The sequence below is a fragment of the Camelus bactrianus genome, chromosome 13, assembly GCF_048773025.1.
Source record: "Camelus bactrianus isolate YW-2024 breed Bactrian camel chromosome 13, ASM4877302v1, whole genome shotgun sequence".
Taxonomy (NCBI): domain Eukaryota; kingdom Metazoa; phylum Chordata; class Mammalia; order Artiodactyla; family Camelidae; genus Camelus; species Camelus bactrianus.
Window position 1 is genome coordinate 39,557,336 of NC_133551.1, and position 230,595 is coordinate 39,787,930.

The window sequence follows — 230,595 nt, forward strand, 5'->3', positions numbered from 1 at the left end:
CCAATTTGCCCTGGCCCGGGTGGTCCACCATGCAGCCCTTTCTCCAGAGCACCTGGACCCTGCCCAACCATGGCGACCCCCACCAGCAATGCTTCCTAGCCAAATTCTCACCACTTTTCAGGTGGCCATCTCTGCCTGGCCACAACACACTGCCATGTGGTTATGGTCACAGCCCAGAATGTGACCATATACTCAGCAGGGTCTCAAGTGGTAAGAGGTGCAAGAGCCCGTCTGTCCTTGGTTACACTTATTCAACGTGCCTCCCAACTTTCTCAGCCAAAGCTGGGAGAACAGCCAACTTAAACTGATCTCTTACCTCCTCATCCTCCTTTCTCTTCTATGTTTTTTCCTTATCTCACAGGGTCCTGAAAGGCTAGATAGCCCCTCTATCATCACATCATGCCCTCTGTCTTTCACTACAGCTTCTGGAGATGCCTTCATGGAGCACAGGGGTATTTTCTGTACACACTGAAGGAACTCCGTAAGCTGGGTCAATCAGAATGCACTGTTGAGAGCTAAAAGGGAGATTAAAGGAATTTAAAATAACACCTGGTTTGCAAGGTTATTTTCCTGCTGAATAAGTCTTTTTTACATGTCAGAGGAAGAATATTAACTTGCCCGTTCTTTTTGCATGCCTTCTGTTATAAATCATGATCTACCCCCAGGATGACGGATGCTTCAAGTCAGCTAGAGCAAAGGTCGATAAAGGAAGGAAGCAAAATAGAAAAGCACATTAATAGTTTTCCAAGCATGACCTTCATTAAGCCATTATGACTATTACTATAATTTTCCTTTCCTTTCTTCCTCTAGTTTGGCCTAGAGCTTCTCAACTCTATATTATGCATAAGAATTTGTGTGAACATGTGGGCCTTGTGGAAAGTCTGACTCAAACAAACCCATTGTTAAAAGACGCTTTTTAGAAAATGAAGGAAATCTGGTATCAGATGATATCAATAAATTATTGCTCATTCTGTTGGGGATGATAATGTCATTACTGTTAGTTTAAAAAAACACTTTTTAAAATGTAGCAAATGACATGATGTCTATGATTTGCTTTAAAATACTGCAGCAAAAATAAAAGGTGGGAAGGCTAGTTGGTAGATGAACCAAATATGGCAAAATGCTGAATTGAAACTGAGTGATAGCTACAGACAAATGTTTCCATACACAATTTATTTATGTGTGATAGACATTTTCAAAATAAAAAGATTTTCAAGTCAGTTAGTATGAGAAATTTTAAAACACAAATCCTGTGTACTATACGTAATGGTCAAGGGTAATATTGATTATACTTAATTTTCACTTTACAAGATCAGGTGTCACCCAACCCAATGGCGATGCCCTTCTCACCATGACATTTTCAGCCCTGAGTTTTATCAGTTTCCTAATGGTGACTAATTTCAGAAAAGAAATTATGGTCAAGTTGTTTAAATTTACCTTTGGAAGGTTTGAATGAGGTGAAATTCTTTTCATATACTCATTACCCAGTAAATGTTTAGAAGCTCTTTCAAAATGGTTCATCTTTGTCCTCTGAGAGCAGATTTGACTTTTGGAAATCACCAAAAGCCATTTTTAGCTACCTGGCAAATAAGCAAGCCATCAAAAGGGAGAGTAGTCAGACCTCATTTCTATCCCCCAAATCTTAAGAAGAACCAGGTCTCATTTTTTTCCCTGGCCCTACAAACAGCCTTGGAAAGCCCCGCTTATCCAGAAGGTGCAGGTATCTCCTGCTGACGTCAGCTCACTAAAATAAGGAAACCACCCTCAAATTTGAGGCATAACACTCCTTTGAATGACGCTAACAATGTTGATGCTGACAGCTATAATGTATTTTGCGCCAGCTATGTGCCAGGCATCATACAGACATGGTACTGCTCAAAAATTTCCAGACAAATGCCTCAATGCGCAGAATGAGTAAGAGAGCACAGCTGGTTGTAAAAATTTAGCCCAAGGCCGACTGTTGCAAGCACAAGAATTCACTGAGGTCTCCTGTTTTATCTTTTGAAAGACTGTGACTTTTACATTCTGTTCCCCAGTAATAGCACTAGCTAATGTTTACAGAGCACTTAAAAGATGCTATTTTAAGGTTTTGACATGTATATTCCACTGTCTTTTTGATGTTTCTATGAAGATGGCACTGTTATTATCCCTATTCTGCAGGTGAGAAAATTGAGGTACAGAGAGGTTAAGTAACTTATCTGTAGTTGCACAGCTAGCCAGTGTCAAAGCCAGAATTTGGACCCAGACAGTCTGGCTCCAGAGGCCATGCACTTGACCACGGTGATATAATTCTTCGGTAGTGTCTTCATGCTGTCTTTAAATTAAAACATCAACTGTATCTTCTAATTTACTGGGCATCTGTAGTTTAGAACATCATGGCCATCCTGTGCCTCCTCGAGGCCCTGATGTGTATGACTGTGTAATCAGAGTTATGATTACCCAATTGGAGAAGCACGAACATGCACTGTTGTCCCCAGTCTTCACAATTACAGAGCAAAGTAAATATCATTCTGTTTAAAATTTTGCCAAAATCAGGGTGATTCTTTTCTCTAGAATAAGACCTACTTTCATTCTTTATAAATATTAATGAAACCAAAAAGGGGTGAGGGGTTGGGCAAAAGTTTACTCCACTGTCCCCTTTGGTCTTTACCTATGGGAAACCTGCAACATCACTGCTTCTCAGATCTCTCTGAGTCAAATGTCACACATGCACACACACATACACACACACACACACACATATACACATACACATACACAAGTGCACACACACAACCTAAGCATAGATCGGTTGGCCCTAAGAGCAAGCCCCAGCCACGTTCCATGGGGACCAGCACTACTTTAAAAGGGACAGTTAATAAATGGACAATGGATACACAACCGAGCACTTGTGAATAAACTCTGCCCTAGCATAATAAACTCTAGCGTTGAGAGCCTGTTTTAGACCTTCTGAAGTCAAATTATGAAGTTCACAGAAAGTATTTTCCTGATAAGCAGTGAAGAGGCAGCATGAAACACTAGAACACACATCCCCTTTGGGTCAGTGTGACCTGACTGGCCCCCAGCCCATTCAGTCTTCAGCTCTGTGGCCTCCTTTCCCTCACCCGTAGATCGGTCAAAGTAACAATAATCTGTCTGGGTAATGACCACACAAGGTTGTCACAGGACTAAATGAGACATCTCATGAGAAGGTACTAGCATTGTGCTGGGTGAATCATAAGAACTCAATAAATATTAGCTAAATAGAATGCATTTGGAGTGCATAATAGTATATGCACCACACATACACACACACACACACACACATGGGCACTCACACTCACACCCTGTATTTTCACAACAATCTCAGGAAACCATCCTCCTGAGACAAGGCTCTGGGGTCATATGGAAATGTGGTTTGACTCTATCTTTTTACACTGTTGGAATGTTCGCATACAATAGGCATATATAGATTCTTTTCTCAGTTAGAAATATGTTTAATGTTTATTGTGGTTATTCTTTTACTAGATTTTGGAATACCAGATTTTGTTATCTGGAGCTCATTTCTGAAGCCTCTTTTGCCTCCATCTTCTCACAGGCAGATCCACTGAAGGCCCCGCTGTGGGACCAGACTATACCCACCTTGAATGGATAGTCACTAGCTCATAAGGTAATAGACGTGTGATAAAACCAACATTTCTGCTGTGCCCACTCACATGGTTCTAAGCGTCGCACCAGGCCCAACAGCCTGCCTGGGGTCACGGAGTCGGGACGTGGAAGAGCTGTGCGGAACTCTGGTGCTCAGGCCCAGGTCCTGCACTCACCCGTTAGAATCCAGTGCCTCCAGCCACGCCAGGGTGCACCTCAACAAGTATTAGTCAGCATTCCGCAGTCTGACAGGCACCTGCAACCCTGCCTAGTCTTTGCCTTTAGACCAACACCTTCCCTGAGTCCCGGCCGTAGGCAGGAGTCCAGAGTTCTCCTCAGCTTCCCAGAGGGCCTGGAGGCCATCTGCACGGTCCTGGCCCTCCTCCCCCTGCCCCAGCCTGGCCTGCGGGCAGAGTCCCTGCAGAGCCCCTCCCAGTTCAACTCACTGCAGCTGACTGGGAGGCCTCCCCCAACCCCAGTAATTTCTGGAATCAAGACTGATACTGTTACATCCCCTGGGACCCTCAGCAGGCTGTGGGGACAAAGGAGGTCACATGAACAATTCAGCTGTTACTGGCTCAGAGCCCCCACCTGCTGATGAAGGAATCTGGCCTTCCCCAGGGTCTGCCCTGGGGTCCTCTGAGACATCTACATCTCACAAACACTGGGCTCTGTGCTTCCCTCGAGGATACCCACTCAGTTTCTAGGGGTGGGCTCCTCCCTGCCGTCCTTCCTGCCAGTGAGAACGGCTCTTCCTTCCCAAGGCTCCAGAGCTGCGCCCTTCACTCTTCAAGGCAGACCTTGAATCACACACATTCCACGCATCACTCGGGAAGGAGCCTTCTCCCCAAACCTGTATCTCACTTTGCCAGCAGGGCCCCAAAGCAGCCTAGCTTAGAGCCCAAATCTCACAAAAGGCTTTGTAAAAACCATACCTTAAGCCTCTACCTTGGAGCCCTCGATTCAGAAGACTAGGACCTAAACCTTGGATTGGACTAGAAAACAGAAATAGTAGTGCAGTTCCATGACCTTCTCCCTCCCACACCCTTTCACCCTCCCTTCATCTCTGACTCCAGAGATCTGTGAGCAAAACTCCCTTCTCAGCAGCTCCAGTTCCCCACAAGCACACCCTGGGAGCTCTGCTGGCCGAGCAGGCGTGCCCCTAGGCTCCACCGGGCTCAGCTAGATCCATCTGTGACAATTGGTGTCTGATAATAGCAGTCATTGTCCACTGTTTACACTGGGCTGGATCATTTACAGATAACCTGTCATTCAACCCCTATCTGCAAAATTAGGTAATACCATCCCCAGTAACAAAGAAAGAAATGAGCACAGAGAGATTTGGTGATGACTCCAAGACTATGTGATCAGAAAGTGAAGTACTGAGATTCAAGCCCAGCTGATCCCTCACTGTGCTCTTTCCAGCCTACCTGTCCTCCCCATCCTCAAGTCTCTAACCAAGGGAGTCTCCTCGGCCCCAGTTCTGTGCCTTGGAACCAGAGTGGAGATGGCTGGAGGAGCAGGGATTAAGAAAGCTCAGGCCAGCCTGGGAGCAAGGGTTTCCTAGCTATCTGATGTTTCAGTCCTAATCGTCATAGGGAATTGTCCTGAGGCTGGGGGGAGTGTGGAGCGGAGGCGGCACACTTCTTGAATATGTATCTTAAGAAACTCAGAATAGCCCCTCTCCCTATGGACTGAGGAAGCCTTTGGATTTCAAGACTCCAGGGGGTCCCAGAGGAAGCCTGTGTCCCTTTATGGGATGCTGTGTGAATTTTGATTTGCAAGGTTTATTGCTGTCAAGGAGAGGAAAATGAAGCAAGGAGTGTGAGAGTGTCACGTGAAACCTAGTAGGGTTGGATTTCTTTGTGGGGGAAGACTATCTGGGACTCCTGCATCTCCTACAGTAGGAGGCAGGTGTCCCATACGCAGCTTTTGCCAATGTGAGAAGGTGAAAGCAGAAATTGCTGCTCTCCAACCTACCTAGAATGTTAGAGGGAGGCGCCCTACATGTCAGCAGAGCCAAGCTTGCACGAAGGCTCAGTTTGAATCCATCCATTCATCAAACATTGATCACACACATGCTGGGCATTTTGATACACAGTGAATCATATGGCCATAATTCTATAATGATACAGAGCATGGTTATCCTGATTTTTAAAATGAGAAAACCAACTTTAGAAAAATGAAGTGCCAAAGTCACATAGCTGGGAAATGTCAACACTGTGGTTCAAACCAGTTTTCTGTGGCTACAAATCCAGTGTCCCCCCACACCAAGGGTCCTGCTCAGACCCGTGCATGGACAAGTGTCATTCCATGTAATAAGGGGGCCAGGAAAACAGAGCAGTTCAGAGAATAAACAGTGATCTTGGACAAACCTAGAGGTACCACCCAGCTCTGCAGCCTACAAGCTGCGTGGTTTGTCATTTTCAACTCTTAACATCTGAGTTTTCTCATCGGTAACATGGAGATGTCAATGTCCTACTTCACAGGGCTGGTGAGGATTAGAAATGAAAATCATTTAGCCCAGTGCCTGCACATAGCAGCAGCTCACTAAGCAGGAGCTGCTGTATCACCATGGAAACAGTGCACGTGCAAAGGGAGGGTATAAGGGAGAGATGCTGGACCCAAAGCCAGACTCAGCAGAGTCATTCCTGTGCCGCTGGAGTCCCAGCGGAGTGAAGCCCCTTGTCTGGGGGTTGGCAGAAGCACATAAACACCCGAGACAAGAGATCATGATTGCTCTATCTCCCACTTTCTGATTGGGAAGGCAGGACTCCAGGAACCTAAGCCCAGCCTGGGGAGCTGAGCCGTCCAAAGAATGGAATGAGTGTTCCTGTCCAGGGGACCCGCTTGATGCAGGCACCTGGGGCTGAGTCCTCCTTCCTCCATTCCTAGCTACATGGGCTTGGGAGGGAGGCTCAGTTTCCTCATCTTTAAATTGTGCAGGGCAGTGCTATCTCATTATTAAGAGAAACAGTGCATACAAGGCACCCAGCACAGTGCCAGGCACGCAGAAGCGCTGGGGAGACGGCAGGTATAGCAGCAGCCCCCTTCATACCCTCTCGGCGAGCTCTGATCTGCACACCTCGAAGCTCTCCCAGCCCCAGGCGAGGGAGGAAGTCCTTCAGCGGCCTCCACACCTCTGAGTGCACGTGTACACACACGTACACACACTCAGAAGGAAGGATCAGGTTGGGAACAATCTCAGTGGATTCCTAAGTTCTGCAAGGCAGCAGGAAATGGTGGCTTTAGAGAGAGTGTTTGCTTAAATTCAGTCCAGCTCTACCTTCTGTCTCAGAGCCAGCACTGTGAGAAGCTTTGCTGCATAGAATCTTCACATTGTCCTCTCTTCCCTGACCCCATCCCCACCCAACCCTGTAAAAGCAAACCCTTTCTCGTGGCCCTGGGAAATGTTTCCACTTGGGCCAGTTAAAGCACTTCCTGAGCACAGTTCCTCTCTAATCTGGGTTCCACAGCAGTCGTGCACTGGTGGGAGCCAGAGGAGGGAAGGGGTCAGGAAGAGGGTGCAAGGTGTCAGATAAAAAGGGCGACAGGAGGCCACTTAATCGGCAGCCTGAGTCCAAGCCTTCCCACGCTCACCTAACATCAGCAGCCAGGGCGACTTCCTTTCCCTTCCCTGTGTTCATCGGCCGTGGAGAGAGGGCCTTGCAGGTTCATCTCTTCTCTAGCCTTGGAGGCAGGCATCACATGCAGTCATGAGCACAGCCCTAAGGGACATGCATCACCACCTTCTTCCTGGCCCCCTTCCACAGATCAGGAAGAGGAATTAACATTTATGGAGCAGCAATGACACACTCAGTGCCGCACTGAGTTGTTTATAGTTATCTCATTTTACATTTTCTCTTCACCCTAAACTGCCAAGTAGAGATTATTAAGCCCATGTTAGAGATAAAGAAACCGAGACCTAAAAAAGGGAAGTGATTTGCCCACAGTCCTGAGTCATAACTAATCCCACCTAACCCCACAGCCGGGATGAATTCCAAAGCCCATGCTCTTCATTCACCCATTTAAACTATTATGCAGAGCACAGATGCTGCTGCCCCACCCTACCCTATGGCATCCTAAACCCTGAGAGATTCAGGAGCAGAAAAGTGATGGGTGAAGGGGGTGCTGAGAGGCAGACACACCCCCTCCCTGATCCAGGTCCCTCAGGCCAAAGCCCACCTGAACCACAGAGAAAATAAATTCTAAATTGGAAATGAGATTAGTTTTAAAGGTCTAACTGGCCAGAAAAAAGCTCAGATCTGCCACAAAAGGACATTGCATTAAATGCATCTGATGGCAATGATTAGAGGGAAATAAAACTTTCATGTTTGGATCTCATTAAGATCTACCTGTTTAAGATACTGGTTATAAAAGCATGGGGCCCATTAGGACAGCAGGGGGAGAGGGTTCTAGGGAGGGACAGAGCAGAGGGTCAAAGAAAGCCCAGCCGTATGGGGTCAGAGACCTCCTGGGGAGAGCCGCAGTGACCCAATGTGGAAACAGAGAAGCATTCAACATGACTGCAGCAACGAGAGAGAAGATGTGAAGAGTCTGGAGAAGTGAGGGGAGGAAAGAACAGATCGCAAAGGCCTCCTAGGTCAAGGTGAGGATCCTGGACTTTGTTCCCAGGATAAAAAAGAGCCTCTCCTGGGTTTGATGCAGGGTATACAACCCTATTTGCATTCGTAGAGTATAGTTTAGTTGTAGTATGGAATCAAGATTGGAATAGTGAAGGTGTCAATTCAAGAAGCGTAGGATCAAATCCAAGAGATGACAGCAGTTTGGACCAGTGACAGAGATGGGAGAGGGGAGGTGTGCAAATGATTTCAAGGAGCACCTATCCATGGTGAAAGGTTCGTCATCTACAGTTTCTCCAGAGGACATTCAGGACATCAGGATGAATCTGTACCACTTTTGATTCAAAGATGTGCTTAAATAAGGGGACCCCAGGCAGGCAGCCAGACCGTGCCCCTGACCAGGGATGCTGGAGGCTTTGGAACATGGAGCTGGGAGGGAAAGGAAGGGGCCCAGTGACTGGACAAAGGAAGTCATCTGGCATAGGCAAGATCAAGTGATATGTGTATAAAAATGTAAAGATTGTGTCACTAAATCCCTCACTTTACAGCTGAGGATACTAAGACTAATGCGTAGTGGCTAAAGCAGTCTCCATCATCCAGCAGGCCTGGGTTTCATCCCGACTTTGACACAGACGAGCTAGAGAAGCCACCTGACCACTGTGAGCCTAGATTTTCCCATCTGTTAAGTGGGTATAATAATAAGATGCTTTCTTACAAGTCTTGCAGAGGCTTGTGAAAGCTAAGTAAATTGCTGGTAAATCGCCGAACACAGTCCATTTATGCAGGCGTTGGAGATGCAGCGATGTGGGCAGCCCTGGAGGATACTCAGAAGTTAGGAAGGGGAATCGGCGATTGATTGATCAGACGTGGAGGGTAAGAGAAAGGGCAGAGGCCACGATGATGAGCAGGTTGAAGATGCGGGATCCCTCGCACAGGTGGGACAGGTGGGGACCGGGCGGTCCTCACTCCTCCCTCCCTCTTCACCAAGAAACTCTCTAGAAGACTGGGCTCCATAAAAATGAAAATAAGAAAAACAAACATTCATCGAGTATCTGCTATGCGCCAGCTGAGGACCTTACACACATTTATGTCGTTCAAGTGGCACAGCAACAACCCGCGAGCTAGCCAGTAGGATCCTGCCGTCTCCTCCGCCAGGAAACTGAGGCCCCGGGAGAGCAAGCAGTTGGCCCCAAGCCCCTTGGCAGGTAAGTAGCAGATCCCAGTTTCAAACCCAGGCCTGACTCCAGCCCACCTGAGCAGCCCAGGTGGCTGGCGCTTCCGCCTCCCAGCACAGCCACACCGGGTGGTCCTCGCCAGTTCCGGCAGGTGACTGATTTAGAGGAGAGACTTGTCAGGAACAGCCAGGCGCCTGAGTGAATTTGTGACCCCGCAACCAGGTGTTCCCGCCGCCTGTTGACAGCACCTGGATTACGTGTGGCAGGAAGCGGAACAGGCTTCCTGCTTTCGAAGCTGAATCGTGGCACCGACCTACTGTGGCTCTCAGGGGCCTCCTGCTCTCAAACATCTGTGGGCCCCAAAGGCCTTGCTCCTCAAAGGGTAGTCTTAGGCCAGCAGCCTCGTACCACCTAGGAGCTCATTAGAAGTGCAGAACCTCAGACCCACTGGACCTGCTGAATCAGAATCTGCAGGTGATTGCTGTACACACTGACAGGTAGAAAGAACACTGGCCACAAGTCCAGGGACCTGGGTAAGGGTCCTGACCAGCCACCAAGAGGCTCTGTGACCTAGGGCAAGTGCCTTCTCTCTGAGCCTCAGTGTCCCCATCTGTAAAATGAGGAATACTCTCTAAGGGGCCGTCAGCTGGTGGAAGGAGCAGAGGCCTGGGAAGTCAGAGTCAAAGCTCCATGACAACTAAACAACTAAAGCTCGTATTTCACCTAAATAACGAATTAACACCATAGATCTTTACTGAGCAGCTCCTGTGTGCCAGGCATGCTAGGCCCTGGTGATAACAGTGGTGGACAAGTCCTGCCCTAATGAAACTTACATTAATTAATTCTCTAGTTGATGAAACTGGGTTAAAACCTCACCTCTGCTCCCTAAAAGCTGTGTGACTTTGGTAACATGATCTAACCTCACCAGTATCTAGTTTTCTCACCTGTAAAATTATAACGATAATAAAAAGAGCAGCTAACAGTTACTGAGCACTGATTGTCACTAATCTAAATAGTTTCAAGGGTTCCTCGGGAGGCGGTATAGCACGAGTTCCAATCCTCCTGAAAACTTTGGGGCAATTGCTTGTCCTCTCTGTGCCTGGGTTCATGTGGTGGAGGCAGTGTCCCCAGCTGCCCCTCAAGAAGTGAAGAACTTAGTGCCCCCAGTGGCTGGGAGTGCCGCCCAGGACAGCCCACAGCTGGTAGCCTCCTTTGGGGATGGTCTTGGCTGGAGAAGACTGCCCCACAAAAGTTCATGCTTACGTCTGATCAACACAGAAGTACAAAGCCCAGTCCCCTCCCCCTAGCTTGGACCAAGTGAAGGACCATCCAAGCTCAAGCATCCCGTGGGGTCAGCTGAGGTCTTGGCTGAGACCCGTCACAGTTGACCTTCTCCCTAGGGCCCTCCTGCCTCCTCCTCTCCTGCCATGGGTGCAGGTCCCAAGAGTGCTCTCTCAGAAGTGGAAGCAGCCAGCACGTCCTTCTCCACCCAGGAGCCAGCTTCCTGAGCAGCCCAGCCTGCCAGTTCCCCCCTACAACACGGACATGAGCACCACTTGCCTCGCAGGTCTTCTGTGCACGATGAGTGAGTCCACATAGGCGTAAAAAGCTTAGACCACCCAGAATGTGATAAGTGCCCCCAATGTGTTTGCAATTATTATCATCGATTATGTCAGGTAATACCACTGCAGGAGGAACTGTCACTGGCCCCAGCACATGCAAGGGCACTGAAACAGGTCAGGGTGTGGCATGGTCAAGGGAGTAAAAGCAGGGAGGCCCAGTAGCAGGGGAGAGGGTAAACGAGGACGAGGCTGCAGCGGAGGAAAACGGGGGTTGGAGGGGCAGGACACCAGACCACGCAGGTTCTCATGGGCCATAGCATGGAGTTTGGCCTTTATCCCAAAAGTCATGGGAGGCCACTGAAGGGTCTTTGGCAAGAATGACACACTCACCCCTCGAAGCCACCCAGCCCAGGGTCGGACCTCGGCAATGCCAGTGCCCGCCCTGACTCCTACCTCTTGACAACCCAGGCATCTGCCTCTCTCTCCTCTCAGGGGCAGCACAGAACCCCATAGCCCCTCTACTCAGGGAAGGCTCAGTCTGAACACAGACCTCTGGCTCCCCAAAACCCTGTTTCAAGACAATCCCTTCTACTTACCCTGATCATGCCTTTATGAGACCTGTTTCTAAGTTTCCTCCCCATTCTGGTTCCTTCCCCTGTATGTCCAGAATGTCTTTATCCTCCTGAAGCGGAAGAGACTGGACTGGCCTCCCTGCTTCTGGGGAGGACAGGCCAGTGCAAAGCAGAGCAGCCATCCAGCACACGCCCCTCCTCTGGTGGTGCACCCTGAGGTTCTATTCCCTGTGAACAATGAATGAATGAATGAATGAATGAATGAAAGAAATGAATGGTGAGTGGTTGCATGTGACAGGACTAGAGGGTGCACAAGGAGTCTGTGGAGGACACTGCTCAAGACATGAACTTCAAATATATGTATGTATATATATGGCTGAAACACTGTGCTGTATACCAGAAATTGACCCATTGTAACTGACTATACTTTAATTAAAAAAAACATTTTTTTAAGATGTGAACTTAATTATGTGGAGTCTCCCTATGGAGGTTTCCAGAATAGCACTGCAATGGAGAGAAGACTTCCACACAAAGGACAGAGTCCTGGACTGGGACTCAGGCAGCCCAAGGTCCTGGCTCCCACTGTGCTTCTCTCTGGGCTTCAAGTTCTCATCTGCTGAATCATCTCCAGGCTCTTATCCAGCTCATTCATTCAGGAAAGAGCCACTCCACAAGACTATCCATCCCACATCCACAATAACTGTTTGCAGAGCAAAGAAAAGTGGTCAGACTGGCCCAGAGTGATATTTGGAATGGGTATGGGGGTGGATAAAAGAAGGGAATTTGAAGTCTTCTTCTTTTGGACTAGATGCAGCACTTAAGATTCAAGTGAGCTACCTTTTAGAGTCCTATAAATGCATATATCCCTTGTCCCAGCAATTCTGCTCCCCTAAATATGTCTTATAGTTAAACTAGCCTTATCATGGGGTTATTCATTACAGCAGTGTTTGTAATAATACAATATTAGAAACATCCAAAGGACCATCAGTGAGGAATGGAGTAAATAGATACTTCTCCACAGTGAAATACTGTGATGCTACAAAAGAAAAAGAATAATTAAGTTTGCTATGTACTGTAAAGGAAAAAAATCTCAAGATATACTGCCAAGTGAAAAACTAAAGTGCAAACAGTGGTAAACTGTTAAAGTGAAAAAAAAAAAAGTGGGGGAACAGTACTCTATGTTTCTGTATTCTGTGCTTCTACGTACATAAAACTCCTCCAGGCAGAAAAACAAGAAGTGAGCTACAGTGGTTGGTTTGGGAAGTGCTGGTGGGCAGTGTGAATTAGCAGATGGGAGAGAGGCGGATGGGAAATTCTCACCTTCTGTCATTCTACACTTTTTTTTGATTTCTTTAAAAGTTTAATTCAGGTAAATAAAAAAAAATGTATGTGACCAAGGTAATATAGTAAAGATACTATGACATGGGGCTTAACTTTTCTGTTTGTTTCTGGATTTTGTAGTTGGGCGAGAAGGTCACTGAGTGAAACCTAGCCTCCTGCTTTGTGGAATCTCTTTCTATACTTCTTGATGTTTAAATCTATTACTTGGTCAGAAAATAATGGAGGAAGAGGAGAGGAAGAACAAGCCATCTCAGGTGCTTTTATTCCATCCAGTCCCCTAACGGAGCTAATGCCAACCCCTTCTTCCATTTGTGCAGCTCTACCCTCATTCCAAGTAAACTCGCTTGTTTTACAAGGTCCCCAATGTATGGATGTGCAGAAGGACTGGTATCTCTTTTCACAGATAAAGAAACTACAGTTGAACAAGAATAAGACTTGCCAGAGAACACACAGGCAGTAAATCAGTTATGTTTTCAGCTAAAAGTAAGAGAAGACTTGACTTGAAATAGCTTAAACAACAAGGGTTTATTAACTCATACAGCTAAAAGTCCAGACACAAGGTGAGGGGAAATTCTACATTTGGTTAATTCAGGGGCAGGAAGATGTCATCAAAGGCTCAGGTGCCAGCCAGCCTTGTGCTTTGCATCCTCAGCACTGATTTCTCGCCTCATGGTCACAAGGTGGCTGCAGCAGGGGTCATTGGAGGACACGTTATCAGAAAAAGAGGACATTCTGTCCTGTGCATTTCTCTTATCAGCATTAACATCCTCTCCCAGGAGCCCTGAAGTGAGTTTCCTCTCAGGTCCTACTGATCACATATGATTGATTCATATGTGCATATCCAAATCAATCACTGACAAAGAGTTTGAGACCACCATGGATGGCTTAAACCGATCACGATTCATCCTCCTTCTGGGCCTGAGTATAGAGCCATCTCCCCTAAGCACATGGTACCCCCAAACTGGAGTGTCACTGGCAAGGTATGTTATGTACACACCCAGTGATGTCTGTCCAGGTACTAAATGATATGTTATCTCAGTACAAAGCTGGACATGACCTGGTTAACTAAGATCGTTAACAAAACTCATTATTCAGGAAAGCTCTGCTGAGTGCCTACTATCAGCAAGGCGATATAAACAAGGTACCGGGGATTCCAAAGTGAAAGCATGGCCCTTGAAGGCCCTTCTGACTCCAGTGAGGAACACAGACAGATAAAGAAACAAGTCCAACCCAGGAGGGCCAGAACCATAAGGAAAGGAGGCCACTGGCCAGTCCAGAACATTTAGGGCAAATTTTCAAGAGAAGGGACCCTTGGACTGTGAATTAAAAAAACTGGAGGTAACAGTCAGGGAGGGTGGTCCAGGCAGAGTGAGCAGCCTGTGCAGAAGCATGAAGATGGGAAGGAGCAGAATGCTTCTGGGAGACGTTGTGGGTGGCCAGAGGTGGAGCAGAAGAAAATGCTCACGGGGATAGGGTTGAGAAGGGGCAGGGAGCAATCCTGAGGAGCCTTGTAAATCAGACCTTGATCCAAGAAGGAGGGAATGTCAGACAATCTTTAGTAGGTGACCGACATCATCAGGTTTATATCTGAGGAAGAAAAAGTGGGAAGAAAAAAAGACAAGAAGGAGGAAGAGGAAGAGAAGCAGCAACAAATGGGAAAGGATCGATTCGTCACAAATAGTGACCAAGAGCCAGACTCTGTCCCAGGCACGGGAGGCCAGCAGGAATTAAGCAGAAACAGCCCTGCCCTCCCTGTCCCTTCAGGAAAATAGACAACATGCTCCAAACCCATAACCCTGGTCACCATGGGTGTCAGCGTGAGACAGGAGGGAAGGGGGAAGGGCACGGCCATTAAAAGAATGATACAGCAATTAGCAAAAAGATGGAGGAAGAACCAACTCCTAGTCCACCTTGAGCTTCAACATACACTCATTGAAATACAACAGCATGTTAAATGGCACTCCCACAGGTGCCAGGACCATTTCAAGGCTGATCATAAAAGGTCAAAGGGTGGGTGATGGCCCAATTCCTGGGAATCCCAGCCCCTTCCCAAAGTAGTTGGAATAATCTCCCCACTTGTCAGCATATAAAGTTACCAAGCCCATAAAAAACTAGCAACATGGTGCCTCATGGCCACTCTCCCTTCCGAGTGAGACGGCCTGTCTATGGAGTGAGTATCTACTTTTACTTTAAACCCAACACCCACTCCTATGCCTCATATGGCCTTTCTCTTGCCCTCAAAAACAGCCTGAACTCTGTCTATGGAGTATGTATCTCTCTGAATAAGTCTACTTTTACTCAACTGTGGCTCACTCTTGAATTTTTTCCTGTGCGAAGCCAAGGACTCACACTTGGTGGGGCACATCCCAGGGACTCAGCCGAGACCTGGGACACAGCCATCCTCTTGCTCCACATTCTTTTTCCTGTATCAAGCAGAGGCTGAAAGAAGAAAATGAGCTTTAGGCTGAGAAGCAAAGGATGAGTAGGTGAGAGCTAACAAGAAAAGGGATGGAGAGGTGTTCCAGGCATGGGAACAGCATGTGCCAAGCCCCTGAAGTGTGAAACACTTGGCACAGTCAAGGAACTGAGTCCCCAGAGTAGCTGGAGCTCAGAGGGCAAGGGCCACAGAGGCAGCAAGAAGAGCTGAGAGGCAGTAGAACCAACGTCCATGGCCAGGCTCAGGGGCTTACACGTTATCAAGAGAAAGGAAGAGAAGAAACACAAACAGGAAGCAGGAAAAGAGAGAATTGGAAGGCAAATTTCCTGAGTTCAAGCCATATGAGATCAGACTGGCAGTTGAAAACCCCCAGGAAGGGATTTCAGAGAATTAACTGGCCTCGGGCCATCCTACCCAGCCAAGGATGGTGTAACAGCCTCCCTGGGGCCCCACACCTCCCCCAGCCAGCTCAGGGCCCTCCCCAAGGCAGGCTTCAGGCCTCACGGGGGAGAGCTTCACAAGTGAGTGATTTGCCTCAAGGACCAGAAGCAAAGGGCTGCCCCCTCCCCCTGGCAGCTTCCAGGAGATCTCCTGCAGGTGGAGGCCATCAAAAAGAGATTAGCAGAGGCCCTGAGACACCTGTGGGGAGGAGTCTTCTGGGTCCCCCTTACTGGGAACTCCTCCAGCTGATGCTAGGGGGAGAAACTTGAGCTCTCTTTGGCAAGAGCCAGAAGGGCTTTGGAAATACAGTTCCCCTTTGGGTGCCTCTGCGAAATCTGTGATGGATTTGGGACTTGCAGAATTTAGAATTTTCTAGCCAAAATATGTCTTCAAAACCTTCAAATCCTGCCTCTTAACTTTAGAGAAGGGAAAAACAAAGCCAAAGAGGAAAAGCAACTTGCCCAAGGTCACAAAGCAAGTCATAGTAGAGAGTAAGTAGTATATAAATCTGAAGACTCTCTGTTCAGTGCTCTTGCTGGTAATAACAATAATAGCAGATAACAAGGACTGAGTCCTCACTTTGTACCAGATTCTATTCTAAGTGCTTTGAATGTTTTATTTAATCTATACCACTGCCCCATCAGACTGGTAAGAGGATGATTCCCATTTTGCAGATGAAGAAACTGAGGCACAGTTTAAGTAACTCCCCCAAGCTTGCAGTTAGAATTCAAACTCAGGCAGCCTGCACATTTAAAGACCACTCAGAACTGCATAGTAATGTCCAACTTGTCAGTTCTAACCCTACTCCTGCAAAAGGCAGAATCTATTCACTAATGTGGACCCTACTCTTTAAATTTTGGTTTCTTTTGGACCTGGGTGGGTCCACCTCTCTTCTCCCATCCACAGCCTTCCTTCAGTCTTGGACAGCCAGTGATCTGTGCTGACAGTTCACCAGGACTGCAGACTAGCACTTCCCTCTATGCTAAATACATGCTCCCATCTCCAGTAACCTCGAGGCAAAAACAAGGTCACATGACAATCTGTCAGCTGAACCTGGACCCCCCTCCACCACTTACCACCTTTCTGAGCTTGGCACTTTGTCCCTGCTGGCTGACTTATATGGATGACATCACTGGATGTTCTTGCCCTTATGGGAACAATGGGAAATGTGATCTGGAGTTTAGAGGAAGAGAAAGGAGAAGCTAGGGTATTTATTCCCCTAGTGCCCTCTCTTTCTGGTCACTACAGGCTGGCTGAATCCCTCCCCTTCAGTTCCAGTCCCTCTCTTCCTTGGTCCAGTTACCACCTCAGCCCCTCACCCCTTCAGGACCAGGGATGTTATTGGCTCCAAGGTTCTAAAACATCCCGTGTGATCTTATCCCGCCATTCTGCCATGAAGAGTTCCCTTATTAACGTCTCGATGCATCCTAATTTGCACTGTCTACTTTCTGACTGATGCACGGTCTATTCCTTGACCTTCTTTCTGGATTGTGCCCTCTGCCGCAACCCAGGTGAGATGAGACAGACATGAGGAGCTGGCAGCTCACTGGTGGCGCCCCTCCACTTTCAACTCTCCCAGTCCAGGTGGTTCAAATAGGGCAGCCACTGGCTCCATCCCATCTGAGGAATGGAATTCTGCCAACGGAAGAGGATGGCATGGTCCTTTTCCTGGTGATTGGTTCAGGATGGGCACATGACTGGAGTTAGGACCAATTGGGAGTCAGTATGAGGACTTCTCTTAAAACGAGGTCAGGAACCTGCTCCTAAAACTAGGACAAGAAGCACCAGCCTGGAGCTGCGGGGGGCCATCTTCCCTCACTTGGGAAGGGCCTGCCTGAGAATGCAGAAAATACAAAGGAGCAGAGAGCAGAAAGAAAGAAGGAAAAGCCTGGTCATTAGAGCATCTCATTTCAGCTGTGCTTTAAGTCAGCCCAACCCATGGACTTTTCAGTGAAGGAAGCCAACCCAGTTCCTTTTGTGCTTAAACAAATTTGAGTTTCTGACACATGCAACTAAGAGTCCTGACTAATGTAGAAGGTTTTAGACTCACTCATCAAAGATTTGAGGTACAGATCAGGGAATCTGATGCAAAAGCCCAGACCCAACTGGGAGATGGCTACAATTCCCAGCATCCCTAATAGTTAAGTGCATGGCCTCTGAAGTCATGCTACTTGGGTTTGAATCCTGGCTCAGCTGTTTCTTGGGTGTGGGAGGTTACCTTTGTGCCTCAGTTTCCTCATCTGTACGATACAGAGATTCAAAACAACACCTCCCTACTAGGGCTGTTGGGAGGATGAACGAGGCTACCCCAAGTGACGCACTTACAACAATTCTGGGCAGGTTGTCAACTTGCAGTAAATGTTAGGTCTTGCCATCGTCCTGAGGCTCATGGGTGACCCCAGGCTCACTCCAGGGTGCAAGGCTCCTTCCACACCCACCGAGGTGAGACAGCTGAGGCCGTGCAGCTGGACCTGCAGCCAGGTCAGAACGGCTCAGGGCCTCTGGGGCTGAGCCTGTAGGAGAAACCTCAACATGGACAGCTCCCATGGGATTAGGACGACTGGGGGCTCCAGGCTGGCAAGCTCAAGCGTCCCAGGGCTGTCCAGTGCGTACCTTAGAGCTGGCTGCCCTCGCAGAGTCTGCTGGGAGGCCCCTCCCTTCCCCCACCATGACCCCCACCCCCAGGTGTTGTGAGGATCCCTTCGCCACCATCACCAGCCAGAGGCAGTTGCAGGCCAGGGCCCAGCCCCTATCTGCACCCAGGAGAGCTCATCGCCAGGCTGCCAATCACTCGTATTTGTGTTTGCAACACCCAAAGGTAGAACAGGATGTCTTTGGTCAGAAAGGAAATAGAGGATTTTGTTTTTACTGAATTAAGGGTCCCGACCAAGAAAAAGAAAAAAAATGGAGAGTGAGAAAAATGCCTGGAACGGGAGTCAGGAGGCCCAGGCTGCAGACCAGGTCTATCACTGGCTCACTGTGGGAACTCGGTGGTCCCTTCTCCTCTCTGGGCCCCACTCCTCCAACAGTAGTCTCCTGGGTGGGAAGTAGAGAGACGAGGGGAGATAATAAGGCAATGGGGTTGAGTGGTCTTGGTGGCCTCCTTCCTGCCCCATGGTTCAGAAATTCCCTTTCCCCACAGAGACCAGTAACTGCCGTTTGAGAAAATGAACTTTCCTCTATCCTGGAACTGGTTATACTGCACTGCGCTTTCTCATCGTTTGCTTTCACCTCTTTGTGTGTCTCTCATTAACCCACAGCCTGTGCCCTCTCCTCCTTTCCTCTCCTGTTCTTTGAGAGTAGGGTCCAAGAAATCACTGGTAATATTCATGAATGACCAGCATTTGCATTAACCGTTTGCAATTCAGAGCTAACTTTGCACTGATGGCTTTGTTGACAGAAGCTTAGAGTGGTGTAGTCCTAACAATCAACTCACCCCTCTCGACTGTAATTGCTTGTTTCATTGTCTTCCTTGTGAAGTGGAATCTCTCGGACTATGGGCATTGCTTCTACCTTGCTCGCCACTGGACTCCCAGTGCTAAAACGTAGTGCCTGTCATATGCTCATCTCTCAGTAAGTATGTATTGAACAAATCAGCCAGGCCGGTAGCTGGTTGAAGATGGAGCTTGAGAAAGAAGGAGGAGTCCAGGGTGGCTGGAGTATCCATCTCCTAGGGAACTCCCAGGCTCACTGCGGAAAAAGCAGACTTAGAGATAGGCAGGGAAGCACAGTGGCTAAAAGACTCAATCAAGGATCATGGTGGCTTCTGGCATGAAAAGCAATGTTCAAGTAAAGCTTTCATAGGACTGGGAGAAGTCCTTTGGGTGGTTTTTATGGAATCTAATCTGCCGCCTATAGCAGCCTATAACACTGAATCAGATAGGTCTATGGCATTTTGTTGCCAGAAAATCGTCTATGACAATTTAGGCAAGTCAGGGGAATTTTGGCTCAGATCAATCTGGGAAAAAAAGAATAAAGTTCCATGGAAGTTTCAAGAAGAAAAAAAAAATGAAACCCACTGAAAGCAAATGTTTCTGACCCAGGATGGACTCTTTAAACAAAACCACATGAATGTTCAGACATGTTGGTCAATTACCTTAAAGGAGCATTCACCACACCTTTCAAATGCTTTCTTCCTTGAGGGGGGACTTTAATTAGAAGGCCAGAGGAAGTCTAGCACAGAGGATGACAAATGGGAAGGGATCACCTTAGAGAAGCCACTGGCACAGAAACAGAGAAATCTGGGCTGGCTGGGATGCTCTGCATTTATTAAAATTCCCAAAGTGTGAACTCACGCCTGAGTCAGACTATCAGTGGGCTGCCTGGGGAGGAGAATGGGGCCCATAATAAATTCTACAGCCAGAGACCAACTCCAAGTCCAAGACTGGGGCTGAAGCAGGGGAGATAGAAAACCAAAGTTTGGATATGGAGCCTTCAGAGAGCAAAGTCCTAATGTAGAACACAACATGCCTTGATGGGGTCATCCCAGCTTAGGTGGGCTCAGAGACAGGCTGTGTTTGGGCCTCGGCCAACAGCTAGTCTGAGGAGGGTGTAGCTGAGGCTAAGAAACCATCCAGGCGCTGCATGATTGTGTCCTAAACCAGAAGGAAAGATTGTTGTTAGGAGCCAGGGGTACCCAAAATAGCTACACAGGCCCTCCTTTGTCCTTCCATCTCATAACTGCTGGTGTTCCCCAGGATGTGGTCCTGGCCTGCTCCTCCTCTCACTTACTCCTCTCCAGGTCCAACCACACTACGAGATCCAGACTCAAGTGACTATCTGCCTCCTGGACTTCTCTGACTGGCTGTCCCAGAGGCCCTTCAAACCCAGGATTCCCCAAACCAGACTCCTTTTCCAACTACCCCAAAATACTGTTCATCCCCTGAGACCCCTCTGTGAGTAAATGGAAGAACCATCTACTCAGACATCAGAACCAAAAAGTTGAATATTGGCCTCAACTCCTCTCTTCCCAGTAGACACCAAGTCCAGCTCCATCTCTTAAATGGATCTCAAACCCATCATCCCTCACCACTCCCTACCTTGAATACCTCAGATGCATGTAGGTGCTTCCCTGAAGATACTAAGGTAGGTCCAGTCAATCTGCTGTAACTCAGAAACGCTGGATGGCTCTGTTGGCTTCATCTCCTGTTGAACTGCACATGCCCTTCCCCAGCCTTGAATCCTAAAACCAAGCCAACCAAGCCAGATCTTACACAACTCAAGATCTTAAAGCTTTGCCATAGGGCTCCTTGTTTCTCCTTCAGCTGGGACTCCTGACTTGGCCTTGGCTGGGGACCCCAACTTACTTCCATTTACTCTGTCCCGGATTCCTTAGCACCTACTTACCTCTTACTCCTCATCCTCACCATCCCCCACCTCCACTGTGAGCTGCTCTGTAGAGCTCTACTGAATGAGCCTGCAAGTCTGGGCTAAGAGCCTCTTCTGAGTTCCCGGAGCCTCGGCATGTCCCTGTTACCACATTCATCTCACTGTATTGGATTTTCCGGTTGTATAATTGACTCCTTGAAAAGAGCCACTTAAAATGAGGTTACTTTCTGTAATATCTAGAAATGGAGGCAGCAAGTGACTTTAGAGAAAATCACTTGAGTGCCTAGATCATAGTTTAACATGTTAAAAGTTGATCTCTCTCTCACGCCATAGCCCAGTGCAGGTGGGTGGGGGTGGGAGGCTTTCTCTGTATGTTACTCAGGAGCCCAGATCCCTTCCATGTAGGTCCTTGGAGTTCTCTCCATTCAGCAGGTAGGTAAAAAAAGAGAGCAAGGATCCCATGTGGGCCAGTTCTAGAAGGGGTGTAATCACTTCCACCCATATTCCCTTGGCTAAAGCCAGTCACATGGCCACATGTAGCTTTAAGGGATTCTGGAAATGCCATTGATTTCCATGCCCAGGAAGAAGAAAAGAACATGAATATTGGTGAGTACCATCATTTTCTGCCACACCTGGTAATGTTTACCAGGCAAGAATGTGTCCACTTTATCAATTACCAAGTTCAACCTTGGAAAGGAGAATCATCTACCCTGAAGAAACCTGGTCAGTAGCAACAAGAGAAATAAAGAGAAAGACTACTCAGATTCCCTTCACTACAGCTGCTACACCAGCTCCCCTCTCTAAGCACCCTGCAGCCACCAGACCATCCCAAAGCAAGCATCTCCTAGGGAAGGTGGGCACCTCCTGCCTTAGACAGTAGGGTTTGGCTCTTGGTTTCTTGCGATGAGCTAGGAGACAGCAGGTCCAGGCCTCCCCACACACACATAGTTGTGAGTATCTAGGGTCTCTAACAGGGTTCCTGGAGGAGAAGGAATAGGCTTCTTTTACAAAAACAAGAAGAAGTTGGAGAGAAGATTGCACTCCAGGACACCCCTGGGGAGGACCATATCTGCAGCCCAAACTGTAAAGTCAGATCCCGTAATTCTATTAGTTCTATTAGTTGGCCTTTTCTGCTAAACTCTGAGCCACTCGGAGGCAGAATCTCTGTCTTGATTTTCCTGTAGCCTTAATCTGGCATGGTGTGGTGACAAATCCAGCTCCTCCTTGGGTCACACCACTGCAGAATCTGTTCTGGGAAAGCTGGTTCCACTTAGGTACGACAGCCAGGCCTCAAGGACAGGCCAATAGAATGTCACTCAATACCTGGCTCCATTTTCCAGATGAGTCATCAGAGGACACAACTCTAGAAGTGTCATTAAATTAAATCCCTTTGGCTACTGCCTGTGGAGGGTGTATAAAAGCCAGAGTTATTGGCCAAAATACAAGTTGGAACATGCTGGAGGCAACATATTCCTGGATGGAGGAGAGAGATATTCAGTGAGGCCTGGAATGGATGAGTTTCATTCACTAGGTCCTTTAATCTCAAAAGGATATTATAAAGTAGATATCTGGATGCCCATTTTGCAAGTAAGAAAACAAAAGATCAGCAAGCATAAGTCACTGTCCCGAGGTCACCCAGCGGGGAACAGGAGCATCAAGACTTGAACTCAAATCCTTCTGCTTCAGACCTGCCATCTTCATCTGTACTGTGGTGCTGGCCTCTTCCCACCAACAGAAGCAGCTAAGAGTAAGGCAGAGCTGAGGGGTCAGCACTATGGAGAAAATTGGGGGATGGAGAGCAGGGCATGACTTCAGGGAAAACCAGTCTGTGACAGCAGGAAGGGAAAGCAAAAGGAAAGAGCATTTGCTAAGGGCCAGGAGCCCACCAGACACAGGCTTGGCACTGACAGTCCCCGATGTGTCCTCACAACAGCCTATAAAAGAGGTAGAATTATCTCCATTTTGCAGAGGAGGAAACTGGATGCAAAGAAGTGAAGTAATTTAGCCAAAGCTGCAAACGATGATGCAGCTGAGACTGAAACTCTATCTACCTAACTCAGGAAGAGCTGAAGATTCCATGACCGAGGCCCACGGCCACTGCCACTCTCAGCCTGACTGTATAAAATCCAACACTGGCTGCCGACCCAGAAGGATCTATGAAAGCAAAATGCCGAGTGCATCTGGCTAGAGTCCAGCCCTGCTCAGTGGTTCTGGAATCCAAGATGGTGTAGCCCTGTTTACACCCCGAGCAATGGTATTTGCTGGCTGGAGGCTTTGGGGAAAAGGCAGGACAGATCCTGGCCCCTCCTCTTGCCCCAGGTTCAGCCTCTAGGGAGGCCATATGGAAGCACTCTGCCTTCCTCTTACCACCTCCCACTTGTACTGCCCCAGTGCTGATCCGCGGGTAGATTGTACTTTAAAAGGAAAAAGCTGCAAAGACAAACAAGGAATAAAATCCAACAACACATAAAACCCCAAGTGACAAGAATTGCTGTCATTAAGGAGACTGCCTGTCATCTAGATTGCTGGCTTGCTAAAATCTATTTTCTTTTGTGAGTCCTGGTTCAAATGCCACCTCTTAGAAAGGCACCCTCCTACACTGTTGGTGGGAATGTAAAGTGGTGCAGCCACAATGGAGGACGGTATGGAAGTTCATTAAAAAACTAAAAATAGACTTACCATATGATCCAGCAATCCCACTCCTGAGCATATATCTGGAGAAAACTCTAATTCAAAAAGACACATGCACCCAAATGTTCACAGCAACACTTTTACAATAGCCAAGACATGGAAACAACCTAGATGTCTGTCAACAGACGACTGGATAAAGAAGATGTAGTATATATACACAATGGAATATTACTCAGCCATAAAAAAGAATGAAATAATGCCATTTGCAGCCACATGGATGGACCTAGAGATTAGCATATTAAGTGAAATAAGTCAGACTGAGAAATACAAATATCACATGATATCATTTATATGTGGAATGTAATAAAAAAGGATACTAATTCTATTTACAAACCAAAAACAGACTCACGGACATAGAAAAACTATCGTTACCAAAAGGGAAAGGGCAGGGGAGGAATAGATTAAGAGTTTGAGATTAAGAGATATGCATTACTATATGTAAAACAGATAAATAACAAGGACCTACTATATAGCACAGGGAACCATATTCAATTTCTTATAATAACATCTAATAGAAAAGAATCTGAAAAGAATATGTATGTATGTATGTATATGTATAACTAAATTGCTTTGCTGTACACGTAAAACTAACATTGTAAATCAACTACACTTCAAAAAACCTTTTTTTAATGCCACCTCTTTTAGGAAGCCATTCCCTGGAAGGAAACTGTCTCTCCCTTGCCTGCACTCTGTAGCATGGTGAGTTTCAAATTTATCATATTCATCCCCCAAATTAACTCTGCTTCTTCACTAACCTGTAATCACACTGAAAGCAAGGATCCTGCCTTCTTCACAGGAATAAACATGGCCAACTTTGTTGGTGCTCCCTACACCCACGGGCTTTACATTCATTATCTCCTATAACACTCAGGATGCTCTCTGTGTGTTCCACCGGTGTGGAAAGTCATGTTCAGAAAGATCACCCACAGGGTCAGGATCCAAACCCAGATCCAACACTGGACTTTTTTCAATAAATCACAGGCAGAAAGTATCTATTTGTTTCAATACCTGTGAATTCATGGGTTGCAACCCCATCACCCTGTGTATCAAGTAAAACTGGACATGATGGTGTAGCTGGTTTCTGTTGCTGCGTAATAACCCATCCAAACAATAACACCACTTCTTGTTGCACCCGACAATCATTTTCTTTGCTCCCAATTCTGAGGATGGAGAATTCCAGCAGGGCTCAGCAGGAACCTCTCCTCTCTGCGCTGTGTAATGTCTGTTTTCCTCCTTGTGACCTCTCCACGTGGATACTCTGGGCTTCTTTACATGGCAAATGTTTTTCTCCGAGTGAAAGAAAAAGCCTTCTGAAATAGCTCCTTAAATCTCAGAATGTCAGTTCTGCTGCATTCTCCTCACTAAGGCAAGTCACGAGTCCAACCTAGATTCCAGAAGGTGGAGAAATGGAACCCCTACCCCTTGTTGAGAAGAGCAGGTGAGGTCACATTGCAAAGGGACATAACGTAGGAGAAATAATCCACTGGCAGCCTTTATTAGCAATCTGCCTGACACAAATGACAGATTCTGATCAGAGCATAGAGGTGCAGGGTTGACTGTCACACCTTTAAAGAAATGTAGATAATTCCAGTCCTGAGCTGGAAATCAGTGCAGACCTGCATCAGACCCAGGATTTTTCATAGGTTTTCTCCTTTCTCTGCTTGGCCAGGGTTTGCTACAATAATCATCACATCCCCTTTACAAAGGCATCCACAAACATTATCACTCATACATAATTGAACAGGCTCTAAGTTAAACCTTCTCGCCAACCGTGGGCTTTGTTGTGGCAGGAACGGTCTGATGGGGGCACAGCTCTGTACCCTGGAAACCATCACTGGCAACACTGTGGCCCTCACTGGACACAAGGCACAAAGCATGCACTGCTGGCACCAGAATAAACTCTATCTTGTCCCCGAGTCACTCTCTCCAGTCCACAGCATTTAAAGTGGATGTTTCATTATCTAGAATTTTCACTCTGTAGAATATTCCTGACTGGGCAGGATCTAGAGGAGAAAGAGGCTAATAGGGGAGATAATTCCACCAATTAGTGCCTAGACAGACACAGCCCATCCTTACCCAACCCACAGACCAGTATCAGACATTTACACTCAATACCCTCTTTAATGCATGTGACCAACAACCTTTCCAAGTTCACAACCTGTGTAGTGAGCTGTACGGGTTCTCAGGAGATGCAGGTGGTACACTAAATCTGTGATGGGGGTGGGGAGAGGATGAAGGGGCTCTTTTGTTTTTTTGGAGGGGGAGGTAATTAGGTTTATTTATTTTTTTTTTATGTTTTTAATGGAGGTAGTGGGGATTGAACCCAGGACCTCATGCATGCTAAGCACACAATCTACCACTTTAGCTATACCCTTCCTCCAAGAAGCTCTTTTTTAAGATGAGAGCCAAGTTCAAGGAAACCAACAAGGGGAGTACAGTGCCCTGGGGTTAGGGGCAGCAAGGCTGCCTAGAACTTGAGCAATTCATGGCCTCCTGGCTGGGAGAACCCCCTGCCAGTGCCAACAATTGGCTGAACCCAACCAGATGTCAAAAGGCACTGGAACCCACAGACACGATCTGTTACGGTCAACTTGCCAGGGTGCAGAGAACAGCAGAGAAGAGAATGGATCTGCAAGAACAAATGACAGCTAACCATCATACAGCCCCTCAGCTAAGCAGCACACCACGGTGTCTTCCTAAGGATTGCTCTCCATCGTGCCTGACGTGGTAGTCATTCAAATCCAGTTTCACCTGATAACACATTTGTAGGGGAAAGAAGGAGGGTAGGACATTTAGATTTGTCCAGGAGACATCCTGTAAGGCTTGATGCTCTGACCTATAAATTTCAGATAACTTGTACTTCCCAACGTGGCTGCATGAAAATTCACTGAGCTCATGTATGCAGACAACCCTTATAAAGTATAAAGCAATAGATAGATATGTCCTACTCTATCTGATGGGGGTGAAAGGGCCACAGATATGAAGCCACACCTCCCATGAAGGACACACCTGGGCACATCTTGACTGAGCCACTCCATCCCATCATAGCACATCATCTCACGTCACTGCTCACCTAAAGGTCCCGGCAAACTTCCACATCCCCTCACAGCCACCTCCGCTCTGATGTATGAGGCCAGCAAGGAGTCCCAGCCAGGCCCCTGTGGCATCAGCAATGACCGCCTGCACAGGCACTGGGGAATTCAGTCCCTCGTCAGAATGACTGATGAGCCGGAGATGTATAAGCGTCATCTGAGGTTTTGTTTCAGGAACACCCTTCTCTCCAGACAGGCCCCATGGGAGCATTTAAATCTGCAAGGTTTATTTAGGGGCACATGAAGTAAGTTGCTGATGCCAAAAGCGCACTCCCTGGGGAACAGCTATACTGAGGCCATTGGCCAGAGAGAGAGACCAGAGTCAGCCGGGCCAAGGGCTGTCTCTCTGCATCCTCGCAGGACCCTCGCCAAGCTCTCGGCAGGAATGGCTTTAGAATTTAAGAGGCTCTTAAATGATTTCTTTTTTAATTAAGGTAAAGCAGGAACCGTGGCCCCCTTTTCAGTGGGGGATGAAGCAGCATGAGAGCCCATGGAAATGGCACCATGTCTGCACCCACTTACAAAAAAAATCTCCATTTGACTCAGGAAGGGATGACAGACTGCTGCTCTCCCTTGCCATCTGGTGGCTCCTGGCTGCCCACAAAACAAGGCACAAAGCTCCTTAATCTGGCATCTCAGAGCTGCCCCAACTGGCCCCAGCCTACATTTACAAGTTTATTTCCCAATACTCCACCTGCTGGGATCACACAATTCTAGCATCATGTGTGATCAGATGCACAGGCTTCAGAGCTGATCCACCACATTTCTAACCTGGGCCTCATCCCTCCTGTGCGACTTTGGGCAAGGTGTTCGGCCTTCCCGACTCAGGCCCCACATCCTGAACATAACACTGTTTGGTATAAATTAAATGAGGTTATGCACATCAAGCCTGTACCACCATGCCTGGTCCAAAGTAAAAACTCGATAAATAGCAGCTGACAACAAACCAGTCTCCTGGTTGTGATGGGTCCTTCAGTCCCAAAATCCTGCCTGCCCAGCCCTCCACCAACACAAGCCCACCCCCAGTCCAACATGTCCAACTGCTGTAACCACACGTGCCTCTCCCCTGGCCTTGACCTCCACTCCTCCCTTGGGACTCCAGGTAACCACACGTAACATCTTCAAAGGCTGCCACCGTGAGACAGCAATACCGCTGGGCTCAGCACCCAAGGCTCCAGGTCAAGTTCCAGCCTCTCCAGTGATTCACCACCTGTCCTTCCACCTGCCACTCAGCTTCCCTGAACTTGTTTCCTCTTCTCTAAAATAGGGAGGAAACACCCCGTTCCACTTGTGGAAAATCAACAGGATGATATATGTGAAAGGACTTTATCAACTTTGAAATGCCAAGGAGTATTTTAAAAATTAGACCATTAACTTTTAGGGCAGTAGTAATACTAACCCATAAAAACTAACATTTATGATCTGGTCCTGCATTTATGGTTTATAACATTTCTGCTAGAAGACCCAGGATACAATTCAAATACCAGCTCACGGTCACTGATAAGCAGAATTTCCACAGACACCCTCTTCTTCCCCAAGGCCCCTCTCTAAATAGTGCAAATATACTTTATGTTGTTGTTCAGACCACGGGAGTGCTGCTTGTCATTTGCACAGTGCTTTACAGTTTGCAAACTGTGCATACATCCCAGGGCCCAAGGACACTACAGCTGACTGAAAGAGCCAGCCTGAGTGTGCTGTGTCAGCATGGGTCGCGGCTCCCCTTCCCAACCTGAAGGTTTGAGAGCAACCCTGCCTCACCCACAAAGGGCCCAGCGCCCCTGGGAAATGGGATTCTATCCAATGCCTGGTCACATGTGAAAAATCAAGCCAGAGTTCTGTAACCTGAGAGGTAAAAGGATTGCTTCCCTTGGTTTACTTCTTGCAAAGTGCAAATCTAGCCATTCTTCTTTCCTCTCCAGCTAACAGCCTTGAAACACACTGTGAGCTTGAGTTTACCAACTCAAGCCGCCTGTCAAGGTCCCTGCATAGTCTATGCCATAGTGTTTCTTTCATTTTAACCTTCTTGGCTGACATTTCCTCAGCAACATCAAGTTCACAACGCTTAAACCGTCCAGTTTCTTTGAGATACGGGAGATATCGAGGGGAAGCTGATGTATCCGTAAACACAAGATTAGCCAATGTGTTTAATGCTACACAGCATCATAGCTGAGATTAAAACCTATGGTCTTCAGTGTTCTAGGATGCCTCAATGATTTCCACTTAAACAATGGAAATCCTGCCGAAGTAAGAAAAAGGATTTTTTAAATTGAGATATAGCTGATGCACAATACTATGTATATGTTTCAAGTGTACAAAATGGTGGTTCACAATTTTTAAAGGTTATACTCCATTTATAGTTATTATAAAATATTGGCTATATTCCTTGCATTATACAATATATCTCTGTCGCTTATGTATTTTATACTTAGTAGTTTGTACCTCTTAATCCCCCCACCCCTACCTTGCCCCTCCTTGCTTCCCTCTCCCCATTGGTAACCACCAGTTTATTCTCTATATCTGTGACTATGTTTCTTTTTTGTTGTATTCACTAATTTATTTTTCAGATTCTACATTTAAGTGATATCCTACAGTATTTCTCTTTCTCTGACTTATTTCACTAAGCATAATATCCTCCAAGTCCATCCATGTTGTTGCAAATGGCAAAATTTCATTCTTTTTATGGCTAAGTAGTATTCCATTGTTTATATACCACATCATCTTTACCCAGTCAGCTGTTGATGGACACTTAGGCTCCTTCCATATCTTGGCTATGTAAATAAGGCAGCTATACACATTGAGGTGCATGTATCTTTTCAAATTAGTATTTTTGTTTTCTTCAGATATATACCCAGGTGTGGAATTGCTGGGTCATATGGTAATTCTATCTTTATATTTTTAAGGACCCTCCATACAGTTCTCCACAGTGGCTGCACCAAATTACATTCCCATCAACAGTATTTGAGGGTTCCTTAGAAAAAGGATATTTAAATAGTTAAGTCTGATTGGTGGTCGTGGGAGCTGGACTGAAGTGAGAAAAATCATTAGTCCCAGCTCTGCCCTTAGTTCATTGTTAACCCTGAGTAATTCATTTCCCTTCCTTGAAGTTCGTTTTTTTGTTGTTGATTAAATGAGAGAGTTGGACTAGATGAGGTAGAGTGAGTACCACCCTCATTCACCCACCCAAAGCCCATGCAGACATTACTAATCAATCACAGCACCCTTTCCCCATAAGCAGGACACAACATATTGCTTTAGGCAATTGGTACAAGTAGACCAGAGCTGGTACATGAAGTTAAAAAAAAAAAAAAAATCTGTTTGCCATCCCTGAGCTAGATGATTTCTAAGGATTTTTACTAGTTTTGATATTGTAAGATCCATGAGGGAAAAAAGCACCAAAGCAAAAATCAAGAAACCCGGGACATAGTCAGCAGCTAGCCATGGGCTTTCAGTGGCACTGAGAAAGTATTACAAAATCTGAGTCTCTGTTTCCTCATCCATAAATGGAGAGTAACAGTTTTATTCTCCTTATTTTTCAAAGTTACATCTATAACCAGATAATATCTAATTAGTACATGGTGAACTCCTACAGAACAGGACTGCTTAATCCATATCTTTGTCCCAGTGCTCAGCCTGGAGCCTGGGCAGCCCATAAACATTTATTGATTTTACATGATTTTCTGAAGGAGACTGTGTGGCTCCTGAAAGAGCAATTAAGGATATGTTTTAGAAGGTGAAATATATCTCGTAGGATGCATTGGGCTGATCTAACAATCTTAAAGATGGTTGAGGGTTGGTGTATGGGTTTTTACCTCACAGTCCTAAGATGGCTGCTGCAGCTCTAGACATCACATTCTCACTGTATGTTTCCAAAGTAAGAAATCAAAGGGGTGGCTGAGACAGTGAGAGAGAGCTCTCATTGAATACCTATCTTCTTTTACCAGGAAAGGAGACTCTTTCCCCTGATGACCTTTCCTTATGATTCACTGGGTCACAGGGTCACTCCTTAATACAAGATAGGCTGGAAATATGAGTACCTGGGAAGAAGGTGGGGGGCAGGGAGGTTAGGAATAGCCAGTAGATAGCTGAGCAGTAATGCTACCATAGGGACTATTTCAGGTGTTCTTCATGTATTAGTTTCATATTGCTGCTATTACAAATTACCATAAATATACTAGTTAAAATAACACAATGTTATTATCTTACAGACTGGGTGGTCAGAAATTCAAAATGGATTTTTCTAGGCTAAAATCAAAGTGTCAGGCAGGACTGTGGTCTTTTTGGAAGCTCTAGGGGACAACCCATTTCCAGCTTCTGTAGGCTGCCTTCATCCCATGACTTGTGGCCACTTCCTCTGTCTTCGGTGCCAGCAACAAACATCTTCAGATCCCTCTCTGACTCTGCAATCTGCTTCCATCCTCACAGCTCCTTCTCTGATCTAACCTTCTGCATCCTCTTCCAGTCTTCAAGGACCCGTGTGAGTACCTTGGGTCCACCAGGATAATCTCCCTATTGCAAGATCATTAACTTAATTACACCTACAAAGTTTCCTTTGCCATGTAAAGCTACATAGTCACAGGTTCCGGGGATGAGGACATGAACATCTTTGGGGGCCTGTTTATTCAGACCACCAATTCCTTGCAAACCTCTTTCTGAACACAGACTCTTGCACCTGGAGAAAAGCTGAAAGCCAAACACAACTGCAGACTCACCCACCTGCTTGCTTAAATACCAATAGTTAACATTCAAAAGAGCCACAGAAAAGCTAGTTTAGTCCATCTTGCCAGTTCTTGAGAGGATACACAAAACAAAGTTGAAAACAAAAAGAAATGCCTTTCCTGGGTTGCGGGAAATATTATTTCTTGAACTATCCAACAGCACCCCCCAGTGCCAAGACGCAGGAAGAGGGAAGGAGCGCTAGCTCATCAGAATATGAGCCCACAGTTCTCATGGTCGCGGTGCCTCACAAGCACGAGGCCCAGGCGCCCAGGCCCCAGCCTCAGAGGGTCAGAGCAGGTGATCTGAGGCCGGGCCCAGGTGTGAGAAGTTCATTAGAGGCCCCAGTCGATTGTATGTTCATCTACAACCACTGAGTTCAGCACAGCAGTAAATACAGTCTGAAAGCCTACTAGGCCCTAGGGTTTCAAAAATAAGTATGATAAAGCGTCTCTTCTCAAAGACTTTCAGTCTTGATAGACTGACTACAAGGGCTGGAAGAAACACTGGTCACAACTACCAACTGTGTGACTTTGGGCAAATTACTTAACCTCTCTGAGCCAGGTTGCTCAACTGTAAAATAAGGCTAACAATAGTCCCTGCCTTACAGAGTTGTTAGGAGAGTTAAATGATATAATTCATATGAAGCATTTAGTATGGTGCCTCCTATAAAATAAGCACATGAGTGTCTGGGGTTCCTAGCAAGCTCCAGGCATGGAAAGTCCACGGCCCACATGCTGCGACTCCTCTCACTCAGAGCTGATAACACTGATTGATCTGAATGCTTTTTCCTACTGAATCTGGACAAAGCTTCTGAATTCTTTTCAATCTAGTTCTCCACTGCTGGTGGGGAGGATCAAATTTGCCATATAAATTACCCCAGTATTTTTCATTTAAGGAAATTGAGGCCCAGGAGGGCCAAGCTCAGCGGACGAGACTGTGCAGGGCTGGGAGGGTTTAAATCTTCCAGCCGATGCTCTGTGCATGCGGCCTTCAGCACGCACCGGCTTGCAGGGCTCTGCCTGGGCCACAGCACGCCGGGCTTGCAGGCTCCTTACCTCAAGGCTCCCAGCTGTTCTTGTCCTCTCCACCTGCTGCCTCCTGGGTGTCCTGGGGCGGCAGCATGACCTCAGAGTTCTTTTGTGGGCCAGACGCCCAGTGTGACATTATAAGAACTCACACCCAGAGATTAAAACCATTCCCACTAGCAGAGCTCCAACACCTGCCTTTTGTTCATTGCTGGATTGTATCTCAGGTACCTTCACCTCGATCCTGCCAGGCAGGGATTTATATCCCCATTGTAAGAATGAGAAAACTAGGACTGAAAGAAGTTTAGTATCAAACTCAAGGGAAAATTAAGAGGCAAAAGAGTACTCAAACCCAGGTCTGATAGGAACGAGCTTAACCATCGCAGCGCACCTTCTAGCTTTGCGTATTCATCACTCATGAAGCAGAGCTGGTACACTTTGCCATGCTCCTAACGTTACAGCCTCTCCTCCATCATAACTTTTACTAAATTACATTGGAACCTGTCCTGTCCACTGATGGGTCTCCTCTCTAAGACTGAGGTCCTTTAGCCACTACTCCCTGGCACATACACACACGAAAACATATGCACTTTCTCTACCAGCTGTATCTCACTCATCTTTCAGTGTTATGCTCATAACTCACTCCTCCTCTAGGCAGTCTGCCTAGACTGTCAGGTGGCCCCGCTACATGTATCAGTATCAACCTTGTCACAGCACTTGTCAAACAAATGGTATATGTTTTCTAATTACAGTGCAATTAATCAGTAAGTCCCCATTATATGTGAAAATTAAGAAGCACTAACAAACACTGCATAATGTCACTTATACGTGTTATCTAAAATAGGCAAATTTACAGTAAAAGAGTAGGATGGTGATTACCAGGGGCTGGGGGTGGGGGAAATTGGGAGATGCTGGTCAAAGGGTACAAGCTTTCAATCATACGATGAATAACTTCTGGAGACCTGATGTGCATCGTGACTATAGGATAGAGCTGGCAGAGAAGGCTAATAATTTTGTATTGTATGTTTGAAATTTTCCTAGAGAGTAGATCTCAACAGACACACACACACACACACACACACACACACACACACACACACACACACACACACACACACACACACACGGCAACTGTGTGAGGGGATGGATATGTTAATCAACTTGATTGTAGTAATCATTTCACAATGCATACATATACCAAAACATTATGCTGTACACCTTAAACATATACAACTTTTATTTGTCAATCATACCTCAATAAAGCTGGTAGGAGGAAAGTAACAGCAAATTACACTTAGTAATAACAGCTACCATTTATTGAGCCTTAGGCCAGGCATTCACTATACCAAGCACTATATATACACACATACACACATAAAATCTCATTTAATGATTCCTCCCAGCCTCTTAAGTGATTATTAATACTTTCCTCGTTCTACAGGAGGTAGGGGTGGGAGCTGGCAGAGAATGAGCTTCAGATAGGTTAAGTTATCTGCTCAAAGCCATGTAGATATATATGTGGCAAAACCAGAATTTGACCCAGGTCTGTGAGGCTGTGGACCACCGTGTTAAACTGCCCCAGTGCAGTGTGACTTGTACTAGCACTGGTGGTTCTGTGGGAACTAGTGCAGTCCAGGAAGGCAGCATCCTTTCCTCTTCATCTTACTGTGTCATCAGCTACTAGAAAAGTGACCAGGTTGTGAATGATTAATTAAACTCAGTCATCAGAAGTTGTCAATAAATAGCAGTTTTCCCAAAAATTGATCCAAAAGAGATCACATGTTGGAGATGGTGAAAGAAAAGGAGCTTGGGGGCATCTTCCCAGTTACAAAACTCAAGAAAGACAGTATCAAAGCAAATGAAATAAGATCCAGCCCATCAGACTATATAACATTCACCTCCCATCAGAATCTGAGCTTTACGAGAGAAGAGATGGTTTTATTCCTTGCTGTCTCCCTAGAGCCTAGAACTGTGCCTGGCATGGAGTAGGTGCTCAAGAAAGACCGCTATTGAATGAGTGAGTGGATGGATTCATAGTCACCCAGATAATGGCAGTGCAGGAATGGTGGTCGGGATCATGGGCAACCCAAAATCATTATTAAAAGTTGTCCAAATATAGCACAAAAATATATTTAATGTAAATTTAAGTAGTCAAAATTGCATCTACTTTTTAGGAAATACACATTTAGCCTCTGTTTTTTATGTCTTCCCTAACGAAACAATAAAAATTGTTTAATATAAAATACACTGATGATGGAGGAGGGGCAAATTACGGGTATGGGATTAAGAGATCCAAACTACCATGTATAAAATAGATAAGCAACAAGGATATATTGTATAGCACAGGGAATTATAGCCATTATCTTGAAATAACTATTAATGGAGTATAATCTGTAAAAATACAGAATCCCTATGCTGTACACCTGAAATTAATATAATATTATAACTCAACTATACATCAATTTTTAAAATAGAGAAATGAAACAAAATACACTGATGATTAACGCACAATACTCTTCATCTTATATCATCCCTAAAAATAATATTATATAAAATACACTAATAATGAATGCACAAGATATCACATAAATTGATTAAAAACAGCTATCAGATTTCTACCATCTTTTCTGTGAAAGGGCCATTGAAAGAACATTGAACGGAAGGGGACAAAGGAGCAGGTGGAAATCAGAGGCAGGAGGGCGCTCAGAGGAGGGACTCAGAGAAGGCGCTGAGAGAAGGCTCAGGAGATGGGGGCAAGAGGAGGCTGAAGCCAGAGGAGGGGATCTCCGTGAGGGGGCAAGTTAGGAGAGGTCTTGGGGGGAGGTGGATGGAGCATTCTGAGCAGCTCAGTTGGGCACAGAAATTATGCTCCCTCCTCCCAAGGACTTGGCCATTCTGCTCTGCTGGCTCTGCCTCTGAGGGGGTAATTTGTGATCTTTGGGGGGTTTTTCCTATATGCTTGGCCTTATTTTTAATCATAGTCATTCTGCAAAGCAATTCATTCACCCCATCCCCTCCCTGATACTAGAGAGCTAATTCTAAACAAATTAACGAACTCTTAAAATAATGCACAGTAACTAGGAGAAGGTCCTCACCGAAGGTGGTTAGATAAAAAGAGATGGCTATCTTCTGAAAGTGGTTAAGTGCAGCCTTTCCTAGTCTTGATTAAACTGCCCCTTGAAGCCCCATTCAGTCCTGACAGGAGGTGACAGGGGCCTTGAAGTGACACTTCAGCCACCGGCACAGCTGTGCCACTGTCCACAAGAGGGCAGTGGTGCATGCAGTCAGAAACAAAGTTCTCACGCTGAGATCAGCATTAGAGACTAACAGAAGATGCAGAGAGCTGAGGATCAACACGCAAGGAAGCCACTGACAGAGTTCCTGGAGGTCACTTTCGGGGGATGAGGGACAGGGTGGCAGAGGATGACAGGATCCAGAGTTAAAAGCAGTCACACACCACTCAAGCACGTGTCCCTTCAACAGAAGCTCAATGCACAGTACTGTATTTTCAGACGCTGTTGGAAGTAAAACCACTTTAACCCTCTGTGGATGAGGAACAGACATTCTTTGCTAGTTGGAATACAATCTAAGCAAAGTCACTTCTGGGAAGATAATTACAGAGTTTTAGTGGGACAAAAGAGGAATTCCTGAATGTTCATACTTTTTTTCATACAGCAATGAGTGACTTTTCCTAGGGTTAGACAATGGGGAAAAGTTTTCATTAAGTTGCAGTATGATATGGCTGGTAACTTCCTGATTGGAACTATAGACTCTCCCTTATGAGGCTTAGAAAAAAGAAATAAGTTCCTTATATTTACTATACAATATCTCCCTTTTCAAAGAAGGGTCTGATGCCCTACCCCAGACCCCCTGGACCCCTGCACCAGGGTGTCTATCTGCGCCTGGAGGTGGAGTCAGGGGTTATGGTTAAGAACTCAGCAAAACTGAGTCCCAACCCTAGCATGACTTCACTGGGTGACCTTGGGCCAGTCACTTCCCTTTTTTTGGACTTCAGTTTCCCCAAACAAAACATGAGAGAGTTGGACTAGACTTACAGTTTTCAAGCATCTTTAGCATGAGGAAATTTGCAGACACAATCCTCAAGGCAACCAACAATGTAACAGATCCTGTCGCTGTGTTCTTGTTGAAGCCGCCTCCCCTTACCCTGCAGCTGAAATCACTGAGGAAATTCAAGGGACCACACACTTGATTAGCAAAGTTCAACAGATGTCTTTACTGCAGGAATTTTCAGGGCCTTTAATATGTACACGTTTGTCGCTCTCCAAGCTGACGATATAACATATAGTTGGGGAAACAGTGATCTGGGAAGAATTTCTTGATCTTTTTTTCTTTTTTTACCACAATCCACAGTCAGAAATAGAATTTATATCATGACCCAATACACACACACCCAATATGTTGAAATGAATACACCTTTCATTTCAATGACACAGAAAAGGTTTCACCAAACAATCTTTATCTTCACTGCACTCTGATACTGTCTAGTCTATTTTATTTCCTTTTTTAAATGTTTAAATTATGCATGAGAGTGTACATGAATGTCTGTGTGTGTGTGACTGAGTCATGATGCAAAATTTATTTCTCACTAGAGGCTACAGTCAAAAATGTTTGAAAACTGCTGTCTTGGCAACTCTCAGCTCTAGGACCCCAGACGTGCAGGCTGCAGGCTGCTTGTGGGTCTCCAAGACACAAATTAACTGATTCTTTTTAGGGTTTAAACCATGGGAGCCTCTGTGCCTCTCTGCACAGCTGAGTTGGGCCAGAGAATGTGGACAGGATGGAGGGAAGAGAGCTGGCACTGCCCTTGTCTGGGAGGTACAGCTCAGGAACAAAGAGGGAGTTTGTCTCAAGGGCTGCCAATCCCGCCTCATTCACAGGCTCTAAATTCATGCAGCCTCCGCCAGCCCGCAGGCGTCCCCTCACCCCGGGGGCCTGCCAGCCGCTTCCACAAGGGGTTAGTGTCAGATCTGGGCAGCTCTCCCTGCCCGATGTGATGGGCATTCAGGTCGCCTGTGAGAATCGGAAACGGAGTCACTCTTGTCAATTGAAAAACAACATCCTTCCTCGTCACCCCGTGTGCTCCCTGCTCCCATCCCCACCTCAAGGGGACCCAGGAAACAAACATATCTTGAGATGTGCGTCCATTGTCTGTCGTGGGAAAGGGCGCCGGTTGGCCTGGCCGCTGAGTGCAAGCCCCAGGGTCGTTACTCTCCACTCTCTTCCCCTCCTCCCCACCGCACACCCACCCTCCCACACCCCCACACCTCCCGTCCTACCCCACCCCACCCTGTCTCCTTATTTCTTACTCTGAAAGGGCTGCCTTTCCAGAGTTGGCCACCCTCAGCCATGCCATCAGCAGGGGAGGAAGGAAGTGGAAGAAGTTACACCTGGTGCCAAGCAGCGCTGTGGGTACTGGCGTCATGAGCTTGTGGTACCCCTTTTACCCAGATGAGAAGGAGGCTTAGACAGGCTGCCACTCCAGTCTGTCTGGGTCTGAGGATCCAGACCTACTAAGCCACAGGAAAGAGGGATGTAGCAGGATAGCAGATCAAACGGAGTGAGTCCAGGGGGGCTCAGGCTTAGGCACAGGGTCGGGAGCTCACAGAATGAAGGCCCAGAGGTGTCTACATGTGGGCAGCCCAGCAGAGGCACAATGTGAGTCAGGAGCTGAACACTAGTGATGGGGACAATGGTATAAGGGCACCCATTTTACAACAAGAGACTCAGGGGAGTTTTTTGTTTGTTTGTTTGTTTTTAATTAATAGATTATTTTCTAGAGCAATTTTTTTTTCCTTCCTGTTTTATCAAGATATAATTGACATATAGCACTATATATTTTGAGGGGAGGAGGTACTTCGGTTTTATTTATTTATTTATTATTTATTTATTTATTTTAATACAAGTACTGGGGATTGAACCCAGGACCTATGCATGCTGGGCACACACTCTACCACTGAGCTATACCCCTCCCCAGAGCAGTTTAAAGTCCACAGCAAAACTGAGCAGAAAGTAGAGTTCTCATATGCCCCTGCCTCACACACACCCATAGTCAACCACAGCCCAAGCCCCTGGGTCAACACCCCCCACCTGTGTGGTACATTTGTTACAGATGATGAACGTGCACTGACACATCATCATCACCCAAGTTCCATAGTTCACATCAGAGTTTACTTTTTGTGTTGCACATTCTATGAATTTTGACAACTGAATAATGACATGTATCCACCAATATAGTATCTTACAGAATAGTTTCACTTCCCTAAAACTCCTGTGTGCCACCTATTCATCCCTCTCTTCCTCCTCCAAACTCCTGGCAATCACCGATCTTTTTACTGTCTCCATAATTTTGTCTGTTAATGACATTGAATTCATTTAAACTCTTCAAAAGCAAATATCCAGTCCCATATGTTTTCACTGGATAATTCTACCAAATGTTTAAGGAAAAATTAGCACTAGTTCTACAAAATCTCTTCCAGAAAATAGAAGAGAATATCTCTCAGTACATTTTATAAAGCTAACATCACCCTGATACCAAAACCTGATAAAGACAATACAAAAAAAAAAAAAAAACACAGACCAATATTCCTCATGAATACAGATGCAAAAATCCTTAACAAAATATTAGCAAATAGACTTTAGTAACATATAAAAAGAATTATATACCATGACCAAGTAAGATTTATTCCAGGGATGCATGGTTGGTTCAATATTCAAAAATCTACTGTTTTAACAGGCTAAAGAAGAAGGATTGCATGATCAGATCAAGTGATGAAAAAATCTTTTGGCAAACTTCAATACTCATTTATGAATAAAAACTCTCAGAAAGCTAGGAGCAGAGGGAAATTTCTCAACTTGATAAAGAGCATCTACAAAAAACCTACAGCTAACATTATATTTAATGGCAAAAGAGTGAATGCTTTCTCCCTAAGATCAGAATGAAGGCAAGGACACTCATTCAGTGTCATGCTGTTAGTCTTAGCCAGGGCAACAAGGCAAGAAAAAGAAATAAAATGCAATAGATAGAAATGGAAAAAAGTAAAACTGTTCCTATTCATATATGACATAATTGTCTATGTAGAAAAGGGCAAGGAATCTACAAAACATTTTTAAACTCCTAGAACTGATAAGTGAGTTCAGAAAGGTCATAATATATAAGACAAACCTACAAAAATCAATTTTATTTCTATAACTAACAAATTAAAAATAAAATACACTTACAACCACTAAAAAAAATGAAATGATGGGTCTAAATCTAACAAAACATGCATAAGACTTGTATGCTGAAAATTATAAAGTGATGATGAAAGAAATCAAAGAAAATAAAGAGGGACATACAGCACTCATGGACTGAAAGACTCAGCATAGTAAAGATGTCCGTTATTCAGCTTGAACTGTAGGTTTAATGTGATTCGTATCTAAATTCCAACAAGACTCTTTATGGATAAAGAAAAGTTTATTCTAACATCTATATGAAAAGGCAAAGGAACTAGAATAGCTAAGATAATTTTTGAAAAAGAAGAAGAATATGGGAGGAGTCAGACTACCTGCTTTAGAGCCTTTTTCTATCACTACGATCAAGTCTACGTGGTATTGGCAGAGAGACAGACACATGGATCAAAGGAACAGAATAAAGAACCCAGACTAGACCCACACAAGTACACCCAAATGCAAAAGTCATCCAATGGAGGGAAAAAAGCCTTTTCAAAAATGGTGCTGGAGTAATTGAACATCCAAAGAAGGGAAGAAAAATGAACCTCAATCCAAATCTCACACCTATACAAAAAATTAACTCAAAATGGATTATAGACATTAATGTAATATGTAAAGCTACAAAACTTGGCAGGTGGGGGTGGGGGGTACAGAGGAGAAAATCTTCAAGATCCATAAAAGGAAAAATGTATAAAATGTTCTTTATCAATATTAAAAACTTTTGCTCTGGGAAAGACTCTAAGAAGAGAATGAAAAGACGAACTACAGACTAGGAGAAAATGTTTGCAAACCACTTATCTGACAAAGGGTAGACTCTATAAACATTGTTTAAAATTCAGCAGTTAAAAAACAAGCAATCCAACTAGAAAGTGACAAAGAGATATGTAGAGCCACTTCACTGAAGAGGATATACATATGGTGAAGAAGCCTCTGAAAAGATGTTTAACACTGTTAACCATTTAAGGAGATGCAAATTAAAACCACAGTGAGGTATGGCTACAAATCTATCCGAATAGCTAAAATAAAAGGGTGACAACACCAAATGCTGATAAGGATTCAGAGAAACTGGATCACTCACACTCTGTTGATCAGATGTAAAATCGTACACAACTCCAGCCATTTCTTACAAAATTAAATAGGCAACTACCATGCAGATCAGCAACAGCATTCCTGGGCATTTATTCCAGAAAAAGATAAAAACTTATGTGTATGTAGAAACCTGCACATAAATGTTTACAGCAGTTTTATTTGAAATAGTCAAAAGCTAGAAACAACCCAGATGTCCTTCCAAATTTTTTTACAAATACCAGCAGTGCCACTGCGGAGACCATTGTTGTGACATGTCTTCTTGTACGTACATGAGAGCTTGGCAGACGCTGCTGGATGCCTGCCGACAATTCATTCTCACCTTCTAAAAGTATTTCAGTGGAAGAGACGAACATGATCCCTGTTATTACAGAGCTCACAGTTTTAGAGGGCAGATAGGCAAGTAAACAAGTTTAGACAATTGATTCTTCAGTAACCAGTTGCTGTAAAGCCATCAGCTCACTGCTATCCCAACCCCAAAAGGTGCCAAACTCAGTAGCTGACTTCACCATTTTGCACAGAGGAGCCTAGGACTGCTTCATATGCTTATGTAAAACTCATCACAAAACTTTCCAAGGGACTAGGTGATAGCCCCAGGAACCCTAATTAAATCTGCATGACTTAATTAGAAATCCAAATGCTGCTGAGGCTCTCTGATCCATGAGCAAGAACACTGTGCCCCTGCCAACTTTAACAATATGATAGCCAGTTATATTACTAGCAAAAGTGAAGTTACTTGGGAAGAGCCAGAGGAATTGCAGTTCCCGATACGAAAGCTATGAGGGACCATAGGCAAATCCAGAGAACAAAGACAGGGAACTTACTTTTGTAGGGAAAGGCTGGGGAGCTGGGGGGTTGGATGGGCTGTAATAAAGAATCCATTGGAACCTGGGAGGCCAAAGTATGGAGGCTTCTCATTGGTTGAGCTGCTACGGTCTCTGAGTGGCTGGGCTGTCCTCAGGCAGAGTTTTCTTCTTCCTGCTGGATAGTAAAGTAGGCAACACCTTCCTGTGAGAGATGCAGGCTTAAGTGTCTTCCTGTTAGAGTAACTGACATGCATGGCAGGGGCATGAGAGCATGCCCTACAGGCCTGTCCTGACTCCAATTTTAGCTGAGGTTTCTTTAATTAATTCCAGGCCTGATTTAATCATTTTGCTGAAAGCCTAGCTCTTCACCCACTTCTTGGACCCATCTATTTAGTGAGTCCTTAGAGTAAGTAAAGTTATTACGACCGATACACGACAGTCAGATAATCCCAACTTCCCTGCTTCTTCACTGTAAGTAACCTTGACTTCACTTCCTTAAGCCTCAGTTTTCTCTCTTGTAAGAAGAGACTTCGTGAAAGTAGCCATCTAATAAGTTAATTGTATAGATTAAATAAAATAATACATATTAATGCACTCAACACAATACCTAGCACACAGCAATTTCTGTATTCCATCATATGATAGCAGTGGTACATTCGGACTATTTCCTTAGGATGATTCTTAGCAGTAGAAGTACAAACCAAAGAGTTTAAACATTTTTAAGTCTCAGGAAACATACTATAAAATTATTTTCTAAGAAGAGCTAAATGAATCTAAATTCCTGCCAGCTGATAGAGAACACCCACCTCTCCTTTCTTTGCTAGTTTTGTGTGCTCTCATTTTTAAACTTTTGTAATTTGATGGATTAAAATTTGCAGAATCCTTTCCTTTTTATTCCTTTGATTATCAGCAGAGGTGAGTGATTTTTTTAAATGTCTGCTAGCTATTTATATCTCCCCCTCAGTAAATTGTTAATACCCTCCTCCTATATAATTATAAGGGTCTTCATTTTTATTGATTTGTAAGAGTTATTTATATATTAAGGATATTAATTCTTTGCTGGTAGTGTGAAGTTTAAGAAATATGTGTGTGGAAGGGATAAGGGTAGTTCTACTGCTTTGTCACCGGAGTGTGAGGAATGTTTGAGTTGATGTATGTGATCTTCAAATCTTTAAAATCTGCCTGGATGATATGTCTAACATTTCCTTTGTGTTTGTTTGTTTTTTAACTACCAACACATCATTTTTCATCCTTCACCCACCTGAAGATATATCTCTGCTTATTATTTCTAGGGTAGCTATAGTGGATCCCATTGGTGCCCATTTCCTACCCAGTGGATGTGAGCATTGCTGACAAAATTCTGTTGCCCTCTTCTGAACAGAACTGCTCTGGAACAAACAAGAGCACTCTCACCAGAGAGGCTACCCTACTCCCCCCACCCCCCTCACCTGTCCAGGACCTCAGGCAATAACATTTGGGTGCAAAAGGCCCACTCCCTTACTGTGAGATGAGACTAACCCTGCAGCACAATTTGTGCTCTAGAACTTCCCCATGAGTGCTGACTGAAGCCAGAGTCTGGAGGAGATCACACTTTTGCTTAGCTTTTCTCCTCTGTCCTGTGCCAATTCCATCACTCCCTTCTTCTAATAAATCTCTTGAATGAGAATCCCTGTCTCAGGCTGTGCTTCTTGAGAACCAGACCCAAGGCAGCAGCCTTTCCAGGAATAAATATATCTGTTTGTACCTTTGTTCCCACAACCAGTCTGAGTCACACTCCTCTGTGGCCACCCTGAGCATGTAACTACTTGCTTCTCCTTGATGGTTGAGTAAAGCAAGTGATGAATTATTTCAGTAGCTTGTCCAAGGTCATCCAGTAGGTTAGTTAATATTTATTGAGACCCTTGGGGCAAAGTGACCTGAATGCGAACTTTGGGCCAGTGGCAGCTGGAACAATTGCTTGGCACCTGGCCCTGATGAACTGAAATCTCACATCTCATTCACATCCCCAGGGTCAGTTCCTTCTGAGCAGCAAATGGTGCACACTGGCTCAGCAGCTCCAGTAGAGAAAGTAAAGAAAGTGCCTCACCCCGGGGCCCAAGAGGCTGGGATATGGCAGTTTGCACAATCGTACAGTTAGAGCTGGAGAACACATGATGATTATGTAATCATACACGTGGGAAACTGAGGCCCAGAAAGGTGAACTTACTTATTCAAAGCCAGGCAGCATGAGAATACTGCCACTGCAAGCCACTCTGGCACAGGGGAAATATGGGACTAACCATAATTTCTTCGCCTTTGAGTCCCCCATGATCTCCTAATCTAGCGACCCCCTTTCCCTTTCTTCCTTGCTGCCCAAGCTCAGCTCGTGGTTATCTGGCCTGAAAGAGACTCTCCTCCTCTTTCTCACCAACCTTGCACTCCTGCCTCAACTACCTCAATTGGTCTTCCTGCTTCCTGCACCTCGCTCCCCAAGTGCTACTGGGGACAGTGGCACAGGCTGACTGGCCACGCCTCCCCCACCCACCACTCAGCTGACCCAGACTTTGACAGCCTTTGGCTAATTTGTAGTTGGACCTCCCCCTCATTCCCATCACTGCCCACCCCCAACACACACACACACACACACACACACACACACACACACAAACACACACACACACACACACTGAAAACTACTTGAGAAAACAGAGGTGACAATGTATGCACCGCCTAAACTTTCCCTCCTGCTGCAAGAAAAATCTACATCTACGCTCAGATACTTCATCTTTCCTTGGCCCTTTTCCCTGTTACCCCCTCAGCTCCTGCTCCCTAGGAGTATACTGTCTTCTCCCCAGTATTCAACCTTGCTGTCTCACCTCTACCTTAAACAATCCTATAAATGTGCTCAAATTCCTTCCATCCCCCAAACCAAACCAACCAGCAAAACGTATCCCTAATTCCAAACCCTTCACTCAAGAGTCAGTGGCCAAGATTCCTGATCAGGTCAGAGCAGACCTGCCCTAGGCCCTGTCTCCTCTCCATCAGCTCCTGCTCCCACTTCAGACTTGCTCTTCCGGTCACGTTGACTGGCTTGTAGTTAGTTCCCTGTGCTCACTAGGCTATTTCTTGCCTTGTGTCTTTGCCCACACAGGTCCCTCCTTCTGGAACACCTTCCCTATCCTGCCTTCTCTCTTCGCTCAAGATTTGGTTCAGACTCGGACCAGGAAGGCTTGTTTGACAGTCACTAAGTCCCTCCACTGCCAAGCTCAGTGGAGTTCATCCTGGCCTGAGCATCCCGCTGTATGGACCACCACCTATCCACTTACTGCATTATAGTAACATTTATTTCTGTGTCCTTCTCCTCCAGGAAGCTGGGAGCTCCAGGCAGCCCGGGGCTGTGGTTTATCCCGTTTGAATGGATTTCCAGCACCTGCATGTGGTAAATCTAATAGGGAAGAACAAATCTGACTCTGTATTAAATCTGTTTCTTTAGACTTTGTATTCTATTGCTTGTTAGTCATTAAAGGGACGTTGTCTATAAGCTTACATTATACATAATGGCCCATCTCTGGGAATCCTGTCTCCCAGGTAATGAGCTTAGTTAAGCTAAAATATCTTTATTTAACTCACAGGAAACATCCTGACCAGGCTCGCCTGTGAATGGCTGTGGGAAGGAAGAAATTAACACATCCCTTCCAGAGTCTGGCCAGAACCAGGATTTTACCCCTTCCCCTTTTAGTATGAAAGGAGCCTGAATTCAAACTCAAGAAGATGGTTCTCTAGGACATTAGTCCACCAAGTCCACCATCTTCTTGTTCTGATGGCTTTCTGAATCAAGCCGTTATTCCTTGCCCCAACACCTCGTCTCTTGATGTATTGGCCTGTCATGCAGTGAGCAGAACGAGTTTGGACTCAGAAACATAAACTCTCAGTATCTGGTTATTCCCAATGCCCTTCCTATTTGGGCGGTTTCTAGGCCCTTCTGCCTCATTTCTGTCACCCCCGATGTTGTGACAATACTGTGGCAATACCAGTAAAGCCATTACCCCAGCCTTGATGAAAAGCGCAGTCACTGTCACAGAAATTGAGCTCAGCCCCCAGTAAGTGATTTCTAAAAAGCTCAAGCCCTTTGTATTTTTGAATACCATGAAGGGGATTCATGCAACAGGAATACGTCTTTAAAAAGTTTCATTTTTCTCTCTTCCATGTCCCTGATGTGTCACAGCTGCTCCCTTACCAATGTCTTCAACACTCCCTCTCACCTTGTCTCTCACCTGCTTGTCCTTCTGACATCACAGAGGTCTAAAAGAACAAGACCAGCAGAGCCAGTGCCCTGCAGGGGGTAGAGAAAGAGGGGAGGGTGGCATTTGTTTTCTGGGAGTGGGGGCAGGGGACAAACTGAGCACACTCATTCCTTTATGAATGAATCCTAATTTACCTATTTGCCTCCTCATTAGGGTGTTCCTGATGCTTTGCTCCTGTAACACGTGTCTCAAAGAACGTCTTGGGCCAGAAATGTTTGTCCAGCACCTCCACTTACTAGCTTTTTGACTTTGCCCTTGAACAAGTTCCTTATCCTTTCTGCGCCTCAGTTTCCTCAACTGGAAAATGGTAATAATAATCCCCACCTCATGGGGTTATTGTGAAGATCAAATGAAGCCAAAACCACAAAGTACTTGGAGTAGTTTTTTTGTTAGATTGTGGTTGTTGTGACTGCTGATTGGTTGTTATCAAGCCTTTATCTGCCTTGACTTCTTATCTGACCACCAGGCTGTTACGTTGATTTAAATATCCCACAGGCATCTCAAACACAGGATTATTTCAAGATTCTGTTATCACCAGGCACCACCTCCACCACTTCCCCTCTCACTTCATCACCAAGTAACTACCTCCTTCTATGTCCTTCCTCTCATCTTCTGCTGTCAAACTCCCACTCTCCCAAAAAGCCTAGAAGATGACCAGCCGGCTTAATTTCCTCAGGACTGAGGGGGTTCACAAAACACAAGACTTTCAGTTTTAAAACTGGTAAAGTTCCAGGCAAACTAAGACAAGCTGAACACCCTAATTCATGATCTTCTCCCCCACTTCCCACATCCACTGGCCACTAGTTTCTAAAGCTCCCAAACCCACCCCTCCATTCCACTGCCACCAGCAATGTCTTATCCCAGAGCTTCTTGTCTGCTGCCCCTGGTTTCTTTGCATCCACTTTTGCCTCCCTCCTGTCCTTTCCCCTCAGGCTACTAGAGTGACCTTCCTAAAAGACATCAGTTGAATGGCATAAATCTCCTACTAGGATTCTTCAGTGACTCCATGGCTCCTGTATGGGCAGACCACCCAAGATGGCTGTTCTCTTGCTCTCTGTACATCCTCTGCTCCACCAGTCCCTGCTCACCCACACCTACCCATAGGACCCACCTTCCTTCTGAATCCTAGAGCCTCAGCAGTAAATGCCTACATACTTGCCCCTGGCCTCGGCTAGTGATTGTTCTAATCTTTAGCTCAGAACATCTCTGCTCTGATAGCTTATCAAAGGGGCAGGGAAGGGCATGCCCCTCCGCTGGTTTCCCTGGTAACCAATGAAACATCAATTCCCCCTATAACTGGTTACCTCCCTCTTCCCTTGGTAGTGAAGACCGCTGCCATGTCCTGCCTGTCGTCTGCCATCCACAGTGGGGTATCGCTCTAGGACCCTCTTGCTTCAGATGTGTAAGATTCCCCATCTATCAAATAACTGTTGTCTCTGTTGCTGACTCCAGGCTCTTTCTCTGGTCTTGAGGATGGGCCCTACAGCTCCCCATTCCCTTATTGTGAGTCCCAACTCTTTGCCACCACTGGGGATCTGATATGTCAAAACTCCACTGACAGACCACCATTTGTAAGCATTTTAATAGCTTTTATAATTAAATATTATTTATAAGCACTTCTTTTGCCTTAAATGATAGTCATAAAAGTTACATTGGCCTAATACAACTGTAATATGAGTGAGAAAATATTTTGATCAGAATTCCAGCAAACTATCTTTGTTGGCAAAATACCATAAGTGCTTGGGCTGGAGTAGGTTTATCTCTCTCACATGAGAAGGGGGAGGAGAGGGAAAGAGACCAGAAAGGTGGAGGAGATGAAACTGGAAGGAGGCAGAGGCCATGTGTCTGGGATGCAGCCTGGACCTGGGATGCCTGCCCCCGTCCATTAGCATTTTACTAAGTTCATTAAAGAATCAGCGCCTGTGCGCTGTTTGTGGAACTTGGAGGAAGGGCCGGACTTGCCTCTCCTTTGACTTGGAGCAGCACAAAGCAGCAAGTAGAGGAAGAGGTCAGAGCCAGAGAGAAACCATGCGGAGGCCTTGTGATGATGTCACAGGCCGTGGCCATGGAATTCAGGTTCAGGTCAAGTTTACGCAGACTTCCCAGGCATGGGGAGGCCCCTCTGGTACCCAGGTTGCACAACCCACTTTAGAAACACATTTTCACCTCTACAGGTCCTGGTTTGGGTTCAGGTGTCACAATCCAACCACTGCACGGGGAGCAGAGGAGGACAGTGATCTGTCTTCAGGGCGGGTCCGGCCTCAACAAAGCTTGACTGCCTCCCTCTGACAGCGTGGCTGCCGGCTTCCCACCTCCCCACCTCCATGCTTTGCTCAGGCATCGCATCCCCCTTGTCCTTATCAAATGCCACCATCTAGTGTACTCATCCGCATATTTTATCACCAACGATCCCTAGCACTTCTCCCTGCCTGCCTCCTCTCACCCATATTTTGAAAGATATTATTGACCAAATTGCATTTACTCACAGTTCATTCATTTTCCCATATTTGGGCAATCAAAAGCTTGTACAATTGTCAATGGAGATTTCTGATTTGAGATAATAAAATTAGTGCTGAACTGATATAACTCCAGATCAAAGCAAGAAGCTTTAGAGTTTAATAATAGCTAATGTTTAACAGATAACTTACCATATGTGGGCAGTAACCCACTGAGGTGGGTTTTATTATTAACTTCATTTTACAAACAAGGAAACAGAAGAGATTAGCTTGACCAGCATCATTCAGCAAGTAGGGAATAAAGCTGGGATTCAAATTCAGGTGATCTGATAACAGCAAAACTCTTATACCCTGAACTATAGCTGAGGTGATTAAACGTGCTTTTAATATACACAATTTCCATCATGTTTTGTGAAATACAGTACAGATTTGGGGTCCCTCGATCACTGTCCCTCAGAGTCCTAAAATTCCAGGTGAAGAAACACTGTAATACACAAATCCCTCTCAAGATAGTGATTACCTTTTGTTTCAGTGTTTTCAAGAAGCCAGTTTTACAACTTAAATCTAGATAGTTTTAAAGAATCTATCTCCTTTTTAAGAACTTGGTTCAATATGCTTTCTTTCTGTTAAAATGAACACTACATTACAACAGCTATGCCCCAAAATACAACAAAAGAGGTTTCATACACTAATCATTTGTAAAACTAAATATTTCTCATCCTTATTGGTATACAGATACCAATTTTCTCTAGTTTTCAGAAGTGCGTATGTACTGTTTATGCTACTATTTTGCATTCTGTCCTTTTTACTAAATATAGTTTCAGATGTTCTCCGTTGACATGATTCATGTATTGGTCTTCTGAAATTTCCTACATTATGTTAAAGTGTGACAGCTTGCCTCTCTTCACTTTCCAACCTGGGGTCATAGGGCCATGTGAATATGAGCTATAAATAATTTTTTGTTTGTGTTTTAACAACTGACCTTTTCTTTTTAAATTATTTACTTAGGACATTTTCCCAGAAGTGGGACTACCAGGCCCAAGAGGAGCGAGACATCACGGGGAAAGTATGGCTATTGGAGTTAGGCTTCTACTTGAATCCTTTTCCCATCATTTGGTCTCAGGTGGCTTCAGACATGTTGCTTAATCTCTTCCTAAACCTCATAAATCAAATGATAATAGAACCATCCCCACAGGGTAGTCATAAAGATTATATAATATATATCAAATATATAATATACCCTAATTAAATGGATACAGCTGTTGTCTTCGACTTTTTTTGAAGTATAATCATTTTATAATGTGTCAATTTCTGGTGTACAGCATAATCGTTCAGTCATACATGAACATACATATATTCATTTTCATATTCTTTTTCATTCTAGGTTACTACAAGATATTGAATATAGTTCTCTGTGCTATACAGTAGAAACTTGTTGTTTATCAATTTTATATATAGCAGTTAGTATCTGGATGCAGCTGTTGTATTACTAATTTAAGGCTTTTTTTCTGCAAGCTCTTGTCTTATGTTCCAGCTTACACAATAAGTAGCTTAATTATTAATCAAGACTTAATAACTGAGACTGCTCATAGTTTAATGTGTTTTCCCTGTAAGGTATTTTGTTTTTAATCAGGCCTCTCAGAGAGAGTACACCTTAATTCAAATGTCAACAGTGGAATTTATCAGCTAATAATGAAATATGGAAGGGGGGATTAATAATAAGCATCTCTGGCTTCCCTTCGCATCAGTTTCATGCTAATAGCTACCATTTATTGGTCACTATTAACCTGCCAGGCACGGTGCAAAAAGCTGTATTAGGTTTTCCAACTTAATCTTCACAGCCCTATGAGTTATGAATCACAATGACCATTTTAAAGGTGAGAAAACTGAGTCACAATGAAGTTATATATTGTATGTGACATGGTACAGATAGAAGAGGCTGTGTTCAGTTTCAAACCCAGGTCTACATGATTCCAAAGCTCATGTTCTCTCTTACACCAGGCTGCTTCCCCGTGAACTGGATAAGTATCTGGAAAGTAATCACTGGCGTGTGGGCACCTGGGGAATATCCTAAGTCATGCTTGGATCTCTCTAGAATCCACTGTTTTGATGATCAGTCTTTGCTGGACCCCTGCACTGGAAACCATAATGTAATTTGATATTCTCATCCTCAAGGCAATGATTTCAGCTTCCCTACCTTCGGCTTTAAGCCCACCTCTGCTACTTACTAACTTTGGGCAAATTTCTTAACCTCTTTCATCCTCAACTTTCCTAATCTATAAAGTAGAAATCATAACAGAACCCAACTTAAAGGGATAGAGTTCAAAAAATTAAATGAGCTAATATATGTACAAATCCCTAGTGCAGTACCCAGGACTTAGTAGGTATTTAGTAAGTGTTACCTATTATTATAAAAATAATGTATTATTATTAAATGAGGAGCTAACCTATTTCCAACTTCGGTGTCCTTGCTGTGATCTCTTCCCCCTGCACGCTTCCCCCATTTTATCCCCCTGCTATAAAAGCTGTTTGGAGATTATTTCTGCCTGAGGATAGGAATTTGGGAAGAAAACAAAATTAAACTAATCAGGCTATAAATTCTCCTCTTTGCCAAAATGGCTTTGAGCCAGGCCCGCTGGCAGTCGGAATGTGTGAACCAAAGGTAGATGAAGGGTACAGTTGCCTTCAGAAAATGCCCCCGCCAAGGTCAATCTCAGAACTTGCTTCCTCCGTGACAAGGCAAGCTGGACTGGACACGCAGCCTTGCTGCCCCGGAAGCCCCTGCAGTGTCACCCAGCCTGGCACTCCCCCGCAGGAGAGGGAGGGCAGAGCCAGGGCCATCAGATGGGCCCCCTCTCGCGGGGGCCAGGCAGGCCTGGCCAGGATGTAACACATCCGTTTCCAGGCAGGCCAGAGGGGTGCTTCCCCCTCGTACCCTGAGGCAAGGTAACAAGGGTAGGTCATCAGAATAGTCATGACTGAGCCAAAGTCAAGCTTGGGAAAGAGAGCCCACCTTCCAGGTAAGAGAAAAGCAAGTGAAAAGTTCCCAAAGGAGAAAGGTGAGTAGAAAAGTAGAACAGAAAGCCACTATGAGCTGGAGAGCAGAGAGTCAGGGCAAGGGCGGTTCCAGGTGAGGCTCTGAGGTGGGGGACTCAGCTCTCAGGAACTTCTGGCTGTGTTGAAGACTTTCATCTTCATCCTAAATGGAACATTTTAAGCAGAGGAGAGGGGTGATCAGATTTTCATTTTTTAAATGGTTCACTCAACAAATATTCTTGAGCGCCTACAACAAATTATGCAAGATACTAAGAAGAGTACTATGAAAAAATAACCCTTACTAGGCACTCAGTTTCGCAGGGCAGTAAGGCTAGTAACCAGAATGATCGTAATATCATGTGGAAAGATAATGTTTCCTAAGGAAAGCTTTGTAAATGGAGCAGGTGTGGTTCAAGGGCAGAAGAGGGTGTTTCTAACTAAGAGATGTAGAAAAATTCATGAGGAAGGTGGAAGAGGCATTTATACATGCAGGTATAACATAGCCTCGGGTAGCGTAGACATTGTAGAGTATTGACTCATGTTTGACCCAAAGTCTGGCTCTACCACTTACATAAGAGCTGTGAGACCTGAGCAAATTGCTTAACCACTCCATTCATTGGTATTATTTTTATTTGAGCCAGAACTTAAAGGAGAAATAGAATTTGGACACACAGAGATGGAAGAAGTGGGGAACAAAGATGGGAGATGCGATGAGAAAGAACATTAGTAAGGACACAGAGGGCTTGAAAAATGGAAGAACAAAGCAGCTTCTTTTGGCTGGAGGCAAAGTATGTTAGAAGAATTGTAAAGAAGAGAAAGGTGTTCACATTTTCTGAATTTTTACCAGGTGCCAGAATTCTGCACACATTAATACCTTTAATCTTCACAACGACACCACAAGGAAGGTGAGATCTCTTTCGATTTACAAGGAATTTGATGCTCTGAGATGCTGAGCGACTTGACCAAGCTTGTAAGTGGAAGAGAGAGGATCTGAACTCAAATCATCTCATGCCAAGGTTTACACCTGCTCCACTAAGACCACACTTATGTCTCCCCACCTCTACCCATCACAAGAAGGGGACAGCATCTTCACCTGAGTGAATGTCCCATGCTCCCCAAGCACAAAGGCTGCTGTCACTGAGGACTTTCCAGAGCCTGACTCACAGCTGGGAAGATAGTTCTGAAAAGGCTATTCCAAAAATGCTCTGAGCCGAAAGATATTGTCAGACCAAGTACAATGCCTCCCAAAGGGGGCTCTTTGAGGACTTTCACGTTCATTTGGATGTGTAAGATCTCTGGTGGTTTTTTAAAACATCAGTCACCTTACTTTACATTCTCACCTCTGTGTTACCTTGGAGTAGTAACAAATTAAGCCGGAATCAGCTATTCACACTGAATGATTTTATAAAGCTTGCTTCACTCCCACAGCTTGGCTACTTTAAATGCAAGCTACTTGCTTAAGGAAGCAGATAGGGTGGAAACTGCATTAAAAGAAGGTGCATAAATCAGCTCCAAGATCCTGGATCCTTTCCTCCCAGAATTCCTTTTTCATTGATTCTCCTAGTTCTCAGTCAAGTTAAAAAAAAAAAAAAAAAGACATTGTAGAGTATGGGCAAGAAAATAAATGTTACTTCTGTCTAAAAAAGAACCATTAATGACTGAAATGTGCCTTTTATATTGCAGGGTATATTCTGCCAGGAAAAACCAAACAAACAAATCAGCACGGCTTAGAGAATGGGAATCGACAGTTGAGAGAGAATTGACATTTGGCGAGTTTAAAAATAGATCTTCCAATAGAAAGAGCATCAGCTAAAAATACAAACCCTGCTGTGCCCCGAGAGCTCTGACCAGGTTATTAGGCTACTCAATAATGCTCTATTTTTAGGGCTGTGGAGCCAGGAAACACAGGCTGGCTTCAGCAACTCAAATAAACACGTGATGCAAGGACACGCAGAGTGTCCAAAGCACCCAGAAGTCAGGCCCTGTCACACTGAACAAAGTTCTCTGTGGCAAAGCGAGGATGTTGTCGCTTTTATAAGTTGCTGAGGTCCTGGAAAGGGAGACGAGGTGACAACCGGGTCCAGTCTCATTTGGCTGGTGGTCACGTGGATCGTTAGCATTGGAGTGACCTTCGAGACTGCCTGGCACTGGACCTTCCAGGCTGACTGGCCGCCCAGGATCGGAACCCTCTGATTCCTCCCATGGGGAACTCTCCATTTTAAAAGGGTTGATGGTCAACAGAGCCTGCCTCCCTCTCTAGGAAGCTGTTTTCCCAGTCTGCCATAATCGTTCCCCACCCCTACCCCGACCCCTGCCACCACAGCTAGGGCTCTCACATAAGACTGAGCCCCGGAGGTCAGATGCACCTTCTCAGGTTTTTGAGTCAGAAGTTAATGACGCAAAGGAGGGAGAGTGGAAAATTCTTTCCAAGGGGAACAGCAAAAGCAGCAACATCCAGTTCCCAAGGGCAGCACAGCCAACGGTGCCAACAGGGCTGTCCCGTGCCCATCCTGGCAGGAGCACAAGCTGTGACGCTCAGCATTCAATGACATGGTAGCTGTGGTGGCTCCAAGGGAGTCCGGCCCCTCTCTGAGACTCTGGCCTTGGTTTTGCCCATGCAGTCTTCACTGTTAGTATCAGTTCTCTCCGTCTGTTCTGCAGACTTCCCAGGAGTCGTGTGAGCTGGCCAAAATCCGTTCAAACAGCCCATTTTCTGTTTAAATTGCCCAGAGGCAATATTTGTTCTTTGCAACTAAGAATGCTAACTGCTATAATAATCCAACCCTGTTATTTTACAGATGAAATTAAGAATGAGCAGGAAAACTAGACAGCTAGTTAGCATCAAATCCAGGCCTCAAAAGCAGGTCTCCTCACACAGTTTAGTGGGCTTGCCCCCACGTGGCGCAGCCTTACAGAGGCACAGAGGGTGACTGTGGACACGCCCTCTGTCCCTGACAGGCCCCTTCAGTTCTCTCCTGCCCAGGGGTCCCCACTGTCATGGCCCACCCACCTGTCTACATCTTTCCCAAGTCATTCCAAATGTCATAACCCACCAACCCTCATCCACCTTCCCCCTGCACCCTTCCAGGTCACAAAATCTCCTAAACATATTTATTGAGTGCCTACAGTGTGCTTGATTCTACACTAAGCACTAGGAGTCCTACAGCAAGGAAAACAGAATGGCCTCAGATATTGTAAGTATTACGGTATAGAGGGGAAGACATGTTAATCAAATAATCATGCAAACATATAATCTCAAACTGACAATCACTAGGAAAGAAAAGCATAGGTGGTTATGTCTGCGAATCACTGAGGTGTCTTATCTAGTTTGAATTCAATAAAGACTCTCTGACAAGGTAGCTTTTAAGATGAGATCTAAAATCAGTGAAGTTCATTTGGTGAAAAGAGGGGAGGGAGAATTCTAGGGAGAAGGATTAGCGCTCCACAGGTCCTGAAACAGATGCACGAAACTGGAAACCATAGAAAGCCGGTGTGTCAGAGCAAGGGGAGGCATGCAAAGCGCTGGGCTGAGATGTGGAGGGTGGAGCTGGGTCATCTGGGCCTTAGGCCTTGTTAAGGATTTTGCTTAGGGAAGCAGGCAGGCGGCGACTGATTTTAAGCAGAGGAATGAACTGGTCATGCTGTATTTTGAAAAGAGGGCTGTGGCTGCCCTGGGGAGAATGAATTGGAGAAGAGGTAAGCGTGAACAGATGCAAATGAGTTAGTATATGTCCATCGTTGTGGTTCACGGCAGAAGTGATGGTAGCTTAGAGTTCGGAGGTTGCGTTGGAGAAGGAGAGATGTGATCAGACTAGAGAGATATTCGAGTAAAATCCACAGGACTTGGCATCTGGGGAGACTGGAAAGAAGATATTAAGAATGATGCCACATTTCTGGATAGACAGTAGAGTTATTTGCCAGCATAGACACTATAGAAAGGCCATTTATGACACAGGACACCATGAGCTTGGTTTTAAGTAAATTGAATTTGAGATACCTTTTAGACATCCCAATGGAAATGTCAAAATGTGAGGATCGGAGACTCAGGAGAGAGGATTGAGCTAAGATAAGCATCTGAATGTTATTATTACAGAAGATCATTGCAGCCATGAGTGCAGATGAGTTCCCTTTGGGAGGGAGGACAGAAGGACAAGAGAAAGGGGCTTAAGAAAAGACTTTAAGAATAGCACCACTTAAAGATCATAGAGAGGAGGGTGATCCAATAAACAGTACTAGGAAGGAGTAGCCAAAGAAGGAGAAAAACCAGGAGAATGTTTCACAAATGCCAAGTTAGCAAGTGGAGCTGGTGTTCATGGCATCAAATGCTGCCGAGAGGTCAGGTAAACTGAAGATTGAAAGGTTGCCAACTGTGCCAAGCAACATGGCGGACATTGTCTTAGTCTCAGGATCTTTTTGATTGCTTGACCAGAGTGGAAGCCGGGATGGAGGGAGGTGGGAGATAAGAAGTCAACGGGAGGTAAGAAAATGATGAAGGCAAGAAAGAAGGCAGTTCTTATGAGAAGGTTTATTACACAGGGAAAGGGGAGACATGGAGTGGTGGGGGAATCAGTCACCAGGGAGAATTCTTTAGCATGCATGAGGCTCGCGCATCCTTAAATGCTGAAGAGAAGCATACATAGGAAGAAGGAAGTTGATTATTTTCCATAAAATTGACCTTAAAGTTGTTCATGGGTAAAGTTAACATCACCCATCTCCCAAGAAATATTGATGTTTTTAGATGGGTGTTTGATAACTTCACACAAGTGATAGATGATGTGGGACTTTCTGGTGTCATTACGCTGCCCCAGGCAGAGTTACCGGCTCTGTTCTGTGTCTCCAACACTTGCTTTGTATCTTTCGCAGCACTCCCAGTGTTGCATTGTGATTTATCATGTTTCTCCCACTCATTCTATGTTCCTAAATTTGTACACTGTGTATTGTATGTTCTGTATTTTACTCATCTTTATACCCCTGGGGAACCGGGCTATGGCATTGCAGAACATGTTAGAATCGAGAGATAGAGTGGCCCTGCCTGACCCACTGCACTCAATGAATACTTGAATGAATGAACAAGTAAACAACAAAGACAAGATAGAAATAGGGCCTCTGAAGGAGAACACTTTTCACCTTCCATCAAGTCTCACCCACCTGAAAGAACTCTAATTTCATCCATATAGCGAACCTGGTGGCAAGATAATCCCTGTCTGTTCTCTAGGCAGTATGATTTCTGATCAGCACACTACGATTGTACTCTGTGCTCAGGAGGCTCTGCCAGGAGCAACCCAGGAAGAGGATGCCCCAAGGCTTGTCCTCAGGAATGGAAGATCTGATGTGCTAAATCAGCACTTCCATGGCCAAGACAATTTCTCAGAGAACCCAGGCTTCTTAAATGAAACTTTACCTGACTTCCTTGCAAAATGAAGCAACGCTTTGGCAGGAAAAGGCAGAAATCATCCCGAACATGGGGCAATTGCTTCAAATCTGGGCTGCCTGCTGCCTCTGGGGACCAGTCTTGAGTGTGCAATCTTCTCTGTCTTCTCTCATTCTCATTCTCTCTGTCTATTCTCATTCGAATAGTCCAGGTCTGGGCCATTTCGTTGTTTTTATGAGAGAAGAAAAAAACAACCACAAAGTTTCTCATCCACTTTCTCCTTCTCTCCTGAATGGTCCTATCCAGAGGGAATCTGCTGCGTCAAATTTTTCTTTCACCTGGAAGATCAAACACACTGATACTCACTGGCACACTTCCCTCTTTTTGCCACCCCTGGGTACCCTCGCCTTCCTCCTGTGCCTGTGCTGTGTCCCAAGTAACTAGCAGCCATGAACCATAGCCCTTGGGTCCCCTTGCCCTCTGGGTTCCAGGTGGGTTCGTGGCAGTACTAACGGGAGGTACTAGAGGGAGATAGAGCACTAATGGATGTGAGGTAATTTATTTCCCTGTCCTCTGTGTTCTGCACGGTTGTGATAATGGCTGCATCCATCCACAGCCTCAGCCCGCGGTGGGGAGCCCCTCCCTCACCACGCCAGCTCCCAGGGGACCTCAGGGGCAGCAGACACTTCCCACTGCAGCTAGTCCCAGAGTGACTTAACCTGCCCTTCCCTCTGTAAATAGTCCCTTTGTCCAATTCTCTCCCAAATTCCACCTGAGTGTGCTTCTGCCTCCTGCCAGGACCCTGACAGATGCATCTGGGGAACAAGGGATAAACAGTTGAAAAGTCTGTGTGATATGAGTCAAGCAATAACAAATAAACGAGAAAAGTTATAGCACCTGTCAAGCAGGTGTTCCGTCTTCCTAATTTACACAAGTGGTTTCCCAAAATCTGTCTCAAAATCACTTTCTTGTGGGTTATAGGAGGCCACTCATGTTTTTCACTAATGTAGGTAAATTTCTGCCTAAAAGACATGTTCAAATGTCAGCTGATTTAGATTTTTTTCCTACAGCACTGAGCAGCATTGATTAACATGGAGAGGTCTGTTCATTTTCAAGTGGGTCGGTTTCTATAAATGCACATTAAGTACAATTCTGAAAAGTAAAAATCTGTGTTTCCCTTTCCTTTCCCTCCTTTTATGCTACTCTGGGGCTCTGGTTCCCTTCTCCCATAGGAAAACAAAGAGAAAAACTAGTACCCCAGGTTGTTAGTGACCAATTACAGCTCTTCAAAATCCTAAAATGATGCCAAAACACAGCTTATCTGGTTTTAACACACAGCATCTCTCACTTCTATTTCCCCATACACACACACACACAGAAGCATTTGACAGAACAGAACATACAGGTGGGCTTAACCTTGCCCAGTGGACACAGGTGAAACCAGAAAGATAGAAATATGTACATTATATACTTTTTCAAATTTATTTTTACACATGCGTATCTGGAGAAATAATTACACATACATGTCCAGAGAAAGCTGGATGTCTATGTTCAGCAATATTTGGTCACTGTGGTCATTTAGTGATGCTGGTGGTTCAGAATAGAGATATAATTTCATCTTTGGTGAAGGTTTTCTTTTTCAAGGTTGCTGGGGGTAGGGGTATCGTTTATCCCTCATTCTTTTGACTGTCCCATATTCCACCTAACCCGTGTTCCTTTCCTCTGATTCTGCTGACAATCACCTTTTTTAAAAAAAAAAAAGTCTCTTCTTCAGAACTTTAGTCAGACTGATTCAGGGAAAATATCTATCTGGCTCCCCTAAACTTTCATTTTTCCACTAAAGGAAGTGCTGTGGTGACAGTTTGGAATTCATGAGTTATCTTTTTTAAATTCCATTTCTGATTAATACAGCACCTTATAGTAGCTGACAAGTAGGCACATTAGGTGTGCTTTTATTATTTTTGAGACAAGAGAGTTGTGATAAAGGCATAAACTCTATTAAGGCTGATGGGTTGCTTCATACTGTACCTGTGTTGAGTACTGTTGTGAGCTTAGTCATAGAAAAAGCAATCACTCACACCTCCCCCAAATAATGAAGATAGCACCTAAGTAAATGAGCTGATGGAAGTGTATAAAAAGATGCACAGCCACCCCGACTTCACCTTGAACAGCGTCCCGATTCCTTGGCCTGGCATTGGAGACTTTCTACAGGCTGCCTCCTACCTATGTCTCTAACCTTCACCATATGCTCCATCTGGGCTCTGTATCCTTAAATAGGCAGGCCTACCTCTGTGCCTTATTCCCAAACCCAATATGAGAGAGGACTCAGGAATTCATCACAGCTTTTATTTCTTCCCTCTTTCCTTCACAAAATATTTAGCCTGCACCTATGTTTCATGTGCCGGAGAAGGAGGGCCCAATGCAGTCCAGAGCTGGTGCTTAATTCTATAACCAGTTAATTTTGCCTGAGCTATGCTTCCAAATTAGCCCTGTCGTTAACACAGGGGACATTTTCACTTCTTCCTTTTGCCCTTTTAAAAATATGTCTTGATAATGTTCAGAACCTGAACGGGCAGAGGAGAGCTGCTTATTGTATGTGTCTGGAGCGGGGGAGTCCCTTGGAGTTCAGGACCAGGCACTGTCTAAACCACCGGAGATAATGCTACGAATAGGACAGCATGGCCCCGGTTCTGAAAGAGTTCACACTCCCGTGGAGGAGGACAGCTGACAAAGAAAGATCAAAGGTCAGTTCCCATGATGGCAAGTGCTAGGACGGAATGAACTGTGTAATGACACGGAGAGTAACGGAGCGGAGGGGACGCTTTAGACTAGGGGTCGAGGGAAGGTTCTCTGAGATGACACTGAAGTGAGGCTGAATGATGACAAGGCATGCAGATGAGTGAGGAGCTGTTCAGAAAGGAAACAGCCAGTGAAACCCCTTGGAGGTGTGGAAGAGCGCGGCGTGCTTAAGGGAAGATTTGTGTGGCATCAGCTTTATTCATAAGATGAAGAGTAGGATGAGGTCAGAGAGATGAGTAGGGAGCAGATGGTGGGAGGGAAGGAATTTGAATTTTCTTTTAATTGCAATTAGGAAGGCTTCTACTAATTTTAAGTAAGAGATCTGATATGATCTGATATACATTTTTTTAACTTTTTTTGAAATAATTATAGATTCACAGGAAGTGGCGTAAAAATGTACAGATCCCCCAACCCTTTACCCCTCCTTACCCTATGTCAGTATCTTTTATAACCATATATATACAACATACATAGTACATATATAATAGAATGCAATAGCAACACTGTGCAATTGACATTGCTGCAATCCACAGAACTTACCCAGATTTCACCCGTTTTGTGTGTGTCTGTGTCCGTGCATGTAACTCTAGGCAACTTTATAACATGAGTAGCTTTGCATCACCACCACCACAATGAAGACGCGGAACTGTTCCACCAAGTAACCCCTTTGTAGTCACTCCTACCCCTTCCCCGGAAGCCCTAACCCCTGGCAACCACAGATCTGTTTTCCATCTCTGTAATTACAACAGTTCAAGAATATTATATAAATGGAATCATACATTATGTGACCTTTTGAAATTGACTTTTTTCACTCAGGAAAATTCCCTTGAGATCCATCTACCTTATGTCAATGTTTCTTTTTACTGCAGAGTAGTATACCGTGGTATGTATGCACCACAGTTTGTTTATCATCCATTGAAGGACATCTGGGTTGTTTCCAGTGTTTAGCTATCATGAGTAATATGAACATTCATGTGCAGGTTTTTACATGAACATTAAGTTTTCATTTCTCTGGAATAAATGCCCAGGAGTGAGATTGCTGCATTGTATGGTAAGTGAATTTTTAGTTTTAAAAGAAACTGCTGTTTTCTAGAGTGGCTGTACCATTTTACATTCCCACCAGCAATGTGTGATTAGTTATCCAGCTTTTCTGTACGCTCACCAGCAGTTGGTGGTATCACCATTTTTTTGTTTTTGCCATTCTGGTAGGAATAGAGTCCTATCTTATTTGTGGTATTAATTTACATCTCCCTAATGGCTAATGATGTTGAACAACTTTTCTTGTGCTTATTTGTCATGTGTATTTCAGTGAAATATCTATATGTCTTCTGTCCATTTTCTAACTGGATTGTTTGTTTTTACTGTTGAATTTTGAGTGATTTTTGTATGTTCTGGATAGTAGCCCTTTTCTGGATATATGATTTGCAAATATTTTCTTACAATCTGTAGCTTATCTTTTCATCTTCTTAACAAAGTTTTCACAAAGTAGAGTATTTAATTTTGATGAAGTCGAATTTATCATAGTTTCTCTTTTTTAAATTGTGCTTTTGGTGTGAAGTCTAAGTCTTCACTTTACCACTTGGTCCTGAAGATTTTCTATGCTTTATCTAAAAGTTTTGTGGGTTTATGTTTACATTTAAATCTTGGACCTATTTTGAGTTAATTCTGTGAGGATTAGGTCAAAGATCTTTTTTAATTTAATTTAATTTTTTAAATTTATTTTTTGCCTAAGGGTATCCAATTGCCCTAACACCATTTGTTGAAACAACTATCCTTCTTCCATTGAACTGCATTTGTAACTTTGTCAAAAATCATTTGGGCATGTTTGTGTGGAGCTATTGCTGGGTTCTCTATTTTGTGCCATTGATCTGTATGTCTGTCTGCCAGTAGTGCACCGTCTTGATTACTGGAGCTGCATGGTAAACTTAATGTCAAGTAGAGTGACATTAAGAGTGACAACATTACTCTTCTTTTTCAAACTTATTTTAGCTATTCTAGGGCTTTAGGCTTCACATACGAATTATTAAATAAGCTTCTCTAACATGAAAAAAAAATCCTTGCCAGGATTTTCACAGGATTTTTCAATTTGAGGAGAAATGACATCTTTACTATGTTGAGTTTCAATAAATGAACACTAAATGAACAATAGATCATTTATTTAGATCTTCTTTGATAATTTTTAGCATTCAGATCCTATACATATTTTGTCAGATTTATATTTAAGTATTTCATTTTCTGTGGTGCTTTTGTCAGTAGTATTGTGTTTTTAATCTCAGTTTCTACATATGTTTTGCTTGTATATAGATTTTGGTTTTTTTGTTTGTTTTTGTTTTCTTTATTGAGTTATAGTCAGTTTACAATGTTGTGTCAATTTCCAGTGTACAGCAAAATTTTTCAGTTATACATGAACATATATTAATTGTCACATTCTTTTTCGCTGTGAGCTACCAAAAGATCTTGTATATTTCCCTGTGCTATACAGTATAATCTAGTTTATCTATTCTACATATGCCTGTCAATGTATCTACAATTTCGAACTCCCAGTCTGTCCCTTCCCACCACCCTCCTCCCAACCACAAGTTTGTATTCTATGTCTATGAGTCTGTTTCTGTTTTGTATTTATGTTTTTTTATTTTTAGATTCCACATATGAGTGATCTCATATGGTATTTTTCTTTATCTTTCTGGCTTACTACACTTAGAATGATTCTCCAGGGACATCCATGTTGCTGCAAATGGCATTATGTTGTCATTTTTATGGCTGAATAATATTCCGTTGTATAAATATACCACATTTTCTTTATCCAGTCATCTGTCAATGGACATTTAGGCTGCTCACATGTCTTGGCTATTGTATATAGTGCTGCTATGAACATTGGGGTGCAGGTGTCTTTTTGAAGTAGGGTTTCTTCTGGATATATGCCCAGGAGCGGGATTCCTGGGTCATACAGTAAGTCTATTCCTAGTCTTTTGAGGAATCTCCATACTGTTTTCCACAGTGGCTGCACCAAACTGCATTCCCACTAGCAGTGTAGGAGGGTTCCCTTTTCTCCACAGCCTCTCCAGCATTTATCATTTGTAGACTTTTGAATGAAGGCCATTCTGACTGGTGTGAGGTGATACCTCATTGTAGTTTTGATTTGCATTTCTCTGATAATTAGTGACATTGAGCATTTTTTCATGTGCCTATTGATCATTTGTATTTCTTCCTTAGAGAATTGCTTGTTTAGGTCTTCTGCAGATTTTGGGATTGGGTTGTTTGTTTTTTTCTTATTGAGTCATATGAGCTGCTTATGTATTCTGTAGATCAAGCCTTTGTCGGTTTCATTATTTGCAAAAATTTTCTCCCATTCCGTAGGTTGTCGTTTTGTTTTGCTTATGGTTTCCTTTGCTGTGCAGAAGCTTGTAAGTTTAATTAGGTCCCATTTGTTTATTCTTGCTTTTATTTCTATTGCTTGGGTAGATTGTCCTAGGAGAACATTTTTGAGATATATGTCAGATAATGTTTTGCCTATGTTTTCTTCTAGGAGGTTTATTGTATCTTATGTTTAAGTCATTGATCCATTTTGAGTTTTTTTGTGTATGTAGTAAGGGAGTGTTCTAGCTTCATTGATTTACATGCTGCTGTCCAGTTTTCCCAACACCATTTGCTGAAGAGACTGTCTTTATTCCATTACATATTCTTGCCTCTTTTGTCGAAGATTAGTTGACCAAAAATTTGTGGGTTCATTTCTGGGCTCTCTACTCTGTTCCATTGGTCCATGTCTGTTTTTGTACCAATACCATGCTGTCTTGATGACTGTAGCTCTATAGTATTGCCTGAAGTCTGGGAGAGTTATTCCTCCAGCCTCTTTTTCTTCAGCAATGCTTTGTAAATTCTAGGTCTTTTTGGTTCCATATAAATGTATATAGATTTTGTGTGTATGTTCATCTTGTAACCTGTTACCTTGTTGAACTTACTTGTTCTAGGATTTTTTTTTGGTTTCATTTTGCTTTGTGAAAATTTTTTGCAGATTCCTTGGGGTTGTCTACATAGACAATAATGTTGTCCACAAATCAAGACAGTTTTATTTCTTCCTTTCAAATATGTATGCCTTTTGTATCTTTTTATTGCTTTATTTTTGCTGGCTAGAATTTCTGGTACTATGTTGAATAAGAGCAGTGAGAGTGGGTATCTTTGCCTTTTTCCTAATCTTGGGGGAAGAGTATTTAGTTTTTCACCATTAAGCCTAATGCTACCTGTATAATTTTTTATAGATGCTCCTTATCAAGTTGAGAAGTTTTCCTCTATTTCTATTTTTTGGAGTGTTATCATGACTGTGTATTGAACTTTGTCAAATGTTCTTTCTGCATTAACTGATACAATTGTATGAATTTTCTTTAGTTTGTTAATATGGTGGATTACATGAATTGATTTTCAAATATTGAACCAGTCTTGTATCCCTGGAATATACCTCACTTTGTTGTAGTACATAACTTTTTGTACATTGCTATATTCAATATGCTAATATTTTGCTGAATACTTTTAAATCTAAGTTTGAGAGAGATACTGGTCGATATACATTTTTAAAAATTGCTCCGGTTTCTTTGTGGAGAATGGATAGATGAGCAAGAAAAGCATCTGGTAAACTAGTTAGATTTCGTTCTTTTCTCTCAACTTTGAGTTCCCTCTTCAGCCTCAATCTTCATTTGCTTCTTAAATTTCATTTTCCTTCTCTGGGTTCAAGTGACACCACAGTTCAATTGAACATAACCATGATGGCCCCAAGTCCCTAGCTCCAGTGAGTTTGCTCCAACACCAGCAAAATGCAATAACTTACTGCTACAGCCATACAAGTCCTTGTGTTGGATGTGCTGTGTACCTTATTTATGCCCTACCCTTCCTTCAAGATTTTACTCAAGTCCTAGATCCTCTGTAAAGCTTCCCAACCAATCCAGTCATTGGTAAAAGTTCCTTCCTCTCATCTCTTACAGTTCTTATTGTCCATGCTACTCATGTCATTCTTTCATTTATTCATTCAACAAACATTGAGTGCCTACTATCTTGTAGGCACTGTGTAGATACCAGGTCACAGCTGTGAACAAAAGAGATGCAGTTGTCTTTCCTAAAGAAACTTATAGTCTAAGGGCACTGCATTAAACAAGGTTCATATGAGTATATATTATATTTATATATATATACATATATATATATATATGAAACTTGTGTGTATATTTATATATATGTGTGTTATATATACACAAACACTCAAAGTCAGAGAGACAGAGAGTGATACAAATCAAGATAGGTGCTATGAAGAAAAAGCATGGAACATTCAGAATAGACTACTTTCATTTATTTTTTCTTTGCATATTCCAGTTAGATCATAAGCTCCTTGAGAATAGAGACCATATTTGATGTTGTCTGGTTAAGCTCAGAATCTAACCCATAGTAGGGATGCAGTGGGTGTTTATTAATGATGAAGTGGCAATAAAGAACTGTGGTTTGAGGATGATTCTTAAGTACTAGGAGCTAAAGAAATTACACTTCTCTTTGCATTCTTGCAAAAAGTAAGCGACCTATAGCATGCATTCTTATTGTGTTGGTTTAAAACACAGGGCACTATCTGTTTGTGTATTTTATCTTTGGCAGAACTCTGAAAATTGTTATGAAATGTCTACCTACTTACCTCAAAGGTACATGCTTATCTATCTTCTCTCCAAATTATTGTTTTCCAGGACTGTGCACAATGGTGTGCTGGTATGCTGTTAGACTGCTGGTGTGCTGTCTAAATGACTATCTTAAAAAAAAACAAACCCAATTTGTAGCATTTGCTGATTTCTGTGGTGTAAATACTCCCACCATAGCCAATTTAAAGCTACCAACAAGTTGTCACTAAACCGAGAGACGAGAAGAAATGCACAGTAGCACATTTAAAAATTATCATACAGATACCACAGACAAAAATAACCTCAGGAGCATAATAAAGTATTAGAAAGTGGTGAGTTTTTTGAGTAGTTATAACCTTTTCCAATGTGATTTATTTAATTATAAGTTAATGTCATTTAATTTTAATAATGACTGTGTTTATCAGCTGGCTTACAACATTCCTAAAAATTTAACAATTGGCTCCTGTGAAATGGTATGAGCCAGCTCCAGCACCCCTTTGACAGTGCAGCTTAATGGACCCATATATGTCCCAGTGAGAGCCAACTATGCTAAACTGGGTCTTTAGTTAGACAAAGGGGGAAAGCAAAGTTGAATCTTGCTAAGTGGATTTCAGCTCTCTTTCCCAGCTCTAACAGAACAGTTGGGGGTCATACTGAAAGTGTCAGTGTGGCAACATTTCAAATAGCTGACCAAAGACCCATTTCTGACCACCTCTCCCTTGTCTACCTCCACTATAAAGGCTGAAAAAGCTAAGCACTCATTTTCTCAACTTCTAGTGAGGCTGAGTTGCCAATGGGATATGAAACTGCTAGGCGGTAGAGAGTGGCCTGAAAAAGCTTTTTGTTTTCCTAATGAAAGGACCAGATAGGTCTCTTACCCTTCCTGTCTCAGATATGAATACAATGTCTGGAGCTGCAGTAGCCATGCTGGAACCATGAGGCAACATGCATGAGGAAAAGGCCAAGAGAACTGAAGAGCTACTGCTTGTGGGTTTACTGAGCTCCGAGACTAAAACCAAACCATCAGACTCCATCAGACTTAGTGTTCTGTGAAGGAAAAGGCTCCTATTTTTTAAGCTCTACTGTGGAGTTTTCTGTTATTTACAGCCAAAACCATTCCTAGCCCATACACGTAGGAATTTCATCCATTTTGGCTTCCACCATCCTAAGAGCTAGAAATAGAATAAGAGGAAAGGCAACAGATATGCCAAGCATGGTGCTGGGTGGTTTTCACACTTCATTCTCTCTAAGTTTCACAACAACACTATGAGAGATGACATTTATAAATATGTATAATTTATCATGGTTAGTCACACTTTAAAGGAAGTGTGTTTAAAAGGAAGATTTGACAGAGCTGTGGTTATGTGGACCTTGAAAAATTAATTTCAGTGTAAATTTGCAAAGGTTTGAACACATATCCTTCTTCAGTAAATTAAAAGTACATCACACAAACATTTCCTTTGGATAAACTGGATACAAAGTGCCTGCTGACAGACATACCAAAGCATCCAAACCTACCCTCTGCCAAGCAAGTAGGGACATTTGATTTGATTAATAAACACCAGGGGCTATACAGTATAATCTTGTTTATCTACATACACAAGATCTTATGGTATCTCACAGAGAAAAAAATGTGACAATGAATATATATATGTTCATGTATAACTGAAAAATTGTGCTCTACACTGGAATTTGACACAATATTGTAAAATGATTATAAATGAACAAAAAATGTTAAAAAATAAATAAAATAAATAAATAAACACTAGGGGACACTTTTCCTTTTACAAAAGCTGGCCTGGGTTTCAAGGAAATTTAGAAAAGATCTATCTCCCTGGTGGCATCCACCAAGGAGAAGGAGGAAGAGGTACTTTCTGTGGCGTGGGCTGGTCCTTTTTAGGCAGGCCAGAGCAGTGCCTTCCAGGGATCTAGAACTCTCCCAGAGAGAATCAGCAGGAGAATGGAGGTGAGCACTGCATTTCCAGGGGTCAATCAGTCAACCAGGAGTCAGAAGCCCCCGGGCCTTCATAATGTATGGAAGGTGGAGACTTCCTTGGCATGAGTCAGGAGCAGTGGGAAACTACAGATGGTGCCAAGGAAGTGAAACAAGGGTGGGGTGACAGAGGCCACATCAGAAATTATATAAAGAGCAAAGGATGTATTCTATCTCAAGGAATGGAGTTTCTTTAAGGATGTAACACTTTTCCATTCATATAGAGATAAAAAGTTGACAGAGAATAACATTTGTATTGTCAGAGGTTTACAGAAACATCATGACCTGACCTACATGGACAGCTGCAAAAACAAAGGATTCTGACACCAAGAAGTTTGCAACAACCAACTACACCCCCACCCCGCTTTTAGTATAAAAGGAGCCTGAATTCTGACTTGGGTAAGATAGTTCTATAGGACATTATTCCCCCATCTTCTCAGTCTGCTGGCTTTCCAAATAAAGTCCTTATTCATTGTCCCAACACCTTATCTCCCGATTTACTGGCCTTTCGTATGGCAAGCAGAACGAGTCTGGACTTGGTAACATTCCTACCTTTTAGATTTGGATGGAACAAATTAGAGATTCATGAAACAAAAACATTAATGAAACTGAATGTTTGCCCTGGGATCCTCAAAGGCCAAGAAATGAAACAGAAAGAGGTGATGGAGAGTGAAGATCATGCAATTTTGAACTCTGGACTCCTGAATAAATTTGCATTCTTCACTTACTCATTCAAATTTTACCAAGACAGCTGTCAATCAAACTCTCTTCTCTTCTGCTCTCCTCAACTAACCAACAGGAAACCTTCTTAGGGATGCTTAAGGGTAAATGAAATGACAAAGGAGAAAACCTTTTGAAAATTGCAAAATGCTCCACAAATATATTATTTTTATTATTATTCATAACATTTAAAGTATAATTTTGGCTTTACCACAGACATGACTTCAGGCAAGTAATTCATCAGCTCCACCCTCCATGTAAAATGGATGTAGTAATAGATGGGAAAGATCAACTAGAAAATGATGGTGGATGCCTTTGAAAATTGAGGGTCACTGCAATACTTCCTAATTAAGAGTAACCATACACTTGTGAAGTTATAAATAGTTCTGCATCTGAGCAGAACCCAGAGTTCTCTGCTACTTTTTCACTTGTTGCCATTTTGATTTAGCCTATTAGTTCCACTAGCCTATAATTAGCACAACACCCTGGAAAATCAATCCAGACTGGTGAGTCAACATCAGGGAAATGAAACAGACTTCTAAATCATGTTGAAATTAAGCTGAAGCCTGACAGCCAGGTCCTCCTGGTTTCAGAGGCAAATAAAACCCTCAAATCCTGATTTTTCAGCGAAAGATAGGGGAGTCCATTTTTCTATTCTGAACAATTGAGTTTCAACATTGCTATTAAGGTAAACATATCCCTTTTTCAAATTTTTAGTCAATCAGAGAATTGCAAGCTGTTACATTATGACTGTAAATCCTCAGAAAATGTAATTTGGATAAACTGCTCCATCTGTATCTCCTGGTATAGATTCTGGGGTCAGCTTGAGCAGGAGGGTTCTAAGGGTCTGAGATAGCAGAGAAATCTTTTGCTGGGAACTGTGAGATTGCTGAAATCTGAGTCCATGGAAAGAGGGATCCACCATGCCCAGGAAGGAGAATAGCATATTACTATAGTCAAGAGGCCACGGGCAGGTTAGCAGCAATATGGAAGGCTGGAGTACACACTCAGCTACCCAGGAGCAGGGAGATGAAAATGAGGAGCAGTGAAACACAAATGGGAGTCTGTGCTTGGGGCGCTTCTGCCTAAACAAGCTTTGCTTTCTTTATCTGCCATGTAAGGTCACGTGTAGGTGAGTATGCTGAGCTAAAGGCCAGGAACCAGGTCATCAGAGAAATAAATGGGTCCTTTCATCTTTCTCTTTCTGTAAAATCTTTTTACTTTCCAAGTTAAAATAGCCCCAGTGTCCTTTCCTTGTAAATACCTATCAGCTTTAACTGTTTTATTCCAAATCACAAATGCATGTGATATGATTGGGGAAGTCTGTAGGCAAACTTTAATAATTAAATGCCAATTTATCTCAAGCCTAAATTATCATCTTCCCTTCTCGTCAAACTCTGACTTCAGATCATCTAGCCTTAAAATCTAGGAGCCTGTCCTTTTCCTTAATCATCAAATTCAATTGCCAAATCCTGAAAAGTCTTACTTCTGCATACATTCTCACCCCACAGCTGTGTATTTGATCTCTTATGTTCAGTACACCAATGCCAGTTTAATCTTCTTAAAGCATGTCTTCAATCATGTCTTTCCCAGACACAAAACATTGAATAGCTGCTGAATGCCTAACAAATTCAGGAGAATTCTTCAGTTTGGCAGTCAAATCCTTGGCCTTAGCGCCCTGTCTCCTGTTCATTTCACAATCTGATAGCATGCATTTAAGCTGTGGACTGCTGGATTCTTAGCTCATCTATTCCAAGTGAAAGGCCTTCCAGAGTGGAGGCAATGGAACCACTCTGCATGCACAGGGGATAGATCTGACCATTAGTCACAGGGGCTCCAGAAAACCCATTGCTATTACTGGTAAAGTAACCAAAAGCTAAGTTGGACAGCTATCAGGTCAGTTGCATCATCTTCTTAAGTGAGGGAAGAGACCTCATTAACTTTTAAATGACTCCCCATTTGGCAATAAAGGGTGGGAGGAACCTTGAACTTAAAAATTATCTTTTCCTCTTCCTTCTTCTAGCTTTCTCCATTTTTTTCACACTGATTTTCTTTTGCAATAAATAATCAGAATCTAGATTCTTCTAAAAGTAACTGCTCTCTTTCCCCAATGTTATCATTGTGTTTTTATACAAAATGTTAGTAAATTAAATCCAGTATCACATGTAAAGTGTATTATATACCATGGCCAAGTGGGGTTTATCCCAGAACGCAAGATTAGTTTAACATCTGAAAATCAATTAAAACAATGCACCATATCAATAGACTAAAAAACAAATCTACATAATTATTTCAATATATGAAGAAAAAGCATTTCTGGATGTTTCTTTCTAAGATCAGGAACACGGAAAGGATGACTGCTATCACCACCTCTATTCAACACTGGACTGGAAGTTCTAACCAGGGCAATTAGGCAAGGAAAATAAGCAAAAGGCATCTAGATTGGAAAGAAAGAAAGAAAACTATCTCTATTCACAGACAACATGATATTGTGTATAAAAATCCTAAGAAATACACAAAGACAAACAAACAAACAAACAAACAAAAACAAAGTGTAAATACAGGACAGAAATAGACTCATAGACAGAGAATACAGATTTGTGGTTGCCAGGGGGGTGGAGGGTGGGAAGGGATAGACTGGGATTTCAAAATTGTAGAATAGATAAACAAGATTATACTGTGTAGCACAGGGAAATATACACAAAATGTTATGATAACTCACAGAGAAAAAAATGTGACAATGAGTGTGTATATGTCCATGAATGACTGAAAAATTGTGCTGAACACTGGAATTTGACACAACATTGTAAAATGATTATAAATCAATAAAAAATGTTTAAAAAAAGAAACACACAAAGAAATTTAGAATTAGTAAACAAGTTCAGCAAGTTTGTAGGTTATAAGAGCAATATATAAAATTCAATTGTATTTTTATACATTTGCATTCAAATAATCCAAACATGAAATTAAGAAAACAACTCCATTACAGTAGAATCAAAAAGAGTAAAATATTTAAGTATAAATTTAGCAAAAGAAGTACAAGACTTGTACTCTGAAAAGTAGAAAACAGTGCTGAAAGAAATGAGACGATTCAAATAAATGAAAAGACATCCCATGTTCACAGATCAAAAGATTTAATGTTATTAAGAGGGTAATACTCCCCAAATTTGTCTACAGATTCAATGCAATCTCTAACAAAATTCCAGCTGACTTTCTTGTATAAATTGACAAATATTCTAAAATTCATATATAATTGCAAGAAACTCAGAATAGCCAAAACAATCTTGAAAAAAAAAGAATCTAGTTTGAGGACTCACACTTAATTTTAAAACTTACTAAAAGGGAACAGTAATCAAGAGAGTGTGTGGTATAGGCATAAAGATAGATGTACAGATCAATAGAATAGAAATGAGATTCCAGAAATAAACCCATGTGTCTAGGTTTAATTGATGTTTGACAGGGGTGCAAGACCATTCAGTGGGGAAAGAACAGTCTTTTCAACAAAGAGAGTTGGGACAACTAGATAGCCAAATGCAAAAGAATGAAATTGCACCTTTCCCTTACACCATATGTAAAAATTAACTCAAAATGGATCAAAGACCTATATGTAAGAGCTAAAACTATAAAATTCTTACAAGAAAACATAGATGAAAAACTTCATGACATTGGATTTGGCAATGATTTCCTGGATATGACATCAATAGCACAGCAAACAAAAGAAAAAAATAATAAATTGAATTTTGTCAAATTTTAAAACTTTGTGTTTCAAAGGACACTACCTAAAAAGTGAAAAGACAACCCAAAGAATGGGGCAAAATATTTGCAAATCGTGTATCTGTTAAGCATCTGGATCTAGAATATAAAAGAACTCTCACAACTTAATAATAAAAAGACAAATAACCCAATTCAAAAAGGGGCAAAGGACCTGAATAGACCATTCTCCAAAGAAGATACGCAAATGACCAATAAATCTATGCTCACTATCATTAGTCATCTGGGAAATACAAATCAAATCATAAGACACATCTTCACACCCACTAGGATGGCTATTATCAAGTCAGCTTATAATAATTATTAGAGAAAATGTGGAGAAATAGGACTCTCATATACAGCTGATGGGAATGTAAATTTGTTAGGCTATTTTGGAAACAATTTGGCAATTCCTCAAAAAGTTAAACACAGAGTTAACACTTGACCCAGCAACTCCATTTAGGTACATATGCTAGAGAAATGAAAACATATGTCCACACAAAACCTTCATATAAATTGTTATAGAAACATTATTCATAATACCCTAAAAGTAGAAACAACTCAAATATCCGTCATGAAGGGATAAACAAAATGTGGTACATCCTTGAAATACCATAAAATGGAATGAAGGACTGATACATCCTATATAACATGGATAAATCTTGAAAACAATATACTAAATAAAAAAAGACAGACAAAAGAGGCCACTTATTGTAAGATTCCACTTACACGAATTTTCTAGAATAGGCAGATCTATAGAGACAGAAAGTAGATTCGTGGTTGCTCAGCACTAGGGTGAATAAGGTAATTGAACAGGGATGGCTAAAGGGTACAGTTTCTTTCTTAGATGATGAAAATGTTTTAAAATTGATTGTGGTGATAGTGTACATATCTGTAAATATACTAAAAGCCACTGAACTGTACACTTCAAATGAGTTAACTGTGTGGTATGTGAATTACATCCTAATAAAGCTGTTTCCTCCTGCCCCCCAAAAATCAGTGCCCAAGTATTTAAGGTGTGGCCATTGATGCCAATTTTCTGGTGGCTGTTTTTTACTAATTTTTTAACATATACAGTGGGTATGCATATGTATCCATCAAAATCTGGTACATTAAGTATCATTTTACTTTATTTTTTCTGAAACAATTTTAAGCTCACATAAACCACCATTGCCAAAGCATTGATATGCTGGGTTGCAGTCATAATTAGGACTCCCTCCCCTACTATGAGAGGGAGGAGGTGGATTTATACAAGTTGCAGGGGTCTTCTGCAGTCTAGAATGTCAAGAAGGGCCCTCTGGTCTGTCTGTACTAGTCAAAACTGAAAGAATCATAGCCTAAACCTACAAAGGTGAAGTCCTCCAAGGGAAGGTGTTTCTGCTGCTTCCCTGACCTGCTAGAGACTGGGGAATGTTGCAGAGTCTGGAGACGCTTGGGGCCCAGGCAATCATTGCTCTTTGTGCTCTTTCAACTTCTTGGGGCACTGTGAGGCCACAGGGCTCTTCCCCGCCATGGAATCCACAAAATACTAACCTCTTCCTAGTCCTGGAAAATCTCCCTCTGTCAGGGTCTACTTCTTTTACTCCCTACCTCGAAGTACTTTTGTCCGTCTTCTTACATTCTATGGGATTCCTGCTTCCAGCAATGACAGATCTTCTTGTTTAAAACCATCCCTCTTACTGAGAACAACTAGAAAAGCTGGAAAGAATAGAAGAAATATCTATGTGAAGGCAACAGAAAATTTCCAAGTGAGAACTTGAAGGGCCAAATCCCAAAGAGAAAGGAAGTACAGAGAGGTGAGCCCACCATTGGCACTGCTTTTCCCATTGATGCCTTTGCCAGTTCTTAATTGGCAACCAACGAGCCAAGAAGCTGGGGAGAGCTTTGGGCAGTCTTACAGGACCAAGATGATGAAAATTGGAGATCAAGGGCCACTAATGAGGAAGTGCCCTGAGAAACACCTCAGGCTTTTATTTGGTATGGTAAGGTGTTACACTGGCCCACCAATGAAACACACCTTTCCATATTTGTGCCTTTGGGTGGTTCTCTTCACGTTGGCTCTGGGCTTGGCCATGTGATTTGTTGTTATCAATGTTACATTAGTAAAAGTGTCACAAACAGATTTGATAAGCACTTGCTCACCAGGGTTTGCACTTTTGGAATTCTCCCTCTTAGAAACCAGCCTCCATGCTTAATGAAGACCAAGTTAACACAAAAGAGAAATAGGCCATGTGGAGAAGCACTAGAGGATGGGATATTACATGAAGAGAGGGGCCATGTGGAAGAGCACCAAAATGCACCAGCAAAGCTCTCAGGTGAATGGAGCTTTATGAGTAATCCCAGCCAACACCAAATGGAGCAGAAGAGCTGTCCAGTCAACTCAGAGAATTATGAGAAATAGTTTACCATTGTTGTTTACAGCCACAAGTATCAGAGTGGTTTGAGATATAATACATAACTAAAACAGTTGGGAACCCTAAATGCTAGGAGCAGGGTGGACCAAAAGTAGAACAGCCCCTGCAAAGACTGAGGTCTGGCTTCCAAAAAAGACTTAATCCTTTATTAGACTACTTTGCCCATCATCCCAACTCCCAATTACCTGCCAGAAGGTAAAATAAATCCACTCATAAAGAAGATATCACCTAGAACCTCAGGTCATCTATATTGTTTTTAAGCAATAATATAATCTACAAAATTCAATGCCCAGAAAATTTTTTAAATTATGCTTATAAAAATATAAGAATCAATTAGTAATGAAGAGAAAAATCAGACAATAGAAACAAACCCACAGGAGCTCCAGATATGGAAGTTATCAGATATAGACTATAAAATAGTTATAATTAATATGCTCAATAAATTAAATGACAAGATAAAGAATTTCAGTACAGATATGGAAACCATAAGAATTAAAGTGAAATTACAGAACTTAAGTATACAATAACTGAAATTAAGAATTCAATAGATAGATTTAGCAGGTACGATATACCTGAAGAGAACTTTGTGATCTAGAGAATTTGTGAACTAGAAAAAAAGGACAGAAAAAACAATCCAGACTGAAGCACAGAGGTAAAGAATAAAAAACACAAAACAAGCATTGGAAATAGATGTGATTTAGTGAAAAGAGCCTCACATTCATTTAATTGAAGTCCCAGAGAGAAAATGGAATAGAAGTAGTATACAAAGTAATAATGGCCAAAGTTAGTCAAGTTATGAATGTTCTCAAGCCACATACTCAAGAATTTCTGCAAACTCCATGGAAATCAAGTACAAAGAAAATCACCCCTAGACGTATCATAATAAAACTGCTGGAAACCAAGAACAAAATGACAAATATTGTAGATTGGATAAGAAAATAAAACCAAACTCTTTCATTTCGAAGTGGTTACCTAGGAAGACTGACTGGTCTTATCTCCTAAATGGATTCTCCATCATTACTCTTTCTCTCTTCTACACCATCCTCTACAATGCAGTTAGGTTGATCTTTTAAAAATTTAAGTAACATCCATCACCTCTCTTCTCTGTATAAATGTTTCAGTGGTTTCCCATTCCCTCAGATTAAAGTTCTAACTCCTTATCACAGTTTAAGTGGCTCTCTCAAATCTGGTGTCTGTCTACCTTTCTAGATGCCTTTCTCATTGCTACTTCTCTAGAATTCTCACATCAGCCACACTCCACTAACTTTTAATTCCTCTAAATTGCTCCCCTCTCACCCACTCCAGGGCCTTTGCACATACTGTTCCTATTTTTTGGAATGCTCTCCCCTCATCTCATGCTCCTTTTCCTGGCTTTCCTACTTTCTGTATTATTGTTTAAGTATAATTTCTTCTGGAAAACTTTCCAGATTTCCTAGATTTGATAATTTATGCCCATAGAGAGCAGGACATTTGCCCCTTACTTCCTGAAATTCCCCTATCCAAGCACCTATCACACTTAATGATTACTGCTTACTTGTCTATCTCCTTTAAAGCCTTTAAAGTTTAAAAGGGCAGAAACTGTGCATGTTTTGCTCACAGTTGTCTCCCTAGTCCTCAGCCTGGCTCAGAAAAGACACTCAAATGTGTTTTAAATTACTATTATTATTAGAAACCCCTCATACCTTGTTTTCAAGACAGTCCACTATACTTCTTTTCTAGACTTATTTCTTTTTCTTCCGGAAGCTTCTAGATGAGGATAAATGTGGCGTAAATGTTATTTATCCATGAGTCCTTTTAACATCTTCAAGATTTTACTGCAATAAAAATGTAAGTGGAGGTATGAATATTCATACCACAGGCCCCTCTCCTGCTACCCCAATTCAACAGAGTTTAAAGTGCTCACATCCTTTCTTACATGCAAAAAAGTGTGATTATACTACTGGCATCCTCAAATGACACTCTGCCTTTTCAGTCACTCTAGGATCCGGTTCAAAAATGGCCTTCCTTGTTTTTTGGAGCCTTGCATGGCTCCTTTCCAGTTTTTATCACAGACTTTGTTTCTCTCTGCTTCCTTCTCTGCTTCCTCTTCTCAGCTTAGCACAGCTTCCTCTGTCGTGTTCTATAAACCTGCCACTGCTGATGAGTCTTTTCATGTGCTGTCTGAATTGATCGGCTTTGTCTCATCACCTCTTGGGTTTCATTTCATAATTTAGTGGCAAAACATTTTTTTTTTCTTTACCTATTACTTTCTCTTCCATTCTAATGCATCTCTAAATTTGGTCACTGAATTAACTCTTTTAAATACAGGCAAAATTGAATGTCATCACTTTGCCATCATCAAATTTTGTCTGCTTTGTTTAGTGTTGCATCACCAGTGCCAGTAACAGTACCTGGTACCTGACAAATACTGAGTATATATTTACTGAAAAAAATTAAATAAAATTAAATGTACTCTGTGACAGTCTGCTTGGGTTGATTTAGATTACTTTTATTCAGATTACTTTTATTCTTCATATGCCACAGATAAATATTTTAAATGTCATTGAGTACCTAGAAGTTAATAACACTTAATAAAATTTTATCTCAATATACACACTGTGACCTGATACAATTATAGGCACTCTTCCTTAGCAGGTTCTGTTTGGTTGTTCAGAACGGTTAGAGAAAGAAGTTTTGTTATTTTCATCAACAAATTAAGAGACTTTACTTCCTTTGGGTATTAGTGTTAGTCTTTGGTCTATAATCTAATCTTTATTCAATATAACAAATACAGTTACTTAATTTAAATGTAAACAACAGTGATAAATTCACCCTGTAAATCAAATTGCTGGTGTTTATAAGTGTAGGTAGCAAGTACTGGGCAGGAAGGGCTCATCATCCAGGGAAAAGGATGGTAATAAAGAGAGTGCAGAGAAAATTTCTGGAAACTGCCACTAATTTAAGACTTAGGGTAAACGGGGATTTTAGGGAGTAGCTGGGTTGGCAACAGTAGGGATTTGATGAGATGAGAAAGGTTAGATGGCGGACTTGAGGGTTCAAGAGGAAACCAGGGTGAGGGTATTAGGAGATGAACTAATTTAGTGTGTAATGAGACACCAAAAAAGCATCGGGGGAGAAGGAGGAAGAAACCTAGGAGAAGTATGAATTAAAGGAAATTAAAGGGGAAAAACAGCAAACACCAGGGCTTAGATGGTAGGGTCAGTGGACTAAAGATACGGCCTGGTGCACTAACGCTGAAAGTGTAAAGAGAAAGCAAAGAAAGCAGGCCTTTGTTGAGGAAGAGGAATGTTCAAAGGTGGAAATCAACAGCGTGGGGTCCCTTCCTGCAAAGGAGATAAAAAAGAGGGGTTGCGGTCCCCTCCTTAAAGGGCAGAAACAAAGACCGAACCAAACGGTGCAGTAAAATGCCGGTGGTGGGGTGAACACGAGGAGGGAAGCAGAGGTAGAGGTCCAAGGTGTTCTAATGAGTCTGTTGCTGAAGGAGGGTGCTGCATTCTGGAGTTTGGGGAGGGTTTCACAGAGAGCACTGGGATTTAGAGTTCAGGTTGTAAAAATGGATTTCAGCATGAGTTTGGTAGAATCCAGTCAGGTTGGGTAGGGGTAGGTGGTCAGTCACTGTTGGAAGGAAAATTCAACAAGGGCTGGGAATTAATTTTAACCAGTTTAGGGTGATTTCAGCGAGAGTTGGAGGGATGTAGGTCAAGCGTATGTGCGGATGCATTTCAGCCCGGTGGGTCGATTTGCCTGAATTTTTGTCGGCGCTGAGGGGTATCTCAGATAGCTCGGAGGGAGGATTTCCTCCAGGACCGCGACGCATTTCATACCGGGTTGGGAGTGCATTACAGTAGCGGCCGAGTGCCTTCCGTTTAGGATGGGGTGCGCTCCAGGCCACGGCGGGGCGAGCGAGTCCCGGAGGTGGGGTCCGGCGGGGACTCCGGGGGAGGTTCGGGGGAAGCGCCGTCTGCCTCGGGCGGGATCGACGGCTCGGAGACTTCGGGGACGTTCCGCTCTGCGAGCTGCGCTTCGCTCCCGCCCCTCCCGCTCCCGGGGGAACCTGTTGCTGGAGGAATGGGCGGGCGGCGGCGGCGGCGGCGGCGGCGGCGGCGGCGGCGGCGGCGGCGGCGGCGGCGGCGGCGGCGGCGGCGGCGGCGGATCCTCTCTCGCCTCCGCCCGGGCCTCACGGCAGCCTTTTCACCCTAGAAACGCTCCGCGGCGCGGCCCCTCCCTTATCGCATCTATTTAAAATACAGGAAAGGAAAAGAAAAACGAAAAATCATCCCCCAACCCTCGCCCGTGACCGGCTGGCCCGGCGGCGGCTCGTGCGGCTTCCGGGAGCGGAGGCGCGGCCCCGCGGGCGGAGGAGGCGGAGGCGGAGGAAGAGGCCAACATGGCGGCGCGCAGGGCTGGGCCGGGCCGCCGTCGCGCCTGAGAGCCCCAGCACCGTCGCTCGGCTTGCGGCGCCCACGTCCGCGCCCAACCTGGCCCGGCGGCCGCGGAGCGCGCAGCCCAGGAGCGCAGGGGCCCGCCCGGGCGCGGGGACGGCGCGGAGGCCGTGCCGCGCGGCCCGCCAGGCCCGGTACCCGCAGTTTCGCCGCCCGCCGGCCGGCGCGGCCCGGAGGCCCGAGCCATGGAATCGGAGGAGGAGCAGCACATGACCACGCTGCTGTGCATGGGCTTCTCGGATCCCGCCACCATCCGCAAGGCCCTGCGCCTGGCCAAGAACGACATCAACGAGGCCGTGGCGCTGCTCACCAACGAGCGGCCGGGCCTGGACTACGGCGGCTATGAGCCCATGGATAGCGGCGGCGGCCCCAGCCCCGGGCCTGGCGGGGGCTCACGGGGCGACGGCGGCGGCGGCGACGGCGGCAGTGGTCCCTCCCGCGGCGGGAGCACCGGAGGCGGCGGCGGTTTCGACCCCCCGCCCGCGTACCACGAGGTGGTGGACGCCGAGGTGAGGAGAGGAGGCTCGTGACCCCCGTGGGAAAGGCCAGTGGGCCAGAGTGCTCTGGGGAGGGGACACACCCCACTGGGCTTGGAGTGCGGAGGGAGCGCGGGGCGGGGGAGGCGCAGAGAGGGGCAGTGGGGCACCTGGCTCGTCAGGACGGAGGTCACCGGCCTAGGGTCTAGCGGGGAGAAGGACCCATAGGAGAGGGAGTCATTGGGAGTTAGGGATGCCAGGCATGGCTGCGCGGTGGGGTGGGGAGGGGTCTCCCGGGTTTCGAACTGAGCGCGATGGGGCGGAGGGTCCAACGCGAGCATCCGAGATGGGGGAAACACAGACACACTGGCCTGGAGTGTGTGATGGAGAGGACATGTGGATGGGGGGGGTCAGAAATGGAGTACTAGACGAGGCAGGGGTCAGAGATTTCGTGGCCCAGGGTTTCATTGAAGGAGTGTGGGAGGCACCAGGTTCAGAGTCAGAGAAAAAGTGGGATTGGCCAGCCAGAGTAGTGGCCTTTGCTAGGGTCACAGGAGGACTTGCGGTTAGGAATGGGGCTTGGATTTTAGCCCGGGACCAGAAAGAGAGGAGATTGGGTAGGGTCTAAAATGAAGAGGGACGGGGCAGAGGCCAGGAATGACAAGAATTGATATAAGTGGGGGAGGGGGCTCAGCTGCAATAAAGTCTGCGGGGGGCGGGGAGGGGAACTATCGTTAATAAGGTCAGGTATTAAAACCATGGGGATTAGACTGAGAGAGGTTAGAGACCAGGGCAGGAGTCAGAACTCAGGAGGGGCTAGGCAGGGATGAGACTGGAATTAGAAGAAGCTTGAACGGAGTCTGGGTAAGCAGAGTACTGGTCATCAGTTAAGTCAGAAATGAGGGAAAACTAGACTGGGGAAAGGGACTGTAGCAACACTGAGGGTGCTGTGCAGAGGGACCGGGACAGGGTGGGAGATAATGGGAGAGGAGGAGTCCGTTGAGGAGAAAGGGCCATCTAGACAATGGCTTTGATCAGACCTCAAGTCTGAGTGGAGACGATTCGTCCTATTTGGGTTGTGAGCAAAGAATGTCGGGGAGAAAACAGACTTGATCTCTGATTTTTAAAAGAGGATCGACCAGAAACAACAGTGCTGGTGAATCATTACTTTGCAGAAAAATGGCAGCTCATGGCCAGAATTTTTGTCCAATTAGCTGGATAGTGCATTTCAAGGGTCCGGTAGGGCAGGTTGGCCTGCTTTCAGACTAGTGGTTTGGGTCTTTAAGTAGATAAGCGAATTTGGATAATTCTTAATGAAGCTAAGCCTCCTGAAATAATTTTTTTCTTAAATAATGTTACATCCTTTTAATTATGTGCTTTTGCAGCAGTTGCTTGGGCTGAAGTGGCTTGGGAAAGGTGACACTTCAAAAAACCAGGTTTCTTCACAAGAACTCTTGGGTTTCCAGACTTCCACACACTTGGTTGATTGCCCTCCGTTACCCAGTAACTCAGCTATCTCATTGACTAGTGTATGGAAATAAAAGATTGTAACTATTCCTAATTTGGGGAAGAATTCCCATATAATTAAATAACTGTACTATAAGTCCCTTTAAGAAACGAGCTTCTCTTTGCAAATCCCCATCACTCCTCTCCTTGTTCCTTCTAGTTTTGATCCAGTTTTGAAATCAAGAAGAAAACCGTTGCTTTTTCTGAAGATGTTTGTATAGCTCTACAAAGTTCAATGTATCCTCATTTTGTGAGAAATTTTACTTTTTTTCTTTTGTCACACCTTTAAATTTTCAGTAATTGAAAAATCAAATTAAATTCTACTGCTTGGTGGTACTTGAACATCAGCTGTACTGCCTGTAAGTTTAAGTACTAAGAATTGGGACTGACTTCTTTTCGTGTGAATGACAGGCTGAGGAGTTTGCTTTCATGTAAAATCCAGAGAATCTATGACTTTCTGAAGAATCATGTCAAGTTTTCATTTCCTCTTGACCTGTGGATTTGTCTGCATCATTTAATTTTGAGAGTTCACGAGGGGCTGGTGACTGAGACTGCTTTACCCAAAAGTATTGGCAGGAAAACAGGCAGACACTTTCCTGGCACACAGGAGCCTGGTGAGAAATTTAACCCAGTATTTGCCTTTAGTTTTACAGATTTTCTTGCATGCTGCCTGTGTAGCTTCTGGGTAGTTCTTACTGTAGACAGTGGGAACCTGAGGCATTTGGTCTTGGAAAATAGGGAAAAGTGCTAATCATTGTTGAGCATCCACAGTGTGTCAGGCACTGTGTTTTTATACATTTTATTTGATCCTCAGTGAGATAGTTAATAACATTACCATTTTAGAGCTATGCTTAATTAGTGGCAAAGTCTGAATTTGAACCCAGTCTCTGACTTCAAAGACAGTGTGCTTTTTGCTCTGCTCAACTCATGGTTTTAGGGTTGAATTCATTTTAAGATAAAAAGGGAAAATGGAGGGATAGAGAAACATTTTGAGGCTCCTGTACTAGTCTAGGAATGATGTGGCTGGCAAGCACTGAATCAAGGCATTAGGAACAGAATAATGAGAAGAATGAAAGGAGAATCATAGATTTTTATAGCAGAAGACTTTAGAAATTAAGAATTAGTTTAGCTCCCTTGTTTTACAAATGCCTTGCAGGCCCCAAAGGGGAAGTGGCGTGTCCCCAACAAGCCAGTTAATGGAAGAGATGGGACTAGAGCTCAGACCCACTCACTGCCAAGTCCATTGCACTTTCTCCCTACCAGCTGCCTTCCTTTCAAATGAGAAAGGGACAGACATGGTAATGAGTTACAGGGGATGAAGAAAAGGGAAGTGTGACAAACTGGGTGAAGATTGGCAACTCTTGTGTAATCCACTCATTTTATTTCTAAAAAATGAGTACTTTGTTTGAAATTACAAATTTCTGTTTGCTCCATAGGAAATTTCAATTTCCGTGTCCTCTTAAAACATTTGGGAATATACAGATTAAAATCTAATAGTTAAAAAAAAAAAAGAAAGTAAAATGATTCCATTTATTTTATATTTGTCACTTGGCGACAGGAATCATCTTCTTATTTGGTAAACATTTAATGCCTTTCATGTCCCAGAGCTGGGAATAGAGTGGTGGACAGAACAGGGAGGTTACATTCTGGTGGATCTTAGTGCAAGCCTCTCATTTACAAGAAGTGACTTCCCAAGGTCACGTAGTGAGGTGAATCAGTTTAGTAATTTGGACCCATGCTATAATTAGGATTTGGTTTAAAAATTAAAATTTGGAAAGTAAAAGCAGTTAACCTCTGGTTCAGTAGAAACAAGGAGAAGGCAGATTAAAAAGACCCAGATATCTAGCAGAGCACATAAACTGCAGAAAGCCACAGAAGTAAAGGTATTGCTTTGCAGAAAGTTGTGTTTGGTTGTTACTAGTATTGTTGGATGTAGTTGTATATGTAACTCTTGGTCTCTGGCTCTGGACGGGACTTTGAAAAATTGTCCAGTTTTGATTTTGAATAGCATTACTTCAAAAATTTTCCTCGGCAGGTATGAGTCTGTTCTATTATTAAAGACAGTGAGATCTCACAGTTGCCCTAAATAACTTATCCAGATGTTTAACATCCCCACTTTCAGAATTCTTCAGTGTTTCTTATATGGCTAATGTCAACCCTGCTGGCCACTACTAAGGACATGCTGCCTGGTTCTACCCTCCACAGAGCTGGGAGAGTTGGTCCTTTATGAACTGTGATCCTGTCCAAAGAGTTAGAATTTAGAACCAGGTACTGTTATAGGCACCTTATAAAATGTAACAGTTGTGAAATGTACCTTATTCAGTAAGTCTCCTTGTTTTGTCTTTAGAAAATACTAAAATGGAAAATTTTTTGCAGAGAGATTTTAATTTACCAACTAGGAATACCTTTCTTAGCTGTTTACTTCTGTGATAATTAATATTCCTAGAAGTGACATTTAATATTGTGATCTCGCCAATATTTTGTGAACTCCTTGTTGTTCCTGTTTTATTGAGGACAGTATTTCTGAGAAGTGCTTTGTCTGAAGTGATTGCAAGATTTCATTGCTTTTTTCTTGTTGTTTTTTAAGAGCCCCAAAGTTGGCCCTCCTATAATATGTATAAATCACACATACACAAAAAATCACATAATGTAGTTCCTTAACTCATTTCTGCTTCTTTTTTCCCCTTTGGTATTAAGTGGGTAGTTATACATGAATTAAAGTTACCATACATTATATATAAAATATGTTATATAATATATTAAGGTTTATATTAAAATTCATGTCCTTTTTTTCCTAAAATGCACAATCCTAGCACATCTGAGTGTGAAGTGAATCTCAAATAAGTAAACTTTAGTTATTATTTGTGATTTGAATACATGTAGTTTGTGATTTACCATGATTTGATACATTTTTTTAAAAATGGAATATATTTTAAGATTTTAGAGTTAAACAATAGAATAATTCCAAAAATAAGTTGAAAGTAAATGAAATAAAAATAGGGAGTCTCAAAGATTAATTTTGAAATAAGAATTTTTTTTCTAATCTAGTATATATTTCCTTTGGGAATTAGGCCTGTGAGTTTATCTAATGGTTGGTTCCTACCTTGTAAACACCTGGCCATTTGCTACTAGAGTGACTGGAATTTGGCATGAAGGAATTACCTTTTGTGTGTCGATGAGTATGTATTCTAGTGAAATCATAGTAGGTAGTGACAGCTTTATACAATGTAATATTGCTGTTAGCTTAAAATTTGAAACCCATTATGATATTAGAAAAATAAATGTAATGTTTTAACAATCTGAGGAAAGGGTTTCAACGGTAATATAACCTAAATAGCAGGCATCAGTATACTACGTGTCTTTGTGCTTACTGCTCAAATATCGTGTTACATATATTTTGTTTGAATTTGAGTGCGAAGATGAAATACTTTTAATAAGAACTATTATATTTAGAAAGATTAGTTCAGTAATGCTTTTCATGTCTGGAGTTCAGTTTTCTAGGAAATGTTCTTATTTGGAACACAGAAATAAGAAGTAAAATGCATAAGCTCAGACCGTTTCAAAATGCCCCCATACATTTAATGCCCTAAAGATCATGCATTTCACTCATGTGTTTTAGCTTGTTTTTTTAAAAAAGATAGTTCAAATAAGTTTTAATACTTGGTTTCCTATCAGGTTACAAGTAGCAAATGAGAAGTTTTTTGTAGTCCAAACATGAGGTGATGGGCTGTTAGAGGCAAGTACACTTGACAGTAGTGAGAAGAGACAGGTGGCAGCTCAGGGGTATGAGAGGGGACAGAGAAACTTGAAAAAAGCAAAGCAGGGTCGCCAGTTTGTATAGGGTGATGTGGAGCAGCTTTACATGCTGTGTGACCCTAAGATTTTAACTGTTCTTAATGATGCTACGCTCAAGAAAAAGCTGCAGTATGCTCTTTTTAAGAAAGATCAGGGATATGTAATACAGTTTATTAGCAAGATTTTAGTTTAAAAAAAAAGAAAGAGGAAGAAAGCTGGGCTCATAAAGAAGTAAGCTTTCAGGTACCTGAGATATTCAGATACAGGGATGTTTCAGTCTGAGAATTCTACATTGCAGAGGCCCTGCTGAAAGTTGTGTGTCATTTTCAAAAGTGAATTTTTTTTCTCACCTTCCTTCTAAGGAGTTTTAGTTTCTTCTGTAAGTTTGTATTTCTCATTCTCATTATTATCATAGGAATTTTTATTGTTCAATATTGAAACATCTTTCAGTCACAACTGATTTATAAAAAAATTTTGAGTTCATATTAGTAGTTGGTGACATTAGATTTGGTTTATTTTTAATTGTTCTGAAGAAAAGAGCTAACACAATTAAGTCAAAATTGTATTCTGATAATCTTTCCAGAAATGAAAATGCTTCAGCCATGATACAGAGGTCTGTGTAATCTTTTTGTAGGGCTAAGTTGAAGATTTTATTTTTCCTCTTAGAAATAAGTAGCATCTTAGGTGCCCGCCAAAGACACACTTCTTAAGATAAGTTCCAGCACACCGTTTGCTTTTCTTAATGTCTTAGCCAGTTATTTGCATTGTAGAATTCAAGTAGCAGCATTTGATGTGCTCTCACTTAAGTTTAATGTTTATGTTAGCAATATTTTATTAAAAAAACTTTGTAAACATGATACATTCTTTATCAGTAGGTTTCCAGAATGGTTTGTGAAATTACAATCTTTTCTAGGAAGATTCATTGGTCAGATAATCTGTGGTCAAAACTTTTCAAATTCTGCTTTGTGTACTTTGAGAATCTAGCTTTTCATAAACAGGTCAATATTTTTGGCTTTTTTTTCCTTCTTTGCATTTCTCACTCTTATACTGGCTATTTTGGTTGAAAATTGAATTGCTTTCTGAAACTTATAGTTAGAAATCTACAATGTAGCATTTTGGTAGCAATTTAGAATTTATTTCAGATCCTAGAAAATATGAAGGCATTCCATATACAGACGACAACACCATCTATTAATTGTTTAATTTATTTTAGACTCCTTACTCCCTTTTCTTATTGAAAAGCCTGTTAATTCTAACCTTAAATCTCTCTCCTGCCCCATCTGTCTGCCCCTCTGTTACTACCCTTGTTTTGTTCATGTCTCTTTCTTAATGTTTCTCTGTGCTGCTCACTGGTACCAGAAAGATCTTTGTAAAATGCAAATTTTAGTTATGGGATAACCTTGCTCAGAAATTTTGGTGGTTCCTTATTCCTATAGGTAAACTCTATAAATTCCTTTCTTTCAAGGTCTCCATCCTTATCTATCTGGTTTTACCTCCTGCCTTCCAGTGCCATGCTCTCCCTTGCAGTTCAGGGGCCATCTGTTTCCTCACTCTCACCCCCAAACCCCAGCATCCATCTGCCTGGCTAACATGGATTCATTCTTCACCATTAGCTCAAGTGCCATTTCTCCTCAAGGTACACTTGTCTCACACCACCACATTCTCCCACTGCATTTTGTAGATACACTAAAGGTACGTGTTTATATGTATGTATCTGTATTTGCATTAGAGTTGAGGAATGGGATTATTTCTTTCTATCTCTGTCCCTAGGACCCTAGGCTCACAATATCTGATTGGATAGAGAAATAAAATGGATGGAAAAAACATCTTAAGTGAAATAAAAAGTCAAATGGTATTTGAAAGAGTACTGAACCAGGGATTTGGGAGACTCTGTGTTTCTCTTCAGGGTTCTTGTCTATGTTATTGGACAAGTCAGTTTGCCTCTCAAGTCAGTAAGCCTGTTTTCTCATCTGTAAAATGGACATCTTGCGCTAGATCTGTGGTTACTTTTTGTCATTCATTGACATCTTTGAGAAATTAAAAGCTATCAGGCCTTTCGGAAAATAGCACATGTAAACAAACATACACACCTGATTTTTAAAATAAGCTGGTGTTAAAACACTAGTACTATTATTTTTGGGTGATAGGACTACTAATTCTCTCTGTATTTTTCTGAATTAAAAAAAATTAACGAGCCTCTGAAAAGTATATAAACTTTATTAAATGAAGACAAACCAAACTGTGGTGTCCATTAGAAGTGAAAATAGCTTAAAAAAAAAAAGCTAAAGTATCTTGATTCTTAGGAGAATTTTGCCTACACTCCAAATTTATTTTAAAACCTTGCTACTGAGAAAACAAAACAAAACAGTAACTGTTACTGATGAAAATTAAATATAAAAAGATTTAATATGTGTTTTATCTGAGTGAAATACAGAAAAAAGCATACTGCTTCCTAACATATAATTGGGAACATTTTTTGAAAATCCAGAATTCATATTTGATTATCTACCTATTAGATAGTTTCTAATTAGTTTCAGTTACAGGAGAACCGTGTCTTAGAAGATGTGGTTGAGCAGGACTTCTCAAATTTGAGTCATGGTTTAAGCCTTGATGGAACTTCTGTGTAATTGCTTTTCCTGCCTTTCTCCTTTTTGGCATGTTTCCCCAGCCCTCGCCTAATATCTCAGCTCTCAGAGCGTTTTGCTTTGCTGGTTGTTTTAGGACTGTGTTATCTATAACCCCAGTGTGTTTAGATTGGCCTTTAGATTACCTGCCAGACTCCAAGACTCCAAGGTCTGTGACTGTATCTTGGAAGCAGCTGTCTTTGGAGCATAGTTTTTTGTTTGTTTGTTTTGCTTTGCTTTGCCAAAGGGATGGAATTAGATGCACACCTGGCCAACAAGGCTTTCTCTTGTCTACTGTTACTCAGCATTGTGGGGCTGTTGGTGGGCTCCAGACCCAGTCTCATCTCCTGTTTCCAGAAAGCATTCCACTCACTTGACTCTTTCTGTCTTTATGTAATTTAATGTACTCTTTCGTGTCTATTTACACATTTTTAAGAGGGTGAGACTGCTATTTCTGATATTTTTATTAAATAGAAAGTAATTAAACTGGGACTTCAAAATTGTAGAATAGATAAACAAAATTATACTGTATAGCACAGGGAAATATATACAAGATCTTATGGTAGCTCACAGAGAAAAAAATGTGACAATGAATATATATATGTTCGTATATAACTGAAAAATTGTGCTCTACACTGGAATTTGACACATTGTAAGATGATTATAAATCAATAAAAAAAAAGTTAAAAAAATCAGAAAAATTTTTTTAAAAAGTAATTAAAGAGTTCTCAGAAGAAAAACTCTAGATTTATGTTAAATAATGATACAAAATAAATTCTAGTGATAAAAACAGACACTGCACTAAAATGTCAGAGTGGCAAAACAGCTACCAGCCCATTTAACAAAACAGCTACTCATTCAGAAGGTTTTTATTGGGCATTGATTGTATGCTGGGTACTGAGCTGGATATTGGGAGTACAGTGGTGAACCAATCATACATAGTCCCTTCTCTGTTATAGTTTCAAGGCTGGTGGATTTCTTATGCTCTGTGCCCAATAAATTATAATGTTATAATTAAGAAAATTGAGGCCTTAAAGAATCATGGGTTGAAAATAAGAGATTAGATCTATCAAAAGCATTTGAATAGTCCTCAACAATTTTTTGTGATGTAATTTGATCTATAGTGGTATCCATTGCCAGGAAACAGAGTGATTTTTTTTTTCAAGTGATATTTCTTTAATGCCATGGAATGTACAGAATTTGTATTTACTTACTTGTTGAGTGTTTAATATTAGTAGATCTATGATTATCTCAACTAGCATTTCTTTTAAGAATGATGTTATTACTTCAACTAAATGGCATTACTTTTTGTCCTAAAGTCATAAATGTGTATTTTTTTTTTAATCAAGGAAAGAGCTGGTCTTTGTTTAGGCTAAAAATCTCTTATGATTGTTGACAATACCAAAACAAAAAAGCCATCTTAAAGCTAAGGAATGTTGTTGATTTTAGAAAGACTTAATGATGTCGGAAATAGCAGTAACTATGTAAATGAAAAACATTTCTAGGATTGATAACATTAGGAATCCTTAGTTTATTATCATTTTTAAAAATTGCGGTTTTATTTTGGAGTGAACTGTCTTTGCTAAAATACTTTAATACTTTAAAAATATTAGTAATATTCGTTTTGTCAGATTTCCTTCTCGTGATGTCTGCTTCGTTTTGGTGAGTTACAGTAGCAGCAGATTATCCTATATTTCACTAGTTTATATATCATACTTGTTTTTGAGAAGACATCAGGCATCTATTGAACAATCAGTATTCTCAGTGCTGAAGTTACACCAGGCAAAAAATGTATGTGTAATATATAAAATTTGCACCGTAAAAACAATTGGTTCATGATATGTGTACAGATATATTGACATCTGTAGAGAATAACAGGCAAGCTTTTCATTACTTTGAGGTTTTTAAGTTGGAGTATAAAACATATCTGTGGTAAAGGAATTTCAAGCATTTGTTAAGAACAAAGATCAGAATCAATGCTGAGTTACGTTGGATTCACCCACGTCACAATGATTATAATATGGGAGAGAAATATCAAGAATACCTGGCAAGATACACTTTATAAAACAGAAAAATTATCTGTAGAACAGAATATTTCCTGCCCTCTTCTCTCTATGTTCCAATAAGCAATACCAAAAATTGTAGATTTAAGGATTGAAATTGAAGATCTGTTTCAAAGCTGGATGGGACCTTTGGGATCTTGTGGTGTTAAATCTCATCAGTTTAGGGATGGGGACCTTGACTCTTGGATCACTAGCTGAGTCAGGAAGGGAACTTCTGCTTCTCACCAAGTATTTTTGTATATTTAACACACTGTCTTTCTGATGTGAGGAAGTCTTTTACTGTAGATCATCTTTAGTATATCCTTCCTCACACACTTGCTGTATTTTAATCACCACCGTTTCCTTTGTTAGATGCTAGTTTCGGTTAGGGGGGCAAAATTGACATTTGATTCATTTTTTTCTCCCTCAAAGGTGTTTATCTTGTTTACCTTGCTTTCTCATTCAGCACTTTCTAATGTCACCTGTTAATTGATAGGTTTATAAAAAGCGTTGAGGGTTGAGGAGGGGAAGGTTGAGCATGTGCTGTCATTTATGAAGGTGTTGTGTCCATCTGTCTACTTAGCATCCTTGTAAACCTGACGAGGGTTAGTGATCCCCTGCCTGAGTCTGTCCACAGTTGCACATGGGTACTGGGCATTTAATAGTCAGTATACAAATCTCTTGAAATAATGCCTAATTTGTATATCTTACTTTCTTAAAACTACCTTTTTATTCTCTATGTATCAAATACAGTAATTATCATAAATATGAACTGGGAAGTATTATACACTTACAGGTTGGAAATTAAACATTTTGAATGATACCTTGGGAAGGTATTAATATTCTAAAAACATAACACTTGCCTTAATTATATATTTTAATGAATACAGAAATAAAACAGTGCATGTTGATTAACTGTTAGAGGATACCTTAAAAAAAAATCAGCCTTTAAATATGCCAAGTTGTTTTATGACTCCTTGCTTATGTACACGCTTGCTTTTTCTCCTACCTGGACTGTCCTCCTTTCCCTCTTTCCTCTTCTCTTGCCATATTGGACCATGAGACTTAGTCCATAGTACTGTGTGACATCAAACTGATCTTGTACTTGATCCTTTCTCCACAAGTTGGCAGAGATAGGTATTGGACATCTTCTTTATTTCAATCTAGCAACTCCCAGAAGATTCCAAATGCTAACATACCACATGCACTGTTAATCAGGTTTTCCAGTAGTTTTCTGTTAGAGCTTGATACTCTCTTCTTTCCATTCACGCTTCTGCCCATTCACTCTTCCCCTTCACTTAGTTAAAAGTCCCTTCTTGAGCTGGAATAGAAATCCTTACATTCAGTCCTCTGTCAGCATTTATCCCACTGTATTGGAAATATTCATGTATTTGTCATCCAGACTGAATTGTGAGTCTTTTGAGGACAGGGTCTGATCTTCTGTATTTCTGGTAAAGACCAGGGAAACACATAAAAGAATCTGATCTGGAAAATATTTAGTTTGCATCACCATTTTGGAACACATTCTCCTCCACTCATGTACATCAAGTCATTTCTTAAAGTGAATCTTACCTAAAATAACCTACACCATGGCTTGAAGGTCACAAGTATTTTGGAAGTCCTACAGCAGATTTCTGTCATGGTATTTACCTTGTTTTACAGTTCGTGGGAAGGAACTTTTTGGAACTGTTGCCAGTGTCTTTCTGTAGACACCATTTTGGACATTACTCATTAAATTTGAACTTTGGTGTTAAGTACCACTCTCTCTGCTTTATAAGTTTTTCTGTAGCTCATAGAAAAATATCACAGACAGGAAAGAACATAATGCATGCTGAAAGAAACAAGCCTTTGACAATAGGACTGTTTGCCAGTCTGTTTTCATGTAGCTTTGTTACATGTCTTAGTTGAGCTCAGCTTCAGTAAGGAGATTTTTTGCAGAGTTGATCATTTCTGGAGAAGAGAGAGAAATATGCTACAGATTAATTAAAACAGTAAACTGATTTTTAGTGTTGGTTTTGTTCTAGATTGTCCTACTTATTTGTCTCATTTATCACTATAATAATGATTAATGATGTTAATATTAATCTAAATGAGTTTATTTTGAAGTAAGGCTATTGATTGACACACTGTTCATTTTTTACCCCTCCTTTCTTAACCCCAGTAATTTTTTTTTAAAAAAGGGTGTGTGGAGGAAGTAGGAGGAGGAAAGAAGCAGTAGTATGGGAACTGTTTGTTCAGCAGTAAATAAATATTTATTGAATGCCTTTGGCTCTGGTCTGGCTTCTGATTGCTAAAACACATGTCTGCCTTCAAGGAGATCATAGCTTATTGCAGTGATTCTGAAGGGTGGGTGGGGATGAGTAGCATCAGATCAGGTTGCTTTTTCAGAGTAGCTTATCCCCAACAGGGCCTCCAACTATCCCAGGGGACTGACAGAATGAAGAGCATTAGCTAAAAGTACTTAATAAAATGTTAGTAAAGGTGTGTGTGCTATGGCCAATGACAGATCCATTGTGGGTGTAATTGGATTTGTATACTGGATGTATTTTTTTAAGTTTTTATCTTGAGCAATTTCCAACCTACAGAAGAGTTGTAAGAACAATACAGTGAACACTGGCATACCTTTCACCTGGATTCAACGTGGGTGTATATATCCAAGAAAAACCAAAAACACTAATTCTAAAAAATACATGCATCCCAGTGTTCATAGCAGCATTATTTACAGTTGCCAAGGTATGGAAGCAACCTAGGTGTCCATCAACAGGTGAATGGATTAAGAAGATGTGATACGTATACATACCCACACAATGGAATACCACTCAGCCATACTGCTGCCATTTGCAGCAACGCAGATGGACTTGAAGGACATTATGCTAAGTGAAATAAGTCAGACAGAAAGATAAATGCTGTATGATACCACATGTATGTGGCATCTTAAAAATACAACAAACTAGTTAATATAACATAAAAGAAGCAGACTCATAGATGTAGAGAACAAACTAGTGGTTACCAGTGGGGGGGGGGACAATATAGAGGTAGGGAATTAAGAAGTATAAAATATTAGGTACAAAATAACCTACAAGTATAGATTGTACAACATGGGGAATTCAGCAAATATTTTATGACTATAAATGGAATATAACCTTTAAAAAAATCATGTAATAAAGTACTAGGCTCTATATTAAGCACTTCAAATGCATCATTGTGTTGAAAAAAATGCAGAATTGAATCCAAAATATGCATTGCATTTGGTTATCATGTCCCTTTAATGTAGAGTCTAGAATAATCGTTACATCTTTTTAGTCTTTTGATACTGACACTTAAAAATAACCCGATTCTCTTACTGTATTTTTAAAAGATTTTATAATTGAATCATTTTGAGTGTACAAGGAAGTTTTATCATTATCTATTAAGGTAATAAGGGAAACTGAACTAAAATAGTAACTCCTTTCATGACATTATTTGCTCCCCTTTAGTAAGACTGCACTTTTAGTCCTCTTTATTCTGATCTTTTATAGAATTTTAGCATTTTTAGAGCCAGCGATCTTAGGTCGATAGGTAAACATTTTCATTTTATAGATGAAACTACAGTGTGAAGATATCAAGTCTTAATCTGAGGCAGTGGTTCTTAAACAGGGGTGATTTTGTCCTCTGGGGACATTTGGGAATGTCTGGAGACCTTTTGACTGTCACAGCTAGAGGAGTAATACTGATACATAGTGAGCAGAGGCCAGGGAAGCTGCCCAACATTTCACAATGCACCAAACAGCCCCCATCAAGAAAGCCTAAAATGTCAGTAGTGCTAAGATTAAGAAACCCAGGTCTAAAATCACACCCCTAGTGGTGGGTCTTAAACCCATGTTTCTTGACTCTCAGTTCTGCTGTTTCCACACACAAGCAATGCCTTGCTTTCTTTCCCTTTCATTTTCCCTGCCTTCATCCTCCATTTCTTCACTTTGAACCTTTTTGTTAAGCCTAATGAAGTATGGCATATTATGGCTATAAGGATTAAGATGAATTAGAACATATTGCTAGAAAGAACACGGAGTATCTTTTTAAAAGTGAAATATAAAGGTGCTCTGAGTGGAGTTTTGTTCCTATAAGTCAAATATGTGCAGAATAACCTTTTAAGAGCAGTTTAGATAACCATAACTGCTCTTTTCTTTGTTTATATAATGTTTGCATTTACAAAGCATTTTCACGTACAGTATCTTATTTAGTACTCAACAAAAACCCTTTATAGTTGTAAGCAAACAAATGACAGTCTCCTTTTCACAAATGAGGAAATGAAGGGTCACAGAAAATAATATATTCCATCTGTCTGTGGTCAGGTAGGTATTCGTTAAAATTACATAGTGAGAGATTTCATTTGAACTTTTATGTGTGCAAAAAAGAAACAGGCAGTCTCTATGTCAGAAGCTCCTGGTTACTAGACCTGTTGAGGCAGAAGCTCTGGGATATTTCTGGGGCTGTGGAAGGGATTTAGGTATCAGACAGAAGTGTAGACGCTGAGAGTAGAATGGAGAGTTGGACACAGCTCCTCTCATTGAGTAACAGAGTCCATTTAGGGTACCAAACCTGTACATCGGTGAAGTTTAATACAGCTCAGTATTTGATGTTACGGAGATAGAAGTACTTTACATATCCTGCACTCTCTTTGGTGGCAGGCCCTCACACATGCAGTTCTCTATGCCTAGCATCCCTTCCCCCTTCTCTTCTGTAAGTATTTATTAGGTGCTTAACATTCATTCATTCACCAAATACTTATTGACTACCTCCTCTGTATCAGAGACCATTGGAGATAATACAACAGACAAAATGAGAATTCTGTCCTGGTGGAGCTAATATTCTAGGTGAGGGAAGACAGGCAACAAACAAGATAAAAAAGTCAAATGTAGAATGTCAGATGGTAAGTGATATAGAAAAATATTAAGGAGGCAACGGGGCAGAGAGCATGCTGGACTAGGGGTGGGTGGGACAAGGCTGCTTTTTAAGACAGGTTGATGAAGGAAGGCTTCACTGAGATCATATTTGAGCAATGACTTGAAGGAAGTGAGAGAGCAACCTGTATGGTCATCTGAGGGAAAACTGCTGCAAGTCCGGGGTCGGCACACTTCTTCTATAAAGAGCCAGATAGTAAGTATTTTAGACTTGGCAGGCCATTGATCTCTGTTGCAGCTCCTCATCTCTGCTAGTGTCGTGGGAAAGCAGCCGTAGACTACTTAAATGAGTAAGCAGGTCTGTGCTCCAACAAAGCTTTGTCTGCAGAAGGATGCAGTACTTTGCTAACTGGAAGGAACACCCAGTGCAGAGCTGGTGTATTTGGGCAGTAGTGGGGAGGACAGTGTGGCTGGAACTTAGTGAAGGATGGGAAGAGCAGGAGATGAGGTCGGGGTGAAGGAGAATGGTGCTCCTCACCTGGGCCTTGTAGGCACCTAAGACGGCCTTTTTGACAAAAAGAGGAGAGTAAGCATGGAGGGTTCTGAACAGGGAGGTGACATGATCTGGTGGGAAAGATCCAGAGTTTGCTGGGGTTTTTTTTAAATGCCTATTAATAATCCTGGTGGAGATGTCAAAAGGGGGGTTGTGTAGATGCCTGGAGTCTAGAGAAGAGGTCCGTACTGGAGCTGAATTGTGCGAGCCTTCCACTTAGAGACGATATTCTCAACAGGGCCAGTAGGACTCCAAAGGGGGCAAAAATTTGTTCTTGGGGGGTGAAAAAGATCTTAGATGTTACAGTAGTCTGCTCCAAAACTCAACCTTGCCTAACACAGTCTTATTCTTTAGCAGTTAATTAATGGAGATGGGATGATTTAGAAGAAAAATGTTTAAAATAATTATCCATGAAGGAGTGATCATGAAAACACAGTTGAGAAACACTGCATTAGATTTGGCTCCGTGAGATCACCAAGGGAGTGTGTGTGTCTTAAGCAGAGTCCTGAGTCAAGCAGAGTCCTGAGTACTGGGTTCCAGGTACTCCAGTGTTTAGAGACTGAGGTGATAAGGAGGAACCCGCAAAGGAAAATGAGGAGTGGCTGATGAAGTGGGAGGAACCAGGCAAGGGCTCTGTCTTGGAAGCCAAGTGGAGGAGGTGTTTCGGGGGTGACAGAGTGGTCAGCTGCCTTCGCTTATGCTGATGGGCGAGGTCAGGGGAGGACTGAGCATTAACCATGTGGGCGAGGTTGAAGAAGCTAGATGCTCAGATAGGTCTCAGCCTAAGTGTCATTTCATTTATAGGCTACCTTTGACCATGATTAGACTGGCTCCCTTCTTCTTCATCTTTTTTTTTTTAATTGTGGTGAAAAATACAAAACAAAATTTGCCATCTTAGCCATTTTTGAGTGTATAGTTCAGTAGTGTTAAGTATAGTTACATTTTGTGAAACAGATCTCCGTAACTTTTTCATCTTGTAAAACTGAAACTCTGTACCCATACAATTCCCCTTTTTCCCCTCCCCTCAGCTCATGGTAACCACCATTTTACTTTCTGTTTCTGTGAATTTGACTACTTTAGATACCTCGTATAAATGGAATTGTACGGTATTTGTCCTTTTGTGGCTGGCTTATTTCCTTTTGCAAAATGTCCTCAAGTTTCATTCATGCTGTGGCGTGTGACAGGATTTTCTCCCTTGTTAAGGCTGAATAATATTCCATGAGTTCCCTTTCTTACACACTTTTGTAGTACTCTGTTATTATAACATGCTCCTTACAAGAAATTATCATCTCTTATTTGTCTTTTCTGATAGGCATTGTATCTCAAAGCTTCAAAGGCAGAATGAATTTGTCTTATTCATTAATGTATTCACAGCTTCTGGATAATACTGAATGAGAATTCAGTATTAAAAAGAAAACAGAATGCCTTACCCTGCTGGAGGAATCTTGAAACATTTGTTGAAGAGATGATACATGAACTGGTTTTAAAGAATGTCTTAGTCTATTCAGGGTACTGTAACAAAATACTGTAGAATGGGTGGCTTATAATCAATGGAGATTTATTTCTCACAGTTCTGGAGTCTGGGAAGTCCAGGATCCCAGTGCCGGCAGATTTTGTGTCTGTTGAGGACCCACTTCCTGATTCGTAGACAGCTTTCTTCACCCTGTAACTTGGGTGGAAAGGGTAAGGGAGCACACTGTGACCTCTTTGATAAGAACAGAGCTCTCATGACTTAATCACCCCAAAGGCCCCATCTCCACATACCATCACATCAGGCATTAGGTTTCAACGTATGAACTTCGGGGGGACACAGATACTCAGTCTATAGCACAGGAAAGGTAGTAATTTATCTGGTTGAGAGAGGGCATTCTAAGCATTCTAGGCAGAGGAAGGAGCATAGAGCTAGCATGGTTTCATGCACGGCAAGGCCTGTGTACTCAGGGACCAGAGAAGTTCAGTGTGGTTAGAGCAGAAGGTCTTGAGAAAGTGGCAGATGGGGTTCTGTTTCAGGCTGTGGTCGGAGGGTGAGCAGCTTTCATGCCTGTGCAGGAGGCGTGCTTCTACTTTCTAGGCACTTACAGGCAGCTGGCAGCTAAAAGGAGGCTTCCAAGCAAGTGACTGATGGGATCAGATTCCTTTTTGGGGTTTGGTTTAGTTTCTATTCTTTAAAGAGAGAGCGATCTGGTGGGTTTCGGAGGGGACCCAGGAGTGGGGATAGAAAGGTGGCAGGGCGGCTGTCTTCAGAGTGCTGGCAGCAGTCTGAGCAACACAGACCTCAGCTGAGGCAGGGGTGGCTGGGAGAGACTGCTGAGGAGAAATCTCTGAGGTGGAATCACTGCCCGTGTGGTGACCAACTGTTGGGAAGACGACACAGAGTTTCAGAGATTAGGGCTATTAGAGAAGAAACACCTGAAGCAAAAAGAGCACTGAGTTCTTCACCGAAGTTGAAGAGTCTGATAGGGGTATAAACACTCATCCAGAGGGGGAGGGTACAACTCAGTGGTAGGGTGCCTGCTTAGCATGCACAAAGTCTTGGGTTCAATCCCCAGAAATAAATAAACCTAATTACCACCCCCACCCCACCCCCCAAAAAAGAAACATTCATCTGAAGCTTGAAGAGAGGTCTGGGCTAGTGGTTATGATGTGCCTGTTTGCTGTAGTTGACCCTCTATGTGGATTGTCTGTCATCTGCGTAGTAATCCTGCAAGCTAAGCACAATTCTCTGTTTTTTGGTTGAGAAAACTAAGACACATAGAGAGGTTAAGAGGCTTGTTCAAGGTCACACAGCTAGCAAGTGGTGGTGACAGAATCCACATTTAGATATATCATAAGGGAAAATATAGTAAAGGTAGTTTCAACAAAATTAAGAATAAAAGGTACTTGCTTATCCTAGGTAATCCCTTATCTAGAACTAACTAGGAATATCAGTGGATTAAGAAATACTGGTGCTTTGGAAGAGAAAGATTTTAATTGATCACCAATCCTCTCTTACTTTCTCAACTTTTGGTTTGGGGTACATTGTATACACTTTTTGTATGGTTGTTTTGTTTCTTTGTTTTTAATGACAAAAATTTAATTCTATTCTGGAGTGGTGCTTTTAGGGACTCTGCCATTCTGCCAGTTTTAGGAGGAATTGGAATACCTCCAAGTGTGGTGAATCTGGAACCTGAGATTTGGACAAACCTTGACTTGAATTTTCATTCCATTCTGAACTCATGAATGACTATTAGCGTTAGGCAAGAGACCATAAGAAATATGATTTGCGTGAATAACTTGTCTTATTTGAGCCTCAGTTTGCCCATCTGAAAAAGGAAGATGACAATTCTTGCCACTTGGGGTTGGGCACCATTCCTGACCCAAAGTAGCGAAGTAGTCAGTACATCATTAGTTTTCCTTTTGCCTCTTACTCACTTTTCTTTAGTCAGACTATATCTAAATCCCCTTTTACCATCCCTTTCCTTCTTCCTCCTGTCTGTTAAAACCGAAGGTCCAACTTCAGCTACCTACTTTTTTGTTCCTAAAATGAATGATCTGTAAGCCCCAGGCCCTGAATCTAAAAGAAAGGATAAATCCTGTGTGTCAGATACCGCCTTTGAATTCTAAGACAGCTTCTTCTCATGAAAACCTTGTTTCTGTATCATGTAAATACATGAATGACCACCAAGAGTTATGAAAGAAGGGGACCATGAGAAATGTCAGCTTTTGTAGAAAAGTTAGGAAATTACCTACTACTTATACATGGGATGAAAATGAATTCCAGGAAAACAATTTGCAAACAGACTTGAGACATAGGTATTAGTGACTTGGGGACTGCCTGCACTTATCCATCCTTTCTTTATTCAGTAAACGATATTTTAGGAATCCTTTTCTTTAGTCTGAAATAACAGAAGGCATGTTAGAACTGTATGTAACTGTGAATTGCTTTGAAAAATATTTGATAGATAAAGCTGACAATCTCAAGATTTAATGAAAGTTGTAAGTTAGTAACTTGGAATCAAATGTTCATGTTTTCATGTTTTACCTTAAGCACTTGACATATATGGTGCTAATTGTTGTTTATTTTAGATAATAGACAAATGCACTTTTAAAAATCATAAAGAAATGTTTTGACATCAGTTTGGGCATCTTCATTTCTGTACATTAATCAGACATTTGGAAGGTCTTTTGAGTACACTTTTGACTAATAAAGTAGTTCAGTAATTGAATTTAGTGTTAAAATAAACTTTAAGTGATATTGACAATCTTCTATCCCTTAAGTTGAATTATTTTTTTTTTAATCTGTACTTGTTGAGTTAGTGGGCAGACAGGAGCGGAGCTTATCGCTAAACTAACAGGCAGTATTTATTCCAGTTAAGTTTTACTTCTTTAAACAAAGAAGCCTTAAATTTTAGTATGTCCTTATTTACTTCAAGAGCAAACAGTTTGTTGTCTTTTTTAAAACTTGAAGGTAGTTTTCTAAGTAAATATTAAAACTCTATTATTAACTTTAAAGCTTTATAGTAATATTTTAAAGACCAGCTGCAGGGTTAAGTAAATTATTTGTGTCCTCAGCCCCTAATTAAGTTATTGCCTGTACTGTATTTACATTGGTTCACCTGAATTTTTCAAACAGGCAAGTTTCTAGATATGGATAGTGACATATATGGACGCATCTAATTGTAGATATGAAAGATTTCAAGCAGAAAAATTTTTTTGTCAAAATAATCTACATGTTAAATCTAAAGATCTTTGTGAAACTCTGGAGGTGGATTTCACTATACAGTGACAGCTTTTATCAATTCCACAAAAAACTATTCTAACAATTGAAAGTATTAAACCCTTTTAAGTTAGTAAATAGTAAACCTTATTCTAAACAGTTTGCCAATACTGAAGTTATAATCACAACTATTTGAATTCTAGCATGTTTATGACACTGTCAGATATGATGGGAGTTACAGAGGTCTTGTTTATGTTTTAATTTGTATTTATGGGCATAAATAAAATTACTTACTTAGGAAATATCTTTTAAGTATGTTTCCAACAATTGTTTCAATTTTAATCTTAAAATGGCCCATTTTGAAATCATAATTGAGCACATTAGCTCATCTATTATTTTTCTTCGATGACCGAATACACAAGTTCAGTGTTGTTAGAAATTTTTTAGGTTAAAAGTGACATTCAGGAATTGTTTCTGAGCTCATTTCTCTTCTGCCTTAGTAACAGAAGTGTGCATCTCTAACAAAGGCTAAATTTACATAAACATAGTAAAACATTTTTTAAAAATTAAGTACCTTTAACTTTTAAATGAAATTGATGGACTATCATAATAAAAAGTAAAGACGTTACCTCAAATGATCAAGAAGGCTGAAAACGATGAAGTTTTTTCACTTAATGTACTTGAAAAATCAAAAAATACTGGTTTTGAAATATTAACGCTTTGTAACCCCTGCCTGTAATACTGTTTCCTTTGAACTTCAAGTGCTTGCACACACACACACACACACACACTCGACAGTGCCCACAGCCTGACTTAGATCCACCCTTTCTCTTCGTTCACATTGTCCCGCTCTCTAAAGACGAGAAGTGTGTCTTTATCTCTGTCCCCAACCCTAAGTGCCTTGTCTGGAACATAGTAAGCTTTTGATAAGTGTGTTTGTAGTCAATTTAGAATCAGTGGCCATTAACAGTTATTTGGGTATCATTTGTATTTGGAATCTAATGAGAAAATAGTATATTACATTCCAGAGTTCTTATTAACACATTGATCACCACGTCCCCCAAACCTGGGTGACAGCTGTGTTTCCTCAGGGGCACCTGATCCACAGTGGGGGATCAAAGTGTTGAAAGCCCTATTCCTTATGTCTGCCTGCAGCTGTTTTGCAGTAGGACTATTCTGAGCTGCTTTGCATGTGTTCTTTTGCTCAATATTTAATTTTTGCCAAGGACAGGCTCTACTCAAAATATTAAACCAGCCTAAATATGGGCTCATGTCAGTATTTCCTTCTCTCTTGTGATTCCCTATCTCTTTTGTGTTGGTAGCACTCTCCTCAAAACATAATGCTGCTCTGTGTCATTTGTTAACCCTAATGTCCACCATGTCTATTCCCTCCTTTTTCAAGATCAAGAATGTTAACTGCTTAGGAAGCAGCAGGAGATTTTTCACCTGTCAGGTCTTAAATATGTTATTTTTTAAATTGCTGTTTTAAAACTGACTAATGGGCATATGTTATCAATGTATCATATGTCATTAGGTACAACCCTGTGGTTTGAAATTCTTAGGTATATTTTTATACTCACTTATGTTTAGTGACTATAATATTTGAACTCATTTTTGTTACTCAGGTGTTTAAAAGAGCAGCTTTATTGAGATTAAAATTTACATACCATGAAGTTTACCCTTAAATTTTCAAGTGTGCATTCATAGATGATTGTGCAGCCATCACTACTCTTTCATTTTAGAATATTTTTTCATCACCCCTAAAAGAAACCTTGTATTCATTTTTAAGTTACTCTCCTTTTCTCCCTTTTCCCATCCTCTGGCGGCCACTAATCTACTCTTTATGTCTGTGGATTTGCCTGTTCTAGATATTTCATATAAATGAAACTGTGTAATATGTGGCCTTTAATGTCTGGCTTCTATTTACCTAGAATAATGTTTTTGAAGTTCATTCATGATATAGCTTGTATCAGTATTTTATTCATTTTTAGGGCTAAAGACTATTCCATTGTATGGGTATACTATATTTATTCATCAATTTTGATGGACATTTGGGGTTTACCAGTTTTTGACTTACCATTAACAATGTTGCTATGAACACATGTACAAGTTTTTCTGTGGAAACATATTTTACTTCTCTTGGATGTATCTCATAGATTTATCAGCAAATAGAATTGCTGTGTCCTATAGTAAATATGAATAACTTTTGAGGAACTGCCAAACTGTCCTGCAAAAGTGCTACACCATTTTATAATCCAACAGCAGTATGTGAAGTCTCCAGTTTTTCCACATACACACCAATGCTTGTTATTGTCTGTCTTTTAATTTAGCTATTCGTGTGTGTGTGGAGTGGTATCTTGTGGTTTTGATTTGCATTTCCCTGGTGACCATCGGTGCTGAGCAACATTTCATGTGCTCATTATTAGCTGCTTGTATATCTTCTTCGGAGAAATGTCCATTCAAATCCTTTGCCCATTTTTTCATTGAGTTGTCTTTTTTTGTTGAGTGGTAACAGTTCTTTTATATTCTAGGTAAAAGTTTATTATCAGATATAAAATTTGCAGATATTTTCTCCCGTTCTGCTATTGTCTTTTCACTTTCTTAATGATACTCTTTGATACACAACAGTTTCTGTTGTTGTTAATTGAAGTATAGTCAATTTACAATGTTGTAGTAATTTCTGGTGTACAGCATCGTGATTCAGTTATACGTACATATATTCCTTTTGGTATTCTTTTTCATAATAGGCCATTAGAAGGCATTGAATATAGTTCTTTGTGCTATACATAGTAGGACCTGTTGTTTATCTGTTTTATGTATAGTAGTTTAGTATATGCAAATCCCAAACTCCCAACTTATCCATCCCCACCTGCTGCCCCCACACCATAACCAGAAGTTTGTTTTATATCTCTGTGAGTCTATATCTGTTTTGTAAATAAGTTCATTTGTATCAGTTTTTTAGATTCCACATGTAAGTAATATTATACGGTATTTTTCTTTCTCTTTCTCGTTTACTTCACTTAAAATGACAATCTCCAGGCCCATCCATGTTGCTAGAAATGGTATTATTTTATTCATTTTTATGGTTCAATAGTATTACAACTTCTTTATTCAATCATCTGTTGATGGACATTTAGGTTGCTTCCAGGTCTTGGCTATTGTAAATAGTGCAGCTATGAACATTGGGGTACATGTATCTTTTCAGATTAAGAGTTTCCTCCCAACATATGCCCAGAAGTGGGATTGCTGGATCATCAGGTAGGTCTATTTTTAATTTTTTAAGGAATCTCCATACTGTTTTCCATAATGGCTACACCAAACTACATTCCCACCAACAGTGTGGGAAGGTTCCCTTTTTTCCACACCCTCTCTAGTGTTTATTGTTTGTGGGTTTTTTATGATGGCCATTCTGACTGGTGTGAGGTAATACCTCATTGTAGTTTTGATTTTTTTACATTTCTCTGATAATTAGTGATGTTGAGCCTTTTTTCATGTGCCTATTGGCCATTTGCATATCTTCATTGGAGAAATGTTTGTTCAGGTCTTCTGCCCATTTTTTGACTGGTTTGTTTGGGGTTTTTTTTGTTGTTGTTGTTGTTACTGAGTTGTATGAGCTGTTTGTATATTCTGGAAATTAAGCCCTTGTCAACCACACCCTTTGCAAATATTTTCTCCCATGATGTGGGTTGTCTTTTCATTTTGTTTATAGTTTCTTTTGCTATGCAAAAGCTTATAATTTAATTAGGTCCCATTTGTTTACTTTTGCTTTTATTTCTATTGCCTCAGTAGACTTCCCTAGGAGAACACAGCTATGATTTATATCAGAGAATGTTTTGCCTGTGTTCTCTTCTAGGTTTATGGTGTCTTGTCTTATGTTTAATAAGTCTTTAAGCCATTTTAAGTTTATTTTTGTGTAGGGTGTGAGGGAGCACTCTAACTTTATTGATTTACATGGACTGTCCAGCTTTCCCAACACCACATATTGAAGAGACTGTCTTTTCTCCATTGTATATTCTTGCCTCTTTTGTCAAAGATTAATTGATTGTAGGTCTGTGGGTTTATTTCTGGGCTCTGTGATCTGTTCCATTGATCCATATGTCTGTTTTTGTGCCAATACCATGATACACAAAAGTTTTTTAATTTTAATGAAGTTCAAAATTCAAAATTTTATCTTTTTTATTTTTCGTCATTGTGTTTTGGGTGTCCTATCTAAGAAACATTGCCTAATGCAAGATCATGTAGATTTACTCCTGTGTTACATTTTGAGTAAAATTTTTGTATGTGGTGTTAAATAGGGATCAAGTTTTATTCTTTTGCTTGTATATATTTAGTTGTCTCAGTACCATTTGTTGAAAAAGCTGAACTTCCTCCATTGAACTGTTTTCATGCCTTTGTCAGAGATTAACTAAATTGTATTGCCTTCCTTGTTGAAAACCAATTGACCACAAATATAAGGGTTTATATACGGAAACTCAATTTGATTCCATTGATCTGTATGTTTATCTTTGTGCCAGTACTACATTGTCTTGATTACTATAACTTTATAGTAAGTTTTTAAAGTGGGAAGTTTGAATCCTCAAACTTTGTTCTTTTTCAAGATTATTTTGGTTATACAGGGTTCCTTGCATTTCTGTGTGATTTTAGAGTCAGCTTATCAGTTTTTACAAAGTTAGCTGGAATACTGATGCTGATTGCATTGAATCTGTAGGCTAATTTAGGGAGTTTTGCCATCTTAAAAATACTAAGTTCTAATCCATGAACATGGGCTGTCTTTCCATCTATTTAGGTCTTTAGTTTCTTTCCATAATGTTTTGTAATTTTCAGTGTACAAGTCTTGTACTTCTTAAAATAGAATTGTTTTCTTAATTTTAAGATTGTTCACTGTTAGTATATAGAAATACAATTGAATTTTGGATATTGATATTTTATCCTGCATCCTAGCTGAACTCAGTTATTATTTCTAGTAGTTTTTTTTAATGAATTCCGTAGAATTTTCTATATAGAAGACCATGTCATCAGTGAACAGAAGTAGTTTTACTTCATCCTTTTCAATCTGAATGAATGCCTTTTATTTCTTATTTTGCCTAATTGCTCTGGCTAGACATTCCAGTTGAATGAAAGCTGGAGAATAGACATCCTTGTTTCTGATTTTAAAGGAAACCATTCAGTCTTTCACAGTTAAGTATTATGTTATTATAGGTTTTTTGTAGATGGCCTGTCCATCAGATTAAGGAACTACTCTTTTATTTCTTTGTTGATTTTTTTTTTTAATTTGGTCATGACAAGGTTGGATTTTGTGAATATTTTTTCTGCATCTATTGAAATGGTTTATGTTTTTTATCCCTTATTCTGTTACTGTGCTATGTTGTATTGACTGATATTTGTATGCTAAACCAACCTTGTATGCATACTTGGTCATAGTATATCATCCTTTCTATATATTGTTGGGTTCAGTTTGCTTGGTTATTGTTAAAAGACTTTTGTGATTATATTCATAGGGATAATATTGGTCTGTAATTTTGTTTATTTTTCTTGGGATATCTTTGTCCATTTTTTTAAGTTATGGTAAAACACGCAACATGAAATTTACTTACCATTTTAACCATTTTTAAGTATACAGTTGTGAGCATTAAGTATATTCACATTGTTTTCCAACCATCACCACCATCCATCTCCAGAACTTTTTCATCTTCCCAAACTGAAACTATACTCATTAAACAGTAACTCCTCATTCTTCCTTGCCCTTAGCCCTTGGCAACCACCCTTCTACTCTGTGTCTCTATGAATATGACTATTCTAGGTTCCTCATGTAAGTGGAATCATACACAATATGTTCTTTTGTGACTAGCATATTTCACTTAGCCTAATGTCTTCACGGGTCATGCATATTGTGGCATGCGTGTATTAGAATTTCCTTCTTTTTAAAGGCTGAGTAATTTTCTGTTGTGTGTAAATACCACATTTTGTTTATCCATTCATTAATGGACACTTGGGTTGTTTGCTTCCTCCTTTTGGCTATTGTGAATAATACTGCTGTAAACATGGGTGTACAAATATCTGTTCAAGTCCCTTCTTTCAGTTCTTTTGGATATATACCCCAAAGTAGAATTGCTGGATCATGTGGTGATTTTGTGTTTAATTTTTTGAGGAACTACCATACTGTTTTTCACTGTAACTGCACCATTTTGTAGTCCCACCAGCAATGCATAAAGTTTCCAATTTTCCTACAACCTTATCAACACTTGGTATTTTCTGTGTTTTTGGTAATAGCCATTCTAATGGATGTGGAGTGTTTCTGTCCATTTTTAGTATCAGGGTAATACTGGTCTCATAAAATAAGTTGGTAAGTATTCCCTCCTTTTTTTTTTTTTTTTTTTTTTGACAAGGGAAAGAATATGAAGGATTAATGTTAATTCTTAAATGTTTGGTAGAATTCAGCAGTAATGGCATCTCGTCCTGGCTTTTCTTTGTGGGATTACAAAGCACTTTCTGTTTGGTATAGATCTGTTCAGATTTTCTATTTCTGCTTGACTCAGTTTTGGTGGTTTTGTCTTTTAAAAATGTGTCCATTTCATCTAGATTATCTAATTTGTTGGCATACAATCATCAATAATATTCCTTATAAGCACTTTTGTTTCTGTAAAGTCAATATTGATACCTTCCCTTTCATTACTGATTTTAATGATTTGAGTCTTCTCTTTTTTCTTGGTTAGTCTAGCTAAAGTTTTGTTCATTTTGTCGATCTTTTCAAAGAACCAGCTTTTGGTTTTGTTTATTGTCTCTATTGTTTTTCTGTTCTTTCTTTCATTTATTTTCGCTTAAATCTTTATTTCCTTCTGCCTGCTTTGGGTTTCATTTACTCTTCTTTTTCTAAGGTGTATGGTGAGGTTATTGATTTGAGATCTTTTTGCTTTTTTAAAAATATGTCACTGATTACTGCATCTCATAAATTTCGTTGTACTTTAATTTTCATTCATCTCAAAGCATTTTCTGATTTCCTTTGTGATTTTTTTGACCCATTGGTTGTATAGCTGTATGTTGTTTAATTTTCATGTATTTTGGGGTTACCCAAATTTCCATCTGCTGTTGATTTCTGATTTCATTCCATTGTGATCAGAGAACATACTTTGTATGATTTTAATCCTTTCAAATTGATTGAGGCTTGTTTCATAACCTAACATATGCTTTACCCTGGAGAATATTCCATGTGCACTTGAGAAGAATGTATATTCCGTTAGTGAATATTGCAGAATCATGAATATTCTGCTGTTAGTGAATTGGAAAGTGAGTTTCCAGTTGTTCTTACTGAATTGTGTGCTTCTCTTTAGCTCTGTCAGTTTCTGCTTCCTGTACTTTGGATCTCTGTTAGATGCATATTTGTTTAGAATTGTTATGTCTTTCTGATACATTAGCCCTTTGTCATTAAAAAAAAAAATCCTTCCTTATCTCTAGTAACAAATTTTCACATGACATCTGGGTTTCCTGATTTAGTGTAGCCACTCCAGCTCCCTTTTGGTTACTGTTTTCATAGTATATATTTTTCCATTCTTTTATTTTATCTTCCTGTTGTTATTGGCTTTTAAAAAATCATTATGAAGTAGCCCTCTTTGTCTTTAGTAATGTATTTCTTAACGTCTGCAAGCATACCTCAGAGGTATCACAAGTTCAGTTCCACAGCACTTCAGTGAAGCAAGTATCACAATAAATGGGGTCACACGAATTTTTTGATTTCCCAGTGCATATAAAAGATATGTTTACACTATACCATGGTCAATAAATATTGCAATAACATTATCTAAAAATGTACATACCTTAATTTTAAAATACTTTATTGCTAGAGAACACTAACCATCATCTGAGCCTTCAGCAAGCTGTAACCTTTTTACCTCAGTGTTGATGGCTGCTGACTGATGGGAGTGGTGGTTGCTGAAGGTGGGGTGGCTGTGGCAATTTCTTAAAATAAGACAATGAAGTTTGCCACATTGATTGACCCTTCCTTTCATGAATGTTTTCTCTGTAGGGTGCAAGGCTGTTTGATAGCATTTTACTCACAGAACTTCTTTCAGAATTGGAATTAGTCCTCTCAAACTCTGCTGCTGCTTAACCAACTTAGTTTGTGTAATATTCTGAATCCTTGGTTGACATTTCAACAGTCTTCACAGCATCTTTGCCAGGAGTAGATTCCATCTCAAGAAACTACTCTCTGCTCATCCGAAGCAGCTCCTCATCCACTCAGGTTTTATCATGAGACTGCAGCACTTCAGTCACATCTTCAGGCTCCACTTCTAATTCTAGTTCTTCTGCTGTTTCTACCACGTCCGCAGTGACTTCCCCTACTGAAGTCTTGAACCCCTCAAAGTCATCCGTGAGGTTTGAAATCAGCTTCTTCTGAACTCTTGTTAATATTGATATTTTGGCCTCTTCCCATGAATCATGAATGTTCTTAATGGTATCTAGAATGGTGAATCCTTCCCAGAAGGTTTTCAATTTATTTTGCCCAGTTCTGCCAGAGGATTCATTATCTGTTGTAAAATGTATTTCTTACCCTCACAAAATGTATTTCTTACATAATAAGACTTGAAAGTTGAAATTACTCCTTGGTGCATGGGCTGCAGAATGAATGCTGTGTTAGCAGGCATGAAAACAGTATCCACACTCTTGGCATTAATGGCTGCTATTGAGTAAGCATCTCCTTTTGTTAAATTGAAAAATTTTAGTCACTAATTAGTTTATTTTTTGCTTTGTTTTGTTTTTTTACCCTAATCCCCTTTTGTCAGAAGAATGATGAAAATGGAAACTGCTCAGGGGAAGGAATTGAATTCCCTACAACAAATTTATATGAACTAGAAAGCCGTGTTTTGACTGATCATTGGTCCATCCCTTACAAGCGGGAAGAATCACTAGGCAAATGCCTGTTGGCGTCTACCTACCTAGCAAGACTTGGTAAGTTCACACCTCCGGACACGGGAGTTTTGTGTTTTTTGGTTTTTTTTTTTTTCTGATAGGAGGCCTGACTTTAATCTTAGCTGCTGTCATTGCCCATCAGTATTATTAGATATTGTACTCTCTTAGCCTTTGTTTATCGACTGTGGAATAAAAGCATTGAATTAAATCAGCTATTTTCTTCTAACACCAATAAAGTGTAAGATTCAATAAGATACAATTGAAATGCCTTATGGATATTGATGTTAACTTTTTCCACAGAAGCTTGGAGCATTTTCGATTAAGGCTCAATTCAGTGGCTTTTTTTTTTTTTTTAAAGAGAAGAATGTAACGTTTATTTAACAAACATTTTATACTTATTAAGTGCTTGGCACTGTCTTAAGTGCTTTACAAATATTAAGCTATTAGAGTAATAAAATATCACTAGTTTGGAGAATAAGTATCAACATAAGGTAGCTTCTGTACTATAAACATTAAAGAGAGAATAATAATTTGTTTTTCTGTATTGAATTCAGTTATAAAATAAGATGAAGTGGTTACTTCTTGCGATTTTTTTCTTATTAAAAGTGCATAATTTATCATCGTGATTAAATATGAGACACATCAAAAGGAAATATTTTGACTAGGCCTTCATGATGCGTTTATACCTGGCTTCTCAGCAGCAGCATTTTGGAGTGCCTGTGAGGATGTAGGTACTATAGCTAGGTAGTGGGTCTGAAAAAAGAAAATGTGCTCAACAGTCTTCCCACTGATAAGCAAAACCTGCTATTGAGGTTTTCTTTTTAAGTAGATTCCAAAGGATAATTTTACAGTGAATTTATTCTTTCATTTAGTAAGTATTTATCACTTCCTCAGTGCCAGGCACAGTTGCATGCATTTTATTGCACAGATTCATCAGTTTGCTTTAGGGAAGAAGAGTGATTTTGGCATTTATTGAGAATTTTTTTGTTTTTAATAGAGCTGTTTAGGAAAACAATAATGGCTGTTAAGTAGCTGCTGCTGGCAGCTATTTAGTCAGATCATTGGAAGTTACTCTGACATGGAAACATAAGTTCAATCATTTCAGTTCTAACTAGTATTTATTTTACTATTAATAAATATATATTAATAATTAACAAAGGTAAATAAATATATTATACTATTAATAAATAACATAATACTGCGGCTTTCTCAGCCTGTTCCTTCATCAGAATGTATGTATTCTACTTTTAGTAATTCCTTAAGAATCAAGATTTCTATAATAAATAGTTCCATCTGCATGAATTTGAATGATACATGATTTCTGCAACTACCTAAAATCTAAAATAAGGCATATTGTTTCATTTATTTTGCTAAGGTCTTTCTGAGTCTGATGAGAATTGTAAAAGATTTATGGATAGGTGTATGCCTGAAGCATTTAAAAAGGTAAGAAAAATGTGCTATGCTAATATATATATTTTTGTCTGTGTGTGTGTGAGAGTGAAGGTGAACAGGCTTTTTGTTTTAGTTTTAGTTTTTTATATATAAGACCAGTTTATGAATCCTGTTCAACTGAGGAGTGCTCTAATATGAAAAAAAGACAGAGCTCAGTAAATCTTTGTTGAATGAATAAATGAGTCTCCTGCTGTCTCCTATTTCTGGGTTTTGACATCCATATTTGTCCCATATGCAAGTAAGTCCCTGCAACTACAGATGGGTGAAGTTTGTATTTATCTTAAAACCCAGTAAAATAAACTGTTCATTTGCAGGCTATTATTCCTGTCTGCATCTTGACAGAGAGAGTCTCCTTTGATTCAAGGCTTAAGAGAGAACAAAATTAATTTTAGGAACAAAAATAACTTGATCTTTGAAAAAAGGGAGAAATCTTTTTAAATTGTTATTTGGGTAGGAATTATATGGAATCAAGATTGATCTTCATTTTGGATGAACTCATCTACCATTTTGTAGTTTAAAGTTATTTTCAACTTTAAAGAATTTTGTTAAGAATTATAGTAACTTTTAAAAAAATAACAGCACTTTTATAATGTAACATACTGTGACACATATCATAATGTACGCATAAATTTGCAGAGAAAGAAAATACAAGTTTATGCAGAGTCATGAAAAAGGATTTATTCATGTAAGGAAAGGATCTTTAGGTTGATCATCTCCAGATTCAGAGAGCCCTGTGTCAAATCAGTCCAGCAGCAAGTTGCATATTTGGAATATAATACTCTTTAACTCTATACAGAGATGCTTCAGAGGACTGTTTTATTTTATGCCCTCAGCTGTTTGTAATAGTATAATAAATGGTCCAGTGGTTTTGGAGTTTTTTTTCTATAAAACTGTGAACACAATGATACCCTGCATTGTGTTCAGTGTTGTTCAAATCTTAGAGTTCAGAGCTATTAAAAAGGTTCTCTAAACCAGAAGAGCAATGTAATTCTGTAGATTTGGTTGCCAGAAAACTCAAGTGTATTTTATGTAATTGGTATTGCTTCCCTTAAAGGCTGTGTTTCCTTGTATGACTCTCCCCCCTACCTTCTTCCCTAGGCTTTTCTTACGTGCTACCTTTTTTTTTTTTGTTTTGTTAAGAATTGAGAGTATGTGTAAATAATAAGCAGTTTGTATGAATGAGGTACACAAAAGGAGCTCTGTTGTAATTTCTACTTTCTTCACCTTTCACCTTCAGGCTAGGCTGTATTCTTTACTAGTATATTGAGGAAGGGCAAAACATCTAGGTCTGGCAATGGTGCATAGTTATTTAAACTTTGTGTGCATCTTCCTACAAGGTGCTGCCTGTCTTGCCCCACCTCATCTGGAAGGTAGATAGAACTCCATTTTCAAAGTAAAAACTGAATAAATGAGATGGGAACAGAGGGGAGTGGTGCTTAGTGCACATAATTTTTATTTTGTAGTCACTTGAAGCTTCTTAAATCTTAATCTCTGCTGTATTATCTAATTTTTAAGTACCGGAATAATATACAGGCAGGCAAAAGAATTCTTGCGAAAAATAGTAACTCATTGGTTTATATAAAATCTGTCTTATGGTTATTGCTCATTTGAGCAAATAACGCAGCTAATTGCTATATAGAAAATCTGGAGCTGAGGTTTTCCTCTGCAGCTAAAGAAATTTGGGCTCTTTCAGCTGTTCTTGTTAAGGGTTCTCAGTGTGACCAAGATGAAATTTATGTAGCACAGTATTTTCCCTCTGAAGAGAAATCTTACAAAAATATGAACCGACCATACCAATTTGCCATTATTAAGTGGAAACTTTGACTCCTCATTCCCTGTTCTGGCAGTTGTTCCTGAGTTAGACTTCCCCAAGGACTAGAAGACTAAAGATTGGGGAAATCCAAAGATGATGATTTTAGATTCATCTGTGTGCCTTTTCCTTCCTTTTAAACAAATCTAAGATGCTGTCTGAGTATAAGATGCACCATTGTTTTATATTTTATGTTTTATATTTAAGAAAAAATAGCTGCAAAGAAAACTGTGTTACAGTGCCTTATCACTTAGAGCTATTTTAGATTTCCTTAGATATTTTTTAAAAATTGACTATTACTTTTATACATACCAGAAAGGGAAATACAAGCAAAATAAATTGGTAAGATATTTCTAAAATGTTTTCACATTTGGAGCCTTGCTGCCATCTGGTCGACAGGTGCGAAGATGTAGTCCTGGGTTTCTGAGATCTAAAAAATATGAAGAGTGTGTATGGTCAAATCATGAAATATAGCATCCATTTTTTAGATTTTAGGAATGTTGATTAATAGTGACGGCCAAGATACATTAATTATAAAACGTTACTACTTATAAGATACTTTCACATTTGTTATACACCTTCTAATACTTGTAACATCTATGCGAAGTGGGTAGGAATTATGCCTCTTGTGAGATGAGAGAACTAAGCCTCTGAGAACTCAGGTAAATTTGTCCAAGACCACACAGCTAGAAAACAGTCGTGCCACAACTGATCTCAGGTTCTTTCTTGCTCTACATCACTTGGCCTCCCCTAGTAATAATGAAAAGTAGAGAAACAAACATTTTATTTTAAGCAGATTGTTTTAATACAAGGGACTTAAAGTTCAAAAGCAAAACTAAGTGTTGACTGTGAAATAAGTGAACGAGTATATGGACTACAGCTGTGGGTCTTTTGAAGCAAGTCATCTACATAAAAATAAGTATTATGGTAGTAATCTCATGATTATTCAAGATTGAATTGATAGCCGTAGACATTTTTTTTTCTTTTCAAGTGAAAGTCTAAACTGCCCTTTATATTTATATAGCTCCTGACATCAAGTGCTGTTCACAAGTGGGGTACTGAAATTCATGAAGGGATCTACAACATGTTGATGCTATTAATAGAACTGGTTGCAGAGAGAATAAAACAGGACCCAATTCCTACTGGTCTGCTGGCTGTGCTTACAATGGTACAGTATCTCTAAAATGAAGTACTTTGTGTTTTGATTTTGTTTAAAATACCTTACTTACCCTCTGACATAATTAACAAGGAGAGATGATAATGTTATCATTAAAGATATTAACTTGGCTATTAGGGTTCTTGCTTTTATTTTAAAAGCAAAACAACCGTTCTGTGTTTTCAATTTTAAAGGAATACCTTTCTAATTTTAAGCTTTTTCAACTTTTGGAATGATTAAATAGCTTTCCCTATGTCTCCCTGGTTATTTGCATCATAAGTACTGTCACATAAGGTGTTTGTGTAGTTTATGGACTTTTCCCCTGACTAGTAACAGCAGCTGCGTGAAGTAGGGCACTATGTTTTTCCTAACTTTCATCTTCCCTGCCTTGTTGCTCAGCTCTACTTGTGGTGGTCCTAGGACGTCTGGAGCCTTAGCATCACCTTGCCTTGGATCAGACCTCTCGTCCTGCTCCCTCCTTCTCTTCCCCCATAGCAAATGTTGAACAGAACAGGAGAGCACCACTTTGATCATTTGTTCCTCAGCACCAGCTAAGGAATTTTTTGTTGGAATACTTGAAAGATTTCATTAATGAAGCAGTCCAAGGCTGTATTTTTATCTTCTTTTCTAATGCTAATATGTGTTGCTATAGAAATAGGTAGTAATAATGTTTCTCTCTTCTCTTTGAATCTAGGCTTTCAATCCTGATAATGAATACCATTTTAAAAACAGAATGAAAGTGTCTCAAAGGAATTGGGCAGAAGTGTTTGGAGAGGGAAATATGTTCGCTATTTCACCTGTTTCTACTTTCCAAAAGGTAGACATAGTTTTGTTTCATCTTTTAATAGAGAATATATTGGAAAAGATTTTTTCCCTGCTCTAAAAATGATAGTTTATGTGGAAGGATTAAAACAGTCTGTGAAAAAATGACAAATACTCCATATGGTTCATAAAATTGCTTAACATTTTTTTCAGCTATTGTGTGTTTTTCCATAGCTGTTAACTAATACCATGAAGAACTTTGTAGATTTGAAATGGTGTTTAGTGAAACGAGAAGTGACCACATGACATGAGTGCCCTATTTATTGAATTATCAGAAGCCCAGTTTAGTGGGCGTCCCAGTTTCTTAGAGATGTTTGAGAAGTAGAGCTTTTCAAATCATTTGAAATGACTAATTATTCCTAGAAAAAAATAACCTAGTAGTTAATCTCATGTATAATTTTCTTGTAAACTGCATAAGCTTTAAAGCTTTTGGTTTTTTTTTAAGCACAGACTAACATCTTTATTTTATTTTTAAAGGCCAGCAATGTGCCAATAACATTATACCCGCAAGGAGTACATAATTCTGGGACTAAAACTTTAATCTCTTGATTCCTGATTTGCTACTCTTTAAGTTAATAATTTTTAATTCCTGAAATATAACTCTCTTAGAGAATTTAACTCGTTATTTTGTACCTCAGAGAGCTTAAACAATTGATCTCAGCCACCCAAAATGCATAAATGCTTCATATTGTTGCAATTCCATCAAAATACAGACTTACTTCTAAAATTATTTACAGTAATGTGAGAGATTCACATTTAGAAACATTTGGAGAAACCTTTTGAAATATTTTTAAATTAAAAATTTTCCCCAACTTTTTTTTTAGGGTTACAGAAATATGAGGGTTAGTAGGGAAGTTTTTATATTGCTATCTCAATTTCTGTTTTCTTTTCTTATAGGAGCCTCATGGATGGGTTGTGGATTTGGTAAATAAGGTATACAGCTTTTATTAATATGGTCATGTTTTCCATTTTCTAATAAGATTTTCTAGAGTATGGTATTTTAGGTAGATGAAAGCTATAGAGAATAATCAGATAATAATCTGTTTTAGGGTTTCTTCCTCTTTTTTATATGTGCTATTTATACAGATAAACATCAGCTTTAGATCTTAGCACATCTCCTGCAGTGTATCACAGGAGCATTGGAATTATTTTTGTGATGACTCTCAAGACCAGGATTATAGAGCATACTGATAAGTAGAATGTGAGCCTTAGTTCCTTGTTTAAACTCTTAAGATATAGCATTTTACCTTAATATTAATTTGTACCTTTTTTCTTCTAAGTTCGGAGAACTAGGTGGATTTGCAGCAATCCAAGCCAAGCTCCATTCAGAAGATATAGAACTTGGGGTAAGTTAAACCCCACTATATGTACCCGATGTGGAAGTTCACTTTATGTGGGTTGGTGTGTAACCCAGAGGACATACTCTAAACACATGAACTTCAATGTTAAAGTTGAAGTTAATCTTTGCAGGAACAGCTTCCATAGTTCTGATAACCACAGAAAAATTTACTCTTAATCATAGTAGCCAAACTTCAATGTAGGGTTTTTGGGGTTTTTCTTTTTCCCCACCACACTGATTTCTCTTTATGACATTCTCCTCTTTCTTTGTAGTGGTTACATGAAATTATCTTGCTGTTTAGGGACCGTTGCTGTATGTGGCAAGTATATGTGTACAAAACAATTTTATGCCTCAGTTAATCAGAATTTATTTTATAGTACCAGAAACAAATAAAATATTTTAAGATTGGTTAGTCAGCTTTTTGGTGTTGCAGAGATTTAAACGTAACAAAGGGCTATAACAGGAGCTTAGAATCATCCATCGGGTACAATATCATTATCTTTTCATGTTAACTTCGTTTTCTCAAAAAAAGTTAACCTCGTGGTAAGGGAAATAACTTAATCTTTAATTTTTTGCAGACTGCTGACCTCTTTGTTACTGAGAGCACTCTATTCTTTTCTCTAGTTAAGTAATCATTCAATTAAAAATGAGTTATTACGTACTTGCCATGTAGATGACAGTGTTCTAGCTACTGTAATTGATCAGAGCAGAAAGTGATGTGATAACATAATATAACTAAGTGATGCGAATTGTGCTTAGAATAGCAGTTATTTCTGTGGGACCATGACTAATCAGTTAATTCCCTTAGTCCATCTTTGCATGAGGGCAGTAACAACCGTCAAGGAGAGAGACTGGTGCAACATAGGTAATAGACTATGTCTTGCTACCCTCTGTTTATCCTTAAAGATCAGGTGTCTGCCAGATCATAAATACTTCTACTGGCACCAATCAGAGGCCTCTCCTCCCTCCCTGACTATTAACTAGGTTGTGAGGCTGTCATTTTGATACCCATAAAATGGACTGAGTATGTTAGAGATGACTTTATTGACGTGGAAGATAATAGGTAGTAACTTAAAAAGTCAGACAGAACAAAAACCTATTTAGATACAGGGTTTTATCCAGCTTACTTGTTTCTCAGGAACTGGCTGTATAGGTCATTTGGGCAATATTAGAAATGAACTTCATTTTTTTAAAAAAAAGTTTAAAACACTCACTCATTTCCTGCAGAGTTTATTTATTTAAACAGACAAACAGAGAATCCCAAAGTTTCTACCCTACTTAGATGAAAATTGGCTAAGGGTTGATATGTAGGAATCTGAGCTTGCCCTCACTATTATCAAATGTCTTGAGGCTAAAGATTCCTCCAGGATTTTTCCCTTAGGTCAGACAAACTGTGTTGTTTGTTACTGTTGATGTAGAATTAGATTGGTTAGGTTGTATTGAGATGATAAAATTCAGACATAAGAGAAAGAGATTCCAAAGATTGAGACTAATTTTAGCAAACAAGTATAATTAAAATTTCACAGTAAGTTTCTGATTTTGACCAGTTAAGAAGGTAACTAAGTCCCAGAATAAATTTAAGGCCATATTATAAGACCAAGTACAAGTAAATGTACTCATTTTATATTTACATATTTTTGAATTTGAAAAATACTGGGGAAAAACCATCATTCCCAATCCTATACTGGGGGGGAGCAGTAGGTAGTAGCTCAGTGGTAGAGCACATGCTTAGCATGCACAAGGTCCTATGTTCAATCCCCAGTACCTCCACTTTAAATTAAAATTAAAATTAAAATTAAGTAAAAACCTATACAAAGTAAGAAATGAAAGTTGTTCCTCCTCCACCCTACCCCCACACATACACCTCCTACCATTTAGTGCATAACCTTTCTGACTTTCCAAAGTTTATATAAAGTATATATGCATGTTCTTTCTCTCTTTAAGAGACTAAATTGTAATCAAGCTATACCTAGTAGCATATTTTCATATAACATTAAATCATGGACACCTTAAGGTTAGTACTGTTTTTAATGGTTCTAATGTGTTACTGCAAATGTACTATGATGCAGTCACTTACTAATGAGCATTGGATTATTTCTAAGTTTTTACTGTTACAGAGAGTGTTCCATGTAAAATTGTCTTTGTGTGCTTATGCTACCATTTCTGAAGGATAGTTTCCTAGAAAGTGGGATTTCTGCATTAAAGACTATATACATTTTAAAATTATAACTGACAGTGCTAAACCTCTTTCCAAAAAGCTGTCACCAGTCTATACTCCCGCAAAGCGATTTCCTCATACTCTCGTCAGTACTGAATGCTGTCATTCTTTAATTTTCCAATATGATGGACCAAAAAAAGGTGGTATTTTATGATTTAATTTGTAATACTCTGATTTCCTATGAATCTGGGCACTTTGTCATATGATTATTGGCTGTTTGCATTTCCTCTGTAGATTTGACCTAGTTACATAGGTCTCTTTGTATTGATTGTCTTATTAACTTTTAGGAATTCTTTTTACATTAACAATATCGATGCCATGTCTGTTCTGTGTATTTGTAAATTTTTTCCCTCAGTCTTTTGCTTCTTTTTTTATTTTTATTGATGGTGTCTTTTTGCTCTACAGAGGCTTTAAAATTTTTATATACCCAGTTTTTTCCTTAATAGCTTCAAAGTTTTCTGATTTGCCTGGGGAATGTTCCCTATCTCAGAGTTACAAAAATACTCATTTCATTTTATTCTTACTCAGTTTCACTTTTTTAACTTAGTTTTTGAGCTCATTTAGAGCTTACTTATATATATGATATAAGATAGAGATCTAATTTTATTTTCTTCCAAATGAGTAACTAATTGTAAGATCCTCTAATGAATAATGCAGTTTTTCTTCACTATTTTGATTTGTTTGCTTTATCAAATGTCAGGGGCCCATGTGCACCTGAATTTGTTCCTGGACTTCTGTTCCAGCCATTCATTCGTTCAGCCATCCTCTGGCCATTTCTGTTTTAATTATTGGTAGTGCCAGTTCTGCTCAGCATCTTTCTTTTCTCTAATTTTTTTAATCATTCACATATTTTTACTCTTCTGAATATAGTCAGCATGTCAGATTCTCCTGCAGAAAGTTCCACCAAGATGATATGTGGAATTGTGTTCAGTTTATAGGTGTGGAAGATTGATGTTTTCACAGTGCTGGTCCCTTCCATTCAAAAACATCGTATCTCCTCATTTATTTGTGCCTTTCATGTATTTCAGTAAAGTTTTATAATTTTCTTCATCAAAGTCTTAAATTTTTTTTGTTAAAGACACATTTCACTCCTTCCTGAACTATTCTCTCCCTTTTCAAATAATTTTTATTATTCTACAAAGTGAACTTTAGAATCACCTCATCCAGGCCTCCAGAGAAGTTTTATTGGCATATTAGGATTTAAATTACACTACAATAATTTAAATTTAAATGAATTGACATCTTTATATCAGTCCTCCCTGTCCAAGAGCGTAAAGTATTCTCTGACATACTGAAAGGGGTTTGTTTAATGTTGAAAGGAAGAAAATTGCTCATACTTGTTTCTCGCCTTCACTGTCTTTTTCCAGGCAGTCTCAGCACTGCTGCAGCCCCTAGGAGTGTGTGCAGAGTACCTCAACTCCTCAGTGGTACAGGTAAGATAAGCCGTTGAACATTTACTTCACAGGTGATATAAGGCACACAGACAGTAAAAATTATCTTGTTATCAGGTTGTTCAGAATTGTGCCTAATTTGTAATTTTTTTTTCAGATTAGCTATCCTTGTAGTGAAAATAATATCAGAAGACAAATAAAAATGATTAATAATTTAAGATACAGGAGAGAGCTAACATTTAAGGTTATTTACCTTTTTAATTTATCATTTTATCAAATATAATTACATATTATAACATATATTTTTCTTCGCTTCCTTAACCAGGAAATAGGTATATAACCCTCCTCTCTTCACTGGCTTATTTAAGGGTTCAGTGCCATTAGTGTTGAGCAGTCTGCTAGGCTCACTTACCAGCCAAGTCACTTGGTGCTGAAGAAAAGTTTAACAGCACATCCTGTGTGATTTCCTGTCTCTGCAGATTGTAAGTCAGCAGGTCATAGGATAATCAAAGCTGTGAGTGTTCAGCTTCCTAATGCTTAGGGCCTGTAACACTTTCTAGTTTCCTTTCCATTTCAGTTAATAAGTTTTACAGAATAATTGTCATACGGAAATTCCTTCATTTATTATTTTCTTATGAAAATAAATCTGTGAAACTTTTGAAAGTTTTGAGAGAAATGTTTTTGTATGCACTATTCCTTCTTTCTAATACCTCATTTGATTAGGGCCATTTTTAACAAGGGAGATATGATTTTTTTTTTAGTAGGTTCTGGAAATTTCTGTTTCTAAGTTTTAAGTGCCTTCTTTAGATATCAAAATAATACTGCAAGGTTTTTAAATGAAACAGAATGGCTACTTACATATTTCTTCATTCTGGATATTAAGCTTTTTAGAAACAACTTTCACTTATTAAGCATGCAAATATAATCATTTGTGTTGTAGCTGAAACACTAAGGCATAAAGAGGTAAAATGATTTGACTTTTAGTAATTTAATAATAAATATTAATAATTTAATAATTGGCTTTTTAATGATCAGGTCCAGGATTGAATTTTTAAATGCATGCTCTTGACCCATGCATTGCAACATGGAGAGATTTAGTATAAATATTCCCAGCAGCTAATTAATACTAAGTTCTTTAGAAATTCCAGGTTTTATATCTAAACATAGTATACTTTTAAAAGAGTAAAAAAGTCTATGAAGTTTCAACCAAAGCATATTTAACTTTATTTTAATTATATCAAACTATCCAACCTGAAATTCATTCAGCAATTAATTCATACCATATTTATATAAATTAACTGGTATGTCTACCGCTTGCTTCTTGTGTGACTTTGGAAGACTTCATGTGACACCTGTGCCTTGGCTCCCTTGTTTATAAAACAGTGATAACGATCATGCCTGTCTCACAGAGCTGCAGTGGGAATTCAGCAGGACTGGCATATGCTGACAAGAACAGTGTGACTTGCCTCTTACCCTGACAGCCCTCAGTTCTCACTCTGTAGTTGGCATAACTGTAAATAAAGAAGTTCTATTTGGATGATTGCCAGATGTCATTTTAATTCATTGCTAATATCTTCTTGGCTTTGACAGCCAAATATTTTCTATCTTCTCTTATCACCAGATAAGTTTTAAAAATTATTTTACTTGGCTAGATCGTTTAGATCTAGCTAATATTTTATTGTTTCTCACATACTATTCAGAGTCCACTGTCTGGTTATGCTGCCGTTTTGGAGCAGTGTGTCATATGAGTCTTATCTGTAGGCCTCATTTATACCAGCAAGCAAAAGTGCGTATAACAGCATCTGTTTCGTGGGCTGTGCTGCTTTAATTTTTTAATCCGATGCATAGTACTGTATTACAAAAATAATACATACTCATGCTCAGTGTTTTAAATTAGTCCATGTATCTTTGGTTGCTCTTCAGAGGACCCTTATAAGATAATAAAGACAGGGATTGCACCTGTATGATATTAAAAAAGCTGAGGCACAGAGTCAGTTAAGGGTTTACGTGGGATGGTATTAGCTGGTTAGTGGCAGCTCTGATACTAGAATTCAGATCTTTGCATTGCACCCTCTTCTTTGTGAAATGTGACTGACGAAATTTCTCCTCCCCAGTTTTGGGACAGATTCAGGGATCCTTATTAACTGTAGCACTGTTTTTCTGCAGCCCATGCTAGACCCAGTCATCCTTACTACGATCCAGGATGTGCGGAGTGTGGAGGAAAAGGACCTCAAAGACAAGGTAATGCTCTCTCCAGTCAGGTGGCCCCAGTGCCTTTTGGTCCATGGAAGGAGAGCCAGAACTTGGAGCAAGGTTCAGACACCATTGCTCTTTGGATTCTGGTCACATACAGCTCACCTCAAATTAAGTTTACATTTCATAACCAAAAAATGTTTCTTCTGAAGTACCAAGAGGTTAATGTTACCTCAGTCAATAGAATGAATGTAGGGTTCTCAGTAAGTGATACCATTAAGAATTTTACTAACATGTTCATTTTGATAGTATTATAATTGGTATAGCATTGAAGAAGCTTAAGTACTAAAAGCTGATCCAGGGGGAGGGTACACAGCTCAGTGGCAGAGTGCATGCTTAGCATGCATGAGGTCCTGAGTTTAATCCCCAGTACCTCCATTAAAAATAAAATAAAATAAATAAATAAACAAACAAACAAACAAACTTAATTACCTCCCCCCCCAAAAAAAAACTCAAAAAGGAAGGGAGGGAGGAAGGAAAGCTGATCCAAAGTTTGAAGCAGTTTTAACATTTAAATTTGACATGATTTATTTTGTCTACCTTGAATTTCTCACAGAGCCCTTCCCTTTTCTTTGCTCACCCACGTGTTAACTTTTGTTTAGAAGAAAATGTAGCTAATTGACCATGTGGAATATCAGATACCGCTAGACCATTGTTATTGAAAATGTCCTGTATTCCTTTGTGTTTGTAAGAATAGACATCAGAATGTTTTCATGGTTCCTTTTTTTGTTAATCTTTGTATGTATGTGCTTGTGTGTGTTGTTTTATTTTATTTTTTAATAAAAGAGATTGGTTAGCATCCCTGAGCTCTTGTCTGCCATTAAGTTACTCTGCATGCGCTTCCAACCGGATCTGGTGACCGTCGTGGATGACCTTCGACTAGACATCCTACTGCGCATGCTGAAATCACCACATTTTAGTGCTAAAATGAATTCCCTCAAAGAAGTAAGTTTTGCATTTGTTTCTGGAACACTTAAAGCACAGACACTTTACGGAAGTTCTTCCAAAACTTGTGGTTATCAATGTAAAAATGTTGAGAAATAACACTAATTTCTTGTAATCCTACAAAAAGACATAACAATGATTATATGTAAAATGGTATACATGTTTATAATTGTTAATAAAGTGATCTTTTTATATGTATTATATTCAAAATTCATTCTCTGAAATATTTGAAATATTTAGTGTTTCAGTGAAATTTCCTAGAACATAATTCCTTGGAATATATAGTTTAAGATTTACTTTTTTCTTTAAGTGTACAATTCCTTTTATTAGATTTCAGATATACGTTTACGTAAACCAAACCTAACTGGGGTTGGGGCAAAAACAAAATGACTACCAAAGTGATGGTCTAAGCAAAGTGACAGGAGTAATTTTTTATAGCTTCCTAAACTTTACAGGAGCATAGTCGGTTTTGGTGAGTGGCAAGTGGAGTTCAATACAGTTCAACCAATACAGTTCAACCATAATTCCAGCTCTTTTCCTTCATTTTGTATTAATTAGGATTCTTGGCTGTAAGTGAAATAAACTCATTTTGAATCATCTAAGGCCAAAAGAGGAATTTAATGGACAAAGACTGGGATATCTCACATGAATAAGAGATTGACTAGCCATACCCTGTCAGGGCAGGGACACATGTAGGCGGCAGGAGCAACTGGAATCTGAGACCTGACCACTGCCAGGACTCTGTCCAGGTCTTAGCTCTGCTTTTCAGAGCATGATGGCCTTGTTCGCTCTCTACCTGCAGAGTGACATCTTGTGTGTGATAGACGTCATGTCCCTGGGTAGCTCCCATCACCAGGGCAGGACTGGCACTTTATCTCTATCCCCAGGTATAGAATTTGGAGGAGTTCACTGACTGAAGTTTGGGTCAGATACTCACCCCTGAGCCAATCAGCAGTGGCCCAGGGAGTGCAAACTCCATGTTCTTTTTAAAAAGACATCACAAATAAGTAGTCTGTTATTTCCAATAATTGGTCTTTGATATATTTTGGCTAATCTTTAGACCACATTGTAACACTGTAACAGTCACAAAATATATATGAAGATTTTGATTATGAATATTTGCATTAGATTGAGTCACAATAATACTGTCTTTTTAGGTAACCAAACTAATAGAAGATAGCACTTTATCCAAATCTGTGAAGAATGCTATAGATACAGACAGATTATTAGATTGGCTAGTTGAGAACTCAGTTCTGTCAATTGCATTAGAAGGTAAGTCACTTTAAAAAAATTACCCAACACATAAATAATGTATTTTTGTATATAAAAGCATGAAATTGTCATTTTGACTGTATTAGCCTTCAAACCTTACAGCAGGTTAATATTGCTCTCAATTAATAGAATTGTATTTAGAAAGCCAGTGTTCACTGTATCTATCTGCCTCTCTGGTGTTTCTTCTCTTAGGCAACATAGACCAAGCACAGTACTGTGATCGTATAAAGGGAATCATTGAACTCTTGGGCAGTAAATTGTCTTTAGATGAGCTCACTAAAATTTGGAAGATACAGGTAAGTTGATCAGAATTATTTTTGTATTTTGCTGACTTTTTTTTTTATCAGAGAGGGAGAAGGGTGGTGAATCTCTAAAGCAGAGACTTAACTGCCCATGGATTAAATAAATATTAATTGAAGTCACAAAATATCTATGTGCAAAATTAAAAATGAGACAGATAATAATCAACTGAGGCCCTCAAGATCACTTATAAAGTGCTAAAAGTGAGTATGTTTTTCTTGTAATTAGTTTAAATTTTTTTTGTTATTATTTGGGTTTTTTTGAAGAGTAGGGTTTAATTTTTTTTTTATGCTGGTTGAAAATATTTTGTTCTTTTGAAATGAATATATCAGATTGAGAACTTGATTCTCATCTTTTTTTACATTGTGTTTTAAAAGATCTAATGCTGTTTGGAATTTAAATAAGGCCACTGATAGCTATTAATAATAGTTGCTTCAGTAGTCTTGCCAACTGTCTCATGTAAGTGTTTGCTCATGAGACTAGAATCAGTTTGTCTTTGTTACTGTTTTGCTTTTGCTTCAGTAAATCGCCAGGGAAAAGACTTGGGTTTTTCCAAGTTCCAAGACTTAACTTTTTCCCAATGTCTCCTTTTCTAGTCTGGACAATCATCTACTGTGATTGAGAACATCCACACTATTATTGCTGCAGCAGCTGTCAAATTTAATTCAGATCAGCTTAATCACTTGTTTGTTCTCATTCAGAAGGTATGTGTTCAAACATGCTTTTAAATTTTTCTAAAAAAAGTTCATTTTGAGGTCTCCTCCCTCTAAATTAGCAATGTTCATTGCTCTTCTTACTTTATTAAACTTCTCTAGCTCAAATTTAAAGTTTTTGCATGTTTTGCCAGTGTGATAAAATTGGACTGTGAAACAATTCCTGTGTCTTTTCCGTTCTACAGAGCTGGGAGACTGAGAGCGACAGAGTAAGGCAGAAGCTGTTGAGCCTGATTGGACGAATAGGCCGGGAAGCTCGCTTTGAGGCTACTTCTGGAAAGGCAGGAGAAGCAAATGAATTTTTCTAGCTACAAGTACTTAAAGCAGCTTTACTTGCATATGGGATGGCTTATCACATGTGGTTTATCATAGGTGTTAGATGTCCTCTGGGAACTGGCTCATCTCCCAACACTGCCCAGTAGCCTTATTCAGCAAGCCTTGGAGGAGCACCTGACAATCCTCAGTGATGCGTATGCAGTGAAAGAAGCAATCAAGAGAAGCTACATCATTAAGTGCATAGAAGATATTAAAAGGGTTGGTTTTATCTTTGGACTAGTTTTGTTGTCATAGCAATAGTATTATCTGAGTAATTAGAGCCAAATAACTTTCCCCCACTATTATGTAAATTAAACTAAATGTCCTATCTGGAAACTCTTACCTTAGAGTCCAAGATTAGAAATTATTAGTACTGTTTTTACCAAGTTACTTATATTTCTCATAAAATTAATTTTCAGCCTGGAGAATGGTCAGGTTTGGAAAAAAACAAGAAGGATGGATTCAAGGTAAGAATTTGCAGGTGGAACCAACTAAAAGGTACACTAATTTAATAATTCCTTTTAATAAATTGCATCATAATTTTAAGATAACAGTATATTTTAGTGTTTCTTAGAATAATATTCACATTTAAACTGCTATTTAAATACTTGTTTATGACCTGTGCTTTATTATTTAAAGCTTGGGGAGTTACTGACTCTCAAAGGGAAAAAAATTCAGGGTCACATTCAAAGAGAAATTTTATTATTTTCATAATCTACTTATTTTTAAATTAAATCCAAAGTATGCACAACTTGAATAAGCACAAAAGACTCTGAACAAATATCTTGCCCATTTTTCTCCCGTAAGGGAGAAATGGAGGAACATTCATAGAATGAGAAGAGAGACAGAGGGAAGGAGGAGGTTCATTCTGTACTGGCACATGGTCATTTTTAGGGCTTGATGCAGATGTGTTCCTGAACTGATTCCTCAGCCAAACGGTTATTGAGTGAGTGCCTGCTGCTGGGGCTTGATTTTGGAAGTAGGACTTAGTAGTGACTGGTGCTGTGGAAGCCCTACCCTCAGGGCTCTGGCCTCCTGGTTGCTTTGGACTTAAGAACTGTCCTTCGAAAGGGCGATTAGCAGAAGAATGGGCAGTGACAGTTGTAGCTCTGCTGTTGCTCTAGTCCTTAAAGGTCAAGGCTCTCCTCAGAGAGGGATGGTCACCATTGCTGCTCGCTGGAGCGGGCATCTGTGGGTGCAGCCGCTCTGATCAGAGCGCGGTGCTCCTCCCACGTGGGCCCTCAGGTCACCCAGATGACACGTAAAGCCTCACAAGAGGGATTTCATTTCGCTGTTAACCTGAGAGAGAGTTTTGGGAAAATAGCTATCGGCTTAATAATTTCATTGGTAAAACATATTTCTTGGCTTTCCTAATTAAATATTTCTTTGAAAGATCTTGAATACAGCTAATTTACATTGGTTAATTCAGAGACTCAGCTCTTGTTAAGTGGCCTCGGTGACTCAGTAGGCTTTTACTCTCTTAAGTTAAACTTGGTCATAAAGTTTAGTTGGGGACATTTAAGAACTTTGTGTGTTATATTTCTAACATTGAAATTTGATCAAGTGAATTTTCTACATTAAAAATTATTCACAAACTGGAGCTGGTAATGCTCAGGTTATGATTAATTAGTCCTTTAATTCAACAACATTGCTCTCTTTCTACTCAGATACAGTTTGAATTTTTCCAGTTTTCTCAGCTCAGCTATTCAAATAATTTAGCAGCCTCTGTCTTTATGATTGAAACTCATCCAGAGTTATAGAAGTTTAGACTTTCCACTACTAATAGTAAGAGGGAAAGGTATCTATAGAAAATGGTCTTTTCTTCGCAGTAACAGATACATTTCTTTGTAAGTATGAAGGTCAGAGCTGAAGGGACTTTTTCCTCCCTCCAAGGAAATGGCTTTTGAAACCAGAAAATCCTTCCTGACCCCTGTTCCTTCCTTGTTACAGCCAAGCATTACTTAGCCCTTCTAGCCAGTGGCATCGCTGCATCTTTGTTGCTTCTCTTTGCAGTCACTTCATTCATGTCTGTTGTTTTATAACAAAGCTCAGAAAGTAACAGGGAGAATTTTGGAGTCATATTGTGAGTCTTGAAAGGAATATTCTTCCTTTTTTATATCCCACTGCTCCCAGTAAAGAAATTCTGGTGTACCATTCTTTCATTTCAAATAATACTACCTGCACTTATGCAGCACTTTTCAGTTGACTTGAGTGCTTTTGCAGATACTGTCTTAAAGGACACATGGCTGAAGGGGGGCAGTGGGAAAATCAAAGCCCCCGGATATGACTCCAGGCAGGGGGGTGAGTTATATACTGCCACTAAAGGTGTTTTTCTATGCTATGCCCTTTCCTGCCAGGCAGCAAGGTGGGCTGACTGGGGATTATGTCTCCCTGCCAGGCTACACAGAAACTAAGCAAAGGGTAAGACAAGATCACCCACCTCTTACTCCCCTCCTACCCCAGCTACCTCTACTCCCACAACTGATTCCCTTTCCCTCTGCTTTTGACACTCTTAAAATCCCCAAGTTCCATTGTTGTGTTCAGAAATTCTGACCTTTATTTCTTAACTTTATTTCTGTAGATTCTGCCAGGATACCCTTGGCTTCCGTGGTCCTCTTTCCTTTGCTTCCTTTATACCTTCCACTGTCTGCCCCCAAACCTTTCCCTCTTATTTCACTTCTTTTTCCTTCAATTAAAAAGTTTAAATGTACTCATCCAAAAAAAATTACTAAACCAAAAAAATCATTTTTATTCAATTAGTGATGTTTGCATATTCCTTAAGTTGTTATCTTAAGGCCTCCTAGCACAGTTCCCAGCAGCCTTTTAGTAAATGTTGGTTCCCTTCCTCTTACTTCCTCTCCATCACCTATGAGGACACTGAAATCGTTACTTACCCATACTTGAGTGGCCTCCACCTGCCAAAACATGTAACTGAAAGTAAAAGTAGCAAGATGCCCTCAGTGCAGTCTCACAGTGATGTGATTGGCACAGGAGGAAATACCTTTTAAAAAAATGTCCTCCCATGTAAAAGTTCTAACCTTGATTCTAGATCAATGGCGAGGTCTGGAAAAACAAGGCAGATGAGGAAATGGGATACTCACCTTTGAGAAGAGAGAACTCAAGAAAAGAATATGAAAACTTTCATCAGATACTTACAGGGTTGTTACAGAAGTTTGATTCAGCTTACTTTCTATGTCTCCTAAGAAGTTATGGGAAGGCGTGTTTCAATACGATAGATCAGTGAACTCTCTATGAAAACAGTCTGATACAGAATGCACTGTCTCCTGAGTTCCTCATCACTGGAAATACTAGGAGACTAGTCTTTTAACACAAGTGAGTAAGGAGTGTTTAGGCATAGGTTTGCAGGCTAAAACTAGTTGACCTCTAAGGCTTCATCTAACACTAAGAGTCTAATCTGGATATACCATTAACTCCTACTTAAGAAATTTCAGCTTCGTTATCAGACATCATCAGATACGTTAATTGTTTACCATAGTTTTTTGCCCCTTTTGTAAATGGAGAAGAGTGATTCAAATTTTTCTTGTAACTTAGCAACATAATGTGCTAGATATGATGGAATAAATAACATGTCTTGTTTGCTAAACTTTAGAAAGGCTATTCCAGAAATACTTTTTAGATTCCAAAGGATAATTTTTAATGTTAAAAAAATTAATTGTAATTGACTTAATTGATCATAATGATACTTTTTAATATACCTGATTTTTTACTAAAGGGTTTTATATTTATATCCTAATGTTTGTAATCCTTTTGGAAGGTATCAGTTTGGACTTAAGCCTTAGAATTTTAATCTCTGTCATTTTGCAGCTTTTATATCTTAGCAGAAATATTCTAGCTAGTCTTGCAAGTAGTTGGCCTTTAATATATACCTTATTTCTCTGATTCTAAGATGCCAGTGATTGCAGTGTGCATCACAGGATTAATCCAATACATGCAGCCTCACTGTGGCACACTGCTTTTCATTATCTAGTGTAGTGCTTTGGACTTACTTGAAATCTCTAAGATTGTAGAATTTTGAGGCATGTTGAAAAACATGGAGTTTTGTGTCCTTATCTTTTTTTTTTTTTTGTAAAACTCAAGCTGCTTTTTTCTTCCTTCAGTTATGTATACTACAAGTTAAACAGTTTCTCTTGAATTAAGGTGCAAACTTGGGACAGAGAGACTTTTAATGATATAGCCCTTCACAGGGTATGAGTCTGTCACACCAAATTCTCCTGGCTTTGAAAAATGCTTTAATCTGAGACAACTGGCAGTTTTCTTTGCTTTTAATTGAACTGATAGATATGACAGGCTAGTCAGTGCTACATCATAGCGTAATCTTTTTGATATCGTTCAAGAAATAAATCAGTGACCCAAATTTAAGTTAAAGAGCCATCCTTGTTTGGTGCTAACTCTGCCACATAGCAACAGAAATGATGGGTAGATGAACACATACCTTTGTATACAGCTACGTTTGCACATACTCAGGTAAGGACGACTATATCTAAACTTACTCCTATGCCTAGTGGCTGGTAAGTTTCTTTCAACATAATTGTAAGAAGTGACAACTTCAGAAATGTTTTAAATTTATGAAACCTATATCTTAGAATCCAGGAAATATGGTATTTGCTGACTGATTGGCTAATCTCTAGGAAAGCCAGTATTATTTTGGCAGTAGCTCTCACATTTACATACTTAGTAGTACGACATTTTTCTATAAATGACATCAAAAGTATTTTTCTGCCCTATAGGCATCTTCGTCTTACAGAAAGACTTGAAGAAGCAAGAAGGCTTTAAAAAAAGATACAGTTTTTAAAATAAATGCTAAGGGCTTAAACTTTTACTCAGTTTTTTAGAGTTACTTGAGCAAATGATTAATAGTGTTTAATCTGACATTCTTACAAATTTTGTAATGAAATCTCATAGTTCGAAAGATACTACTTATTAAAAAGCAGTTCTCTTTTTAAAGAGTATCGCATGAACATCATACTTTACAGATATGTACTTTGAAGATCTGGATTATCATATACCAGTTTCAGAAATGACATGTTTGTAAGTGTTTTGAAAAATATAAAGTATAAGTCTAAAGTGGCTGTAATAATTAATAAAAATAGAATTATCTCATAAAACTGTTTTAACTAGGGAATACAAGCAGATCATGAATATTTTCTTCAATATTTAGACCACTATCAGTATCTTGATCATATAATTATAGAAAACCGTATTTTTATAACATTTTACTTCTCAGCCAGTTCAGTATTACCCAAGTTAAGCTTTTACCATCAGTTTATTTTATTACATCAACATATCCTAGCAGCCTATGCTACTTAATCTATCCTCTGAAGTTGCTAATTCCTTGTCGTCTGTTTTTTTGCTGATGTACCCCTGTACATTTACTGTCACTTCACATCCACTCCTGTTTGCAGTTCTTGACCTTAGGATTGCATGCAGAATAAGAAGTTGAAGACTGAATTATGAGTGCATGGTGATAAACTATAAATACACAATATGAAGACAAAAATAGAGAATGCATAGCAATAAAACCTAATTGACTTGGAAATTTTTTGTAGCTAATAAGTTTAATCTACCATTTACTTCTAAATTTAATTAATGTGTCTTCTTTTTAACTCTAGTCATCTCAGCTTAATAATCCCCAGTTTGTATGGGTGGTACCAGCTTTGCGTCAGCTACATGAAATCACCCGGTCATTCATAAAACAAACCTATCAAAAGCAAGACAAGGTAAGAGCAAGGCTGTATTTGATCATTATGCAGTTACTTGCGTGACCTTTTATGATAACAGAACATCAATAAGATTGCTGAGTTCTGCAGGGGCTGTTTTGTAATTTTATGATTATCAATGTAATTCATTTATATTATTCAATAATCTTGAATGTAACGATCATTCTGCTTTCATTTCTATGGAGCTTTTCTTTTGACATACCCCTAACTCACTTATTTATTTCTTTAATTTACTGAAATAAGCCAGTATTTAAAAGTTAGAATGATATTTTACAGATTTGTTTGAAAAGGTTCAAAGACATACTTTATATTGCAAAAACATTAGTTTGCTTTAAGGAGCTTCCTCAGTGTAGTAGACTTGGGAAGAGAGATCTGGAAAAGTATGCAAGAAGTGAAATAGTTCTTTTGAAAAACTTCTTTTTTAAAAAGATTATCTTTTAGAAGTAAAAAATTGCCACATAAGTATATTAATTCTGGAGTAATTCCCTAGTACATACCAGATTGATTTTATTTACCTTTATGTAGGAAATGTGAGTGGAGAAATTTTTACGTTTCCTCTTCCTCAGCTGCATGCTAAAATGGAAGTTTGTATTAAACTGACAAAATAACTGCACATTCTCCTACCATTTTTCTTTTTGTTGTTTTTGCCAAGAGCATTATTCAAGACCTGAAGAAAAACTTTGAAATAGTGAAGTTGGTAACAGGAAGTTTGATAGCTTGTCATCGCCTTGCGGCAGCCGTGGCTGGACCTGGAGGCTTAACTGGATCGACACTGGTGGATGGCCGATACACTTACCGGGAGGTATCTGGCATTGTGCTTCTGTGTTGTGATTTACAGCATTCGTTTGGCCTTTTTGCACTTGAACTGTAAAATTATTATTTGTTGGGAGTAACTCTGAAGAGGTATCATGAGGTATCTTTGTCATGGGGGAACAGTTTTGTATCTTGACGATAATCACTTCAAAATAAAAGTAGAAAAATTGATATTTGTGGGTAAATCTTTCAGTAAATCACCTGAGATAACTCCATATAATAAGGTAAAATAAATCTCTTTTCTTTGTCTTTGATCGGAAATAATAACTGTCAATTCTGTGGCTAATGACATGTTTTTTAAATCTGTTGGTTAGTAATAGATTGTTTTTTAAAAAACAGAAAAATATCTTAACTCACCAGTTGTGTGTGTGGTATTTTACTCTAAGATTGCTGAAATTTTATTTTGTTGGCATCTAAACTTAACTGAGTTTGTAATAGACGCCAAGTAGTTTCTGCCACATTGTACTGACTACTTGTAAACAGATTTCTCACATTTACTTTATACCCTAAGTTATATGAAAAAGCATGAACTATTGTTTTAATTTTAAAGCTTTTTTTTTTGAGTTCGCTTTTAGATATGAATGCCTGGAATTAACTAATTAGCATTATTTCTTTTTCCAGTATTTAGAGGCCCATCTAAAATTTCTGGCATTTTTCTTGCAAGAAGCTACTCTGTATCTGGGTTGGAATCGTGCCAAGGAAATCTGGGAATGTCTTGTGACTGGCCAGGATGTTTGTGAGTTAGATAGAGAGGTAAGAAAATGGTATTGTGGATAAAATAAGACAGAAGTGGGACTTAACAGTATTTCACTTTTTGTGTGTGTCTCACATTTTTGTATGTGTCTCACATCTTCAATTCTAAACACTGTTCAATTCACTAAGCATACATGTATACTAATAGGCTAGGAACTGTCTGTATTGAAAAGGTATTATATTTTATATAATATATATCTGTGATATAAACAAGTGTGTGAGTTCTTTGGTAATTTTGATACCATTCTGTATAAAATCAAATTCAGCCAAGTGAGTACAGCTAATGAATTCTTGGTGTATCTTTTAATTTTCTTCCCATCCATGAAACTAATTTTAAGTTAACCAACAGAAAACTTTGAGTTCTTGTAATAATATTGTACCCAAGAAACACTATAAAGAAGTAATGCCTAAATTATAAATAATGTTGCTGTTAATAGCAGGTGTATGTATTTTTTTTTAATTAATTCTTATTTTGTGGTTGGCTTTATTCCTTTGATAACCATGTAAGTTTAAAAAGCTAAAGCTCTAAACGTTCTTAGAAACAATGAACAGTACATACACGTAAATTTTTTAAAATATGTGCAGATGGGGGGAAGGATATAGCTCAAGTGGTAGAATGCGTGCTTAGCATGCACGAGATCCTGGGTTCAACCCGCAGTACCTCCTCTAAAAAGATAAATAATTAAACCTAATTCTTAAAAAAAAAAAAAAAAAAAAAAGACAATCAATCAAATATGTGAAGTATATTGTGTATACATATTTACATGCAATAAATTGTACACGTGCAGTCAAATTGTAACAGTTCTACCTACAAAAACCAAAAAATGGAAAGAAAAAAAAAAAAGAATGCCTAGACAGATCTCTAGAACTACAGTTACACGGCTGAAAGTGGATTAAACCAGGAGCACCATGCCTGTTTTGACATTTTGTAACAGTGAATTGCTGTTGCCGCATGTCATTTTGTAGAACAATGTTAGTTGCTTCATAGGATTGTTAAAAGAACTAAGTATGTGACAGTGCCTAACACATAGTAAGGCTTATTAATAAATGATAGTAGAAAAATTGAAGTGTAAAATAAAATTCAGTGAAAAGTCTTGAGTATACATTTTCATTATCTAGGGGAAAGATTGCTGGTAACTAACTGCTTTATTTAGGTTTAGAGTCACAAGCATTTCAGTTTTGAGTAGTATTATGGCAATATAAATTTTTGAAAAATTTAAAGTTATTTATCTTTACTTTCCCAGCTTGGAATATGTATTTGCCTGAAGCAGATTCCAGTTATAGGGTAATGTTTGTCTTTGATCTGCAGATGTGTTTTGAATGGTTTACAAAGGGGCAGCATGATCTTGAGAGTGATGTTCAGCAGCAGCTCTTCAAGGAGAAAATTCTTAAACTGGAGTCATATGAAATCACTATGAATGGTAGGAAAAAACTTAAAATCATTTTTTCAGTTCTTTAAAGTAAGAAATTTTATACTTTTCTTCTCAGTCCACTTCTCAAGCTGAACAGTTTGAGATATCCTTCTGGTCTTTGCCCTATGCGTATAAAGACACATCTGTATATACATATGTTTATATACATAGACAAGTTCCTTTTTATATGAATGGTATTTTTAAGTTACACAGCCTGATAATTGTAAAACTGTCTTCATGAAATTACTTAGTACAAAAAGGATTCACTTAAGGTAAAAATTTGTCAGAGTATGGAAATCTTCTTTTTAATTGTTTCTTTTAATTGAAATTTTTTATTGATATGTATTTCACGTGCCATAAAATTCATTTTTTTTAAGGATACAATAAGTGTTTTTTGTATATTCACAAAGTTGTTCAACTTTCACTTTTTAATCTTGGGACACTTTCCTCACCTCAGAAGGAAACCATGTAGCAGTTTCCACTCGCCCTTCCCCAGTCTCTCATCTATTTTCTGCCCTTACGGGTTATTCTAATCTGGACTTTTCATATAAATGGACTCATATAATATGTCGCTTTTGTACCTGGCTTCTTTTATTATGCTGAGACATAATGTTTTCAGGGTTCAGCCAGGTTGTAGCATGTATCAGAACTTCGTTCCATTTTATGGCTGACTAATATTTCATTGTATGGATACACCACATTTTGTTTATCCATTCATCAGTTGGTGGGCATTTGGGTTGTTACCACTTTTTGATTATCAGTAATGCTGCCATAGGAATTCATATACAAGTTTTTGTGTGGACAGAGGATTTTATTTCTCTTATATACCTAAGAGTGGAGTTGTTGTATCATATAATTAACATTTGAGGAACTACCAGTCTGTTTTGCAAAGTGTCTGTACCATTTTATAATCCCACCAGCCATATATGAGGGTCTGATTTCTCCACATCTTCTCTAATAATTATTACAAACTGTCTTTTATATTTTAGCCGTCCTTGTGATTGTAAAGTGGTATCTTGTGGTTTTGAGTTGCATTTCCCTGATGACTGAGGATGTTGAGTGTCTATTCATGGGTTTATTGGTCACATATATCATCTTTGAAGAAATGTCTATAAAAATCTTTTACCCATTGTTAAATTGGTTTTTTTGCCCTTTTATTTTTGAGTTTAAGAATTATGCATATATTCTGCATACTCATTCCTTATCAGATATATTTACAAATATTTTGTCCTATTCTGTGGATTGGCTTTTCACTTTCTTGATAGTCCTTTAAAGCACAAATGCTTTTAGTTTTGTGAAGTTCAGTTATATATTTTGTCATTGTTGTTGCTTGTGCTTTTGGTACCATATCTAAGAGACTGTTGGACTAATCCACAGTCTTGAAAATTTATGCCCGTGTTTTGTCCTAAGAGTTAGCTCTTGATATGCTTTGTTTTTCCATTGATTATCTGTGTTACCTAAAGTGCATGAATTTATCCGACATTCTGTAATTTCAGGTTTTAACTTATTTAAGACTTTTTTTGAAAATGTGAATCTCTGTGATCATCGATTGAAAAGACAAGGAGCTCAGTTGGTAAGGACGTTATTTTCAAAACTAGATAATGTGGATAATCTAGTAAAACTTGATATTCGGCAAAAACTGTATGTCATAATTGAGAGAAAACAGATTTTTTAAAAGAATGAGTACCTTCCTTGACTGCAGTCTTCTGCACGGATGACAGAGCTTCTCTTAGAGTGGGAGGAAGGAGGCTCCTTTTCCTGCACTAGTGACTTGTCGGGTCCCTCTTTGCTTCTTGCTGACCCAGGGCACCCAGCGCTCCTGTGGCCAGGTAAATGCAGAGCAGGGATACCTCATCTAAGCTTTCAACCTCTCAGATCCAGCAGTTCATACCTGCCTGAAAAAGTACCAAAATCTTTAATTCTGGGATGGCACTGGCAAGGATTGAGAGGGAAGTTTTTTAAGAACAGACAAGGAAGCAGGAAAATGGATCTATAGAATGTATATAGCTTGTGTTTATATTTACATGTGCATCTTTAAAAGAAAGACAAAAAAATGACTCTTCTTCCAAGTCTGTTTCACTCACAACCTGACTTCCTAGGTGGTAAGAATTTTTAACAAGATCTTGTAAGCCTTGGATCCTGCCATTTCTAACTAAGCTTTGAAAAGACCAGATTGAGCCCCAGTGAGTAGTAACCACTTCTAGGTTGACTCTCTTTTGTTTGAAGAAAAGCCCCTGGAGATGGTGCCCATATTATACCTGTGCTGTTTCTGCTTCAGTAAGCCCATCTGGGTAGAGTTCCAGCTTGGGTTTAGGGATGTTTGGAGAAAAATCTCCATGTCCTGGTTCCATGGAAGTTGCCCAGTATTTCTGTTGTTGATACTTTTTTGTTTTAAAGTTTCACATCAGTGTAATAATATTCTCATATGTAGCTTAGTTTTTGCAGCCTTAATTCATATTGAACTTGATTGAAGAGGTGTGGACTTAAAATGTAGCACAAAATAACTGCCTATCATTTTGTGACCTTGGTGTGCTATATAAATTTTTTTTTCTTTTGAACAGTATGTAGAAAAGCTGGAATTGATAGGAATGGATTTCATTTGGAAAATAGCCATGGAATCACCTGATGAAGAAATTGCTAATGAAGCTATTCAGTTAATCATAAACTACAGTTACATTAATCTAAATCCTAGGTTAAAGAAGGTGGGTATTTAAGGAAAGAAGTTACTCACATACACAAAAGCAGGAAATTATAATTACTTTTAATTGATAAGTTAGCATGCCTGAAAGTTGGGCTTCTTTATTTTAACATTTTATCCTTAATAGTGATTACAGCTAAATGCTAGACTAATTTTAATTTCCATATACCTCTTACTTTTAGGATTCTGTATCATTACATAAGAAATTCATTGCTGATTGCTACACAAGATTAGAAGTGAGTAGCAGATTTTATTCAACCTGTTTTTAAAATAAATGCTTTGGGTCTTTTTTCTTTTTCTAATTTTATATTTTGAGATCATGTATAATGTTGATATTTGTGGCTGGATCCTACTGGAAGGATTTGCCAACAGTACCATATTGCGGACACAGGGAACAGGCATTTGCTTTGATGCCCATAGCATAGAAGTGTTACTTTGCGGGAAATTGTTTCTTCTCCCTCCACCATCCCTCTTCCCTGTTCTGCCCCCAACCCACCCCCTTTTGGGGTATAGGAACTGCCTTCAGAAAACAGGCCTGCTGTACATTCCACGTTTCTAATAGATTCTTTCTCTGTCCAGAAATTTTATACAAGCACTTACTTCTTTCCCCATCCTTCCCCATGTTTCACCTCATTTATGTCATAAACACTATTAAAGGCCGCAGCAGGACCCTAGTAGTAGGTGGTATAGATTGTCTTTGTCCATTAGAATCCTGTGATGTAATACTACCTCATATATATTTCCAGTGCCTTATTTCCAGCATGATGGTTAAAGCATTAAACATTCATCTTCATTTCTACTTTGTGCTTGTTTAAGCTTAGTATCTAGTAAAGATAAATATTAATCTAATAAAGAATATTCCAAAAGCATAAAGTGCTACTGCCCCCAAAAGTCAGTAAGTTTAACTTTCTGGTGATGAATATGTGCTGGTGATGAATCTGTACAGGAGTTTCCAAGTTGCGACTTCCATCCAAATATTTCATCATAAAAACATTTAATATATTCAAGTACCCCTAAGTGAGTTACCATGTAAGAATTAACACATGTAGAACAATGGTTCTCAACTGAAGGTTATTTTACTTCCTAGGGGACATTTGGCAATGTCTGGAGAACTTTTTGGTTGTCATAACTAGAGGGTGAGTAGAAGTCAGGGCAGTCTTCTACAACAAAAATGTTTCCAGCCCAGAGTGTTAGAAGAGCCGAGGTTGAGAAACCCTGATATGGAATGCTGATTTCCTGTTCCATAGGCAGCCAGTTCAGCACTTGGTGGCCCCACTCTAACACATGCTGTGACCAGAGCAACAAAAATGCTTACAGCAACTGCCATGCCAACTGTAGCCACATCAGTTCAGTCTCCGTACAGGTGAGTGATCACAGAAGTTATAGCAAATACACAATGCGTAAACACAGATCAGCTTTTAAAAAAAAAATGCAATCTTTTTTTCCCTTTGGAGAGCTCTCAATTATTTACTTCCTTATTTTATTTCATAACTTTTCAAACAGTCATATCCTGGGAAATTACATGTTTCCCATCATGTATTTTATTTGATTCTTTTTACTTTTACTCTGTATAACATGAGTAACCTACTCTTTCTGATGGAATGAAGATATGATATATTCATTGTATGAAGAGTAATTTTTTTCAAGTTTGAAGTATTTGCTTAGATATCTTACAGCTCTTCCCCTGAATAGTCAAATCTAGGGCATTAATAGTATTAGCAAAATGAAGTGGAATATGATTAACATTGTACATTATGATATAATCATAGTTAAAATGTTATTTGCTTAAAATGATTTTTCAAAATAATTTTAATAAGAACTTTATCCTCAAATATGTGTTGAAACTTTGAACTGACATCTCTTAATCACATTGCTTTGTTGAGTGTTTTCAGATGTTACCAGTGAAATCTGAGTTCAGTATTTGGTATAGTTATTTGATATAGTAAGGAGAATAGATGAGTATTTAGAAACATTAGATTGAAGTAACTCAAATACTTTTGTGGGTATTTGTGAGCCTTTATTGCTGATAAGCAGCCCCCAGTCAGTGATGCTCAGGAAACCTTGGTGGATGCTCAGAGAACGGCTCCCTCTCTGTGCCTCACTCTGCTGCCCTCTAGTGATTGGTGCTCATACAGTTTCCTCTGCTCCTAGAATCATTTTATAGCGTGTTATTTATGTATGTATTTATTTACTTATCTTTATTTACAGTGGGGGATATTTCTTTTCTTTTTAAAGACTTACTTTAGATAAGGAATCAAGGCAGTATCTTTGTTCACATTCTTTTTTTTTAAATGAGTTGAGTACTGTGTACTTTATTAATATGAAAGAAGCCAATAAAACCCAACCCTTGGACCTCTTTTTAAACTGGTGATGATAGATTCAACCCATGATAAGAATACTAACATGACTTTTGCATTCCCACATTCTTGGAGTATATTTCAAATAGACTTTCATTAAGAATTCCTAACTACATGTTTGTAAAATATAGTCCATCTCTATGACCTAGGTCCTCAATGATTCATTTGTCTAACAAACCAGCCTAGAAATACATTTATGAACTACTGTATTGGGATTTCCAAAACTGCTACTTTTTAAAATAAGTGTGTGTTTTTGTCATTTCTAAATGCTTTTTATTCTGAATTATTTCATATTTGACTGTTACAGAACAAAACCACATGATAGTTTTTAAATATTCTAATTAATTGTAAACTCTAAACAGAGTTAATAAGAATATGTAACATAAGAGTTGCCTTTGGACCAGTACACTATAGTTAATCTCATTTCACCACTTTAGTCTGATATCAGCTTATGGGGGAGGAGTTATTCTCTCATCTGTACAGTGTTTTGAAATGCTGTCTGTGATTTAATTCATCACTGAGGCATAATTAAAACAATTCACACAACAGTTCACTTATTATAGTACTTAAATATTTCCTAAAGGTTTTCTATCTGAATATCAAATTCTAGCTCCTGCCTGTAGACTGAAAGAATTTAGAACACTATTAAATGTATTTAACCAATTTTTTTTAAAGTGAAATTTCCAATACTGCTAATCAGCATACCAGACCTATTGTTAGGAAATCTGAAAACTTTCCAGATTTAGAAATACACCTGTATGAAATACCTAGACTCTCTGGGATAGTAAGTGTTTAAATTAAGGGCACTTGGGTTTCCATCTGTCAGTATTAACACATGTAGTGTTTAATAAAGTGTGGAACTGTGACCGTGTAAGCTGCTGAATGTTGGCGTCTTAGTATTTCCAGGATAAGTAAGATTCCTTAAGTCTGACCAAGGGAAACCCCAGGGCTCGTTTTTAGAGTCTGTTAGAATTCTGCAGTTCCTTGCTGTGTGTTTTCTGTTCCAGAGGTGGTTATGTCTCTTGATGTGTGTTGAATTCTTAAGATTTCTTTTGAAAACTCTTGGAATAACAAATTCTTCTATTGTATGCTTTAACTGTGAATAAGAATATTCGCTCAAACAGATGAGTAATTTTTTTGTCCTTCTGCCTCATTCTTAGGCTAGTTACAACAAGCAGTAACTTATTTGTGGCATACTTAATGGTTTGCATTTGTCTTCTAGATTTCAGGCAGTTCAAAACTTTGTTAGATTCCGTATGTTTACAGAATTAGTGGCATATTTCAATTGTGAGATTGTGAGAGTCAAACTCATTGATTGTTCATTCTCAGTGTACTGGTAGACAAATAAGCCTGAAGACCCAGGTCCTCTATTTATGGAGCAACTATTTTTAAAAAGAGGAAGAAAGAAAAGGAGAGGAAAGGAAATGTGGGCAGGGCAGGCTTCTCCCTATTCCATCTGTGTGCAACAGCTGTGACTTGCTTGAACCACCTCCCCCTTGGGTGAAGGGAAGTTTAGTCTGCAAATTTCAGTCTTTGACCAGTGAGGGCCAATTGATTGTGGTTTTGGTGAAATAGACTGAAATTGAGCTCACAGCAATTCATTCCAAGTATGTTCAAAACAAATTTTTTTTTAATTCATAGATCCACTAAACTTGTAATAATTGAAAGATTGCTGCTTCTGGCAGAACGCTATGTGATCACTATAGAGGTAAACCTCTCTCTTTCTTAAGCAACTTTATCCTCCTATAACTAGTTTCAATGAGTTAGGTGTGTATTTTTGAGATATTTAACAGTGTGCTGTGCATCTCACTTGTTTGACTTACTGTATCTTTTTCAAGGATTTTTACTCTGTTCCACGAACTATTCTACCTCATGGTGCTTCATTTCATGGACATCTTTTAACTCTTAATGTTACCTATGAGTCTACCAAAGATACCTTCACTGTAGAGGTAGGTTTACCTTAAGCCCTGAAGCCATTTCCATATTGTCTTGTTATTTCCATAAGAACACTGTTGATTGACAGAGCTGCATGAATGACTATTCTAAAAGCGGTTTGGTAATAAACACATTTAAAATAAAGCCCTGAAATGAAAGGAAGCTGACAGGGTGTAAGCAGACACATGAGTAAATATATATCAGGTGATGATGAGTGTTATAAAGATTGAAAGGGGAATACAGGGGATAAGATGGGTACACATGGCATATTTTAGATAAGGATGCACAAGGAAGGTCTCTGGGGTGGTCACATTTGAACAGAGACTTGAATGAAGGTGACAGTAAGCCATTTCTGGGGAAGAACATTTCTAGCAAAGAGAGCAGCAGGTACAGAGGCACTGAGGTAGGAGTTTGTTTGGCTTGTTCACTGACAAGGAAGGTGCCTGGTGTGACTCAAGCACAGTGAGAGCGGGAAAGAGTGGAAGACACTGCAGTGGAAGAAGGACTTGAGATTTTATTCCATGCATGATGTGGAGGGAATGGAATAGAATGTTTAATTACAGCAGGAGGGAAGCCTCACAAGGACAGGAATTTCTGTCTTTGGGTTCTCTGCTGTGTTCCCAGCTTTCAGAACAGTGCCTGGTACACAAGAGATGCTCGCTAACAGTTGTTCAAATGAATAAGTTAAGCGAATTACTCACAACAGTGTTTAATTTTATTTTACAGGCTCACAGTAATGAAACCATAGGGAGTGTCCGGTGGAAGATAGCCAAGCAGTTGTGCTCTCCAGTGGATAATATACAGATATTTACAAATGACAGTCTGGTAGGTGTAGATAAAGGTTTTGTGACACTTTAGTCTGGTACCAGTATTTTCCTCTTCCTTTCCCTGTCAGTAGTTAATAAACCACCTTTTGCAGCTGACAGTGAATAAAGATCAAAAGCTACTCCACCAGCTGGGCTTTTCTGATGAACAGATCCTCACAGTAAAGACGTCTGGCAGTGGGACCCCATCTGGGAGCTCCGCGGATTCCTCAGCCAGCTCCAGCAGCAGCAGCAGTGGCGTGTTTAGTTCATCGTATGCCATGGAGCAGGTATTGAGGGACATGTTCCAACTTTAAAACAGGGACTTCACAATCATTAAGTTTTGCCTTCGGCCCATATGGATTTGCATGATTGTGTCCTTCTCTGTCAGATGAGTCTTGCCTCTTCAGAGCTGCGTTCCTGAGGAGTGCTGGGGATCAGCACTGAGGTTCATCAGTCTTCCAAACCATCGAATCTCCTGAGTCACCAAACGATTCTGCCTGGCCCCTGCTTGCTGTTCCTCTCCTACATCTCTCCTCGCTGATCATTGATTTTCCTCTACTAGGTCATTCCCATTAGCATTCAAACACTGTATTATTTCTGCCATCTTGAACTTTTTTCACCCCAACTTCTACTTCAGTTCCTGCCCCCATTCTCTCCTTCCCAAATCAGCAAAGTTCCTTGAAAGAGTTGTCTAAACTCTCTTTACCATCCTCTTGTGACCCACTTTGAAAAGAATCAGGCTCTTTGCAAGGTCGTCCGTCATGTCCACCTCCCAGTCCTCATCTTACTGACATTTCAGTGGAGTTGATCCACGTTATCACTTCCTTTCTAGATGCTCTTTCCACTTGGCTTTCAGGACTCACCTGGCTTTCCCTCCCTCTCTGGCTCTTCCTCTTTGGTCTCCTCTGCTGCTTCCTCTTCATCTCCCTGACCTCTGTACAGAGGAGTTCCGTGGCTCAAGGACCTCTGAGCCCTCTCCTCTGTCTGTGCTCATTCCCTTGGGAATCTCATCCAGTTTCAAAGCTTTATATATTGTATTGATAACTCCCCAGTGTTTACCTTTAGTTTTAAGTCCAGATATGTGGATCCCACATCTTACTCAGCATCTCCTCTTAAACGTGTAATAGGTACACAGTCCTCATACATCTAAAACTGAGCCTCCTGATAGCCCCTTTCTTACCACCTCCCCCCTCCCCTAAACCTCTTTATCCCAGCCTTGCCCTATCTCAGAGAACACCATCTCCATTCTTTCAGTTGCTCGCGTCAAAGTCCTTGTGCCCCTTCTTTCTCTCATACCCGTATCCATCATCAAATCCTTGACTCTGCCTTTAAACACATCTAGAATCCAGCTACTTTTCTCTGCCTCCTCAGCTTCCACACCGGTCCAGGCAGCCATCATCCCTCACCTGGAGGGTTTTAGTAGTGCTCTACTGGTCTCACGGCTTCTACCCTCATACCAATTCAGTCTCTTCTCTGTATGGTGCCCAGCAGCCCATGATCTTTTTAAACAGAAGTCAGATTATGCCACTCCTCAGCTCAGATGCTCCAGTGGCTCCCATCTCACTCAGAGTAAGAGCCAGGGAGAGGCAGAGTCTTTCCTGGGACCTACAGGGCCTACTTGGGGTGCCCCTCTGAGGTCTTCCCCCATGACCCTCCCTCGCTCTCACCACTTCAGCTGTGCAGGCCTCCCTGCTGGTCCTCAGACACAGTGGGGCCCGTGCACTCGCTCTTCCCTGAGTCCAGAACACGCTTTTCTGATATCCAGGTGGTTCTTTCTCACTTTCTTCAGCTTTTACTCGAATGTTGCCTTCTTGGTGAGCCTTCTGTGTCAATCCTGTCTAAATTTTCAACCCATTCCTACTCCTGCAAGTCTCATTTCCCTTCCCTCCTTTATTTTTGTTTAACATACTGTATATTTTATTTATCTTGTTTAATGTCTCTCTTTCTCCCCAGTAAAATTTAAGCTCCGTGAGAGCAGACCTTTGTTTTGCTCACTGCTATATTTCCAGCACCTAAAACAGTGCCTCAGGCATAATAGGCAGTCAGTATTTGTTGAATGACTTTATGAATCAGTCAGGTTTTTTGTGCCTTTTCTATACCAGGAACTGAGCTTGGCACCAGGGATACAAAACTGATAGGACTGTCCTGCTCTTTATCCTTTTACCATCTGGAAAGTAAGATAATACTAGCCCTCATGTGAAGTAAAGGATTTTAAATGAAGGAGAAGGATCTTTTTCATAGTTATTGTATACAGTCCTTTCATTTAATTCCAGTTCTTTGTATGCCTGTGTCTCTAACTTAGAGAGTATAGCCTTGCTATATGTACCATGAAACTTTGCAGAGTTCATGTTAGTATTGGGGGTTTCTTAAAGTAACTATACTTACATGTAGCAAGAATTTAAGAACAAAATCCCACTCAGAGCAGTATTATGACAGTTTATCAACAATAGAAACGATGTACTTGACATCCTCAAATTAAATATTTTTAAACTATCTCATGTTTATCCTGAATTTATTAAAAGCCTTCCTGAATATAAATACATTCCATAGTGATGTCTAGTTTCTTTATTTCCTATAACCAGAACATAGTACTTAAATCACATCTGAATCCCTTCTCTACAGTTGTATCCACTTTTTTCTTTTTCTCACTTTTAGAAAAAACAGGATAACCACTTTTTCTCAAATTATATGTATACCTATGTGTTGTGTATGAGTGCGTGTGTATACGTGTATGTATATATCACTTTAAATTTGCCTTTCACTCACTCTGCCTCATTTGTTCGAGCTCTGATCAGCTTTCCATGGTGCCCTCCTGCTCTTTGTTTTACCTCCTCTGCTCTCTGCTTTTTGGTGCCTTAGCCCCTCCACCCGCAGGTGGGCAGGAGAAGTGAGCCCAGGTGGTGGCCCCTCACTCTGTGCTCCTGCATGTTGTTCCTCAAGGCAGACGAGCACTCTGTGTCCCTCAAGCTTTGCAGTGACCAGAATTTAAGGACTAGTAATTTAGTGTTTGTACCTTTGATCAGAAAAGGAGAAAATTCTTTTGTAAATTTGTGTTTGTATTTTGCTTTTCCCCTCAGGAGAAATCCCTCCCTGGTGTCGTGATGGCACTTGTTTGTAATGTATTTGACATGCTTTACCAGCTGGCCAACCTAGAAGAGCCAAGGTAAATATATATATATTTTTTTTTTGAAGCTTGAAAGAGAGAATGTTATTAAGGTTAGGGAACCAAATAAATTTTCACTCAAAATGTGTATTACTTCACATCCCATAGTAAATGACTTCATTCTTGGAATTGTGGTCTATGTGAAAAAAATTTATATTTGAAAAATTTCAGGATAACTCTACGAGTACGAAAGCTTCTGCTCTTAATACCCACTGATCCAGCCATTCAGGAAGCCCTTGATCAACTTGACTCTTTAGGAAGAAAGGTAAGGGTGTCTTGGATAGTTACTTAACAGGCATGGAAATTTTATATCATGGTTCAGTTGAAGATAAAATACAGTATCACATTAAGGTCATATGATACCATCTTTCCCATAACAGTTTTTCTTTTTTAGAAAAATACCTTTGCTGCAAATGGAAATCAGAACTTCATGTTAGCTTTTTAAGTGTCTGTGGTCAATACTGACATCAGATTTTAGAACTGGAAGAGCCTTTATTATCATCTGCTTCCACCTCCTTCTTGTTTTATATTAGGAAAGCGAAGCCCAGAGCAGTGCAGTGTCTTGTCTAGGGTCAGAATCTAGCACTGATTCAGCTGAGATGTTTTTCTTCTGTCGTGATGCCTCTCTCAGTGTGATTGTGCGTATGTTTGAGTTGCTTGCATAAATGGATTATCGTTTATTTTTTCCAGTTGATATTTAAAGTTCATTTTAATTTTTAATTTTGTTCCTTGATAGTTTTATATATATATATAAAATACGTTTTATCTATAGTATTGTTTAATTATGTTCTCAGAGTAAATTCATTTAGAACAAAGTTGTTAGAACTAAGTTATGAATTTTGTATTTCAGTGATTATAGTTTAGATCAGTCCATAAGCCATATATATGGCTTATAGATTAATTTAAGGAAAGGAGAATAATGTAATTATAAAATGTATTACTAGTAGTAACTTTAAAAATTCTCAAAACTCCTCCTTTGCAATGTTACCATTTAATTATCAGTATTTAGTAGTACAAATTTTGAAAACATGGGAACAAATTAGAAAGACCTCTCTAGTGTTGTTTAGAATACATCCCCAGAAGCATTCCTGTAGAATTGGAATACTGTAGAGCACTTAACAGTTTGTGTGATGGAGTTCAGTGTTTTGTTAATAATTACAGGGTGATGTGGCTTTGAGGTTAATTTTTAGAAAATTTCATTGATTTGACTATATTAAAGTGAAAAAGAATATTAGAATGTGTAATGATACCTGTTTCTTTTTAATTTGTGCTTTTGACACACATATTCCTTTTTTCATTCTCATAAACTTAGAAAACATTGCTGTCTGAAACAAGTTCTCAGTCTTCAAAATCTCCATCCCTCTCTTCCAAGCAACAGCATCAGCCAAGTGCCAGTTCCATTTTAGAAAGTCTGTTTCGATCTTTCGCTCCAGGAATGTCCACCTTCCGAGTGCTCTACAACTTAGAAGTGAGAAACCTAATTTCTTTTCATTTCATTTTAACAGATTCACTTTGGTCTGAAGATTCATGCTTTCAGATATCAGAAATTAGTAAATAGGTTTCTATTATTATTGGATGGTCTGTTAAATTAGTTTTAAAAAAGTAAAAAACAATATAAATTGAAGTGTTTTGTTGTTTTGACCTTTGAAATGCTCTTTTTTTTCAATTTGTACCTATGTACATTGTTATAATTGTAAAATAGCATCTAAATTAATAATTAGGAAGGTTTATGTATTAAAATGTGTTATTAACTTCCTCTGGAAGTTTTGCAAGTCTATAAAATACCAGTTATTAAGCCTTAGCTTTGTTATTAAATGCGTTCTAACTTTTTAAAAGCTATTGGAATTTGTTGCCATTAATAAAGCTTTATAAGGATTTTGTCTGGAAACACGTTAATATTATTATTTAAGCTTTTGAAAGAATTTGAGCAAAAGGATATTTGAATTACCTTCCTTCCCAATAGTTGCTTTAAGCTAATAGATTTAGTTCAGTAAACATTTACTAATTGTGTACTTTCCACAAGTCATTGTAGTAGTTAATGGGTCAGAGTTGAAAAGCCAAGATAATTGTTCCAGGATCTTATGAGTAAGACATAGGGGAGGTTTGATACGCTGAGTCTTGGAATCAAAGCAGTAACAAAGCCATGTGGAAAGTGAGCCGGCAGAAAAGAGTCTGGCTCTTGGACTGTTTGGAGGGTAAGAGGCCAGACCCTCACGCCACTTAAGTTCTGGAGAAAATAAAGCCCTGAGTGATTTTGTCTTGCCCTGAGAAGTTCTATTCAGTCAGTTATTTATTAAAGAATCCAGATCAGTGCCTAAGCAACCTTAATTATCAAATTACTATTTATATTCAGTAGGTTTTGAATCACAACAAAGGTCATAATTGGTAAGAGGGTACCTGCTTGGCCATTTTTTCCAGGTTTTATTTCATATTATGATGGAGGCTGTGATAACATTTCATATTTGCCTTAAAATAATCATTCTTGTGAAAACATTTGTTGGGTTCACAAGGAGAAAATATTTAGCAAATATTTTAAAAATAAAGTATGTTCCTATTTCACACAGACATTCAAAAATGCATACACTATTCCAAAACAGAAAATTACCTAGAAATTTTTGGCTAATTCAAGCTAATCAAATCTACATCTTGCAATTACTGCCAGATTTGTCATTAGCTTTTAAACAATTATCTCAAGAAGTTATGGTATAAATCTTAACACCCGTATATGAGAGCACTCAGAGAAACAGAATGGCCCAACAAGGGGTCTAGCTTGTCATCAGCTACCTAGATTGCATTATCTTAGAGCCAGAGGACTATAGTAAATTATCTGCAGTATAACTTTAGGACTTCATATTAACTGGGAATTCCTCTGATAGGTTGTCTTTTGCTTTACACAAAAAATGTAGAAAACCAGCACTCCCAAGGCACTTATTTTTATACTGTTACCTGAAAGGTAATGTTATTGCATTTTGATCTTTAACTTACGTTTGCCTACTATGAAACTTCAAAGTGGATATTCCAAATACCCATTCCTTTGGAGAAGTCTTCCATCTTCACTAAATTGTCCGTTAAGTACAGGGAGTATGTGCATGTGGCTGTTGACAGTCCAGAAGGATTAGAATTGCAGGGGGTTCCCGTTCTCCCATGTAATGCTCATGATCTGAGGCTGATGAGCCTGTTTCCCAAAGGGCAACTTAGGAAGAAAGCATCTTCAAAAAATAATAATAATACATTAAAAATCTAAGCTTTTAAAACTAATAGGCTCATAGAAGCAGTTTTTTTTAATAGAAAAGGTTGTTGAATTATATCTAGTTTAAAACCTTGGGGAAAATGAGGCAACGAGCTTTTAAAATTTTATTTAAATCATAACTAAATAAGCAGTTGTTTACCGGGCACTTGTTTTGTGCCAGTGCTTGTACTAAGCACCTTAAGCATGTTACCTTACTCAATCCAAACAATCCTTTGGTGAAGATAATTATTGTCCTCATTTACCTGATGAGAAAACAGACAAAAGGGAAAATTACATATCTGAGATCTCTCATCTAGTTGGTGACAAAACTAGAATATGATCTAAATTTGTAGTCTCGTACTGCAGTATTATTATTTGTGTGAAATGATTTTCTACTATGCCAAAAACTGGTATACTTACTCCAGTTAAGCTTCCCTTTAGGTAGATATTGCAGTGTCATAAAAGGGGCATGAACATTAGAGTGAGACACACCTGGGTTTAAATTCTGACTGTGTGACCTTGGGTGGGAGGTCACTTAACTTCTCAGGTCTCAGTCTTTACCTATAGAGTAAAATACCTATGCCATGCACAGTGAGAGGAAGAGAGGATGCGTGTTAAGCACCTCATCTTATGGCTAGTACCTTGGAGATCGGTGCTCAGTAAACAGGAGTTATCAGGGAGTTCATCTAGCATTTATAATAAATAAGCTGTTTTATAAAACTTTATATACTTCTTCCTAGAACATACCAGCATATCACAATATGTTATGTGCTCTTACCTAAGCCTGGGAGCCTGAAGCATTCACGTTTACTGGTTTCATAAAAAGAATTAACACACCAGCTCTCTTAAAAACAAAGGTTTTTCATGCTAAGTAAATAAAATTTGGAAAACGTGGTCATTTTAATTGTGGAACATCAGCCTCCTCATACTACAGGGAGTAAAAAAGAGCAGCATTTAAAGAGGTTCTGACTCAGGTTGTCTGCTTGTTTTACTGAGTATAAAGGAGTAACTTCTACTGGAGATGTTGGGATGATTAATTGTGCTTATTTTTCCCCAAGGTTCTAAGCTCCAAACTCATGCCAACAGCTGATGATGACATGGCAAGAAACTGTGCAAAATCCTTCTGTGAGAACTTCCTCAAAGCAGGAGGTCTGAGGTTAGAGTTTCAGTATTATGCTATATGAATTGCAGAAAATGAATCTAATTATTTTAAATTTTTATTATTTTATTTTTGAATCTAATTATTTTAGTTAATTTCTCCTGCCAAGGCATTATGTGAAGCATTATGCGAGTCCTAATAAGAAGGAGTGATGTTTCAGTCTTTGGAATATTTTAATTTACTTTTTGACTTAATATTTGGCAAACTGACAGAAGCATGTTCTTTCCCCTCTGGTAGTGGGGGAAATTCTCAAGAGGAGAGGAGGCTATACTGTTTCTGTTCATTCCCAGTTTGAGATAAGGTGAATTTGATTCCTAGTAATCCATGTTGTACAAGGCATTAGTGCTGAGGGTACAAAGATAGAATAGATACTGTCCCTGCCTTGAGAGGCTCATGGTTTAACAAAGAATGACAAATAGTTATTATAAGTATCGAAACAGATTGTCATAAAAAGTGCTTTGTTGGGTGGGGGATCAGCGGGGAAGGGGTAGGGAAGAAAGCAGTGGTTAAATGGTTTGATTTGCTTGGGATAAGATTGGGAAATGCTTCCCAGAAAGTGACATTTGAGCTGGGAATTGAGATACAAGTCGCCATTCTCTAGGTAACTAAGAGGGAAAAGGGCTCTCTAAGCCAAAAGAGGTTGGAGATGAGCGAAAGCACAGAGATGCCCTGACTGTCTTGGGAACTGCAGTTGCCTGGTGAGGCTAGGGCAAAGGGTAACGGAGAGAAGTATGTAGAGAAGGGTCACATTCAGGAATTTCAACATTACCTTGTAGACCGTGGGAAAACAGGAGGTTTCTAAGCTAGAAGTCACCTAGAACAGTTACTCTGGCTACAGTGGAGACAGTGAGTAGATGTGGGAGAGACTGGAGGCAGGGAGAACTACTAAGAACTATGATAGTGTTCCAGAGAAGAGATAAGAGGTTCTAAATTTGGGACAGTGGTAGAAGGGTATTTATAAGGTAAAATAGCCGAGTCTTTATGACTCATTTATAAAATGGCCCTGTGATTTCTAGCTTAGAAGAGTGAGTGAATGATGAATCTTTAGTCCACATGGGAAATAAAGATGGAATGAGATGGAGGGAACTGAGAAAGTCAGGAGAAATGAATATAATAGCACATGAGGTCCCTGTGAGTCATGTGATGGTTTGGACATGATGCGCTGGAGAGAAGTGGAGAAAGGCTTTAGAGGTTTGGGGAGGCAGTGGTGTGTATGTAAGTAAAGACTGAGGGCATAAGCAGCTGGCCAAGGGTTGAGTGACAAGTTAAGGATGGGAAGTTGAATCAGTAAGTAGAAATCTCTGCTTTATGATGAATGAGAAATGGGAAGTGACAAGAGTTTGAAAAGTATAATAACTGAGGAGAGAGTTTGCTTTTCTGTTTTGATTTTAACTTATAGAAGACTTGTTTCTCTTTGTTAGCTGACTAAAAGGGGCCAATGAAAAAAAAAAAAGAAATAAAGACAAGAAAGGGGGAAGAATGACCCCCTAAGTTCTACTTAGGGCTGAGTTCTACTGCAGTTGGAAGGAGAGTGACTCTAGGAAGACGTAGGCATGCCGTCTCCTCTGGGGGAGGGAAGAGTGAAGACCAACTTGATGTTTGAGCAGAGGATAGTTAAAGGAACTTCTATTTGGAGGCCTTCAGGGGAAGAGAAGTTGGGTGGAACCTTGAGGAGATAAAGGGGATGGGAAACAGAAATGGAACTGGAAGGTAAAAACTCATTTCAGGTTACTTACCAATTACAGAGCCATGCTAATACAGGCATTTTACTTCTGGCTTTTTTTGAATGTCAGTTAGTATACCTGCCAGGCGTTGTTCTAAGCACTGGGAGCAGAGCAGTGAGTAGATGAAACAAACACCCGTGTCCTCATGAAGCTTACAGTTTGGCGGGAAAGACAAGCAATAGATGAAGAAGTAAAAGTGTATGTCAGGTGGTGATAAGACCTGTAGAGAAAAATGAGACAAGGAAGAGGGGCTGGAGAGGGATTGATGATACTCAGTAGGGTGATCAATGACGTTGATAGGCGATTAAATTAATTACAGAAAATTTCCTGTGAAAGAAACAGAAGTCTCTAATATCTTGCCTTTTTTTTTTTTTCTTTTCTTTTTCTGAAGTTTGGTTGTAAATGTCATGCAGAGGGATTCCATCCCATCCGAAGTAGACTATGAAACAAGGCAGGGCGTTTATTCCATCTGTCTACAGCTTGCAAGGTATGTAAATATATTGCATTAGTCTCAGAAGGCAGCCCTTGACTTTTTCTTACACATCCCATCATTTTAAATAGTATGACATGACCTTGAATAAGCTTAGCTTTTCATTTCCTTTTAAGATTTTTACTTGTTGGACAAACACTGCCCACATTGCTAGATGAAGACCTCACCAAAGACGGCATAGAAGCACTTTCTTCTCGCCCGTTCCGAAATGTCAGCCGGCAGACAAGCAGGCAGATGTCCTTATGTGGTACCCCAGAAAAGTCGTCCTACCGACAGCTGTCTGTGTCTGACAGGTCTTCTATTAGGGTTGAGGAAATCATCCCTGCTGCACGAGTCGCAATACAAGTAAGTGATTTGTGTATCCAAGAAAAGCAAGTACCTCCTGTTTAGAAGGCACTGGTCGGGGGGAGGGCCTGTGTGGATGTAAAAATTATTGATGTGAATATTGCCTTCAAGGAACGTACGGTGAGTAAGAAGGAGATCACTAGTGCAGAGATAACTGTAATTCAGATAGCAAATGTCAAGAAAACTACAAAGACAAAACATTCCTTGAGAGGAAGTGGAATGATTACCTTCACCTGTGGCTGTCACGGGTGATTTTATGTAGGAGGTGGCATTTGAGCTAGGCCTTCAGGAATAGATGGGGATTCAAAATGCAGAGAAAAGTGTGGAGAGTTGGAGAGAGGAGAGTTGTTCAAGCAAGAGGGAGGGCGCGAGCAGTTAGACAAAATTGGAGCTTGTGGGGCGGTCACACGCTAGTTCACGTGGGCCAACATGCAGGGTATGGGAGAGGGAAACCGTAAAAGCAGAATCGGTGGTGGGTGATTCAGACCAGCACACGGAGAGTGGAGTCTCTGTAGTATAGATAGCAGGGGGCTAGTGAAGGTCTTCGAGCAGCACGGAAGCGAGAAAGGGCTGTCCTCGCAGGTGATCTTGGAGGGAAACGAGCCTCACAAAACTGAGGCCCGGGAGGAGGCTGCAGGAGTCAGCGGAGTGCATTCGGGTCCTGCCTTTCCTCACCGCTCTTTCCATACCTCCTTAGACGATGGAAGTCAGTGACTTCACGTCCACGGTGGCTTGTTTCATGAGACTGTCGTGGGCTGCAGCTGCAGGACGGCTTGACCTCGTTGGGAGTAGCCAGCCAATTAAAGAAAGTAATTCTCTGTTTCCTGCTGGAATTCGAAACAGACTCAGCAGTTCAGGTACTGATTAAAAAGGATAAAGTGATTAGTACACTGGGCAAGAAGTACCTATAAGAAGCACCCCGGCATAGGTTGTTCAGAGTCACAGGAAGGAGAAAACCTTTTCTCTTGCTGAGCTTGAGTGAAAATTCATCAAGCTACACACTCAGGATTTGTGCATGTTACTGTATGTGTGTCATACTTCATTTAAGAAAAAAGAGTGTTCATAAATACAGGGTAAATAGGGAAACGAAGCAGAGTTTGTGCTTGCTGAGTGTGAAAGTGTCATGAAGCCAGTGATAATGCACATAGAATTTGTACCTGGAGGTCATTTTCTTGGTGTACAGCCTGTTACTTTCTGTTGGGCCTTCCTTTGTAAATAGCTTTATGTCTCAGCTTCATTTGGTTTCCCTGCTCAATCTATGTATGTGTATTCACCTCAATAATAAAAAAAGTTTTTAAGCTATGTGATACACATGTAGTAAAGCACAGAAGTGTTCAATGTACATGATTTTTAGGGTTTTTACATACGTATAACCCATCTAGATCAAGATAAAGAACATTTCTAACATCCCAAGAAGACTCCCACATGCCTCCAAAATTGCACTATTCCTAACTTGTTTCACCTGAAACTAATTTTGCCTCATAAACACATTTTTGAAAGCTTCCAGATGTGTTTTAAGTACAAAATAGTGAGGGTCAAATAAAGTAATTAAGTCTCTCTAGTTTCTTAGACCAGAGTGTCTTGAAATATTTACTTTCACTTGTGGATCATGGAATACATTAAAGGATATCATTATATCGTGAGAGTCCTGTGGGATCTGCAGTAACCTTCTGCTCACCTGTTTCCAGGAAGCAACTGCAGCTCCGGGAGTGAAGGAGATCCAGTAGCCCTGCACGCTGGCATCTGTGTGCGACAGCAGTCCGTGTCCACCAAAGACTCGCTGATTGCTGGAGAGGCTCTGTCCCTTCTTGTTACGTGCCTGCAGCTTCGGAGCCAGCAACTGGGTATGCAGGACACTTGCTGTTCGTCTCTTCTAGGAAAGGGTCAGGCTTCTGTTGGGAATAATTTATATTCCATCATAGATGAGGTCATAGGGAAAGAAATGGAAGAGGGGGGGAAAGTTGGTGTGTGGAGTAAGTGAGGTCTATGCTAGGTACTTAAATCCTGAACGAGTATTTATTGAGCACCTTCTGTATACACGGTTCTACCATGCATGTTATAAAGACAGTATGCCTGCTCTCCAGGACCTTACTATCTAGTTGAGGAATTAAAGCACCCCAAGTGTGTAGGTCATGAACTATACAATCAGAACTGTGTATCAGTTCCTAAACTGATAATGACTCTAGTATTAAAAATTATGAAACTTAAGATTTGCCCTTTTGTCTTTATTGTTGGCTTTGGCAAACTGGGGCTATTGCTAATCATTCTTTTAACGTCAGACAGCCTAGGGCTCAGTCCCTCATCACTGTCTTTCCTTTGGCTACACTCGTTCTCGCAGTAATCTCATCCACCTTCGCAGCCATAAATTCCCTCTGTATGCTGGTAACACCTACATTTGGCCCTACAGCCTGAGCCTCTCCCCTGACATCTCCACTTAGATTATCAGATAGGCATCCCAAACTTAACACATCCGGAGCTGAATTACTGGTCTGGCCCATACCTCCCAAGAGTTTTTCCAACTTAACAAGTTTCATTCTTTAAGTTGCTCTAACCAAAAACCTTGGAGTCATCCTTTTTCCACACCCTGCTTCTAATCTGTCAGCACATCCTTCTTCAAACCATATCTAGATTCTACCCCTTAGACCACCTTCGCTGTTACTACTCTCTGACCCCCCCTCATCTCTTACTTGGATTTTAGCAGTTGTGCCCTAACTAATCTCCCTGCTTCTACCCTTGCAGTTTATTCTCCACACAGTAAGCAGAGTAGACCTTTTAAAATGTAAGTCAGATTGTATCACTCCTGTTTAAAACCTTGCAGTGGCTTCTGAGGTCACACTGAGTGAAAGCCAGATCTTTCCTGAGGCCTTCAAGGCCTGACACTGTTCACCCCCTTGATACCTCTGTGCCTCCACCTCCTCCCCTCTCCCCCTCCCTCACTGTGCTTCAGCCACCCTGGCTTCCTGGCTGTTCCCCAACACTGCAGGCACATTCCAACCTCAGGACCCTTGCACTGGCTGTTCACACTTCCTGGTATGTTCATCCCCTGCCTTTTTAGGAGATCACAAACCTCTCCTCACCCAGCATCACCTAAACTCCTTACTTTATTTTTTCTGCATCACTTGTCACTTTACAGCATAGAGTATAATTTGTCTACTTATCATATTTATCATCGTTCTTCCCTCCCCAACTAGACGGTAAGTTCTGTAAGAACAGAGACTTTTTTGTCCATTGTGTTCCCTACTGAATCTTTAGCACCCGAACACCGCATGATGTGTAATAGGCCCTCAATAAATACTTATTCAGAGATGAAGTCTTAATAGCTCCACTTTTAAAAATTGTACTAACACGTAGGAGCCGTGTTCACTGTTGTTACTGATTCAGACTGGTTGTTACGTAGAATTGGTGATTATTGTGTATTTAGTATAGCATCCAAACTCATCGTGTAAGACCAAGATAAACATGTAGAAAAAAATTAGACCTTTATGGAACAGTAAAATAGTATCCAAAATGGCTTACTTTGAGCAAACATACTTTTAAAGGCTTATATATGAGGAGGATAAATCATTATGAAATGCTTTTGAGCATAAGCCATACTCATAGTTCAATCTCCTTACAATTCTAGAGATATTTTAAAATCAAGGTGAAAAAATGATAACTTCAAGCCTTTCTATCATTTGTAAGTTTATTGTAGGGTGCGTTTTATAGTTCACAAGTATGGATCGTTTATCAAGGCAGGACATATTTATCCTGTAACTGGTATGCACAAGGCAGTGTGTGAAAACGTGAGGGTACACAGGTGACCGTGGCACAGCCCTGCTCTTGAGCACCTTGGTCTCTCCTGGGGTGGACTCAGACACGGGGCAGTGGGGGAAGGTATGGAATTTGATTCCATGTGGAAGAGGAGATGATTTCTACTAGTTAAGCTTAAGAAATTATTCAGAATTTTTGAAATCTTGAAAATGCACTTCCTAACTTAGTTTCCTCCCTTGCTCCCAATCATCCTTATTCTTTTCTGTAGCATCTTTCTATAACTTGCCCTGTGTTGCTGATTTTATCATTGATATTCTGCTTGGATCACCAAGTGCTGAGGTAAGGATTTTTTACCTTACTTTATAAAAAACCCCTTTGGTCCTATCCTGTCGTGGGCTCTCTGGATAGCTGTGACATTATGAGAGGTGCAGAAGGAATGGCATTTAGTCCTCTCAGGGAGTCGTGCAAAGGGGCTGCAGACCACTCTGAAAGCAATGTGACCATTTGGACTGTCACCCTCCTTTCTGTTCCATATTCCACCAAAAGTTGAGACTAGCGCTGTGATTAAGTTGTGTTGTTTATAGCAACACAAAATGTTACAGCCAGTATTCAACATCCATAGCTGGCAAAAGCAGCTAGCATTAAGCATCAACATGTTTGTCAAAATCAAGAAAGACCAAATTCAAGCCATGAACTTTCATTAGATTTTATAATTCTAATTTTCTTATGTGACCATGAAAATTAACTTTGAGACACTTGAAGAAGTTTTTCCTTATTTTCATTTACATGAAATTATAAACATATTGATTAGAGTGGAATACAATAGTAGAATAATTTGGGAAATCAATTCCCAGACCACACTTATTTTAAATTAACCCAGTTTTTTCCATGTAAACTTTACCATTAATGATTGAAATGCTCAAACCCTTATAGCATCCTTCAGAGTGTGGACTTTGGAGGAAAATCATTTTTTAAGCAGTTTCTAAGTGTTGGTTGATGTACATCCTTTGCCACTAAAAATGTAATTCCAGATTCGCCGTGTTGCCTGTGATCAGCTATATACTCTTAGTCAGACAGATACTTCAGCTCATCCAGATGTACAGAAGCCAAATCAGTTTCTCCTGGGTGTGATTCTCACGGCTCAGCTGCCCCTCTGGTCCCCCACTAGTATCATGCGAGGAGTCAATCAGAGGTATGTAATACAGATGACAAAGTTCACGTCATACAGAAAGAGAAGAATGACTTGTGTACTGCTCCCCCAAAGTCCACAGTGCATGATTAAGATGACAGAGTTTGGACAGGACACATTTGTGCCCTGAAGTAGGGCATTTCAGTTTTTTCCTCATTCAGGACAGAAAAATTAGAAGGAACAAACAATACTAGGTTTTCTTCCTTTCGACCACCCCAACTCGGACCTCCACCCAACCTGGTCCACCTATCCCAAAAAGAGAGAAGGCTCACCTAGTTGTGGGGAGGCTGCATTATTCGAGCCAGATCACTGATTAAAGATCACACTGCTCATGTCCACTTATACAGCAGTTTCTTAGCTCAGCTTACTTTATAACTCCATGTCTTGAGGTAGTGAGGTATCCTTCTAATCTACTTTCTTGGTGGGTTTTTTGTTTGTTTGTTCGTTTTTGTTGTTGTTTTTGCTATCTTGGTTTTATACATGCCTGACATAGAAGAAGTCTTGTGGTCCAGGCTCAGAGATGACTTGAGTAAATCCATCTGCCTGCCCCATCTAATCTCCTTGGGCTAGGCTAAACTGCGTGAAAGGGTGCCCTAGTGTAGGGCCCAGGATGGGAGGTAGGAGATACCAAGTTTGACTTCAAGTTTCAGCCACTTTCTCCAACTCGGCCTTACCAGAGAGCCCCTGATCTGGGACTTAGAAGGTGCCACAGAGATTTGTGAAATCACTATCTACTTTCCTTGTGTATATGCTTTATAAATTAGAGCCCATAGAGGGAAGAAATGTTAGAGCTACTCCAAACCCCTAAGATACAAGCATGCAAACTTGGTCCAACTATATTCTTTTCCACGTAGATATACAGTTGTCTTGGCACACTTTTTTGAAGACTGTTCTTTCCCCATTGAATGGTTTTGACATTCGTGTTGAAAGTCATTTGAAAGTATAAATATTTTATAGATACATATACATACACACACACACACACACTCATACATAGATGCATGCATATATATGTTTATTTCTATTCCATTGATCTGTATTCTAGTTCTACGTAGCATTGTAGTAAGTTTGAAATTGGGATGTGTGAGTCCTCCAGTTTTGTTCTTTCTCAGAATCTTTTTGGCTACCAGAGGGTCCCTTTGAGATTCTGTATCAATTTCAGAATAAGTTTTTCTATTTCTGTGAAAAACATCACTGGTATTTTAATAGGGTTTGCATTGAGTCTGTAGATCACTGCCTATTATTTGCATCTTAACAAGATTTAGTCTTCTAGTCTGTAAACATGAGCTATCTTGACATTTATTTAAGTCCTCTTTCATATATGGAGATTCCTGACCTCCATATCTAAGTCTCAACTTAAGTATTATTTTGAACCATTTAACCTCTTTTAACCTTCTAAATTTATAAATGGAGACGTCAAGATTTTGGTTTCTGAAATAAGGTCATTGTGAGTGACGTATAAAACTTAAAAATTTAACTGAATTTTACAGTCATGTTACAGTTGGCCATCAAGATCTAACCTAAATGAGACATTAGCTGTGTATTTCTGCTAATGAAAGTAAATCTTCAATGGTATAAAGCCAAATCTCAGAGAATGGTCTTTCCGTGATAAAGACATTCGGATTAAAAGACATAGAAACTTCTTTTTTTGCCTTTGTACGTTTTTTTACTTTAGAATTCTAATTTTTCCTAGTTAAAAGTTCCCTAAAATCAGTTAATCCTTTTAGTAACTAGTAAGATCAATGATTCTTTAGTTGAAATGTGTAAGCCATTTTTAAGTAGTAAGCTATTGTGCTTTTACTTGTAAGAGTCAGATTGTTTAACATAACTAAATTCTAAGAGTTTGATTTGTTACTGAGTTTCTCTAAACTTTGCAAAAGAAATAGAAAACATTAGTTGAGTTTTTAAACATACACTCTCAGAGACTCTTGAATGTAAAACATGCAATTTTACATAAAATTGAATCTTAATTACACATTTTTATAATTTGAAAGTTGCATTTCACAATTTTTTAATGCCCAAGTTTGGTACATATTTTCCCTTAATAGTAATAGTAATGATGATAATAGCAGTTACCATGGGCTGATTATGTGCCACACAGCAGGCTAAATTCTTTGCATATATTTATGTTTAATCCTCAAAATGGCCAAATGAGTTTGGCAAATAATAATACCCACTTTTTAAATAATCATAATTCTTCACTCATTGTCTGTTCTCATCATTAGTGCATTCCAGACCCTTTATGTATGTTTGTGTTTATGTGTACATATTTATTCCTAGTACTCTAATAAGCATTTTAGAAATCAGAAAACTGAGAGAACTGAAATAAATTGTCCCTGGACACCCAGCTATAAGTAGTGGAGCCGAGATTAAAAGCAAGGTCCTCTGACTTTAAAACCTGCACTCCCACTACCATAATTGCAGAGAAAGCTTCATTGATTGTCCAGGATAAAAGAATTTACCTTTCCCTTTCTTGTCGTGTCCACTTTATTTTGCTGCTTAGCGCCTACCACCAGTTGCCATGTGTATGTATTTTTTGTCTGTTGTCTGTCTCCTTTGTTCTTTGTTCACTACTCCCTTAAAACAATTCTAAGCATATAGTAGGTACTTAATATGTATCAGTTGCTATTGGAACAAATGAATGTAATTGATGCATTATGTATGCAGTCTGTGTGCATCATTACAAAATGTGACAGATTAGTAAGTTTCTTCTCTTTACACTGTTATTCCTATACTGTATCTGTATAAATAAAATCACTAGTGTACGTCTTGCTAAAATGTTGAAGTTGAATTAATGTAGAAGTAGTTATTTTATGCTTAGGAAAATTCTCTTGTTCAATTGTTTTATGAACTTACTCTTACAAAGAAAATGTTTTTTTATTTTAAAATCAGCCTCTTTTTAATCATTGAAATCTGTTTTTTAGATTATTATCTCAGTGTATGGAGTATTTTGATCTGAGGTGCCAATTATTAGATGATCTGACAAGTAAGTAAATGTCTAATTTTGATTTATGTGGGTGGAGGGGTTAGGAAGGACTAGAAAAGACAGACATTTCTAAATCTGACTTAATATATCTCAAGTATAAATAACATTATAATTATTGTTTGAAGTCGAATTTTATTTTCTTGAAAATAGCATGTAAACCCATGTATCAGTTATTGCTTCTCCTATTACATACCCAACCATTAATATGTTGAAAAGATTTGTTGATTTTAAAAATTGTCAAAGGCTAGTATTTTAATTACACTGATACAGAACTATTAGGAAGAATCTTTCTCTCCATTACAGCCAATTCTGACAATTTTAAAGGTTTGAAGGAGATGGAATCTGTTGAGCTACGTTGATAGTAATAGAAGTAAATGATAGAATTCAGTTAATTGTTTAACGTTAGGTGATTGCAGTATCGTTGTTAGAAATTCTTTCGTTAGAGTGTTTTAAGATTTTAGTCATCTGCACTTATTCTTATATAATACAAATGTAAATTGGAATGCTCTGTGTAAATTTTAGTTGTTCAAATGAAGAGTTTGTTAGTTTATACCTCACCCTTTATGCAAAGATCATGGGAAAGATTTGCTTCAGCTTACAGGGGATAAATAAAGTAAAAGTCAGGATTGACAAAAACATTAATTCGAAAAGAACGTCAAGGCCAAGAGGTAAAAAAACAATTGTGCCAGCTGTCCAGTCCCACACGTCAGAATTGGGTTGTGAGTTTCCTGGAGGACAGAGGTAAACAGGAAACAGCATTTGTTTGGTTGTCCTCAGTACCCTAGAAGAAGAAACAGAATTGTTTCTCAAAAGAAACAAATCTTTTTCCCAGCACTTAAACCAAAAGGAAACTTCATACAAAGGTCTTCATGCAATGGACATGTAAAGACAGAGTGACTAAGAAACCGCAGCAACATCTCTAAGGCAGGTGCCTCTATGGATTTCCTAAGTCTCTCGAGAATCGAGGACATGGTTCTCTGAGCAGTGCCGTGAAATTGGTTTCGTTGGCGCCTGAGTTGATGTAATAAGAGTATACATCTTGATTCAGGGGTAAGACCTGTACTATCTAGGAAGGGGGTGAGCTGCATGTCCATCTCACAATCTTAGCCTAGTACCACGGTTTTCAACCAGGCTTTCAGTGTAAGCAGCCAGTGAAGGTTTGCTCTCTGGCTTGGATGTGGCGAAGGTATTCTGCTTCGCTTCTTGAGAACTGGTCTCATGAGCTGGCTGTACATACAACCTCAGAATGCAGGAACACGGTGTTAGTGTAGCCTTGCTGTGTCGCTGAGTCACCTATGAGATTCAGGATCCCTTATTGGGATGTCGAGGGCAGGGTGGGAATATGTCTTGAAACAAGCAATATTTGCCATTTTTGGAGTATTTTCTGTATGCCAGTGCCAGACCTAGCCACTTTATACACAGCACTCTGCAGTGTAGGTGTTAGCCTCATGTTGTTAATAAGGAAACCCTGAAGATCCCTTCTCCCGTCCCCACCTGGGGCCCTGCTTGCCTGTGGCTGTAGTGCAGTGGAAAGAGAGCACAATCTCTCTGCTCTCCTCCCTAATCCTAACTTCCAACTTGGAATCATGTTTTAAATCCTTGTTTGGAGGGGAAAATGAAATACGTAATACGAAAGAACAGAGTGGCTCTCCAGAGTCTGGCTCACTGTCTGGAAACTCGGACTCTGCCACTGTGCTGTGGCCCCCTCTCCTTTGCAGAGCTCCCCTCCCTTGGCAGAGGTGACACTGTAGAAGCATCGGCTCTCCGCTCACCCCTCAGTCCGTTCCTTCTCTAGAAGGATTTGTTCCCTGGCATGTCTGCTATGACCCAGCAAACAGGAGCTTCTCCAGAACAAGGATTGTCCCCTCCATCTTACATCCCCAGGACCTAGCACCGTGGCACACAGAGGAGACGCTCCTAACGTTTGCTGTACGACTGAGAGAGCTCAGGAGGGGGGGCATGGGTCTGCGGGAGCCTTCAGAGTCCTGTGGGCGCCTCCATTCACCCATGACAGGTTTTTTAATCTGTGAAGTGAAAGATGGAGACTTGTCTTTGCTGACTTGAATTCAGGATTTTAACTCCAAGGAAAGAAATCCTTCTTTCTTCAAAATGTTTATGTTTGTTTTTCCTTCTTAGCTTCAGAAATGGAGCAGTTAAGAATCAGCCCAGCCACCATGCTCGAAGATGAGATTACTTGGCTGGATAACTTTGAACCTAATCGCACAGCTGAATGTGAGACCAGTGAAGCCGACAACATTTTATTGGCAGGACACTTACGGCTCATTAAGACCCTTCTTTCACTCTGTGGGGCAGAAAAGGAAATGCTTGGTAATTATTACTTCATCTTATGTGACAGAATACCTCAGTTCTCAGTTACTGCTGTAGCGTTACATGTAATTGGGAAAATAAGATAGATGCTAAGTGTTCCATAGAAAATTGACCCTTCAGGCAATAAGAGATTGGAATTTTAGTGGCTAACAAATTTAAGGTGAATTTTATCTGTCATTAAACCCTATAGAGAATTTTAAAGTGTTCGAAATAGTTGGATCACGTAACTTTTTAATACCAACTAAAAATTATAAATCAAAGTAGGTTTTTGTCTTTTTGCTGTTACATACTTTATAAAATATAATCCGTTATATGTCTTACCTCTTTTAAAGATAATTCTTGTCTCGAGAAGCAGCCCCCAACCAACACCCCTGGATGGTGGGGTACACATGTAATTTATAAAAGCGTATTCAGTATTACAAGTTATATTCAGAAAACAGATCAAAACGTTAGTTACCACTTTTATTGCACAAACCAAGCTGTATAAAAATCTTCTTGGCTACTGGGGATACATAGAAAAGAGTGATTCTAAACCAGGGTGAGATGGGCACGTCATTTTTAGCTAAAGATTTTTAAAGTTTTAAAAAAACTTTTATGTGGACTCCCCTGTGCCCAGAGTAAAAGTTAATTATTCACTCAAACCATCTGCCTTGTGATGTTACCGGCATTAGTGTTTCTTAAGTGAAAGCTTAACTTCTTTCACTCTATTGTAAGCTCGTAGGGGAGGAACCTTCACTTGTCTATCTTTGAATCCTGTCCCCCAACTCTCCCACCCATCCCCACCCCTCTGCCCCACAGAGCTTTGCCACATATTGTAAGTGTTCAAAAAATGAACATTGAGACATCAAATTGAATTGAATGCCCTGCCGTGGGATGGCCTTAGATGCTCTGATAGGAAAGTGCAAGACAGAATCTTTGAATTAAAATATATGTTCATCCTCAACATGAATGTTATGCTCTATTTCAGGTTCATCACTCATTAAACCATTGTTAGATGACTTCCTTTTCCGAGCTTCTAGAATTATTTTAAATAGTCATTCTCCAGCTGGCAGTGCCGCCATCAGTCAACAGGACTTTCATCCAAAGTATGGAAAATGCGTTGTGTTCAGTTTTGGTAAAAATTCTAATTCGAAACTTTAGTCCAGAAAGATTTTCTTAACTTGGAGTTTGTCTTCCATCTTGTGAGTGTGTGTAGCTTGTAAGATATTATCTGCCATATAAAGAATGCATGTGAGGGGGCTTAGGATAAAGCCTGCCTGGCACATAGCACAGGTTTGCTGGTACCATTATTATCATCCAGATGGAAGAGTAAGTAATAATGTGGTTAACTTGGTCAGTAATGAATTCCAGGAGAAGCTGAGGTTGTAAGAATTCCTTCCAAAGTAACAGAAAGTAGGCTTGAGTCTTAAGGGTTTCTGCTGGGAGAAGAGCATAGGTGCGTTAGTACATGAACCTTGTGATTTGCTGAGTATTGACTGTGTCCTGATAATTACAACTGCTAGTGACTTATTACGGTGATAATTTTAGAATCAAATTTTATATCAGTTTTTATGGGTAGAAATTTGAAAGATCCTTTTGTAATGTTGACCCTACGTGGGTGATGTTTATACTCTTTGAGATAGGAGGAGGCAGCTACAAGCTGCCGTCTTATTTACTCTGAATCTAATTTACTTTGTTCTTTTCTCCTGAAAACCAGTTAATTGAGTAATCCTAAAGAAACTGAGGGTTTGGTATTTAACCAGAGAAAAAAAATTCCCGTACAGTTTCAGTGGTTATTGAAATGGGCAAGGCATAATAATAAGCATTATATTAATGGACTCTTAGAGCTATCTTATGTATGAATATTTCTCTATCTAGAGATTCGCTATTAGCAAGATCTGTTTTAGGTAATAAACAACCTTCGTCAAAACTCTTTGGGTCTCCTTCAAACTGTGACTTCCATCCCCTCCCCTGTCCTAGTCTTGTTCTGGAAGACTGAGTGCTAGCTCCGTGGGGGCTCCTTTATTAGAGCAATAGAAATACATGAGTGTTTCAGTTTTCAGTGAACAGAGAAAATAAATCTTCAGCAGTTTTACTGAAATTATTTTTCACGAATCCTTCCAGTTGTATTTATTAAAATTAGTACCTCCACCAACAGGTAGTTGTATTTTTTAATCACATACAGTGCCTTGACTAGAAAAGGAAACACTTGTTTCATCCCTCCCCAGTGCACTGAATGATGTTCGTTTATCACAGTGACTCACAGCCTTTTCCCACCAAAACCCTAAAGCCAGAAAGAGATTTAAAGTACACAGAAACTCTTTTCACAAGTAATGCTATTCTCATCTGACACCAACAAAAGGACTTCTTACCTGTATATATGGTAACTTCTGTTCATTCTTTACCTGTCCTTTGCAACCCAGAAACACAGGTAAGAAGCAAAGGACAGTGCCAGCTCCACACAGCCCTTGTCCTCAGTGCCTGACGCGGGGCTGATCTCCAAGCCCCTCAGCCCCCTCTTGAACACATACCCTACACTCCACTCCATAAGTGTCTCTCAGAGGTTGGATGTCCTCTTTTCTGTGTATCCTTCCTAACCTGTGATGTCCTAAGAAATGCAAGGATGGCTTAAGTGACAGTGAGAAATTACTGTCCTTCCCCAAAATGATTTCTACTAAAGGTGAGCCATCAAGAAGCCTTTGGTTTCCTGCAGAATGCTTGCTGGTTATCTGTCATTGTCATTTTCTAAAAATTGACGTGACAAAAAACTATGTATTTCTGTCTCCATTTTTCCAGCAAAGTAGAAAGTTGATTACTATCCTTGAAGAATTCTTTATCTGCAGATGCATATAAAGTGTTTTTGGGCATCTATTCTGGTTTGTGTAGCTTTCTGCCATGTAGATATTTGCTGTGTAGATGAATTTCAGGGTGATATCTACAAAACCTTTCTTCCTACCTACTTTAATTGAAAGATAGTTATTTCCATGTTGTGATTTTGGTAAAGTTTTCAGGCTCTTTATGCTTTATTCTTGCTGATCCATCACTTAGATAAGAATATTCTGAAGTTGTAATTTAAAAATTTGCTACTTTATCATCAGGCCAAGAAGATGTTTAGCTCTAAACCATAATCATCCCCCTAGTATTCATGGTCTCTTCCCTTGTTAAGAAAGCACTTCCCACTAGATTACTGGGTTCTGCCAGCAGACCTAACTTAACCCTGTTTCAGGAATTGCAGCTCTTTACTTTCATTTCAAATGCTGATTTAGTTTAATGAGCAACTTAAGTAAATTATTCACTGTTGAAATTGACTGTGTCTTTCGTTTTTAGATGTAGTACAGTGAATAGCCGATTGGCAGCCTATGAAGTCCTTGTAATGCTGGCTGATAGCTCACCTTCAAATCTTCAAATTATTACAAAAGAACTACTTTCTATGCATCATCAACCTGATCCTGCTCTTACCAAGGAGTTTGATGTAAGTTCTCTAGATCTGGATGCACTTATTTTTTTTAGAATGATCTCTTAAACGCATTATTTGAAAATTATGTTTACATTATCCTAATCACAAAGAAAATCAGTGTTATTCTTTTGCTTGTCATGTTCACATATTCAAGTCAGCTATCATCTGTAGTGTATTACACTAATACACTGTAATATATTACTAACTGATACCCTTTTAATTAAAAAAGATGAGACATTTTCAAGTCAGTTGATAATTACTCTCAGTAAAAAGTAACATTTCAACCTATTTTTTGAGAAATTCTTCGCTTGGCACAGTGCCAGGCATTAGAGTTACAAAGTAAAACAGATCCTGGTTCTGTCACAGTACAGTTTGTGTTCAGTTAAATTCAACTAAGATTTATTGAGTTTACTATGTGCTAAGGGGTGTTGTTAGCTTTTGGAACTCAAAAGTGAAAATATAATCCCAGCCCTTAGATAGAGGTATGTCCTGAATGCTCTATTAATAGAGAGGCACTTCGACACATGTTGGTGGTGTTTTAGAAGGCTTCTTAGAAATGATGAAGTTTAATATAGAGCCCAAAAGGATAGTGAGCCAATTGAAGCAAGGTAGGAAGGTCATTCCAGCCATAAGTAGCCGTGGAACAGCTTCGTATGTGTCGGGATCTGCAAGAAGGAAGTGAGCTGCAGGTACCCTGGACCTGTGGACCAGGAGTGAGAGGACACTTTGAAAGCATTCTCCATGAACATCATAGATAGGCTGTCATCCCTTCGGATACCTGAGCTGAGTACTATGGAACATACAAATTAGATGGGAAAAGAATGAGAACAAGTGTTCCAGACAGAGGAAATGGCACTTGCAAAGTGAAATTCGAGTGTGTAAATTGGAAACTATTTTGGTATGAACTGTTTAGTTTATAATGCTTGTTTTATGCTATGCTTTAGTTTTACATGCATTTATTTAATAATCAGATTTTAAATGACAATTTTACAATTTTAATAAGTCAGGGATTATGTCAGCATAATGAAGAAAATATTTGTCATATATAAATATATTTTTAGCACTGTTATGAACCAGTTTTTTTTACTTTATAAGTTTTTACTTTGCAATTTGGACTACAAGTAAATTACAGTGTTAATTATGTCTTAGAAATCACCCTACTCTAAGTGTATGTTGAATGTTAACAAAAAGTCTGTGATATTTAGCAGTTCTTTTCAGTCCAGAAGACCTGCAGGATTTTGTCAGTTGATTAGTTATTGCATGGATGCAAGTACTTGATATATGCGGATAACATGATTCTGGTCATAGCATTAGAACCAAGGTTCTACTGTGATAGCAGTTCAGTGTGTCATTACAATATCCTTTTCTACTTGGAGAAGTGCCATATTAAACTTTATCCAAGATGCCTTTTCTAGATTATTTCTACCTAGAAAAACGCTGTACTGGAATCTGCATTATTACAAACCATCCTTAAGTGACATGCTAGGGTATTTACCTATTTAATTGCATGCTTATTAGAAAGCTCAATAGAAGAATGTTACCTTCTCGAAAAGAAAGGAAAGGAATATGCACCTTTCTTGACCATCCAGACTGGTTAGGATAGTAAACTCTATTCACAGAACTCTGTTCCTCCTTTTCAGGGAACTTCCACAGTTTGTACATACATATCAGTACTTTTAGTTGATTAATGGCTACCTACCTACCTTCCTACAATGTAAGCTCCTAGAGGTCAGGGACCAGATACATTCCTGCTGTCTCTCATATCCCTGGCACAATGCCTGGCTCATAGTAGGCTCTTCAGGAACATTTGTTGAATGATAATTAAGTGACTGAACGCGTGACTACATAGTGGATGTACAAAGACACATGCCCCATATGCGAGGTACTTTAGGAACTGGAAGGAAACATTGAGAGAGCAGTTCTAGAATTGCATTGCATTTGCAGACTCATAAACACGCAGGATGGATAAATCTGTATCTTTTTCCTTTGGGCGTCTCGTATAGCTGTGAGGACATGTGTTGGTGGCAGATGCTAATGCTCTCTCCTTTACTGTTTCTACTCATCTCTTTCCTAGTACCTTCCCCCAGTGGATAGCAGGTCCAGCTCAGGGTTTGTGGGGCTGAGGAACGGTGGTGCTACATGTTACATGAATGCAGTCTTCCAGCAGCTGTATATGCAGCCAGGTCTCCCTGAGGTGATTTCCTTCCTCTTTCCTGTTTAGTATCATAAATGGTGTATGTGTACATTGCCTGAGAACTGTTCCATATTCATATATTGCAATTTGGGGCTTACCAAAACTAAGCAAAATTGGAGATTCTCTAGCAGCTTCATAAATCTTATAGATAATATATTGTTCATAGTCACATATTTTATAAGTCTGCTAGGGTAATATGCTGCCTGTTTGACATTGTATTTGACTTAATGTGATTTTTGAACTAAATATTCTCAAGTTCTGATATAAAATCACTAACATTTTTGGTGTTCTAGATATATTTAGACTTATCATCAGCACTATACTAGTAACTTGTGATTCAGCAGTAAATAGTTTTGAGACTGTTCTGTGTGTTATCATGTTGCACTTATTTCTTGTAGAGATCCTGGTAGTTCCAGGATCTAGTTCCAGTTATTCGTAATCAGACAGAAGCTCAAAGAGATGATTTATTCATGATTATACCAGCTAGAAAGTGTTGAAGCTAAGCATGTGCAGAGTTATAGATGCATCCAAACACACATACCATTCTCAAAGAGCAATAATGGGTGCTCACACGTATGTTAAGTCAAGTTTCCTGTAAAACGGTTGAATATTTCTGACTTAACACAGTTCATTTCTTTTTAGTCATTGCTTTCAGTGGATGATGACACGGACAATCCAGACGACAGTGTATTCTACCAAGTACAGTCTCTTTTTGGGCACTTGATGGAAAGCAAGTTGCAGTACTATGTACCTGAGAACTTTTGGAAGGTATTTCAACCAGTAACTCTTTAGATAAAAAGATGTTATGTACATGGAGTGGAGTGTGGCCACATTCTTTCTCTAGTGATAACGGTCTTGTTTTTAACTCTAGATTAATCCAGTTGTCTATACAGTTCTTTTTGACATTGGTGCTTGATTCAAGTGATCAGAATGTTGAGAATAGTCAGCTAGGGATTTGCTGATCTTAATTGTTTTGACTATTTCTCATGTTTCTTATTTAGCTGTTTGAAGTATTTGTTCAAATTATTCCTCTGAACCTATGCCAATTTCACTAATGCCTCTAACAAAGAACATTCTGTTTTAACACGGCTTTACTATGCTTCGCCTTATATTTTCCCATATAGATTGGTTGGCTTCTAAGAGAAACTCTCTGGGTGGCCTTAGATCTCAGCCGGTATGGTTTCATAGACTTAACTATAAAGGGACCAGGGAAAAGCATAGGCTGCTAAATACAAGCTAATCTCACGTCAGTATAAGAACTTTTATATCCTAATAGTGAACCTGATTTTTAGTCACATTTAAGGGCTCTTTCACATTCCTTTTCTACTATATTCAGAAATTGCTACTTTCCCTTTAACAACGTATTTAACTCTTGTTACATAGATTTTCAAGATGTGGAACAAAGAACTTTATGTAAGAGAACAGCAGGATGCATATGAATTCTTCACTAGTCTCATCGATCAGATGGATGAGTATCTCAAGGTAGAAAAAGTTTCATTTTCCCTCTAACTCCCTCAGAGTCTGTAGCATGAGAACAGTGGTTCAGGATTTGGGATTACTATGAAACTGACAAATCAGAAAGTGATCATCTTGAATACCACAACTATAATGCATTTCTTCTGGGTTTGAATATCAAACATACACAGAACACTATAGATTATAGATTTATTTTCTTCTTAATTAATCTGACACTTGATAAAGTATGTAATAATAACCGTGTGTAACTATATGCTCTGTGTCTGCATTGAAGTAACCTGGCCTCAGAGGAGGACTGCTGTCAAGGTGAACTGATGGCCCCACGCAGAGCAGTCTTGTTTTGTCAAAGGGAAGAAAAGGACCAGATTAAAAAGTTTTTTGTGGTTATCTAACCCAACGCTTCCTACCTCTACCCAGTAAAACATGTGACAAACTTCCTAAATGGTATCGCCTTCTAAGATACGGACAGCCTCCCATCACTGCCAGTGTTTGCCTCTGCTCTCATCAGTAGGCACAAGTTATCCATTTCTTTTTTTTTAAATAACATATATTTATAGCATATATAAGAAGAGAGAAGAGATTGTGGAGAGTTAATACTAGCTTGGTAATCGTGGCCTGGGGAGAAGGAGTCAGAGTCATCACGGGCATGCTGTCCTTGTCATCTGCTGTAGCTGGTGGCTCTCCTCTTCCTTTTCTGATTATGTGCGTTACCCTGACAGTGGGTCAAATGGATTATAGTTCTTTCATTAGTTTCCAGCCTAAACAACCAAGGTAACTCATTTTATTTTGTTGGTTAAGTTAAAATCTGTGCTTTAGCGTAGATCAAAATGAAATTCTGTATATACAACCTGAAAGTTCTAGAGGCATCAACTAAAATTTTAACTTTTTATTTCAACAGAAAATGGGGAGAGACCAAATTTTTAAGAATACTTTTCAGGGCATCTATTCTGACCAGAAGATCTGTAAAGACTGTCCTCACAGGTTAGTGAAGATAATACTAACATCAAAAAATAATCAGCATCATTTTTAAGTGTTTCTTCTAGTACGTTGTAAATTTTTTATTTGTTGAAAGGCGTGTAGATATTCTCTCAATGGATCTATAAATGTTTATTGAATTAAATTTCTTTGGTTTCTATTTCTAAAATTCCTTTGTTGAAATTTGTAATTTTAGACAATTCTAAATGGTAAAAAAAAATGGGATTTTTTATTTGGTAGTATACTTTTAAAAGGATGAGGGGAGGTATGTGTTAATTACGTTGATTATGAATGTAGTTCTGTATTCAATTTCGGGTATTGTGATAACGTCAAGATTTTTAAATTCCATTGCTGATCATGGTTTTTCTGTTATTTCCCGATCAGATACGAACGTGAGGAAGCTTTTATGGCTCTCAACCTTGGAGTTACTTCCTGTCAGAGTTTGGAAATTTCTTTGGACCAGTTTGTTAGAGGAGAAGTTCTAGAGGGAAGTAATGCATATTACTGTGAAAAGTGTAAAGAAAAGGTATTACATTTGCTCTTTTTAAAAAACAAGTTAATTTCTTATTCATGTGCTTTGTCTTTGTTTTATGTGAGATCAGTATTAAGATCTTATTGTTACTTCCATTGGATTGTGCCGTGACTTGTGTCCACATAGATGGGAAAGCCCTATAGAAATCTGTGACCTTTGTATTAATTACTTTGATGTTTTTTATTTTCTCCATGGAGATAACTGGGTTTTGCTCTTCTTTAGAGAATAACAGTGAAAAGGACCTGTATTAAGTCATTACCTAGTGTCTTGGTCATTCACCTGATGAGATTTGGATTTGACTGGGAGAGTGGACGCTCCATTAAATATGATGAACAGATAAGGGTAACTTTTTTTTTTCCTGATTTTTAAATAATTATTATCACTTCTCTCCCTTTATTGTTTCCTTTTTATATTTTCAAATTTCACCTAAAATGTGTAAGGCTATGGTCTTAGCATTCTGAGAAGTACACAGCCCCTGTCTTAAGCAGCTCCTGCTAGTGGTACAGGCAGATCCCTAACCAGTAACCCTCATTTCTAGAAGGCATCCTCGTGACAGCCATGAAGTGAAATGCTTTCCTTAATGCTGAAACGAGAGACTGCTTACACTTGCCCAGACTTGTGAGCCGTTCAGAGATTGTGTGCTTGAATTGGAGGGTAGTCCTAGCTGAAATTAGGAAAACACACCCCTCTTCTTTGTACTGACTTTATTGTTATATGTTACTAATCAATATTAATGTGCTCTTTTTCCTTTTAAATAGTTTCCCTGGATGCTAAACATGGAGCCTTACACAGTTTCAGGAATGGCTCGCCAAGATTCATCTTCTGAAGTTGGTGAAAATGGGCGAAGTATGGATCAGGGAGGTGGAGGATCTCCTCGGAAAAAAGTTGCCCTCACAGAAAATTATGAACTTGTGGGTGTCATTGTACACAGTGGGCAGGCACATGCCGGCCACTACTACTCCTTCATCAAGGACAGGCGGTAAGGCGTTCTCCAACCACTCCCTCACTCCCCGTTTCCAGCAGTCTCTCCAGCCACCCCACCACCACCCCCGTGCCTGCCCTGCTTTGTCATCCACACTTATCATCACGGTGCAGAGAAGCTTTTGCTTCTTTGATCTTATTTCATACTGGATTTTTAAAACTTGTTACAACTGTTCTCCCTCTTCAGTTTGAAAAGTTGTTTAAGAAATTGAAGTAACTATGACTATATTTCTCTTAGGTATTTCAAATGATAATCACTTGCTATGTTTGCAGACAGTACATAGAGATAAGTGCTAGGGATGGAGATGTTTGTTTTTTAACCTTATAATGTTTTTGTTTGTTTCTTTGTTAAATCTGTGCTCTAGGGGATGTGGAAAAGGAAAATGGTATAAATTTAATGACACAGTTATAGAAGAATTTGACCTAAATGATGAGACCCTGGAGTACGAATGCTTTGGAGGAGAATATAGACCAAAAGTTTATGATCAAAGTAAGTATTTACAAATGGACATTTTCCATTTGTTTTATTTTTTTAATTTACAGTTTTCTATCAAGTTGGAAGCAGTATTCTTTACATAAAAGTAGAATAGATTTTATTCTTCTTACATACTATCACTCTAGCTGTATAGATCCATGAACTCCTTGTTAGCCAGAGTGAGAAGGCTCAAGCTGCTTACAAACATATTTTTAAATAATTCCTTACAGCAGCCTTGGAGTGAGGGGATAAATTAAGTGGAAGAAATAAATATCAAAGAACAAATAGTGAAAGAATTTCAACATTAAAAATAGTTTCAGAATAAGTAGTTGTCCACTAAAATTTTCAAATTTCATTTTCACTTATATAGAGGAATGATTAATAGAAAAGACATTTATAGCACCTGTGTTTCTAAAATCATTATGTTATGCAGTGTTGCAAAGGAATCTTTCTACAACCCCCCACCCCCACCCCTAGAAGAAAATGTATAAGGAAAAGTACATCACAAAATACCATCAGAATTTGCTATTTGAAGAAAAAATATTTTGCAGCAATCTTAGCATTTTTGAAACCTGACTTTGAAATATTCTAGGGGCATTTAAAAATTGCCACCTGCTTAAGATCCACAATATTAGATTTTGGTAACATACCATGGTAGTCATGCATCTAATGGTAGTAACCTTTAATGACTGAACATAGTATCGTTGCCAAAATTTACCCTGATTTGGCTGTTCTAAGCAGAAATGGTTAAGTGAGGCCAATTATAATCCCATCCTGTGCCATAGAAGTTACTTTTAAATGTTAGTTCTTGCCGTTTGATTGAATTTCAACTTGCTTAGGCATGTTTACCTTCTTTCCCTACTCCACTGCCATACAACTCCCTTACTCCCTGCCCCTCTGTACCACCTGCAGAGTGATTTTAAGCAGTGCTCTAAAAAGACAGACATTTTACTTACACTTGGCACTTATCGAAGTACTACTGAAAAAAACAAATTTAGTTAGTAGTTACTTGATGGATTTGTGGGTCCTTTGTTATAGATTGTCAAGACAAAAACAACTTTTTTATTTACAAAGACTTCTTTCTTAATGTCTCGTTATGAAGCAAACCCTTATACTGATGTACGCCGAAGATACTGGAATGCCTATATGCTCTTCTACCAAAGGGTATCTGATCAGAACTCCCCAGTGTTACCAAAGAAAAGTCGAGTCAGCGTGGTTCGGCAGGAGGCTGAGGATCTCTCTCTGTGAGTTTCTCCTCTGTGGAATTTGCCATGTGATTTCAGTAGGTGATACTGTGATCTTTAGAGATTTGGGGATTTAAAGGTAATTAGCTAAGCTAGAGAGAAATTCTGCAAAGAAAATAGGTAAATCCCTCTACCCCTTTTCTTTCTTCTTATTGCTACCTGGTCATTATTTCCTTGGCAGAAAGATATTTTGTATTTAGAAATATAAATTTTTTCATTCTAGAATTGAGATTTCTTAAAATCTCATTTATTGAGTATACTTTACGTTCAAACTATAGTACTATGCCGGCACTGTCCAAAAGGTTTTTTTAAAGTCCGGTTGTCTGTGAGTTTGCATTTTAATATGTTGGATCAGAAAAGTATACAGTTTATTTTTAAGTCTGATACCAAGTTTATCTGGTCGTGGTGACTACTAAAACAATAGCCACTTTATTCTAGACAAACAGTTTTCCAATCCTGTCTCTTAGGTCAGCACCATCTTCACCAGAAATTTCACCTCAGTCATCTCCTCGGCCCCATAGACCTAACAACGACCGGCTCTCTATTCTAACCAAGCTGGTTAAAAAAGGCGAGAAGAAAGGACTATTTGTGGAGAAAATGCCTGTTCGAATATACCAGGTAAGAACTATATAAAAAATTCCAGGAGAAAATCCAGATAAATGTCAAAATCCATCTTATAAGTCCAGAACTACTCCTGCCAGCCTTCTTGTGGACTTAGTTGTTCCTCTAGCACCGCATCTCCTGACCCACCTTGTCACACAGGTGGCTGCAGACTCACTACTGGCCAGCACTGTCACTGACCTGCTGTGTGACAAGAGGTGGGGGGAGTGGGCAGTAGAGGAATACATTGCTGGAGTTAACTTACTGAATCTGGAGAGAAAAATGTTAAGCTTCATAATCTTTGGATAAAACTGAGAAAACAGTGATCATTAATTATTGAATACCTACTCTGTGCTATGTGCTTTAAACAAGTCCCTAATTCTTAAACACTTGTGGAGTAGCAGGTTTTATTCCCATTTTTCAGATGGGAGAGCAGAGGCTGAGAAAGCAGAAATGGGCTGCCAAAGTCACAGAGCCAGGATTTAAATTCAGACTGTCCAACTTCCCAGTCTAGACTTTAAACACTAAGTAATCAAAAGCTAAGTAGCCAGAATCCAAAAATTTAAGAAAAATATGGAGTCTTTGATTAAGAGAAAGAGAATTAAACAATCTGATACAAGGAAAGCATGGAGTTGGTTATACTTGGGAAAGCTCTGCTTGTCCCTTCCTGCCCAAATTCACTTGTCCTTCACAGGGTGGTTTTCCTGAATTTCCCAAAAGAATTTGGTGTAATGAATAATAATTCACCTTTTTACAACTTCTTATATTTGAAAGGAAGTTTTTCTCTCTGCTTTTTAAAAATTTCAAAGCTTGAGAGAAGTGTTTTTATGAACCCATTTTACCTAATATATCACTAAAACATGTCTTCTAAAATGAATATGTGTATGTGTATGTGTATGTATGACTGGGACATTGTGCTGTACACCAGGAATTGACACATTGTAACTGACTATACTTCAATTAAAATTTAAAAATATCTTCTTCATATTGAATATTTACCCTGTTCCTTAAAAATAATTACCAGTTTTCTTTTATAGATGGTGAGAGATGAAAACCTCAAGTTTATGAAGAACAGAGATGTGTACAGTAGTGATTATTTCAGTTTTGTTTTGTCTTTAGCATCATTGAATGCTGTAAGTTGGATTTTTACTAAAGAAATGAGAATTCATAGTTACATGTCTTTCAGCTAAAACATTCAGTGATTCATTCTCTCAAATGACTCTCATTTGTTAGCATTTAGATTAGCTGCCAAAAAAAAATTCCCACAGATGTGTCACTTATTGGGTGATGTTGAAATATGGGCAATATTGAGAATGTATGGTGAATGGGGGTGGGTTTTTTAAGTGTCCCTATGTTTTTAAAGTGTCCTTGTTTAAATTTTATAAAGAATTCAAGAGTAGCCATAGGTGATGTAAATGGATATTGGGCTTTGTGGGAATTAGTATTTCCTAATTTGTAATCAGACATTAGCAGACTCAAGATTAATTTCCAAGTGCTTCTTTTTCTTAAGTACCGTGATCACAGTTTGCCAGTAAGGGGAAAACTTTCTTAGTCTGATGATGGGTAACTTAACATCCTGTGGTCTGAAGGCTCTATTCTGAGAAGGCTTCATAAAAGAAGGGAAGAAACTATCTTTTCTTAATCTTGTTAAGATTTAACTGGAACATTTTTCTATAATAAACTGGCTGGATTTTTCTTATTAGTATTTAACTTTGTTATATAGATATCGCATTAGTTACATAGATATCTCAATGTGTGATAGTCTATAAAACACCTGTGAAAAATGCCCTCCTTTTTCTCCCTCTCCCGTAGACTAAACTAAAGCATCCGTGCTACCCTTGCATGGCAAAGGTGAGCTTACAGCTCGCCATTCAGTTCCTTTTTCAAACTTATCTACGAACAAAGAAAAAACTCAGGTAAGAAGTGATAGGTTTTGATAGTCTCTTGTGACAAAAGGCACTGATTAATTCAACTAAAGTGAATTTATAAATTCAAAACATAGTTTTAAGTAGTTGAAGGCAACTACTTAATACACTCAGATGATGAAGACGTGGTTTCCTATTTTTAAAGAATTTCTAATCCATTCGGAAAGATGGACAGAACAAAGAAAAGAAATAACTAGTGAAAGGCGTAAATGCTATACATCTTTAGAAATTGGGCAAAATCATTTCTGAGTGTGGGAACTGGGTAGGCGTTTAAGACATTTACATTCTCAAAGGAATAAGAAAAGCAAAAGTAGAGAAACAGAGATCATTTTAGGTTGGCAGGGAAAAACCTGAGTAACAGACAAGAGTTGCCTAAGGAACTGTGAATGACTAATGTGTTACTCATTTAAGGAACTCATTTGAAGTAAGACCAAATGTTGAGTTTGGATGAGCTCTGATGCCAGAGAAGGGAGCTTGGAATTTGTTCAGGGGGAGATCATGAGGGGTTTTGAACAGGGAGGCAGACTGTTCAGAAGAAACACAGAAACTCTAGACTTTGATTGCATGTTACTTATCATTGGTTTTTATCTGCAGCACATGGTAAGATGCCTAACATATCATAGATTCTGGGTAGATAGTTGCTCTCTGCGTAAATGAGTAAAGAATGGAGAGTAATTACACAGTGGTCTGTAGGATACACCTGGAGCAAGGAAGGACTCAGAGTGAAGAAGTTCTCACTTCTCCGGGGAAGTTCTGTCTTTTATCTCTTGCTAGCAGAGTGAGCTTCTCCAAGTGCGGAGAGGCTTTGGAAAGATTTTGCAGTCTAGAAACTCTTGAGAAGAAAGCAAATGTGACAGCTTCATTTTTTATTAAGTGATATCTACCTTTATTACATGATTGAAAAAGAAGAAATAATGTGTTTCTTTCTCTTAATGTCTGGCATAGGACTAAGGAGATTTATTTGATTACTTTTATTTGTGAAATTTGCTCAAGCCACCTAAACATTGCATTCTATTTCCATTTTGTTTATATTTACCATTTGGGGTCGTGAGGGACTGGTGGGGGTGGTGTGAGGTTCCAAGGATTTTTTCCTTGCCTAAGTATTTTTATTTCATAAGGTAGGATATTAATGTTTGCAGCAATAAAGTATAAAAATGTTGATGTATTTACCTATGCTAAACGTGAGCATCTTATGAATGTAAATTAATTAATTAAGTGAAACAGAATGCTCAGGTCAGGTGTATTTTCCAGTGAAGTTGAAGAAGATGCAGAAGATGAAAGTTCAAGTCTAAGACTTAAGCTTCTTCACACTTCTGTTTGGTGAGGGAGTTGAGGGCGAGAAGTCACACCACAAGCACCAAAAAATGCAAAACATTAGCTTGTAGGGCACTTGGAGCCATGTTATTTCAGCAGTCACTGAGTACTTAGCTTATCCTCCATCCTACCCCCCCCAAAATTTTTTTTAAATAGAAAAAAATGGAGTGACACTGCATAGAGTTATTTACTTGCCCATCTAACATCATTGTCTTTGCTTTTTTTAAAGGGTTGACACTGAAGAATGGATTGCCACTATTGAAGCATTGCTTTCAAAAAGTTTTGATGCTTGTCAGTGGCTAGTTGAATATTTTATTAGTTCTGAAGGACGAGAATTGATAAAGTAAGTGTCAGTATCTTTTAATTAAAAGAAATCTGTGTCTCTTCCAGTGATTTGGAGCTGAAGTTTCCTGTAACTCTTTATTTCAACTTGAAATTACTTTTCTGGTTGGAGTCAGTTTTAAGCAGATCGCCCAGTGCTAACAGGAGAGCACTCCCCAAACCCCTGCTGTAGCTCAGGGGATTCCAAAATACATCTCTGCCCTCAGGACTCACAGTCTGGTGGCAAGTGAAGAGGTCAGCAGTCCTAGGTTACTACACAGCATTGCTATTAAGTTCACATTCTGGCTAAAATGCTGCTTTTCAAAAATCTGATAGTATATTACCTGTGATGGTATGTTTATCTCTGTATCTATAATTAAAAAGTCACTTGATTTTTTGAGATTGTCCAGTCACTGAGAGTATTTACACCTTGCTCTCAATCATTCTCGTATCCTCGGGTAGTTCAGCATTCCTGTGGGTCCCAGCGAGCACCTCGATCTCTCAGTGGCCTCTTTCTTCGCTCTGCCGAGCTGTGCCTTCGCGCCCCTCTGACATGCCACGTGGCTCAGCCCACTTCCACCTAACAGCCTGCCTCAGACAGACTTCACTGAGAGAGCGTCGTGACAGATGAGCAGCCCCCGGCCCCAGCCCATGCTGCGCACCTACAAGTCTGTTCTCCTCTCCTTTCCTCCGGATACAACGAAGTGTCCTCTCTCCTCTCAAAACAAATATCTCTACATAAGCACAGCTTCTCAAAGAAGTTAGCCCTTTAATTATCGACTCTCATTCCAGCATCTTTGCCTTCCAGTATTTTCTACTGGGTCTAAGAATTTTTGTCCTCATATGAATAAGCACTGGTCTCTCACCTTAAAACAGACAACAGGGAATTCAGAAATACAAGTCCCTTCCTGCAGGGAGATCATAGTCTGGTGGCAGGTTAGGGTCAAATGGAAACCCTTGACCCTGTATCCTCTTCATCTCTGGGTCCAAGCTTCACGCATTCATTTATTGGCCTGCATGGCGTCTCCTCCTTGCCCTCCTCCAGTCTACCTCATAAGCAGTGAAAACATTCCTTTTAAACAAATGTGATCATGTTACTTCTCTCCTTAAAAATTCTTCAGTGGATTCTCATTGCACTCGTAGTTAAATCCAAAATCTTTCCCATTAGAGGACACAAAGGGCCTCATTTGAGTGCAAGCTTTGCCTGTCCTTCCAGGCTGCCCATGGTTCACTCTCCTCCTGGCTTACTGTTTGCCAGCTTATTGATTCCTGGAACACACTTCAGCTTTTTTCCTGCCTAAAGGCCGTTTTTCCTGTTATTCCCTCTAGAACAATCTCCCTTCCACTCTTTGCAGAGTAAGCACTTTCTCATCCATCAGGTGTCAGGGGGCTGCTCACCCCCAAACACCCTGTATAGACTAGGCCCACTCTTTCGTGCTGCCTGTCTCCTCCACCAAACCTCAGCTTCTTGGTGGCAGAAGCTACATCTGTGTGGTTCCCTGCGTACACAGAGAACCTGGCAGACAGGAAGTGCTCAGGTATTTGTGCGTGCATACATGCAAGCAGTTCGTAAAGGGAGAACAAATAATTCTTTGAAGTGTTGTGCCCGTCCCTTTAGAGTTTGCTTTAAAGATGACCTTTCACCCATTTTACCAGCTTAATTCCACAGTATCTTCCCATTAGGATTCCTGTATATCATGTTAAGCAGTAGAACGTCATAGACTCATCATCCATTTGAAAGGAACATGGCAAGTATTTAGTTTATTCCCTTATAGTCAAGCAGGCTTGCTCTTAAGTATCTCCAGAGAAACTCAGTAACTTTGGTTTTTTAGAATTGATAGTGGTAAAGAACTTCAGTGAATTACCTAATTTAAATTTTTTCTGGTAGAGTTTACTGTATTTTGTCTCTTTCTTTATAAAGTCCAATTACTCATCATTATCAATTGCTCTGATTTCATATTTTTCAAGAATTAATATTCTCCTTTCTCTAATTGCTTATTTTTTCAGAACTTTTAAGATACCTTAGGTTGTCATTGTTACAACTAAAAGACAAGTATACACTATACTAATATTTCAGTAACTATAAATGTGAAGAGGGTATTGTCTCAGATCAGCCCTCAGTATAGTCCTTTTAGGGGGCAATTTTTAAATGTAATTATAATTTTAAAATTAAGTTAGTAGCAGATATTGCTTACAAATTGATCTAAAGAAATTAGAACTTCTAACGTGAAGAGTGCTTTTACATCTTTTAAAATTTCTTTATCGTGGAAATGTTTAAACATATGCCAAAGTAGACAGAGTAATGAACCCTGTCCTGTACCTATCCTCAGCTCAAGTTGGCAACACTTGGCCAGTCTTGTTTGCTTATCCAAGTTCCCACACACACTCACATATATGCTTTTTTTAATCCTCTGAAGTATTGTAAGTAAATTTCAGGTATCATATAATTTCACTCTAAGTTTAAAACAAATAAGCACTTTACCATTGTCATACTAGACAAAAATGATAACAGTTCCTTCATAGCAGCCTATACCTGATCCACGTTCAGATTTTCCAATGTCTCAACAGTGTTCTTTTACCATTGAATTTGTACGGACCAGGATCCAAACCAGCGCCCCGTGTTGTGTTTGGTTTATATGTCTCTCAAGATTCTTTTAATCTATAATGGTTTCATTTCTCCACCACCTTTTTGTCATGCTGTTTATTTGGGTGAGATCAGTCATTGGCCCCGCAAAACTGCCCATATTCTGGGTTTGTTTGCATTTTCATGGTGCTTCCTGTTACCCGTGATAAGAAATGTGGAGCATCACCTGCAGATACTCTTTCCAAAAGAATTGTACTGGAGCCTGATCAAACTTCTGGAGCTCAGTGTTACAGGAGTACTTGTGATCTGTTCAGCTTTCCTGTTGTTGCCACTCAGAATCATTGTGGAGGATGAACAGAGTCAGGTTCACAGTAGGTAGCTAACACATAGCATTGACAGTTATGTGGAGTGACCTCAGACACTCCAGTCTCATCTTCCCGTAGGGAAAGGAAGGCGAGGTAGGCAGCATACTGTTGAGCGGGGGAGAGAGGAAGTGCAGGTGCTGCCCTCAGACAGAGCAGAGCAGCTTTCACTGCTGTGCCTGGAGTGCCTCAGGACAGCTTTGACCTGGGTCATTACAATGACCTTGTATTTAAATCTTGCTTGTGGGGTAATGAGAGTATTCTGTTAAGATGTATTAGAAATGATAGGTAAGTGTTCACTTTGCCAATTATGGCATGGATTGTTATGTTGAAGTGTGTATGAAGCAGAGAAGGAAAAGCTGGCTGTGGAGAAGCGTGCAGTCACCTCGTTGCTCTAGGGTAGTTACCAGCGCCCCTCAGCCCAGGGGGCAGATGTGTCTGCCCGATCGTCCCCTCCGCCACATCTGAGGCTGCTGCATCTACTGCCCTGGTCGCGTGAAGGACTGAATTAGGTCATGCATTTGCAGTGTGTAACATGGAAGTGCCAAATATGATGGAAGTGCCCAATAAACCTTAACCGCTGTTGTCATCTTCATCATCATCATCATAGAAGAAGAGGGAAGGAAGGAAGCGGGACCTTTTCAGCCTCAGATGCTTCTAGAGGAGCACTAAGTAATAAGTAAGGGTTGGGAGCAGAGAAGAAGGGGAAATGAAAGGATGGAGATAGGTGCACAGGGGCATTAAGAGGGGCTGTGCTGAAGCAGAACTTTTAACTAGTGTCGTATTCTGAGAAATGGAAGGGGTGCCAGGGAGACCTACTGAGTGAACAGAATTTATAAAAATTTTCAGTTCTTTGCTTTTCTAGCTCTTTAAGTCCAGATTTACTTTTATACAGCTACTCATCTTAGGGGAAGAAAGGAAGAAGAAACAGAACAATCTGCTCTCCTTGCTCAAGGATCATGTTTTCCTCTTAAACCACCTTCCTTCCTCACAAGGGCCTGTGTGTGCTAACACTCTCCGGAGACTTGAACTGATATCTTGGAGTGGTTTTTTTTCTTGGCTAGTAGGCGGGACCCTTGTTGGGAAGATTGGGTTATAGGAATCTGTCTTGCTTTTTTCACACCACATTTCTCTTTATTTTAGGATTTTCTTGTTAGAGTGCAATGTGAGAGAAGTCCGAGTCGCTGTGGCCACCATTCTGGAGAAAACCCTAGACAGTGCCTTGTTTTATCAGGATAAGGTCAGTCTCGTGTCTTAAATGTTATTTACACATTCTGTTTTTACCTAATGTTTTAAATTGCACATAATAAGAAAGCCCAGGATTGGAATCTGGTGATTTTCCACATAAAACACACATGCTATGAACTGACTTTCTGGTAAATGCCAGGGTAGAAGGCATTCTGTCTTCTCCTCCTCGTATCCCAGATGTCAGGGTAAGCTAGGAATTCAGGACTGCTCTGGTCTGTGTCAGGGTCTCTTTCTAGAACACTCCCTTATCAGAGTCTTCTCTTGTGATCCTTCTGCACCAAGACAAACCTGGGTCTAGACTGATGAACATTTTGAGCCCCCTTGGCTTTGTCTCTTTCCTTATAAGCTGTTTTCACGATCTAAACCTTCAGTTGGCAGCCAAACCAAACAGTGCCATCCATCCAGGGGCACTGGCCGCAATAGTTCCTTTTTTTTTGGTCTCTGTTTTTCCCTAATCCTTGTTCCTGTTCTTCTGAATTTCTTCTTCCTAACTCTTTCCTGTGACATATTTTCTTCTGATTCACAATTCCACACATGCTAAAACAAACCATGGTATTTATTACCATCCTCAGCCACCACCACCCCCCCTTAAATTATAAGTCTTAGGGAAATAAATGACATACATTGTGACTCTGATTATTTAATCTGTTAAGTTCTAGCAGATACAGCAGTTACTTCCCAAGTTTGCTGTTTAAAACAGCTGACACTACATGGAAAACTTTGAAAAATGTTTTCAGAACTAATTGGCTCCTTATAAATGTTAGCTGGAGGCAGTGTTTCAATGAACTAAATGCAAATTCTAGGGATTGCTGCTGCAAATTCAGGTGTTGGCATTGCTCTTCAACCCTGAGCAAATCGTATAAGGAAGTTGATCCAAACACCGTGCCTGGCACCCAAGCACTTAGTTCCTGCAGCCTTCCTGAGCCAGGGCGCAGCATTAGACCAGACAAGCTCAGGCGCTGCTCAGTCCAGAATGGACAAGCGGGTCGAATATGCCCTTCAGGGAGGACCTAGAAGAAGACCGTGTCTCTCAGTTCCAGGAATCCTGAAGAAGTGGAGGTTTACTCTAAGGCAGTGGCTTTCAGTCAACTTAAACAGCAGGACCATTTTTCGAACAAGCCTTTACCTGGTTGCCGAACATAAAAAATAGGTCATTGGGAACTGCTTGGGGCAGTTTGGCTACCATTGCTCTGAAGTACCCCTGTGGAAGTTTTCCAAGTTATTTAACATAAGGACCTTCTCACGCTCCTCTTTCCTCCCATGTACCAACCCAGACAGAGGAGAAAGGCAGAATTAGTGCAGTCAGCCTACAGATGGGTCAGGCCGCAGCGCATCACCCCACCAGCCTCTAAAGGCACTACAAGGCATAGAAAGGGAAGGGAGTGGTGGAGGACGTAAGCCATTTGCCTCAGTAAATTCTGCTTGATATCTAGCGAGTCTATTTCAGGTCTATTTTTCCCCCATAATGGAAATGGTGCCTCTTGCCACCCACTTTATATTGTCAAGTACTTTGAAAATCAAGTGCTATATAAATGGTAGATTTTATCATATTTACAATGGGTGTGACAGGATGGATGGGAATATTTTAGAAGTCTGTGAATACCATCTTCAGAGGAAATGAACTAACAAGAGTAGTAAGCCTGGGTAATTAATTCTCAGATCACAGATGAATTTTCAGGGACTTGTCCGAAAATAGTTGGGGCGGGAGGGAAAGAAGAAGCAATGTGATGACCAAAATGGTTTCTAAACAAATAAAATGTTTTTCAAAGCTTTCCATGAGGCGTCAGCGGGCTTTCAAGTAAGTTCCCAGTTGAGTCGATATTACCGTTGTCATCTGTCAGGCTGTTGCTCTCCATTTGCTCCATTGGCTTGGTTTCTAGCCCCTATGCCTGTGTCTGTGTTTTTGATTCTTTGCATCTGTGACTATGTGCAGGAATAACGTAGTGGAGGGAGGGATCCAGAATATGTTTCCTCTAAACCCCTTGCCTTTTTTGAAGAGACAGAAAGAGATTGGCTCTGCAGAAAATGTGACCATTCAGCAGTAGAACCACACCCTTGAGTTTGAAAGCTTGGAAACAAAACTAGACTTCCCTTTTAATTATTTTTACAGTGCCCCCAGTCTTCCCTGGAAGATCGAATTGATAATTCTGGTTTTGCTCTCCAAAGCATAAATCCCATCTGAATCTCAGACTAGATTATATCAATCAGACTTTCCTTTTGTTCTTATGGTGATTTACTTCAGATTAAGCCTGTTGCAAATGTCTGTCTGACATTCTTTTTCTTTATGTAATTTCATCTTCCCTCCAACCAGTTAAAGAGCCTTCATCAGTTACTGGAGGTACTACTTGCTCTGTTGGATAAAGATGTCCCCGAAAATTGTAAAAATTGTGCTCAGTACTTTTTCCTGTTCAACACTTTTGTACAAAAGGTAAATGATTTTTTTTTTCTAAAACAGCAGATTTATAGTCTAAAGGAGTTTTATATAGCAAAAAATTCAGACTGGTCAATATGGGATCTATATGATACGGTTTTATGACTGCTGCTTCTTAAAAATTCTGTTACTTGCAAGAATTCCGATGCAGGTAGGGATGGTTCCTTGTTAATGGAGTAGAAGTCTGCACTGAAACTAAGGGCCATTGTGCAGCACTGCAGGGCTGTTAGATTTTTTAACAAGTACTTTCTATATGTAAATAATAGCATTTAAAAACTTGTTGACTTCTTAAAACTTCTGATTTAACTGTGCTTTTAGAACAGATTTCTGTCTGGATAGGAGTGTAATTTGTCATTCTCCATGTCTTGTGACAGCAAGGAATTAGGGCCGGAGACCTTCTCCTGAGGCATTCAGCTCTGCGACACATGATCAGCTTCCTCCTGGGGGCCAATCGGCAAAGCAGTCAGGTAACGCCTATGGCTGTAGCCCAGTGAAGTGGCTGCGGTTTGGGTGGCCACAGTGCTTCTCTTTGTAAATGATAAATATTAATTTCATAAGAAGCCAGGTACAAGTATCACATGGCCTTTAAAATTCTTTGGAGTTTACTTATTTTTGCAGCCTCCTCATAGAGCATTCTAAATGCTGTAACCAATGGGAATGACTAGCCAGGACATCAGATAAAATGCGAAGTGCCGAGTGTCCTAGGAGTAAAGATGGGACCTGCCTGGGGGAATCGCTAGCCTTCGAGAAGTAGTGGCAGTGGGTCCTCTGCTTATTCTCTGGGACTGTGAGTAAGGCTGTCTTGGTGGAGGTGCTTAAGTGGGAAGGAGATAATAAGGCGAGGATTCAGATGGAAGGTTGAACTGTACACGCTGAACAGCGTTGCTGTGTATATAATACTCACACTCAGAGAATGAAACGGAAGTTGCTTGGTAATAATAGGGTCAGGTGTATGCCAAAAAGACTCTCCTGTGTGAAGTTCTTATGTTAGTGTGTTTCTCCAATGATTGTATTTCTCCTGTTCGATGGATTTAAAATACACAAAATGTGAACGTGCCGTAATGATAACTACTATTTACGGAGCACCTGGGATGTGCCAGACGTAACGGCTTACTTCACATGCTCTACTTCTGGTGCTCACAGTTGAGTCAAGGAGGCAGTTTCACCCCCATTCTCAGGCAACAATAGCAGCTCAGGAAAGTTGTGGCTTGTTCAGGGTCACGGTGCTAAAGCTCTGGTTTCCCCTGTGTATGATGCGTGGCTTAGGGAAGCTTTCCGTCCTTTATTAAGGGAGTCAGACTTGCTACTTAGGCCTCCACCCTGCTTCCTGTCCTGCCGCAGTGCTGTAGTATTAAGAAACAAGTGCTGACAACACAGCCTGCTCTGTGTGCTGATAGCAGGCTGATATTTGCAGTGTCTTATTTTTTATTTCAAGCTTTTACTTATCAAGGACTCCACTGACACTGGTGATTGATTTAAATTCATTGTAATTTAAGTAAGATTTAATTTAATTAATAGTGTTATATTGTATATTTAATATTATTTTGCATTTATGGGGCACATAAGTTTGAAAGCATTTTCACCTTTTGTGTGCCATTTGGTCCTCACAACAGCGAAGTGGTCAGAGCCCAGAGCCGTGGGTTATCTGTGTCTTTACCGAAAGAGGTCGGGCACTGCTGGGGAGGGAGCTCGCCCACATCCACATAGCACAGGGAGCAGCAGAGGCAGGCCGGCCTCCAGGCCTCCAGCCTCAGGGGCTTTCTCCACCAGATGGTGGTGCAGGAAAGTTAACCTGGCATGTGGTGAACGCTCAGTGCGCTCAGTGCCTGAATTGAATACATAAGTGGATTTGCTTTAGAATACGAGTTAATACGTCTGAAGGGGAAAACACTTAAGCTGACTTAAAACCTGTGGCTTTTTTGTACTTTGACCTCTCCTACTGTCAAACGTTGAGAAAGAGTGTGGCTCAAAATATCATGAACCCGCACACCCTTTCCCTTCCTTTTTATTTGTTTCAAACCAAAGCACTAGCATCCACTTTATTTTCTCTGACAACAGATACGTCGATGGAGTTCAGCACAAGCACGAGAGTTTGGGAACCTTCACAATACGGTGGCATTGCTTGTCTTGCATTCGGATGTCTCTTCCCAAAGGAACGTTGGTAAGCTTTAAGCTGTCTTTAATACGCCAGGAAGATGCAGAAATGGTGAATTTGTCAGTGGTACATGGACAGTAATAATGTTAGCAGTTCAGTGGATATTACTTATTTCTCATTGGACTATTTGATATTTGAGAACACTTAAAATTTTTTGTTTTAATTCATTTTGAACTTCACCTTATTTTACTAGTTTGTCATAAGAGAAAGTCAATAATTTATTTGGGGGTTCGATGTATAAGTATTAAAAAACACTAGGATTAAAAGCTGTGTTTGTATGCTGTTCCAAGGCCTTGTCATGGTGGCACCAACAACAGCACCAAGGATGATACAGTGAAGCACCTGAAAGTGCTCAGTGTTTTCTGTGTGCTGAGCCTTTCCATGGGGCTTTCAGTCTGTTGTGTTCAATCCCCTCAGCAAACCCTTGAGGGCTGTTCCCCTTCTGTATGTGAGGAAGCTGAGGTAAGAGAGGTCTGGTGACTCCCGCAAGTCTCACAGCTAGTCAGTGGTGTAGCAGCTGGTCTGGAACACAGCCTCTGACCCTGAAGGCTGTGGTGGGGTCTTCATGTCATCTGACCAGGAAGATCTGAGGCAGGAAACCAGATAAAAACTCTGACTCATCCACCTAGAAGGACAAAGCTACCAAATTTATAAGTTCAGACAGGTTTGCAAAAGAGAATGAGAGTGTGAGTCCTTGTTTTTCTAGCAAGTTGAGTAAGGTCTTCCACGTGGGTCCATTCTGCTCAGCGTAAGTGGTAATGGCCATTGTTTGAGCAAAAGAAGTCCCTTGTCCAGTGACTTCAGAGGCACTTTGGGCATTCCTTTTCATACACTGTGTGTATTTTCACTTCTTGGAAAGAGTGTGTTGGATGGGATCACTGGGAGTCTAGAGATCTTAACAGTCACACCTACGACTCAAGCATACATTGCAAGAGAGGGGCGAGCATTTGCTCCTGTCTCGTGTCTGTGAGGGAACAGGTTGTCAGCGCCCAGCAACTGTCGATGTGGATTTCGTGTATAACATCCGGTGAGGTGGGTTTTCCCTTTGGTCTCCTAAAGCTCCTGGTGTATTTAAACAACGGCCGCCTATTAGCATTGCCCCCTCGAGCCCCCTGCTGCCCCTCCACGAGGAAGTCGAGGCCCTGTTGTTCTTGTCTGAAGGGAAACCTTACCTGCTAGAGGTATGTACTTGTTCTGCTAAAGCCATTTTCTTGTTGTTTTAGTTATTTTCTTCTTCTTGAGGAAAAATGCCTTTTGTTATCAGTTGTATTCTGTATGTTACTGTGATGGAAGGGAGTACCATTAAGAGCAGAAATTATTTCGGATTACTTTTACTTGCTGTATGTGTGTCAGAAAGAAATAGGCAGTTGGAGAGTGTGTTGTTAGTCCTCTCTGCAGCCAAGAATTGGACTTCCAGGTCCCGCCCAGCTAGTTACCCATCCAGGTCCCAGGAGAAGGAGGTACATGGCACCTCCCCAATCACACTTAGTCAGTATATTATCAGCGGGTTTGTTCCCAGTCTCTGGTGTGTATCCTGTCCTGAAATACTACAGCTCTGAAGCACACAGGCGTTTCAGTCCCAGGAGTACAGAAGTGGGCTGCTCACAGCCCCGTGTGGCCCATCCACAGTGAGTCCCTGCCCCTTCTGCCCAGAGCTAGCCCATCTCCAGAGCGTAACCTTCAGTCCTTGTTTACATGTATGTGACTCTGAGAATATGCATCACACTGGTATTTAACTGCATCAGCAAGTACTGTGCTATATATCTTCCCTTTTTTTTCAAGCTTAGCATTATGTAATTTTCTGTCAGTCATTATTTTAATTGAGGGGGCCATTTACCTTTAAAAATCTGGTAAAAGTGACTCCTGAGAAAAAGGTGCACATTTGCACAAATTGTATTAACTCTCAGACTGTTTTGAGGTAAAGTGGATGATCTTAAAGCTGAGCAAATTCCAGTGGAAGTCAGATGCCACACAGTGCCAGTGCACTGTGACAGAGGAAAAGCTCCCTCTCCTGTGCCCTCTCGCTAGGTAATGTTCGCTCTGCGGGAGCTGACGGGCTCGCTGCTGGCGCTCATCGAGATGGTGGTGCACTGCTGCTTCTGCAACGAGCACTTCTCCTTCACCATGCTGCACGTGGTTAAGGTAGGGCCTGGGGCCCCCACGACAGCCCGGCAGCCTGCGGTTGAGGCTGCAGGACAGCATTCCTTTGCTCCTAGGCACTGTGCTTCTTTTAATAACCTCAGTTGTTTTTCCTAATTGTAAAAATAGCATAGTCTCTTTTTCTTAAATGAAGAATTAAAAAAAGAACTCAAAAATCTCACCACTTACGATCATCATGAATATTTTCTTGTTTCCCTTTTATTTTCTATGCATGTATTTTCACATAATTGGGACTTTATTGATGATTTTGTGTCCTTTTTTTCACTTGATATTATAAGTATTTTCCATATTATTAAAAGTTATCTGAGTATATTTCATTTTCTGACGTATCAGAATTTACATAACTATTCCCTTCCCAGTGATGCTCATTTGCATTGGGTTCAGTTTTTAACTATTAAGAATAATACTTTATAAATTGATAATGCTATCAGTGGTGACCATTACTGTGTAAAATGGTTTTACAGTTTCAGATTATTTCACCAGGCAACATCTAAAAGAATCAAAGGAAGACTGATTTTTCTCACCTTCTGAAATAGTGGTGTATGTAGCTCATTATGAAGCTCTGATCAATGTAGTAATTACTTACGCTGCACTTACTGGATGCCAAGCACTGTTCCAGGCATATTACATACTTACCTCACTTAGTGCTCAAGCACTTAGGTCCTGTGAGGTGGATGCTATCGTTATCACCTTCCTGCAGTTGAAGAACTGAGGCATGGGGCACATGCTCTTGCCCAGGGTCACACAACTAGTAAGTGACAGCATGGGAGTTTGAGCCTCCGCGCTGTGGCTGCAGGACTATGCTCTGAGCCATGTTGTTTACTGCCTTGCTGGGATTATAAGAAAAACCTTTAAGCCTACACATACCATTTTTGTTTTGAATGTTTAATTTTTAATTACTTGGATAATACGTGACTGCCTTCTTTTTGTGAAGAACTGAAACATACAAATAAGGCCAAAGTCCACTTTGACCACCACCAACCAGCCTTATCCCCTCCCCACCCTCCCGCACTGACCAGTAAGGGGTGTGTCTTTCCAGGCCTCTTTCTGTGCATTTACACCAGATATTTTGGCTTCCGCTACACCTCCCTATCTGCCCCAGGATTTGTAACAGTGATACAGGCAGTGTTTACAAGGAGCCAGTGGTCAGTGGATCATGTCTTCAGGCTCTTATTAAAATATATTTTGCCCTCAGCCTTTCCAGTACAGACCTGTATCAGAGGTGGTCAAGTCCTCTCTTTACTAACTATATAGTCTAGGGCAGTGTCCTCCTCTGGAAAATGGGAGGAAGCAGGACTTGACCTAGCAGATTGTGAAGATTCCGTGAGGTGTGACGTGAAGTGCTTACTTAGTACTGGTCCCAGCACCTTAGAAGTGCAATGTTGAAATGCGGGCTTCTTTCCCACCACGTATATGTTTAAGGTTATTAAGACGCACAGGAGTGTGTTTTATGAACCTTGCTTTCTTCACTTAGTGTATCTTGGCAGATTTTTCCACTTCCTAAGCTGACTTTTCTTATACTTTTCACTGATAACGTGCTTATCTCAGAACATTCTCACTTGCATTCTCAGAGATAGACCAGCATATTCTAAAGAACAAAACAGGATATGTATAAATGAAATGTAAATTTAGGCCTGTTCAGTGACTGAAAATGCTCTCCTTTCCCTTCTGCCTTTTTTCCTCCCTCCTTCTTAATTTCATAGTAAAATATCATGGAGGGTTACAGCAGGGAGGATGGTAGAGGTTATTTGTTTCAGTCCCCAGATTTAGCATTAGCATTTGGGAAAACTGAGACCCAGAGAAAGCAGTTGACAGGCCCCAGATCAGCCAGGTAGTGGTAGAACAAGGGCTGGCGTCCAGCCCAGCCCAGCACAGCTGGCTGCTGCTCCGGCGTGCTTTCCACACAGGACTCACTGGAATCTTTATGCTTTTAAAAAATATTTCAGAACCAACTAGAAACAGCTCCACCCCATGAGTTAAAGAATACATTCCAGCTACTTCATGAGATACTGGTAAGTCATGAATGTTCTAATTCACTTAACGTTTAGGTGTTTATTAGTCACCATGTGTTTGTGAATAAAATCTGTGTGTCTTTGTGTTGTTTTGCATTCATTTGGTCTGCACTTACTAAGTCCGCTCCAGATCAGCCATTTTTTGTGCATGACTGATTTAAAAGGGAGCAATATTAAACTACCTGGTGGGTGCTCGCAGTTTAGTGAGAGCGCTAGATACACAGGCAGTCATAGTGCAGAGGGCAAAGGAGTAATAGATGGGCCACCAGGGATAGGAAACTGCACTCAGTTCAAATATTATCTCATGTAAACCTCATGATAACTGTCAGAGGTGAATGGCTGGCTGTGCAGTTCATTCAAATCTAAGACATCATTACCAGTAGTACATTACAGTGTGTGTACTACTGAGAATATCTTTATGAGCCATGAAACTGAAATTTAGTCCTCTGTATGGTGCATCCCAATTTTGGAAGTATGAAAAGGAGGGGGTTGGAAATTCAGTTGTAATCAGTGAAATTCAGTATTATTAGAAACTGGAACTTAGAGAGGTGGAGTGACCTGCCCAAGGCCATCGTTTAATAAGTGACAGAGCCAGGATCTGAGCCAAGCGACTGGCCCTAAGGCCCATAGTCTCCACCAAACCCCTAGTTTGCTCAGTGAATTGTAAGTGGTATGACTGGAACGAGTAGGAACTGAGTAGGGCTTAGGAAAAGGAGCCCAAACTAAATCAGGAGAGGCTTCGGGTGCCAGTTCATATGGACTTTTTCCTGTAGGCTAGTGGTTACACACGGGTGGCCAGCTTCCACCTATATGTCTGTTGTTCTGGTTTTTAATCTCTGGATTTCAGCCTATCTTGAGAAATCAGGTAGTCTAGCCCGTCAGTTCCATTTCCTACATGCCAGTCACATGAGCAGTCAGCGTGCCCCCTCTGATGAGGCTTGTGGTCTCCAGTTCCCCACTGTCCTCACTGCTCCTTACTGGCTGCCGCGTTGCTCACTTGTCATCTTGGCCTCTGTAGACATTGAAGTCTGCAGCCTCTGCCGTCAGTGAGGGGCACTGTGGAAGGGTTTTAAGCAGGAAAGCACTGTGGCCTGATTTATGTCTTAGAAAAGATTCCCCTAGGAGTTGTTTTGAAGGATGGACCAAAGAAGGAAGCAGGGTTGTAACTGGAAGGCCGTATAGGCGTCTGTAGCAATAATCCAAGTGTGAAGTAACAAGGCTTATACTAAGGAGAGACAGAAGTCGAAGGGGCACGGGACAGATCAAGAGGTATTTCGGAAAGAGAATCAATAGAATTTGGTGACTGACTGCGAGCTGATGAAAGAGACTAGCCCAAGGACTTCTTAAAGACGGAGAGGACTTCAGGTCCCCAAGGCTTAATCTAGTCCTTGGCACAGGGCAGGCATTTAATAAACACTTTGAATAAGGAGACACGTTGTGGTTGCCGTTGCTAACAAGACTGTCTCCCTGGTCCTAATTTACCTCCTTTTCATCCTAGTGCTTTTGGAGGTTGTTGCTCCTCAGGGGTAGGACTGAGTGTTGTTCATCTGTTCAGCAACAAACCCATTTAGTCTGTTGCACTGTGCACAGTTCAGTGCCGGGCACTGGAAGCACGGCCGTGGTGGCCCGGCAGGAACCTCCACATCAACTTGTAGAGCCTGTGTTACAGCAAAACTGACACGCTTTTTAAAGCTGTAAACCTCTTATCCTGGGGATCATGAAATCCATGTCCCTATAACCCACAGAGAACTAGATGTAGTTGGTAAGAACAAGTATTAGGAAATGAATGGATCTTCAAATATTAATAGTTTTTATCTTTAGTTTACAATTTCGTATGTTGTTGAGAAATATGGCAATGACATGATATTTGTTTGTATTAGGTTTAGTTAAGTTAGAAACTATAATCTCTTGAATTAATTTTTTTAGAAAAGCACTGGTAGCTAGAACACAGGTTCCTTCTTTCACTTACCAGCCTTTGTTTCCTGCTCCTCACAGGTTATTGAGGATCCCATACAAGTAGAGCGGGTCAAATTTGTGTTTGAGACGGAAAATGGATTGCTAGGCAAGTATAGCTGCCTTATCGGGAAATGTCTGTGGTGCGTGTGCAGAGAGCCCCCAGTCCTAGCCAGTCTCCTCCCTGTGGTCTGCCCTGCACGCTCTGCCGGGCATGGATCAGGGAGGGGTCCAGTACTAGGGCCAGAGGAGCTTACCACCCTGGATGGTTTCCTGCCTACTGAGACACAGCTTGAGGTCCTTTCCTTGGGTTGGGTATAGTTCAGGGGTCCTGTGCCTTTTTTCAGCAAGCTTAAGTTTTGCCACTTCGGCAAGAAATCTTTCATTCCACTCTGTCACCATTCAGGAGTTAAAAACTAAAACCTTAGACTCAGGACGTTGTCAAGCTCATGAAATGTGATTTTTTTTTAACCTATGCTATGAATGCACCCAAATTTCTGTTGTCCACTCATGAAAGTTTTTTGAGAAGGCTGAAGGCTGAAGTGGCTTCAATGAGCTATTTCTTAGAAAAGGTTTAGTTAAAAAGTCTTACCCAACTCCTACCATCCACCTGTATTTCCAGCTAACTTGAGTCGTTTTAAATTTTGCTATATTTTAAAAGGACTTCCTTTTATTTCAGAAAAGAAATTTAAGCTAAAAAGTTTTGTAGCTAGGCCACCCCTTTGGAATGGTGTGCTCTGCTCAGAGCAGCACCCAGGCTCTCTGGAACTTAGACCATTCACTGCTTAAGAGTGGTGACCAAGTACTACAGCTGTCCCTCGCTGTCCACAGGGGACAGGTTCCAGGACCACTGAGGATTCAACCAACCACAGATTACGTAGTACTATATGTATTTATTGGAAAAAATCCACGTATAAACGGACCCATGCAGTTCAAACTCATGTTGTTTGAGGGTCAGCTGTATTTATCTATAAATCCCCAAAGCACAGAGCAGCAAATGTTTGTTGAACTGAACTTAAACCATACATTTCCATTTATCACAGTAGAAGTGTTACAGCTACTCTTTGTCAGTAGTGTGGTGGATGGAAAACTGGAGATCTCTAGGGGAATAATCAGCCAGTATAAACTTTAGTTCTTTCAGTTCTCCTAAAAGTCAAAACTTTCATCACCATGTATGTTTCTTGAATTCTACTTAAAGTTATGTTTCTACCTCTTAGAATTTAAGGAATCCTATTGAGTCAGCCCCACCATGCTTTTCTTTAAATTCCTTATCTGTTTTTCAGAATAGTTTGTCATAAGTTTTCAGAGCAAGAGAGCCGTTATTACTTGGATCCACTTTCTCTTTAGTGCTTTAATGTTAAAATGTCAACTCTTCTGTTCTTCAGCTCTGATGCACCACAGTAATCACGTGGACAGCAGTCGCTGCTACCAGTGTGTCAAATTTCTTGTAACTCTTGCTCAAAAGTAAGTATGGACTCAAAATGCATTGAGAAAATGGTATTTTTAGTTACAAGTCAAATGTGACTGGAGAAAAAAAATCTGCGTCTTTTTAGTACCTAGAGAATCTGACCCAGTCAGGGGATGCTTCCTTGGATGGTGCAGAATACTGTTCACGTGGTCTCAGAGAGATGTGGAACAGGGACTGTTACAAGTAACAAATCTTACAGAATCCGGAAAAAGCCGCCAGGTTTTGTACAGGAAGGTCGAGAGTCCAAGGCACAGTTAGGGACCTTAACAACAAGAGTTCATGAACCTTCACTCAGGATATCTTCAGTTAACTACCAACTCTTTCAGCTTCTAGGTCCCCACTTTCAGAATAGTCTCTCAAGAGACAAAATCATGTTACAGCTACTTACGCTTACGAACCTAGGCACTGTGCTAAAAACACCTTTGCTGTATTCTCATTTAATCTTTGCAGCCACTTTATGAGGTTAGGTACTGTTACTAGTCCCATATCCTAGGTGGTTTAGGTGACATGCCTGCATTCAGAGCTAGGACTTGAGCACAGGCTGACTGACTTCAAGGCAAAGATTCTTTTTTCTTTTTACCAAATTGTGCTAAAATATACATAACATAAAATTCACCATTTTAACCATTTTTAGGTGTTCAGTGGCGTTAAGTTGAAGGGCATCAAGTACATTCAGATTATTCATGCAACTGTCATCACCATCCATCTCCAGAACTTTGTTCATCTTCCAAAACTGAAACTCTGTACCCACCCAACAATAACTCCTCCTTCCTCCTCCCTCCAGCCCCTGGCAACCATCATTCTACTTTTTGTCTTTATGAATTTGACTATTGTAGGTACCTCACATACCTGGACTTATTCAGTATTTGTCCTTTTCTGAAGCAGCTAATTTCACTTAGCGTGATATCCTCAAGGTGCAAACATATTGTAGCATATGTGGCATGGTTTGTAGCATCCCTTTCTTTTTTAAGGCTGAATAATATTCCACTTTGTAGATATCTGTATACCACATTTTGCCTATCCATTCATCTGTCAATAGACCTTTGGAAAGCAAAGGTTCTCAATGTTAGGAGGAGCCTGAGTGTATTTGCAAAGAAAGCATTTGGCTGATAAAAATCTCCTCCCACCACCAGGTGTCCTGCTGCTAAAGAATACTTCAAGGAGAACTCCCACCACTGGAGCTGGGCTGTACAGTGGCTGCAGAAGAAGGTGATGGAGTTTTTAACATTTCTGGCTATACCACTGGAGTCAATAGCAGCACATCTTACCAGGAAAAATCTCAAACTTAATTTGGAGACTGACCTCAGAGTATTTTCAGACTTCAGAATTGTTTTAGTACAGTTGATAGCTATCTTTATGCATTTAATTTGTATCTTAATACATGTTTTATAGGTAAAAAGAGGTTGATTATATAAGAGGCCATATTTTAGTGAGCTCTTGAGATTGGAAGTGGAATCTTCCAAGAAAGAATCTCCTGACATGATAGAAAGTCTGGGTCAACTTATACACTATTTTAGGTGCTTTTTATACCGTAAAATCTAATGGTAGAAATTGTAGACTCACGTGGGCTTATTTGTCATTTCTGATGGCATTTTTGACCTTCCATCTCAGATGTCAGAACATTATTGGACACCACAGAGCAATGTCTCTAATGAAACGTCAACTGGAAAAACCTTTCAGCGAACGATTTCAGCACAGGTGAGGGCTGTCCTTTGGTGTTGTGTGGCTTGAAATTCCTTAGGATTTTTTAGGATGTCTCTCAGAAACTGCAGCCTCAGAGAAAAGAGGTATAGGGTAGAAATGAGGAAGGGTGGGAGAAACAATTGATCTTCTATGAAAGGCAAGTTGGCGTGCAGTTTGCAAGTGATTTGCCTGGAAAAAGAGTGGTGTAGGTCGGTCAGTCTGGGCCCACCAGCCACAGAGGTTGTCATGAAGGCACGACGTTGAGGCTCCCGGCGCTTCCAAATGTCAAGTGAAAGGCAGTCTCCCTGGGTGGTGCTGCTGCCACTGCACACCCCCTCACTTTTTCTCCTTGTGTTTAAATCTCCCACAGGACACATTAGCATATGCCACAGCTCTTCTGAATGAGAAGGAGCAGTCGGGAAGCAGTAACGGGTCAGAGAGCAGTCCCGCGAATGAGAACGGAGAGAGGCACTTACAGCAGGTACAGCTGTAGGCTGGCGCGCGGTGGGCAGCGTCTGCTGCGAGGTTCTCCAAAGGGAATTCCCATAGTCACGAGAAAAAGGAGACCCAGCTCTGCCCGCTGTGAGCTCTGCTGAGGACTAACAGTGTGCTTACAAAGCAGAACAGTGCTGCAGCGTGAAGCCAGTCCAGGCTTTGGTCTCTCAGGCTCTGCTGGCTGCTCCGCTCAGCTTGGAGCGCATCCTGAGAAAGCCGGGCCACAGCTGTGGTCCATCATCCTACCAAGTTAGGAAGAGTCATCCCCTCCTCCTTCCGCTCTCACCAGACTTCCTGGAAACGTAGACCCTTGTAAAGAAGGGCCTCATGCCATTGAAATCTACCTGATTGTGAAGGGAGGCAAAAAGTAATCTTAAGCTTATTTTAAAAAAACAAAAAACCTTTTCAATACTGATTACGACAGTAGAAAAACTGAGTGAAATATTTATTGAGCTCCTACTATGTGCAAGATAATGCAGCCAGGTGCAAGTATAAGGACGTGGGTGGTGTCTTCCCTCTGGTCGGTGACCGTCTGTGAGGCCATCTCTGTAGCCCCACCCCAGTACCTGGCACAGAGGCTTCATTAAATGAACCTTGCTGATGTTCTGTGTGCCATTTTGTTTGTTTGTAAGTCTTTCAGATCCTCATAACAACCTTGTGAGGTCACTATTTTCCTGATTCCACAGAAGGAAACAGACTCGGCATAGTGATGTGGTTTAACCCAACTCCACATTGTGACTTCAGGCAAGTCACTGGGTTGTTTCTGTGACTAAATGAGAACACAGAAATGAAAGTTTTGCATCATTAGGAATTGTCAAATAAAAGGTGTTACACTTGTTCTTTTATTGCCCTTTGATAAATATTAAGTAGCTAAATGAGGGCATGTTTTCAACTGCAAAACGCAAACAAGTCCCTCAGCATAGAAAAACTTTTTTCTCTAACTTTACAGTGTATGTATGTAACTTCCTTTCCTTTCCCAAAGGGTTCTGAGTCGCCCATGATGATTGGTGAGTTAAGAAGTGACCTGGACGATGTCGATCCCTAGGGAGCGTGCCCAGCACACGATGGGGAGACACGTCACAGTTACTGGATGCTCAGCACCTTTTTGAAATCAGATTCTCATCCCCGAACCCTTTAGAAGAGCCTGGAGGCTGGACTGGGAGAGCCCGCTGTGCCGGGAGGAGCACACGTTTTTAAGGAAAGCACTCTTTGCTTGGCCCCTAGGAAAGGCCTGGGAGCTGTCTGACAGTAGGAGAACTCCAGTCTGTGGGTCCGCTGTCCTGGGCACAGTCCATATGTGGATTGACATTTTTGTGGAGATTTTAGTCAGTCTGGTAGCAGACTGTTTTGTTACGTGAAGATACAAGAGTGAGTGAGGATAAAGCTGCTGCTTTCTCTATGATGCTACAAAAGAAATTCCTTTGGTTTTTATATTAAAAAAAAAAAAGAAAAAAAGAAAGCTGCCTTTTAGATATGTGGGGGCAAATTTTTAATCTTGCAGTAACACTGAATAGGAATATCCAATTTAAAATGATGTAAAGATATGTGATAAAAATTCCTTTTCACTGTAAAGTAGTAGTTAAAGAATTCAGTTTACACAGACCTTTGTATTTAATATGTCTCCCCATTTGTATAGAATTTCAGGTGGGTCTGGATAAGCACCCTGGGCATAAACTTGGATCTTGATGCAATGTTACCAGGATCAAAAATTGGGAAATTTATTAAGCTCTTTAAGGTATTTTTCTGATATAATTGAGATTGAAAGAGCAATTAAAAAAAAAAATGCTGCACTCTCCAGAAGTACAGGATGTGTTCTTTGACATCAATCACTAAAGAAGTTATGAGTTGTTCCCAAAACAAATTTTAAAAACAGCAAAATAAAAAGCACTTTAAGATACAATTTTATTGAGTTTGACTTCATAAAATCATCTTTTTAATGCTTGGAGACATATTGAATAAACTGTAGTCTTAAATCATGTGATCTGCAATCATTTGCTTTTGCTGAAAACATAAGTAATGAAACCTTGGGTACTGGCTGTGTATGAAGTTGTATATGAGTTAGAGACACTGCTTTGTGAGTTTCTAGACATTTTAATGCAGAGAAGGAATTTGAGACTTTGTTTCTCCTCCACATAACTCATTAACACTGAAAAGATAGGAACAAGATTTATTGTCCCAGAAATAATTAGAAGGCAACTGAACAACCATGCGTTTAGCTGTATTTCTCAAGAATAGCATCATTCAGCCACTTCAGGGTAGATGTCAGCTCCCCCTTTTTCCAGAGGGGAGGGGTGTGCCAATGTACTTCGTATATTTTGTATGTTTTGGTTTTTGAGTCACTACACACATTTTCAAGCCTGTTTTGCCTTTAGTTGCGTGCTCTGCCGTATTTTCTATCACCGCACACAGAACTAGGGGGGCCTTAGGAAGTGCCAAAGTGGCCCCGGCGTAGACCTGCAGAGTCAGACGCAGCGGACACGCGACAGGACAGACAGCTGTTCCCAGCTGTGCACTGCAAACCCTGTCACCTCACTGCTGGAGGTTAAGGTTACGGTGCAGCCAGGCGGCAGTGTGTAATTGTGTGACTTACGCTGGCCTAGTAGGTACAGGGCCGACGCCTAAGAGCAGAGCTGCGCCCAGGGAAATGATCAGAGGCAGCTGGCAAATTGCATATGGTTCTGATGCTCTTGCAATTTCACATGTGATGTTTTAAAACTGATTTTGAGTACATAAATACCCCATGGCCTACTATCGCCACTCCCCCCACCCCCCCCCCCCCGCCATCCTCACAAAGCAACCCTGTGGGACATGACGTTGAAATGCCGGCCATGACGATGTGTGAGGATGTCACGCTGGCAAATGCACTCTCAGGAGCCCAAAGTCAGGAGTGAAAGTGCCACTTCTGTCCCTTATTTCCTATGGAAACAACGCCTTCCACAGCCCCCAGCACCTGCTGTCCTCACAGTCACGCTCATCAGGATCAGGACCACCTGTCGCTGTCATTAGCCACCCTGGTTGATTTTGCTCACATTGTTGCTACAATGAATGTCAGTTTCACTTTGCCAGAAACCACTTGATTTCCAATGGCTGCAGTCTGCAAACCTGCTGAGGACTTTTTTTTAATGTAGTACAACAAAGTGACAGTTACAACAGGCTTACCTTGGAAGAGGTGTCATTTTTACTGCCAATTTTTTTGGATGAAGATGTTTTTATAAATCTTTCAAAATGGTCTGCAAATCGAGTAGGAATTGCACAACTAACTCAGTGCTGTGTGTTCTCAAGAAGCTCCCTTTGTGAGGCCCATCTTGGGACAGCTGAGCCGCCCCCTTCCTGGCATCCTGGGAAAGAAAACAAGTGAGCCTCTCACCGGGCACCCAGCCCATGACTTGTGGAGCCCTGACGGCTCGAACACTTGTGGGGCCTAGAGGACGCGTCACCAGACTCCCCCGTCTCGCTCCACCCTCCCTGCTAACATCGAGGTGTGTGCAGTTACCTTTTGAGCTTGGAACAAGCAGACTGGAATTTTCCTCTGCTACCTCTTGTGTACAAAATCTTGTTTATAAAATTTCAAAAGGAAGTAGATGAACTAGGGAACAATCTTAATTCTAAATTTGGTTCTTTGAGTGGCAGAGTTCTTAGCTTCTAAGGGTATAAAATAAATTTTTCAAAAACGGCCTCACCAACACTTTTCTGCGTATATCAGAAAACAGCTGTGGTTGGGGGGTGGGGTGCCAGGGGCCAGTGGTCTGGTGGGAAAAGGGGCTGATTCCTTTTTGTACTTTGCTCTGATGATGTGAATAAGGGCCACTCTTTAATGAGGGGGCAGTGGGTTTTCTAAGCCTTTTGCTGTTTCTTCCCCTGGATAACTTGACCATTTCAGAATTCATTTGCAAAGCTGAACATGTGCCGAACTTAGGCCAGTGGCCTGCAGGCATCTTCCCCAGAGTTTTCAGGCCGTCCAGTGGTCCCCGGCATGAATCACATCTTTAGGCAAGCTAGGTTTCTTGCAGGACCCCACAGGTCTCAGCCTGATCCCTAATGTCCTGCATTTGTGCACACGGTTCCCTTCTCCTGGGGGTGTTTGCTGCTGTAGCTCATCTACACCCTTTCCTCCCCTACTCCCAGTGACCACCTTTTAACATCTGCAAGAACCAGTTGGTCCCTTTCCTCAAACCTCGGAGCTGTGCACATAAATACCCCATGGCCTACTGTCACCCCGCTCCTCCCCACCATCCTCACAAAGCAACCCTGTGGGACATGACATTGAAATGCCGGCCATGACGATGTGAGCTGACCCTTGACTGTTCCCTCCTGGCAGTGGGTGGGGTGGGTGCACAGCAGGCGGAGGTGCCAGTGGGCACACTTACACAGACATCCCCTGGCAGCCGGGCCCTTAGCAGCTGGCAGCTCTTGAACACTTCCCATGACACCAGACTGTCAGAAAGTAGAGTTTAGGAGGATTTTTGCCTTTGCAGGCCAATTCCCTTATAACTTACGATATGGGCTGTTTAGAGCTAGGCCTTGTTTAAGACAGCTATGCTCGCCAGCCTCAGAGTGGGGCTGGGGGCACCCACGTTGAATGGGACAATTGAACATTGCAGAGTGCAAAGTTCTGAGACTGTTCTTAATTTCAGATCATGAAAAGTGAGCACGGACGTAGTACTGACTCATTACAGAAACCTCAGCCACTTGGATAATTAACTTCTTCCATAAACATTGACTGCGCCGGCCTTGTGCAGGTGCTGGGAGAGGAGAACAGAAAGGACGCAGGGACCCCGAGCATCTAGAACACTGTGGGGCACGAGTTGCCGCTGACAGGAGCCCTGGGCGCTGGGGAACTCGGGCTACGAGAAGACGCCGACCTTCTCCCAGGTCAGGCATAGGTACTCATCAAGTACTGGGACTCAAAATCCAAATTTGCCTCAAAGACTCGGTTCACTCAACCATCCCTCAGACTTTTACCAAGTGCCTCGTATAAGCAGGGCCTCATCCTAGACAGTCAGATTCAGGCCAGAGTCATGACAAAGTTGTTTTTATTTTAAAAAGTCACCATATAGTAAAAATGCTACAAAATCCAGAATAAATATCTTCAAGTTACAAAAGCAAAACAGAGGTCTTGAAAAAATGCTTGCTGTAAAAAGACAACAGAGAGCTGTAGACAAACAGACCAAAAAGATAAATGCATGCTAGTTTGCTTGGGGTGGGGGTGGGGAAGCTCGAGGAGGGACCAAAGGTCCCCTGATGTGCCTTTCACCCAGTGCTCTGTCCAGTGATCACGGTGCTACCTCGGGTTTCTGTTCCCCTTCTGAGCCTCTGTTAACTACAAAGATGGGGTGCCCAACCTTGTGCAGTAAAAAGAGGCTTGGCTTTAGAGCCAAATCTGGGTTTATACCCTGATACCACCTCACTTCCTTGTGGTGCAAACTTGGGGGCACTTACCACCCCCATTTCTGGTTGCCAGTTTCTTCCTGAAGTGGGGATGGCAATGTATACTACGCAGGGTAGGTGCAAGGAGGCCTGGGCGAGAGGGTGGCCGGCCCACGTGGCCCTCCATTGCAAACCGAAGTCAGCCCTGGGGTGATGCCCCGCTGCAGGCTGATGCTGGGTGAACCTCAAAGCCTGGACCAGTGCAAGGTGAGGGCAGCTGGGAGAAACAAAGGCACGGCCCTGTGATCACCCGGGACACGTCTGGGTGGATCTGTCATCCCACTGCTGGTGACTAGGGGTGGGTACAAGAGCTAGGAATTTTATCAGCAAAAGCTGTCTTCAGGAGGTGAGTCCTAATGGCAGGACTGGGCAGGCCCTTGGAGATCACCAAACTGATCTCTCTAGAGAAAGAGCAAGGACTTGAACTGGGGAGTCTTGGCAGCTGACCCTGGGCTCTGGCTTCTAGCCTCAGTATCCTCATCTATCCAATGAGTAGAATAGGCCCTGCCTTTGCCCCAGGGCTGCTCCGAAACCCAGTGGAATGTGGGTGGAGATGCCCTTTAGCCATTTTTAAATGGGCCAAATCTGGGGAAGCATCATCACCACCCCCATTCCCGTCACCACCACCCCCTACCCCCTGTCAGGGCCACCCTGCATCCCCAGAGGCATGGAAAACTCATCTCTATAATCAGGGAGCCCAACCGGGCCTCCCCAGAGTGGGCAGGAGGTGAGGGGCCATTTCCACCTTTCACATCCTCTGACCAACATTTGGCCTCTCCCAGCCGTCAAGTGCTTCCTTGCCTCCCCATAGGAGGGTTACCACCTCCTTCATGGAGGCCTGAGGACTGACTGCCTGGCTGACATGTAGCAAGAACTCAACAAAAGCTAATTCTGCCCACAGCACTGGCAACTTGGGAGCAGCTGACAGGGAGCTGAGCACAGCCAGACCCTTGTTGATGGACATGTGGACACAGCCCCTCAGTGAGGGAGGGGCTGCCGGCGCCTGTGGCCCTGCTCATTCAACCTCCCACTCAGCTCGGGTCTGGGGAGGGGTGACTCGGGCCAAGAGATGGGGTTCTCCCAGGCAGGGAGCCAGTGTACCCCAAGTGCCAGCACCAGAGCTCCAGGAGAAAGAGGTGCCTTCTGTCCCCCGGGGCCCAGGCTGAGGAGGGCTGAGGAAGGAGGAAAAAGGAAGCACTTCAAAGCTCAGCCAAGGCCTGGGACCCCAGCCACGCAGATATCCTGGGCGGGGCTGTCACTGGGTCCCCGGGGAGGCCTGCTCCCCTGACCGGCTCCTGCAGCAGATGGCAATGGCCACGGCGGCCTCCTCACCCGTCCTGCCTCGCACACCCACGTCCCGGCCCCTCACCACACACGTGTTGTCCACTGCATAGGCCCCCAGGGTGTGGGAGGCCCCGGGGTGGGCCCCGCAGCCGGTCAGCGTCCAGCCCTCCTTGCAGGCCACGGTGACCTGCCAGGGCCCGGGGACAAAAGAAAGCACATGTAAGGCACGGCACGCTGTGAGCCAGGCCCGCATAAATGCCTCATCTTCCCCGACACTTGACCTCTCACAGCCCTTCCCATCCCAGTCAGGGGCGATGCCATTCGTCCGAGAGCAAAGCAAAACCCTTGGACACCCCCTCCACTGCTCCCCCAATATCCAGGCCATCAGATGTGCAGCCCCTCCTTCAGATTCCAGCATCCTCTACACTCCCGCCCTGACGGACCCCCCACCACCCGGGCTGTCCACCCGTCTACAGCGGGCCTCCCTGCTTCCGCCCTGTCCCCTGCAGTCTTCCCGACACAGCGACCAGAATGAACCTGCTCACACCCAGGTCAGATAGCCCACCCCCCTCCCCACACCCAGGCTCAGAACCCTGTGTGGCTCCCAGCTCACTCCAGTAAAAATCCAAGTCCTTCCTGTGGCCCTCCGGCCCCACCTAAACCCTGTCTCTGGTTCCCCCTCCCACTCGGGTCCCACCTCACCAGCCCTCTGGCTCTTCCTTTTGCTCTCCAAGCCCACTCCCACCTCAGGGCCTTTGCCCTGGCTACCCCCTCTGCCTTGAACACTGTTCCCTGTGATGTCCCCCACCTTCTCAAGGAGGCCTCTCCTGAAGGACCCTCCCATTCCCTTCCCTGCTTTACTTTCCTCTATAGCATGTTTTAATTACTCTATAGTTACTTATTTGTTTGCTGTCCTTCTCCCCCATTAGACTGGACGCGCCAGGAGAGAAAGCTAGTCGGGTTTGTATCCCCACCGCCTGGAACATTGCCTGGGATGCCACAGGCCTCAACATTTGCTGAGCAAGTGGACCTGGAACAGCCCTTGCCCTCCAGAAATGCAGCATGCAGACCACAATCAGCACAGACTCACACTCTTAAAAACCTCTTCCAGTTCATTTAAAAGTGAACTCTGCAGGGCTTCCTTTGAAGAAGCTCCCTGTGGCTTTTAAAAGGAGACTTACAGAGAAGCCGCAGGTTGCACTTGGCACGGGTGGTTTCTGAGAGCTGGCTCCCGCCCTCTCTGCACACCCTCCCTTGCCTCTCTGGCCCCGCTAGCTGCTCCCTAGCTCAGGTGTCCCCTCCTCTTGGTCACGGCTGAGTCATCCTCCCAGCAGATGTGCTGAGTGGATGAATCAGTGAATGCATGTGGGCTGATCTTCCTTATGCAACATTTGTCATATTCTCCACAAGGGAGGGGCAGGGTGCCCCAGAGAGCAAACCTCGCTAAACTAGACAAAAGCAAAACCTGGCCCAGCCACAGAGGAGCACACATGCACACGCTGTCCACACAGCTGCAAAAGCCGCCAACAGCGACCAGCCCACAAACCACCCCCCAGATCCGTGAGGGTGTGGTGGGCACACAAATGCTGACACAGAAAAGTGGCACAGGAGGGACACAGGCCACCGCTTGGGGTGTCAGGCTCTCGTCCCGGTCCCCCGCCCAGCACGCCTCTCACCTTCTCCGCAGGGCCCGGGATCCCGTGCTCCCTGAATTTGCACTCCAGACCTGGCGAGTGGCAGCAGGAGGCATGGACACTGGCCTCCGCGTGGCCCACACACTGATCAGCCTGACCTCGTGGCCTCAGCACAGGTGGCCCATGGGTGCCAAAGTCCTCCACTTCCCAGTGGGAGCTGCAGCCTGGGGCAAAGGAGGGCCAGCTCAGACACCTGGATGCTGTGGGACCATCTGTCTGTCCTCCCCACCCCATTCAGACTCCATCTCTTTCGGGTCTGGGGCTGGAGCTGGGAAACCCAGAAATAAGTCAGGGCAGGAACGAGACACTGGCCTGAGCCTGAACTGCCCCTCACACACTGTCAGAAAGTGCCCTGGATGCTCCAGGCCTGGTGCTCTAGGGCTTACTCATTCCATGGCAACCCATTGAGGCAGGAACTACCGTCATTCTTCTTAGGGAGGAAGAAGCTGAGACTGAGACCAATGAGGTGCCCACCCAGGGTCACAGGGATGGAAGGGTAGCACAGGCCTTCGCACCAGGCAGTTGGGCCCCAGCATGGGACCAGTCAGGTGGGAGCAGGTGCACCAGGAGACAAGGAAGCCTCTTCACCCCAGGATGGGCCCAGCCTCCTACCTGTGAGGACGTGGCCCTGCTGGTGGCAGTGGGCTTGGGTCAGCACACCAGCCCTGGCTGGCGGAGCTGTGTGGACACTGCAGTTGGCCTGGGGCAGCAGGCAGCATCTGGCAACGGCATAGACACCCTCACCCCCAAACGCATTGTGGGCCAGGCAGACATGCCTGCCCCCTCGGGCCTGAAAGCCAAAGACAGAAACAGAAACGTGCTTTAGAAAGGGCTTTGAAACACAGAATGAGGGGGCTGAAAGGGACAGGCTCAAGCAGCTGGTCCCAGTCCCTCATACCATCTCCACCGTCCCTGCCAGGAGCCTGCCCCTCTGAGGACCAGGACCTCCCTCCTGTAAACTGCTCAGCACATGGGCAGCTGTGTGTAATAAAGTTCTTCTGGGCTCTAAGCATGACCATAAAATGCAGATACAGGGAAACCTAAGACCCCGAGCAAGGCCCCCGCCTCCTCAGCCCTGACCCGCTCTCGGCCACGCCGCCCACATACTCTCACTTGCAGGATCAAGTGCATGGTCACACACACTCCCAGACACCGTCTCCCAGGCAGAAATGCCTGCCCACCCCATCCTCCTGGCCGAGGCACTGTCCTTCCACCAAAACGCCCTGGCCAGTTGGCATCTCTGTAAGGCTCTGTGGCCTTAATATCAAGTCCCCTCTGCTGCTGGTTTGAGAAGATTTCTCAGCTGCTGGAACTATGTAACATCTGAGTGAAAGAGCCCTGGGGACCAGTGAGTCCAGAGGCAGCGAGCCCCTGGCCCATGCCCAGCCCTCCCGCTCCCCAGACGGTCGGTCGCTGGAATCCATCTAGCCACCGTCCTGCAGTCTCCCGGGAAACCTCAGTGTGGCTCCCTGCAGCAGCACCCAGCCATGTGACTGAGACGTGCCCCGTCCTGCTTTAACTTGCAGGCGGGCGCTGGAGCTCAGCAGAGGAAGGGGCTCAGGCGGATCTGGACCTGGAAGCGAGAACCCCACTTCAGGCTCCGACGGGGGCCTGCAGGTCACCTCAATGCGCTCGCCCCGCCGCCTCCCGCTCCTGGAGAAGCTGGAGCAGCCCAGAAGCTCCTCGGGGGCGGTGCAGCGGGCCTCAGCCGTGGCCATCCGCGTGGGTCCTGAGTGTGCCGACCACACGGTCCTGCAGAACAGCGTCCCACCTGCAACAAGGCCCGGGGTGAGGAGGGGCGCTGGGGAGCGGAGCCTCCGTCAGGGCTCTGCTCACAGGGGACGCCAGACCTTTGGCTCCTGGTCAGGGAGAGCAGCCTTAAAGAACATGATCAATTTTTCCATCAAAACATCATGAACGCCCTGCCAAGCCCTTTCTGAGCCTCTTCTATGCATCTCCTCCCATTTCTAGGGACCTCTGGTGTAATTCTCCCTCCACAGATGAGGATGGACAAGCCTACCCAGGTCACACAGACCTCCCGAGACCCACCAAGCCCCAGTCTGGATTCTGCCCACCTTGCCGCCCTGCTGACCTGCTTTATAGGTTCTGGGGGGCAGTGTGGCCACCAGGTTGGGGGTCAGCACCCGCTGGTCTTCGGGAAACCAGGCCTTGTTGATGACGTCTTTGGCAGAGAAATGGATCAGTCTCTGCCTCAGCTCAGCCAGGGTGAGCTCCGGCTCGGCCGTCAGCATCATGGCCACAATGCCTGGTGGTGGGACGGGCAGTGAGAGATAGTGGTGGCCTGGCCCTCTTTCCGGATCTGGGACTCCTCTCTTGGTACACACACGCGTGCGCGCGCGCACACACACACACACACACACATGCACAGAGACACACCAGGCTGTTCCTCAGAAGTTAAAAGACCTGCAACCCCAGGTTAAAAGACAGCCAAAGAGTAAGACTATCTTACATCCTGCTCCCATACCTCTGAGCCTTGACTATTGCTGTTTTGCTTGCCAGGTAAACTCCTATTCATCCACCAAACCCCAAATAAAATGCTAGGAAGCTTTCCCTGAACTTTAAGCTGGGTGGGTACCTCTCTGGGCTCCCTTCCACACAGCCCTGGCTACTCTGTTTGTGCACCTGCCTCACCCATCAGACTGAGAGTCTTTGAGGGCACCATCAGTCTGATTCCTCTTTAGTCCCCCGTGTCCAACACAGAGCCTGGCACATGGGGTTCTGGCGCAGATCCTGGCTCCCAAAGGGGTGGTTAGAATCACGGTGGCTGAGGTGGTAGGGCAGCAACTCACCAGCCACGTGGGCGGCAGCCTGTGACGTCCCACTCTGTGACGTGAAGCAGGTGCTGCAGTCGCTGGAGGCACCAATGATGTCGTCCCCCGGGGCAAAGAGGTCCACGCAGCGGCCGAAGTTGGTCCCCAGGACCCCCAGGGTCACTGGCTGGTCTTGGGCATTGGTGGCCCCAACAGTAATGACCTGGAGAGGTGAGGGGTGGGTGGCAAGGGAAGAGATTATAGGAACAGACTGAGACCTTGCCAGCCAGGCTGACTACCTCCTACACACCTGCTTGGGTCCCATTCAAATACCCCTCCTGAGGGAAATCTGACTCCCCAGGCAGAGCCCTGGCCCTCCCAGCCCTGGTGAGGCCCTCTGTCCCTACCACTGGCCAAGACCCATTCCTGAAGCCCCTGAGGTGCTTACATTCTAGTGGGGGACCCAGACAGTAAACAAACAGTAAACCACACAGTGCATGAGACGATTATAAGTGCTGTGGAGAAAAACAGAGCCAGCAAGGTGGGGAGGACATGCTGGATTTTGCCTGCTTTATGTGATTTTAAATCCACCAGTCAGGGAAGGTGACCCAGCACTGTCAGGCTCACATCTGTGCCCCCACAAGTCCCCTGCCCCCAACATCCCCCCCAAGACTGTGAAGTCGTTGAAGTGGGATGAGATTCCTTCCCCTTGGTACCCCCAGTGCTCAAATCACCCAACACCCAGTAGGTGCCCTCGCATGTTGGTCAGAGGAATAGACGGGCATGGGCCCCACTGAGTCAGCCCCTTGGGGTCAGAGTCATATTCTCTGTGCTCACGTAGCCCCCCTGCCTGGGATGCACCTGGACCCTCAACCCAGGCCTCAGGGAAACTCTAGGTGGGAGGGGAATAGTGGGGAGGGAGGCCCTGGGGGTACCAGGCAGGAGAGTGATGTGGGCAGAGCCCCTAGGCCCGTACAGGGTGGTCTGGGGGAGGGAGCAGAGGGAGGCCAGGAGAAAGCTGAGGGAGCTGTGTTGTCAACCCAGGGGAGAGTAGATAGGGGCCAGGTGGAGGTGATGGGCATGGGGAGAAGGGGCCGGAGGACTCAGGAGACATTCAGAGGGAGAGGGGCAGGGTGTGAGGGCGGGGCTGCTTTGCGGGGAAGGGAGAGAGTTGAGGATGGTGCTGTTTACAGATGAGAATGCTGAAGGTTCAAGCCCTTTCCCTGTCCAGGCTCAGCCCTGGGAGTCTCTGACACCTCCCTGCAAAGCCAGGCTAGTTCAGGAGTGCACCCCATGAAGCCCACAGGGGCCCACCTGCCACCTTCCCGTACTCCTGGAGCACCCACCTCGGGAGCCGAGGCTGGGGAGTAGAGGCAAGCGTCGTCCCGGAAGTTGCCGGCTGCGGCCACCAGCACTGCCCCCGTCCTCGCCAGGTGCTGGCAGGCGGCGTTGAGGGCCCGGCTGTACCCTCCCACCAGCGGCAGCAGCACCACCAACCGCCCCCCAGGCTGGGCCAGCTGGCTTTTCTGAATAAACTCCAAGCCTGAGAGACAAAGCCAAGGTCACCTCTGAGGAGATATGCTTCCCTTTCCTAGCCCCACCCTAGAGGCTCCTGTGAGAGTTAATTTCACATGTAGATTTGTTTAGGCTACGGTGCCCAGGTGTTTGCTCAGACATGGGTTTAAATGCTGCCCTGAAAGTACTTGATAGATGTGATTAACTTTTGCATCAATAGATTTTCAGTGAAGCAGATTACCCTCTATAATGGGGGGTGGGCCTCATTCAATCAGTTGAAGGCCTTAAGAAAAAAAAGATGGCGGTCCCCCGAGAAAGAATTCTGCATCTAGACTGCCTTCATACTCAAGACCACGACATCAAATCAAAGCCTGCCAGGTCCCAGCCTCCCAGCCTGCCCTGCAGATTTCAGTCCACCCCACAATATGTAAGCAAATTCCTTAGGATAAATATCCCACTATGTGGGGTATATGTATGTATTTGTAGATATAAATGTAAACATAGACACACATCCTATTGGTTCTGTGTCTCTGGACAACCCTGACTAATACACATGGGAAGCACATTAACCACAGCAGCAATGATAAAACCAGGCTGCTCTTAGACGTGCCAGGCTCCTTCTAAGTGCCTGAATATAGGAACTTACATGATCCTCACAATAACCTTACTATTATTTTCCCTTTCCAGGAAACTGAGGCACCAAGAGGATATGTAAGGTCCTCAGAGGAACAGGAACGGCCCCCTTTGTGCTGCCTCTGACCATCACCATCCTCTGAGGCCAGTGTAGACACCCCTCCAACAAACTCCAGGGAGTCCTGACCTCCACTCACAGCCATGTGCCCCACCACCATGTGTGAAGAGGAACACTGCTGCTCTGACTGCTGCAATGATCAAAAGACCCCATGCCCTGGAGCTGGGGGCACTGGGCCTGGGCTGGGTGCCGGTAACGTGATAACCCTGCCCCCTCAGGGTGTCATTCCCTGACCCCGGCTGTACTTCTCTGCCCCAGAGCCGTGTGCAGCCTGGGAGCTCACAGGCTCAGCGGAGACCTGGATTCTAACACCATGTCCGGCTCCTGCTCTGTCGGATGTGGGTGTGGACTGCTGACCTCTCAGAACCTTCTGGATCTGGGATGTCCCTGGGGCTGCAGCAGAGGTAGGAGTTGGGGTCCTAGGAGACAGCTACCCCTCACACCAGGAGCGGGGAGAGCAGAACTGGGATGGGGGGTAAAGAATAACCACAATGACAGCTGCCATTTATAAGCACCTGCTGTATGTATATTTCTGTGCTGGGACTTGACACACTTTAGCTCCAACGTCTGCTTACAGAGGAAACTGGCGGTGACCATGAAGTAAAAGCTACTGCTGTTGAGCCCCTGCTCTGCACCAGGTAGTGTGCTAGGGGCTTTTCCCAAAGTGGGGACCTCGTCCACCCCAGGGCACCAGGCCTGTGGAAGGCCCTTCATGGCACCAGCGGGTCTCCCCTCCTCTGCCCACTGACCTTTGGGAACTGGCCTGTTGAGCTGAGGTCAGTCGATAAAGGGGTGGGACAGGCATGAGGGGTCACCTGATGGGGCAGGGGATTATTGATTCTTGCCTTGAAAAATGGACATCAAAACCTGTTCTCTAAACAGGAAAGAATAGGGGCAGAGCTCACTCACCAAGCATGAGGCAGGTGCCACCAGAACTTCCCAGCCCTTCAACAGGCCTGTGGCTGCCTCTGCCAGCTCAGGAGCCAGTGTCTGACGTGGGGGTCTGCGGGCTTGCTGTGGAGGTCAAACTCAGAGCTGGTACCTTCCCCAATGGGGTCACTGGCTCTAGCTGTGTAACCCTAGGCAAGTCACCGCCCCTCTCTGGGCTGGTTTTATCAACTGTTTAACAAGATCACAATACCAGCCTCAGGGTATGGAGTACAAAGTCCTTTGCTCAAGGTCTGGCCACAGGAAGGACTCAGTAAGTGAGATCTTTCACCCTCTTCTCTGTCCATAGACCCCCTCCAGGGTCCTAGCTCTCAGCTGGACCTCACCAGAGGCAACCAGATAGAGAAACCTGCAAGAGCCTGGAAAAAGTCCTCTGCCAGTTCCCCCACCAAGTCCACCCGAACAGGGTGACCTGCAGGGCCCAATCAGTCATGCAAGGTAGTGAGTCCCCTAGTGTTAGAGATAAGCAAACAGAAGATGGAGAAAGTTTGCTTAGATCACCTCAAGGGCCCAAGCAAATCTAAAATAACATCACAAAAGACAACAAATTTAAAGGCTTTGAAAAGGGGAGCAGTGTGAAACTGTAGAAAGACCAGGGGTCAAAGCCGGGCTGAGCCCTGCCCCTCTCTGGGCCTCCGTTTCTCCATCTACACTTGTGCCCCCGGGGACCCCGCCCTCTCTGACACGCTGGGACTCTGCCTCTGGGGCAGAGGCTGCCTTGACCCCGTCGGTCAGGAGTCAGTTCTCTCTGGGCTGAAGCTCCATCCCATGCCAGGTCTGGATGCAGAGACTGAGGCATCCGAAGTCATGGCTCACCTGTGAGGGTGCTGCTCACTGTGCCCTTCCCTTGGCAGTTGAGTACACGTAAGCTGCGCAGGCTGGCGCCCTTGGCCACACCCGCATCCCGGCCACTGACCACCCCCGCCAGGTGGGTGCCATGGCTGTCACACTTGTTTGCCTGCTCAACAAACACAAGGCCCAAGTGAGAAAGCCCACCCACCCCAAAATATATCAGCGAGTGGCGGGACAGATGCCCCCACCCACACCTGATGGCAAGATCGGGGCAGCAGCCGCAGGGTGGAGGGCAGCAGGAGCGCAGCTGTGACACTCCGGGGGTGGGGTCACTCTAGGTGGGGCGAGAGGGTCGGGGCCGCCCTCCCGCTTGAGGAAAGGGCTCACCTGTCTGTGGAAGCGTGTCCCGTCCTCCTCGGGCACGTTCTCGAAGTCAGTGACTGTGACCCTGCCCTCAAGTTCCCGGTGGCCACTTTGGATGCTGGTGTCTAAGAGATACACCTCCACCAGGCCGCCTCCATCTTTCCAAGGGGAGATTTGTTCAAGTGGAAAGAATAAGCTTAAGGTTAATATAACCATTAACACATATAAACTATTTATCACATCCCAGGCCCTGCTCCCAGCACCTTACATACATTAAGTCAAAAAAATCCTCTCGAGGTACATACTATTATATTTTTATTGCCCAGACAAGGAAACTGAGGCACAGAAAGGGTAAGTAACTGCACAAGGTCACACAGCTGGTGATGGTGAAACCAGCAGGAGAACCATAATATTAATCTGGCTGCATAATATGAATGTGAAATAACAATACGAACATTCAAAGCTAATAAATATAATGGGAAAAAATAAGCCAAGCCCCTCTTTACACTTTTCACAGCTCCCCAAGCCCGAGGAGGAGACAGAACAGGGCTTGGAGGATAAAAGGAGACTAACGGGGCCATCTGGCCATCTGAGTGTCCAGCTCATTTCACAGAGAGGAGACTGAGGCTCGGGGAGGATGCATGGACCTGGCCTCTGGGCTCCACGCCCAGGCTTTCTCCACTCCGCAAGGTGCCAGGATGGCTCATAGTGACGGGTTCCAACTGACACGTGTTACAACCCAGAGAAAACAGCAGTGTTGGAAATTCACCAAGCGCCTGCCATCTACACTTCATCATTTCTAATTGGGTCAGTTCAGATTCTCCAGTAAGGAAGCACCAACATGGGATGAAACCAGCAGGGGACTTCTCGGTGGCACGCCGACCCAGGACAGAGGTGGAGGGGGCAAGATGAAGCAGGGAGAGCCTGCAGGGGCGACTCCTGTGGGCAGAGAGGCAGGAAGAGGGTCAGGTAGGCCGAGCCCCAGACCGCAGCACTGCTCTCAGAATCTTCAGAGATCCAACCTCACAGCCCCTGTGCAAGGTGGGTCTACTGTCATCCCATGTCGCAGAGGGGAAAGGGACCTCAAGAGCAGTTATCACTCAGAGGCAAAGGGACCTGGGAGTGGCCTCATCCAGCCTCTGGTCTGGGACAGAAAGCTCTGTGACCTCTGGCAGGTGGGCGCCCAGTGCATCTCTCTGGAGCGGGGAGCTCTCTCCTTCCCATGAGGCAGCCCCTGCCGCACCCAAGAAGCTCGGACGGTAGCCAAGTTCTCCCTCCATCTCTGCCCAGGAGGCCCCTGCCCATGACCTTCTTGGCCCCTCCTCACAGGCCAAACTCCTTCCTGCCTCAGGGCCTTTGCTTGGACACCCTCCCCTTGGCATGGCTAATGGTCCTCACTGCAGGTCTTGGCTTGAATGTCACTTCCCCTAGGAAGCCTTTCCTGACCCCCCAGCCATCAGCCGGGTCCAAACTGCTTTGGAGCTCCTACCCCATTGAGACTAACTGGTCTCATGCAGCTGTTTAAGCAATGGATGAACCTTCTTTGTGCACCAGAAGCTCTGTGGGGGCAGAGACCAAGTCCATCTTGTTCGTCTTTGTGTCCCCAGCACTTGGCATAGTGTCTGGAGCATGCTGGCTGCTTGAGAATTTATTGTGGGACTGAAGAAGAGATGGGAGAAGGGGAGAATGACACACCCTCACTCTATACCAGCCACGGATGGATGCGTGCCGCAGCAAGAAGGGCATTTATCCCTCAGCACGGCCCCTGAGGTAGAAACTATCATTACCTCCCTTTTGCAGAGGAACCTGAGGCTCAGAGACGGTCAGTGACTTATGCAAGGTCACACAGCTTGAGATTGCTGAAGTCCGGGTTTGAGGGCAGGAGTCGGCTCCTGAGCCAGGGCTTGTCACCCCTGTGCCAGGTGGCCTCTCTGTGAAGGAAGGGTCTGCTCCAGGCTTGGCGAGCTGACTCTCCACTTGTCTGCATGGTGCCCACTCTGCCCTACCCCAACCCAATAGCTCCCAGGGATCTCATCCAGCCTTCTGTGATCCCAGATGGACTCCACACTCCTGCCTTCCATCCCGCCACCTCCCAGCACCACTGGGAACAAGAGAGGAGTAAGGCAATCCCTGGGCATCCCAATGCCGGAGAAAATGGTCCCATATCTGCTTCTGGCCTGGGGAAGCACCCAGCCTTTCAGTTCCCAAAGCATTTGCCCATCCCTCACCTCACTGGGGCCTCAACACACCCTATGAGGAGGACCAGACAGGGTTCTCTGTGCCCATTTTGCATATGAGAAGGGGAGGCTCAGAGAAGGAAGTAGCTTCCCAAGACTCCACGTGAACCAGTAAGGGATGGAGGCTGAACTGGTCCCCAGGCTTGGCTGAGTCCTGGCATATCATTGCATCGTCTTTCCGCTCCAAACCTCATCCCATGGGCTCCTCAGACTCAGCAGGGTCCAACTAGCACCCTGATCTTCTCTCCCCAAACCAGGTGCCCTTCCTGTCTTCCCCAGCTCAATAAACCCACCTCCACCCACCTACAAGGCCCTGCCGGAACTCAGGCCACTATCCTTGGTCTCTCCTCCCCCTCCTCCTTGCCCTAGCCAGGCTGCCTCAGGCACACGGAAGAGTGAGAGGAGAGGCCTGGAGGGGACACACAGCATGGCCCCGACACAGAGCCCCAGAAAGCCCAGCAATGCTGGAGGAAGGCTGAGCAGGGTAAGGCAGGAGACCAGAGACCAGATCGGGCAGAGCGGACAGGGCTTGTTTGTTCTCTTAAGGGGTCCCATCCTGTCCTCAGGGCTCTGGGAGTCACCAAGACCTGTGGGCCTTAGGGAGTGTCAAGGTCAGATTTACCCTGTCGCCATGGAAGTGCGGCCTGCTGGGCCATTCCAAAGGAGAGAAGAGGCAAACAAGAACTTCAAGAAAGTGGGAGAAGAGCTCATTTAAGAAAAGACTCCTGATCATCATACCAAGTGAAGTAAGCCAGAAAGAGAAAGAAAAATCCATGCTATCACTTATATGTGGAATCTAAAAAAAAAAGACACAAATGAACTTATTTAAAAAAACAGAAACAGACTCACAGACATAGAAAACAAACTTGTGGTTCCCGGGGCTGGAAGGAGGATGGAGGGATAAATTGGGAGATTGGCATTTGCAGATACAAACTGCTATATATAAAATAGATTAACAGCAAGGTCCTACTGTGTAGCACGGGGAACTATATTCAATAGCTTGTAATAACCTATAGTGAAAAAGAATATGAAAAGGAATATATGTATGTATGTGTATGACCGAAACATTATGCTTTGCACCAGAAATTTACACAACACTGTGAACTGACTATACTTCAATTAAAAAATAAAAATTAAAAAAGAAAAAAAGAAAAGAGCATTGCTTGATGATGGAAAGGAGGGAGGGGGGGAAAAAAAGACTCCTGCATTGTACAGGTAGTAGGAAGGCAGAGGTGGGAGCTGGAGTGGGGGAGGGAATGAGACAGAAAAGGTGGGGTCATTGGAGTGTGCTGAGCTCTAAAGCCCCTGAGCGGCATGGACCATCCCTGTGGAAGAGAGAGCTGTATGTGGACTCAGTTGGGATGGAGAGGAGCAGGATGCAGGGGGCTTACTGGGGGCGTGGTGTTCATCCACCTGGGGCCGCACAGGGAGAATTCGCTCCAGGTTCCACGGGATGCTCTGGGCAAAGACGAAGGAGTCCTCCTCAATGTACTGGACGTGGGGCAACCTCAGGGCCTGCAGAAGCCGGAGAGGATGGGGGCTCTGCTTCAGAAGCCATTTGGTGAACAACAAACACAGCTAAGCCCTTACCCAACATGATCAAGCCTGTCCCGAGTCACACACAGGCACCCTCCCTGCCCCCATCCTGGCACTGGGTTTCCTCACTCCTCACTCAGGCTGGGGAGCCCAATACCAACTGGCACAGAGAATGCCTTGATAGGCCATCTGGTGAGCCAGGCAGTGCCCAGGCTCCGGGCAGGCTGGACCTGGACTCCATGCCCAAATCATGATGCCGGCACTGGCCATTCTGTTTCCCCAGATCCATTCCTGCCCTTCTCCATCCTGCGCAGTGGAGGCTGACCCTGCAGACTGTGGCACCCAGGCCTCCTTGCAGCGACTTCCAGCTGGGCTCAGCCAGAGGGAGTTCCAGTAGGAGTCTCGGGGATGAGGGTGCCTTCTCCACTCCCAGCCTGTTTTGGCATAAGGTTCCTGCAATGGCCACAAGCTTTGGTGACCACGGCCTCCTTGGGGCAGCCCCTTCTCTACCACATCCCGCCACGCCACCAGCTCCCACCTGGCAGAGGTGACACTTTTCCCTCTCACATCAACTCGTCACAGCAACTCATCTCTGGGTGCCTTAGTATTCCCGTGGGCTTCCGTAACCTGTGCACACCTCTGTGAGTTTCTGTGCTTAGCATCTGCTTAAATACTTGACGATCTCATTTAGTCCTTAAATGACCATTCCATTTGGGTCTGTATTTTTAGACCCAAATTACAGATAGGGGAGAAACTGGGAGGTGAAGGAATTTGCCTACAGTTAGACAAACTAGTGAGAAGCTGAGCTGGGATGTGAAGCCAGGCTGGCGTGGTGCCAAAGCCCAGCTCTTGAAGGCAAATGTCTGTGACCTGCTGTCAGCAGCATCTCTTCTCTGAGAAGCTGCCCAGCCTTGGGGCTCACACCTGCCCTCTGGCTCTGTGGGTTCCTGATTCCTTCCCCACCACTGCACTGGGGATGCCATTCCCCAGTTAACTGCACTGCCCATCACTCCTCAGTGTCCCCTTCTGAACTGTGAGCTCAAGTGAAAGGGCTGGGTCTGGTTCATCCTTGAGTCTGCAGCACACAGTAGGTGCTGATTAAATGTGTGGTGAGCAGACTGATGGAAGCATTAACTTGAGGTTTCCCCTATTAGATGAAGGGATTGGACACTGTCCAATCCATGTCATTGTCCCCACAGGACTTAACACCCAGTTGTTCAGCCACTGTATGCTGAGCTGAATTAAACGATGCAGTGGTTGTGCAGTGGAGCAAGAAGCCCTGGGCCCAATTCTGGCCCTGCCAGTTCTATGCTGTGTGACCTCAGGCAAGACCCTGTCCCACTCTGGGTTTCAGTGTCTAAAGGAGGCTGTGATACACCCTAGGCACATGGAAAATCAGTGTGAAAATGGGAACCATGTGTCCTCATCAAGTTAGGAGGACAGGGGAGAGGGGTGGGTTGGAGAGAAGGGGACAGAGGCTAAAACAAGCAAGACTTTTTTTTTTAAAGATGCATTTTCAGGACTCTCCTCTGCCTTTAAATTAAGGCCACAAATCTTACATCCATCACTCGCTTCAAATGGAGCCCCCTTCTCTTCAGCAGGGAGACTTGCCAAGAAAGGATTTTCATTTAAAGCACTAGGACCAGGATGAGGAGAAGGGAGGCCAGCTGTTCTCAACTACCCATGCTTTCAAGGCTCCTCCACCAGAGACGTGACATCACGGCCAGGCTGGAGGGAGAAGAGCCTCCCTGACCTACAGGAGAAACCTTCTGAATAGCATCAGCTTCAAAGGAATTTTGGATCCTTGAGACAGGCTTTTATAAAATGACTCAGGCCCAACTGATGTCATGGGGCCTTGTCCCTATAGGGTTTCCACAGGCAGCAAGTTCATCAGCATGAAGACAGCTAGCAGACACACCACTGGGTTTGAAGCCAGCTCTGCCCCTAGCTGTCTGGGTGGTCCCTTCTGAACCTTGGTCTCCTCATCTTCCAAGTGAAGATGGAAGTACCACTGAGGACTGGCCAAGCTTACAGGGCATTCTGTACTGAAGGCCAGGAGCCACTGTGCTGGGCTCTCAATAAGTGCTTAATGGATGTTTGCTGCCTCCTGATTGTCAGCACACCAAGGACTGTCCCCCATATGTATGTGGTGGCCCAGCCCTGGCAGGAAGTACCCTGACCAGAGAGGGAGCTCACCAGCTCCAGCAGGTCGCCACTCATCTTCACCAGGAAGCCAGGGAGGAGGTCATGGAAGACGTGCAGGATCCTGGTGAGGTAGCCCCGGCGGGCAGCCCAGGCTTGCAGGCGGCGGGCAGTGTGCTCGGTCTGCGAGCGGTGGGTCTCCTTCAGCACCACCATGTAGGTGCCTGGCAACCTCCAGGCGTCCTGGCCCCAAGCAAGGAGTGACATGATGACGTTAAAAAAAGAATAGTAATGTTATGTGTGCCTCGCCCACCTCTGTTTACAAGTTAGAATTACAACAAAAGAAACTCCATCGAGTATAGAGGTATAAACAGAAGTTACCAAATTAGGACCCCTAACACCACACAGAGGCCAACTACTAGTATTAATTTATACACACTTTCAAACTTGGCAGTCAGGCAAAAAATGGAACTGCCACAGTCAACAGAGGTTCTCCTCTGCACCTGCACCTCGTTGTCTGTGGGCCTAATTGAGGCCTGGACACCCTTGGAGGCCCTGCCAGAAGTCCACCTCCTCCTGGAGGCCTTCCTAGTTACACCCTTCTCCCCCATACCCCAATTAGAAACAATCACTTTCTTTAAAAAAGAAAGAAAGAAAAGAAAAAGAAAGAAAGAAAGAAAGACAGACAGGGAGGGAGAAAGAAAGACAGACAGGGAGGGAGAAAAGAAGGGAGGGAGGGAGAAAAGAAGGGAGGGAGGGAGGGAGAAAGAAAGAAAGAAAGAAAGAAAGAAAGAAAGAAAGAAAGAAAGAAAGAAAGAAAGAAAGAAAGAAAGAAAGAAAGAAAGAAAGAAAGAAAGAAGAAGGAAGGAAGGAAGGAAGGAAGGAAGGAAGGAAGGAAGAAAAGAAAAGAAAAGAAAGGAAAGGAAAGGAAAGGAAAGGAAAGGAAAGAAAAAAGAAAAGAAAAAAGGAAAGGAAAGGAAAGGAAAGGAAACGAAAGGAAAGGAAAGGAAAGGAAAGGAAAGGAAAGAAAAGAAAAGAAAAGAAAAGAAAAGAAAAGAAAAGAAAAGAAAAGAAAAGAAAAATCACTTTCTCCCCATTCTAGTACCTCCATGGCCCCCTCTGGAGGCAGACCAAAAATGTGGACTGAATCCCAGCCTCAATATTTCCTGGTTGTGTGGCCACGGGCGAGTCACTCAACCTCTCTGAGACTCAGACATCAACTCTATGTTGTCGGGGTAATACCTATGGCACAGGCCTGCTGGGAAGGCTAGGAAAGGTGGTTGCGTAAAGCATCTAGCAAACAGAAGGGATGATTGAGTGAGCAAAGGCAACACTTTTCAAGTGGGAGAAAAGACTCAAGTCGTGGTCTGCCAGAGCAGATTTTTTGCTCTTAGTTAGCTTTTATCTGTGTCTGCTGCTCTCAAACAGATACACCTGAGCTCAAGAACCTTCAGTGGCTCCCCATAACCTGACAAAGTCCAAACTCCATGCTTCTCCTTGGTCCCCTCTCTAACCTACCTCTGTAGCCTAATCTCCTACATCTCTGTATGCGCACCAGAGAGAGGAGCACAGAGTCTGCAATCCTTTATCCAAAGTCTTAGGGCCAAATGGGTTTCAATATTTGTAACTTATTTGGATTTTAGAAAGGTAGTAATAGGCAGTCAGGGCGCTCAGAGGGATCTGGACCAGCATATTATAATCTATGCAGCAAAAAATCTGTTAATATAAATATGAATGTGAATATATCAGTGGGATAAATTATAAACAACCTCATGTCAGTTCAGGTCAGGTTACCACAAAATAAATTACAAAAAGCCTTTTGGTTTGGGGAGCAGTTTTACATTTCAGAAGGTGGATAAGGGACTGTGGACATGTGCTTCCCATTCTCCATCTCTGGCTTTCCCAGGTCTGCGCTTTTGTTCATGCTACCCCCTCCCCCTAGAATAAAATTCCCCTGTTCCCTTCATTTGTTAGACTCCTATTTATGTTTCAAAGGCCCATCTAAAATGCCCTCCACTAAATGAAACTCTAATGAATTGGGAGAGCACTCTGTGCAGTGGAAGGAGACTTTTCCTGGAAGACTAGTTCTAATGCATCAGGAGGGTGGACCCCCCCCCCTCTCTGGGCTTCTCATGAATAAAATAAAAGGACTGGTCTAAATCTTTATCTGCCTGCCAAAAAAATGTTCATTCTAAATTCAATCCCCACAAAATATCCATTGAATCAATGAACTTCTGGAGGGTCTGTTTCAAACTTCCACCAGGGAAGAAATACCCTCAGTGTCTTTTTTAATTAATTTATTTATTTTGGGGAGGTAATTAGGTTTATTTATGTGTTTACTAATTTTGATGGAGGTATGGGGCATTGAACCCAAGACCTCATGTATGCTAAGCATGTGCTCTACCACTGAGCCACCCTTCTCCCCTCTCAAGCATTTGGTTCAGGTGGTTGTCCAGTCACTGCTTACCTATCAAGATGGAGTACTCACTACTCCTAGAATAGTTACTTGGGGACAGTGGTGACTTGAAACACCCTTTCTCATCCTTGCCACAACCCAGCAACATCCTTCTAGAAGGTGAAAGGCTCAGGGAACAAGAAAGAGGGTGATTTGAGCTAAGTAAATGTCACTCTTTTGTGAAACCCAGACCGAAGAAGAGAGGTCTCTCCCCACTACCACTGACACCAGGCACAGGTAACACTAAGGGCCTGACATCCCTCCCCACCCTAGCACACTTAGGCAGAGGGGCTGGGGCAGAAGTGCAGGCCTGGTGTCTATTAGCCTAGAACTTTCCCTCTGCTCCAGGAGCTGCAGTTTGGAGTAAAGAGGATGTCACCGGGAGGTCACACAGCAGCCAGGGAAATAACTACAGTGTTCTCTGCACTGGCTCACATCCCGGTGAGGTCACGCATGTGAGCAACAGAGCCCTTTCCCCTTCATTCCTCCATCTGCCCAGCACTGAAATGTCACAACAGACCCTAGGGAAGAACTGTCACCTCCCTTTTGAAGATAAGGAAATGGAGGCTCAGAGGTTAAGTGACGAGCCAAGCATCACAGAGCTAGTGGGTGATGGAGCCAGGATTCAACCCCAGGGCTGACTCCAAGTCCTGTAGTGGGACCTCAGTCGAGTCCTGGGAAGGTTATAATTGGAGGGACCAGCGGTCCCCCTGGGCAGAAGCTCCCATAACCCTAGAGCCAGGTGCTGGCATCAATCTTCAGGAAACTCGCTCTGCCCACCCCCGCCTATGCCGGCAGGACCTGCGCGTGGGCTGAAGGGCTCAGCCTCCTTGTCCCAGCTACCAGGTGCGCCCACCTCCTGCTCATGAGCATCCACAAAGCCCGTCCTTGCCTGAGGACCCCAAGGACCATAAAGGGCCTTGAGAATAACTCCGCCCCTTTGCCTTTAGTTCTGTTCTTTTCTTCAGCTGAAAAGGATGCAATACTAGTTTTGTGGCCTGTAGAAATTGCCTCCAGTCCCATTATTCACCTTCCCTCCCACTCCACCCCTGCCACGGCAGTGCTGTCCTTCCCCAAGATCCCCATGACCATCCCCACTCCCACTCCCCACCCCGCACACTCCCCACAATACAACTACACTGCCCAGATTTCCCCCATCCACTTCAGGATGCATAATAATAGCAAGTCTGTTTCCTCTGTGCAGGGGTTGGGGGGGGGGGCGTTCTAAGCGGGGTCCAGGCTTTAGCACCTTTCCCCACCAGAGCCTCGGTGGTGCGGCATGTCTGGGATATGCGCAGGCTGTCCTGGAGGTGCTCTGCTCGCCCTACCTGACGTGTTCCAGTCTCCCACCCCTGTGCGCCTTCCCCAGCACAGCGCACCCCAAAGAACTACTGTACTCGGTCCCCTGCCGCAGTGCCTGCCGTCCTCAAGATCTGCGCCAAGCCCGTCCTGGGATGAGCAGAAGGCACTGGAGACCTTCTCTCTAGACTCTCCCCTACTGGGGAGAACTGAGGCCGGAGAGGAATCAGCCACCGCTGGGGCCCCCACGCGGGTTCGCCCCTGGCGCCCGCACCTTGGCGCAGCGATGGAAGCTGGCGGTGGCCACGTGCTGGGTCGTGTCAGTCAGGCCGTCCTCCTCCGACCTGAAGGCGAGCACCATTTCCTCGTAGTCGCCGTCCTCGTCCTCCTGTACGCCCGAGCCTCCAGGGCCCAAGAGCAGTAGCAGCAGCAGCAGCAGCGGGGGCCACCATGGCCGCCAGGAGCTGTCCGCGCCCATCGCGGGGAGAGGAAAGGTTTGCGCTCGGCGGGGAGACCCGGGGGCAGCGCGCTGGCCAAGGCCGGCCGCCACTGTGCCTCGCTGTGGGGAGCTCTAGGCGCGCGCCGGGACCTGGGGTCCCAACAGGGACACCCGCGCGGCCCGGCCTTGGGGCTCTGGGTTCGGGGCTCCGCGCCGTGGCCACGCTTACGGGACCCGAGAGTTCTCACTGTCTGGCTCGCCCCCCGGGCTCGGACCCGAGCTAAGCCTGAGTCCGCCTGCAGCCGAGAGCGCCTCAACGCCGAGGCTGAAACCTGCTGGGGTGTGGGTGCGCGACGCCCGGGGCCCGGGAGATCACGCCACTCGAGCCCCATCGGATGATCCTACCTGATTAAACATTAACTGGCTCCCCCCACCCCCCAGAATTGATGGATCGAGTTTCAGCCTCGCCCTTCCCAAACCACGTCAGATTACCCTCAGAGGGAGGAAAAAAATCCCAAACTCTAACTGGGCTGGAAAGCTGTCCCGGCGTGCCCTGTAGATGCCTTCTCTCCGCCCCTCACCCTGAGCCCTGCGTGCGATGACAGACACATCCGCAAAGTTCCTGGGCTCTGTCTTGCCACTGGCCAGGCAACCCTCTCGCCTCTCCCGCCCCAAACGACGTTAAACCACCCCATTCAGGTCCTCCTCCTCGCCTCCCACCACCCCTCCCCCCGTGACGCCGACTCCTAGATGCCACACCCCGCACCCAGATCTATTCGCGGGTCCAGGCTTGGCATCATTCTACACGCAGCCTCGACCCCTCTCCAGCCACTGCCTCTCATGTACCCGGCACACCCACCTCACCAACTAGCCAAGTCTTGAAGATCCTGTTGCTTTTGATTTCCAGCCAGCACTAATCACACATTTCAAGGGACTTATTCGACAAATATTTCTGGTTTTAATCTGCAAAGATGTCATATGTGTACAGTCAGGAATTCCACTGTAGCACAAATTCGGTGTTCCAGATGGTTCAGTCTGCGGATTCTTTTTACACACCATGTCCAAGAACGGAACTGGACCAGCGTCTGGTGAAGAGCTGCGGAACCCTTCTGAACCGTCTCCGCATCCTTCCTTCCAGATAATGCCATGCCTCCCAACTCCATGAGAAAACAGATGCAGTAAAGAGACACCCCCATCATCTCCCACTCCACCTCTACCCAGCTGCTCGCACCTCTGCCCGCTTCTCCGCCTCCCCACCTATTAGGATCAAGTGTCTGAGCCCCTGTCCCCACTGTGTGCCAGAAAACAGCCCTTCTCACCCACCAAAGAAATTCTCCCCGTCCCACGTTGCCAGCCTCCCTTGTCTGTATCATCCCCATCAGCCCATACACCTGCCCCTGTAGTTCCCATCCAGGGAAAATACCTTTCTTGGCCTCATATTCCCTCCAGCCACAACCCATGTTCCTGCTCCTTTTATAGAAAAATTCCTTAAAGGAGGCATCTGTACTCTCTGGCCATCTTCAGTTCCTCTTCCTGCAGTCTCTCTAGAAGCTTCTTCAATCTGGCCATTCTGCGGCTAAATCAGATCATCGGATCCCATCACTGGATCTGCTAAATCAGTTTTCCGGCCTCATCTTACTTGACCCACGGGCTGCATTTGACCCAGGTGGTCACTTCCTCCTCTTGGATGCACTCCCTTAGTGATCTCTGAGTTGGTGGCTTTGGATATTATTGACATGCTGACAACTTCCAGCCCAGCTCTCCCTGAGCTCAGATCACGTGTCCTGCTGCTGCTGTGGTGCCTTGGTCATCTGCTGAATGGTCCAGACAGGGGCAACTAGAACCCTGAGTTTGCCCTGCTAAGCCTCTCCCCCTGGACTTCCCAGCTCCCCAAATGATAACCCCATCCTTCCAGTAGGCCCAGCCAAAACTGGGAATCTCCACTCTTCTCTTCCTCCCACACCTAACATCTAAATTGTCAGCAAATGCAACAGCCTCCACCCTCAAAATACACCCAGAATCCACCTACTCTCACTGCCTCTTTGCTACCCCTGGTCCAAGCCACCACCAGTGGCTCACAGTCTCCTGGCTGGTTTCTCTGCTTCTACCCTAGCCCCTACCATCTGTCTTCTAACCAGTCAGAGCAATCATTCAACCAACCAGGGCATTTCACTACTCTATCAAAACCGCCCATAGCTCCACCCTCCAAGAGAAAAGCCAGAGACCCTACTGGGTCTGCACCCCAGCCCTGCAGTTACCAGGCTGCCTCCCAGTCCCCTCTGTGCCACTCCCGCCCATCGCTGGGCTCATGCACCTGCGGTTCCCTCTGTCTGGGGTGCCCTTCCCCCAACCCGTGTCCACGTGGCTGATTCCCTCAGCTCCTCCCGTGTTCCTTCTCACTAAGGTCTTCTCTGATGCCCTATTTAAAGCACAGCTCTCCCTTCCATTACATTTTATCCCCTTCCCTTTTCATTTGTTTCCACAGCAAGGATCGCCTTGTCAACACTGCATATTCGGCTCATTCATGATGTGTTTCACTCTCCGAGAGTGAGGGTTGCTTGGGGACAGGACGGGAGAGCAGAGATTTTGTCTCTTATTTACTGCTGTAACCCAGCATCTAAAACAGCACTCAGCACATAGTAGGTGTTTGGTAATTAATTAAATCAATCGTTAAATATACATATCAGGCTCTGGCCTGGTGCTTGGGACCCCAAGGTGATTCAGACTAAGAAGGACCGCGATGACAGTGTCCTTGCCTAGGCCAAGTTCACAGTCCCATGGGGGAGACAGACACAGTATGTGACAGTTGGGTTTGCAGGTAGCCATTTATATTTGTCACTTTGTGATGCCACCCTTACTGGACTTGGCAGGAAATGCATTCAAGCAGACAGCAGCAGCCCCACCTCCCCCTTACACCTCCCACCCACACCTCCTGGGACTCCTCAAGTTGCTGGGCTAGGAGATGCTCAGCTGCTCTGGGAAGCACCCTGGGCTCCACGATGCAGCCAGGCGGACTCAGCCCCACCTCCCAGATTCCCAGGCCATCCTGGAGTTTAGGAAGCAGCTGGAAAGGGTCCACTTTGACAAGTAACTGTGTGGTGTCGACAAAGAGCTCCCCCTCTTTGGCCTCAACGTCATCTTTTAAACAGAGATAATGGTCCCAGCTCAGCATGCCCCACCAGGCTGGGACAAGTGAGACAATGAGTGTGAAAATGCTCTGTAGATGGGAGACCGTGGGCAAAGGTGGGCGTTCTAAGTGGCATTAGGATAGGCAGTGGGGCAGTGAGAGTAGGTGGATTCTGGGTGTATTTTGAGGGTGGAGGCTGTTGCATTTGCTGACAATTTAGATGTTAAGTGTGGGAGGAAGAGAAGAGTGGAGATTCCCAGTTTTGGCTGGGCCTACTGGAAGGATGGGGTTATCATTTGGGGAGCTGGGAAGTCCAGGGGGAGAGGCTTAGCAGGGCAAACTCAAGGTTCTAGTTGCCCCTGTCTGGACCATTCAGCAGATGACCAAGGCACCACAGCAGCAGCAGGACACGTGATCTGAGCTCAGGGAGAGCTGGGCTGGAAGTTGTCAGCATGTCAATAATATCCAAAGCCACCAACTCAGAGATCACTAAGGGAGTGCATCCAAGAGGAGGAAGTGACCACCTGGGTCAAATGCAGCCCGTGGGTCAAGTAAGATGAGGCCGGAAAACTGATTTAGCAGATCCAGTGATGGGATCCGATGATCTGATTTAGCCGCAGAATGGCCAGATTGAAGAAGCTTCTAGAGAGACTGCAGGAAGAGGGACTGAAGATGGCCAGAGAGTACAGATGCCTCCTTTAAGGAATTTTTCTATAAAAGGAGCAGGAACATGGGTTGTGGCTGGAGGGAATATGAGGCCAAGAAAGGTATTTTCCCTGGATGGGAACTACAGGGGCAGGTGTATGGGCTGATGGGGATGATACAGACAAGGGAGGCTGGCAACGTGGGACGGGGAGAATTTCTTTGGTGGGTGAGAAGGGCTGTTTTCTGGCACACAGTGGGGACAGGGGCTCAGACACTTGATCCTAATAGGTGGGGAGGTGGAGAAGCGGGCAGAGGTGCGAGCAGCTGGGTAGAGGTGGAGTGGGAGATGATGGGGGTGTCTCTTTACTGCATCTGTTTTCTCATGGAGTTGGGAGGCATGGCATTATCTGGAAGGAAGGATGCCGAGAAGGTTCAGAAGGGTCAGGAAAAAAGAGAAGGGATGATGTAGTTCAAGGCAGCGTCCCTTGGCGTGTGGAGGGTGTGGGCTTGCGAGGTAGGTCACTTCGTACCACCCCCGACCCATGGTTCTGTTTCCTTATCTGTAAAATGCAAGTAGTTATAGAACCTGCCTCACAGAATTCTGTGATTATTACTAAATTGATATTCATAACTTAGAATATTACCTGCAAAGTAGAACTGTTATATTTTTAATTAAAACAAAAGCTAAAATAAGTTGGGGAAAGTGATGGCTCAGAACACATGTGGGTTTGTAGAACAGCCTCAAGGGCCCACTGGCGGTCTATGGTTGGTAACCGAGTGAAACCCGAAAGCGTGTCTGTTTCCCTCTTGCTGGGTTCAGCAGCCTGGGTGCGGGAGCTGAGTTGGTGGATGGTTGGGTTTAAGCAGGGTTGGGTTTTTGCCCTGTGAGTATGATAAATAGTGGGGAAGGGTGTGAGCAGATATAAAACTGGACTGGGAAGCCTCAGCTGTGGCGAGGTGAGACACGGGAGAGGGTGAGTGAGAGCCACAGGTGAGACGCGTGTGCACCAACAGGCGGCCGGGGTCAGCGAAGAAAGTGGGAGCTGGGAGTGGGCTGGAAAAGGGAACATGGTGGTCAGAAGGTGGGATGTTTGGAGTTGAGATGCTGGGGGAGATATAACTACAGGTGGAGACAAGGTCCAGAGTATAACAGTGGGAGTGGGTGGCTCAGAGAAAGTGGAGGCGAGGTCTCTGGAGATGGGGGAAGGGAGAGCCCGGGGCATGCTGGAATCGCCCCCGCAGGAGAATGTGACCTTGAGCCCAGTCTTCAGTAATAAAGGGCGTAATCTCATGATGGAGCTTCGAAGGGCCAGGTGTTTAGAGGACACAACCGTGAGCTGGAAGAGGCAGTGAGGAGCAAGGAGGCCCTACCCCTCCTCAGGCTCTAGGTAAAGGAGAGGAAATCAGGAAGCAATGTCTTGGGGTCAGGGGGATTTTTGACAGAGCAGGAGGAGGAAGGAGTGTCTGACAGGTGTTTGAGGACAAGGCAGTTGCTGGTGATGGGCCAGGATTTTGAGGGCACTGTAAAGGGTTTCAGGAAAGGAGGAAGGAACTAGGGAGGGACTTGGCCCAGGGAAAGAGGGGTCTCCCAAAAGTTTCTGGCCCCTGGCGAGCAGTAGCTGTGCCCAGCTAGGCCAGCAGGGGGCATCCGGCACCTGGCTTGAGAGCCCATAGCCTAACTGCCAGGGCAGGCAGAGCCTGGGAATTGCTGGTGGCCTGCCCCAGCCCCTAAGAGGAACCAGACCCTGCCCTGCCGTTGGGGAGCCCACAGCGAGGCAAGTAAGAGCTCAGCCTTCTATGATGAGAGGCAGGAGGAGACAAGTCACACAAGGGAGAGAGAGGTTAGGTTTTGTAGGAGCCAGTTGATGGACCCCAGATCCAGGCAGGCTTCCTGGAGGAGACAGCTCAGGATTTGTGGTCCAGTTGTAATGGGGTGACATGTCTGCGAGCGATGCATGGCCCAGCTGGAGACCGCTAGTTTTTAACATCTCTTAAAGCCAGGGAAAGTTATAGCCCTTTTCCTGTGGGTGGAGGAGTCCTGGGAGGTTCTGGTCAAAAGAGGGTCGTGACTAGAGCTCCAACCTCAATAATGTTTTCACTTGCTCCCATAGGGCCCCCTCAGGAGCTACTCCAGGCTCACATGCTCCATTAGCCTTCCCTGCCCCCTCCCCCTCTTCCCGCCACTTCATGGATAAAATGGAAGCCAGTGACAGCCACCTCCTCCACCACTTCTCCATCAGGCACCAGCTCTCTCCCTGCAGGCCTAAAAGGAGGAAATGTCCTTTAAAGGGAGGAGGTGTCAAGGGGCCTGTCCTTTCCCCCAGCCTCCTTCCAGGAACTGCGCCCTGGCATTCTGTCTCCATCTTGGTCACACCAAGGCTTGCTGTCCCCCATGCCAGCCTCCGAACATGCTCAGATCTCTCCCTCCCTGGAAATAAATGAATGAATAAACAGAACAGAACAAGGCCCCTCTGCCACTTCACATGTGCTGGATACTGTTCTAGACGCCGGGTTACAAGGGAACAAGATAGACAAGACTCCTGCCCTCATGTTGCCCTCACTCTCATAGAGGAAAACCTAAGAAGCCACTAAGTCAAATGTGCAGGTTGTGCGGTGGTGACACAAGCCATGGAGAAAAGTGAAAAGGGATAGGGGAGGGGAGAGCCGCCCTTTTAAGTGGTGTTGGGGGGGGTCTGAGAGGGTCAGCTCTAACAGTGGCCCAGGGACCAGCATCAGAGCTGTGGGGTGGGGTCGGGGAACAATTCTGTGAGAAGTGCAGATTCCTTAGACTGACCTGGAATCTCTAGGAACCTGCCCAGAAATCTGCATTTCCTGAGCTCCCCAGGAGATTCTGAGGCAGCCCAAAGTGTGGGGGCCATACATTTACTCCTTGAAAATGTAGCATTGCTTAGAGTGGTCCAGGGGGAGGGTATAGCTCGGTGGTAGAGCTCATGTTTAGCATGCACGAGGTCCTGGGTTCAATCCCCAGTACCTCTGTTAAATAAAAATTGATAAACCTAATTCCCCCTCAAAAAAAGAAAACAAAGAAGAGTGGTCCAGATTGCCCAGCTCCACTCTGCAGCCACCAGTTGGGTCTATGCCTCTGTGCATGCTGTTCCCTTCTGGAATGCCTTTCCCAGCATTCTTCACCTGATAACTCGTACACATCCTTCAAGACCCACCTCAGAGTTGCTTCCTCCAGGCAGTATTCTCAGGATAGGCCTAGGCAGCAGACGGGGCAGGACCTGGGGCTGGGATCCAAGGCACCATTCTAAACCCAGCTCTGCCACTAAACCCATGGAGTGACCCTGGGCAAGTCACTGCCCCCCTCCAAGCCCCAGCTGATTCATCAGTGAAATGGCAACAGTAATTCCAAACTCCCCAGGGAGGTGTGAGGCCAAATGAGATGACAGATCTGAAAATGCTTTACGTTCTCATAGCACAGACAGAGGGGAGCGCTTCATCACATTGGGCATGCATGGAGGGAGAGGGCGGACAGGGGCTGGAAATGGTGGGATGGCAGCCCCCACTCCACACCATCACACAACTGTATCTTGGACTGGCAGTTTGGATCCAAAGGGCCCAAGGGTGTGCACCCAATTTGCATCAAGTACCCTGAGATCTGGGATGAAAGGAAAGAATCCGCAGCAGCCCTAGGAACCAGGGCAGGTGGCAGGAGGAATGTGCCGTTGGCAGCTTCCTGGCCACTAGCCCTCACCCCCAGGCCAAAATATTTTCATCACCTCTTGGTCTGGGTGTTAATGATGCAGGGAAGGCAGCCATCTGAGCCTGGGAGGAGGGCCTGAAGCCCTGAAGCGCAGCCCAGCAATAACCGTCTTAACCCCCCTTCCCAGGCCTCGCATTGGCCACATGAGGCAGCCAAGCTGGGCTGCTGTCCCGTTATGGGGTGAGGAAACTGAGGCCAGGGAAGATCCTACAGGGAATAAGGGGTGGGGTCTGAATTACTCCCCCAACCAGGCAGGGAAGATTAAAGTGTTCCCTGGGAAGAGGTGGGGCAGCACTGACCAGCACCCTACTATTTCGCTGGGGAAAATCGAGGCTCAGTCAGATGGATTGAGCATCATAACAGAGGGTGAACTGGGCAGAAGGAAGGAGGAGGCAGGAAAGGAAGAGAGGTAGGAAAACTGGTGTCACCGAGGACGTCAGGATGCTCCAGACTGGTCTACCCCATTCTAAAGGGCAAGGTGGGGTGTCAGAGCTGGTACCCAGAATCCTCACCAGAGTGAACATTGGTATAAACCATCCTGATGGTCTAGGCTCCTCCTATCCCAGAAAAATAACCCCGCTGCCCTTAAGTGGTCCTTGTCCAGTTCCTCGGACTCTTCCCTGACAGTGCTACCTCCCAGGTGAAGATCAGACGGACCAGCACGTGTGCGTGGCCAAGGAGGGCGCCGCCGGGCACACAGAAGAATGCTGGCTGCTGTCCTGACAGCCGGGTCCCCGGCCAGTTCAGCGGTGACCCTGGGAACGCTTGCTGAGTGGAGGCTCAGCACCGTCCCTTGCTGTGGTCTCCCTTTCGTGCTCTGCTGGTGTTTTCCCTTCTCCCCTCTGCTTTCCCTCAGGGTCACCTTCACAGGGATAATCCCAGGTTTGTTGTGGGAGGAGACAGTGCTGTAAACATGTTTATAGCCAATACAGGTGCTGCCCAACGGTCAGCCCCACCTACAGACCCCGTAGCTGCCCCATCCTCCCGGGGCCCAGGCCCCAGCAAGCCCATCCTCCCAGTCATCTGGTCACCGGCCATCTGGTCACTGGCTGAGAACCTGCTTGGCAGGGCAGTCAGCGGAGAAGGCCTGGGGGCCTAATCTCAGGGTGAGGATGACTGTCCTGGGGAGCTGAGGGACATGCCTGGGCCAGGAACACAGGGTCTGTCCTTGAAGCCCTGAGGGAGAGGTGGGGCCTTCTGCGCTGTGGCTGGGGGATTGGGCAGGAGTGAGGGAGGACAGGAGGGCCACCAAGGGGACGTCCCAGCCCCTCACAGCCACACTAGGGACCTTGCGAGGTTCACCGCTCCTCACAGAGCCTCAGGTTTTCACGTTTCTCTGGGACCATGACTTCTACCATCTACTGAGGGCTCACCAGGCATCTCCTGAGCATTTGAGATGCATGGTCTCATCCAGTCTTCATAAGCTATTAGGTATATATTATAAACCTCATTTTATTGATAAAAAAAATTAAGGACCAGAGAAGGTAAGACTCTTGGTCAAAGTAACACAGCCTGCCAAGGGGAAGTCCAGTCTCAAACCTAGAGCTGGTTACGCCAAAGCCAGAGCCCCTCATCCCTGTGCTATGTGGTCTGTGTAAGTGGGCCCCGAGCCTTCAGGGCACCCACAGGGTTCAGTTCAATTCAGTTTCAGTTCCATCCTGTTCTATCGGCACTACTGCCACTTGCTTTCACTAAGTCCCAGGGATAGAAACATGAGTGGGCAGAAGCCCCTTTCCTTGAAGGACATCCCAGTCTGGGTGAGGAGCCTGACACGCACACAGCTACTCACGTAAGGGACGCTGGGACCTGAGCGGTGCACATCCTTTGGGAAGGATGCAGAGGAGAGATGGGGATGGGTTCTGCCCCAGGAGGGAGAGCAGGGCCAGTTCAGGCTCCAGGGAACAGGTGGAATTTGAGCCTTGAGGGATGGTAGAGAAGGGAAGGAGGGGCATTAGGCAGAGGGAGCAGCCTGAGCACAGGCAGATGGCGTGGAGAGTAGGTTTCCAGTGCCGTAGGAAGTGGGAGACAAATTGGCTGAAAAAGGCCTCAAACGTCAGGCTGAGGAATCTGGCCTCATCCTGCGGGCAGTAGGGAGGCATGGAAGGTGTAGGAGCAGGGGTGTGTCTGCCCTGAGCACCAGCAAAGGGAAAGACACAGGTGAATGTTCAGCGCGTCCTTGCTGCCTCAATTTATTAAGGTGCATAATTCTCGCATCCTCACCAGGGTCAGAATGACGTGCGACTACTAGACGATTCCTGCCGGGAGCGGAAGGCCCTACAGCTATACCTCCTCTCTACCATTTAGTCCTTTTCTGGGAGGATGGGCAAACTACTCAACCTCTCAGAGCCTCCGTTTCCTCCTCTGTAACATGGGGTCGCACACCAACCTTGCAGGTTTTGATGGTAAAATGAGATCAGGTGAGCACAGCACAGGGGGTGATTACAAGTCTGGTCACATG

The 230,595-nt window shown here is 42.2% G+C and overlaps 2 protein-coding genes across 4 annotated transcripts; one reads left to right on the plus strand and one right to left on the minus strand.

Annotated features, from left to right (window-relative positions):
* Nucleotides 1-78,501: 78,501 nt before the first annotated feature.
* USP24 (ubiquitin specific peptidase 24) lies at nt 78,502-198,660 on the plus strand. 3 transcript variants are annotated; one of them, XM_074376402.1, is made up of 69 exons: nt 78,502-79,133; nt 107,974-108,139; nt 109,476-109,543; nt 112,387-112,530; nt 113,213-113,335; nt 114,238-114,273; nt 114,621-114,686; nt 118,265-118,330; nt 120,455-120,529; nt 121,328-121,486; nt 122,644-122,758; nt 122,951-123,054; nt 123,655-123,762; nt 123,957-124,052; nt 124,144-124,305; nt 124,506-124,553; nt 126,448-126,507; nt 129,717-129,824; nt 130,477-130,626; nt 131,259-131,390; nt 132,700-132,811; nt 134,299-134,375; nt 135,364-135,504; nt 135,683-135,736; nt 136,748-136,863; nt 139,499-139,565; nt 139,696-139,806; nt 140,519-140,617; nt 140,712-140,885; nt 143,676-143,761; nt 143,933-144,026; nt 145,074-145,229; nt 148,049-148,146; nt 150,265-150,360; nt 150,480-150,708; nt 151,406-151,565; nt 152,397-152,552; nt 154,727-154,797; nt 155,490-155,650; nt 158,572-158,633; nt 160,770-160,961; nt 161,929-162,046; nt 164,268-164,412; nt 166,472-166,591; nt 167,234-167,359; nt 167,975-168,073; nt 168,966-169,048; nt 169,427-169,568; nt 169,797-169,916; nt 170,333-170,553; nt 170,921-171,045; nt 172,133-172,274; nt 172,742-172,892; nt 173,912-174,007; nt 174,687-174,790; nt 176,343-176,456; nt 180,524-180,620; nt 182,940-183,056; nt 183,434-183,526; nt 185,118-185,220; nt 186,274-186,395; nt 187,243-187,356; nt 189,321-189,386; nt 191,382-191,448; nt 192,725-192,803; nt 193,941-194,016; nt 194,419-194,505; nt 194,861-194,971; nt 195,968-198,660. In XM_074376402.1, exons 1-69 carry the CDS (start codon nt 78,810-78,812, stop codon nt 196,028-196,030), a joined length of 7,923 nt encoding a protein of 2,640 aa, XP_074232503.1. In that variant the 5' UTR covers nt 78,502-78,809; the 3' UTR covers nt 196,031-198,660. The 3 variants fall into 3 exon arrangements, with proteins under 3 accessions (XP_074232503.1, XP_074232504.1, XP_074232505.1); XM_074376403.1 differs by having other exon boundaries at nt 107,977-108,139; XM_074376404.1 differs by lacking the exon at nt 126,448-126,507.
* A 1,341-nt stretch (nt 198,661-200,001) lies between these two features.
* Nucleotides 200,002-221,030, minus strand: PCSK9 (proprotein convertase subtilisin/kexin type 9). Its single transcript, XM_074376405.1, has 12 exons — nt 220,474-221,030; nt 216,500-216,688; nt 214,159-214,282; nt 210,555-210,688; nt 210,192-210,333; nt 207,508-207,704; nt 206,201-206,384; nt 205,483-205,656; nt 205,013-205,161; nt 204,003-204,180; nt 203,373-203,554; nt 200,002-201,883 (listed from the first exon to the last, which is right to left on the minus strand). Exons 1-12 carry the CDS (start codon nt 220,675-220,677, stop codon nt 201,668-201,670), a joined length of 2,073 nt encoding a protein of 690 aa, XP_074232506.1. The 5' UTR covers nt 220,678-221,030; the 3' UTR covers nt 200,002-201,667.
* Nucleotides 221,031-230,595: the final 9,565 nt, after the last annotated feature.

Coding starts and splice junctions, on each gene's coding strand:
- USP24 (XM_074376402.1), top strand. CDS start 78,810: ATGGAATCGGAGGAGGAGCAGCACATGACCACGCTGCTGTGCATGGGC. Junction 126,508..129,716: donor ACACAGAAACTAAGCAAAGG/GTAAGACAAGAT, acceptor TTTTAACTCTAG/TCATCTCAGCTTAATAATCC. Junction 162,047..164,267: donor CAACAGGACTTTCATCCAAA/GTATGGAAAATG, acceptor TTTCGTTTTTAG/ATGTAGTACAGTGAATAGCC.
- PCSK9 (XM_074376405.1), bottom strand. CDS start 220,677: ATGGGCGCGGACAGCTCCTGGCGGCCATGGTGGCCCCCGCTGCTGCTG. Junction 210,689..214,158: donor GGATGAACACCACGCCCCCA/GTAAGCCCCCTG, acceptor CCCCTTGGAAAG/ATGGAGGCGGCCTGGTGGAG. Junction 205,162..205,482: donor CCCCAGAACCTATAAAGCAG/GTCAGCAGGGCG, acceptor GCCTTGTTGCAG/GTGGGACGCTGTTCTGCAGG.